Source organism: Chelmon rostratus, chromosome 17 (genome assembly GCF_017976325.1).
Source record: "Chelmon rostratus isolate fCheRos1 chromosome 17, fCheRos1.pri, whole genome shotgun sequence".
In the NCBI taxonomy this organism is placed as follows: Eukaryota; Metazoa; Chordata; class Actinopteri; order Chaetodontiformes; family Chaetodontidae; genus Chelmon; species Chelmon rostratus.
The window spans coordinates 13226937-13515294 of NC_055674.1; the positions used below are offsets into that span (position 1 = coordinate 13226937).

General features: G+C 42.0%; 15 protein-coding genes across 25 annotated transcripts in view; 8 read left to right on the plus strand and 7 right to left on the minus strand.

Moving 5' to 3' along the window:
* Positions 1 to 94, plus strand: part of fbxw9 (F-box and WD repeat domain containing 9) — a 4121-nt gene extending 4027 nt beyond the window's left edge. For both annotated transcript variants that reach the window (XM_041957231.1, XM_041957230.1), the window contains one exon: positions 1 to 94. This exon is cut by the window's left edge and continues 669 nt beyond it. The gene's annotated coding sequence lies outside the window, so the exon portion shown is untranslated.
* Positions 95 to 493: 399 nt separating this feature from the next.
* LOC121621232 (guanine nucleotide-binding protein G(I)/G(S)/G(O) subunit gamma-12-like) lies at positions 494 to 880 on the minus strand. The gene is made up of 2 exons (XM_041957623.1): positions 779 to 880; positions 494 to 619 (listed from the first exon to the last, which is right to left on the minus strand). Exons 1-2 carry the CDS (start codon positions 869 to 871, stop codon positions 494 to 496), a joined length of 219 nt encoding a protein of 72 aa, XP_041813557.1. The 5' UTR covers positions 872 to 880.
* A 1242-nt stretch (positions 881 to 2122) lies between these two features.
* dhps (deoxyhypusine synthase) lies at positions 2123 to 8481 on the plus strand. Its single transcript, XM_041956957.1, has 10 exons — positions 2123 to 2255; positions 3039 to 3238; positions 3370 to 3534; positions 3643 to 3764; positions 4309 to 4405; positions 4609 to 4695; positions 5112 to 5217; positions 5310 to 5413; positions 6510 to 6635; positions 7242 to 8481. The coding sequence occupies exons 2-10, from the start codon at positions 3044 to 3046 to the stop codon at positions 7335 to 7337; spliced, it is 1098 nt and encodes a 365-aa protein (XP_041812891.1). The 5' UTR covers positions 2123 to 2255; positions 3039 to 3043; the 3' UTR covers positions 7338 to 8481.
* A 21420-nt stretch (positions 8482 to 29901) lies between these two features.
* On the minus strand, positions 29902 to 61182 carry LOC121621314 (Na(+)/H(+) exchange regulatory cofactor NHE-RF2). The gene is made up of 6 exons (XM_041957734.1): positions 60455 to 61182; positions 58833 to 59126; positions 38717 to 38944; positions 33633 to 33786; positions 32300 to 32418; positions 29902 to 32179 (listed from the first exon to the last, which is right to left on the minus strand). The coding sequence occupies exons 1-6, from the start codon at positions 60659 to 60661 to the stop codon at positions 32021 to 32023; spliced, it is 1161 nt and encodes a 386-aa protein (XP_041813668.1). The 5' UTR covers positions 60662 to 61182; the 3' UTR covers positions 29902 to 32020.
* Positions 61183 to 75455: 14273 nt separating this feature from the next.
* On the minus strand, positions 75456 to 79696 carry LOC121620824 (somatostatin receptor type 5-like). Of its 2 annotated transcripts, none has more exons than XM_041957050.1 (4): positions 79404 to 79696; positions 76871 to 77580; positions 76372 to 76776; positions 75456 to 75846 (listed from the first exon to the last, which is right to left on the minus strand). In XM_041957050.1, the coding sequence occupies exons 2-4, from the start codon at positions 77543 to 77545 to the stop codon at positions 75763 to 75765; spliced, it is 1164 nt and encodes a 387-aa protein (XP_041812984.1). In that variant the 5' UTR covers positions 77546 to 77580; positions 79404 to 79696; the 3' UTR covers positions 75456 to 75762. The 2 variants fall into 2 exon arrangements, with proteins under 2 accessions (XP_041812984.1, XP_041812982.1); XM_041957048.1 differs by having other exon boundaries at positions 75456 to 75849.
* Positions 79697 to 89357: 9661 nt separating this feature from the next.
* On the minus strand, positions 89358 to 90197 carry LOC121621480 (myeloid-associated differentiation marker-like). Its single transcript, XM_041957958.1, has one exon. It carries the CDS (start codon positions 90195 to 90197, stop codon positions 89358 to 89360), a length of 840 nt encoding a protein of 279 aa, XP_041813892.1.
* Positions 90198 to 91431: 1234 nt separating this feature from the next.
* On the minus strand, positions 91432 to 93301 carry LOC121621332 (myeloid-associated differentiation marker homolog). Its single transcript, XM_041957759.1, has 2 exons — positions 92898 to 93301; positions 91432 to 92402 (listed from the first exon to the last, which is right to left on the minus strand). Exons 1-2 carry the CDS (start codon positions 93162 to 93164, stop codon positions 91818 to 91820), a joined length of 852 nt encoding a protein of 283 aa, XP_041813693.1. The 5' UTR covers positions 93165 to 93301; the 3' UTR covers positions 91432 to 91817.
* Positions 93302 to 101583: 8282 nt separating this feature from the next.
* LOC121620737 (cell death-inducing p53-target protein 1 homolog) lies at positions 101584 to 107367 on the plus strand. Of its 3 annotated transcripts, none has more exons than XM_041956914.1 (5): positions 101584 to 101819; positions 104158 to 104329; positions 104618 to 104659; positions 105898 to 106042; positions 106185 to 107367. In XM_041956914.1, exons 2-5 carry the CDS (start codon positions 104173 to 104175, stop codon positions 106288 to 106290), a joined length of 450 nt encoding a protein of 149 aa, XP_041812848.1. In that variant the 5' UTR covers positions 101584 to 101819; positions 104158 to 104172; the 3' UTR covers positions 106291 to 107367. The 3 variants fall into 3 exon arrangements, with proteins under 3 accessions (XP_041812848.1, XP_041812846.1, XP_041812849.1); XM_041956912.1 differs by having other exon boundaries at positions 101584 to 101815; XM_041956915.1 differs by having other exon boundaries at positions 101584 to 101775.
* A 6387-nt stretch (positions 107368 to 113754) lies between these two features.
* On the plus strand, positions 113755 to 118214 carry LOC121621167 (cell death-inducing p53-target protein 1 homolog). Of its 2 annotated transcripts, none has more exons than XM_041957513.1 (5): positions 113755 to 113867; positions 116468 to 116612; positions 116901 to 116942; positions 117654 to 117798; positions 117973 to 118214. In XM_041957513.1, exons 2-5 carry the CDS (start codon positions 116483 to 116485, stop codon positions 118067 to 118069), a joined length of 414 nt encoding a protein of 137 aa, XP_041813447.1. In that variant the 5' UTR covers positions 113755 to 113867; positions 116468 to 116482; the 3' UTR covers positions 118070 to 118214. The 2 variants fall into 2 exon arrangements, with proteins under 2 accessions (XP_041813447.1, XP_041813448.1); XM_041957514.1 differs by having other exon boundaries at positions 113759 to 113871.
* A 10543-nt stretch (positions 118215 to 128757) lies between these two features.
* Positions 128758 to 130003, plus strand: LOC121621168 (LITAF domain-containing protein-like). Its single transcript, XM_041957515.1, has 4 exons — positions 128758 to 128887; positions 129169 to 129210; positions 129618 to 129762; positions 129901 to 130003. Exons 1-4 carry the CDS (start codon positions 128758 to 128760, stop codon positions 130001 to 130003), a joined length of 420 nt encoding a protein of 139 aa, XP_041813449.1.
* Positions 130004 to 144935: 14932 nt separating this feature from the next.
* On the plus strand, positions 144936 to 149337 carry LOC121621251 (interferon-induced protein 44-like). Of its 2 annotated transcripts, XM_041957646.1 has the most exons (8): positions 144936 to 144979; positions 146099 to 146110; positions 146268 to 146301; positions 146493 to 146691; positions 147107 to 147256; positions 148151 to 148322; positions 148445 to 148545; positions 148631 to 149337. In XM_041957646.1, the coding sequence occupies exons 2-8, from the start codon at positions 146101 to 146103 to the stop codon at positions 148790 to 148792; spliced, it is 828 nt and encodes a 275-aa protein (XP_041813580.1). In that variant the 5' UTR covers positions 144936 to 144979; positions 146099 to 146100; the 3' UTR covers positions 148793 to 149337. The 2 variants fall into 2 exon arrangements, with proteins under 2 accessions (XP_041813580.1, XP_041813579.1); XM_041957645.1 differs by having other exon boundaries at positions 144947 to 144979; positions 146099 to 146301.
* A 2527-nt stretch (positions 149338 to 151864) lies between these two features.
* spag9a (sperm associated antigen 9a) lies at positions 151865 to 180280 on the plus strand. 5 transcript variants are annotated; one of them, XM_041956657.1, is made up of 31 exons: positions 151865 to 152320; positions 155787 to 155907; positions 158900 to 158970; positions 159082 to 159170; positions 159705 to 159855; positions 162309 to 162395; positions 163603 to 163738; positions 163945 to 164038; positions 164128 to 164249; positions 166861 to 166872; positions 167634 to 167691; positions 167810 to 167962; positions 168071 to 168122; positions 168269 to 168399; positions 168513 to 168569; positions 169804 to 169968; positions 170204 to 170333; positions 171310 to 171399; positions 171514 to 171630; positions 171766 to 171952; positions 172084 to 172299; positions 173177 to 173387; positions 173650 to 173766; positions 174056 to 174136; positions 174415 to 174482; positions 174619 to 174767; positions 174926 to 175097; positions 175271 to 175384; positions 176800 to 176976; positions 177591 to 177728; positions 177895 to 180280. In XM_041956657.1, the coding sequence occupies exons 1-31, from the start codon at positions 152021 to 152023 to the stop codon at positions 178011 to 178013; spliced, it is 3885 nt and encodes a 1294-aa protein (XP_041812591.1). In that variant the 5' UTR covers positions 151865 to 152020; the 3' UTR covers positions 178014 to 180280. The 5 variants fall into 5 exon arrangements, with proteins under 5 accessions (XP_041812591.1, XP_041812587.1, XP_041812589.1 ...); XM_041956653.1 differs by lacking the exon at positions 162309 to 162395 and having other exon boundaries at positions 174616 to 174767; positions 177895 to 180279; XM_041956655.1 differs by lacking the exon at positions 162309 to 162395 and having other exon boundaries at positions 177895 to 180279.
* A 50391-nt stretch (positions 180281 to 230671) lies between these two features.
* tob1a (transducer of ERBB2, 1a) lies at positions 230672 to 234604 on the plus strand. The gene is made up of 2 exons (XM_041956930.1): positions 230672 to 230960; positions 232446 to 234604. The coding sequence occupies exon 2, from the start codon at positions 232660 to 232662 to the stop codon at positions 233680 to 233682; it is 1023 nt and encodes a 340-aa protein (XP_041812864.1). The 5' UTR covers positions 230672 to 230960; positions 232446 to 232659; the 3' UTR covers positions 233683 to 234604.
* Positions 234605 to 274190: 39586 nt separating this feature from the next.
* On the minus strand, positions 274191 to 276579 carry wfikkn2a (info WAP, follistatin/kazal, immunoglobulin, kunitz and netrin domain containing 2a). The gene is made up of 3 exons (XM_041957748.1): positions 276367 to 276579; positions 275611 to 275927; positions 274191 to 275391 (listed from the first exon to the last, which is right to left on the minus strand). The coding sequence occupies exons 1-3, from the start codon at positions 276577 to 276579 to the stop codon at positions 274191 to 274193; spliced, it is 1731 nt and encodes a 576-aa protein (XP_041813682.1).
* A 6101-nt stretch (positions 276580 to 282680) lies between these two features.
* Positions 282681 to 288358, minus strand: part of ankrd40 (ankyrin repeat domain 40) — a 6700-nt gene continuing 1022 nt past the window's right edge. Inside the window, exons 2-5 of the mRNA XM_041956956.1 lie at positions 287939 to 288087; positions 287079 to 287717; positions 286185 to 286366; positions 282681 to 284917 (exon numbers count right to left, since the gene is read on the minus strand). Coding sequence (XP_041812890.1) covers positions 284774 to 284917; positions 286185 to 286366; positions 287079 to 287717; positions 287939 to 288087 — 1114 coding nt within the window. The 3' untranslated portion in view covers positions 282681 to 284773. The remainder of the gene's footprint in view (positions 284918 to 286184; positions 286367 to 287078; positions 287718 to 287938; positions 288088 to 288358) is intronic.

The window sequence follows — 288358 nt, forward strand, 5'->3', positions numbered from 1 at the left end:
TTAGTTGTTTGAATAAATCTAACTAAATCATTTGCACAATACTTGACAGATGCATCCATTAAAACACTCTGAAAGACTATTAAATGGCCTAAAAACCTGGTGTCTGAAGTATTGGCAGGGTTTGTTCGCTGCTCTGTGGGGAGTTATGATGGAACAGCTTCGTGCTGAGTTTCTTGATTGAACAAAGCAACTATCATAATTGCAAATGCAAAAAATAGTTTACTTAATTTGAGAAACTCTTAAAAAGTGATCTGAATCAAGTTATCCATGTTATTCTTTACCATTGTAAGGCAGAGATCAAACCTTTTAAGGGAATTGATTATACTGTTGCGTCAAGGAGCAAAATCAATTAAAGTCTAATACAATTGAAACACATTGACTGCCATGCTAAAAGGCTTATATTGTCCACATTTGACAGTAGAAATCTGTGGTTGAACTCTGAAATAGTTGTCCATATGGCAGTCTGCAGTGTGGTCATGTCTGCTCAGAACCTTCAAAGCAGCACACAGGTCTTCTTGTCTTTGAAAGGATTGGACGAGGCAGTGATGCCGGTGAGCAGAGGGTCACTGCGCCTGTGGTCCTGACAGTACCGGACCAAGTCTGCCGCTGTTAGGGAGATCTGGGATAAAGATGGACAGGATGGCATTTTACACCAATACATTTGGTATTCTGAACTATGGAAGTCTTCAAACAAATGATCTTAAGTAATGTAGTAAGCTATATGATGACATGAAACTAGTGTCCATGTAGTTCATGAATTTTTCAGGTTCTTACATACCTTGATTCTCTCCATGCTTGCCTCGACCCGTAGTTGATCCACCAGTTTTTGTGCCTGAACAACGGTGTTGCTGCTGCACATCTTTCCCGACATTGCCTTCAGCAAAAGACTCAGCAAAAACCCTACTCTCTGGACTCAATATCCCTCTCCCACACCAAAATGAGCAGCAGGAAAATGATGTATTTCACCTGATCCAAAGAGTCAGCTCAGGTTGTGGAGAAGAGTCTGATCAGAGAAGCTCCCGACTTCCCTTTCTCACCTGTATCCCCCTTTTATTCACTGTTGGGAGCAGTTCAAAGGCTCTGTGATATAAAAGGTCATATAATACAGTGTTGGAAATGTCACAAATATCACACCTCACTTCACAGCCACCACTGATAAAAAGATTATTGACTAAGGCATTATCCTATGCTTCAGGTATGCCTTCTGGCTTTCAGCTACGATATGTGTAGATTTTTACAAAACGTACATCTGACCAAAAACATTGTTTATGCAATAATAGATTGAGGGAGACCTTTGAAGTCTTTTTTCATTTGGTTAAATGTGTTTTAGTGGACACTAATACAAGTTGTCAAAAAATAAGTTAGGCTTTCATTTATATTAAATAAGTTAGGCTTTCATTTATATTAAATCTGCAGACAAAAGACTGCTAAAGGGGGTGTGACACTATGGTGAGGATACAAGAATGTTAATTATAACTGCACTTACCTACAGCATGAATGTTTACTCACATGCTGTAGTGAGGTAAGAGGTTAGGTAAAGTTTAAGGAACTAGTGCTTGAATATTTCCATTTTGATAGAAGTTTTATTCCTAATGTTTAGCTGAAAGCTGGAGTTTTTTCTGGTTACTTTGTAGTGAGATGTTTTTCCTACAAAACACAATGAGCTTGTAAAATGTCACACACTGGTAAAGTTTAAACATCCAACTGTATATGGAATATTGTAATCCACCTTTGTTGAGCTCAAATTGCTGACAAAGTGCAGGATTAAGCATCACGCTGTTCTTGCCAAACGTAATAATAAGCAGCACATTAACCCTAAATGGAGTAAGTTAATTGTAGTATTGATAAGATTTCAGTACTTCTTCCAGCCCTGCTTAACAACTGAATGTTTAATTATCAAAAACTACTGAAAAGGTGAATAAAATGTATGGAAATAAAACAAGCTGTTTTTGAGTGTAATCATAAAATAATGTATGTACTGTACAATATAGTTTTGACTACAAGATCTCTTAAGTGCTTTCAATATTCTGTCATGTATTTAAATGGAACGGGATCAAACATTTGAAGCACGGGATTTGCGAAGTAGTGTTTGGTCGTGTTTGTCTCTTCGCACTTTCCGTAGCAGGAGCTGTCCTGCCGCAGGCGATTCATGCGGTGTGTAAGGAAATGCTCCTGTTCAGTAAACGTGTTGTTGTGTCTGGGGACGTTCATTACTACTTAACCACGTTCATCAACTAAGGTCTCTCCAAGAGCAGGTGTGTTTTGATCTCTATCTTCAAATGTTTTATGTTTAAAGCCAATCGATTGCAACAGATAGCTTGTGTCCTAGCTAACATCAGCGAACATCAGACCACATTGATTCTGCGTGTTATGAATGACGTTATCCTGCACCTCATAAACGCAGTATGTGTCTCGTTTAAGTTCTCTGTCCAGTGAACCATACCTAGACCACATGGCTTAAACGTTTTGTTTTTTATGTTTAGGTTGTGTGGCAATAAAGTTGTTACTATTAACTTTGTGTATTAGCCCTCCAAGCTAGAGAAGCTATACATCCAAGCAAGATAACCAGCTGTCGGGATGGCGACTGTGATCCCAAAAGGCCACCGTAATTTATAACCAGTGACTTCAATTTTTACTTTTACTTAAAAACATTAAATGTAATCTATTTTAAATGAAATCTATAAAAGTGAAGGGGTCTGAACAGTTTCTTTAACTACAGAATATGCAAACTCTGTAGTGTAGAAGCAGCTGATTAGCTTCCTTCAGCCTGGCTGCCTTCAAGTTGCTTAAACTTAATGGGTGTGTCACAGTTGTGTTCAACCACTCGTGACATTTACCAAAACCCTCGGAGAAAACCAGTTCCTTTTATCACTGCCTCATCAGATTCATGCCTGGAAGCTCAGTCATGGTTTGTCTGGCATGTCTCTGAGAGCAGAGCTGCTACCTGTCACCACAGGCCGACAAGATTACATCCATTGTTACTTGATCCTGTCCATGATGATAACCACTCCACTCACATGTTCTCTTTGTCTTTGCAGAAAAGATGGCAGACCATGCCCCCTCTGTTGCCATGGAGGCTGTCCTTAAGCCCAGTTGCGACCTCCCAGAGGACATGCCAAAGATCAGAGGCTACGACTTCAACCAGGGGATTGACCTCCAGGCAGTGCTGAAGTCCTATCTTACCACAGGCTTCCAGGCCAGCAGGTTGAGCTTGGCCATCCAGGAGATCAACCAAATGGTGAGAGGAATGGCTGTGTAGCGAGAAAACGAATTTTGTCATTTACCTTTGATAGCCATGCAGTTGAGATATGTTTCAGGTGAGATATTTGTCTCTTGAGATTTCTGTTGACTGCTGTTGTCTAATGGCAGATAGAGAAGCGTCTCGAACCAGTGGAGGCAGATGAAGGAAATGAGTATAAAGAGTCTGGTGAAACCTCCAGCAAGTTGGGCTGCACCATCTTCCTGGGTTACACATCCAACCTCATTAGCTCTGGAGTCAGAGAGAGCATCCGCTACCTGGCAGAGCACAAAATGGTACACATTTATATGCTTTCATTATTATCCAGGTCATACTAACATCACACATAAAATCTAAAACAATTCAACATAGGAACCAGAATCTGTCTTGTTTCTCTGATTTAGGTGGATGTGATTGTTACCACAGCTGGAGGCATAGAGGAGGATTTCATCAAGTGTCTGGCTCACACCTACTTGGGAGACTTCGGCCTGCCTGGCAAGGACCTCCGCCAGAGGGGCATCAACAGGTCGGGAACTACAGATACTGTACACCCCTCACATTCACATCCTCAGAATGAGGCATTTCATCCACATTCTTGCTAACATTTAGCGAGGTGAGAAGATTGATACATCCCTTAAGCTTGTACAGTAAATATCTAGCTGGAGCCAGCAGCTAGTTAGATAAGCTTAGTTGGCCAATAATATGGGAATACGGTATCTCGCCATATTTGAAAAATGGCAACAGTGTCTGTTTTATTCATGTTATGAGAAAAAAAACGCCTTGAGAGTATTTGTCCAGCACCACTGTCTGTGTGGTTAAGATCATAATTGTACATCACCCGCTCTATTTGTACTCAAGTTTTATATTTGTTGATAATGTTGTTAACATTGCTGTTCTGTTTCTGATGTTGTTCAGAGTGAACATTGTGATTTCTAATCAGCTGGTTATACTGTAGACCGCAGGCACATTTTGGGAAGATTTAACAGTTTCGACATCTGTCCAAAGCTCTGAGTAATAAATGATAAAATGTAAATGGTCATTTTTACACTTCTCTGTCGTGCTGGATGTAGGATAGGGAATCTGTTGGTGCCCAATGATAACTACTGTAAGTTTGAAGACTGGCTGATGCCCATCCTGGATCAGATGCTGTTGGAGCAGAACACAGAGGTATGTCTGTCTGAGTGATTAAGATATGTTTGTAGGTTACACCCAGTGCAGATAAAACCGATTGCATGAACATCAGTACCCGTTAGTCTGATATCTTCACATAAAAAACTTGTTTTCCACAAAGTTGTGCAGTCAGGATGGCCTTTCTAATCTCATAATATTGGCCCCTTTTTATCAACCCTTTTGAACTTTCTTTTTTTTAGGGCATGCGTTGGACTCCCTCCAAAATGATCCATCGACTTGGCAAGGAGATCAATAATACTGACTCTGTCTACTACTGGGCGTACAAGGTGAGTCCTTTATATTGATAATGTATTCTATCATAAGAAAAGCAGAAAGACGAGAAAAGCTAAACCACTCGAGACACCCAGTCAAATAGATTGACATTCTGACAGTACAGACAAGTTGCTGCAAAAATGGTCCTGATCTTTGAAAGATTGTTTTTAAAGTCTTAATCAGGGAGTTTTGTCAAGTCGGAAGTTAAGATAAATTGGACGTGAAGTCTGAAGTCAGTTTATTTGCAGCCATAGCATTTGCTATTTCAAATATCCTGTGCAGGTTATGAATTACTCGTTGTGTCATTCTGTTTTGTATTCTAGAAAACTAGTATGAAATATAAAACTTAGTAACTCTGTTCAGATGGTATTTACAGTGTACTTTTGTCTATACTTTAGTCAGTAAATGTGCTGTTTGTATTGTGTGTCAGAATAACATTCCAGTGTTCAGTCCTGCTCTGACAGACGGCTCTCTGGGCGACATGATCTACTTCCACTCCTACAGGAACCCAGGCTTGGTTTTGGACATAGTGGAAGGTAAAAAACAACATTGCTGCTACAGAACAGGATCACCACTGCTGTCTCAGCATTACCTGTTGGTCATATCATTCATGTGGACTTTATTTTAGATATTCGCAAGTTGAACAGCCAGGCAGTTTTTGCCAAAAGGACGGGAATGATCATCCTGGGAGGAGGGCTGGTCAAACACCACATATCCAATGCTAATCTCATGGTAACGAACGTCACATGATCTTTATTTCTGACTTTCTAATACTCATGCATGACTTCACATCAGGGTTTGTATACGAGCCTGCTGATTTCTGAGAAATTAAGATGGCCATCAGCAGTAGAATGTAACTGCATCTACTAAGAAACAACGTAATTTTGAGGTACATTATTTGAGTATTTCCACCAAAATTCAGCGGGAATTTTTTTCTGTAGCTATTTTATAGTTTAAGTTATTTTACATATTAAGATTTTTCATGCAGATAGCAAGTTTTACAGATTAAACTACCCAGCAGTAGCTTTATAGTATAGTTAAAATTGGTCCCTTTTCAGCTCTATATTTGAAATGCTTTATTAATATAGTTAATATATATATAGTATAACACTCACATGGGGTGTTTATTAATTTTGATAATTAATTTTGCACTTACTGTATGTAAGATGGTTTTGGGGAGTTTTATTTTGTTTATGTTGAGTTTGAATTAAGTGTCTTTTACAAGGAGTTCAAGGCAGGGCAGTAAAGCTTGTCTGTAAAAGAGAAAAACTTGATTTTACAAGGTGTGCCATTGTATTTTTCTGTTTAATAAGGAAAATAAGTGAAGGAATATTTACTAGACATTTTATTAGTGTATTTTATTAATTTTTTAGACTAAAACAAGCGATCTTGACATACAAAGGGGTATTACAAGACAGGACGGGCTGGGGCTAGCTGGTTAGCATGCTAACTTCAGTAGCTATCTCTGCAACGCAGTACATAACATCAGAACTGTTACTTCACATTCTGTTGATAATTTTAGTGAAGTTTTGAATGTTTTACGTACATTGTTCATATTGCACCTTCAAGTAAAGCATGTGAATAATTCCTTCACCACTGTTGGCCACTTTTTGTGTGAAATTGTGCAAAACTGTGATAAAGTAAAAGAAGAAACTTGTTATCCACTCAAGAGTTGCACATGCCTCTACGGGTTATGTGTAATGTTTGATTATAGATAACCATCACCTAGTTGACTGTCATACAGCACAGCCACAGTTAGCAGAGCAAACATCTTCAAATCTAATACTACAACAACAACCTGTACTGTCTCTCCCCCGTCTCCTTGCAGAGGAATGGAGCTGACTATGCAGTGTTTGTGAATACGGGTCAGGAGTTTGATGGCTCTGACTCTGGGGCCAGTCCTGATGAGGCGGTATCCTGGGGCAAGATCAAGACGGATGCCAAACCTGTTAAGGTACCGAAATTTAAGCCAGCAACATTAGCCATGACCAGACCAAGACTAATGTCAACATTATGTTCCGTTTATTACGATTATATCCTCAGATAGTGTTTTATGAGATCTTATTTTGGGATATCTTCCCTTCTGCTGCTTCACTTAGTTATTTCACATATTTTCCTGATGCCTTTTACAGCCCTTAGATAATGCACCTCAAGTGTTTTCAGATGTGGATTTTTCCTTGCTCTTTATTGGCGATTGGCTGACATCAAACACTAACAGTGGTGTTTTAGCTGAAAAATTGTATTAATCTCTTCAAACAGGAAGTTACTTCGAGACAGCATTATGCTAAGGTGACAGATTTGAAAACTACTCCAGTGAACAACAAATTTGGTCCAGAAAAGCAGTAGGGGTTACGTGTCAAAAATCAGTGCCTACCAGGAGCTGTCGTCCCAATTTTGGTCTCAAGGTGGCAGTGTCTGCACACTGTTTGATCCAAAGGTGCAGAGTGGCATCAGAGCACCAAAACATAAATATGAAAACCAGGGACTGGATTCAGTTTAGTGTAGTGAGTGTGTAACATGGAGTAGAAAAGTGACACACTGCTCTGTTCTCTGTTTCCAGGTGTACGCAGACGCCTCTTTAGTCTTCCCTCTGATAGTGGCCGAGACCTTCGCTTTCCACGCTGGCAAGCTGACTGCGAGCAAGAAAACAGATTAAACACTTAACTCCCTAAATGCTCTGTTAGAAACAACAACCAACAACTCTGGTACTTCACTTGTTTGACTAACAGCAGATATAAGTTTGATCTTCTAAACAGTTCTGTTGAAACTATATGGTGATGGCCTCGCAACTTTAAGAAGCAGCATTACAAACAATGCTGTCATTGAAAACCTTATTCTATGGGAGTCCAAGGTGAGGGTTTCCTGTCTTTAATGCTCTCCATAACAACATTTACTTGTTAAAACAAGTAGTTTTTCTCCTGTCTATTCAGATAGCTGAAATAGCATGGGTAGCATGCTATTGCATGTACCAAAGAGACGGTCGAGAATGCATCAGGTTTAGGTGCGTGCGTGCGTGCGTGTGTGTAGTGAAGGCAAGTGTTGTGATTTCACTTGAATACGACCTTATTGCTCGTCAGTTTTTATAGTATCCCAGCCGCCTGTTCCGTACTGCCACTGTTACAGGATGAGAGATGTGCCTGGATATTTTAATAAATCATAAATGAATCATTTATCATTTCATCATTTGGTTGACTGTTACAATTAGACTTTGTGCAGTATAGTAGGTCTGTGTGAGAAGGCCACAAGAGGTCTACTTTGTGACAATTTCACATGACTATGTTTGCCATCTTTGGTATGAAAGGATATAAAATCTTTTTGCATCACAGGGCACACATGACATTACTGCTGACTTAAATAAAAGTGATGATTATAATAAATATCTAATATACAAATACTAAGTTTGAAGCTCCTCAGTTGCATCTGAAATATGTCTGTAAAAATAAAGTTAAGCACTAATAGCTGCAGGAAATGTTGCTGTTTCAGCATTTTGAGAGAAACACTCTTTCCACTTTATTAGGCACCTGATTGCAGTTCAATATAATTCTATCTTTACGAAGTTCAGTAAGTTCAGTTTTTGGTGACATTGTACAAAATGTGTAAATTAAACTATATGTTAATTATTGGGTGATAGCTAAGGGTGGTGTTGTACGGGACTGCAATATAATGAGAGGTGTTTCTAATTTTTTATCATTAACATTTACATACATGAGGCAAAAAAAAAAAAGACCTCTGAATGTAATGCAGATATGACGAAACAACGCTAACCATGACCTCAATGCTAAAACATATGATTCAGTTTCGTGTTGACAAACACTGAAAATTCTAGGCACAGAACAGATGTGTTGGATTGCATTACACTGTACAGGTGTACTTAATAAAGTGGACATTATTATTTTATACCTTATTTTTTTCAATTGAGGCTCAAACATCCTTCTGTAAACTGATCCAGTCTTTTGACATTTCTGTTCTTAATAAACAAAACACAGTTGCAAATGTCTCATTCACATGTGCGATCGGTGACAAACTTGCTCAGCTACAATACAGTGAATGGCGAAAGCTGCTCCTGATGTCTGGGGACCACCTCCAGTCACCTTGATGCGGTTTGTGAGATCGTCCACTAGAATCCTGCCGAAAGCCTCATAAGAGCATCCCAGTTTATGCTTGTGTGGTTAGCGCTTGCTCAGTAGGTGGGACTCTCAGCTCGTTGCCTTTCTGCTGTCAGCAGAATCAACCACTTAATCTAGTAACAATGATAAAGACATTTCCCATCACAACACATCAGTCTGCTATTGTGGGAATGGATATTTCCTCTGGCTAATCGCTGCCCCCATATCCTTTACACATGGTCACAGTTGCCCTCACAACCCAGTGATATTTGCAGACTGCGCCATGGAAATGTGGGTAGTTTTTGTATCAAATGTGTATATAGTATATTCACTGAAGCCTGTTTTTTTCTTTTTCTTTCCTAGAGTTGTTTGAAGTGTCAGTGTCTTTTTTTAGTGGGAATGGTGACCTTCTCTCTTTTGGAAACAGATGGAGAAGTGGAATTGGAACTGGGATAAGGTCAACTTTCCCAAAACCTCAGCCCCATGTGTCACACACACGAGTTGGGCGTTCCTGTCTTTGTACAAACTGCTTTTCCATTCACTCCTTCTATCATTTCCTATTGGCGGTGGCACTGTGTGAGTGTGTGTTTACCTAAGGCTTGACAGTTCAAAGATTTTTTTTTTAAAAGGCAGTGGTGTATGGATTTTCAGCCCTATAGAAACTTATGTTTGTTCTGTGCTTAATGGAAAGATTACAGGGTGACTGAGAGGGCTGAAAAGAGTGAGATAGAGACTGTGTGTGTGTGTATGTCTGTGGATGAGCTGTAGTCACGCTATGATAATATTGTGTGGCGTCTGCACAGAGCAGACAGTGTTTGCCCCCTCCTCCTCAGTGGAACAATCAGTACAGTGTGTGATGTGCAGGGCCGCAGCAGTCATAATGGCAATTATGTCTTCTCCCGGCCAGATTGGCAGCTTTTTTTATGGTGAGAACCAAAGAGCCAGCCAGACAGGGAGGGAGAAAGCAGAAGGAAAAGACAGAGGGAGAGCTGACCTGCTGCACAGCTGCAGGGTGGGGTGGAGGGAAAACAAAGGAAATACACAGTGGACAGATTTGTGCACATTTGCATAATAATATCAAACAAAATATAACTAAAGTCTCCCTGAACTGTGTCCTCATAATGTCCAGCCACCAAGAAGTGCTGATAAAACTGTTATCATATTTATTGGGTTCACCTTCAGTCATCACCTCCTGCTCACAGCAAAGAGCTTCACGAGAAACCTTTCTTACATATTACATCCTTGGTTTTTGTCTTTCAGGCTGCTTAACTTATTTGGTGTCCCAAATCCCTCCCCATTCACGATATAGTGCACTACATTTACTGCCCACTATTTTGATTTAATAACAGATTTTTTTCCAGTGTGTACATTTGTTCTCTACAAATTTCCGTCAAAATTCCACAGTGAATTGAAAAAAGAGGCGTACGTGACATGTACACTAGTTTCTGTTAACAGGCCCACAGTGCAATGCTCCTCATTTTGCAGATGCAAAACTAAGAATGTGTGTGCATACAGCTGTCAGAGATGACGCAGAATGATCATGATGAGTAAGTGTCTGACACCTGAACTTGCTGCTCACTTTGGAGTGAACACTTGAGTGTCCGTTTTATATGAAACAATGAATGAGCGAACAAGGAGTTGATTTCACACAAGGCTGTTGTGGCTGTGTCTTGCCTTCAAGAATAAAATATCTGCAGTTGCTACTCAGGGATAAATAAGGTAGTGTAAATATTTTTTTTTTCGGGGGGTAAATAATAGCTATATTTCTATTTACTATTAATGTTTTCCGAACGAGACACTTGAATTCAACATTGGGCAGTAAACACAGTCCTTTTTGAAGTACAAACAATACCAATTGTAGAGTATGAGGTACATAAAAGAATCCGGAGGTTTACATAGACTTTATATTTTCTAAATTTATATAACTGTATTAATACATAAAAAGCACATGTTTTACTGTATTTATTTTTTAAGCCTTCTTATTCTCACCCCGCCTTCTGAATCCAGGCCTACGCCCTGTGTGTACGGGTGTGAGTAGTACTCTGTCCTATTGCATCGTCCTGGCTCATTATCTCCACCTCTGTTTACCTGTTATGTTACCATGGGAACTCCCACCTCAGAAGCCTATTGGCCAACCTGAAGAGGTAGCGGCAGGTGAGGGAGTGCAAGTGCGTGGGTGTACCGCGAAGAAAGACGTTTGCAGAGCGAGGAGGGGCTGACGGAGACAGAAAGACAAACATTCAGATGTAGAAAACAATAGAGCAATAAATGTATGAAAGGCGGGTAAAGCCGGCAACTAATGGAGGAGAGAAGTAACAGACGGTGATAGCGACGAAAGGGCAGGTATCTTGTATTTGACGCTGCTCTCCCAGGAACAGGAAGTCGTCAGTTGAACCGCCGTCTCTTTTCTGACGCAGCTGGCTGAGCCTGATGACGGCCATGTGTCACCGTTGCTATAGTAACCACCCGGCTAGAACAAACATCCGGATTACTGATTACTGCCGTGTCACCATTTTTCATCCCATTTGTTAGAATCGCGGCTGAACCACTTTGCATTATCACTGGTTACCATGGTGACAGGGAAATAGAGAGGAAGTAAGGTGACAGGTTTCCCTCTTTTTGATGTGTTGATAAAAAGCAAACTCAGATTTACAGGCATACAAAGACTTTCAATGAAAAAGGCACAAAAACGAGTTTGGATGACATCAGTTTAAATTTAAATATATTGTATTATAATTTATTTCCTCTGTTTTCTGCTGTATTTGTGTGTAGCCTAACTAGTGAAAAAAATCAGTTATTTTTCATTCATTTCATTTTTTTAGCTTCCTGGCAATTTAATAGTTTATTAAAGTGACCACATGAGAAGCCGGATTTATAGCTGAGACTACAGATACCATGCATGTCGGGTAAAGACAGTTTAAAAGGTGGTAAACAAAGACAGAAATAAGCCAAAATCAGGGTTAATGTACTCCAATGTACACAAAGTGTGAAAAGTTGACAAATGTTAAGGTGCAGCTGAAAGATGAAGCAAATGTAACAGTAGGTAGGGGATGACAGCATCCTTTTAACATCTCTTCTTGTTTCTCTTTAAAGGAAATGTTTGTTCAGTGCCGTGTCAGCTCTTTCAGTACACGCTGTTATATGAATGTGTCTTAACCTGACATTACGAGATACAGATTTCAAGGAATGAGGTAAGCGTGGGCGCAATGTGGACGCTCATAGCTCAAGTGTGCTTATTTCAAGTTCAAGTCAATGTGAGAAATTTAACATTAAAAGTTCACCTTATTTAACCTTTGATATAGAAGTGTTAATTTATTTTTGCAGCTTCTGAACTCTTTCAGTGATCTTAATGTAATAATAATTTTCCTCAGTTCTTGATTGAACCTGGCACTGTGGAACTTAATGACTGTCTCTCTGCTTTCTTTCTTTCTTTTTTTCCTGTAGTCAACATCTTAGACTTTCAGCTATGTGTGAAAAAAGTGTCAGACTGTGCAGAGTTTATGAAGGTCAAAAGTTAATGTGGCATTAGCGTAAACATTTATTTTTACCAATAGGCAACCAGGTGCCATGAAATTATGAAGACTTTCATTAATGTAATTGTACTATGTGGCAGCCCTTTTACTCTGACGTCGCTCCAACTAATGCATGTCTATAGGTGCTGTGTGTGTGCATGTGTGTGTGTGTTTCAGGCCTATTTGTATAATGAATAATAACAACATAGTGAATAAAAAAATTTCCAGTGAGGGATTGATAAAGTACTTCAATTAATGAACCAAAAGCATATGATGGTAGATAAAGGAAAAGAATGAAAATGTTTTTTTCATTATTGTGTTTGTGATGTAAGATTTATTCTATTACTGGAGGCACGTTTATAAAAAACAAAACCACAAGACACATATAGTCCTTTTTTCAAAGAAATTACATTTTAATTTTAAAATCGATGACACAACACATAGTATCAACCAGGGATCTGTTTTTACAAACATAGTACCAACAACAGACGATGGACAGAAATGAGACAAAGTAATTTTGGCTTTGAGTCATCAAAAAATAAAAGCAACACAAACAAAATCCTGAAGTAAATGCTGCCTTATTAAAAAAAAGACTTTATTACAAACAAGGTATGCATTTCAAAATCAAATTATTTTTACATTTTTACATTGATTTTTGATAAAAATAGCTTATATGGGTTCTTGAAAATTGTAGCTTTTTAATGGTCTGTAAAAGCAATAAGAGAGCAGGCATAAATCCAAGTAAAGTGTTTCATTACAGAATGTGAGTGTGTACATGTCCTACAGAAAGGAATTCAGTGAGACAAAACACTGTTTAACATAAACATCAGCTAAAATAATATTGTCAGTCATTTCAAAATAAATGGATTTAAATGTACACACACGCATGCACGCATGACTTAAAGACAATATAACAGGCTGTAGTCATATGTGTGTGTGCGTGTGTGTGTGTGTGGAAATGAGACCAGTCCCCTGTTCCTGCTGAACTGAGCCAGCCGACGTCACACACTGATTATCAGCACAGCAGGCACAGGAGACCGACCCAGCAGGGGGTGAGGGGTGGGGAGCGGGGGCAGACAGACAGACAGACAGACACACACACGCAGAGGAAAGTCAGACAAATGCACATCGAAGACAAACAAATAGACACTGATGCTCATGCAAAAATCAACAAGTGGAAGCATAAAGTCAGACTCACTGACACACACATGCTGCCCCTTAGAGACCCTGCCAGCCAGCGATACAAATGACAACATACGATGACATATTGCTCGCCCGACAGGAACAGTACAGGAGCAGTCCTCGGCACTAATGAGACAGCTGACATTTAGCAGACGCGGACACACTAAAGCTGCACAATTTCAGCTAATTCAACAGATTACCAGTAATTACCAGAATCTTATAGACGGTGATATCTGCTCTTAGCCACAGTGCACCACCCTCACGCTTTCACAACACAAAAGTGAGTCATCCGTGAACCACACATGTAGTCGCCTTCAGCGCATGCTGTCACGATAGAAGTGATTAGGTGTGAGCCTTACGTTTGGTAGGCCTGGAAAAATAGTCAATCAATCAATCTAGCGAATGAGAAGCAGCACGTTTTTGCCTCTTTATTGACAACATTACAGTGTTTTAAAAGACAAGGTGCTTTGCGATGCACAGTTTTCCAATGTTAACTGACACTTTGCAACACTATGGTCAAGTTTCTACCCAAATGTAGAGCAAATCTACAAATGAAAATGCAGATTTCTGCATGTTTTGATCTGCTAGTGGATGGATTGAGATAAACAACTGTTGGTAGTAATTCTCCGGTCAGGTGCAACAAGATGAAATGAATAGAAAAATGCAAGTCAAACCTCAAGCTAACACAGATCATGTAAAAAGCGTAATGGAAATATGGCATTTGTTTGTTTCATGTGCTCAAATGCTCATTAAAACAGGTGGATGGAAACACACTTTATATCTCAAGAGTTTCATATTTTCTGATCTTTGGAATATATAAAATGGCTTGAGGTCAGCGGCCGTGAGCAGCTTTTTGTGGTAGATGCCGTCATGCTCGTCTGAAGTCTGGTGTTGATGTGAGGAGCAGTGGTTTGATGCAGTGCGGCCCCTCCCTGACCTTTACTGTCCCCCTGCAGGCTGCAGCCCTGTGGCGGCAGAACTTAACCACTGTGAACATGGCAGACACTCACTGTTCACATGTGGGTTAAGTCCTGCTGCCGCACAGCCAGGCTACGCAGGCATCTGTTCCTGACAGAGAGCGAGATGGGTGTGTTTGTGTGCCAGTATGCAAATCAGAAACATGGGTGTGACTGTGTATGTGTGAGTTAGCAAATTAGTGTGCGTCTGCGTTTGTGAGAAAGAGCTTGCTTTCTTCGTGTCAGCCATTGGAAATCCCTGGCAATGTGATTCAGTCCTGTAGTCTCAAAAATCACTCTGCCAGGAATTCCCCTGGCCAACAGAGACAACTAGACAGTTTGTGGTGAGAGGAAGACTTCAAATGATGCAAAAAAAAATAATATATACCATAATAGACCACCTCCATCATTGTACCCTCTAATACTTAATATTGCAATCTTGTCATTGCCAGAATACTTGTATCCCTCATCTCTACCTCTGTGTGAAAGAGTGAATTACCACCATCGTCTGATGTGCTGCATCATTGTCGTTCACGGGTCGTAGTCATTGCGCTTTCTCAGCCCTGTGTGTGCCGTATGTGCATGGTTCTTGTCAACTCCCAGACTTCCCGTGGCCTCTTATAAAAATAGCTTTTCAATGACAGAATGGAGAAATAGGTTAGGAGGAAGTGGCCAGTCAAGTGGCACTCCCTTTAAAGACGTTTGCCCCGCTATGTTCTGCTCCTGCCCCTCAATCTGTGCCCCTTGTGTGGAAAAAAAAAGAAAAGAAAAAAAGGCCGGAGAGCACTGGGCTGTGTTTCCTCTGCTGCTAAGATACTGCTAAATCTCAGAAATTGTCAGGAATTTTCATGTTGTGTAAAGAATCTGATACAGGGTTGTTGCGTCTTCTAACCGCCTATGAAATGATATCAGACGCATCCTACACGAGCAAAGAAGGACAAGCGCATACACTCACCACCCCCAGAGCAGAACCTATTGCTCTGAATTCCTTTTTGTTGAATTTCACTTGTCTGGACAGGACATATTTAAATAACTGAATGTCATTCCAAGCCCCAGATCCACACTGAAAGCTATTTGCCATCCTCCTCGAGCCTCTTTATTTTCAGCAGCATGAATATTCCACCATGTACAAGGTATGAGTCAGTGGGACACTTTTGGGGAACTCCAGACTCTAAATAAGTTTTAGCCGGCTGTCTGTTGTCACTGTGGGCCTGCTGGAGAGCTGTGCCAGGGACACAGTGAACTCACTGACGCTGTATCATTGTTGTCACAAATCGGTTGCAGCCAGGTCTGAGAGTTTGGAAACAGCTTCCCAAAATAGTACACAACCTACTTCCCATTCCGAGCCGTATCTTTAAGAAAGCTGAATATTTTGAATACCACTCAACGAAGCAGCTTATATTCCAATTAAGCAGCAAACCTAAAACCGAGCGCTCAAACCTCACACAGAATCAAAACCCTGTTTCATCTGCGGACGCTTACTAGTTTCCTTCAGTCCAATGTTCTTTCTCTCAGTCTGCAGCCCAATCAACCAATAACACCAGATTATGATCGCTCAAAACACACAGTGATTTTGCTGCTAGTGGGAAGATATTTGGAAATCTGTTGTTTCTGCCTCTGTTTGCCCTCTATTTGTACTTGAATGTTTCTCTTTTGCACTCAGATTATGGTACAAAAAGTGTTTTGAGGGCCCTGCTTGATTAGCATAATTTTAGGCCCAGGCTATCAGAGATTTTAGTTTCACATTGTGGCACAAAGAATTGTTTTTGGCACTCAGCTCGGTGAAACCTAAACTATCTACATAAAAGTGGATCTTTACACAATTTAATCGTAAAGCGGCTCCTTAAACTCAGTTTTGTTTGATGAGCCATGCATTATATGCCTCCGCCGGTCTGTCTCCACATGGTCACAATAAGACCGTCTCAAGAATGAAGGTCGTTTAAGGTCCCAGCACCCATCAAAGACAGCGTGCTAACTCCTCTTTAACTCCTCTCCTCCATCAGCCTAAAACCCTCTATCCCGCCATCCTTTCATCTGGCAGTGGTTCATCTCGTGTGTTATTTTCTCTGCCTTTTCATCTTTTCCATCGGTTTCTCTCTTCCCCTTTTGCGTTCCCCCCGTCGAACCCGCAGCCGTTAATGTCTATGAGCTCATTCCTTCCTTTCCCCTGTAATGACGGCACTCTGGTTGACGCACGCTGTCCAACACCTCACCTCAAATGCTCACTGTGAGGATCTCAACGTGTCTCACTTTTGCATTTGGCCTGTCTTGGTTTTTTTTTTTTTTTTTTGAGTCCTACGGTGGAGCCAGGCAATCCTGTTGTTACACTCTTCTCAAATTCGATGTTTATTATGGTTAACAGTAATCATACGGTTCTGCCATGTGGGCTGCAACTTATTGGCAGCTCATAATTGTGCCAACGTGTTGCATCCTGATGGAGGCGTAGAATAGGAAAATTAGTATCACTGTGTGACGATGGCCAGCAGATGTACTCTTGTAAAGTCAAAATGTTTTTAGAGTGTCTTCATGGCTTACGGCCTTGTGTGTGGGTGCTTTGATGGTTTTAGGGTGTACGGTTTATGCTATGTGTGTGTTCTACTTAGTTTATATTCATGCACACGACGTATGGAGGTCCAAGTGTAGACGTGGCCACTGGCTGTTTTCTCACACTGTCTCTCCCTTTCAGCCAGAGTTCAGAATTGACATTGCCGTTTACACAAGGGCACACAGTTAAGTGGAAAAGCCTCTGTTGAGACAGCTGGATCTCAACCCCTTGTTGTTTCAACACATATCTTCTCTCTCCCTATGCCCTTGTGTGTGCGCACACAGATGCACTATGAAATGCACACATGCTCACAGGCCAGACGCAATCTGCCTCTCTCTGCACATAATATGCCTCGCTATCAATAAACAAACAGAGTTATGTCAGTAGGCTGCCGGGCAAACATGGCATGTGCGTTAGCTGGGCTCTCACCCTGTCTCATAAACCAGGAATAGTACAAATACATACCAATCTGACATCATTCACACCTCCAGGCTATGAACTGCTTCACAGAGCAAACAGTGAGTGGGGTGACCCACACGCTGGCTGTGCACTCGCATTGTGCACTTCATTAATAATTATGTACCAAACTGAAGCTTATGCCATTTTTGTATCTTTCCATTGCATCAGAGAATTTTACAGAGGACCGTTTGTTTCCAACCACAGCCTCATGTGAAATCGATATATCTACGTTTAATGGTTCAAGACATTATGTCAACACTGGAGCACAAGGGTTACAATAACATCTGAATGCCCTTCGCTAAGTGTAAATATGCCACATTTGCTTTTCATAATTGCGGTCGTATCCATTACACCTTGTCCTGATAAGTGCAGAGTGTGGCTCACAGAGGAAGAAAACGGGAAAAAGTAGCTGTGTTAACTAGATCACCTGAATCCAAGAAGGTGAAGAGACGAGGCGAGGAAAGATGCCTGACACAGCAGAAACTGTGGCAGCGTTTTTCCTCTGCAACTTACTTTTCAGTCTTTAATTTGAGCAACTATACAGCCAATCAGGGAGTAGCAATATGAGCTAGTTTTCAAAGGCGTAGCCGTCTAAAATCTGGTGGATGGATGCTAATTCAGCACTGTTAGTTTCCTAACCCCAGCTATAAGATCTCCAAAGCTGCCTTAAAACTGTAGTGAAAACGCACAACACTTTAAACCCACACACCTTACACAGTACCACACCCTGACTCTCTTTTCACCAGAGAGTGTGTGTCTGGGTATGTGTGCGTATGTGAGATTCTATTTGTTTCATGTTTCGTGTGAGGGCGTAATTATTGCTGAGCCCGTGACATTCAGTGACATTCAAACAAGGACTTGCGCTCTACTATGGGCCTTCTCTGTTGCAGCTTTCCTGAATCAAAGGGGAACGTTCATTGGCTGGCCTGGAATCAATGGAACGCACCACCACATGTGGGACATTAGTCTGAGAATAAAAAAGTATTTCCAGCTCCAGATTCAGAAAAAAAGAGAGAAAAGCTCAAAGTGTCTTAGGTCTGTAAAGCTAGCCTCAGCAGTGAAGAGCCCAGCCCAAGCCCGTGGTCCGCTCCCTGTAGACCAATGCGTGTAACCCTATCCTCAGCCTGATTCTTTGCCAAACACCCTTACCACCACCAGCCCTGTACTTAGCGTACAGCCGCCCTGCTGCCACTGAACCACACACACATGCACAAATGGATGCAGAAACTCCACACACACACACACACACACACACACACGTTTATTCCACTACGCTACGGTTTCCTGAGCCTGGGCCCATTCCTACAGATTGCTGCTGGGCACACCCACCCACCCACCCCACCAAAGCCAAGCCTTGAGACCTGGATCCTGACCTTCTCTCCTCCTTTTATTCCCTCTTTCCTCCATTCATCCATCCACTTGGCCTTCCCTGGTAGGTTTTCAAATCTAATGATTCCCCACTGTAAAAGCTAGAGTAACAGTACCTCCTACCTCTCTCCTGTGCCTTTTAGCGCAGAGGTTATCTAAAGTCACAGTCAGTCGCATAGAAAGCAAAGCCATAGATTCCCTGTTGGGCTAAATCGACTAATTCCTATCTTGTCTTTTCTTTGTGCTTCAGCGTCATGCCAATCTCCTACAGCTCCATTTTCGCCTTCCACTGCCCAATTTGGTCTGTACCAACACTCCCAGAGGGGAACCAGACAGGACGGCGGGCAGGAAGACAGAGACAGCCGGCCCTGAACTGTAGCTGAAACTGGGTTAGCTACTGTAGCTGCTGGATTCCCTTCCTTTCATGGAGGTTTGGGAGCTCGCAGCCTTACAGGGCCTCTGAACAATGAGAGGAATGTTTGAGCGGCTCCGGCCTCGCTTCAGCACTACCATTACGTCTCTCGGCTGCTTTTCTAGAACTTTTTATGACCTCTGTTCCCACTCTGTGCTGCCAGCAACACCCGACGGAGAGGCACACAGACTGATGAACATGTAGACAGATAGATGACACACATGGGTAGTTGGATGACATATAGTACATACTGTAAGCAGACAGTTGGAGAGGAAGGCAGACAAACAGGTAGAGTCAAAGCAATTATAGAGTCAGTCATTCAGATGGGTGGAGATAAAAACCCTACATCAGAGAGACATACTGTACAGACAGACAGGCAGAAATTAAGTCATCCCATTCAAAGGAACTATTTACGTCTGACCTTTGTAATGGAGCCGGCCCACGGTGGCAGACCTTAGATCAGGGCAATATTCCAGTGCCGATATTACAGTACATTTGAACAGCAGACACACATTACAGTCGCTCCGTGTCAATGTCTGTGTTGATCAACAGGTTGCTGGAGTGTGCCTGTTTGTGGGAGACCAGCGGTTCAAGCCAAAAAAACCCAGACAAAAAGTAAAAGAAAAGTAGAGATTTGCCATGTCATGAAGTCATAAAACAGTAAAAAGGCAACAGTGAACAACAAGAGGCAGGCGCGATGCTGCACCTACCTGAGACAACATTTTTTACTCCATTCCTCTGTTTCAATTTCACCTTCCCCGTGGTCTCCGGCAGCGTCACACTCAAAGATGAACTTCACAGTTGTCGCCTGCCCCCCCCCCCCCCCCCCCCCCCCCCCCCTCCCCCCAGTGTTTCTCTGTGTCTCCCACTCTTCGTCTCTCTCGTCTGTTTCTCCTTCGACTGTGCAGACAGCAGTGTGTGTGGACAGGAGTGTGTCTGGGAGCCAGACAGGGTGAGAGTAAGAGAGTAAGAGAGTGGGCGGGACCAGGCCAGTGCAGGGGATTCCTTTATGACGATGTCAGAGGAGAGGAGCCCTCCCCTTCCTAGTCTCTTCTCTGCCTCCCTCCCCCTCCCCTTGCCTAACCCCCCGCTCCTGCTGCTAGAACACAGGAAAGGGGGCAGGGAGATAATTGGCCGCACAGCTGCTAATAAACGAGCAGAGGCTGTTTGAGTCAATAGCAGGCAGGAAGAGGACTGAGCTCAATGTGCAGTGTTTTGGTGGACACACTGAGATAGTTTGTTATATATTTTTTTAATGTTGGAGTTGTTCTGTAGAGAGTTGCAAAAAGTTGCATGTTTTTAATCATCCCTCCGAGCAGATAGCGACAGTTTCTCTCTTTGTCTGACATTTTAACCACACTTTTAATTCGAACCATTCTAATAGATGCTAGAACATGCTGTCAGTACATTCGCAAACACGTTTTGAGATATCTGTTTAGTTTTTATCCAAAAATGCATATTTGTGTGTGCACATGTGGTGCGTATTGGTAAGATAATGATTTTAATTTCTTAAAGCACTTTTAAAAACACTGTGCACTTCCCAACAAATTGAATAGAGAAAATTATCACCAAAGAAACATAGAAAATATGAAACCAAGGTAAAAGTCATATAAACAAGGCCAGAAACAATAATAGTTATTATTACATTGAAACACGTACCTAAATTGAGCATGAAGGGGTCAGATAAGAAGTCAGATAAAAATTGTGGATGTTGCTTTGGGTCTAAATCTGTGTGCAGTCTATATGCAGCGGATGGATTGACATACATGTGCAACCTTGCTGAAATAGCATTAAAGTTGTAACCTTCTCAGTTACAGTGTTAATGTTGGTGTTAAGCGGTCTTGTCTATTGTTTTGGTGAAACCTCAAGCTGTTTTTTTTATGCTGAGAGAGAGACTTTAACTGGGGCAGGAGTGCAGGGTTTCAGTAATCTAAGCAAAAAGAGACAAAGCACGGCTGATTTTTCCAGATAATTTAAAGCTAGACACTTTTTCAACGTGGAAATCATTTTCAGCGAGAGAGATCTAACGCCACGAGTTGAGTGCGCTACAGTTCATGTGACACTTACTGTGGTGACGTTCATAGCAAGAAAAAGTCCTCCTCCCTGTGTTTTACTGATAGAAAATATAAATCATCAATAATGCATCAAAAATGCCCAGCAGTAATGGTGCTTTCACAACTTTTTGTGTGTGTGTGTGTGTGTGGAGTGTTTGTGTCCAAGCTTGGTTTGATCTGCACCTGTCAAACATAGCCCTCCTCCCTCACTAACTCACAAACACACACACACACACACACCCCAACACACAAAGAGACAGTAACACGAGCTTGAGAGACGGGCTATTAGAGGCTTTATAACTTCCCCTTCTTCCCCTGAAGCCTTTGGGTGTGTGTGAGTGGCGAAGTCCCGCATAGACAACCTCGCCCCTGTGAGAGAGCGGACGTCACACATTCCACACACGCACACACACACACACACACACACACATACACACTTGTGCGTCTCTTAGCAACACATACACTCCAAGCTTAGTGAAATGACTATGCCAGGAAGACACATGACCGCGACACATCGTTTGTCTTCACATGGGATAATGTTTTGTTTATGGACCTCAGTTTCTATGTTGTCTTCGAAGGGGATTTACAGCTTTGCATAACAGCTGGTGTTGAATGAAGTGTAATGAATACTTTCACTTTTTGATTGTTAGTTAGCAAAGATTACTTGTGGTATGACTGACCTTGGTTATTACAGAGTGGAGAGGAGCCTCATAAATTCGTATTTTCCCACTCTGTCTCCATCTCTCTCTCTTTAGCTGTATGTGTGTGTATATCTGTATCTGTATCAACAGTCAGATGAGCTGAACAGTCGGTCGTCTTTGTGATAAACCTGTCTTTGGTAAAAAACAAAAAACAGATGTTTCCATTTCCATTCTGTGGTCTAACCCTCAATGCGTGCTCTGCACACTCCTCACAGAGATGACAATTAGCATAGCCACACACAACATCAGCACTGTAATATACAAAGATGCTCTCAAAAGCTACTCATCACATGAACACTCGAGGCAACTCTCAGTTCAAACCAGTTCCTACAGCTTGGGTGAAATCAGATCCAAATACAGACTTGGTACAAGACTGTAAAGAAGAGGTCATATCTTTCAACTTCTCTACTGATGTCAATTTATTGAGAGAATATTCAGGTGTGCATTGTTCTGCAATCATTCCTGCTGGCAGTGAGGGTAGCAGTGTTTGGAGAGTTCAGTGCTTCTTCTCTTCCCTCAGGTCATGCTCTGTTCTTTATGGTTCTGTAAAACACTATCAGCTCTATGTAAAGTGTAATGATACGTAAGCATGGCTGTAAATGTTCTCCCTGTGTGCAGGTGTATGCGTGTCTGTGTTTCAACTATTGAGTCCACTTTCAACAGATTACAGTGACAGGTGTAGCAGTGTGTGTATTTAAATTTGTACAGTAATTTTTATGTACAGTATGTGCAAGAAAGCCATTGATTACAGTATTGACCTCTAAGGTGACTGAAGACTTCAGATCATGAGCTCCAGTGAATCTGAATTTATTTTATTTGACAAACAGTTTATAGCTATTGCTAATTCTCAACCAGGTGAATTTGCGGTGTCATGGTGGAGTTGTGTCATCTTTAGTTAATAGTTCATGGAGAAATATGCTCAATAGTCTGTTCTTCAGGTTCAGAGTACAGGCCTGTGTGTGTGTGTGTATGTGTGTGTTTGTGTGTCTGTACAAACAGTATACATAAATATTCTGATCTTACCCTATACATGCTTATTTTTGCATGTATTTCAGTGCAAATGCGTCTTCATGTACTTGTAGCTACTGTATTCATGTGTGTGTGTGCAGTGTAGATTTGTGTGCGTCAACTGGTCACACGGGAGATTCGGCTGAGTGACCATCTTAGACAGTGAGTCAGACGACAGTAAGCGACTCTAATCGGGGCCACAGGGTCTGGGAGTAAAAAAAAAAAAAAAAAAATCAACTTCCATTTGGTTGTCATGGTGAGTCAGAACCAATTATGCAACAAGCAGTGGAAAATGGTTATGGAGAAATAAAGAAATGCCGGAGAGCGAGAGAAAGCGCTACGATCGGTGCCAGCTGATCTGTGAGGTATCAACGTTACTCTTATTTAACCAGACACGTTGGCTCAGAGCACACTCTTACTAACAGCAGCAGTTTCTGTAGGGAGGACTGCACTCACACACACATATTCACATGTAAAAGTTTGTCCCGCCAAGGACACAAAAAGTTCTCACAGGCAAGGAGAGCCCTACATGTTCATGTCCTCTGCCCCTGCACTTTCACTGCCAACCCAGGGATTTGAAACGCTGCACAACACAATCCAGTCCACCTCCACCACATGCAGATAAGTCCCCATACTACCATCTGAACCCAGCTATAATAAGAATACTGACAACTACAGGCTCTCTGCTCATAGGACAAACATTGTTGTTGTTGCTTTCTATTTCTGCTTAGCCGGCATTCTTTTGAATTTTAGATTTTTTAAAAATATTTTATTGAATGTTTATTCTTTTATGGTCTCTTTTAAAATTTCTTTGATTTTTCATGCTACTCAAAGTGGTAGACTGGCATCCAGAGATAAAAAGTCTCCATGAGTTTAGCATTTCTTTCCTTGGCCTTTGTAAAAAAAATGAAGCATGCTCCTGAGGATTACTTCCCACTTTCTGAGACAAACTGATCTGTCCTGCTGTTATTACTGACATGGCTGAACCAACTGCAACCCCTCGACTCGCCCGTGGAGCCTCTTTTGTTGAGTCTTGATGGCCTTAGGCTTATGTATAGGCAACAGTGTTCAGTGAGTAACCAATGACACTAGATAATTACCATCGTCACCCAGACCTATAGAGTACATGACACAACACACTTGAAAAAAAGGATCTGATCCAAGGCTGGATTATTGGGATTATAAAAATATCAATGGTATTTTGAATAAGGTTTACTTACTTTTGGATCAGAAACTGGAAGTTATGGTGCATAGCTTTCTGTGAAACACTTTTTTTTTTAATGCACCGCATTTTTTGGTGTGGTCACTTTTTTCTTTTTTGGTCACGTTTTTCTTTTGCTCTCAATAATGTACTCTAATATGTAAAAGTATCTTAAGTAGGGGTGTTGGCCCTGGTAAAAGTATTGCATAGGGTTGCTGGAGAGGACTGAACCAGCAACCTGTCAGCTAGTAGGTGGCCTCCTGAATTAACCTGTCAATTCCTCTCCTCCTCCTCCTCCTCCTCCTCAGCTCCACCCTGAATTAGTAGCCTTGGGCACCCCCCGATTCTCGGCCTCTTTTTCCCATCCACCACCGATCCAGTTCTAGGACATTTGAGGTCATAACTTTTCTACATCACCTCATCCATGCTGGACCATGTCAGTGGAAACCAGTCCAGAACAATGGTCATGAAGTCCGCCCAAAGACCAGCATGTCTTAACCAAACTCAAACCAGCCAGCAAGGAGGCTCCAAATGGATCCACTTGACTTTGACTGGCCTGTCCTTATTTTCATTTTCCTATGCTCTCTCTCTCCCTCCCTACTACCTCTCTGGTATTTATGTGTTAGCAGTTGCTGTGGAGACAAGACACACAAACACTGTGGCGGTAGACAGGAAGTGCTACGGAACCACAATGGCGTCACTGCGGCTCTGCGCTCGCTCTCCTCTCCTCTCCTCTCTCTCTCTCTCCGTCTACCTCAGCCAGCATGCATGCTATTATCCTTAGCAAGCTATATGGAGACCACACTGCTCTCTCCCTCTCTGTTCTCTCATTCCTCTCATTATTATTAGCATTGCTTTTTCAGCTGTGTCTCTCTCTTTCTCTCTCTCTTCAGCTTTATACCACATTAGCTGCTTTACTATTTGGAAAATCTCTGTCTGATTTGCGGTGTCTGGAATGCCTGGTGTTAGCTGATGTGCTGAAAAACCGCCGGGCATCGAGCTTTTCAAGTGTCCGACCTGTCTGCAGGGCGTTCACTGTCAAGAAGCTGCTCCGCTTCTTCAAAACTGGGTCAAGAATGTGTGTGTGCACTGTGTGTTTTTGGAGTTTGTGAGAGGCCTGTGAGCGTGAGGATGAAAATATGTCAGCGTGTGTTGGATTTGTAGTTGAACTGAAAAATATATGTGTGTGAGGGTGTCAGCTTACATGTGCAATGTGTGTGTACTTTGTATATGCCAAAGTGAGCCATTATAGAGGCACATATAGCGAGGGCAGAGCCACAGAGAGAATAGAAGGAATGTGTGTGGTCCTATTGCAGACTCTTACATCAGACTGGCATTAGTGTACAGTGCACATCCCTCCTGTTCTCCCTCTGTCTTTTTTACACTCCCCGGCTCTAAATATACTCTGCTGGAAAAACCCCTTGAGAAGATACCGCCCTCTCCCACTCCACAGGCTAAAAATATCCAGCCAAGACCACCTTTACAACCCCCCCGCTCGCTTTTCTCTATGTCCGCTTGACTGCTGCCCCTCTCACTTGTTTATGTCTTGCACTCATCGCCAGTTCATTATCTCACACAACAACTCAGTTTTGATGGGATGTGTCTTTCTTTTTATTCCCACTCCTGGAACTCCCTTTTCTCCTTTCCCACCTTCTCCCTCTCACGATCCCGTTTCTGATAACTCCCTTCCAAACCCCCACAGCCGCTTGGCATTTCTGCCACCCATCCATCCTTCCATCAAGACAGCCAATCAGACATCCAGCCAACCAGCCTGTCCAACAAGTCTGTTGACCAACCAGCTGACCACCCAGCTGGCCAGATGAAGAGCAGTCCAGCTATCAGAAACTCAGTGAACAGATGAGCTCTCAGGACACACAAACACAGAAGAAACAGAGGTGGATTTTCTGGACGTGAGCTCATAGTGAGAGAGCAAGTCAAGGAGAGAGAAGAAATTTGCCGAAGTACCACCACAATGTCTTCTGTCTCTCTGCTCTGTCAGGAGCATGACGATTGCAATTGCAGTGCTAATTTATTCTGAATCAAATCCTTGTAGCAATGTTGTTCATGGCACCGTGGCTGTGAAAAGAGGAAGAAGAAACAGAAATGAACCGTCGGGAAGGATTATTGAGAATGAAATACAGTCGCAACTTGCTTGTGAATATATTTGTCTTTTCAATTTGAGGAACTGATGAGAAGTAGTTTACTGTATGTGTAAGACAGTAATTTTTGTGTGTTTGTGGTGGTCAACGAGAGAGGAAGCCTATCTGTGGCCATATGGTGTTTCTGTTCCTCCGTTCAACCGCTGACATCATCTGGAGTGACACACGGCCGGGTGACTTCCTCCGTCTCATTAATCACTCGCGTGTTAACAGGCGCACACACTCTCCCCAATTCCTGTACCCTTTACAGCTCCACAACACATTCCACCCTCAGTCGTTAGCTTCCCGGCTTCGACATCAGCCTCCAACGCTCTTTCCCAGCTGGCCTGCCCACTTAACAGTGACCTTTGACCCTCCTCCTTCTCCCCAATAAACCTCCATACCATGTTTCCTCCACCTGCTGCTCATATGGGGTGAGGAGGGGTGGGGGGCAGAAATGGAGGGATGAAATCAGATGAGGAAGTATCTGTCTTGAAACATACCTGTCCATGAAGAAACTTACAGCCGTTGGAGGACAGGTGATATTTCGAGTGTGTTATCTCTGCGGAGATAAAACTGACACCAATGATCATCAACACTGGACTCTGATTGGTTGTTTTGAGATGAACTTCAGCATTGAAAGTAGGGGAAAGTTGTACACAAAGAGAGAGACAGAGAGACATATGCATTTGACTTCATATGGTTATAGATATTTGTGCTATTTACATACTACTGTATATTACATTCGAAATATTAAAGTCATTGTTTACTGTATGTGTGAAGCTTTCTCAATCTATCATGTCATTAAAGCTCACTGAATTGAACTGGATGGAAAAAAAGATGGAAAAGAGGGAGTCATAAAGCCACTGAGAGGAAGTTCCTTGTCAGCTCAGTAAAGTGGAGTGGTGGGAACTTGCAGTATATCACTTTTATGATACTGTAAAAGCACACTGATACATCTTTGCAGGATAAGGGGTCTACGTGGTGGTCCACCTTCTGCTGCTGTCCAAGACATGTGGTGAACTCTCACTCACACAAAGAGCCACTATATCAGGGTCAACGGTAGCCAAAGCACACATCCAGTGTGGGATGAGCAATGGTCTGTAACTGTATGTAAATCACTCCTCAGTGTAAATAAAGTTAGTCATCTCCACCACCAAAAGGACTCCTCCACTGAAGCAACAAGTCGTGGGAAAATAAACCCATCAGTCAGAAGGGACAGAGATGACGAACACAAGAATAATCAAACTACCCATTTTCGCAATGCAAAAACGTTACGTGACCAGACAAGCCTCTAAAAAATGCACGCTCAGCTCATCTTTGCTAAACTGGTGAATTTTGTTTTTTTTTCCCAAAAAATATTTGCGAAATCACATAAAGGAAAAGTTTGTTGTGCAAAACCAGGTGGCCTCCCTAAATGTGTAGGCGTCAGACAATAAATGGGTGGTTTAGCAAGTTAAGCCAAGGTGTGCACAAACTGGGTGTGTCTGTGTGTGTGTTTCCGCTACCCCCACCCATGTGAAGGGTGCTCTTGGGAGAGGGTATGTGCCCGCACTCGTGCCCTCTAGCTCGTCGGCTTCCCTCCATTTTGGCGCATGAACTCTCCTCTCCCAGCTCTCTGTCTTTGCTGCTTTCATCTTTTTCACTTGCAACTCTTTCCTTTTGTTTGTTCCTTTTTGATTTGTCTGGGTTCGCACAAATTGTCCAACTGGCTCCCCTCTCTTGTCTTTTTCCTGCCCTCTTGCTCTCCCTCTCTGTGCATGTTGGTGTAGCTGTCCTTATTTGGCTTCCCTTTGAGTAAGTGGGAGTGTGAGTATGAATGTGACTGTGTGTGTGTGTGTGTGTGTTTCCTCCTGACTGTGAGTCACTGCTTGTCTGACTCACGAGCGCTAACAAAAACACACCGTTGCCATGGGGACGCACTCACCCCCCCCACCCTCTGTCTCCCCCTTCATGTCAGTCTCTGGTTTCTCTCTCCTTGCGGGCACCGCTGCATCCCAGGCAGCCCTGGCACTGTGACATGGGTGGCACTCTAACTTGGTTGGGAAGGTGGTGGCGAGATGGGATACTGAAAGGGATTGGAGGACAGGGGGAAAATTCAGAGACACAAAAACAGAATAAATGTAAGGCTGAAAAAGCACAGGTGAAAAAATTGTTTGTATGGAAAATTTCAATTAAAGTCCAGAAGCCTGCTGGAGAACAGAAACATAGGGTGCGAGACAAGCAATCATCTATCATCAATAGTAAGTAGAAATGCCTGCATTGGCTGAGACAGGCTAAACAGAAAGTGCCCACCTGTGGCTCTATTCTCTGCTTCTGTTCTCTTGCTTTTACTGCTCTGAAATTGCAGACTGCTTTGAACTGGGCCCGTCCTTTGATGTGCTGGCGTCACTGCTCGGCCTTGCCATAACCTCCAGGGAGCTTGATAATGTGCACACGTGTGGCATTGCGTTTCGACAAAGATCAGGTGGGGCACTACATGTACCCACAGCCTCACGCTACTGTGGTTTGGCTTACTTCCTGGATGCTAAATGCTGGTGGTGCGCCACCTCATGGACACACAGTATCACTTTTTTGGTTTTTATTTTTTTCCATAATGGTGATTAGATGACTGGGCCACATGTGAGCTACTCTACATGATAACTCTGATGGATGGAACTGATCATCGGCATATTTCGGACCAAATTGGTGAAATTTTTGAAACATAATAGTTGAGATTAGACAAAAGTACAAAACCCAAATACAAATTAGTGAAGCAGAACTTTGTTTTTTCTTGTTTTTTTACCCTATTAATCATTTCAGGGCCCCTGACATTTATCAAGTCATACTTTGGTTTCTACCTCTAGTTTGCCAACCACTGGACTAAATTTTCAAACTATACACACAGTAGTTACAACCAGCTCCGACGGTAAAATTCTGCTTACACATTAATGAACAATGTCAAAGATGATATATCAGGATAGGGGCCATTTTTATTTTTACTTTTCAAACTCTAAGTACATTTTGCTGATAAGACTTATCTGAAAAAGTTTTTACAGAAGGGGGATTTTAAATTAAGGACTTTTACTTACAGGCCGAATAGAGTGTTTTTACAGTGTTGTATCACTATTTTTACTTAACTAAAGCATCTGAGTGCTTCTTCCACTGCTGTCTATCTATGAATAAATACACACCAACTGGATGAAGATACAGACACAGACTGTACATCTGACATACTGTACATCTCAACGCAGATAATGGTGACACACGTAAAAGTACAGACGCACTTTTAACCTCTGGCCTTTGTCTGGCCTGAGAGCACATAGCAGCAGCTGGCTGGTGGAGAACAGGCTGAAAGTGAAACTGTACGCCGGCATAATCCTCAGCAGACATGCACAGAGAGACAGAGCGGGGGGTTGAGAGGGAAAAAGAGAGAAAACAGCAGCAAATGAGAAATACTGCAGTAACAGAGTGAGAAAGTCAATAAGTACAGATGAGCTTGTGGAGCAAATGAGAGTGATGGAAAATGCTGAGACAAGAGACAAACAACAGAGCAGAGAAAGCAGAGACGTAACAGCAAGTTAATATATTCAAAAAACGCCATTGTCACACTTTATTGAAAAAAATGCAACCTGCCATATATACTGTATGTTCTTACTGTATATACATCAGCCATGGTAACAGAGAGTTTTTTTTTTGCTGTGACTGTTAGAGCACACGGAGTGAATGATGTCAACGATGAATCAAGACACGACTGTTGGTGTGAAGTACATGTAAGGGTGTGAATGAGTACAAAAAAAAGACAAGATGTCCACATAAGTGACCAACATTTCTCCGACTTGCAGTCCAACCTGTTGTAATGCATTACATCAACATTGTTTGGATTGCAGCATGGTATACCTTCTTCTGCACATACACAAACACACACACACACACACACATTGGGCTCCAAATGTGTGAGAATGTGTGTGACAACTGTCCCTGCATGTGTAATGATCCTCAGTAAGCCCCATGGCTCCCATAGTCTCATTCACTAGATCCTCCAGAGCATCTCTGACCTCACTGTATGCTTCTCCTGCACTCCCTCCGCCTCACAACCTGCTAACACCGCGCTCATGTTGGAGCTGATCACATCCCTTTACTCCAGGGTTAGCCTCAAATATGCTAGCTGCACTTTTGAGCCGTAACCTCCCTTTCTTTCCTGGTCCTGGCCCTTGAGGGATTGTGTATAATTTTGGTAAATACCCTTGTTTGCTTTCTAGCGGAAAGTTATATGAGAATTTCAACACCACTCTCATGTCTGTAAGGTAAATATGAAGCTACTGTGAGCAGCCAGTTAGCTTAGTTTAAAGCAGGAACAGGGGAACCAGCTTGTCTGGCTCGAGCTAAGAGGCAACAAAATCCACCTTCCAGCACCTTTAAAAATAACTGATTATCAGATTGTAGCCTGTTTAATCTGTACAAAAACTGTAAAAATTATAATTTGCAGCTTTACAGGGGTTTTTTTTCACCAGACTGTTTTTTGGCCCTGAGCTGTTGCCAGGTAAAAAAATGGACCACTGGAGACCACAGGAAGTCATTGCTCCTAACTAAGAAAGAGTACGACACAACCCCCATATAACGGCCTGGATAAGTGTAATGTACTCTATTTAGTTTTAGTACCAAAAGGCACCTCTATTTGTGGTGTAAGTTTGCCCTCTGCTGTACACATCAAGCCCTCTCCAATAATAAACTCATTCATCATGCCATTTGCCCTGAGAAATCCTCCTCTCGTGCACACTCCAGTTTCCGTTGTTTACTGTATCAATACATGTAAGTGGTGGTAAGTGGTATCAATACATTAGTGGTGCTTCCCTTTGTTACGCCCAAGTGCACCCAAACGCTAAGTGGTACACTTAGTATGACTGAGTGCTAAATAACAAATAACATGAATTATTTTTGAATAAAGCAGGGCTGATCCGATGATCAGTTAATTCACTCTATGCAAAAGTACAAATACATGTAGGATACATTACACACAAGCAGTGCACACAGCCATCCTTTACTCTGTCTGTGTATCTGTATGGGCTGGAGGTGGAGGGTCTCAAGTCTTTCACAGTGATCTTCTGCCAACTTCGGGCTCCTTCTGACTGATGGGCCAAAACTCCCACAATGTCCACAATCATTCATGTCACAGTGTCCATAAAACTCTTTAAAATGCAGTCCATGGTGATGGGATACGATTTTTTTAATAGTTGTTTATACTTTTTAAATATAAAAATAACTGTCTCCCGCATTTGTTTCAAATAAGTCTATATGAGTAGGGAGAATGGGATGATTAAAGTACAGAAAAACTGATGGGGACAAATTTGCGAGAACTTGTTTGCAATACTCCCATCTGAGAGACCCACATGTGTGGGAAGCGTTTTAAGAAGCTCTTCCTTCTGAATAGTGTGATTTTAGCAAAGTATACACAGTTTTTGCAGTCAGTCAGCACTTTGAAGCAGGAAAAGTGGCTTAAAAAGTGAAATCCATTGTACAGCTTTTATGTTTTGTCACATTTAATTCCAGGAACAATATATGTTCGGCTGTTTGGGGGATCTTGGTTCTTTCTCGAAGAAAAAAAAACATGATCTGTGTAGTAAGAGGGACATTCTCTCATGACGCAAACTCGTCCACACAGAGTGCTGCAAACAGCTCATATCTCTGTCCTTTGGTGTTTGAAGAGAGGGGAACGTCTCAGAAGTTGCTGAACAGCTCATATTTCTTCATCCAGTCCATCTGGGGCGCCTTCTTCTTTTCTTTGGCGTGTAGCTTCATCTTTTCTTCTGCTGCCGTAGCGCTCAGGCCCATCTCAGCGAAGGGGTCCAACAGCCGGCGGCCATCATCATCTGCCAGCTAGATGGAAGGTATTATTGAAGATGGAAAGACAGACAGAAGGGTTGAGGATACTGGCTTTCATGTGGAGGACCAAAGACCAAACACAGCAGCATACGGTACATGAATGCCCACACCCACCTGTGTGCTGTTGCCCTGGCTGCTGAGGTCGGAGTGTGTGGACCTGATGGACTGTGTGGTGGAGCTGCCATTGATCTGTGGGTTGGGGGAGCCGTTGGATATGGATGGACCATCGTAGTCTGTGAAAACAAATAGCATGCACATAGAAGCCAACAGATTGCTGTTTTACACTTTAGTGTAGTCTTTATGATAGTACACAGTCTACATTTGATATTCTAATTAATGAAATCTCAGTCAACAAATAGTCCTTCCATAGTGTGTTATAATCAGTACATTTATTCTGTTTTTGATTCTGATTTTGTTTTTTTGTTTTTTTCATTCAAATTTTTATTTAGAACAAAATCATAACAAATCTTACAACAAATCCTGTAAACAATTATTTCCTGTTTTTCCATTTCCTCAATCCCAGGTCTGATTTTGTTTTTATGTACGTTTTACACGTTGTCCCAGCTTTTTTGTAAGCTGGGGATGTAATCAATATAGAAACTAAGACGCATTATTAGAGATTATTATGAAACTTGTTGATCCCCAGGGGGAAATTTACAAGCTACCCAGCACATTAACTATATAAAGCAGCTCAACCACCTTCAACATTAAAGTGATGTAAACATTAATGCATCAGTGGTAAATGGACTGTATTTATACAGCGCTTTTCTAGTCTGCTGACCACTCAAGGAGCTTTTACAATACAAATCTGCATTCACCCTTTCACAGACATTCATATGTTGGCTAGGCCACCTGCGCATTACAAGCTTTTAACCGTTCTCACACACTCTCACACCGATGCACAGCATCGAGGCAATTTGGGGTTCAGTATCTTGCCCAAGAACACTTTGACATGCTGAGGCCAGGGATCGAATCACCAAGCTTCTGATAAGTAAGACGAACTCTTGAGCCACAGCCACTAATAATAAACCAATAATATAATATAGACATTATTCTGAAAAGTGCCATTCTGCATAAAGAGTGCTTTTACTCACTATCACTATCACTGTTCCTCATCAATTCAGAATCAAATCAGCTGAGAGTAATTCTTTGCTCTGACTTCACCCACTGAGGCTAAACAAGTTTGGTAAAATTTTATTGTGCAGATTTCCGAGCAAGATCTCTGCCAAAATTATAGGGAAAATTGAGACAGTGTTGAAATGGTTCAACCTCTAATATTTTAGTCAGTGCACATCTTTGAAAAAAAGTGTTACCCAGATTAGATTTGTTAACAACCTCTTTCTTTGCAGCAAAATACCTGCCATCACTGTGTAATATGACATGACCACAACCTATTTAAAGTTCAAACTTATATGTAACACATAACCTTCTGTTAGTGCAGTCCTACCTCTAAGATGGTTGATTGTGGGCACAACCCCCCTCCTCTTGAAGTGCTCGTCTGTGTCTGGGTCCACCACCAACAGCCAGGTCTCATTGCCCCCTTTCTTTATGAAGGCCACCACCTCTGCATGCCGCATGCCCTCGATGTTCACACCGTTTACCTGGAGAACACAGACACAAAAAGAGAGGAAGGAAGGAGGATGGCTTTGTAAGTTATCTGTTGTAGCTCTTAGCACTCCAACAGCACACAACACGCTCTGATAAATATGGTGTTCACATGCCATCTGGCAGCCATAGTGGATGCCCCCAGATCTTAGTAGTAACAACAAACACCTGAATTAACCTTCTTCCCATCACTCATTGTAAACATACTGCATACTTTGTTGAACGCCTGTGCTACCTCACTCATCCAGTAGGTGGAGCTGTGGAACAACCTACAGATTTCCGCACTGTTCAACATGACTCTCAGATGGCCTGCACCACTCTACACTCCATGCTACTCTTGTCATTAATCATGAATTCTTCATCCTTCACCGCTGTACATACAGCTGTAGGAGTTTAGATTCACCACATTAAAAGAAGACTCCTAAATACTTCCTAAAATGACTACAACAACCAGAAAACATCAGGGCCTGTAACAGCCGAACAGAGGGCCACAATGTGTGCATGTGACTGAGCATCTGTGTGACCATATTGCCCTTGCCTCTACACCTAGCTAGCAAAACACAATAGCCTGTTATTGCTCTTATCTAGATGCTGCATGCATTTGGAGACCTGCGTTTCAACTGCTTTGTCTAGACCTCGGCTTCTCTGAGGCAGGTAGCGTCGCATCACGCTAAGTTAGTGTTGGTACACAATCAATTATTGATGGCTCTCCTAGGCTCCAGCGATTGTGTTGGTTTCAGGTGTCTGAATCCTGAAGGGGAATTTAGTTAAAATTCACTGCTTATGACAAGATGGGATGTGGTAAAGCAGAGGGAGATAAAGCAAAGTGCAAAAATTAGTGTTTGCTCTTATTTGTTTGCAAATAAAACAGGGTGAAATAAATGTGGAGAATATTACTGTAAGCAAATAGGTGCAATGAGACAGACCTCAGGGATGAAAAGAAGAAAACAGGACGTACAGCAAGAAAGTACAAGGAAGACAACACTAGAAATGAGTTGGGAGAACTGACAGATGGAAAATGTGATCAGCTCCTCTCTCATCTGTCCTTTCTTCCTAGGGCCCATGACAGACAAGACAGGCAGGCAGGCAGACATAAAAACAGACATCAGTCAGCCAGGGACACAGACAGACAGTTTGATACAGACAGAACAAGCATCTTTGTATTCGGCCAAACAACAGGTGTTGTGTCATGTTTCACAGCCCTTCATTAACAGTCCAGCCCCACACAAGACAATACACTGTGCTCTCTGGGCTGGGCTAATTAATACATGCTGTAGGAACAGGACAGAAGCTTATTTCTCATGGGACGATTCCTCAGGGAACCTCTTGATACTTGTGTGTGTGTGTGTGTGAGTGTGTGTATGTTTCATGAAAGTCAAGGGAGGTCCAGCCACCTGATGGCACATTTGGCACAGCCAATGACACATTTTTGAAGTGGTGTAATGTGATGTTTCAGCAAAGGACAACATTTCTTGGTTGAAATGATGGAGACAGGCTCTTGCAAAATAATTTCGATCTTTGTTTATTGTCGATGTCCAAATATTCAGTGCATGTTGATCCCACAGTTAGAATAAGAGTCCCACACCCCATTTGCACCATATTACAATGGAATCTGTATCTGGATATGTTATCTGGATAGCATGATCTGATCTTGTCTTTGCGTTTACACCTGGTGTTTTTCATGCATTCTCCTTCCCCTCATTGAGATTGGATCTCTGTCCTCAGAGTAAAACCTGCACGGAGAAATTTGAGGTGGCAGCAAATCATCCCCAGACTCCCTTAAAAAAATCAGAGTTTTGTGAGTTGTTGAGTTAGGGGTAGCTTTAGAAACTTTGTGAAATGTTATGTATGACAAATTCTTAATAATTTGCCCCCTCAGGTGAATTAACAACAGATCAGCTGCACAGATGAGTACAACAGACACCATTGCACACACAGTTATTTCTTACAAAATCATTCATTTCCCACCTTATTGCTTTAATTTCTGTTGCATAACGCACCTTTTTGCACTTTCATTACACAGAATAGATGTAAAATCAGTAATTGGAGCCTTCTTGCTTGCTTACTCTCTAAATTTGAACAACCAATACACATCACATTTTAATTCCAGGTGTAAATTGGGTCTAATAGGTCTAAAGTCTGATGGTAACACCATTAGTTTTGCTAGAAGCAAATTACTGGACAAATTTCAATTTAGACTTAATGATGGTAAAAGAAAAGTAAAGTAAGGGATCACGAGTGACTACATTTAATCAAGATACAACTTTATTGTTCCAGATTTTATGGTAATTCATCCAATAGCTGTTGGGACATTTCACTTTGAACCACAAATGTGAACATCAGGATCCATCCTCTGGAGATCATCAATGTCTGTACAAAATTTCATGACCAATCAATCCAAACAATAGTTGTTGAGGTGTTTCAGTCTGGACCAAACAACTAGAAAAGTGTTTGTGGTGCACCTTTGTATACTCTTTGATGTCACTGGCATGAAAGTTTGAGGTCCAGACTGCGCACTGTTGAGCGCCGGCAGAGCAGAGAGACTGATGAGGCGTTCACTGGTGTCTGCCAAAACACTGGCAGAAAACCGAGCTCTCGCCATAGCCTTTACAACGCTCGCTGCTGATACACCTCCAGTGTAATGGGGCGTGGTGAGAGAAAAAGACAGCGAGAGACAACAAGGGGGAGAGAGAGCTCTGTCATGGCTGTTCACCTCTCTAACAAGCTGCTGACAGATAACACAAGCTCCGTCTTGACGCATGGTCGGAGACGGTTGCAATTATCAGCATGTACACACACACACACATGCGCAGCAGCCAACTAAATCAACAGGGGCTCAGATTTTTTGGTCCAAACAAAACTAAAACACTGAGATAAAGTTGTAAAAGCTGGCGTATATTGACCAGAACACTTGGAGTCTCATAAAGTTTACCTTACGGCCTCCCAGAGGAAATAAAAAGGCAAATACATGAATGGTTACAAAGAATGGATACATAGATAATAATGAAAAAACGTTTCAGCTCTAAACTTGGCAGATATTATTAGACATCTTATTTCATTTCTATATAATTTATATTAAGATGTTTGGCAATGTATGCACATGTACATCGTGCAAATAAAACTCCTTTCATTGAATTCAGTTTGGCCTGACACTGGCTTGAGTACCTTCCAACTCCATTTGTGCATGTGCATGTAAATGTGATCCTCAATTTACGTCTCCATGGAGCGATGCAGGGAGGTGGCGAACAGTTACTGTTATAGTGACCTGCTGCAGGATGTCCCCACGCACTCTCACCCACCATCTAATGTTCCAGTGGAGCATCAGTACATCAGCATGTAATGCCAAGACGAACAACTGCAGCTCTGCTTGCTGGTCACTGTCACAGTTACAGGACCATACAGACGCTTATCATGGTCTAAAAATAATAGTCTAAAACATGCTAAACCACAAATGCTAACATGCTAAATGTTCTTTACATTTTGGGCGGCCCTGAATGAACTCTGTTCAACCTTACTATCAGACCTGATTGGAATCCTGTTGGGCCTGCTCTGCACCCTGGTCTGGACCCTGATGTACAGCCAGTGAGGGCAAAGAGCGAATGTTGTGTGTGTACACTCAGATAAAAAAAGTGCTTATGATGAAAATGAGGTCACTGCCATGTGAATACTCAGGCTCTTTGAAACCCACTTACTCACCCCTTCTGGAGATTTCAATAAATTACTTTTAACTTTTAAGCAACTGCCACTTAAATGTTTGCATGGCTTGCATCTTCACTCTCTGCTGCCCATTCTCTCTCTTATCCAACACACACTCTCACTGCCTCTATTTCTCTCTATGTTTTATAAGAAGAGACATACATAAACACACAATCCTGCTTCTCTCCTCCCCCATGTCTCTCCCCCTGTCAGCCCTTGTGATCAGACTGATTTATAGCAGCCTCTCCCCTCCCCTATGACCGGCCTCCTCGCTCTCTCCAGTCTGACACACGGTGAAGATTGAGTCCAGGCTTCAGGTCCTGTTATTGTTAGAAACAGGGGTCGGACAGTATAGACGCAAGTGTGAGTCCTGCCATTTTAATCACAGCTGTGACAGCGTACATAGATGAGGTCACATCTGTATTCAATCAGGTGTGGGAGAATGCATGAAATGGGCCTGGAGACTTTTAGACTCTCCTAACATCTCCCTTTTAAAATAGCAACAAATTCTAATTAATGATAAGTCTAGCTACTTTTTTGGACCAGTGGAAAAATGTAGAAAATCTTACATACTTACAGCCAGTAGCTACTTTCCCCTGGAAAAGGGTAGGCAGTGCTGTGTGTTGGTGTTTCCTGGGGTAATTGCTCAAAAGAGGGACAGCTAAGCGTACATATAGATTTATCTGGAGGTCATAGATTGAATGGTTGTGTGGAAATGTGGGCACATGTGCAAAACCAGTGAGTGTAGGCACACAGCAACGAACACACCTACTAAGATACAGATAAAACATGCTTCTCCAAAGTGGCAAGATGAAGGCTTGCAGGAGGCCTCTGGAGCGATTTTCTCCCACCCAGTCAATCATGGTATTCTCTGACATGTACCAGACTAACTCAGAATCATTTATCATTTATCACGTCATTAGCCTGTGTACATTTTTCATGATCTCCTCATCCCTCTGCCCAGCTCTGCTGTGCCAACCCAGTATGCATCAGAACACTCACAGAATACTCACTCATTATTCTGTGCTTGACATTCTACCACCCCAAGTCCCTCCAGCTTATCGCTGCAGCTGTGGAGGGTCCACCTCACCCCATTAACTTCCTATGAAGCACAAACATAGAACACTCCTAACTGCTCCACCACCCACCACAGATGCACACTGCATCTGTTTATGTGACTTTCTGTTTATATAATTACTCGGACAGTCCATCCACACTCCTCTGTCCTACCTCAATCAGCCTGTCTTGTGGACGGAGCCCGGCGTGGTCTGCAGGTGATCCCGGGTCTAGGGAGCGGATGTACTGTCCGGGCCGGGATCGATCACTGTGGAGGTTGAAGCCATAGCCTATCTCAGACCGCACCAGGTGGCACAGACGTGGAACAAGCTCGGACGGGTCGACCGGGGGCCGTGAATGGGATTGGGCCTGGATGTGAGCTTCGGCCTGGGCAAGAGCCTCCTGGAACAGAAAGAGGAGAATGTGTGATTTAGCCACATTGAAATCGTAATCCTTGTACTTGTTCCTCTCAATTAATTTGAAAATGTACATTAAGATCTCAAGCACTTCCTTCACATGCAGCATTATCAACATGCAAATCACATATCTATTTCAATTTGAAAGGTTTATAGAAATACAAATTTGACTGGTACAACTCCAATGAAGCAGGCTGCTCACATAACATTACAGTTTACATTTAGAAAAGTGATAACATCTCTTGCTTTGGGACTCATCAGCTACAGCTAAAGACAGCTGTGGTTAAAAATTGGAGTGGAGAAAGTTGAGAGATGGGATCAGTCTGAGCTAGAGAGTAGTTAGAAAATACTCCAAAACATTCGTATTTACATTCTTAAAAGCCTATAAAAGAGGTTTAAATGGTGCAGCATATGTAGAGAGATTGTGCGAGTCAGAGAGGCATTCTGCTGTCTGCAGAGCACGAGAACACAGCAGGTGACTGAAACACATAGCTGAGTCACTTTGGTCATTTAGAAAAAAAAACAACATTTCAAGCCAGTAAAAATGTTGTAACTTCAAGACACTAATGATTACTGTATTGTAAGAGCAATTTGACCAATTCAATGTATCAAATTGTGAAAAAACTTCATTCTTTGTTGGTTACAGATTTATTCTACTTTTTATGTTTTCATTTTTTGCTGCCATTCACTCTTAGAATAGATGTCACATTTTATTATAGAGTTTATTTCACCTTGGACTAAAGCTGTCCATTTGCAGCACATCACTGACACTTCTACCAGCCTGGATGAAGACATTTATAGAACCTGTATAATTGTGCCTTGAGCTCCACAGTGTGATCACACTGATTTACCGCCTACACACTGGGAAAAAATGTGCAGCGAGAGGGATGATAGCATACTGGCCAGCTCTGTAACCTCAGCTGATATTAGCTGTTAGAGATAACAGACAGGTAGAGTGGGTGTCGGGTGAAATATGAGTCTACATACAGTAAACATGCTGGGTGCATAGGACGGATCTGCAATCATATTACGCAACGTGAGAACTCTATTGTTTCCACTGCATATGTGCAGCTACCATCATGATCCAGCTTGAGCCTGCTAAAAATACTCATGGAGTATGTGGGCAGGGTGAAAGAGAGAGAGAGAAAAAGACAAAGGTAATGTAGTGTTAAGAGAGGAGAAGATGGTTTGTGATTTATTCTGACAGAAAGGCAGCCTTTTATAATTTTTTTAAAAAACTTATTATTGCAAATGCTGCATAGGAATCATTGCTGAGCCTTATTTACCACAACAGTGCCTAAAAAAATAACACAGATGGCAATATATAATTTCATTTCAGGCGCTGAATTCTTCAGGGTAGCAGTGATCTGGGCAACTTGCCCTGACAAGGAGGGAGAGAGAGAGAGTAACAGCAACTCTCATGAATCCCTCCTGATTCTGCTTTTAGTGGCTGGAGAGGAAGTGCCTGGGTTGGGCAGCAGGCGTAGATCTTACAAGGGAGAGAAAAATATATCTCCAATCAGATGTATTAGTACCATGGGATCTGGGCGGAAGGAGAAAAAATGGCAGAAAGATAGAGAGAGAGAGGAGAAAGGGAACAAGCAAGGAGGGAGCGAGTGCGTAGGAGGGCTAGAAAATTAGATGCAGCGACAGGATTGAGAAGGAGAGTTCAAGAAAAGAAACAGTAAGAGAAACACGACGGGCAGATAAACAGATAGAGAGAGAGTCGGACAGAAAAGTGAAGATGACAGAAGTTTCCAGTTAGCGACAACAGGGAGGAAAAGAGTTTTCAGTGGAACTCCTCTAACATAAACAGTGAGAGTAGCACAGCTGGGAGTCATTATGTGGGGGAGACGCAAGTGTCTGCCAATCTAACCTCTGACTGCCTCTCGATGCCTGTCCGCACCCCACTAATCACCCCCTGGGGCCTGTGCCATCTCTTAAAGTCTCAACCTTTGACGCTAATGTGCATTTTGGACACTTTTGATTTGTTCTTTTTCTGCTGTGGGTTTGATCTGCATGGGTTTAATTGTGTAAGTTCGCTGCAGGCGTGAACGTCAGCGACGGAGGGTGACAACACGACGGCGTGTCTGCGTGGATGGGTGCAGATGTCTTGTATGTGAAAGTGTAGAGGACAGAGACTCCTGGTTTAAAAGATGTCAGCCAAAGAGGCTCAGAGTTACCACACAACCTCTCCAAACGGAGAGGCTATCAAGTGAAATGCGGTCACCATGTTTGTTTGATCTGCGGGTGATGAAAACTTCATGGTTTTTGTGAAAAATATTTTGATGAGAGCGAGAGAGAGAGAGAGAGAGAGAGAGAGAAATGAGATGTAACATTTTCCCCCTTCGTCAGCAAACTAGTTTGTAGTTAGGAACACAGTCAGTTATCAGCATTGGACATTTTTTCCAAAGGATCCAGTGGGCAAAGCAGCAGGAACTCCTGGGAAAACAAAGCCTTCATGTTTTGTTCCAGGTGCAGGAATGTAGCTGCTCAAAACATGGAAAATTATGGTGCATTTCTATAAGGAAAACAATATGGAATATTTCACGCCCACAGCAGAACATTATGGAGTCTGATGGACCAACACACGTCCTGACCTCAGCGTCCTGACTGTACACTGAGAGGATGTGCAGTCAAAGGCACAAGTGCCATCCCATGAATTCCTTTAGTTTCCTGTCACAATCAGCCTTTGTTTGTCAGTCTCTGTGAGTACATGTGGGGGAGAGAACCGTGTACACACAAGACTTGTGTTTGACTCTGTGGTTGGGTAATTTTGATTACATTAGGAATTCGACTTATTGCCACATAGATTGTATATGAGTGTGAGCTACATTCACACACATAATTTCAGACGGAGGTAGAAAGGAGCAGGCTTTTCTAGCTGGCGACTGTCAATTTGCCATCAGAAATGCCAACTGCCACATTTATTAGCTGGCTATACTTCGTATCATAATTAAGATCAGAGCGTTAATTCAATCTGACATAACCCTGCTTATAGGTTTTTGCATTTAGTAAAGTGTGACTTAAAACTGTTTTTTCTGATATGCAAAACCGTCATCAGGCAACCATTAATGCATAAAATAAAATCATTTGACTTTTTTCTGACTTTATTATAATTGAGAAGTAGTGGCGTGTCTACATGTGTTTGTGACTGTATGCGTGAGTTTTAATGGGACCAGTGTGATGTTTTTGTGGTGTATGACTGAGAATGAAGACATGCCAGTTTACATGTTTAATATGCGTGTCTATCTGCACACACACACATGTGTTTATTTCCCTCTGCATGCGAACGCTGGCAGTGGCGTTGGCAGTTGATGAAACTAGATCGCAGCTTGTTGAATAATTGAGCGGTGGCCTGCTGCGATGGATGGATCATGACCGCTGTTAACCCTTTCACAGCCAAGGATCACTGGCTCGCTGCTGGCTCGCAACGCAGTGAAGTGTGTTTGGGCATGGGTGCATGTGTGCGTGTTTTTGTGTGGTTTAGAAGTGTCATTGAGTTGCTCCAAAGAAACTTCATATCCAGTGCGTGTGTGTATGGCTTTTTGTCAACAATGCTTTCACTTGCATGCTCATATGGGATTATTGTTAACTTAATATCCCCATTCTGATCAGTCAGGAGCTCAAATTTCCTTTGAGCCCGAGTCAGAAGCATGCAGTTTTTCCTGCTGAATTTGGTGTGCTAAATGCAGATGTCGCAAAGTCTGAAGCAAAACTAAAATTTCCAGCAAATAAGATCTTAGGATCTATTTTCAGTTACATGTGTGTACTGCAAACACACTCAACATTGTGGATAAAATGGAACTAATTTATTCACCAAAAACTCTACAATTATATATGCATCTACTGACTCTAAGTACACATGTATTGAATAGCTTGGAAAAATGAGAGTCAATCAATGTACGGCAACAAGAAAGCATTGTGTCAAACCATTTTGAGGGAAAATCCATTCTGCAGTTAAACTATAAGTGCATTCATCAGTTTTTGTTCCATGGCCCTGATGTAATTTTTTCTAGGACTTTCCATAACTCGACCAAAGTTCTTCCATGACCTAAAAACTGTATCCCAGTGTCTTAATGTTATTTTTCAACATGGAAAAATTTTACTGGAGTTGACAGCCTGAATTCCAGCTGGGCTTGCTATGTAGAAATTACCATAACCCTACAGTCAAAACAGCTGAAAACATCGACTTCTGCTGCAATAAAGTGTCACTCAAGTTCAAGGAAATGTTCAAGTGTATTCCTGTAACAACTGACAATAGAAAAATGTGTATATGTGCATATTGTTCTATACAAAGCATCCAAATGATCCAAATGTTGAGTTAGATTCAGTAACATTTGAACTACATTTTTGCAGTTTTTTGTTAGTGACAGACATGTATATTGTAATTAGTGTCTGATGAGTCAAAACATGCTTGTTTTATTTCATTTTTTATTCATGTTAGATGCTTGTTGATTCCAGTGAAAAATTTCCAGTGAGAAATCTGCTGTCTTCACTTAGAGATTGTTTTTCCAGAGGAGTACAGAGGACTGATAGAGAGATTCATCAAATGGTATAACGGGAATCACCTGAAGCTCAATATCAGCAGACCAATTAGCTTGTGGTGGACTATAATGCTTCAAATATGGATGCCGCTGCAGAGAAGCAAGTTGTGAAATGTGGATGCTTCACACACATCTCAGTTCATCCTTGAGTTCTATGAACGTTCACGTGTCACATTTGAAGAAATTCCCTCAAGGCCTTCCTGAACGAAAATACGCCGGCGCAGTACAAACAACACTAGCACGTGGGACTTTTGCTTTTGTCAAGGGTGATGACGAATTGCCATGAGAACAGCAGTAGAACCAGTGGAACCAGTTCCATCTGTCGGAGGGAAGAGGTGTAGCCTAGTTTTCAAAATTAGCTGAGAGGAACACATGAACTGCATACACATCTTATCTCTAGCTTTCATGGAGATTTTAATCTGAAGAGATTTCTAAAGAGTTTTGTGTGCAGTGACAGCACTCTGTGTTTGCATGACAGCACGATGCATTACACGATGCTATACAAAAATATCACCAAAGCCCATATGATGATGATTTAAAAGGGTTTTTTACCTAATTAAGAAGATTTCTGTGTGTCAGCCATTCTGGCCACGACGGCTCTGCCCTCAAACTGTTAGTGTGTATGTATGTATGTGTTGTCCCCACAGCTGCTTCAAGTGTTGCTCAATCAGAGAGCAAAAATCGCAGATCTGGCCAGTTCAATGTGGGCGAGAAAGAGAGAGATCAGTGGGAAGGGAAATGACAGGCAGCTGGAGAAAAGCAGAGAGGGATTCTGGAGCTTGTACAAATGAAAATGAAGGAACGGGAATAGGGGGAAGAAAAGTGACAGAAGTGAGCAATGGAAGAAAGGCGAACTCAGCGAGATAAAGAGAAATAGGTTCCACAGAGGAGGAGATGATGCACAGCAGGAGGAGGACAGGAAGAAAGGCAGCGCTGGAAAGAGCGGAGAGAACATGAGAACACGAGGACTGGCCAGAAATCTCAATAACCAACAGTTTTTCCCACTGGTGTTGTGGTGTGTTGCGTAACAGCACCGTGATACGAAGGCTAGCTGTGTGTGTGTTTCTGTGTCCAGCTCTGCTCTACCAGGACCGGACCTGCTGAGATCTGTTTACAATGTCCCCTGCTCTGCTGCAGAGTGTGTGTGTCTGTGTGTATATGTGCGCTACCTGCTGTTTAAGTGTTTTCCTGAGATCATAACTCAGGAGCGAGTGAAAGACAGAGAGGGGTATAAAAACAACAGCGAATGAGCCTCCTGGAAAAAAAAGATGGCGGGACGTATGGAGCAGGAGCCAAGCAGCAACATGATCAGATTGGAAAACTGATATTAGTCATGGAGCATACTGTCACACTGCACTCCACTCGCCAGAATTCTGGGTTGATGGATACCACAGGTTCTATTTAGCACAAATTTAGTGGATTGAAAAAATAGTGTGACATTTTTCATGGGATATATCCTCATTCTAGTAAATCTCATTTGCCTTCTTGCTGAGAGTTCAACATGAAGATTGATACCGCTTACATGTCTGCATGGCTGAATAGGAAGCTGCAGCCAGCAGCCGGTGAGCTTAGCATAGCATGATGACTGAAAACATGGGGAAAGAGCTAGCTTGGCTCTGCAAATAAAATCCACCTACCAGCACCTATAAAGCTCACTGTCTGTTTTATCAAAGCTACAGTTTGCCATTATACAGGGGTTATGCACTAGACTAGCAGTAACTTCCTGGAGTCTCCGCTGGTTGCCTGGAAACCGGTCCTGACCAAGAAACTGTGCCTTGTGTAAAACAGTGAACGGATATTTTAATACTTCCGTCTTCCGTTGGGGTTAAACAAATGAGACAGAATGTGTTCATTAGAGAGCATCAGAGGTGCTGGTTAGCCGATCTAGTTTCCTTTGGACACCTCCAGGCTCGCTGCTTGCCCCTTTCTATCTTGTCCTCTTTTGCCTTCCTTATGCTAAGCTAAGCTAACCGGCTGCAGGCTCCAGCAACATATTTATGATACAGATATGAGTGGTATCAATTTTCTCATCTAAGTCTCGGCAAGAAAGAGAAAAAAAGTGGATTTCCCAAAATGTCAAGCTATTCCTGTTCCTCTAAACAAACAAAGCAAGGGGATGGCATGCTGTTAACGTCAATAGCTCAACTTATCACAAGTTGTTTTGACTCAACATTCTGTGCTGTCACAATGCCCCCGAGTCAAACCTTCATATCCCGTGTCAATCACCAGCACCACTGAACATGGTGTCTTCATGATGAATGCAAATACAGCACAAAGAACTCAAGTCAACTCGTACATCGCTTCTTTGTTCTTCTCCATCTTTGTGTTTTGTTGCAAACTGTCTGCTTTATGCTGTTGATTAAGCTTCTAAAGGCTTGATCAGTGTAATTCCTTTATTTCGCTGCAGAGATGTTTTTTCTAAGGAGAGCAGTAGTCGTAAACAGTTTTCAGTTTAGAAATGTCGGTTCCCTTTAAATTTTTCTTTTCCTACAAACTTTAAAGAGAGATAAGTTATGCTCCTGGGCTAGGTCCAGAAAAAATGCTATTCACTTCCTTGCATTCATAAGGCAAACTATGAATACAGCGATCAAGAAAGCAAAAGCCCTTTATTAGCCAGCAATTACAACTGTAATGCTGAGGGAAAACTTAGTAGACGTAGATGCTGTTGTCATTTCACATGGGATCACGATGCCTGCAGCTCAACTGTCAGGCTGACTAAAAAGCTGCAGGGCAGACGCTAAACTCGTGAGCGCAAACATCTCGAACAGGGTGTCATACCTCGAGGCTGAACTGTCACATGAGCACAGATGAGATCATAATAGATTCTGAAGGCACTCAGCTTGACTTACAGTATTACATAAATATAAGCACAGAACAATAGCTTTCACTCTGACATGATTTCACTCTACCTTCCCACAAACTTCCAAAGTGTCACGTCATGCTGCAAAGCAGTCTATATCTTAAAGCGAGCAGGTACTTTTCTCCCGGTCGACCCAACATGTGCGATGCAGAAACAATGAGCCTTGGTGATGCCAAAAGTAGTATTTCTCTTAACACGTGTTTGTTATTTGAGAAGATTTTATAGAAGTCAGAACAGACATTGCACTGCTCATACTACGCATCTTAAAATGTTTATCTGTCCCTTGGGGGTTTAAAGTTTGAACAGGAAAGCAACGTACAAAATAAAAAAAAAACTCATATATTTTGATTCAGTCACCCAGACACACTGGGTGTCATAGATCTTATGCTAAAGCAGTGAAATATGGTGTAAAACTTCTATCCTCTGAAGAACCCTTTGATACAAACACTGTTCCAATTATAAAATGTGTGAAAACGTGCTGTATGCTCACAGAGGTTGGTCCTCTAGCCCACTGGCTACATCAACTGAATGCTCTGCAAAACGTTAATGTTAAGAATGCATCCAGAAAACCACCTAATGGTATTACTGTACTGCAAACTACATGAAATCCAATCAGATATGTCTTGTTGTTTCTGGTATTTCTTGGCTGTGGCTGTTCTCAGGTCAGCTGTGACTCTGAACAGGCTGTGTGTGGAATCAGTGAGAGTGTTACTAGGGATCTACACAACATACTGCATCAACGTCTTTGTACAGATGACAAATTTAGAGAAAATTGTTGATTTTTTTCCTCATTGTGTTCATTGTACTCTCCTGTAAGTAGCCTCAGCTTAGTTAAAACCTCAAACAACCACATTTAAGACTAAATAGGACCATAATGAAGCTAGTTTTTCATTATATGGCTTTTGATGCCAACAGTGCTTTGGCAACATAAGTGTTTGTACATGTCACCCTGATACGCCTTTCTGAGAGGGAGCTCAGCTTTAGTTTCCATGAGAACCCGCTGTATGAAGTTGATTGAATTTCCTGGACCTGTTTCACAGTCCACAATGGCTGCTGGACTCTGCAAAAGGAAAATGATCAAAAGCACAAACAAACCATCCAAAACGAGACTTAATGTCAGAGTCACATCAACATACGTTGAAACTGGCTTTTCCCTTCATCGATCAGTAATGACTGTTCACCAGCTGTTTCAGCCCGTACATTCACAGTGTCTCAACTTATCCTCTCTGTTTCACTTTCATGATCAGAGCGTATCACGAGGAGGTTAGTGACGCAAAAACAGACATAAAGAGAGAGAGAGAGAGAGAGAGAGAGAGGAAAGACGGCAATCCAGCAGGTGGTTTTAACCCCTCTCATACACTTTATCCATCTGCCTCTCACTGTCTTTCTACACTCCATTCTTCCTTAATCTCCTTAAACACACTTCAACCCTCCACGTTGTGGTAATTCATGTCTTCTTTCTGCCCAAATTCTTGAACACTTCCCCCCTTTTCCACTTTTAGTCTTATCTTTGAGTGCTTCGTGTTACAGCACATGTAGTGAAGTGGCTACAGAGTACAACATTTCTGCCTATTTGCATTTAAATGTCAGTTTAAATTGTGTGGGCTGTTGGCGATGCTGATATATTCAGCAGTTATGTGCTGGTGTGTGTCACAGATGAGGGAAGGAGTTTTTAAAGGTGAATGCTCCTCCTATTTCAGTGTAGCATTAGATTAAATTATGTTTTTTTTTCAATTAAATTCTGGTTTTTCTCTCTATTTGTTTCATAGGGCAGCAGTTGATGTTGGTGATGCAATGTGTGTGCATGTGTGTCCACACCCCTGTTATCAGTGTGTGACAGATATCTCTCGTCCCTTCGTCAGAACATTGAGAGAGAGAGAGAGAGAGAGAGAGAGAGAGAGAGAGAGAGAGAGAGAGAGAGAGGGAGAGTGTGTGTGTGACAGAGGAGAGAATCTGAAGAGCATTAAAAAGTGGTGGCTGGCTTTTTGTGTTCTTTCTTTTCTTTAACCTTTATTTAACCAGGAGTAAGTCTCACTGAGATCAAAAAGCTCTTTTTCAAGAGTGTCCTGGCGAAGACCAGCAGCGGAACAATTACACAGTTGGTGTGTGTAGAGTTGAAACAGTTAATAAAAAGTCATTTAAGCAATTTTGTAAGATGGTTCCAGCATCTCTAATGGAAAGATTCACTGATTTTCTGCAGCTTCTGTGATGGTAAACTCAATATGTTTTGGTTTCAGATTAATCTAACTGTACTATGTACATATGTGACACCATAGAGACACGTGCTCTGTGGAGGAGGCCTCATCGATGACACCAGGCCAAAGATTTACATAAGTGTGTGTGTGTGTGTGTGTTTGTGCGTGTGTATGTGTGTGCAAGTGCCAGCAGAGGGATACAAATTTCTCTCTCCAACTTTCCAAAGCATAATGAATCAATTAGAGGGGATTCCTGTCTGCAGCGACGCCAAACATATCCTCTCTATACTTTAATGCACACAAACCTCACCACACGCACACGCTCACGCACACACACACACACACACAACCTAAACCTCCCCCTCTGGGTGAGTTAATTTGCTCAAGGATCTATAGAATTCCGATCACATCTTCTCGACTCCCACAAACAGAAAAGGACGGCTCCAATTAAACTTATCCGAGATGCTGACGTGTGAACAGAGCGAAACACAGCAGGGCCAGCGGGACATTCCAAACAAACGTCTGAGTGTGTTTTTAAGGTGTGTGCGAACAGCGCATGGAGAGATGTGTGGGAATGTACGTTGGCTCACAGCTGTGATTGCAGCAGTGAGCAGATGCAAACTGAACACGTGTGGATTGGTCAGGGGGAGTGAGGATGGCAGCCCATTGGATAAACCTGTGAAACAGCACAGTTGTGACAATGAGGCTATAACCATAACAATAACTACACGCTAGCTTTCAAGGACTTGTCGATCAGCAGTAATGAGGTCTAGTAGATAAGAATTTCTTGCTGCCTGCCTCTCGAGCTCTCTGTCTTTACAGTGTTTGTTTCTCTCTCTCTCTCGTATTTGTTGGCGATGCTGTTGTTGTGTGGGCAGCACAAAAATCGATCCTCGTCCCGGCTACAGCAGACCTACGCTCCACTGATATTCCCACATCCAACAACTCATGGTTAAAAGATGAGATTAAGAAAATGGAGAATGAGAAAAGTGAGTGTGTATTTCCCGAACAGGTAATATTTGATGGGATAGGAACCAAAATCCAAAGGTTGTACCAACTGAAAGATTACCAGTGTCAAAGGGATTTCAGATTTAAGTCCCAGATGATTCAAAGATGGCAGCCTGTTTTTCCATATTCTGACCCAGTAGGGCTATACAAAAGTAGTGCAATCTATAAATAATGCTGAAGATTTGGGTCAAGCTTCTCAATTGCTACAGCTACAATTTGTGGACAGGAGTTCAGTGAAGAAATGTGACATCTTCAGAGGCTAACCTGTATAATTACGGTTTGGGGGCCAATAATAATAAACTTTATTTGTATAGCACTTTTATGTGGCACAGAAATACAACTGAATGCTGGGATGCAAAGATTTATAGGGAAGTCAGTGAGGTAAAAGATGAGTTTCATTTTAAGAGTTTTGTTCTGACGTTAAGTGCAGGTACATGCTCACAAACATATGCTGGAGCCATGGAGTGTTACAAAAGAAAGGAATAGAGCCTTACAATCACCTCTAATTAACTGAAAGCCAGTGCAAAGAGGCTAACATTTGTGTCTTGTTATCATTAACAGTCCGGCTGCAGTTTTCTGAACAACCTGAAGCATGAGCAGGCAGGTAAACAGTGAGTAACAATTATCAGGTCTGGAAAAGATGAAAGCATTAATGACCATCTCCATGTTAGAGAGTTAAATTGTATATACTGCAGATAAAAAAACCTGATTTTCAAAACAATAGGACCTTGACTAACGTAGGACTGGAATACTTTAATGAACTGATAATCAAAAGTTGGATTAGTGACAAAATCTGACACTAAACTAAACAGAGGGAAAAGGGTTTTCAGATTTTTTTTCACTGAACTTGGAGAACATTATTAGACTATTAAGGTTGTTCCTGATTTTACAGATAGATAAAGGGGTGTGTCATCGGCATAAAAATCAAAAGTTAGGATTATGTATTATTCAGCCAAGCATGCAGATACAAAACAGAAGCGGACCTGGGACACAGCCTTGAGGTACTCCACAGGTCACAGGTTGATATAATAAATGCAGAGCTTAATTAAGGCAATGTCAGGGCAAAACCTTCCACAGCATCACTAGCACTAGTAGAGCACTCGCATGTCTACACTTTGCTTGAAAGCCAGATTTAAACTTGAGCTCATGGACTAAGAGGTGTTCCTTATTACTTTAAATCAAATTATGCAAACACTCTGACTTAAGCCGTGACACGGTGACAAAGACATTTCCTGTAGAAGTCAAAGAATTATTTTTGCTGGTCAAGTCAAACTATGTCTGCAGAGACAATCGGGTCAATGTCCTCTGGGCTAACAAGGGCAACATTTGAACATATTATCAGCTCTGCAAGGGGAGATAATATATGGGGACACACAGCTGTGCTCACTCACACACCCACACACATTTAATACAATACACTCAGTTGTGTCTGTCTCTCCTAAATCCTAAATGATCTAACTAATTCAACCCTTTCTGTTCCCTAATTCCCCAAATGCACACGCCCTCTTTCTCCACTTGTGACCCTTCCACATACTACAGGCCATGGTTTTACTCCAGGAGTTTGGTTTACTCTCTCTCCAACACACACACACACACACACACACACTCACACAGAATCCAGACCCCTGCATCGTGATGTAACACAGTTGGTATTCGGGGGGATGTCTTGAACACTAGCTCCAGATGTTGGTAGAAAGAATTACTGACTTACTCTCACCAATGTGCAATCACCTAAAAACCAATCGTATATATATTCATCTGCTATCTTACGCGGACACTTTTATTCTATGAAAAGGCCTAAATATTCACTTCATGTGAATTGGAAACAGTTTCGTTTGTTGACGACAGGTTAAATAAATGTTAAACAAATGAAATGCTTTCTCTGTTTCCATGCTGCCACGGTAACGTCAACTGCACCGCTACTGTTCGGCCCTCAAAGTATCACACACAACCTCGAATAACTCGTTTTGTCAAAGCAACAAGGAACAACCTTGGATTTGTGCGCCCCGTCCAGCATGTCTGGGAGGCAGGCACAAATGGAGCACAGATGATCACACAGACTGAAGTGCTGAGTGCCTCCAGACGACTCCCGTGCTGTGTGCTGATACATTAGAGCCGACAGGCAACATCTTTTCCCTATTATCCTGGGCAAAATGAGAACCTGAGTCTGGGAACTGGACAAGGACGAGATGTGAGGGAGCCATCAACTCATTTTGTATTAATGGCCAGAGATTATTGTTTTGGTAGCAGGGGGACCACAAACCAAAGGGACAATTGTGCCAAACCAGTGACAGTGACATGACAGTGAACATGTTAACAACATCTGTACAGAAATGGAGGAAAAACAGAGACAGGGATCAGAACAAAGGGTGTTTACTACAGTTGTGGGTCTATTTAGGGCTGAAAATCAATGCAGAGAGTGCACATGTGTATACATGTCTGATGCAGCATGTTCTCAGGGTTCATTACTGCTACAGTGTCTCTTATTTTTCTTCTGTTTATTGTCAGCAAAGACATCGCTTATGCTGCTCTCCCTCTCTCACAGATGCACGAGTGTTGCTATTTGTGTTTAGTCAAGCCTGACCCCATGACCTCAAGCCCTGACCCTTAAAAGCTGTGCTCGCTGTCCACGGTTTTCTCACGCAGATCTCTTTCACTCAAATGCTACGATCGTAAGGAGGATGCACACGTTTAAGTATTTACAGAAGTTGGCCGTAGGAGGATTTTGTGAAAACTGTTGGGACTCTCTGGTGCAGTTCGTCTCCATGTTGGACTTGTTTATTCTCTGCTGGTGTTTAGATGGAAATCAGAGTTTGTTAAGGTTTCACCACCTGTGACACACGTGTGTCCTCCCATAGCACAGCACAAATATGCACATAAACTTGTTCCCTCCTGTGAGCAGACACACACACACACACACTGAGAAAAACACACAATATGTTATCAATCTTCATACGTCACACATTGCTGTATTAGATTCTTGACTGTGCAAGGACACACATGCACAAACACGGACCACCTCCACAAACACACACCCCTCCTCTCTCTTAAAGTTTTAACAGATGTGTGTGTGTGATCTCCAGGGAGCAGATGATCCCTAACAGGCCTCTGCAAATCCTACACATGATGTAGTGAAGTTTATTACGACACAAAGTGCTGCTCACATGTTAGTCTGTGTGCTGGCAGCTGGGTCGATCATCTGGACTACCGCAACTGTTTCATACTGATTTGGCATCTGACTGAGTCAAAACATCATATGAGCTCCAAAGCTCTTTGAAACAACCTCATTAAAAGGTCAAACTCATAATGAACATATCAAAAACAAAACAAGGAGACTGTGTTCTGTGCCCCAGGATCTGTATTCATGACTCTGCAAAACTCATCTCTTCTCTTTCCTCTCTGTCTCTTTTTTCCTTTTTCACAAGCTTTACATTATCCCTTTATTTTGCTAAATTTTGCCACATGTACGTATCTTTCCAGCACACTAATCCTGATGCTGACAGTAACCATAGCAACCCTTTTCCGTGTACTTCCTAATAAGCCCGGTGTTATACCAACCAGGAGTGCGGTGGGACTGGAAAGAAGAACAACAAAACACCACAATATGTTCGTGTGTGTGGTGGAGCTCTCACCACCAACAGAGACGGAAAATTCAGGCCACAGAAAGGTGGGACAGGAGAGCACCAGGGACAATATCTCCCTCAAAATGCAACAAATCTGTAAAACGAGCCAGGAACATGTCTGTCTCTATGTGGCTGTATGTCTCTGTCTTTCTGCCTGCACAGCGTAACACTTGTGTTACGCGTTGACACATAATATCCTATTTTCTGATGTATTAGCCTTCTTGTTTGTTGAGATGTCCAATTTACATGCATTTAATGGGCAGCCAGGTGCTGCTGCTGCTGCTGCTGTCAGCACCAAAACCAGCTGCATGGACATGAAGTAACACAAGATCACATAAAACGAAGATGGAGAGATGCAAATTCTGCTGGACATCTATGTAAAAGTGTTCTCTTGGCTGAATTATCTAGTCATTTTGCAGCCATGTTTACATGTTGATATTCTTGAACCTGTAGGTATGTGTAGGCTTGCAGGGCTGCAACTGAAGGCTATTTCAATTTATGATTAATCTACTGATTTTCACGATTATTCATTCGGTCTTAACATTAGAAAATAGTGAAAAATGCACAGCACAGTATCTTAGAGCCAAAGGTGATGTGATGTGTGAATTTATTAAAATGAAAGACCAAGACAAATTCCCACATTTGAGAACTTTGAACCATAAAAAACACACACACAAAAACAATTGATTGCTTATCAAAACTGCTGCAGATTAATATCCTGTGCTCGTGTGTTCTGTGTGAGTTAAAAAAAGGTTCTGGTGAGAAAGTGACACCTGACACTTTATCTTGAGCTTTAGTGTTAATGACACACCCACATGACACACCTAAGCGCATGCGTGTGCAAAGGGAAGGAAGACAAGCATGGAGACGGAGCACTGACACCTCAGGTGTGTGTTGAGGTAAGACGATACATCCCAAACTGTAGTCATAATGCTCTTGTCCTTGAAGCGTCTCTCTGGAACAGGCACAGGCACACTCCAGCATCACTCACTGTGTTAAATATGTTTGATGCACTCTGCTGTCTGCCCGCGTGCCATGTGCAAACGATTGAGCAAGAAAGTGTTAGAGAGACTATAGCTAAGAAAAGGACTGAAGTGAGCTCATGTCTCAATCTCATACAATTTCCTCTGATCTTGTCGCAGAGAGATAAACTGCGAGCAAGATGGTAAGTCTTTAACAGGTTGTTTACACTCTGAGGTTTATTCCATGTCTCTGTCATACAGCTTGGCTTTCAGCTTTAATGCATCTCATATTCATATAACAATAATAAACTCAATGCATTGCATATGTTTTATACAAACAATAGTCAGGGTTAAACTGCAAAGATCTATGTGCTGTTTTTTCCAGCAATTCACTTATATCGGGGGTTAAAAAAAAGAAAGTTGATTGATGGAAATAACTTTGGTTTTATGAGGACGACAGCTGGGGCAATATTTGATGTAACTTTAAACTCAGGGGTTTACAGCAGGCTTAAAAAGGCTGACTTAGGGTCAAAAGAAGCTAAAAATTAGTGTTATGCTCAGTGACGATGGCCCTTGAAACAGCGTTTGCCTCTACCCTTACCTTATATGAGGTTGTGTGATTTAATGTTGGTCATGGTCAACATTAATGACTTTTTAAGGCCTGAGCACTGGACAGTCCAACATAACTCAGTTGGGATGTTGTGTTGGAAACCTTGGTGAAGAAATGAGCAAAACAAAGAAAAAAATACTTGTTGTTGATGGTTTCTAGTTTGTGACATTGCCTTAGAAATGTATTTAGAGGATGAACAGTGGAGGAGGTAAAGCACAAAGTATCTATGCACACTGCATATTGTATATACACCCAAGGATGTCCACGCAGAACAAGTGGCAAACAAAGGAAACAAGGAAAAATCCAAGCACTGTCATATAAACCCAGAGCAGAGAAAGTTGTTGGGCAAATGTGCAAGTGATGATAGTTGCAGAAAAGGTTCACGTCTACCCATGTTTTTACTGTGACCGTGTACGTGCCTGTAAATGTGTGTGTGGAGAGTCTATGCTGTGTGTCCTGTGCTCTGACAGAGAGAAGAGGATAAAGAAAACAAACCGTAAAACTTTCTCAAGTTTTGCAGACACAATTTGGCATTCGAGTCCACTGCCACATTTCTAATGCTGACACACTTTAACACAGCCTTCATACTGCCTGTACAGCAGTGGTTTTCAGAGTCTGACACTGTGGAGCGCCACCTCTGAGAAAACTGAGACAACTGACAAATGAATTTTGGCAAACTAGCACCTTCTAAAAGTTCTGTGAATATCACTATCTGCAGCACCTGTTTGCAATTGACCCAAGAATGCACAGACAAATATCACTGGAATATTTTGGAGGAGCATCTTTTTCTATGACTTCTAAGTGGATCAATGGAGGTCTTTCATGATTGACATCCGTGATGATCTCTTTGAGAAATGCAAGTCACACTGAATCAAAAACTATATTGTGTTTGTGTGTTCAGATTTGACTGAGTTACAATTCGGAGAAGGAGCACAGATTTTGCTGCAACCAGACTTCAGGACTTCTTAAGTACCGTAAGTGCCTCCACGAGATGTGTCACAGCCGCTGCTGCAGCTCTCACTGTTGACCGCGTTGACAAGCTGACCAAAGTTCAATGAAATGAATGTCTCTTCCACTACAGGCAGAATACTTGCCTCAGAATGTCTTTCTTTCTCCATCTCCTCTGCCCTGCCCCCTGGAGAGCCAAGCCTCACAGTTTAGAACCTGTGCTCTATAGCAACATTCACTCAGAGAGAAATGAAATGGCAGCAAAAGCATAACAAAATAAGGCAGCATGAACTGCTGTTGTGAGGCTCAGTTAATCCTGCTGTCAGAGTGGTGGTCGGATATTTGCAGGCTATTTTACAGTCCTCAGCTGATTGCAAGGTGCTGAAAACATGTAGTTCACAAAGACATGACCCAGCGTGCACACACCCGCCATCACTGACGTACTGGCACATGCACAGACATTACCATAAACCATCAAACCAGAAACTCTCCCCCTCACTGTATGACTCCACTACCCCGCAAACATTTTCTTCCCCCACCACCCCTGCCCCAATGAGGGGGGCCCATTTCCTGAAACTCCCTCCAACAAAATCTTCAAGGTTGTTATTGGCTGCTCTCATTCTTTGGTTTCCTTCAGTCCAAAATGCTGGCTGCTCTCTGTCTCCCCATCTCTCCCTCATTCCATTCTCTTCGGCCTTTTCTTGAAAATAAAAGAATGCGAGGAAATTTGCTGCTCTCAGCAGTCTCGCTCTCAGACGTATCAGAATGAGCAAAATGAAACAACCCACAGCAAGGTGAGTCGACTTTTCCAGCAACAACAAGACAAAGAGTTAGGAAGAGCCATGACTGCATGTTACTATCAGCAGCGATTGTTCATTTGGTGATGAATGCTTTCATCACTGATCAGTCTGTTTTCCCCTCTGCTTTTGTTGTGGTAATTACACAGCATTGATTGCCAGAGCTCCTTGTCAGCCACATGGACGAATGACTACTACACGCCAGACATAATATGCTGCATCAATGTGCAATGTCAACACTGAGTCTGCATATCTGTGGTGGAACAGCTTCCTTTGTGTTGGGACAGGAAGCAGAGACATCCCACTGTTTGTAGACTATCAAGGTACCAATCGAGCGATGGCTGTGAAGGTTTCAGTGCTCCAGCTTGGACAGGAGCTCGTTTATGGCCAGTTAAACTCCCCTGTGTAAATTAAATTGTTTAAAATCAACAGAAGCTCATACATTGTTCTCCAATTTTCCTGCTTTTGCACCACTTATGCCTTCTGGCACATCCTGCTAAACCTTCTTTCCATTCGTTCATTATAGAGTCTGAGGGAAAAAGAGAGAGAGAGACGAGAGCTGGGCCGATCCGACCCCACCGAGCACTGGGATTTCTCCCGACAGGTCGCGAAAGCCAGAGCTGAACAAAGACACACTCACACATTTAAGACTTTAGCTGATCAGCCCTGTCGCTGCTCTTTGTACAAATAGCTCTTGCATATTGGCAGGGCAAGCCTAAGTGAAAACACATGTTGTGTAAATGCAGAAAGCAGAAGTTGAGCGGCCTCCTCTCGCTGTTAGGGACCATGTGAAACCGAAGCTGATCGGATCTTTGCGTTCCAGGAGAGACAGAGTGAACGGAAACACATCCTGTTTTTCACGTCGACATGGACTAATCAAATAGTGAAATAAAATAACAAAAACAAAAATGTATCAAGTGACCGTTGAGGGTTATGCAACCAACTGTGACAAAGAGCATGTGTAAATAAACTCGGGAAAATGAGACGGGAATGACCTGCGAAAAAAAGAATTCCCTCTGGTGTATCACTTCACAATAAATGCAATATCTGTAACAGAGAGGCATTCAGAAAATCTCCCAGCCAGCCGTCTTTATTCATATACTTTTTACGATTTCTGTGGATTTTCTGTTCTGCAGAGTCACCGCGTTGTCCATCGCCAGATTCCTAACTTCTGACGGGTCCTACCATCTGACCTCTCTCGCCCCCTCTGACCTCTACCACAACATCTGTAAGGCTTTCAGCTACCCATGTTCTTCCCTCAGGACACACACACACACACACACACACATTCACAGACAGGCGGACATGCATGGAAGGCTGCAGTACAGGATGGAAACTTGCATGACAGCTCCTAATCCAATCTGAAACTGGCAACGCAGCCAGAAAACAATCTGGGGTGAAAGCACGTCTGAGCTGAGGAGAAGAGTTGACTCACTACCTGCAATCTGTTTGCGAATGCTTTTAGTATTTTTAACTCTTGGTTTGAGACCTGAGAAATCTCTAAGAATACTTCGAGTGTCTGAGAGAGCTTGTGTTTTCAGGCTGAAGCTGCTTATTGTGTTGATCATCTTGTTTGTGCTGATAACTAATTTCATATTAACTTAATTTTCTTAATGAGGCTTAGTTAGAGGATTGATTCCATGAATGCTAAATATGAGGCTATCGCCAGTGTCTTCTTTTTACAGCTTTGTTTTTGCACTGACTAAACACACAAGCTATAGTGTGTTCATTAGCTTTAAAGTGCTCGTAAGCTGATTTTGTTAACTTGTTGGACAGAGCCAGGCTAGTTGTTTCCCCTGTTTCCAGTCTTTATGCTATGCTAAGCTAACTGGCTGCAGGCGAAAGCTTCATATTCACTGTGCAGACATGAGAGTGGTGTTGATCTTGTCATCTAAGCCTCTAAACAAGAAAGCGAAAAGCATATTGTTCAAAATGTGTTTAAGTATTCCTTTAAGTCATTTTGCAAGAAAAGAAGAAAGAAGGGAATATTTGCTGATTTCCTTTTGTCTTGTTGGATGCTAAACAGAATGTCTTGAGGTTTTGGACTGTTGATTGGACAAAACAAGCTTGTTTTTGTTTTGCTTTTCAGACACTTAATAGACCAAATGTTTTATTAATTAGTCCAGAATAATAACAACAGACTTATCCAGAGTAAAATAATTGTTGGTTGCATAATTGTAGTTTAAGGTCTGCATCCATGTGCCAGCAGGCTGAGACCTAGTCGACTAAACAATGAGACACATTTTTGGCAAACAGGATGGTACCAACGTTGATGTCATTACTCTTAATCCCACATGGCCTGCCTTGGTGGAGGGACACCTTACCTTCTTTGCAGCCTTTGATGGTGACCTCCTGGTGGGCTTCTGCACCTGGCTGCTCAGCGTCACCGGCTGCTTGGACACCGAGCCGTTCTCCCGCTTCTTGCTGGGGGAGGACGGGGCCGAGGACGGTGGAGGGGAGGGGGAGGCCGGGGGAGTGGAGGAGGAAGGAGGCCCGGCCGCGAGGACGGCCATCTCCTCTGTGGCTGTGAGGTGCAGGCTGCGCAGACTTTCATGCGTCTCATGGTCCACCACCAGCAACCTGGTCTCATTGTCCATGGCTTTGATCCGCTGTACCACCTGAGGGACGGGACAGGACGGGTTCACACTTGATTGCAATTTACTGGTGAAAGAACATAAGTGTCAATGCACAATAAACCAACTCCACAATCCTCACAAAGAGAGGTGTCTGCTCCTCCTTATCTCATCTGTCACGTACTGTAGGATGGCAATTAATCATTTATATCAGTTTTCAAGCACAAATGCCAAACACCTGATGGTTCCAGTCTGTCAAATATGGAAGTTAGTTGCTTCTTCTTGGCTTAAAATGATAAGAAAACTGAATATTTTTGGTTCTGCTGTTGGACCAAACAAGACATTTGATGAAATGATGGGTGCTAGTAAACTGTGATGGCATTTCTCACAGTTTTAATTGATTAATTGAAAAAAAATTGCAATCAGTTATGAAAATAATTGTTAGTTGCAGCCCTGCAATATGATTCAGACAAGGAAGAGTCCAAAATATGTTCCGATGCCATAATTTACATAGGAATAATTTTGTAGGAACATCTCTCAACATACTGGGCACAGAAGATACTTTTTCCAGAGGGGCTTTCTAACAATTAGTCAAGCATCATTTTTGACAACAGGAGCCACTGAGCAGGAAAACGATGCTCTGTCAACCTTTGTGTTAACCCAAATTAACAGCACCAGGGCAGCAGGATTGTTCTTGTTGACTGAGGGCTTCAAGCACAAATAAGCAACAGGTTTGTTTTTTTGCCTCTGCTGCAACAAGGTTACAGAGAAACCTAATCCACACACACAGGTCGTTTGTGCTGATGTTCCTCTGTGTCTGTAAACCGGAGAAAATGATTATCTGAGCCTGCTGTCCCTCTCTGACCACCAGCCGACACACAAGACCACGTGCAAACAGAGGTGGAGACACATTGTCACTGCTGTAAGGTACAGTGACTGACTTATAGACAGTGAGGCATCCACAGGACTCAAACATTCACCAGTGACTGGCTGATTTTCACCAGGAGAGAAGAGAATGTCTGCCTGCAGTCAGTGCATACCTTCCCCCCAAACAAAGGGACAGTGCAGGTTGGTCACATGAAACGGACCGGAGAGTGCAACCGTGGCAACGACAGGTTTTTAATAAAAGTGACACTTGGTTCCATGTGGGGAAATATCAGGGCTAAAAAGTTTCCAGTGTTTCCCACTAATACTCGCACACTGTTTTCTTCATCACACCAGCAGGAGGGCGGTGTGGGCGCCTGGCTGGCCTGACGGTTACTGACACCGTCCCATGCCACTCAGGATGCGCGCACCAGCCAGTGTGACCTGTTGATACACGCTGCGGCTGTAACATAAGCTAAAAGAACAAATGTGAATGCACGTCCACTTGCCTGGTGGTGTGTCTCTTTCTCCACGTTAACACCATTCACTGCGACCACACGGTCCCCGGCGCGCAACCCCGACGCTTCTGCCGGGGAGCCGGGCTCCACTTTGCGGATATATTGTCCGCTCTTCCCCTTCTCGCCATGCAAGTGAAATCCATACCCGTTCTCCCCTTTTGCCATGAGACAAAGCCGCGGTTTCCGCTCGCTGGCCATGTCCCACTGTTGTTTGAAACCTCCTGCAGTGTTCGGTTGAAGTATGATAATTAAAATGAGAAAAAGAGAGTTTAGGAGAGCGGGCGCAGGGCTAAACCTCCACGGAGCGAAAACATATTTGCCCGATACGCACGCTTTGCCCCATACTTGAGAAAAGCACAAAAGCACAGTATAAACAGTGTAAACTCCAAATGCACTTCAATGGAGGAAATCCAACCGTAAAAAAATACATGCAAAAAAGAGGCAGCAAACAGAAACTTTTAAGAAAGCGATGCCACCAGTCCTCCAGATCGTGTGTCTTGTGTCAAGCGCACTGCTGGCGACTCCAAAACTGATCCGTCGCAGCGCGCACAGACCTCAGAGTCTCCGACAGAGCATCACTGAAGAAACTGCAGACGTGTTAAAGTCGGAAAGATCCCCGGAGCTCACCTCTCCCCGGACATTTATCCATAACAACTGGTCGGAGAATATACACGCAGTTATACTACCAGCTTGCGCAGTGATAGCGCTTTGTGCGCAATAGCACCACCTCCCTCCAGCGCGGCTACCTGTTTGTTTCTGCGAGGAAACTGAAATATGCAGGGCACAGATAGCGGATTCATAATAATACAATACTGCCCCTGGGTGGCAGAAAACTGTGAGCAAGCTAGTCAGTACAAGTCAGTACAAACCTACTCCACACTGTATGAGTTTTTGCCAGGATGGCCTATGAAAGCAATAATGATGATTGTTCACTGAGAGTCTCAACGAACAAGATTTAACAATAACATTAATTTAAACCTATTTTAACCTTTTAACCCTTGTACGGTCTTCGCGTTTGGGACCCTCTGGTATCCCTCGGGTCAAATTTAACTTCATAACCCATCAACATACATTACCTTTATCTCAATTTCAGATAGATAGATAGGTACTTTATTAATCGCCAAAGAGAAATTTACAAACAACAGAGACAACATATATGTTTAGTTATTGCAATGACCCCTACGAGAACACAATGAAAAATGGAAGTTTGATTTGTTTTTTGGAATTTCACTATCCACTGTTACTGTCAAATAATGTATACCTCTGAAGAAAAGAAAAGAGACAATATTTTCATCAACATTTTTTTTATGAAAACTGTCATGAACTTGAATTTCACTTTTCACTTTTATCTCATAAAATGCAAATGAACAAGTGAGGCATTATCCTTGCAACAAAGGGTGTTGGTGAGTAAAACAATACCATACCTCTTTACAAAACACATGCATCACAAAACTTAGCAGTATGCGTGCCACAAGTGGCCATTGCAGTGTTCTTCTTTGACAGCTGTAGCAGGCCAGCAGCTTGTCGAGGTTGTCTACTCCTTCCTATTTTTGTGGATTGTTCCAACCATTGTCAGCTTTCTTTTGAGAAGCTCCTGTCTCAGGTTGTGCGATGTGAAAAAGTTGTCACAGGTAATGTTGTGACCACTTAGGCCTTGTGACATATCTAGCACCACTCGTGTTCCCTGGTTTCTTTCAGCAGCTCCGCCTTCTGGCTTCCCTGTATAAATCTGCATGTGCATAAGATGCAACAGCATCACAGGCATCCCAGATTTTGATGCCATACCTTGCTGTTTTTGAGGGCATATATTGCCTGAAAGGGCAGCGGCCTCTAAATCCCACAAGTCGTTCATCCACTGTTACATTGGGCCCAGGGTTGTAAAGGCGGGGAAGCCGGTCCACCAACAAGTCCCACACAGTGCGGATTGCTGCCAACTTGTTCCCACGCTGTCTTACAGATCTTGATTCCTGGTTGTCAAACCTGATGACTCTTGAAAATACATGGAAGCTCTTCAGAGACATTGTGGCTCTAAAAATCGCTCTTCCTGTCTCAGCGTCCCACAGACTTTCAGTTGACTCTCCTCTTGACCTGTAGACACCAGCAAGGATGAGGATGCCAAAGTAGGCATGCAGATGCATCATATCCACCTTTTTCCACTGCTCACCAAAAACACATCTCCCCTCAAGATTGGTCAAATCCAGAACAATTTTCTGAATTGAGTGAGGAATCAGCAGCTCAAAGGATGACTTTATATCCTTAACATGCGTCACTGCAAATCGTGTGGGCCCTGGTACCATCCGTATAATGTTAGTAGCTGAGCGAGGGGGTTCTCCCACTGGGGATGAAGACCATTCAATCTTTCCATTTTTTGACAAAGATGTCTGTGGGCCTATTCCAGTGGCTGGCTTTTGGGCTGCTACAGCAGCTCCCTGTAGTGCTTCGTCTGGAGCTCTTTGTGGTGCATGTTCCTGGTCATCTTCAAATTCACTCTCAGAATCAGAATTTATGTCTAAATTGTCTTCATATTCTGAGACATTTTCCTCTTCCACATTGCTGTATGCCTGGCTCTCTTCAAGTATGAGCTCCAAAGCCCTATGACTTCTGAAGCTTTGGTCATATTGAGAGTGGAAGATTGTACTGTGAAGTAAAGGTATTTATACCTTTTGTCCCCTCCACCTGATGAACAGTGTCTTTGATGACATTCTGTCAATCGAATGTTACAAAATAATGCTCTAAACAAGTGGACACCTGACACAGTGTCAGAAGAGCAGGAAAATGAGATCAGACAGCCTCTCTGTGCTGAGTGTGTGCACATCTATATATGCGGGTCAAAATGACCCGAATATCATATAAAGGATGAAAATGTGTGGGGTATAGTAGCAAGTGTTCTCAATTATTATTTTTTATTTGCACATGTTTATCACAGAAAATAAGCTAAGGCCATGGAGTTTCAGGTATAAAAAATGTATACTTGTAACATTTTTATTCTTGTAAAAATTTGAAACAGGTCAGTTTGACCCGAATACCACACGAGACATCTGCCTGTGGATTTCCGGACAGGATTTATAAGCCCTGGACTAAATAAAAATTCATTGGAAATTAATTGAATTTTTACTTATGGTTGCTTAGTCCTGGTTCCGAGACCAGCCATAATTATATCTGTCTTGATATGTACATCTTCAACAGACCAGAAAACCGTTGAAATCCAGATATACTACTACGACTACTACTACTACTACTACTATTACTACTACTACTACTTCTACTACTAATGATAACAATAACAATAACAACAACAATAATAATAACCTTTATCTGTGTAGCACATTTCATGCAAGAATTGTGGCTCCACTTGTTTCACCATAAAAAGCTATAGAAGGAACATAAAAACAGGAATAAAAAATGTATTTAAAATAAGATGGAAAAAAAAAACCCTTGACAATAATAGTAAAACAAATCAAAAATAAGGATGAAAATAGAAAATGAAACAACTGAGTTCTTGTTTGCAATAAACTCAATAATTACGTATATTTTGATAATCACCGATGATATCAAAACTATTAGCCATTAAATTAATGCAGTGTTGCAGTTCTCCAATGTTACCACTGGAGGGCAGTGAATACTCATGATTATATGTACACTCGGGTCGTCCGTCCACTCGCTAACGTCAAAGAAGTTTTATTTTGGAAAGGGTTGACTTCCGCTCAAACCGTTCAAAATAAAACGATCTAATATTACGTACGCAAGTTTTGAGGGTGTGCACATATTGATGATGAATGATAATAATCCGTAACAACATTCATTTAACTCCAGTTGCTATTCTCAGTGACGAATTTATGAGTTATAGTCTGTGCGATGATTGAAGAATGTGGTCAATGTTTGCATCTGACTGCTTTAGTTTGTCACTTTTATTTATTTTGAATGTATTGAGAGGAACTGTTTGTTTGATATTATTTCCACCTTGATGCTGGGATGATGTGGGAATGTTTAACCTACGTTTAAACTATGGGTGATCATTAAACACCGATTAATCACGTTTATCGTCACTATAGTAACATATTGTAAACATATTGTATTTTATTTTTTGTAACCCTAAGTGAAATGCGAAGCCTCACGCTGACAGAAAGAGAGATACTGTGTGTCCGCCTTCAAACAGGATGGTGTCTGGGACTGAGTGGTACAGGAATGTGTTTGATGTCCACTCCCATGAAGAAATCAGTCACTGAGTAAGGTAAACACCATCAGATTTCAGAGAGCAGAGGGAAGCATCAAAAGAGAAAGAATAATATCTCAGAAACCCAGAGACAAATAGTGATGGGAGTGAACTCAGATTAAAGCGCCACATAAGGAGGATTTAGAGTCAGTATAAATGAGTATGATTTCTGCTTCTGATTTTGTTGCCTGAATAGCTCGACTTATCTTGTACTGTCTGAATATGCTATAAACCTACCACATCAGACTGCTGGTTGTCATTAATGTGCTTTTAAATTACGTGACCCAGACAAGGGTCTAATCAAACAGGTTGGCCTGCATGATATGCTGAAGAGTGAACATGCAGGTTCGTAATATGTAAACCTCCCTCCTTCATCCTTGATACACATCAATAGTTAGATCCAGTCCGAGCTCACAGCTTTACTGCAATGAAAAACAAACATCTTCCAGTTTATCACCAGTGTGCTATCTTCCTGTCCACAGCGATGGCTCCATTGGTTCAGAGCATCATTTCCTCTATCAGCTCCTTTGGGGAGCACATCAGCGTCTGTCTCCTCTGGACTACTGGCTCTCTCACTATTTTTTCCCCCTCCTGTTTGCGCACTTGCTGAAAGACAGTCTAATCTTGATGAGTGTTCCATTTAATGCATCAGTTTCCAGTCAATCGGGCCAGGAAGGATCACCAGTTTCACAGGGGGACTTTAATGAATTCAATTTCAGCGGGGGCAACACAACGACGGTAACAGTGTTATACTGCTGTTATTGTTCCTGCTGGGAGGTTTACTTTATTTCTAAATGGGTGTGAGCATGTCCTGAGGAACAAACAGATCTGTCTTGATTTGTGTTGCCGAAAGTGTGACAAAGTTGGTATTTCTTAGTCCCTAAATGAACCACCAGCAGTGGCCCTGCAAAGATGAATCGATTAGACAATTATTTTTTGTTAATTTTTGCCATTTAAAAAAACAAAAACAAAAAACAATATTCTCTGGTTCCAGCCTCTCAAAAGTGAGCATTTGCTGGTTTTCTTAGACTTGTTTGATAGTAAATGAAATGTTCTTGAGCTGTGGACTTTTGGGCGGACAGAACATGACATGTGAAGGTGTCACTTCGGGCTCTGGTAAACTGGAAACTGGTCACTTTTCACTGTTTTCTGGCACTTTATAGACTAATCGATTATTGGAGAAAATAAGTGGCAGATAAGCCGATGGTGAAGATAACCGATATATTAAATTTGCATGGGGATGCAGTGGAAAACTATATTGCAGCACAGAAGAGACTCAGAACCTGAAAAACTGAAAAGAAAAACAAACAAACAAAAAAAAAAACCCTCCATCAGAAAGGTTCAGAAGAAGTTACAGAGAGAGACAATAACACAGATGTTGTTGTTTTTCTCCACAGATGTGTTTGTCCACCCTCTTCCCTCTATGTTGCACATTCTTTTCTTGAATCTCATGTAAACATTTTTCCCACCCAACAAGCAAAGTTTTGGATCTACCACAACTGTGACAGATGTTTTCTACTGCTGCGAGTATTTCTTCTGTCATTTTCATAGTTGACAACCACTCATTAAAACCACGTAAAAGTACAAGGCTTCCATGAATAATATGACACTAATCCACACACACACACGTCTGCAAATTGATGCAAAGATGAAATGTCAGTTACAGCAATCATCACATTAATCGTGTTTGTCGAGCCCTGATTTTGTTCAGCTCCCAATTTCCTGCTGCACTCTATATCAGCCTGTATCTGTTTCTGCATCTGCAGAGAGACAGACAGGAAGAGGAAGAGCAGAGAGCTACAGAATCATCATCCTCTCCTGCACATTCTACATACACATTCAGCTGCAGTCTTGTCCCTTCCCTTCTCCTGTTTCATCACTGCTTCTTCTCTAATTGGTCTGCGGTGGGGTTGGGGGAGATGACGGGGAAGCTTGGTGGGGAGCTGGGGTTCGTTGATTGACAGCTCCTACATGTGAAAGGGGAAATTAGTGAAGCGGATGCCTGCAAATGTAAAGAAACAGATGAGGAGCTGTGGTGATACCGTGACTGTTTTCTCTGATAGGTAATGGATGGGTTTGTCAGTCGTCTGTCAGCATCTTACTCTGACACACACACATTGTAAGGCTTGTTTAACAGCACCGGCTCGGTATTTGGCTCAGTTGCCTCGTGTTTATATTAAAGAAGACAGTGGCTGCCATCAGGAGAGAATCCCTGGGGGAAAGTACAAGTTTAGTCTTCGTCACAGCTTCACCCAAATGGCTCCATGAGTCAACAAACACACAGGACACACACAGCGCCCTCAACAGACATATGACACAACAAGTGTCTGTTTGATTTAGATGTTCCCCAATATAGACTTAAGTCACAGTTTATTTTTTTAGCCAGAAAAATGTGGGTGTTTGCATGGATATAAACAGCTTACGAAACATTACCTGTGACTAAGACTCAGGCAGTAGTGGGTCCCAGTTCATCCAACTATCCCTGACATCTGCAGAGGCTGTGATCACTCCATGCATCACATCCTGACAGCTCTCACACCATCTGTGTTTAGACTGAACGACGCTGTTTTTGTCAGTTTGTCAAATTGCCTGGTGTATTATCGACAGAAAAAATGGCTTCTAAGCTTTTGATCTGTCTGTTTCATTTGGTAAAAGTGTGGAAGAAGCACAAAAACGCACTCTGTCACATGCTTTTGGCCAGGTTTAATTGCTACCGACACACTGATGCACTCCCTACTGTGCCTCTCCTCCCACTGCGGTGTATAGAGTTTTCCAGAGAGTCACCAAAATATCAAATGGGCGTAGCCGAGAAAGGAGCCTGTGTGGGGAAAAGGCCACTTTGTCTCCTCAGAGCTCCATTATGCGTCATGCTATGGCCTGGTCTGATGCAAACAAATACAGATAATAAAATTTTTTAGTGCTAAGACATCGGCATCGCCATTGTCACTGGGTTACTCTGGTATGACATACTGAGAGGCAGTATGCGTTTATCTTGGGATGTTTTTTGGAGCAACTACCTGCTATACATTATTGAAATAGACAGAGGCAGAGGGAGGAGAACACACTGTGGGGTGGAGAAGGGCACAGCTCTCAGCTTTAATTAGCCACACAGGGCTTCCCACTCCTCTGTCTCTGCCTTGTGATCCCCTCAATGCTCCTCGCTCCCCTACGTGCAGACATTTGCAGCTAAAACACGCTGCAAACTGCACGAGAAAGTGTTCTTGACTTTCATTTGAACTTTGAAAACTAGCTTCAGGGTGGGCTGTGATTGGCTTGTTGTATTGCTGAAATGCAACACAGACTGAAAACAAGAGCACATCATGCTAGTCTTGAACTGCAATGCTGCTCAAATGGACTGAACTTCACAAAGCACTACGTGATATTTCAAAAGTAGTGATTGTTGACTTTTTTGTGGTTTGAAATGTGTTTGTGTCTGCAGGTAACGGTCAGTCTTCATTCAGGTGCAGCAACTAAATCATATAACATTAACGTCTACAATGTTCACCAGCATTTGTGCATTAGTAAGCTAACATTTGATAATTAGCACTAACCTCAAAGTACAGTTAAGCCCGACAGTAACGCAGGAGTGTGGTCATAAACCAAAAATATTGGACAAATTTATCATATTTCCTCCTGAGGAGGACATGAATGTTTGCATCAAATTTCCTGGCAATCCTCTGACAGTTGCTATTTTAATTCCTGTTTTTATGTTCCTTGCTGACATTCCACCACAAATTAAAGATATTAACCTCATGGTGGCACCAGAGGAAAAGTCAGCAGATCACCAAAGTCATAGGATTCATTCTTTGCCGACCCTGAACAAGGCTTAAAAGGTGTTTTGCTGCAGAATTGGTCACATTACACAATCATTTAAGTCAATGCCATATCCACAATACTGGTTAGTGCAGTTTTTAGCAGCCAGTAATTTAGGCACTACTTCTCTACCCTCCCCATATTCTCTTCAGTTTGCAATTGCTGTAGTACTGCACACACACACACACGCATGCACACACACACACACAGACACACACACACACACACACACACACACATTCCTCTGCAATCACATCTCACCTACACCTGCTCCCAGTGCCAATCAGCCACACCAACTACAGCCAATCTGTAATCACCAGCCACAGCCTGGTATCACGTCTCAGCCACGCAGTGCTCAGTGTGCTCGTTCATGCTCGAGTTTGTTTGCCTTATCTGTCTTCTGTGTTCTGCTTGTGTCTCAGGATCATTTCCTCGTGTATCCACCTGCCAAGCCTGCCCAGCACCAGTCCACCACCTGAAAACCTGGTGACTCACCTCACCTGCCTGCCCGCTCCTTCCTGGATCAACAAAGATTGTCTCCCAGTGATCAATATACTTTTTTTTTGTGACAATGACTTCTTTTATTATTCAAACTATCAGTATCTGTGGCCTGCATTGGGAGTCTGGCCATTTACTCAGCCCTTAACAAACCTACTTTAGCCTATTTAGCCTAACAGGCTTGGACAGAGTAGAAAATCTGGTATACCTCTGACAAAAACTAATGAACCCACATATTTGATATAGAGACGAATGCTGACCAGCATTATGTCAGGTCACAATATAACTACAAGTTTTACTTAAACCTAGCCAAACCTGAACCATAGTGATCAGAAAATTGCTTATTTTTCAAACAATGATTTGAACGTCATGTGTCAGAATTTGTATATCAGTTGTTAAGATTGTTTTCCCTGAACTTCAGTCTTGTTTCCCAGTGCGGCGTCCAGTATTTATAGAAACACACATTTTCTTCTTCTGCAAAATGTGCCTCAGATGTGTACAGCACACTCATACAAATGGAGAAATTCAGCTTTTATTTCACTTGGTGCTGTTTGGACGTCAACCACTTACTGTGTCTCTTTCACCTCCACCAAAATAACTGCTCAAATTCCTTTCTTCACTGTCACAACACACACTGACATATAGTTTATTTAGAGAGGCACAATACTCACCCTCCTCCTCCTCCTCCGCTCACTGCGTCAACAGACACATCTTGTGTGTCCATAAAGCCAGGTGATGTCAGTTTCCTGTTGGTTGCACTAAAACATTAATGATACGTGTCCCACACTCCCTCTTAAAATTAATCAGACTGATTTGGAAGTGTTACTGAGCCCGGAGCACGAGCGTGGCACTGCATGAACATGAACGCCTTATAATAGCCTCCCAAAATAATTAAATTAGCTTTCATGAATGTCTATATCTAAAATGAAGCAACTTAATGAGGGACTGACTAGAGAATAATTTTCACTGCTAGGTTTGTTTGTTTACTGCATGCATCTGAAGATAAGTCAGAGTGCAAGCTGTGCTAGTTTCACAGTGAAGACAGATTAAAAGGGCATAATAAAAGTGCCTTACTTCATACAAAAGCAAAACACCTTAGCTGCATCATCTACCAGAACTTCCAGTTTTCATGAGAATAAACCTCATCAGCACTGCATCATAAATCACTTTTTACTGTTTTGTTTAACAGTTTCTTTTTAATCTTACAGTGTTTAATCAAAATGATGACAGGAAATGATAGAATAAGTGTGTGTGTTTGTGTGTGTATGCTTTTGTGTGCACTAGTCGGACTTTCAACAAGGCAAAAAGAAAAAAAAGAGGCAAAATAGCTGCTAGAGAAGACTGTGATGGAAACCAGATGTGGTTTGAGCAGAAATTAAGTCACAAGATTCAATTTGCTTCGTGATGGCTAGGCTTTCAGCCTGTAATGCCACCATCCCAGTTTTCCCTCTCCACTTCAAAAAGCCAATCATGGATGTATTATGAGTTCAAATGAACTGCAGTGCATACAATATGAAGAAATCTTAGAAGTGAGTTTTACACAAGAAAGGGATGACACTTGCATAATCTTCGGTGCTGACCCTGCTGCAGTGGCAATGCAGTATCAGTGCTTTTGCAGGCTGCACTGAAAAACAAGCAACATTTTAGTGTACCCGGAGGCTTCTGGTGTTCTTGGTAAGGATCGGGGCTTATTTGATGATATGAAAAGGGTTTTTTATAAGATCTGTTTTAATCCTCATTAAATACCTTCAAGATTAGTAAACTGTAGTGCATGTTCTTCAGCCGTTAGTCCATTTAAAATGATCATGCTGAAAACTGCATTGTCTTAGCAGACAGTTTGGGAGCTCTGTACAGGTCTGTCTCATTCACCACCTGGGAAGCAGCCCTGGAAGGTCCCTTAGAAAAGCTCAGGGAAGAGGCTTTAACTGAGGTGGGGCAGTCAATCAGATGCACATTAGCCAAACAACCAATTAGCCTTTATCTTTAAAGTCTTTTTTTCATGTAAAATTGAAAATTGTTAGAACACATCCCTAATAAAGCATAAATCTGACCTTTGCCTAAGTATTCGGGTGTGGGGTCTTTGCCTCATTTATGGCATTGGCACATTTGGCCAGTTCAGTTTTGCAAGACAAAAAACTTAAATGATGAAGACCAAGTGGTTGGTTTGACCTCCATTAAAGAGCAACGCTCAGCAGCTTCCCTGAGCTTTTTCTATGGGATCACCAGGGACAGGGGCAATTGTTTATGTGTCTCTAAATGGATGAAGTTGCAACCTGTGTACGGACTTAAATGCTAATTTGCTAACTGTTGTTTTTTAAACCTGAGCGGCAGATATCTCACCCATTGTAATTAATTAGTAAGAGTTTGGCCAAGTCCTCCTCTGCTCGGACTGTCCTGTGAGTCCTCATATGGCTGTATGCAGTCAGAGGCTCTATAAACCACTGTTGAAACAAGTCAGTGGTTGGGGAAGAGCACTGGGGATTTACTTTTGCCGACAGCTCCGGATAAACCAGGACCACCACAACTCCCACAAGCTGGACAACTAGTGTGGCTTTGAATAGATCCCTACATTTTCTCTCATCATCATTGTTACATTGTTTAAATCACATATTGGTAAAAAAAACAAAACAAAACAAAACTTGGGTGCATGTTCTCTTTGCTTTAGAGAGTTTTACTAATTTAATTGCCTTCTACAACACAATTAGACACACTAGCAAGGTTACCAAGAACTAGCCAAGTGGCGGCTTCCACTGTCTCTGCTGGTCACCTTGCTCTGGAGGTTGTAGTGGTCCACTGAGAGTCTCCCTCAGAGCCACACTGCTAATGTGGTCAGAAAACAAGTGGTGTTACTCACTCTTTTGGGATCATATGAGATATGCCCACTGTGTTGTTTCTAAAGTGCAGAGCTTCAGACCTTGTAAAACCAAAGTCAAAAACTGCCCTGAGCATTAGCAGGCATTCAGTATACATTTAATGGGATTTATTGCAGAGGGATTATTTATTATATTTCAAACTAATGGAAAAGACAAATCAATGCCATTACTGCCCAGATATAAAAACACCTTTGAGGTTTGTTGGTTAATTAGATCAATTTCTTACTAATACACAATGGGAGTCAATGAGGAAAATGTAGAGCAAGTATGAGTGTGCGTGTACTACGCAATTTCATTCAGTAACAAAACATTAAAGTGTATTTTCCTTTCCTTAGAAAAATGTTAGCCTTTCTTAGCCAATGTTTTCTCAGAATGATTTTCTCTTTTATCTGTTTGATAATCACACTGGCTATGTTGCTTGACATTGAGGTCGATGGAACAAAAGCAGCACGACTGTAAACACCAAGGTAACCAGAAGCTGCAGAAGGCAGCGTGTGTCTATCTGCCCCCACAGCCAGCCACAAAGACAGGCTGTCAGTCAACAGACATGCAATAAGGGCCAACCAGGAAGGACAGAATATAGAGTAATGAGAAAAGACATAAAGAAGATTGGAAAGGAGAGAAAAGAGCACTAAAAGAGGAAAATGTTCAGGGGGAGAAGATGATGGATGCTACTGAAGTGATACAGATGTGAGGATTAGTTTCATTTCATAGGTTGTATTAGTGTCTGGCACTGAATGAAAGATAACAATAGTGGAGTCTGTTGACTTACCAACTTGTACCAATAATACCCCAGTGAAAAAAAAAAAACAGCTGCTTACAGGGCTGACAGCATACACCTTTCTGCCAGCTGTTCCTGCATATGACACCCTAGAAGAAGCAGGTATTACAGAGAGTATGTGTACCCATCTGGATCCTGAGTGATATATCAACTGTTTTTCCTCTTTGTCCAATTGATGGATGATTTTCACACCTTGTGTGCTGTGTGTTTACTGAAGTCTGAATGCCCAGCCTGTTTAAGGTTTGGCTGAACATTCTTATGTGTGTTGTATTCAGCTCATTTGTTTTATTTAATTCAGTTATTCTCAGATTAAAGAATTATTATTTTTTCATTCTATCTTATTACCTTTCCTTCATACACTGAAAAAGTTATTGGTTGTTTTCATCCTCCCTCCTCTCTGTACTAAGAGTAAACCCTTCCTAGTGCGCACTCACAGCCAGTACAGACATTGAATGCAAAGATTATATTTATTACACTCGTTCAATGTTCACATGGCATTGAATCAAGATGGGCCTGAAAAAATCTAAATTGGAACAATTTGCATTGACATGACATGGCTGCATTTATTTAAGTCACAGTGAAAGCGTGCCCAGATCAATAACCTGGGAAACATACCAACAAAACCCCACCACCATGAACGACAAACAGGAAGTCAGTTTGCAGGGAAACTTTGAACTGCCTCCCTTCATTTTGCCGGCAGCTTTTCAGATTTTTATGTAAATGTGTTATTTTTGTGGCAAGCCATTGTTCTGAAGTCCTGTCACATAATACATCCAAATCTGTTCCAATGACAGGCCCTGAGGAAAACAAAATACTTCTTTTTGTTCCCTCTGTGCTGGCAATAAAACTACTTTAACTTCAAATAAAAAAATAAGCTGGGATATGTGGAGAGACATTAACACTCAAGTGTAAAGCTGCTACTCTTCTCTTTTGACTGGAAATAATGATGAAGTGCTTCAGTCTGACACATAAACCTGCTGTAATATTGATAAATCACAGCGACAAAACATCAAGTGTCTGTTAATGGGATATGTGTACACATAACAGCTTTGTTTCATGCAGGCATGTCAGCAGCCCTAAATTGTACTGTGTAGGGTTAAGGTGGGTGAACATGCAAAGCAGACTTGATCGTTTATTAATATTCATGATGGCTTCATTAATAGAACAAATACATTTTTGTTGTGTGGGCACGTCATAGAACTAAACAATTCACATTTAAAATGACCTATTACTTAAAAATTCACAGTGCTTCTAACACAAATAAATCCAACGCCTCGTAAGGTAGGTCCTTCTTACTGGGCATCTTTTCAAAGAAGCACAAACTCACCATTAACATTGTTAACAACTCAGGTTACAACCATGGGGACTATGCAACGGTGTTGTCCAGCAACTTCCAAATAATGTCAGCATCAAATGTCAAAGCTCAGAGTCCAGCAGCTAATTGGTGAGTCATGATATGATAAGGTTATGCTGCAGAGATTCAGAAAAAAGATATGCTCACCATGTCCACTCCAGCATGTGAGAAGAGTTAAATCCACTAGAGGACAACACCTGGCTATGCTATTTCAAGGCATTTTTCACAGCTTTGTAACATTGAAGTCAAAATGTCACAAAAAATACGAAGAAGCTAAAAGAAAAAAAATTGTCGTCGCCATCAAAAATATTTCAACCAGCTTTATAGTCAGCAACAGAACGGTGCTCACTAGTACAAAATACTGTAAATTTTCAAATTAAGAAAAGAACAATGGTTGAGTTTCTAATAACGGCTGAGGTCATAGATGATGTGAATATTAGCCCGGTGCCTAATAAAAGCCTGGTGAAAAAGTCACTCAACAGGGTGAAATTACCTGCACTATAATGGCTCACAAGGTAAATTCAGCAAAATGTGCTTTTCCACAGCACTAATTCCATCGCTCTATTGCTCCTGAGTTTGTCTTTTTAAAGGAACAGTATCAGTGGTATCGAACAGAAGATCGATGCCACTCTCATGTCTGAAAATTTGAGAAGTTGAAGCTTCTAACTTCAGAAACGTGATGTATGTGATTGGATAAATTTATGTCATCACCGAGTTCAAGATGACTCATCAGAAATATTTTTATGTTTTACAGGTAAATAAAACAAAGATTTTGATATAAAATGCTGATATTTAATATTAAAATCATTTTTGACACCTATTTAGCCAACACAGGGATACTGGGTTCGAACTTGGAGAATCTGTTTTTATTGGCATTATCTTTGAATATAAGATTACTACCAGCAGCCAATTAGCTTAGCATTACGAATGAAATCAGGGGGCTATAGCTAGCCTGGCCTTTTACAGATGACAAATTAGCCTACTCACATCTCTCAGTCTACTAATTAGCACATTCTGTCTTTTTGGCTAATCCCTACAATAAATAACAAAGATTTAAAACAACATTTTGCCTTTTTATGGGAAGTAGTCAGCCGGACTATTTGTTAGCTCAGAATACTCTGTTCTTTGTTAAAACCTTTAGAGCAACTATTACTGCTACTATTACTGTACCAAATAATACTATTAACACTCATTGATTAATTCCAGTAATTTGGTTTGAAACTAGCTTGTACTGTCAACCCAACACTTCCTTCACACTGTCTTGTGCTGTGAAATGTGCATTACACTGAATTTATCAAGATGACAGGTAAACACAGAGTGTCAGCAGCAAACGAAACGAAACCAGACCAGAAAACAAGCCGTCTCACTAAAGCATGATCAAGTAAAAAACAGAAACGTCTGTCTCCTGTATAAGCCTGGTTAAAAATAACGGTGTAAGTAAAGTTATTTGAAAATTTACAGCATTTTTTAAATATAATGACTTTATTATTTAGTATTATACTGAGGTCTTACATAATTACATTAACTAATGCTTTGTACAGTGCAGCCAAACTAGTTACAGTACAAAGAAATACACAACAAACACAAATGCAGAGCTGTGTGATGAATGCTGTATCTAGTCCTCTCTCACTACTTTGCTCCTATGGTGCTCGTCACAAATGTCTCAGTCAGAGAAGGAAGATCAGCAATACAGATGGGAAATACCAATCAATACAAGGTCCAGGAGTAACTGTCCCATGTTCCAACAAGGTGGGTCAGCTTGAAAACTCAAAGTGACAGCTGGCCATTCACCACAGGTTTTGAAGTTAAAGTCTCACTACCGGGTTCCCCAATAACATCCACCTGGACAGGCTGCTGAAACGATACCACAGACACAGAGATTAAGGATGCAATAAGACAGAATGGCAAACAGTATCACCGATGAGCTTAACAGAAAACTGTGTTGCTCTAACTGAGGGTTATAACCCTGGGGCTCGGTTCTTTCCTGTCTGTTACATAAAGTGAGATTCTTCTCTGGAGGTCACATTTTCACACAGAATAAAGGAAGACATTAAGGAGACAACACACTGAGCACAGGGGGGTGGTGCTGATGGCACTTGTACACGTTTGGTCTGGCTATGGTCCTAAAGTATACATATAATTATGAAACGTGTTCCTAAGTATGACTTTCAATGATAAAACAATTGTACGTTTTAACATGGATATATTGCCTTCTGGCTTTGGGACCAGCTTGGTCCCGATACTGAGCCTAAATGGCTCAAATAACTGTGATGGGCTCAAATCAATCTCTGAAAATTACACCTGCTAGAAAATGTAATAAAGAAGAATGTATGTCTTTATTTAGGAGTTACCACATGAATATTGTTTGCACCATACCTGACTGGTCTGCATCTGTCCATTTTGTGTGGGATTTCTGGGTGTGAAAATAGGATTGTTGTCTTCCTTGGGTGCCTTCTGTCTACCTCCCATCTGGTCTGTCGCACCAACACCGTTTGGTTTGTGGAAGCAGAGGACCTTCTGGAAGCTCTGCTTGAAGTTGTCAGAGAGGAAGCCATAGAGGACTGGGTTGGCGCAGGAGTTGACGTAGGTGAGGATCACCAGGAAGAAGTAGACTGTTGTTTTGTTTTCAGGGATGATATGAATCAGGTTGACGATGTTGGTGGTGAAGAAGGGCAGCCAGCACAGTACAAACACCAACACGATGATCACCACCATGCGCGTCACCTTACGTTCCGACTTACGCCGCTTAGTCAGGCCCACACGTGCACCTGCTGACCTCACCTGAAAGTGAGATGGTTGGATTTGTGAGATTTGAGAAGAGAAAAATAAATTAAAATAATAAAATCCAGAGGCCATTTTTTATCTGTTCTATTACCTTGATGACAATGAGCAGGTAGCAGAGGCAAATGACAACCAGAGGACCAAAGAAGCCCAGGATGGATGTGTAGAGGATGAAGACAATGGACCACAATTCATGAGGCTCAGGCCAGGTTATGTTGCAGGTGTTAAACTCCTCCTGTACGTGTGAGTAGATTGTAACCGGCAGCACAATCAGAAAGGACACAACCCACACCATGGTATTAAAAACCTTGGCCACCTGTGGCTTCCGCCATTTGGCGCTGCGGATGGGATGAACCACAGCCAGGTAGCGATCAATGCTCATCACCGTCAGGCAAAAGGTGGAGGCGAACTGGCTCATGGCATCAGCCGTCATGCACACCTTGCAGAAGAAATCCCCATACGGCCAGTACGAAAGCACACTATTCGTGCCAAGGAAGGGAATTCCCAGGATGTAGAGTTCATCCGCCAAGGCTAAATTGAGGATGTACATGTTGGTTACTGTCTTCATCTTGGCGTAGCGAACCACCACATAGATGGCCAGCGTATTACCCAGAATACCCACAATGAAGACAATGGTGTAGACGACTGCAGTGACCACGTCGAAGGGCATTGGCGCAGCCACATCCGACATATTGGGGTAGCCGGGGTAGGGCTGGGGGGGAGACATGCTGATGTTCTCAGATAGCGACGTCCAGTTGTAACCGTCCATGTTGAAGGAGGCAGTTGGATTACAGTGGGAAAAAACTCATGAGAGAAAAGACAGACACAAATTTCCGATTATTTTATGGGATATTTAACAACAATTCATACTAATAAAACAGTTACGTTATGTCTGCCTCTTGAAACGTACACATTCACAACACATTGCTCTCAGGGCAAGAGGCCCATATTACCAGGAGTGAAGAGAAACTTTCCACTGAATTGTCTGTGCATGTGGACGTTGCACTGAATGGAAAGTTGCACTTTAGAAGATGACAACGTTTATTAAGCAGGTAATACTGTCACTTTCACTGTCACTGTCATTGGATTAGATTAGATTAGATGACAGAGAGAAAAACCTGCAGGCAAGTGGCAAGTAGCCCTCACCCTTAAGAGCAGTGATGTTAATCTTAGCACTGCTGATGTGCGTTTTTTGGGCAAAATATATGCAGCAAAATGTATTGAGTTGGCATAATAGTTCTCTAGTTTTGTGAAATCTACAAATGTGTATTAATCTTGGGGTTTAACAATATTCCATTGTACTATATTTCACAATATAAAAATGTGATGATATGCAACTGAAAATTCAATCACAATAGGTTAATTGAGGTAGGTGGCATACACATAAGGATGACTTTACTGCTGCTTGCTTTATTGCTCTCCTGCGTGCAGTTATATTCAGCTGCTAATAACAGCAAGAATGTTCAACTCCAGTCGTCTTTGCCTAAAATGCCTCATGATCCTTTCGCATCCTGTTCCTTCACAACTTTGCATTGTTTTTGCTGCATTCAAATATTTACTTTGACTTTAATATACTTAAGCAGAACAGGCAGAGAAGCACTTGCTTTGTTATTGATGGACAGCTGGAGTGTTTCAAGAATGTTGATTTTTATCTTAATGAGGACATTTTCATATTAAAAAATGTTGAATCACTTCAGTCTCTGAGAGAACTAAACTAAGAATAAAGATATCATGTGGTCTGGAGGTTGCGAATTTATCTGTAATAGACATATATCTATGGTCTGCAATGAGAGCGATGGCGTCCTAATAATAAATTTATGCTGTCATGGTGAAAGTGGCCAGCGGCTACCAACTGTATATGTCCTTACCTGGTGCTGTGGGTGACCTGAATACAAAAATAATCTGATAACTGTCAGCTGTCAGACGTTGTGACCCGAGGCTGTGGAAATGTGTTGCACAAATAAATGGTCTGACGTGCAGAAGCACTGAACCGCGCTTCAAAACACGGGAGTGACGCGCAGCCCGCAGCATGTTGTTGAGAACACAAACACCTGAAGCCCGCGTCCACCTTCAGGCTGCATGGCGCTTGACATTTCTTTGTCCAGCAAACTATAACAGCTGTGGTCCGCAGTCACGAGAGCCACTGGAAGCGTTCACGCGCATGACTCATCTCAGTTTGATAAATACAACTTTAAGGCTCGTGACACTTTTTCCAAAACCGCGGAAACTGTGCTTCACTTCCTCTGATGGAGAACGAATGACAGCAAACCTGCGATGATAGTTTTATGAAATAGCTCCAAACTCATCTATGATCTTGCTTTTAATTAATTAATTGATTGACTCATTATTTAAGGATTTTATTGATTTTTATCTGTATATTTGTTTTTTTAATATTTTTGTTTTTTTGTAAAGCACTCTGAGTTAAATTTTATGATGTGAAAGTAGCTATATACATACTTTTAATAATAATAATAATAATAATAATAATAATAATAATAATAATACGTGATAAAAAAAACATGTACATCCCTATCTTTCTCAAAATTTAGTAAGAATTAAAATTTCCTGTCATAAACACTCTGTTTTCTAGTGTATGCGGTTTCATTAGTTGATGGGATTCAGCCTACCTGTGCGCTCCTGTGCGCTTTATCCCCTCCACTATCCGGTGGCGTGATGCGCGTCTCCCGCGGCACTCATGCGCTTTTGGAAATGTGCACTGTCTCTGAGGTCAACTCTGCCGCTCTTTCCCCCCGTTGCTTGAAAGAGAAACCACCTCACACTAGACTCTTCATCTTGAGGCATTTTTTTGATGTCAGCACGCTCAGATTTCCATGGTCAGAGGCGCTGTGTCGATCTGCCAGGATTTGCCGTTCCGGAGGAAATCCTGCGCTCTGAGAGGTGCGCTGGAGAGGAGTCACACACAGGGTCACGTCGTACCTCCACGCACTGCCAGTATTTATGTGGAAAACGCCACCCCGCCTTTTGGATGCGAAAGTCCCACCCATGGGTGGTTGTAATCACTTCACGGCTAAGACCAGTTTTTCGTGGAAGAGCTCAGGTTGTAGCCCTCTTTTCCTGTGCAGCACAGGCTTTTATAGCTATTTCAGTCAACCATAAAGTGATTCTAACTTCAGAGACATGAATGGAGTAATGCCCAGAAAGAGCCTGGGGAATAGATCACCTTGATGGTGGCCTGGGGCACCTGAGACAGAGGGAGAGAAATTAGGCTGAAATGGAAAAACGGTGCAGGGAGGATGAGGTTTCGCACTGGGGGAGACATTTGATGGTAATTGTCTGGGAAAGCTGCCTACTTTTAAACCATTAACTTCATGTTGTTGTCATCGAGGTCAGTGCAGCGTTAACAACAGGCTGACACATAAACAAAAGAAATGCCTCACTCATGTCTGTTTCTGGCCCGTCTATAGGGAACAGGTACAGGTGTGTTCGTGCAATCCATGCACCGCCATGCGAGTGTGTGTGCATGTTTACAGTCTTTTACTCCATTCCTGTATTTTCCATCAGTCTGCAGCATCAAAGGAGGTTAGGAAAGGCCAGTGGGAAGTTGATGATGTCTTATTCTTCATGGGCCCCGTTTGACCGGTTCTAAGCAAACCAGACAGGAAGAAGAAAACACTGTCACCCAGCTGTGTGTAAAGGCTTGCCCTGAGGGGACAGCGGTGTGTGGTGGCGCTCAGGATGCCAGGATAATGATATGGCTCATTTACAGTGTGCTTTCTCCAGTGTGGGCAATACTAGCTCTCATTTTCAAGGTTATAGTGGCACAAAAAACACAAATTAGGTACACCTAGCCACAACTGATGCAGTCTGACACAACAGCACTGTAATAAATCCTGTTTTCAGTCTCCTTTCATTGATATAAAAGGGGTGGACACACATACATGGTATGAGAAACTTTAGAGCCACAGGCTGACTGGGATGTTTGATAATCCATTGACCTGCATCAGTGTATTCAAGATGGTACCATTTTCTTCAAGCTCCCTTTTTAAAATGCCACTTACAGCAGTGCATGTCCAGTAGTATCTTCAAATCAGAGCACCTAGCTCATACTTTTTTAGAAAAATTTGAAATAACAAATGTTTATTTGACACTGAATTTTGTGTCACTTCAGGCCTGTGTCTGCCAGTGTATAGAAGCAAAGCTGTCAGACTCGACAGGATTACACTGAAAATAAGCGATGAACCGTTTTTTCTCCAACTGGTTGGGTTTGCCTCCTTGCTCTCATCTTGCTCAAACGAGTCACTCTGGCTTTAACCAGTTTGCATGTGCTTCCTGCCTTTCTATATCAAGCTTCCTCTGTGGGGACATGTGCACTGAGATGATATCAGACTGGCATCAGTCACGACTTCGTCTGGCTGATGACAAAAAGCCGGCAAGGATCAATGGGAGACCTCTCTCAATGGTAACAGGAGTGCGACTTGTGTGTGTGTGGTGTTTGTGGCCAACAGGAGCTCTCAACCAAACTGAATCAATACTCCACCTTTGATCATCAAGAGGAGACAGAAAGGTGCGTGTGTGTGTGTGGGGGGAGTGTTGATTGGAGGAGAAAGAAAGGAAAAAGAAGAAGTAGGGCAACTCTGTGGCTGACACTGAGGTCAGACGATGAAATAATCGTCTCTGTGCCTGTATGGTCAGCTGATATTTTCCCTCGGCAGTCACCTGTGCACATCACTTCTGCCTACCTGACTCTTCTCTGCTTCTCAGCCACAGTCTACAGTATCTGCTACGGTATCTGAGATGAGCTGGCTGTTTGGAAAACATTGTTGACTCCTTAGTTATATTTTCAGCTTTAGAGAGCTGTCTTCATGGAGCCAACCAACATTGCTACTTATTTGCTTTCAGTTTACTTTCTGCTGTTGGCTATAAAGATGTGGTTGATTTTAGCAGGTTTGATGAAATTTAAAGAGACGCTATCACTGCTTTTTAAGTTAGTATCTAAATGGAGGAACATTAAGGGTTAATACCTTGCAGTAGCTTTTTAATTTAAGATCTAAATTTGAATAACTTTCTTTGTGACACACTGCTTCATGGCTCAGGCTGCCTTGGTTTCTGAAGGCTATAGTATACAGTATAATATGCACAGTTCTTCCCACCACCCTGCAGACCGTTGCTACTGGCTAACAGTTGCGGTCTTTGATACAAGGTGGCGTTTGTGGCTACCCTTTGGCTGCATATGTCTGCTTCGCCAGCATGAGCTGTGACTGAGCCCCGTCACCGAAGTCTGAGTTGCTGGTGTGTGATTTGGTTCTTGATGATTTGACAGAATATATCCGGGGCTGCTGAAAGAGATAGAAGTTGTCACAAAAACATCAACAATTTTGGTGATTATACACTAATTAAAACATAATTCTTATTATTACATTTCGTTTCTGCCCCTAAATCCTACACACTGGACCTTCAAGTTCAAATATACAAAAAAGACAATAAAGCAATGTTTTGTTACCCATGAACTTTTCTTAATTTTTGCTAAATCTGCATGATGCAAAATACAACTAAACAGAAACACACATTTACTCCAAGCCACTATAAACTTACGCAACAGATGAATTAAAGTCTCTGCTGTTGCACCCATGAAACAAATCGTTTCATGCAGATAGATAACACAACTCAACTCATTTGAGGTGGGTCGTACCATTTCTCATCGCATCTGGGATTTACTGCATTAGAAGGTTTGGGAGGATTTAAATTCATAGCTGGGCTCTCTTTGTAAGCTTATGATCTATATACATTTATTTAGTTTGTTTTGCATAAAAAGGTTGTTTTCTTACATTTAATGGTAGTTTATTATGCTAATTAGACCCTAATTTACAGGCCAATAACTGTGAATACAAAGCAATACGACTGTGTTTCCATTCTGATTTCACTTGTTAAATCCAACAGAAAAACAAATTGATTTGATAGAGCAGACTGGAGAACTATTTTAAGACTTCAGAACAATACGGATTAATTATTCTCCTGGAAATGCGCACACTAATTTGGAGACTATTTAAGAAATGCAAACTGAACATCATTCAAGCATCAAAACCGTTCATTAAGAGTCTCCACAGTTCCACAGCAGAAGGCATTTGAGTTCACATTCATGTCCACCCCCCCCCCCAATATGTTAATAAATATAATATTCCTGCTAACAAAGACCCTTTGTAGTTTCTCCTGAGGGGCAAATCTGAGGAATTAATTAGGAAACACTGAAAGGCTGTATGTTGTTACCTAAGTACGACCAAAATTATAACGTGTCAGGATGCCCCTTTTTAAAGCAGTTCCTGGGCAGATGAGGGGAGGATTTTCTAAAAACAGACATGTTATTAAGCATTTAGGCAAAATTTTGCTTTTATGGAAGTGACAGTGTCAGCCAGTATTTATCGCCCCCGGCTGCAGAAAAGGAAGGTCAGGGGAGCTCAAAATAACCCTCCACAAGTCAGGTGAGCATACATGAGAGAAGAGTGTTAAAGAAATTGATTATGACGGCACTTGTGTCTTAATAGACACAAAGCCTTGTGCCTATAGGTGAGTAAACATAATACATCCGTGGAGCTTCTACAAACCAGCTTGTTATTCTGGTTTAAAAAAAAGTATGTCTGTGTTGATTAAAGGAAACGCTTTTTTTCCAAGCATGGACACTTTCGAAGGCAATGAAGACTGAGTTGCAATTTTAGATTTTTTAATTGTAAGTAAGAGTGCAAATATGCAAGTGTGCCAGATGTGAACAGAGTAGTACAGATGACAGAGAATGTAGTGTTAAATGCAGTTAAGCATATTTGCAGCTCTCAACAAGATTAGTCCAGAAACATCACATTATCCAATCTAATCTGTATTCCATGTCAGACTCAGTCTGTTTTAAAACATGGGGATGTTTGATTTTATTTTAGCACATTTAACTTAGCTCTTTTAAATGTTAGGTCTTTGGCAGGCAAATCATTCTTAATCAATGATTTTATCATCCAGCATAAGCTTGATTTTATGTTTTTAACTGAAACTTGGTTAGGACAAGATAACAGTGCAGCACTTCTCCATGAGTCAGCCCCTCGAAATTTCAGTTTTATAAGTGAGGTAAGAACACAAGAGAAGAGGCGGAGTTGCCCTTTTGTTTAACGATAGCATTCAATGCAAGAAAGTCTCTTTTTTCAGTTTTAATCTTTTGAATATGTTGCATTCAATCAAAATCTGCCTGTCGGGTAGTCTTCATAACCTACAAACCCCCAAAATACAATGCAAAGTTTTCCGATGAGTTTGTGACACGACTGTCTGTTGTTTGCATTGATTTTGACTTTGTTGTGTTGATGGGTGACTTCAACATTCATGTCGATATTCCCAAAGATGGATGTGCTAAAGAACTTTTAAACATTCGGGATCATTTTGGGCTGTCTTGCACGTGACACACTCAACACATAACACAGGGCATATATTAGATTTGGTTATTTCCAAAGGGCTTAATATCTCTGAGGTTGTGGTGAGGGATGTTGCCCTTTCTGATCATTACATGTACTGAACGAAAAAAGATTATGTGTGGGGTGCCACAAGGGTCCATTCTCTGACCACTTCTTTTCAATAGCTACATGTTGCCCCTAGCTCAGATTATGGAGCATCATAGTATTTCTTATCATACTTACGCAGATGATACACAACTTTATATTTTACAGATGACTACAGTCCCTTACTTTCACTGAGTGTATTCATCAAATCAATGAGTGGATGTGCCAGAATTTTCTTCAGCTTAATGCAGAAGACAGAAGTGATTGTATTTAGCTCCAAAAATGAAAGGTTAAAGATCAGCACTCACCTTAACTCCATGTCACTGACAACAACAGATAAAGCCAGAAATCTTGGTGTGATTATTGATTCTGATCTGAATTTTAACAACCATCTAAAGTTCATTACCAAATCAGCCTACTACCACCTGAAAAATACAACCAGAATTAAGGGATATCTGTCCAAAGAAGACATGGAAAACATGTTCATGCATTTATTTTCAGTAGGATGGATTATTGTAATGGAGTCTTTACTGGCCTAAACAAGTCAATTCGACAACCACAGCTGATCCAAAATGCTGCTGCAAGAGTCCTTACAAACTGAAAAATGGACCATATCACACCAGTCCTCTGATCACTACACTGGCTTCCTGTGAGTAAAATGATAGACTTTACAATTTCACTGTTGGTCTACAAAGCATTAAATTATAGGACCAAAATATATTCTAGATTTATTAATTCCATATGAAGCATCCAGACCCCTCAGGTCATCAGGGACAGGCCTGTTGTGTTTCCCCAGAATCAGAACCAAACAAAGTGAAGCAGCTTTCAGTTATTATGCTCCTCACCTGTGGAACAATCTCCCTGCACACCTGAGGTCTGCACCAACTGTCAGTTCATTTATATCAAAGTTGAAAACTTTATTATTTGCTACAGCTTTTACTTAAAGTAAATATATCTGCTAAATTATTTTAATCGCTCTAAATGCTAAATTGCTGCATTTTACTGGCTTGTTTTTCATTTTCTTTAAAATTTTTTTTTTGTAATTCTATAGTATTTTATCTGTATTTTTCTTTTTTATTCTCTTCTAATTTCTCTCTTTCTTTCTTTCAATTATTTCTATTTATGATTTTAATGTATTTTTATGTTTCTGTAAAGCACTTTGAATTGCCTGATGTGTGAATTGTGCTATACAAATACATTTGCCTTGCCTTGCCTGATATCATTAACAATATCTTTAATCGCAGTTGGCAGTGGGCATGGTGGTGACTTCCTGAAGTCAATAATCATGTTTTTCTTTTTCAACACAAAGGCTCATTACAGCAAGCCAGCAACACAGCAAGACAGCAAACCAGAAAGTCGTCCACCACTTCCTGAGCTAATTGTGCTTTCATTTATCTTGTTATCTTTTTTATGAACCTTTACCATTTGTTGTAACAATGTTTTCCCTAATCTCCCTAATAAGGGCTAATTATTGTAAGGGATTGGCTTTCATACAGGCGGTTGCAACCTCACTGCTAGCTTTCAGTAAATTCTACACACTATACCTCTAAGGCAGCAGTTTAGGAATACAGGGCTTCAGCTCACCAATTGGACAGTAAACTATATTATAATTAGCCTTTACATGGACAGTGTCCAGTCAAGTGAAATCAATTTTATTTTAAAGAGCCCAAACACAAATCACACATTTACTGCAAGGGGCTTTACAATGTAGCATACAACACATTTTGTCCTTAGACCCTCGGTTTGGATAAGGAAACCCCACTCCCATAAAAAAAAAATGTAGTCCAAACATACAGGTGTATTCACACACACACACACACACACACACGCACACACACATTTTTCAAATATAAGGTGCAGTGAAGTCGTGCCAAATAATTTGTTGTGATTCCTTTTCACAGTGTATTCCTCTGATTGCTGCACAGTGGAATCAAAGGCCACTAATCAGAGGAGAAATTTACTGGGAGAAAATTACCACAAAAGAGGGACCAGAGTAGGTATGAGTCCGGGTGACTCATGTGCAGTTACACTTACGACTGTGGTTATCTGTTGCGCTCGCCTCAGCGGATCACAGCATGTGGCTAGACAAGGATGTTTAATGACTGTTCGGATTTCAGGGTAGTGTATGTCATTAGACTGTGCTGTTTCTGTGTCATTGTGTGACATTACGCACAGAATGATTGCTCGCCCACATGTTCATGCTAATTATATGCAGTATACATGAAGTATAGAGTATACAGACATGTAAGTAAGTAAGCTGAAACTTTTACTTAAATATTGAAGAAAAGGATCAATGGATGATGACAGAAGGTGAGGAAAGACGTTAGACTTCACATCCAGTGCATATGAAAACTAATGCTCACTTCCAGCTACTTTTACATCTCAGACATAAACAAATTGAACAAAATTAAGAAGAGCATTTATGATGCATTTTGCCAGCACTTCTCTGATGTTTGAAAACCTACACTGATTAGCCTGATAGGGTTCTACAAGCAAAGGTCAGGTTTTTTGCCTTTAAAAGAGCATACCCTCTACACCACAAGCCCAGTTTTGCCAGAACTTGAGGGGTGAAGCATCTTGTCAGTGATCGTCCCAAAGGGCTTCCACATTATTTTTTGAGGATAAGGATAAAAGGCTCCTTTTTTGATAAAAGAAACCTGAAGTGACTTTAAAAAAGAGTCTAAGGCTGTTTGGTAATAAGGAGCATTAAGTTAAAAATCGACCTGTTGTAAAGCAACATGTTATGTTTGTTGCTGATAATTTAAGTCGAGTAATTTATTTATGTTTTTGTTGTATAAGATCAGTCATGTAAATTAAGTGTAATTAGAAAATTGCCGTAAATAAACTGAGAAAGTTTGTGATTGTTGTTTATTTCATTGGTAATGTGCTGGACATAGTGTAGATCGTTGCTGTTAATGGTTTTAGCGAAGAGGCATTTTTTTGACAGTGTATTTATCAGGCAGTAACATGCAAAACAATTTTTGACAATCAAGGTAACACATAGAGATAATTTAAAGACAGTTAACTTGATTTGGCTTAAAACATGAATAATTAAAGGGCAACACTTTGCTTTAGCATTAATAAGCAGTATATCAATGTTAATAGTGTATAACACACTATAATGAACTAGTAAGCGGATATAGGTGTTTATTAATGCATTTGTCAAACTCCTCCAATGGGCACCAATAAGTGGAGGCTGCTGTAAAATTGGAAATGAATGCAATATAGTAAAACACACTTATAATAATATATCTTTTCATAGGAGAAGTTTTAATTATTGACAAATACTGTATATCCATAAACGCTTTAAATGCTTTCATAGCTGTGTGCAGCTACATTACTGTGTGTTTTAGAAAATCAGGCGATGGAATTGTGAATATCATAGTAAAGTAAAGGGACGATGCAGAAATACAATGGTAGATGTATGCGTAAAGTCGGTATGTACGTCACTGTCATCCCCTGTTGGTACTGCACCTTCGTACATTTATATATACATCTCACGCCTAGGTTAGGCTAAATGACACTGACATGCTGTCTGCTTGGTAATCCTAACCCTAACAAAAAACACTCTTCCAAATATTCTGTAGCTGCAACATAGTTTGACACAGAAATATATGCATGGATTACATGGTTTAGTTTTACATAGAATTTTTCACCTGAAATGGACAAGATAAAGTGATCAACAGCTACTGTTCTGGCAGTTCTGTCCTCTGTTTGGACCCTGCTGTCTGCAGTTTGCTGCAGTGTCTGACATACACGTACTGCTGATCGTGGTCTTTCTTTCTGACACACTGACATGAGAAGAAAAGCAAAATTTCCTTGCTTCAGTGGCCCTATTTGACCGGAGTTCACTCACACAGATTGGTGTGCCAGGTAGCACAATAGCTGTAGGATTACAAGTGAGCTTTAAGTGACGTTTCCAATCGGTTAAAAAAAGAAAAGAATTAATTGACGTCATACTTTCTAACTTTCCACCACATCGAAGAGGAAGAATAGAAGCTAAATTAGAAAAAAGAAAGATAACACCTTGCGAGAAATCCAGCTCTGCGTGCTGCCTGCAGCTGCCTGCTGATAAAAGGTTTTTCTTTTACACTTTTCCCACACATCCTTCCAAAGTCTGGAAATATCTCGCTGTTTCTCTCCTCCTGCTCTGTCTCTACGTCCATCTCATCAATCTCTCTGACCTTGTTCTTTTCTCTCTCTTGTTCCTTTTCTTTCCATCGCATCTCACCTTTCACTGGCTGCTCTGTTTACCTGTCGGTCTTCATGTCCTGCATTCATTTTACATATATGTGTCATCAGTGCCCGACACCAGGTAATTAATCATCACAAAACGCATTACACAGTGTGGAGGGATTAAAGGAGTAGTTATTTAACGTATTTGCTTTCTTGTCTAGGGTTAGATGAGAAGATTGAAATCACTCTTCGGTAAAGACGGTAGGGGGGGGGGGGGGGGGGGGGGGGGGGGTATTAAGGTAACAAGATCTAAAGCTCATTAATTAATGTGCTACATTTCATACTGTTTAATCTGTAAAATGAAGTGTACGAACATGTGGTTTTAGGAGGCTATATATTTACCATACAGATACAGCAGGAGAGGAGTCGATCTTCTCGTCTAACTGACTGCAAGAAATTGAATAAGCAAATTACCCAAAATGTCAAACTATTCCTTTAATCTGCAAGCTACAGCACCCACAAATGAACAGATGATAACACACATAGATCACCCAGTGTAATAAAGTGAAGTAAGAGCTCAATATTATTGCTTGCACTGTTTGATCAGTCTTTGTGTATCAGGATCCAAAGTTCTACCATGCTATTTTTCATTTTTATGACAGTGTTATTACAGTTTTAATCATTAACTAACTTCACTTCTTTCCACGCTATAGACACATTTCATTGCTGTAATCACTCTTTGAGAGCACTTGAAGAACAGCAGTATCAGAATGTATACATTACATTGTGTTCAAAACAAAAACAATTAATCTTTGAAAAGTTTCAGTTTACAGAAAGGCTCTGGCTCAGTAGAAAATGCAATCCTTTCCTTTCTGTTCATATTCATTCAAACCCAGTTAGTTTTGACAAGCAGCAGCTTCACTCGTTGCTGACACAGAACACAAGGTATATAGAGTAGACAGAGTCCACGGTGTAAACAATGCAGTTGAAGATGGTCATCAAGGTGACCACCAAAAGTTTACTCCAGGCCTCGCCAGTGGCTGTGTTACTGTTGCCGAAACTGTACAGTGGCCAGATCACCACAGCCGTTGCATACGTAGCTGCTGCCAAAATGTTATAGACTATGACTAGCTTGTCAAAGGAGAATGGAAAGTAAGAGGTCAGCTGTCCAGTGGTGAGCACGATTATCAAGATGACAAAGATGAAGCACAAGATGTACACGGCCACGCACCACTGCAGTCCTGGGGAACTGAACTGGTTTGCCTCCAGGGACGTGAAGATGAGACAGGCGAGGAACGTCTCCAGCATCTTCAATATGCCGGGCAACGTGGAGAGGAACCCGCTGGTCTCCCCACTCGGACGAAGGCGAGTTAAGGCCACTTCGCCTGCATACACCCCGGAACACACCCAGGACACCACAGAGGCACCGATCTGGAGGTCGCAGGTCTTGCAGGTGAAAAAGGTGGGGTACATGATGGAGACGGCAAGGCACATGAGGCTCGCCAGCATAGCGAAGGCAGCGGTGAAATCATCCCAGGCGAGAGGTAATTTGGTGTTGACTGTGGTGAACTCCAGGATGACAATGAGAAAAGTAAAGAAGAAGCAGAAGCACCAGCTGAACATGCACCACGCCCAGTAGGTAGACGGGACATGTCCCACCGCCGCCACCAAGCTAAAACACAAGCAAGTGAGGATGGACGCCAGTATTCGCATGATGCCCACAGGCTGGGTGACTGCCCGCAACTCCACACGGACCATGGCTGGACAGGATGAGTCCGTTAGTCATAAAAAAACTGTGTGTTGCTCTTTTTTCAAAGTCAGTCAGTTTTACTCAGCACATTTCTCAGTGGAGTGAAGATCCAGTTGAAGAAATCCATGTAGGCAAGAGCCCGAGCAGGCGTGCGCTCCGAAAACGAAACTCAAAGTGTGGAGGCGTATAGTCAAACAGAGCATCATGGTCTTATCTGTACAGTTTATGGCCCCTGTGTCACTCCACCGATTGGATACTGGTGGGGTGTTATCGTGTTCATCTCACGCCACACACTCTGGACTCTGGTCTTCAGCTCAAGTCTGGTTCAGAAGCTGATCTCTGACACAGTGATGGGGTGTAGGTCACATCCTGAGGAAATCCTGTTCTTGAATTTGCATGATTTATTGCTCATGGGTAGCACAAAGGGACAAGAGGGGGGTCTTTTTGTGGATTTTATGATATAAAGATTATATCTGAGATGCTAAAATAAAAATTGAATGTTAAGCATCTTTAGTGCAATCAGTCCTCACACAAACTACAGTGAGATGTTTTTAACTGAAGCTTTGTGATCATATTTTGTGACTGTCCACATTGCCCACAACCGAAAGGAAAACAACTATGAAAACAGCCTTTTTGTACATTGCACCAAAAAGCAAAAAAATCCTCCTCTCCATAGCTTTCAGTTTCTTACCTCCTTCCTCTGGTTCTTTGCGTCACGTCCTCTCTCTTCATTTTTCTTTACAAGATCATTATAATATTCACACCTGGCTTCTTGGTTCTTTCCATTTTGACTGCAGAGAGCAGTAATGCCTGCACTGGTCAAAGGTTACATAACTCTCGAGATCTGTCATGGCTGTGACTGATATCATTAACGTATGCACATGCAAGCTTCATTCCTGACCAATTGCTCACATGCTTTTGCTTTATTAGAAGAGGGATAAACATACAAATATGTGAACCACGTCTACTTTCTAGTTTTCCTTTCATCATTAAAGGAAAGTGCGTTATAGAAACATGGGAGTGGCTTTGTGCCCATACTCTTAGTGTGCTCACTTTGACATGTCTTTGCAAACATCCTTTGAGAAGGACAGGGCGGGTCCCAGCCTACCTATTTAAACATTAAACAGATTCTTTAACCATTAAACATTATAACACATTTACGATTTATTCATTCAGTCATGACTGTAATTTATTGCAGAGGCGCTGAAACAACCAAATGATAGAGTCATCCATGGTGTTGTAAGCATGTGCATTAACCTCACATTTATTTATCACATTTTATTTATATTTCACACGCTGAGATCGACAAGAATATGCACTAAATAAGTTTGCAACTGAGACTGACATGTTCATGTCATTGCTGTATCAAAATAAGAGACTTAAGGATCATATGAAAATCATGGAGGGAGAAAAAGGGAAAGAGATTGGGATTTACGTTTTCCTTCTTCAGATCAAATCCACAACAAACCAGTGTGTGTTGGGGTCATCAAGAAAACAACATCGAAATAAAACGTTTAACAGAAGTTGTACAAGGGATGCTTTACAGTACATACAATTCTCCTACAGTCTTTAAGTTCAAGAGAGCTTCAAACATTCCCACCAAGTGAAATATGAGGCATATTTTCAACCTACGTACTGCTGACGAAGAAGACCAGCCTAAAGGAATAAACCGTATCCACAATGTAGGCAACAAGGTTGAAACAGGTCAAGAAAGCGATAACCACTAAATTATTCCATGAACACAAACGCCCACAGATGCTGGGCCTGGGGTTGTTCTGGAAGCTGTACAACGGCCAGATAACCACAGCTGTCATGTACATCAGCACTGCCAACACGTTGCAGCCGGTCAGCACTTTATCAAAAGATGCGGGGAAGAGAGCCAGAAGGCGGCAGATGGTAAAAATTATGACAATGAAGGCAAAAATGAAGCAAATGGAGTAGACAGCGACACACCACTGGAGCCCTGGAAACTGAGAGTAGAAGTTCCAGTCCAAGCAGATGAAGATGATGCAGGCCACATAGGCTTCCAGGACCTTGAGGAGGCCTGGAACTGTGGACAGGAATCCACTAATTTCACCAGGTTTAGCCCGGGTCAGCCCAACCTCAACGGCGTACAGGATGAAGGCCAGAATGGAAGTAACAGTGGCACCAATCTGTCTGCTGCAGACAGAGCACGTGAAGAAGACAGGATAGATGATGGACGTTGCCAGCACCTGTGTGAGAGAAAGATGAAGTAAGTGCCTTCTTTATGATGCCCTCTGCAGGTAATTTCACTTTTTTTTTTCTTGTGCACACTTCATTTGTGGGTTAAAAGAACATTTGAGAACCATACTGTATTAATATTTTACTATTATTAATAAAGGCCTGATGTCAAAGTTATTCAAACATGTGATTGTCATCTCCCACATTCATAATTAAAGCTCTAGTATGGAGCTGTCCATGCATTATGGAATGGGACCAAAGTTATATTGTATAATGTGATCACTCAGAAATACTGTTTGTTAAAGCTCACATACTGTATTAGTTTATAATGTGTGCTCATTCATTTTGTTGCCTCGTAAATTTATTTTCTTGTGTAAAATATCCCCAAAGAGAGTAATGCTCAGCAACAGCAGCGAGTCACTAATGTACTTCACCGACAACCAGAGACAAGTTTATCCTGAAAATATCTGCGAAGAAAGACAAATAGAGAAAAAAATGGCACCCACCATTAGGGTAGCCAGCATGGCAAAAGCGGTAGTGAAGTCATCCCAGGAGATGGGCAACTTAGCGCTGAGGCTGGTGAATTCCAGGAGGAGGATGAGGAAGGTGACGCAGAAGCAGAAGCACCATGTGAACATACACCACGTCCAGAAGGAGAAAGTAGTGTGGCCCACTGATGCCACCAGGCTGAAGGTGATTAAGGTGAAGATCACCTCCAGTATCCTCACGATGCCCACGGGGGCCGTCAGTGTCTTCATGTCCAGTGTGACCATGATGATTGTAATCCTGTTGTCAGTTCACTCTGGTTCTGGATAAATGTTTATTTAGACAATCTCTCACCAGCTTGTCTCCTCTATCCGTGTTGATTTAATATATTTTCTTGAATAGCTCTTTGGTTTTCATCCGTCTTTGTCCCTCATGCTGTTGGTGCTGCCTGAAAATCTATGACGGACACAGAAAGCAGGTGAATGAGGAACTTCTGGCCACGCCTGTGTTGCCACCCTTTCAGACCTCCTTCCTCAAATGGCCAATAGCCAAACGTTTAACTCAGACAGTGACAGAGTTATATGTAGTGATAGTGTTGAAGGACAACTGTCTGTTGTTCATATTCATTTGCTTAGCAGTTGTGCGCTTGAGGCTTGGTCAATAAAATAATTCTGATCATTAGAGCAGTTACGTCTGACAGGAACTGCACCTTATGACACAGGAGACTGGGTTATCTCTTCACCCATTTGCTCATTTGTTATGTTTGCTATCTTTGTGGCGCACCCACCCATCAACCCTGTAAATGTATTACAAGAGGATTAAGAGGAATTTGGTCTTATATAACTATATTAGAAAATGTTAGCAGGAGATATTTGTATTTGTTGTTATTATGTAGATTAAACAAGTCCTATAAGACATATGTAACTGCATGAATATTTCTGTGCTGGTCTTGACTAGATTACTAGTTTAATGCCTTCTCCATTTTGGAAAAACTTTTGGAACATGAAATTCCTGAGGCAAAACTCAGAAAACATATAAATGATTTTGTCCTCAACACCTGATAATAATACACGTCTGCAGTGCTGAGATGGAAATTTTTGGACAGTGATCATTTCAGTTTGGACTGAATTTCTTTAGATGAGGGAGGTATTCGATGCTTGACCAGTGGTGTAGCCCTCCCTGTTCCCCCACCCATCCAAAAGCACAACTAATTTCAAAACTACTTCCTACTTATGTACCTACAGTAGAAAAAACTGTTTGCTTTTGCAACTAAATCACTGTGAATCAGAGTTTATACAGCTAGCCTATAGTTGTTAATGTGTGTTATAATTAGATGATGCTATAATAGAACACACTATATTACAGTACACTACACTACACTAATATAAACACTACAATACATTCAAGATAAAGGCTTATCATGGTAATAACAGAGGCTTTGTCGGCACGGCACTGGAAAAATAAGTTGCTTCCATTGTCATTATTAAGTGATTGCTGCATACTTTGAACTTTACATACACAATAGCACTGAATAGCACACACAGGCATGAAGATAAGATCTGAATCTGGCACATATACGTTTCGGTCTCAGTAGAGGCAGTGATGTCAGAGCCCCCACTCCCAGCGGGAGGTTGTCACCTGGGTAGAGATGTATGTCTGTGGGTAGAGATTGTCTTAGATTAGATAGGGCGTGTGTGGTTAATGTGTATGTCTGTATGAGAGGTATTGACCTGTGTGTGTAATGATCCTGGCCAGGTAGGTGTGTGGAGAAAGGAGTGCGACGTGTGGTGGAGAGAAAAAAACCCCCAACACATCGTGTTAGTGTTGTAGTGATAAACAACATGATGTAACCACTAAGAGCATATTGCTAATAATAATATAGTAATTTTAATGATACAACGACAACAAAGTAATTATGATATAAGATACAATCTAATTGAATAATATCCATTATGATATATGATATTTATATAGCAATGAGGAATGAGGCCAGACCAGGCCACCCCCCTGCACCCCCTTATCCTGAGGCTGATTTCATCTCAATGGTTTTGTAGGTTTTTAGTCAGAAGTTCATGACTTGACCTGATGATGGCACCAGATGAAAAGATGAAAAACCATGAATTGTGCATGATTTCATCTTAATTCATCCAGTAGTTTTTAAGATACATATTTCAGTGTTTTTTTTAATTTAATTTTATTTGTTTATTTGAATGGGACAGTGCATATTGATGAACATGTTAAAACATGTAAAGTAGCTTGACGCTAATTTCCATCCGCAGTCCCATATACATAAAAAACAAATTAAGACAGTACAACATTTCACAGTAAGAAAAAAGGAGCAGTAGCAATATAAAACAAGTTCTAACAGTGAAAAGAAAAAAAAAACACAAACCATAATGTACAAATAATTTGCAATGCAGGTTGACTGTGGGTGGAGAGCTAGCCCACAGGTAGGGAGACCATAAGAGTTTCGTTTTGAGGAGTAAAGTGTATACGTGCTCAATAAAGTGTCAAGTGGTGAAGTGCATGAGTGCCAGATGAATTGCACAAAGCCCTAAGGTGCCAGATGAATTGCACAAAGCCCTAAGTGCACATCAGTTTAAAGTGCCAGTTTGTATTGCACAAGGCCCAGTACACTCAGTTGCACATGCAGAAGCGTGTAATTATTGCACTAGAATATGATACATAAATGTATTATGTAAACACTACTGATGAGAAAAAAATCATACACAAAAGTATTGTATAAAGTGTGGACCAGACACCCAGGCACTGGTGCTGCGAGCATGGATAAAATAACTGGGAACTGGCAGAATATACATTTGGCCCACACAGAATAAGGCATGGCTACCCACTAATACAAGAAACCACCAAAAAGCCATTATTCTCACATGGTAAGTGGCACCATACACAAATTGCAGTGCAACATTATAGCATGTAGCATAGCATGACAATAAATTATCTGCCTTTCTTGTTAAACTCAACTTTTCCTTTTCGACTGTGGCCAGACTTCTGTCTCAAAACGTCTCTCCCAGCTAACATTTAGAATCATAATCAAGGACAGATCTATATGTGTGTATGCACAGAGACACTGAATCACTGGCCATCAAAGGTCACAATATTCCCACAATCAAGGCTGTTGCAGGATCATTGGGGAGCGCTAAAAGGAGAACGTCCCAGCTATAATTTATAGTCCAATCACAATTCAAAACACAGCTAGAGGCACAATCATACTGATCAAACAACAAAGTCAAAACATTCTTATGATGAAGACAAGCCTCCCTGAATTTTTGTTAAGATCCACTAGAGTTTTTTATTTTTATTTTTATTTTTTTTACAGGGCATGTATTCTTTGCTTAAACCAGCTGGTGGTGTTGGTGTACAGCTCCTGAATGCAGCAGTGTAAACACACTTCCTAAAAAGACAGCAGCTGTGAAACTAGAAAAACAGCACTGCACATCAAATTCAATTCAGTTTCACTGAATTTCATTTAGACCAACAGGTATTGCCAAAATGAATCAGCACAGTACAACGGAAGCCGGATTCAGAGCAGTATATATTGGCTGTCACATTTGTAACATGCATGCCACGAAGAAACAAGGTGTCATCGGTGCTTCTTCCTGCTCCCTTTCGGACATTTTAACGACTATTCTTTTGTTGGTTGCATGTTAAAAATAAAGACTTCATTTATTCATTCATTGAGGATCAACGTTAAGTTCCCACAGGAAGTAAAACAGTAATTCATCTTGTAAACATGCACATTGTTCAACTAAAACCAGGAAGTGGACAGGGTCTTCCTCCCTTGCATGACTCTCACTGCTATTTCACATTTCACATTTATATGACCTCCACATGTCTGGTAACAAACAGAAAGTGGCATCATAGTTGCCACTAAAGGCACAAGTTCGTTTGACATTTCGGCAGAAATGCACGCAGCTCCCATACTTATATATTGAGTCACGCTGCTGCAGCCAGCTGAACAGGATAACTGCATGAAAAGCTACGCAGCAACTGACTTTTGTTCAGGACAAGCCTTTAAATTTCACACAAATACACACCCACCCACCCACACAAATTGGGCTCTTGTTGGATCCTGTACCATTGTGTTAAGAGTGTTTACACAAGGTTTGGCTTCCCACATAATTAACTCTTTATGCTTAAATTGAGAGTGGTGTAATACAGCAACACAGTTAAACATGCAGAGGACTTCCTCCCAGAAGTCTTGATGTTTCTCTTGCTCCCCCTGTGGATCACAGTGTTAAACCTCAGTAGTGTGGATGCTGCTGTTAAAACCTCAGGTTGTTGCAATGCAGGCAGGTGTGACTTTTAAAGGCTGAGCAAACCTGACCTCAGAAGCATAAGCAACATCATTTAAACTGTCTGCTGCTGAAATCATTTTGTACGCATTTACCTAGAATGGATTTTTCAATACACTGTGGATTGCGTTAATCTACACCATCCATTTTACATGCAGATCTGATGCAAACATGAAGACTTTCAAGAGCACTCCCATTTTTGTCACCTGTATTAAATGGTGACAAAAATGATAAATGGTCCTGTTTTTCATGCCTCCTCCTGACCTCTGTGCCTCTCCTTTGTCCCTCCTTCGTGTTTGCTCCCAACGGATCTTTGACTCTCAGAGCACCATTTATTTAAGCACCACTCATATGGAACGTACACTGTGAAAAGAAACTGGAATGAGAGACATGAAGACACAAAGGTTCAAATAACAAAGGAGAGAGAAGCAGAGTTGCCATCAGGATATGTGGCGATGACACTGTCAAAATTATTTTTCTACTTTTGCAAAAGAAAGCTCTTTAGAAAGACAGAGAAGGCAGCAAAGAAAACCTCTGTTTGCAGGTGTGATTGACCTTAAAGACATATCCCACAGTTACAGATAGTCAGAGGAGCAATGAGACAAGGGCCCGATAAATGAGTGTGTCAGTAGAGTCTGTGTTTGCCAGGTGTACACTCACATTTTGTTGCTCTCTGTCCAGGTAGAGGAGTGTTGAACCGATGTTGTGTTTTCCTTCATTCTTATGTAAAATTGAATGTATTATTTTTATTATTTTGGTTTAGTTCAGTTAAATGTGCAATTCACGTTTAGTAAGAGATCCTTAATCTAAATTGGCATGAATTTAATAATAATTAAAAAAAAATGTTTCCTTATTGATACCAAGTCTGCTTTTTGTCCTTTCAAGAAGATGGTGTAGTCATCATGCCATGCAATCAAATCTGCTCTCTGCCATGCAGGAGGGGCTGTGACACACAGCAAGATGGCGGTAAGATGCAGTCAGAGAGGAGCTCCTGATACACATGTCCTGCAACATCTGGGAAACTGACCATTGTATCATAACTCATGAGGGCCACACCCCTTGTGTGTAACATCACTAGAAAGCCCAGGAGGTGCTCTTCACAGTGCATTAGGGCTCAAAATGACTGCATGCATGGTGTTTGAAATATTTTTTATTTCATGCTCTGGAATAAAGCAAATTGAATTCAGCTGATGCTGCTCTCTGCATTGTCTTTAGGGCAAAGATAAGCTGTCTCTTCTGACTTCCTGTGGACATCCTGTTTACTGTTTCACCACATCCAGTTATAAAACATGAGACATAGCTTTGTGTTTCTGGACCACTGCATTAGTATGAAATGGCAGAGTAACTGAGTGATTCCCGCGCAGCTGCATGACCATGAATCCAATTGCTCTTTTATACTTGCAGCAGGAACAGAGGGATGTAGTAATGAACAACTGAAGCAGTCAACACGAGTCGAAGCAGAAAACCATCTGCATCTAAAAACAAAAAAGTGCCAGCCAATGCTCCAGAAGAAAATATGATGTCTGCATGTCTGAATTCTTGGCTGCAGATGTCATGGTGAGATGAGCTCTGTGTGTTCTGTTATTCTTCCTGCTGATGTGTCCTTTAACTGACCCGACATCCTTCATTCGCTGCACAGAGGAAGAAGACCAGAGTCAGAGATTTTCGTGTTGCAAGCATGCTGACCTCTGGTGGCAAAAAATAGACAATCATTCTCTGTGCATTTAAAGGCAGAGCAGCACCTTCCCACATCCGCCTGTGATTATCAGCGTGGCTGTTGCACGGTGCATTCCAGATTGATTGTCATGTTCTTGTGATAGTCCTGTGACTCTCAGTATCCTCAGCGCCATCCTAACAGTCAGCAGGGCTTCATGTGTCAAAGTCATGTGTTGAGAGGTGGATCATTCACTTAGTGTGTGGGAGAGTCTGGATAAGCACGATTGTACACACATGCTGACAAATATTTAGAATTGCGAAAGAGTGTGGTATTTTTCCTTAAAACACAGAGAGGAAGGAGAGACAGGATCATATCCAGGAATTCACAACTGAAAGAAATAATGAGCTCCAGAGAAGTCCTGCTTGGGCAGAACAGAACCAGTCTCATATTTCTCTCTTTTGCATTTAGTTATTATTATTAATCAGTTGGTATTTGTCGAAATGTTTAATTCACTTTTCCCCATTTCAGTACAATACACTGTTTTGAAATACCAGGAATGTGCAAAGTGAAGTGATTCAGTGAGCTCACAGAAGGGTGTGTACATTTCCGTAATTTTGGAATTTGCGTAACAACAATTCTCATACAATACAGTAAAACACGACAACTTCCTGAAAAGTCTTAAGGTCACATTTAAAGGCTCTGCAGGACTTTTGTACTTATTTCAGTTGATCAGAAGTGTACAGGATGTTTATTGACGTTGACCCACCACAGCTCTGTTGCACCTGTTTTCACAGCTCTTGACGTGGATTTTCTGTCTTAACTCTATCACTTTATCTGTAGATTCTAAGTTCAAGAAGTGGTCTGGTTTCCTTGAGGAAAAAGCACAGTGTCTGAAATGAATGTCGGAGTCCAGAAGAGTTGGGTCCAGAGAGCTTTATTCTCTTTACAGATCACAAACCCTGACTATGCTCTGCAGAACAGACTGATCTTCTCTGTGGAAACACCCCCTTTTATACAGTAATAGGTGACCTGGATGCATGATTATGCGATGTCCCCATAATCCTTCTTCTACCTTCTTTGGTCTTGTTTACACTGGTGTATTGTCAGCTGTGTTTTCCCCCCTGATGTTCCTTTACCTCTTTGGCCTTGTTAGTACTGGAATCTGATGACTCTCAAAACACCCCCAGTGTATAAGCTACCTTACTTTTAGTGGTTCTATTGGTGTAACAAAACATGGGCTTGAGATATGGCCTCTAAACCAGGCATGTTAAACTGGTTCCATAAAGGGCCATGTGGCTGCAGGTTTTCGTTTCAACCAAGGAGGAACACACCAGGCTGGAATGAATTAGCTGATCTCAGTCTTCAGCTGATTACTAAGTGATCCCTTGATGTTGATTGGTTTGTCTGATTTGCTCCTCCTTGGTTGGAACGAAAACCTGCAGCCACACTGCCCTTTATGGAATCGGTTTGACATGCCTACGAGTCCAAACAGAGATATCTTATTAACACATTCTTTTCAATGGTGTCTATTTACATACACACCCTCTTCAATGGTGTCCATTCACACACACTCTCATCATGCACCTAAGCACACAATGTACCCAAGGACATCCCAAGTGCATGAGGCACCAAAGGACACGATGGACCCAAGTACACCTCCCCAGATTGACACTCCACTCTATCATCCTTTTTCAGTAATGGAATTTATTTTTTTTCTAAATGTGCATCCCAGCATAGCTCTGGCCACCTTAAACCTTAAGATGCACTATTCTGGAAACATTGTGGCCAAATGGGTTATGAAGTGGAAACACCCTGCAGAGGATGGCATGTTCCAGGCAGGTGTAGACAGACAACTGATTTATAAAGACATGATATTTCCCAGTCCCTCACAGCAGCCTGTTGTGCCACCTGAGAGAATCAGTTGGTGTTTGTCTAACTGAAGGAACAGAGACATGTATGCACACGCAAGTGACAGTCTGAGACACTGACAATGCCACTTGCTTGGTTATGCTTTCATTTTTGGCTGTTACCTGTTGATTCATTATTAAAATGTAATGAATCTCCCACATTATTTAAAAATACTGTGACAGCCAGGTTGTATGAGCATACAATCTCTTCAATGATCGTAGTTATGGATTTGGAAAGCATGGGCGACAGTTTGATGTGTGTGTGGTGTGTATGTGTGTGTGCTTTTTTTTTTTAACACTACGTTTTCACATGCTTCTCATTAAGTGAGTCAGACTGAGAGAATGTTTGACCGCAGGAGACCGGGGGGGTGGGCTAACAGGAAAAACACTGACAGATGACATGATAGATATTGTGGCAGTGGTCGGCTGGTTAATGTTCTGTGTCTTAAAAACAAACAAAAAATGAAGGCAAAAACTTCTCTTTCATCGGAAAAAAAAGTCCTCTTTTGACGTTAGGTTGTCAGCATGTTTAGTACTAATTACTTCATGCACGTGTGTGTTCTGAAATAGTTTTTTTTCCAGGATCGCTGACTGAAACAGTGACTGATAAAAGGCATTATGCTAGTTTGACACACGACACTTTGTTTGCAGATACACATCACTCTCCTTTTCTTTTTGTTGAACTCTGTATTCATGACGTTCATTACAATACAGCTCATTATATAAGAATTTAAACAAACACTAATAGGATCCTGTTTATTCTCTCCAGGCCACACAGCCTCAAAATGGGAGGAGAAAGGGGGAGGGGGCATCAGAAGCTTGCAAAACTACAGTTTCTCCACTACGTCGCTCTGAAGGGAGTGCAGAATAATTCTTCCTCTATAACTTTACAATCTTTTATTGTCAGTGTTTCTTAATTGTGCCCTGAACCGTCCTCACTGTCTGTTTTCTATCCGTACTTTAAACCGATTTATTGTGTTTCTTCGGGCCTCGCTCAGGACTGGCAGCTCCAGAAAAAAGGGTGCTTAACTCTCTTTAATTTTGTTGATGGAAATTCACAAGTAGGTAAATCTTATTTTACACATTTGTAGTTATATCATAATCAGCTTCAAGTTATCAGTTTTGTGCTTGTGTAAGGTGTGAATGTTGATTTACTGAATTCAGTTGATTTTATTCCACCACTGTATAGATCAGATGTAAAAAAAATATATATCAATGTGTTGTTTTTTTCTGTCAGAAATGTGTATTCTAACATTCATGGTGTTGTAAACCTTATCCAGCCGCACTGGAAAACAGGGCGAGGCACTAATGTAATACTGTGGTGAATTAAAGTGCCTCATCAGTGTATGTGGCTCATGTTTCTCTAATTGATTTAGGATGGATTTATGATGAGACACAGACAGGCTTACAGGGACGAACTGGGCTTATTCACTGTGAGCACCGGACAGGCCCACACACACTGTGGCACTACCTTCTTATCAAAGCACAGCACTAATCCAATGATGCTGATTTAATGCATTATAGAACTACATATGACACAGCTTCACTAACACATATCGGTTGCATAATTGAAAGAAGCTTTTAAAAATCTGGATGGGTGTAGCGCAACATTGTAAAAGCAAAGCACCTTTAAACCTCAGCTCTATGGCCCACTGCCTCTCCCACCAAGCAAATGACTATAAGCAAACTGCTGCTATTCACTGCTTCCGGCTGCCTTGGACTGAGAGCTGTTGTAGTAACACCACCGTTTGACATCAACGCTCCTCCAGCAGTGGAAAGTAACTAAATACATCTGCTGAAGTACTGTACCTGAGTACAATTATAAGATAACTGCAATTTTCTTGAGCATTTCCATTTAATGCCATTATTTAATTCTACTTCACTAGATTTCAGTGGCAAATATTCTATGCTACATTATATACTATACTGCATTTATTTTCTTTTATTTGTAATAGTTACTTTACAGGTTAAGATTTTACAGACAAAACATCTGATTATTTTATGCAATGCACTGTTAAAGAGTTAAAATTGGCTGCATCTTGGTCAACTACAACAGTGAAATGCTGTTTACTCATTAATGCATCAGCAATAATATCATAGTCTATATAATAAGATAATGTGACAAGAAATTATACTTTTACAGTCTATTAACAGTATTTTTACAGTGTGGTATTGTTACATTCACTTAAAGTGGTAATAATAACAATATATCAATTGACTGCAGCTCCCTCAGCCTTACAGAGCCTTCTGTTCGCTGTCAAGCCCTTAACTTTACTGTTCTGGTTCACTCTCGCTTGCTTGATACCAAACAGCAAACAGACACCGTTAACGGCAAGCTGGTGAACATAGCGTGGCACTGATTAGTCAAAGAGCCAGATTTTTCCCACAGGAGTTGGTAGAGACCAAAAACAGAGCTAAAAAGAGTGGGACAATTCAGCCAGAAACTCCAAATGAGTAATAATGTCTCTCTGCAACTGCTGGATGTGTAAATAAGCATTTTTTTTTGTAAGACGTTTGCCATGTCAGTTTAAAAGGTGGTGATATGTCAGTGTGATCTAAACAAGTCTTCTACCATTGCTTTTCTCAGAGGATTATGTCTCTAAGAAAAGTTTGTTTTGGTTTGATTACACTCACAGAAATCTTGCCATTCCACACACACTGCTTCATCTAAAGTCAATGGTGAAATGTTTAATGGTTAAAAGTGAGCCACTGTCGCTGTCGGCACTGTGTCTATGTCAAAGTCATTTGGCGATAATTAACGAATGCTCACAGATGTGTGGGCTAGAAAGAGGAAGTGAAATGTGCTGAGAGAGCGTAGATTAAATTTGAAGTTATAGTCGAGCTATACAAGTCGCCACTTCCGCCTTGGAGCTTTCTTAAAACATTTTGTAGACATTATTCACGGAAAAAGTTTGTTAGGTTACTATCTTTTGCCTGCATATACAATTGATAACATCTGTTTTTCTCTGACTGCATTTCTTATGTAACCAAACCTATGAAACTACTTTATCAGCATGTTCATGTCGAGGACAGTCTCAAAAATCTCTGGTGCTCTGGGTTCTTTTAATGAAGCAATAGGAGAAGCTGTTGAGTCCCAAAAATCAGTTTTATTTTAACATCAGTAAAAAGTGCAAGGTTACAGAGCTCTGGGTCTCGACTTAACCTTTCCCTGATCCACAACAGAGTTGGGTCAGTTCACAAAGTCTGACATCAGCATGGTCACAAATTTATATGCATCACACGCTGTAAAGCTAATTAAAATGGATTAAGCAGCCTACTTTCAAGCGGATGTTGGGGAACTGTGTCAAACATATATTGTTATTGAGATTAAACAATGCTGTTTCTCAGAGTCGGGAAAGGTCAAATCAATGTATTTACTAAGTTTATACTTTCTCACATTCAGCAAAGTTTTCTGAAGATGGAAAAAGGATACCAACCACAGGATTCAGCTCCACCATACCCTGGGCCACCTTTGAACTATGGGGGTGCCATGCCCCCTCAGCCTGGGATGTACCCTCAGCCTGCTCAGCCTGGGATGTACCCTCAGCCTGCTCAGCCTGCTGGATACCAGACAGGTCTGTGTCTGCCTGTGTTGAGAGATGATACTGTCATTTTCAGACGTCATCATATTCATTGTAACCTTGATTGGGGTAATTCTTCTGAGGCCTTACAACACTGTGTTGCACACCACTAATAAATAAAGCTTTTGTTCTGTCATGCTTTATATAGCCTGTAAGAAACCAAACTATATTTAATACAAATCAACCCATTAGGCAAAAGGTGTTGAAATACAATATCTGATCAGAATCCACAAAAAAATTGATTACCACCTGCTTTAGTAAACTGTGTGTTTCATCTATCAGGTGCCCCTTTGGCTCCAGCCATGGCTTCACCTTCCACAACAGGTGAGTCGATGCATCTCACCCAAAACAATGCTGTCCCATGTAAAACACAACAGAGATACATGCATCGTTTCACCATTTAGAACATGTGCATGCACACAAATTTACACCCTGCACATACAGTACACAGCATCTGTAAACACACATCTAAGAAACGGATAGTAAATATGTTTCCATTCCGGTTTGTGAAATGAGAGGACTGCCTCTGCAGCGTCACACAGAGAGTGGGTGAAGTCCTCCGTCTCCTACCAAAGTGATCTAAAGAATAGCCCATTTGTAGCCTCTGTGCATAACAAAAACCCATTGTTCACTGTTTGTTCTTGTGGTATACAGACACATTTCGAGTATTGCTTGTGACAGGATGCCTATCACAGGTATTTCACTTCTTCATATGAACTTCACATGTAAAAAATATACATTACAATAATGCAGTTCACATGAACTATGGGCTTCTCGCTTGAAAGACATGTTGTAATTCTTCCATCTATACTGAAATCTATTTTCAGCTGATTGTTGTGTTAGTGTCGGTCTGTCAATGACAGTTTCACATAACACAATGAGAACCATCTAAGCTGTCTTTTCCTATTCAACTCTTCATGTTTGGATGTTTCTCTAGCTTAAATGACATTACTGGGACAAGGAGAGACAGGACACAGGACTACCTCCTCATCAAATTACTGTTATTGTACCACTGGCGGCCTCTGCTGGTCCTTTTGAGTCAGTACAGTTGGTGAATTGAATCCTCAAATCTGATCATGACTGCCCAAAATAGAGCACCTACAGTGAAAACAGATATGCCTGACCAACTGACCACAAGAGTGACACAAATTATTAAACTCTGTGTTAGAGAGTGCTTTTATACTGTCCAAATCAAATATAAACGAAAAAAAAAAATTTAATTCTGAACATGTTTCATGTCTGAATGTGACTGCATGCATCCCCCAGAGGTTAGCATGTATCCTTCTCATGAATCTGATGTTTTTGGCCACAGTAGTGTGACCATCACTACCAGCCTGTTACCAGCTTCTATGTGACTAACCTTCAATGTTTTTAATTACATTGGTTACAACTGAATACTACCAAAGATTAAAAAAGTGTACAACTTCCAGTCACCCGTGATAAAATACTGCAGTGAGAGATGGGGGCACTGCACTCACTTTAAGCTTGTACAAGTAAAAATGAAGAAAAAGACTCGGGAGAAAAATCCTGTATTTAATGTGTTGTGCATTTCTCATCCTCAGTGACTCACGTGGTAGTAACACCTACACTCTATGGTGTCCCAGGACAAACTGTGTGTCCTCACTGCCAGCAGACAGTGATCACCAAAACAGAACACACACCAGGCCTGATGACCTGGGCCATTTGTGGTGGACTCGCCATCTTTGGGTAAAAACAACCTTTTGGGTAGAAACTTGCTGCGCATCTAGTTTCTATTTTATGGAAAAAGTAAAGAGAGAAATTGTACAAAAATCCTGTTTAGCAAACTACATGACTGGAAAGTTAGAATTAATTTTTTTTCCTCCTACAGGTGTTTTCTTTGCTGCTGCATCCCGTTCTGCGTTGATTCCTGTCAAGATGTAGAGCATCGCTGTCCTTCCTGCCACAATGTCATCTATGTCTACAAGCGAATGTGAAACTATCCTGACTTTGACTGCGGGCAAATAACTCATTGTTTATCTGTAGCCTAGCCGATTAATAGCCTTACTTGCTTTACAACAATACGATGTTTTGATACTAATCAAAATAACAATCATTGCACTTATTTCAATGAGGCATTACACTGTGGGGTATTACAGTATATTCAGCAATCAGTGAGACTTTATTAAACAAGATATAAACCAACAAACACACCAATAAATAAAAAAACACTGACAGCCTTTTTAGACATTTTCCTCTTGTCTTTTCATTGTCATTTTTTATTGCTTGACTGACCGACTTTAAACTATTCTTCTGTCAACTTGCTGCCTGCCTTCTCATGCAGATGCACAAGGTACCCTTGAGTGTTTGTATGACCAAACTGTGACAGTTTTACAACATTAACCACATGTCAGACAGGTTTTCTGGCAGGAAGCCTTGCAGGTTGTACACAGATGCAAAAGGGAGCCTTGTGTACACGTCGGACATGCTGAAGAGCGTGACTCAGAGGAATCAGTATTTCATGACCTGGGATGAGAAGGTGTTGGTATTATCCTCTCTTGGAAAAGGATACACATGGAAATGTCACTAGTTTTGTTGGTGTTTGGTCACAAACAGTATTAAGCAAAATGAAAGGTAAGCTGAACAAAGTTATTGGGACCCTGGACATTTGTCCCAAATTTCATGGCAACCCATCCAATAGTTGCCCAGAAAGTTCCCAAAACATTTGTCATGGCATCAATCTTGTGGTAGCACAAGAGGAAAAGACAAGCTCATTCCTTAAGTTTCTGTCAAGTTTTCCGCACTTCCTAATCAACCTGATGTGTTTCACCTGTGCCCTATTGTCCACCTGCTCCTCCCTATTGATTCCAGTTGCCATTCCCCTTTCTCTTGCCAGATAATCTTCATCCCATGTGTGTTGTTATCCAGCGTTTTCTTGTGATTCCTGTATTCCTTGTGTATGGCCACTTTTGGATTTTGACCATTCTCTCTGCCTTTGCCTTTGGATACCTTGTGATTGATTTGTTGCATGTACTATTGTTGTCTGAAGAGACATTAAATCCTCTCAAACTCCTCATTTGTGTCAAGACTGCTTGGTAAGTCCACTTCCTTTGTGAGCCCTGACAGTATCTGGCCAAATCATCTGGCCACAAAATGAACTCCGCAGACTCAAATCTCTCTCCAGGCACAGGGACAAAAGATCCATCGTCAGGAGGAGCAGCCGAATGTTCTCCACCAGGAGTTGAGCGAAATTGCAGACTGTCAGAAGAGCCTGCTGGCTGTGTTTGGTTCACAGATTTTTTTTTGTTAACCTTTATTTAACCAGGTAAAAGACCCATTGAGATCATGATGAGTTTCCATCTGGATTCATTGCCCTTGTTCCATTATACTTTCGTCCAGGTTTTCCAGACTGTTACCCCAGGTCGAGAGGTCTCTCGATCCCTAGTCACCCTGTGTCAGAGGAGAAAAGTCTTGGACTACGCTATTGAGTTTCGCTGTCTTGTTGTGGAGAGCGGAAGGAACCGGGCCGCCCTCTCTGATGCCTTCTTTAATGGACTTTCTGAGACTCTCAAAGACCATTTGGCACCCCTGGACCTGCCAGTTGGACTGGTTACCTTTGTTGCCCCAGCTTCCAAGATTGACAAGAGTCTGTATGAGCGAGAGAGAGAACGGGGAAGATCCAGCCAACAGCTCTTCGATCCTGCTCAGAGGTTGTCAGAGGGTGCTCCAGCTTCAGGAAAGCGCCCCATCTCCTGTGTTCCCTTGGAGTCCCTTCCTTGTGCTTCAGAAGAGCCGATGCAGATCGGTCGAACCAGACTTTCTCCAGAGGACCGCATGGATGAGGGAAGCTGTATTTATTGTGGCCAGTCAGGACACTTCCTGGCCAACTGCTCTGTGAAGAGGGGCAAGCAGCAGGGAGACAGAGACTGTTGCACTCGAGCCCTGTTTGCCAGTTAACCTCTGTGCTACTCACTTCCTCCTCTTTCTCCCTCAGCCATCCAGCCCTCGTTTTTCTGGGGCTGATGCTAATGTAATGGACTACGGACTAGCAAAAAGCCTCAATCTGCATTCCCGACCTCTTGCTCAGCCCCTCAACGCTCGTGCCCTGGATGGTCGGCTACTGTGCCGGGTGAGTCATTGCACCGCTTTCCTCACCCATCTTTGCTGACTCCCATTCCAAGACTTCAGCTCTGTTGCCTCTCCCTTGCATGCCCTCACCCCTTCCAAGATCCTGTTTTCCTGGGATCCAGCAGTGGAGACAGCCTTTCAACGGCTAAAGAGAAGCTTCACCACTTTTCCTCTCTTCATGCTGCCTGCTCCCAATCTGCAGTTCATTGTGGAGGTGGATGCCTCAGATCCTGAAACTGTTCTGTCTCAAAGGTCAGTAGTTGACAACAAGATTCACCCATGTGCCTTTCTTTCCAAGAAATTATGTCCTGCAGAGAGAAACTATGATGTCGATGACCGGGAACTGCTGACCATTAAAGTTGCCCTGGAGGAATGGAGACATTGGCTGGAGGGAGCTGAACAACAGTTCTTGGTTTGAACAGACCACAAGAATCTGGAATATCTCCAAACCACCAAAAGACTGAACCCCAGACAGGCAAGGTGGGCTCTTTTCTTTACCCAAATTTGCTTTGTCATATCATCCTGGATCTAAGAATGTTAAGCTTGATGCCTTGTCAAGACTGTTTTCTCCAGACTCTGAGCCCAAGACGAACACCCTCGTTCCGGCAGCTTCCTGCTTTGTGGGTGCCAACGAGTGAGGAGTGCCAACCAGGGAGGTCTGATTTTGGCTGGGTTGCCAGACAATCAACTTTATGTTCCCCCGAGCTTCTATCCCTGGTGATTCGCTGGGGCCACTCCTCCTCCTTCCCCTGTCATTTGGGAATCAGCAGAACCATGTTTGACATCCTACAGCAGTTCTGGTGACCAGAGTTAAAGAAGGAGGTCTCAGAGTACATTGTGGCCTGCCCAGTCTGTCCTCCCGGAGGGCCAACCCCAGACTGCCTCCTCCCGGCCTCTGTGTCTCTCCTTTGTCTCTCCTTCATGTTTGCTCCCAACATATCTTTCACATTCAGAGCACCATTTATTTAAGCACCACTCATATGGAAGGTAAACTGTGAAAAGAAACTGGAATGAGAGACACAAGGACCATCAATTCTGCTTTTTGTCCTTGGACAATTCTGCTTTTTCTCCATAGATGGTGTAGTCATCATGCCATGCAATCAAATCTGCTCTCTGCCATGCAGGAGGGGCTGTAACACAAGATGGCGGTAAGATGCAGTCAGAGAGGAGCTCCTGATACACATGTCCTGCAAGATCTGGAAAAACTGACCATTGTATCATAACTCATCAGAAAAGTCTGGATACTTAATTCTCTGTGCAACTTTTTACAGACAGAATATAAGAATATTTGGGCAGTAATATTTGGGATAAGCTGGAACTCACTGAGTTAACCCTCGTATTGTCTTCCCATCTACTATATGATATGCAAACACTTGAAAACAGGTCAAAATTGACCCGAAGACAATTGGAGGGTTAAAATGGTATTTTGAAATTAACAAAATCTTTATATAGTCAAGACTCTAATAAAGAAAAAGCAGCATCCTTATGAAGAACAGAAACAATATATCATTATAAATCTGATCACTTATCTCCCTTACTGCCATAAAAGGTGTTTGTTACAATTCCTGCCAGTTGTGATCTTACAGGTTTTTGTCATGTGGTTCACTTCCTGTTTTATTTTGGTAGGTTTCTGTACATTCCTCGAGTTCCTGTCAAGTTTACGCCTTTCCTAATTAGGCTGATGCGTTGCACCTGTGCCTTACTGTTCACCTGCTCCTACCAATATATACCCTTCGTCTTTCCGTTTTTCCCTTATGTGTGTTGTTTTCCAGCGTTCTTTGTGATTCTGGTGTTCTTGCAAGACCCTTTTTTGGACTTTTGTCTCCTCACCCTGCCTTTGCCCTTTGTTAGCTTTGTTTAATGGATTTGCTGTTTTGTTTTGAGAGACATTAAAACCTCTGAACTTTTCACCAGGTTCAGACTGCTTTGTGAGTCCACTTCCCCTGTGACCTTGACACTGCCATTTTTAAAAGGCAGATGTGCTCTGAGGGCCACACCCTATGTTTGTAACATCACTAGAAAGCCCAGGATGTGCTCTTCACAGTGCATTAGGGCTCAAAACGACTGCATGCATGGTGTTTGAATTTTTTTTAATTTCCATGCTCTAGAATGACGCAAATTTAATTTAACTGATGATGCTCTTTGCGTTGTCTTTAGGGCAAAGATCAGCTGTCTTTTCTAACTTCCTGTGGATAGCCTGTTTACTGTTTCACCACATCCAGTTATAAAGCACAAGACTTGTTAATGACATAGCTTTGTGTTTCTGGACCACTGCATTAGTATGACATGGCAGAGTAACTAAGTGATTCTCGCGCAGCTGTATGACCATGAATCCAATCGCTCTTTTATACTTGCAGCAGGAACAGAGGAATGTAGTAATGAACAACTGAAGCAGTCAACACGAGTCGAAGCAGAAAACCATCTGCATCTAAAACCTCAAAAAAATATGCATTCACCTCAGGCATTCACAAAAAAGTGCCAGTATGCTCCAGAAGAAAATATGATGTGTGCATGTCTGAATTCTTGGCTGCAGATGTCATGGTGAGATGAGCTCTGTGTGTTCTGTTATTCTTCCTGCTAATGTGTCCTTTAACTGACCTGACATCCTTCATTCACTGCACAGAGGAAGAAGACCAGAGTCAGAGATTTTCATGTTGCAAGCATGCTGACCTCTGCTGGCAAAAAATAGACAATCATTCTCTGTGCATTTGAAGGCAGAGCAGCACCTTCCCATGTCATTGGATCATGTCATGGATTGGATTGGATTATTCACTTAGTGTGTGGGAGAGAAAGTCTGGATAAGTACGATTGTACACACACACTGACAAATATTTAGAATTTGGAAAGAGTGTGGTATTTTTCCTTAAAACACTTCAGAGAGGAAGGAGAGACAGGATCATATCCAGGAATTCACAACTGAAACAAAAAATGAGCTCCAGAGAAGTCCTGCTTGGGCAGAACAGAACCAGTCTCATATTGCTCTCTTCCACATTCAGTAATTATTATTAATCAGTTGTATTTTTCTAAATGTTTAATTCACTTTTCCCCATTTCAATACTATACACTGTTTTGAAATACTGGGAATGTGCAAAGTGAAGTGACCCAGTGGACTAATGGAAGGGTGTGTATGTTTGCGTACTTTGTAATTTGCGTAACAAACAATACTCGTGCAGTAAAACAGAACAACTTCCTGAAAAGTCTTAAGGTCACATTGTACACCCACGCTGTGGATTGCATTTATTTGAGTTGATCAGAAGTGTACATAATGTTTATTGACGTTGACCCACCACAGCTCACTTCAGCTGTACACTGTAAATGACTGCTGTAAATGTACAGCAGGAGTCCAACAGTATTAACCTGTTATTGTAAAATACAGCACTTTACTGTTAATTCAGACAAAATCCTTTTTTTTTTTCAGAACTATAATGTATTTGTAAAGTACAGCACTTTATCTCAACTACAGCATCATGCAGTATTTTTCGAATTCTGGGAAGGGCAATTCACTTTAACAGCACATGTGAAGCTGGGCCTGTTATTTTCTTCATCCATCCCCATTTTGCTAATTATTTGGTGAGCAGCAGGTTTATTTAACCTATAAATTGGTGCAAAGTATATCAGTGATGTTTCCAGTTTGTTTGCATTATTTGTATTTAAACTGTTTTTGACAGACAGCATTATCTTTCAAAACCTTTTTTGTCAAATGAACTTTTTCTTTATTATTTGTGCCACTGATTTAATGCTGGATAATATATTCAGTATCTTGAGATGTTACATGATACAGAGTAAAGGGCATTTGTGTACTGTTTTTGAACGTAAAGTGTTTGAATGCTGCAGGCTGAGATGTTTGAATGAATTTTAAGACTGGATATTTGTCTTTGGATTTTTATGTTCATAGTCCACATGTGTATGATGTAGCTGAACTGTCTGTAACTCTGGGTGCTCCACTTGACTGTCATGTTCTAGTCACCTCCTTTTATTTTTCAAAGGTACGTGAAAAACATCAAAAAAGATCATATAGCATGTGAGTATTTCTGAGCCTAAGTGGCATTTGTTGCACCATTTTCAGCAAAAAGCCAAAGGTTTTGAGAGAGAAGGCTCTGTGTTTTTTGGTTTTGTTTGCACTAGTTTCAACATGCAGTTGTCCTGCATGTGCAGTTTATGAAAATAAAGAGTAAAGTGCAATAAAAAGCTGTGGATGTTTTTTCTCTCATATTGTAATTACATGATGAAAAATCAGTGATAACAGTATAAAACTGTAAATGTTAGCGACAGTAAAAAATGTATTTAATTTATTTTTATTAATTTTACAGTAACATAATGGCAACCCTGCTGCCAGTTGTTTACTGTTTTTTACAGGAACATTTCTAACAGTGTAGATTCTAAGTCCAGAAGAGTTGGGTCCAGAGAGGTTTATTCTCTTGACAGATCACAAAGTGTGCTCTGCAGAACAGACTGATTCTGTTTGTGGAAGCATCACTTTTTACAAGCTACCTTAGTTTTACTGGTTCTATTGGTGTAACAAAACATGGGCTCGAGATAAGGGCTCTAAACAGAGACATCTTATTTACACATTCTCTTCAGTGGTGTCTATTTACGCATCCTCTTCATGCACAGTGTACACAATGTACCTAATGTACCTAAGGACACAGGTGCATGAGGCACCTAAGGACACGCTGGACCCAAGTGCACCTCCCCTGATTGACACTATGATCCTTTTTAAGAAATGATATTTGTTTATTTTTTTTACTTCATGTACATCCCAGCATAGCTCTGTCCACCTTGAACCGAAAAACATGTGTCATCACCCAAAATAAGTGAGAACAAATATGTAATGATCAGTATTTTTTTTTCTGTTAATAGTGGCACGAATGGCCATGAGGGTCCTCATGAAAATAAACCCACCGTGAATAATCATCCATCTTTGCTCCTCTACAAGGCTTATTAGCCTCATTTCACATTGTTTCCGTTCCTGGGTGGCCTAAAAATCAAACAAACAAAAAAAATCTGACAATTAATATTGGCCTTACATTTATCAGGTGGACAGAAACACATTTTGCTCCCTGTCTCTCACTGCCTTAGAAACTTTCCACAATGTCAGGGCTGTGTGTTTGCTTTCATAATAGCCCAAACAAACCATCACACCAATTGATACAGCTTCAACAAATCATGAGTGAATGATTCTTTCGTGAATTGCTATGAGAAAGGGGGAGGGGGCATCAGAAGCTTGCCAAACTACAGTCTCTCCACTACGTCACTCTGAAGGGAGTGCACAATAGTCCCTCCTCTATAACTTTACAATCTTTTATTGGCAATGTTTATTCATTCTGCCCTGAACCGTCCTCACTGTCTGTTTTCTATCCGTACTTTGTACCATCTTATTGTGTTTCTTCGGTCAGCTCCAGGAAAAAGTGTTTAACTCTCTATTTTTTTTGATCCAACGTCACAAGTAGGTAAATCTTGTTTTACACTTTTGTAGTTATGTTATAATCAGCTGCTATTGCCATTGTGTTCAAGTTATCAGTTTTGTGCTTGTGTAAGGTGTGAATGTTGATTTACTGAATTCAGTTGATTTTATTCCACCACTGTATTCAATGTATAATTCAATATATCAATGTGTTGTTTTTTTTTCTGTCAGAAATGTGTATTCTAACATTCATGGTGTTGTAAACCTTATCCAGCCACACTGGAAAACAGGGCGAGGCACTAATGCAATACTGTGATGAATTAAAGTGCCTCATCAGTGTATGTGGCTCATGTTTCTCTAATTGATTTAGGGTGGATTTATGACAGGCTTGCAGGGATGGACTGGGCTTATTCACTGTGAGCACATAAGCAAATTGCTGCTATTCAGTGCTTCTGGCTGCCTTGGACCAAGAGCTGTTGTAGTAACACCACCGTTTGACGCTCCTCCAGCAGTGGAAAGTAACTTAATACATCTGCTGAAGTTAACTGCAATTTTCTTGAACATTTCCATTTAATGCCATTATTTAATTCTACTTCACTACATTTCAGTGGCAAATATTCTATGCTACATTATATACTATACTGCATTTATTTTCTTTTATTTGTAATAGTTACTTTACAGGTGAAGATTTTACATACAAAATATCTGATTATTTTATGCAATGCACTGTTAAAGAGTTAAAATTGGCTGCATCTTGGCCAACTACAACAGTAAAATATAATATCATAGCATATATAATAAAATAATATGACGAGAAATGTAACTTTTACAGTGTATTAACAGTGTGACTCTGGGAAAGGGGACATTAGTATAATGAACCTACAGAGTATTATAATCTGAACCTGCAGCTCCCTCAGCCTTACAGAGCCTTCTGTTCACTGTCAAGCCCTTAACTTTACTGTTCTGGTTCACTCTCGCTTGCTTGATACCAAACAGCAAACAGACACCGTTAACGAAAAGCTGGTGAACATAGCGTGGCACTGATTAGCCAAAGAGCCAGATTTTTCCCTCAGGAGTTGGTCAAGACCAAAAACAGAACTAAAAAAAGAGTGACAATTCAGCCAGAAACTCCAAATGAGTAATAATGTCTCTCTGCAACTGCTGGATGTGTAAAAAAGCATTTTTTTGGTCAGATATTTGCCATGTCAGTTTAAAAGGTGGCGATATGTCAGTGTGATCTAAACAAGTCTTCTACCATTGCTTTTCTCAGAGCACTATGTCTCTAAGAAAAGTTTGTTTTGGTTTGATTACACTCACAGAAGTCTTGCCATTCCACACACACTGCTTCATCTAAAGTCAATGGTAAAATGTTTAATGGTTAAAAGTGAGCCACTGTCGCTGTCGGCACTGTGTCTATGTCAAAGTCATTTGGCGATAATTAAAGAATGCTCACAAATGTGTGGGCTGCTTTGAAATGTGTGCTGAGAGAGCGTAGATTAACTGAAGTTATAGTCGAGCTATACAATTCGCCACTTCCGCCTTGGAGCTGAGCTCAATAAACAAGTCTAATCTGATACCCGTAGTGTCTTAAAACATTTTGTAGACATTATTCACGGAAAAAGTTTGTTAGGTTACTATCTTTTGCCTGCATCTACAATTGAAAACATCTGTTTTTCTCTGACTGTATTTCTTATGTAACCAAACCTATGAAACTACTTTATCAGCATGTTCATGTCGAGGACAGTCTCAAAAATCTCTGGTGCTCTGGGTTCTTTTAATGAAGCAATAGGAGAAGCTGTTGAGTCCCAAAAATCAGTTTTATTTTAACATCAGTAGAAAGTGCAAGGTTACAGAGCTCTGGGTCTCGACTTAACCTTTCCCTGAGCCACAACAGAGGTGGGTCAGTTCACGAAGTCTGACACACTACCTCTCCGTGACCCAGTATTTCATAGACAGAACATGAGGAAATGCTGAAACAGTCATTGGCTCCTTCTCATTGGCTCCGGGTGCTCTGTCTCCTCTGCTTGGTCATCTTTGAGAATCCAACGTCACCGGCCCAGCAACCTGTTTGCAAGGACAAATCTAGAGACATACCTTATCCCTGATGCCAACCTGTTCTATCTTAAGTCGGGGCCCCAAGATGTCTCCCATGCCAGGCCTCTATCTCAAAACCTCCTGTTCTAGGTCACACTGGCCTTAGATATATTTTGCACACAAAGAATCCCTCCTCGTCTAAATCACTTCTATGAATAATAAAGGAAAAACTTAACCAGGAGAAGTAGAATTTCTGTTGATTATTCAGTCACACAATCCATTAGCAGAAAATATGAATAAGATCAACATATCAGGATCCAACTACCATTAATGTAAGCATATGCATGTAATCTAACTATTAGCAGAATATATGTGTGTAATCAAACTTACCAAAGTATAGGAATTTGACCCAAATATCCGTCAGTCACAAATGTATATACATCACATGCTGTAAAGCTAACTAAATTGGATGAAGCAGCCTACTTTCAAGCGGATGTTGGGGAACTGTGTCAAACATACATTGTTATTGAGATTAAACAATGCTGTTTCTCAGAGTCGGGAAATATCAAATCAATGTATTTACTAAGTTTATACTTTCTCACATTCAGCAAAGTTTTCTGAAGATGGAAAAAGGATACCAACCACAGGATTCAGCTCCACCATACCCTGGGCCACCTTTGAACTATGGGGGTGCCATGCCCCCTCAGCCTGGGATGTACCCTCAGCCTGCTCAGCCTGCTGGATACCAGACAGGTCTGTGTCTGCCTGTGTTGAGAGATGATACTGTCATTTCAGACGTCATCATAGTCATTGTAACCTTGATTGGGGTAATTCTTCTGAGGCCTTACAGCACTGTGTGTTGCACACCACTAATAAATAAAGCTTTTTTTCAGTCATGCTTTATATAGCCTGTAAGAAACCAAACTATATTTAATACAAATCAACCCATTAGGCAAAAGGTGTTGAAATACAATATCTGATCAGAATCCACAAAAAATTGATTACCACCTGCTTTAGTAAACTGTGTGTTTCATCTACCAGGTGCCCCTTTGGCTCCAGCCATGGCTGTACCTTCCACAATAGGTGAGTCGATGCATCTGACCCAAAACAATGCTGTCCCATGTAAAACACAACAGAGATACATGCATCGTTTCACCATTTAGAACATGTATGTGTGTGTCTGTATGGGTGTAAATTTGTGTGCATGCAGCACACAAATTTACACCCTGCACATACAGTACACAGCATCTGCAAACACACATCTGAGAAGCGGATAGTGTTTCCATTATAGGTTATGAAATTAGCTTAAATGACATGACTGGGACAATGGAGAGACAGGACACAGAACTACCTCCTCATCAAATTACTGTTATTGTACCACCGGCGGCCTCTGCTGGTCCTTTTGAGTCAGTACAGTTGGTACATTTAATCCTCAAATCTGGTCATGACTGCCCAAAATAGAGCACCTACAGTGAAAACAGATATGCCTGACCAGCTGACCACAACAGTTATACATATTATTAAATGATGTGTTTGAGAGTGCTTTTATACTGTCTAAATCAAATACACACGAAAAAAAACTGAACCCTGAACATGTTTCATGTCTGAATGTGACTGCATGTATCCCTCAGAGGTTAGCATGTATCCTTCTCATGAATCTGATGTTTTTGGCCACAGTAGTGTGACCATCACTACCAGCCTTTTACCAGCTTCTATGTGACTAACCTTCAATGTTTTTAATTATATTGGTTACAAGTGAATAATACCAAGGTGTTGTGCATTTCTCATCCTCAGTGACTCCCGTGGTAGTAACACCTGCACTGTATGGTGTCCCAGGACAAACTGCGTGTCCTCACTGCCAGCAGACAGTGATCACCAAAACAGAACACACAACAGGCCTATTGACCTGGGTCGCCTGTTTCGGATTCTCCATGTTTGGGTAAAAACGACCATCTGGGTAGAAACTTGCTGCACATCTAGTTTCTATTTTATGGAAAAAGTAAAGAGAGAAATTTGAAACTCTAAATCTGAAACTACAGAGGAAAAAGTACAAAAATCCTGTTTAGCAAACTACAAAACTGGAAAGTAAAAGTTCATTTTTTTCCTCCTACAGGTGTTGCTGCATCCCGTTCTGCATTGATGCCTGTAAAGATGTAGAGCATCACTGTCCTTCCTGCCACAATGTCATCTACGTCTACAAGCGAATATGAAACTATCCTGAATGTGACTGGTGGCAAATAACTCATTGCTTATCTGTAGCCTAGCCGATTAATAGCCTCACTTGCTTTACAACAATACGATGTTTTGATACTAATCAAAGTAACACTAATTTTGCACTTATTCCAATGAGGCATTACACTGTGGGATGTTAGAGTATATTCAGCAATCAGTGAGATTTTATTAAACAAGATATAATCCAAACAAACACACCAATAAATAAAAATAACAGCCCTTTTAGACATTTTCTTCTTGTCTTTTCATTGTCATTTTTTATTGCTTGACTGTCCGACTTTAAACTATTCTTCTGTCAAATGTCAACAACAGTTTCTGAACAAAGAAGTTTGGGAACCTACATATAACCAAACTGTGACAGTTTCACAACATTAATCAAATGTCAGACAGGTTTTCTGCCGGGAAGCTTTGCACGTCGCACAATGATGCTAAAGGGCGCCTTGTGCGCACGTCGGACATGCCGACATACTCAGCGGCATCAGTATTTTATAGCCTGGGATGAGAGAGTGTTGGTTTTATCCTCTCTTGGAAAAGGATACAAAAGAATAAGAGACTACAGCCATACTGGCATTTCTGTGAGGCTGTATTTTGGCACAGGGCTGCTTGGAGCTGAATGCTCACATTAGCATGCTAACCGGGTCACAATGAAGATACTAGCATGCTAATGTTCGGCAGTTATAAAGTTTACCATTTTCATCATCTTTGTTTAGTGTGCTGGCATGCTAGCATTTGGTAATAGCACGAAACAATGAGGCTGATAGAAATGTCACTAGTTTTGCAGGTGTTTGGTCATAAACATTATTAAGCAAATAAAAAGCAAAATATTTTTGCCTGAAGATGGTGCCAAATGAAAGGTAAGCTGATCAAAGTTATTGAGTTCCATCTTCTATGGACCCTGGATGTTTGTCCCAAATTTCATGGCAATTCATCCAATAGTTGACCAGAAGGTTGACATTTGTCATGGCATCAATCTCGTGATAGGACAAGAGGAAAAGACCAGATCACCAGAGTCCAGGATTCATCATGTGGAAACCACGTCTGTCTGTACACAATGTGCTTACTCACCAAGATATTTCACTGAATAAGTGAAAACTTGACCTGCTGGTGGCACAATAGGAAAAGTGAGAGGATAATGAAAATCATTAGAATTTATTCTCTCAACACCTTGAAAATCTTCAACAAATTTCATGCAATCCATTAAAGAGTCAAGATATTTAACTTCCTGTTTTATTTTGGTAGTTTTCTGTTCATTCCGCCCTTCCTAATCAACATGATGTGTTTCACCTGTGCCCTATTGTCCACCTGCTCCTCCCTATTGATTCCCTTTGTCGTTCCCCTTTCTTTTGCCACATAATCTTCATCCCATGTGTGTTATCCAACGTTTTCTTGTGATTCCTGTAGTCCTTGTGTACTGACCATTCTCTCTGCCTTTGCCTTTGGATACCTTGACTTGTTGGATCTACTATTGTTGTCTGAAGGACATTAAATCCCCTCAGCCTCCTCATTTGTGTCAAGACTGCTTGGATAGTCCACTTTCTCTGTGAGCCCTGACAGTATTATCTGGCCACAAAATGGCCTCTGCAGACTCAAATGTGCTCCGGGTCACTCTCCAGGCTCAGGGGCAAGAGATCCATCGTCAGGAGGAGCAGCTGAATGTTCTCCGCCAGGAGTTGAGCGAAATGCAGACTGTCAGGAGAGCCTGCTGGCTGCATTTGGTTCATAGATGAGTTTCCTGGTAGACCAGATACAGAAACCACAGGTCCTTTCTGTGACCAGCGTGTTCTGTTCCGGTCCGTCTGCAGCCAGTCCAACAAATTCCCTACCCCCAGCGGCCTCCACTCTAAACCCACACATGTGGCTCTTCAGTCCAGAGCGATTCTCTGGGGACTCTGGAGATGGCCGCCCATTCCTCACCAAGTGTGAGCTTCACTTCAAGTTTTAAGCAGCTTCCTTCCCCTTCGACTGAGCCAAGGTCGTGTACCTTATTCTCACATGTCTATTCGAGCTGAGAACTGGGCAACAGCTGAATGGAACCGGAGGTCTGTGATTCACTGCCCTTTTTCCATGAGACTCTCCTCCTGGTTTTTGTCAGGGGAGAAGAGTGCTATTGAGTTTTGCTCTCTTGCTGTGGTGAGTGCATGGAACCAGGCTGCCCTCTCTGATGCCTTCTTTAATGGACTTTCTGAGACTCTTAAAGGCCATTTGGCACCCCTGGACCTGCCAGTCGGACTGGAGACCTTAATTGCTGAAGCCTCCAAGATTGACAAGAGTCTGTATGAGTGATAGAGAGAACAGGAAAGAGCCAACCTACAGCTCTTCAATCCTGCTCTCCCTTGCATGCCCTTACCTCTTCCAAGATTCTGTTTTCCTGGGGTCTGGCAGCGGAGACAGCCTTTCAACAGCTTAAGAGAAGCTTCACCACTGCTCCTGTCCTGCTGCCTGATCCCAATCTGCAGTTCATTGTGGAGGTGGATGCCTCAAATCTGGGCATTGAAACTGTTCTGTCTCAAAGGTCAGTAGTTGACACTAAGATTCAGCCATGTGCCTTTCTCTCCAAGAAATTATGTCCTGGAGATTTTCATGTTGCAAGCATGCTGACCTCTGGTGGCAAAAAATAGACAATCATTCTCTGTGCATTTGAAGGCATGGCATTGGTCATTGGATCATGTCATGTCATGGATTGGATCGGATTATTCACTTCGTGTGTGGGAGAGAAAGTCTGGATAAGTACGATTGTACACACACACAGACAAATATTGTGAATTGGGAAAGAGTGTGGTATGTTTCCTTAAAACACTTCAGAGAGGAAGGAGAGACAGGATCATATCCAGGAATTCACAATTGAAAGAAATAATGAGCTCCAGAGAAGTCCTGCTTGGGCAGAACAGAACCAGTCTCATATTGCTCTCTTCCACATTCAGTATTTTTTATTTATCAGTTGTATTTGTCGAAATGTTCTATTCACTTTTCCCCATTTCAATACTATACTGTTTTGAAATACCAGGAATGTGTAAAGTGAAGTGACCCAGTGGACTAATGGAAGGGTGTGTACGTACTTTGTATTTTGCGTAACAAACAATACTCGTGCAGTAAAACACAACAACTTCCTGAAAAGTCTTAAGGTCGCATTGAAAGGCCCTGCAGGGCTATTGTACACCTGTGGATTGCATTTATTTGAGTTGATCAGAAGTGTACAGAATGTTTATTGACCTTGACCCACCACAGCTCTGTTGCACCTGTTTTCACTGTATCACTTCAGCTGTACACTGTAAATGACTGCTGTAAATGTACAGCAGGAGTCCAACAGTATTAATGTGTTAGTATTAACCTGTATTACCTGTTAATACATTTTTTTTTTTTTTTAATAGAAGTATAATGTATTTGTAAAGTACAGCACTATACCACTAATAAATCATCCAAAGTATCTTGACTATAGCATCATGTAGTATTTTTCAAATTCTGGGAAGGGCAATTCACCTGAACAGCACATGTGAAGCTGGGTCTGTTATTTTCTTCATCCATCCCCAGCTTCCTAATTATTTGGTGAGTAGCAGGTTTATTTAAACTATAAATTGGTGCAAAGTTTATCAGCGATGTTTCCAGTTTGTATGCATTATTTTTATTTAAACAGCATTATGTTGACAGAACCTTTTTAGTTAAATAAACTTTTTCTTTTTTATTTGTGCCACTGCTTTTAATGCTGGATAATATATTCAATATATTGAGATGTTACATACAGACCTGATCAAAATCTTAAGACCAGTTGAAAAATAGCTAGAATTTACCTTTTGCACATTTGTATCTTAATGAGGTTTTAAGTAGAGCTACAATATGCAAAAGCAAGAAGGGGGAGTGTGACAAAAAGCACTTTGAAAAAATAATTTATTGAAAACAACAAGTAAACTGAAATAGGCTGTTTATCAGCTGATCAAAAGTTTAAGACCATTGCTCAAAAAATTACAAAAAACTCTCCAAACCAGAACAAAACATTTTCTCAGTAGGACTCAGTAATGAGTAGCTCCACCGTTCTTGTTAATCACTTCAAAAATTGTTTGGGCATGCTTGATGCGAGTGTTTCCAGGAAGCTATTGGGAACATTGCTCCAAGTGGTGAAGATGGCTTCAGCTGTATCAACTGTCTAGAACTGATGGCCATTTTTATAAACTTCCCTTGCCATCCATCCCCAGATGTTCTCTATGGGATTTAAATCAGGGGAACATGTGGGATGGTCCAAAAGAGTGATGTTATTCTCCCTGAAGAAGTCCTTCGTCGAGCGAGCATTGTGAACTGCAGCGTTGTCCTGTCAAAAAAAACCCACACAGACGAGGGCCCTCAGTCATCTGCACAACATCTGCACGTAACCAGCCGCCGTTTGACGACCCTGCACCACCTGAAGCTCCAGTGTTCCACTGAATGAAAAAGCACATCAGATCATGATGGACCCCCCTCCACTGTGCCAGGTAGAAAACATCTAAGGTGGGATCTCCTTGTCATGCCAGTAACGTTGGAAGCCATCTGGACCGTCAAGGTTACATTTTTTTTCATCAGAGAATAAAACTTTTTCCACCTTTCAGTGTCCCATGTTTGATGCTCCCTGGCAAAGTCTAAACGGACAGTTTTGTGGTGTTGAAGGAGAAGAGATCTTTGAATTTGTTTTTGTTTTTGAAACCCTTTTCCCACAGATGCCGTCTGATGGTTATTGCACTGCAGTTGCCTTAATTTGGGTCGAGGACCGCCCTGTGTCTTGAAGGACAGCCAATCGGATCCTCTGTCTCAGCGCAGGTGTAATTTTTTTGGGTCTACCACTTGACTTTTTTGTTCCATAATGCTCAGGATCTTTCAAAACATTTAGGATGACTGTCTTACTGCGTCCAACCTCAGCAGCAATGGCACGCTGCGAGAGGCCTTCCTGATGCAGCTCGACGATCCGACCACGTTCAAGAAGAGAAAGCTTCTTATCTTTAGCCATCAGGAGGGCATGACCGTGTGAATGCCTGACAGAAAATGAGAATTTTGAGCAGATTTTGGCTTTTATAGCCTGTGGCTTTTACAGCCTATTTCAGTTTACTTGTTGTTTTCAATAAATTACTTTTTCAAAGTGCTTTTTGTCACACTCCCCCTTCTTGTTTTTGCATATTGTAGCTCTACTTAAAACCTCATTAAGATCCAAATTTGCAAAAGGTAAATTCTAGCTATTTTTCAACTGGTCTTAAGATTTTGATCAGGTCTGTGTATATATATATATATATATATATATGTGATATAGGGTAAAGGGCATTTGTGTTCTGTTTCTGAATGCAAAGTGTTTGAACGCTGCAGGCTGAGATGTTTTAACCCCTTGACACCTGAATTTATTTAGAATTATATTTAAAAAATAATTCTTTGTGTGTTTGCTTTCAAATTGATCCTAAATTAAGAGGAGTTTGTTAATTTTTCTGTAGCACATACAATAGATATAAATTTAGGTAGGATGCAAATTGGTGACAACAGGCGTTAATGCTTAAATGCAATAAAAATACTTTTTTTTTCAAAATTCATAATTTCTCTTTCCACCCCCTACCCGAACAAGGGTCTGTATCCAATCCCTACTTTCATCTCTTGACTCTACCTCTTTATTTTCTATCCCCTACCCGAACCAGGGTTTGTATTCCCACCCCGCTTTTTCTTGGTGCAGTTGGTGAGAGGCAGGGGTAGATGATGGTAGTGTGGCAATCGGCAGTTACATGTGGCATCTAGGCCTGTGGTAGCATTGTAGCAGCTAACAATAGCTAAAGCGGTGAGAGTATGATAGTATCTTAGCAGTTAGTATTGGTAGCTAGCAATTAACATTAACAGTATAGGTGAATCTAGCTTTATTGTCTTCTTCTGTTCCTCTTAGCAGGTAGCGGTTAGCACGTAACATTAGCTCAATGGTAGCATCGGAACTGTATTGTCTTCTTCTGTTCTTCCTAGCGGTTAGCATTAGCATTAGCAATAGTTAAATGGTAGCATCGGTACTGGCCACTACCTGGAGCATCTCTGGGTCAGTTGAACGTGGCGGTGCTGTTTGGATTGTGTAGGAGCAGTGTGAACTGGCACTAGGGGGGGTGACTCTGGGACGCCGGAGTTCACTGCCTAACCTCCTGGAGGTGTAGTGGGACTAAGTAGGCGAAACACTGTTGAAGGGAGGTTTCCACCTGATGACCCCCAGAGACGTGTCAGGAATCACTGCTCTTTGGCAGGTATAGAGGCAGATTAGAGCTCCAAGGTTCTTCACTGAGAATGAATCCTCTTTTTGAGCACAAGTATCTTGTGTTTAAATTAACTGGAGATTAATAAAGTCTATCTATTTAAAAGCCACAAAATTGTTTACAACTATTTACATTATAGCACCAACTAGAATAGGGTTTAAACAAACAGTGGACATATACCACTTTTTTCAATGCTTAAATGCAGTAAACTGTACTGAACTGTGTGTAACTTTGGGTTCTCCATTAAACTGTCATGTTTACATTTTCGTTTGTCTCGTTTATATTTTTCAATATGTTACGTGAAAAACATAAAAAAGATGATATAGCATGTCAGTATTTCTGAGCCTAAGTGGCAGGTATTGCACCATTTTCAGCAAAAAGCCAAAGATTTTGAGAGAGAAGGCTCTGTATTCACGAAGCAGATTTTGTTGTGAGGACTGACAATGTATTTTTAAACACATAGGTTAACTGTATTCTATTGGTGTAACAAAACATGGGCTCGTGATAAGGGCTCTAAACAGAGACATCTTATTTGCACATTCTCTTCAGTGGTGCCTACTTACACACACATCCTCTTCATGCACAGTGTACACAATGTACCTTATGTACCGAAGAACACAGGTGCATGAGGCACCTAAGGACACGCTGGACCCAAGCACACCTCCCCAGATTGACACTATGATCCTTTTTAAAAAAGTTTTTTTTTTTTTTTTACTTCATGTACATCCCAACATAGCTCTGTCCACCTTGAAACGAAACACGTGTCATCACCCAAAATAATTGAGAACAAATATGTAATGATCAGCATTTCTTTTTTCTGTTAATAGTGGCACGAATGGCCATGAGGTTCCTCATGAAAATAAACCCACCGTGAATAATCATCCATCTTTGCTCCTTTGTTCCTGGGTGGCCTAAAAATCAAACAAACAAACAAAAAATCTGAGAATTAATATTTACCTTACATTTATCAGGTGGACAGAAACACATTTTGCTCCCTGTCTCTCACTGCCTTAAAAACTTTACACGATGTCAGGGCTGTGTGTTTGCTTCCATAATAGCCCAAACAAACCATCACACCAATATAGCTTCAACAAATCATGAGTGAATGATTCTTTCATGAATTGCTAGGAGACAGTGGGAGGGGGCATCAGAAGCTTGCAAGACTACAGTCTCTCCACTACGTCACTCTGAAGGGAGTGCAGAATAGTCCCTCCTCTATAACTTTACAATCTTTTATTGGCAATGTTTATTCATTCTGCCCTGAACCGTCCTCACTGTCTGTTTTCTATCCGTACTTTGTACCATCTTATTGTGTTTCTTCGGTCAGCCCCAGGAAAAGGTGTTTAACTCTCTATTTTTTTTGATCAAACGTCACAAGTAGGTAAATCTTATTTTACACTTTTGTAGTTATGTTATAATCAGCTGCTATTGCCATTGTGTCGAAGTTATCAGTTTTGTGCTTGTGTAAGGTGTGAATGTTGATGTACTGAATTCAGTTGATTTTATTCCACCACTGTATAGATCAGATGTAAAATATATCTATCACTGTGTTGTTTTTTTCTGTCAGAAATGTGTATTCAAACATTCATGGTGTTGTAAACCTTATCCAGCCGCACTGGAAAACAGGGCGAGGCACTAATGCAATACTGTGGTGAATTAAAGTGCCTCATCAGTGTATGTGGCTCATGTTTCTCTAATTGATTTAGGATGGATTTATGATGAGACACAGACAGGCTTACAGGGACGGACTGGGCTTATACACTGTGAGCACCGGACAGGCCCACACACACTGTGGCACTACCTTCTTATCAAAGCACAACACTAATCCAATGATGCTGATTTAATGCATTATAGAACTACATATGACACAGCTTCACTAACACATATCGGTTGCATAATTGAAAGGAGCTTTTAAAAATCTGGTTGGGTGTAGCACAACATTATAAAAGCAAAGCACCTTTAAACCTCAGCTCTATTGCCCACTGCCCCTCCCACCAAGCAAATGACTATAAGCAAATTGCTGCTATTCAGTGCTTCCAGCTGCCTTGGACTGAGAGCTGTTGTAGTAACACCACCGTTTGACATCTACGCTCCTCCAGCAGTGGAAAATAACTAAATACATCTGCTGAAGTACTGTACCTGAGTACAATTATAAGATAACTGCAATTTTCTTGAGCATTTCCATTTAATGCCATTATTTAATTCTACTTCACTAGATTTCAGTGGCAAATATTCTATGCTACATTATATACTATACTGCATTTATTTTCTTTTATTTGTAATAGTTACTTTACAGGTTAAGATTTTACATACAAAACATCTGATTATTTTATGCAATGCACTGTTAAAGAGTTAAAATTGGCTGCATCTTGGCCAACTACAACAGTGAAATGCTTTTTACTCAATGCATCAGCAATAATATAGCATATATAATAAAATGATATGACTAGAAATTTTACTTTTATAGTCTATGAACAGTATTTTAAAGCTGTGTGATATTTTTATTATGACAATATATCAAATGACTATGTGAAACCAGTGTGACTCTGGGAAAGGGGAAATTAGTATAATGAACCTACAGAGTATTATAATGTGAACCTGCAGCTCCCTCAGCCTTACAGAGCCTTCTGTTCGCTGTCAAGCCCTTAACTTTACTGTTCTGGTTCACTCTCGCTTGCTTGGCACCAAACGGCAAACAGATACCGTTAACGAAAAGCTGGTGAACATAGCGTGGCACTGATTAGCCAAAGAGCCAGATTTTTCCCTCAGGAGTTGGTAGAGACCAAAAACAGAGCTAAAAAGAGTGGGACAATTCAGACAGAAACTCCAAATGAGTAATAATGTCTCTCTGCAACTGCTGGATGTGTAAATAAGCATTTTTGCCATGTCAGTTTAAAAGGTGGTGATATGTCAGTGTGATCTAAACAAGTCTTCTCCAATTGCTTTTCTCAGAGGATTATGTCTCTAAGAAAAGTTTATTTTGGTTTGATTACACTCACAGAAATCTTGCCATTTCACACACACTGCTTCATCTAAAGTCAATGGTAAAATGTTTAATGGTTAAAAGAGAGCCACTGTGTCTATTTCAGTCATTTGGCGATAATAAACGAATGCTCACAGATGTGTGGTCTAGAAAGAGGAAAGGAAATGTGCTGAGAGAGCGTAGATTAACTGAAGTTATAGTTGAGCTATACAATTCGCCACTTCCGCCTTGGAGCTGAGCTCAATAAACAAGTCTAATCTGATTCCTGTAGTTTCTTAAAACATTATTCACGGAAAAGATTTGTTAGGTTACTATCTTTTGACTGCATTTCTTATGTAACCAAATCTATGAAACTGTCAGGAAAGGTGGGGATTTAGGGAAACTAAGGGGTTGAACCCAAATGCAGACACCGGGGGGGGGGGGGGGCAGATTCAAATCAACAAATTTGACAAAGAGAAAACCAAAGAAAACCAAAATTCAGGGAACAAAGAAACACACACTAGGAAAAAGGGCTTACACATATAACGAGGGCAACACAGGGAAACACTGAGCAATCACAACACAAAACACTACGGGGCATGGGTGAGACAAGGACAGCACTAGAAACTTTCTAACATAGAAGGTGACAGGGCTTGAGAGAAAGACAAGACTAGCAACTTGCTTTCCATAAAACATGGCACGACTAAGACAATACTAGAAACACACATACATGAAACATGGCATGACTAAGACAAAGACAAGACTAGAAACAAACTTAGGCTGTGGCGTGGGTAAAAACAAAACAAGATTCGAACAAACTTACAGGGACTGTGGCTAGGCTAGGGATCTTAGACAACAGGATGACGCAGACAGACAAAGACAAGACTAAGAAACACTTACACAAAGACAACATCAAGAAAGGTGCTCACATAGAATCTGGTCTCTGACAGGAGGGTAACACCGACGCAGAGAGCAAGGAAGTCCAGACAACGACCCAACAAAGACAGGGGGGAAGACACAGACTTATGGGTTCACTAATGACACACAGGTGGAACACATCAGACAATCACAAGGGCAGGAAAACACAGGAAGTAAAGCAAACTAAGAAACTTAACTTGAGCCTTCAAAATAGCACAGGAAGTGACAAAAACCAGACAAAGACAACACACAAGGGGAATCTTCAACAAAAACCAGCGTAAACAGCATGGGTCATGACAGAAACTACTTTATCAGCATGGTCACAAATTTATATACATCACACACTCTAAAGCTAACCAAAATAGATGAAGCAGTCTATTTTCAAGTGGATGTTGGGGAAAGTTTTACGGCTACAACATTATTCACAACCTATTAGACTGTGTCAAACATACATTGTTATTGAGATTGAACAATCCTGTTTCTCAGAGTCGGGAAAGGTCAAATCAATGTATTTACTAAGTTTATACTCTTTCACGTTCAGCAAAGTTTTTTGAAGATGGAAAAAGGATACCAACCACAGGATTCAGCTCCACCATACCCTGGGCCACCTTTGGACTACGGGGATGCCATGCCCCCTCAGCCTGGGATGTACCCTCAGCCTGCTCAGCCTGCTGGATACCAGACAGGTCTGTGTCTGCCTGTGTTGAGAGATGATGCTGTCATTTTCAGACATCATCATAGTCATTGTAACCTCGATTGGGGTAATCCTTCTGAGGCCTTACAACACTGTGTACGAATAAATAAAGTTTTTTCTTAAGTCATGCTTTATATAGCCTGTAAGAAACCAAACTATATTTAATATAAATCAACCCATTAGGCAAAAGGTGTTGAAATACAATATCTGATCAGAATCCACAAAAAAATTGATTACCACCTGCTTTAGTAAACTGTGTGTTTCATCTACCAGGTGCCCCTTTGGCTCCAGCCATGGCTGCACCTTCCACAACAGGTGAGTCGATGCATCTGACCCAAAACAATGCTATCCCATGTAAAACACAACAGAGATACATGCATCGTTTCACCATTTAGAACATGTGCATGCACACAAATTTACACCCTGCACATACAGTACACAGCATCTGTAAACACACATCTAAGAAACGGATAGTGTTTCCATTACGGTTTGTGAAATTAGCTTAAATGGCATGACTGGACATGTTTCATGTCTGAATGTGACTGCATGTATCCCCCAGAGGTTAGCATTTATCCTTCTCATGAATCTGATGTTTTGGGCCACAATACTGTGACCATCACTGCCAGCCTGTTACCAGCTTCTATGTGACTAATTTACGATGTTTTTAATTACATTGCTAACAAGTAAATACTAATAAAGTGTTGTGCATTTCTCATCCTCAGTGACTCCCGTGGTAGTAACACCTACACTATTTGGTGTCCCAGGACAAACTGTTTGTCCTCACTGCCAGCAGACTGTGACGACCAAAACAGAACACATTACAGGCCTTTTGACCTGGGTCACCTGTTTTGGACTTGCATTCTTTGGGTAAAAACAACCTTTGGGTTAGAAACTTGCTGCACATCTAGTTTCTATTTTATGGAAAAAGTAAAGAGAGAAATTTGAAACTCTTAATCTGAAACTACAAAACTGTTAATTTAAAATTCATTTTTTTCTCTCCTACAGGTGTTGTCTGTGCTGGATCCCGTTCTGCATTGATGCCTGTAAAGATGTAGCACATCACTGTCCTTCCTGCCACCATGTCATCTACGTCTACAAGCGAATATGAAACTATCCTGACTGTGACTGCTGGCAAATAATTCATTAACCGATTAATAGTCTTACTTGCTTTAAAATAATACCATGTTTTGATACTAATCAAAGTAACACAAATTGCACTTATTCCAATGAGGCATTACACTGTGGGGTGTTACAGTATATTCAGCAATCAGTGGGACTTCATTAAACAACATATAAACAAACACACCAATAAATAAAAAAACTAACATCCTTTTTCGACATTTTCTTCTTTTCTTTTCATTGTCATTTTTCATTGCTTGACTGACCGACTATATACTATTCTTATGTCAACTTGCTGCCTTCCGTCTCATATTGTGGGAACCTACGTATAACCAAACTGTGAAAGTTTAACAACATTAATCACATGTCAGACAGGATTTCTGCCGGGAAGCTTTGCATGTCACACACAGATGCTAAAGGGCGCCTTGTGCGCACGTCGGACATGCTGAAGAGCGTGACTCAGCGGAATCAGTATTTTATGACCTGGGATGAGAAGTTGTTGGTTTTATCCTCTCTTGGAAAAGGATACACATGAAAATGTCACTAGTTTTGTAGGTGTTTGGTCACAAACAGTATTAAGCAAAAGATACATTTTTTCCTGATGATGGTGCAAAATGAAAGGTAAGCTGATCAAAGTTATCGAGACCCTGGACATTTGTCCCAAATTTCATGGCAATCCATCCAATAGTTGCCCAGAAAGTACCCAAAACATTTGTCATGGCATCAATCTTGTGGTAGCACAAGAGGAAAAGACAAGCTCATTCCTTAAGTTCCTGTCAAGTTTTCCGCCCTTCCTTATCAACCTGATGTGTTTCACCTGTGCCCTATTGTCCACCTGCTCCTCTCTATTGATTCCCATTGTCATTCCCCTTTCTCTTGCCAGATAATCTTCATCCCATGTGTGTTGTTATCCAGCGTTTTCTTGTGATTCCTGCATTTCTTGTGTATTTGGATTTTGACCATTCTCTCTGCCTTTGCCTTTGGATACCTTGATTTGTTGCATGTACTATTGTTGGCTGAAGAGACATTAAATCCTCTCAAACTCCTCATTTGTGTCAAGACTGCTTGGTAAGTTCACTACCCCTGTGAGCCCTGACAGTATCTGGCCAAATCATCTGGCCACAAAATGGACTCCAAAGACTCAAATCTACTCCGGGTCACTCTCCAGGCCTAGGGGCAAAAGATCCATCGTCAGGAGGAGCAGCTGAATGTTCTCCGCCAGGAGTTGAGCGAAATTGCAGACCGTCAGGAGAGCCTGCTGGCTTCGTTTGGTTCACAGATGAGCTTCGAACCGGAGGTCGGCCATCTGGATTCATTGCCCTTGTTCCGTTATACTTTTGTCCAGGTTTTCCAGACTGTTACCCCAGGTCAAGAGGTCTCTTGATCTCTAGTCACCCTGTGTCAGAGGAGAAGAGTCTTGTTGTGGAGAGCGGAAGGAACCGGGCCGCCCTTTCTGATGCCTTCTTTAATGGACTTTCTGAGACTCTCAAAGACCACTTGGCACCCCTGGACCTGCCAGTTGGACTGGTTACCTTTGTTGCCCTAGCTTCCAAGATTGACAAGAGTCTGTATGAGCAAGAGAGAGAATGGGGAAGATCCAGCCAACAGCTCTTCGATCCTGCTCAGAGGTTGTCAGAGGGTGCTCCAGCTTCAGGAAAGCGCCCAATCTCCTGTGTTCCCTTGGAGTCCCTTCTTTGTGCTTCAGAAGAGCCGATGCAGATCGGTCGAACCAGATTTTCTCCAGAGGAGTGTTGCATGGACGAGGGAAGCTGTATTTATTGTGGCCAGTCAGGACACTTCCTGGCCAACTGCTCTGTGAAGAGTGGGCGAGCAGCAGGGAGACAGAGAATGCTGCACTCGAGCCCTGTTTCACCAGTTAACCTCTGTGCTACTCACTTCCTCCTCTTTCTTCCTCAGCCATCCAGCCCTTGTTGATTCTGCATTCTGCTGATGCTGACTTAATGGACTATGGACTATCAAAAAGCCTCAATCTGCCCTCCCGAACCTCTTGCTCAGCCCCTCAACGCTAACTGTGCTCTGGATGGTCGGCTACTGTGCCGGGTGAGTCATTGCACTGCTTCCCTTACCCTTACCTTTGCTGAGTCCCATTCTGAGACTATTAGCTTTCACCTTTACCACAGCCCTCTGCATTTTTGGACACCCGTGGTGCTGCAAACACAATCCCCACCTGAACTGGAAAACCAGGTAGGTCATCGCTTGGGGTCTGGACTGTCACCCCCACTGTTTTCCCACTCCCACATCTGTGAGTGCATGATGTGCAGCTGTGAGTCAGAGGTGGTAGTCTGCAGCACAGGTGCACCCCAGGGCACTGTCCTCTCACCTTTCCTCTTCACCATCTACACCTTGGACTTCACCTACAACACAGACAGCTGCCATCTTCAGAAGTTCTCTGATGACTCTTGCATCGTGGGCTGTGTGTCAGAGGGGAACACAGCTGGAGTACCGGTCAGTCATTATGGACTTTGTGGACTGGTGTGAGCGCAACCACCTGTGCTTGAACACCAGTAAAACAAAGGAAATGGTGGTTGACTTCAGAAGGAGGACACTACCACACTCACCAGTGAACATCCAGGGGGAGGACATTGAGACAGTGGATAGTTCCAAGTACCTGGGTGTTCACCCACAACACCGCCGCCCTGTACAAGAGGGGCCAGAGTCGCTTCCACCTACTGAGGTCCTTCGGAGTGTGCAGACCCCTGCTCCAGACTTTTTATGACTCTGTGGTAGCCTCTGCTATCCTCTACGCTGTAATCTGCTGGGCCCCGGCAGCACAGAGCGGGACAGGAAGAGACTGAACAAGCTGGTCAGGAGGGCCAGCTCTGTCAGGGGCTGCCCACTGGACTCTGTGGAAGAGGTGGGTGAGAGGAGGCTGTTGGCCAAGCTCACAGCCATCATGGACAACAACTCTCACCCACTGCACCGGACTGTAGAGGAGCTGAGCAGCTCCTTCAGTGGACGACTGAGACACCCTCAGTGCAGGAAGGAGCGCTACCGCAGGTCATTCATTCCCACCGCTGTCAGACTGTACAACTCCAATGTATAGTTATTATGTGCTATAACCTCTGTTATTCTCTGATTACAAAACATTCAAATCCACTACTGCTGGACAAAAGACGCTTTAAACTTTCACAGTTGTAATTTATTGCTTCGTTTGTTCCTATTTGCACCTTTATTTGCACCTCTATTGTTCTTGTTCTTCCTATTGTAGCGCTACTGCAGGTCATTCATTTATTCCTCCGCTGTCAAACTGTACAATAGCTATTATGTGCGATAACCTCTATTCTTCTCTGATTATAAACATCCAAATCCACTACTGCAGGGCAAAAGTCACTTTAAACTTTTAAAATTGTACATTTTTTGCTCAGTTTGTTCTTATTTGTTCTTATCTGATAATAAACATCCAGATCCACTACTGAAGGGAAAAGGTCACTTCAACTCTTACAGGTGTTTATTTATTTATTTATTTGCTGTTATTTTTTTTGCTCCGTTGTTGCTTATTTGCACCTTGTTCTTGTTTTTCCTATTGTTCTTATCTACCCCCCGAAGAGCATCTGTATGAGTGTATTTCTCCATTGTGAGATCAATAAAGTCTGATCTAATCTAATAGCCTCCCTCTCGGCTCCTGAGACTCTAGCAGGCATTTTTTGACGCTTTTCATCCCCATCAGGAGCCGGGTTCTTCTTTGTGGGGAAGGACAAGACGCTTTGTCCATGCATTGACTACCAAGGCCTGAATGACAACACCATCAAAAACAGGTACCCCCCTCCCTTTGATAATTGGCCAACCCCCAGCTGCCATAAGGGTGCAGCATTTCCTGAGCTTTGCCAACTTTTATAGACGATTCCTTCGGTACTTCAGCTCCATTGTCCCTCTCTTGCATGCCCTTACCTCTTCCAAGATTCTGTTTTCCTGGGATCCAGCAGTGGAGACAGCCTTTCAACAACTAAAGAGAAGCTTTACCACTGCTCCTGTCCTTGTGCTGCCTGATCCCAATCTGCAGTTCATTGTGGAGGTGGATGCCTCAGATCTGGGCATTGAAACTATTCTGTCTCAAAGGTTAGTAGTTGACTGCATGATTCACCCATATGCCTTTCTCTCCAAGAAATTATGTCCTGCAGAGAGAAACTATGATGTTGATGACCGGGAACTGCTGGCCATTAAAGTTGCCCTGAAGGAATGGAGACATTGGCTGGAGGGAGCTGAACAACAGTTCTTGGTTTGAACAGACCACAAGAATCTGGAATATCTCCGAACCTCAAAAGACTGAACCCCAGACAGGCAAGGTGGACTCTTTTCTTTACCCGTTTCAGATTTACTTTGTCATATCATCCTGGATCTAAGAATGTTAAGCTTGATGCCTTGTCGAGACTATTTTCTCCAGACTCCAAGCCCAAGATGAACACCCCTGTTCTGCCAGCTTAGTGCTTTGTGGATACTATCACCTGGGAGGTGGTGGAACCAAAAGTGAGCAGGTGGGTGAGGAGGGTCAAAGAGACATTAAAACCTCTGAACTTTTCACCAGGTTCAGACTGCTTTGAATCCACTTCCTCTGTGACCTTGACAATGCCTGTCATGTTTCCTTTTTTTCCTTGCCCTCTGTTTCTCCCCCTTCCCCTGTCTGGGTCTGTGTGTCTGTGCTGTGGGCGTGGCAACTCCCTCACTCTCCTGGGTCCCTGATCAGGTCAACTCACCTGCTTCCTGCTGCTCACCTGACATCCATCCAGTAATCAACCCTGCAGTCTAAAACACTCTCCTCTCCAGTCCTCGCCAGATTGTTGTGTCTACCAGTGTGATAACATCACGTTAGAGGCCGCCTTGGAATTGTGTATTCCACTCAAGCTTGTGTTTGTGAGAACTGAATTTGTCTTTTTCCCTGTCTCAGGATCACCACCTGCCTGCCTGCCTGCCATCGCTTCCAGCCAACTCAAACTCCTCCAACCTGGCTTCCTGCCTTCAACCCACTCCCTCAGTCTCCATTCCCCGGATTTCCCCCCCTCTGCCACATTCATTGTCTTTGTAATAAACCCCTTTTTGCACTCTCTTTTGAGCCTGTGTCCTGCATTTGGGTCCTCCTCCGTGTTTGTAACACTGCCATTTTTAAAAGGCAGATGTGCTCTGAGGGCCACACCCCATGTGTGTAACATCACTAGAATGCCCAGGATGTGCTCTTCACAGCGCATTAGGGCTCAAAATGACTGCATGCACGGTGTTTGAAATATTTTTTATTCCATGCTCTGGAATAAAGCAAATTGAATTCAACTGATGATGCTCTCTGCATTGTCTTTAGGGCAAAGATCAGCTGTCTCTTCTGACTTCCTGTGGACATCCTGTTTACTGTTTCACCACATCCAGTTATAAAGCACGAGACTTGTTAATGACATAGCTTTGTGTTTCTGGACCACTGCATTAGTATGAAATGGCAGAGTAACTGAGTGATTCAACAGCTGAAGCAGTCAACAAGAGTTAAAGCAGAAAACCATCTGCATCTAAAAAACTTGAAAAACTATGCATTCACCTCAGCCATTCACAAAAAAGTGCCAGCCAATGCTCCAGAAGAAAATATAATGTCTGCATGTCTGAATTCTTGGCTGCAGATGTCATGGTGAGATGAGCACTGTGTGTTCTGTTATTCTTCCTGCTGATGTGTCCTTTAAGTGACCCGACATCCTTCATTCCCTGCAAAGAGGAAGAAGACCAGTGTCAGAGATTTTCATGTTGCAAGCATGCTGACCTCTGGTGGCAAAAAAATCATTCTCTGTGCCTTTGAAGGCAGAGCAGCACCTTCCCATGTCATTGGATCATGTCATGGATTGGATTGGATTATTCACTTAGTGTGTGGGAGAGAAAGTCTGGATAAGTACGATTGTACACACACATTGACAAATATTTAGAATTGCGAAAGAGTGTGGTATGTTTCCTTAAAACACTTCAGATAGGAAGGAGAGACAGGATCATATCCAGGAATTCACAACTGAAAGAAATAATGAGCTCCAGAGAAGTCCTGCTTGGGCAGAACAGAACCAGTCTCATATTGCTCTCTTCCACATTCAGTAATTATTATTAATCAGTTGTATTTGACTAAATGTTTAGTTCACTTTTCCCCATTTCAATACTATATACTGTTTTGAAATACCAGGAATGTGTAAAGTGAAGTGATCCAGTGGACTAATGGAAGGGTGTGTACGTACTTTGTATTTTGCGTAACAAACAATACTCGTGCAGTAAAACACTACAACTTCCTGAAAAGTCTTAAGGTCACATTGAAAAGCCCTGCAGGGCAATGGTACACCCACGCTGTGGATTGCATTTATTTGAGTTTACTGCCAATAAATCATCTCAACTACGGCATCATGCAGTACTTTTCGAATTCTGGGAAGGGCAATTCACCTGAACAGCACATGTGAAGCTGGGTCTGTTATTTTCTTCATCCATCCCCATCTTCCTAATTATTTGGTGAGCTGCAGTTTTATGTAACCTATAAATTGGTGCAAAGTATATCAGTGATGTTTCCAGTTTGTTTGCGTTAGCCTACTGAATATGTGCAGGTCATGATAGAATAAGATATTCAGCAGACAACACAAGGAACTCTTAATCTAAATTAACCTGTGGACACAAGTATTTTGCTAGTGAATTCATTAATAATCAAAGTCAGAAAGTGTGTGTGTGTGTGAGAGTAAGGCGGGGGGGGGGCAGCAGGGAGTTATAGTCCAGGTTGTGTGTTTGTGTGTGTGTGTGTGGGGGGGGGGGGGGCAGGGAGAGAGTTCAGCATCCTGACAGCCTGGTGGACGAAGCTGGCCCGCAGTCTGCTGGTCCTGGCCTGCAGGCTCTGTCTCCTGCGTGATGGCAGCAGGCTGAAGAGGCTGTGTGACAGGTAGGTGGGGTCTCGCAAAGGGCTTTGTGGGTGAGGCGACAGGTGTAGAGGTCGTGGAGGGAGGGGAGAGAAGCACCGACGATCTTCTCAGCTGCTCTTACGATGCGCTGGAGGTTCTTCCTGCAGGACGTGGAGCGGGCGCCATGCCACACGGTGATGCTGCTGGTGCCTCTGTAGAAGGTGTGCACACCCAGGAATTTCGTGCCCCTTACCCTCTCCACCATAGCACCATTGATGGTAAGAGGGGCATGCAGGGGGCGTCTTCTCCTGAAGTCCACAACAATCTCCTTCGTCTTCTTCACATTCAGAGAGAGATTGTTGTGTTCACACCACAAGGCCAGGCGGCTCACCTCGCTCCTGTAGTCCGTCTCGTCGTCGTTGCTGATGAGACCCACCACAGTTGTGTCATCGGCAAACTTGACGAGGAGGTTGGAACTGTGCAACGGTGTGCAGTCGTGGGTCAGCAGAGTGAAGAGGAGGGGGCTCAGCACACATCCTTGGGGGGCCCCCGTGTTCAGTGTGGTGGTGCAGGATGTGTTTCTGCCGACCCGAACTGGCTGAGGTCCCCCAGTCAGGAATTCCAGCAGCCAGTTGCACAGTGAGGTGTTTAATCCCAGCTGGTCCAGTTTTGTAATGAGCAGTTGCGGGATGAGTCTATGAGCAGCATTCTGACGTAAGAGTCTTTTTTGTCCAAATGTGTGAGGGCTGAGTGGAGGGCAGTGGAGATGGCGTCATCGGTCGAGTGGTTGGGTAAATACGCAAACTGGAAGGGGTCCAGGAAGGGTGGGAGGACAGTCTTGATGTGTTTCAACACGAGCCGTTCGAAGCACTTCATGAGGATGGGGGTGAGTGCTACCGGACGCTAGTCGTTGAAACAGGAGGGCGACGACTTCTTCGGGACAGGGATGATGGTGGTGGTTTTGAAGCATGTGGGGACAACAGCTTGGCTCAGCGAGATGTTGAAGATGTCTCTGAAGACATCCGTGAGCACTCCAGCACAGTCCCTGAGCACACGACCAGGAATGTTGTCAGGACCAGAAGCTTTGCGAGCGTTGATCCTGCTGAGTGTCCTCCTCACACTGTCCGGGGACAGCGTCAACACCTGTTCGCTGGGAGGGGATGGGGATTTCTGTGCAGGTGTGCTGTTGTGTGCTTCAAACGAGCAAAGAAGTCATTTAGCTTATTTAGTAGGGGAGTCGAGCTGTCACAGGTCTGCGGTTGGGGCTTGTAGTCCGTGATGGTCTGTATCCCTCACCACAGGCTCTGCGCATCCCTGCTGTCAATGAAGTGATGAGCTATCCTCCTGGAGTACAGCTTCTTGGCCTCTCTGATGCAGTATAAAACTGTAAATGTTAGCGACAGAAAAAAATGTTAATTTTACATACATACATACATTTTACAGTAACTTAATGGCAACCCTGCTGCCAGTTGTTTACTGTTTTTTTTACAGAGACAGTAGATTCTAAGTCCAGAAGAGTTGGGTCCAGAGAGGTTTATTCTCTTTACAGATCACAAAGCCTGAGTATGCTCTGCAGAACAGGCTGATTCTGTTTGTGGAAGCATCACCTTTTACAAGCTACCTTAGTTTAACTGGTTCTATTGGTGTAACAAAACATGGGCTCGTGATAAGGGCTCTAAACAGAGACATCTTATTTAAACATTCTCTTCAGTGGTGCCTACTTACACACACATCCTCTTCATGCACACAAGTACAAAATGTACCCAAGGACACCCCAAGTGCATGAGGCACCTAAGGACACGATGGACCCAAGAACACCTCCCCAGACTGACACTGCACTCTATCATCCTTTTTAAGTAATTGTTTTTTTTTTTTTACTTCATGTACATCCCAGCATAGCTCTGTTCACCTTGAACCGAAACACATGTGTCATCACCCAAAATAACAGAGAACAAATATGTAATGATCAATTTTTTTTTCTGTTAATAGTGGCACGAATGGCCATGAGGTTCCTCATGAAAATAAACCCACCGTGAATAATCATCCATCTTTGCTCCTTTGTTCCTGGGTGGCCTAAAAATCAAACAAACAAAAAAAATCTGACAATTAATATTGGCCTTACATTTATCAGGTGGACAGAAACACATTTTGCTCCCTTTCTCTCACTGCCTTAAAAACGTTACACAATGTCAGGGCTGTGTGTTTGCTTCCATAATAATAATAATAATAATAATTAGAGATGGCCCAATAATAGCCCAAACAAACCATCACACCAATACAGCTTTAACAAATCATGAGTGAATGATTCTTTCGTGAATTGCTATGAGAAAGGGGGAGGGGACATCAGAAGCTTGCAAGACTACAGTCTCTCCACTACGTCGCTCTGAAGGGAGTGCAGAATAATTCTTCCTCTATAACTTTACAATCTTTTATTGTCGGTGTTTCTTAATTGTGCCCTGAACCGTCCTCACTGTCTGTTTTCTATCCGTACTTTGTACCATTTTATTGTGTTTCTTCGGGCCTCGCTCAGGACTGGCAGCTCCAGAAAAAAGTGCTTAACTCTCTCTGTTTTTCTTGATTGAAAGTTACAAGTAGGTAAATCTTATTTTACACATTTGTAGTTTTGTTATAATCAGCTGCTATTGCCATCGTGTTTTGTGTTTGTGTAAGGTGTGAATGTTGATATTGTTGAAGTTGATATTATTCCACCACTGTATAGATCAGATGTAAAATATATCTGTCAATGTGTTGGGTTTTTTCTGTCAGAAATGTGTATTCTAACATTCATGGTGTTGTAAACCTTATCCAGCCGCACTGGAAAACAGGGCGAGGCACTAATGCAATACTGTGGTGAATTAAAGTGCCTCATCAGTGTATGTGGCTCATGTTTCTCTAATTGATTTAGGATGGATTTATGATGAGACACAGACAGGCTTACAGGGACGGACTGGGCTTATTCACTGTGAGCACCAGACAGGCCCACATACACTGTGGCACTACCTTCTTATCAAAGCACAGCACTAATCCAATGATGCTGATTTAATGCATTGTAGAATTACAGATCATGAATCATGAATTTCTCTCATAAAAGCAAAGCACCTTTAAACCTCAGCCCTATTGCCCACTGCCTCTCCCACCAAGCAAACAACTATAAGCAAACTGCTGCTATTCAGTGCTTCCGGCTGCCTTGGACCGAGAGCTGTCGTAGTAACACCACTGTTTGACATCTACGCTCCTCCAGCAGTGGAAAGAATACATCTGCTGAAGTACTGTACCTGAGTACAATTATGAGATAACTGCAATTTTCTTGAGCATTTCCATTTAATGCCATTATATAATTTCGTGTTTTTCAACCAATTTTGAGCCAAGTTTTTTTTTCATTGAAAGAATTACAAGGCAAACCACCAACCGAAAATGTTAAAAAATGAAACTCTGTAGCCTATATTAACAATATAAAGTCATTCTTGTCAAAGTGTCTTGAATAGGAATAATAAAAAAAAAAAACTCTTTTGTGATCTTTCATATTTCTACTCACTCAGTGTAAAACCTGGGCCTGTTTGGATGAACACGAGTGATATCCTGGCGGGAATTGAAGAAAGACACTCAGGAAGCTCTTCCTCAACAGCTCTCAGTCTCTCTCTGTTTTCAGTTTTTATAGCAGTCAGGCTTGAGAAGCTTAGCTCACGCAGATATGTCGTGGAAAATGGGAGCAATGTCAAAAAAGCTTTTTTTTTTTCCCAGAACGGGGAACTCCTTGGCAGCAGCCAACCAAAAGCTGTCCAAAGGTAGATCAGCAAAGCTTAGCTTTAAACCACGATTTTGTCTCATTTCATTGAGTTCCTCCTACTCCTGTTGAGTTTTGTCCTTTCCAACAAATGATGCTGAGCTATATGGATCCCTAACCCAGTCATGGCATTCAGTGAGGGCTGAAGAGAAATAAAATGAGTTTCTCATTTGTTAGAAACATTGTGCAGCTCATGCACACGGGCCAGCACCTTCCCGCGTGAGAACCATCAGGCCTTTCTTTTTTTTCTGTTTTTCTGTTTTTTTTTTTTTTTTTTTTTTTACCTCCACTCATGCTGGAGCCCTCACCTGGGTCCAATTTTTGTCCAGGGCCCAGTAAGCATTTTTCCTTTTCAAAAACTTCTCCATCACTGTCACCACAATGTCACTGCCACCTGTCGCATCCATGCAGCACGAATTCTCTTGTCTCAAAGTACAATGCAATTGGCTACCTGCTGCCCTCTAATGATATGGAAGAGTATTACATGATTACTCTGCCAGTCACTCGACAGCACAGACACTCAACAATGGCATATTAATGTTTTTTAGACCAATCAGGTGAAATCGGATAATTCCCCACAGCACACCTGACGAACAGTGGTTGAAAAACACTGAATTAAACAATGCTGTTTTGCAGGTTGTAGCGCCGGGAAAGGTCAAATCAATGTATTTACTAAGTTTATACTTTCTCATATTCAGCAAAGTTTTCTGAAGATGGAACAAGGATCCCAACCACAGGAACCTTTGAACTATGGGGGTGCCGTGCCCCCTCAGCCAGGGTTTTACCCCCAGCCTGCTCAGCCTGCTAACACCGAGGAAGGTCTGTGTCTGCCTGTGTTAAGAGATGATACTGTTATTTTCAGATGTCATTGTAACCTTGAATGGGGTAATTCTTCTGAGGCCTTACAACACTGTGTTACACACCACTAATAAATGGAGCTTTTTTATGCTTTAGTCATGCTTAATATAGCCTGTAAGAAACCAAACTATATTTAATACAAATCAACCCATTAGGCAAAAGGTGTTGAAATACAATATCTGATCAGAATCCACAAAAAAATTGATTACCACCTGCTTTAGTAAACTGTGTGTTTCATCTACCAGGTGCCCCTTTGGCTCCAGCCATGGCTGCACCTTCCACAACAGGTGAGTCGATGCATCTGACCCAAAACAATGGTGTCCCTTGTAAAACACAATAAGATGCATACATGTATTGCTTTACCATTTAGAACATGTGCATGCACACAAATTTACACCCTGCACATACAGTACACAGCATCTGTAAACACACATCTAAGAAACGGATAGTAAATGTGTTTCCATTCCGGTTTGTGAAATGAGCCTCTGTGCATAACAGAAAACCCATTGTTCACTGTTTGTTCTTGTGGTATAAAGACACATTTCGAGTATTGCTTGCAATGAGAATTTCATTGAGATGCTATGCTCAATGACAATCGAGGCAATCTTGAATCTTGAATTTTGTGACAGGATGCCTATCACAGGTATTTCACTTCATATGAACTTCACGTGTGAAAAATGTTACTTTAATGCAGTTCACATGAACTGTGGGCTTCTCGCTTGAAAGACATGTTGTAATTCTTCCATCTACACTGAAATCCATTTTCAGATGATTGTTGTGTTAGTGTCAGTCTGTCAATGACAGTTTCACATAACACAATGAGAACCATCTAAGCTGTCTTTTCCTATTCAACTCTTCATGTTAGGATGTCTCTCTAGCTTAAATGACTTGACTGGGACAATAGAGAGACAGGACACAGGACTACCTCCTCATCAAATTACTGTTATTGTACCACTGGCGACCTCTGCTGGTTCTGAGGAGTCACTACAGTTGGTACATTTAATCCTCAAATCCGATCATGACTGCCCAAAATAGAGCACCTACAGTGAAAACAGATATGCCTGACCAGCTGACCACAACAGTGACACAAATTATTAAACTTTGTGTTAGAGAGTGCTTTTATACTGTCCAAATCATATATACACACACAAAAAAAGAAAATTGAATTCTGAACATGTTTCATGTCTGAATGTGACTGCATGTATCCCCCAGAGGTTAGCATGTATCCTTCTCATGAATCTGATGTTTTTGGCCACAGTAGTGTGACCATCACTACCAGCCTGTGACCAGCTTCTATGTGACTAACCTTCGATGTTTTTAATGACATTGCTTACAAGTGAATACTACCAAAGATTAGAAAAGTGTACAACTTCCAGTCATCCGTGATAAAATACTGCAGTGAGAGATGGGGGCACTGCACTCACTTTAAGCTTGTACAAGTGAAAATGAAGAAAAAGACTCGGGAGAAAAATCCTGTATTTAATGCGTTGTGCATTTCTCATCCTCAGTGACTCACGTGGTAGTAACACCTACACTATATGGTGTCCCAGGACAAACTACGTGTCCTCACTGCCAGCAGACTGTGATCACCAAAACAGAACACACAACAGGCCTGATGACCTGGCTCGCCTGTTTCGGATTCGCCATCTTTGGGTAAAAACAACCTTTTGGGTAGAAACTTGCTGCACATAGAGTTTCTATTTTATGGAAAAAGTAAAGAGAGAAATTTGAAACTCTTAATCTGAAACTACAGAGGAAAAGTACAAAAATCCTGTTTAACAAACTACAAAACTGGAAAGTTAAAATTGATTTTTTTCCTCCTACAGGTGTTGTCTGTGCTGCATCCCATTCTGCATTGATGCCTGTAAAGATGTAGCGCATCACTGTCCTTCCTGCCACAATGTCATCTACGTCTACAAACGAATATGAAATTATCCTGACTGTGACTGCGGGCAAATAACTCTTCGATTAATAGCCTTACTTGCTTTAAAACAATATAAAGTTTTGATACTAATCAAAGTAACACAAATTGCACTTATTCCAATGAGGCTTTACACTGTGGGGTGTTACAGTATATTCAGCAATCAGTGAGACTTAATTAAACAAGATATAAACCAAACAAACACATGAATAATAAAAAAAACCCCAGCCCTTTTAGACATTTTCTTCTCTTTCTTTTCATTGTCATTTTTTATTGCTTGACTGACCGACTTTATACTATTCTTCTGTCAACTTGCTGCCTGCCATCTCTTGCAGATGCACAAGGTACCCTTGAGTGTTTGTATGACCTTCAACTTCAACAGGACCTTCACCCGACTCCAATATAAACCCATTTGCAGCAATATTAGATGCTCATAGTAATTGCTCCACCCAATGTAGGATGTCAGGGTAGAGTGGTGGGTCACACACAGGGCTTTCATCTAGGAGACACAGGGGCTTGTGTCCCATGTGAGACCCAAAGTGAAAGCACAAATCAGCTATCCTAAAAGTGAAAGTCAACAACAGTTTCCAAACAAAGTAGTTTGGGAACCTAACCAAACTGTGACAGTTTTACAACATTAACCACATGTCTGACAGGATTTCTGGCAGGAAGCTTTGCACATTGCACACAGATGCAATCAAAGTCAAATGATCAATGATCTAATGATCAAAGTCATTAGAATTTATTCTCTTGAGATCTTGCATGTCTTCAACAAATGTTATGCAATCCATTAAACAGTCAAGATATTTAACTCTGAATCAAAAGTGGTACCCTCATGGCAGTGCTTGAGTCAGCTTGGGAATCTATAGCTACTCTGCACTATTTCACAGGTTTAAACTTTGTAAACTGCAATGAAACCAATATGTTGTGGTTAATTATTATTATTAAAATTATATGATGAACAGGAAACAGAATGAATGTTCACGTCATGCAAGTAGTGGGAGAAAAGCACAAACACATGGCCATCAGCCACACCCTGCTCCTGGTACAAAACAAGTAAAAATAAAAAAGCTAAAAGATGAGATGCATTACATTTAAAGATTTCTGCAACAGAAGGTGAAACTACTTCATGTCTGAAGAACGCATGCTAGAGTCCCTCTCAACACTGGCTGAATAATTCACTGAATGATGAGCTACTTCATTAATTTTGTCCACAGAAAATGCTTCATCTGCTGGGTCCGTTTGGCAAGACTGTGCTGTCACAGGGGCGAGTATGAGGGGTGAAGGACCCAAAAGGATCAGGTGAGCAGGTGGGTGAGGAAGGTCAGGTGACAGGAATGGTGGGGGGGTTTTGATGCCTGGCAGGGGTTGCTGCCAGGCACCAAAATAGACCATTAGTCAAGATATGTACTGATTTCTTTTAAGTCCCATGGTTGGCTATAAAAAATGAAAATGAAAACAGAAAGTGAAAGCAGGAGGAGCGTGTATAAAAACACTTTCTCGCTGTCAACACTGCAGTGTCATTCTGTCCAGACCACCACACCAGTAAAGGTAAGGGCTCTCTATAGTGTCTCTCATCAGATATGGCAGTATGCACAATTGTGATTGTGAAGCCAAAATGCCATTTGTTTATTTTGGGTAATGTTTCACTAATTTATTTGGTTTAACATCTCTCTTTATGGCATTTACACTCGCCTTTTGCCAATTTTTTGAACTTGCAAGACTGACTTGCCCTATTGAAATGTTGTATGCTTTGACATGACTGACATATTTGAACAATATATATATATATATATATATATATATATATACACACACATATATACACATATACATATTTGCACATATATGTGTATATATATACATTTATGTATATGTATATATACATATACACATATATATGTATAATAACAACTATTATTTTATTTTTGTTTCATGCATTGGAGCATTCCAGTCATCAGCTGGATTTAGTTCTTTGTTTGCAGAATATAAATAGAGCAAATACGACAAATGGTACAACACAGCAGTGAAATAAAGCACAAAGAAACAAATGCAAGCATTTCTGAACAGCAGTGTTGCTACTGGGCAAGCTAACCAGGTTAGTCAGATAGTTTGACACTTTAAGAGGCTAATTTCTAAGCAGGCTAATTACTGAAACGAGTCTTCGAAATAAACACACTAAACATCGGCTGCACAGTGCACCATTATGAAATACAGAGACAGAATCGCGTTATCGTGTTAACTATTTGAACCTTATAGCAGCAATGGTAGAGTTTACATCATCATTGACTTCTGTGCCTCCATGCATAAAAAACAACACAGCGAGGACGTTTAACCGGAAAAGAAAGAAGCGGAAAGAACGCCGTATTTTCAAAATACATTTTCAAAATAAAAGTCTCTGAACATATTGAACTCCTGTTTGGGGGGACACTGCATGGTAAGCTTAAAATGTAACAGTATACGTCATCTTAGTCATCTTATCAGATGTCACAATGCTTGTTTTACATAAATTTTTGAGGACAGTTTAACTAGAGTGACAATAAGATAATAGTCTCCAAGTTATCTTAACATTTGATTTTAGGGTGGAAAGTAACTATGAGGATTTAGTTAGTTAATTCTTTAGTTTCTAAAGAATTTTTTGTTGTCTTGTTTGTTTGTCTTACTTTACAGCTATGGGAGGAGGTAAGTCCTGACCTTTCTGTCACACTTGCACCTTCATTTAAAATGTTCAAAATATTACAAACTCTATTCATTTTTTTCACAGAAAATAATGCATGATGCTTGAAGTTGTTAAAAAATGCATCTTTACCTTAATGTATGTCAACATGTGTAACTTCAGCCCTTTTTAGTCAGCCATGGAGGCCTATGCTGAAGTGAGTAAAATCAGTGTGGTGCCATTGTGACCTCAGTGTGTGGTTTTGCTCCTTAAGACATCACTCAAATGGTTTGTTGCTGTTTTGTGTAATTGGTGTGTGTGACAACAGAGATACAGTGTGCCTGCTGTTCATTCAAATAATAAAAGTAAAACAGTATTTTAACTGAATGTTTTTTCTTCAATAAACAGGAACAACAAGGAAAATCTTGATTTTGCAAAATCTTACCAACCTCGAAACAATGAAGCCACACATCTCAGAATTCTGCTTCATGGACCAGCTGGTGCTGGCAAGTCCAGCTTCATCAACTCTGTTGAGAGTGTTTTACAAGGCAGAATTGCTAGTCGAGCTTTGTCAGATGCAACCTCTGGGAGCAGCTTTACCAGAAAGGTATGAATATCTGTTGATTCTGGTGATTCTAAGCAAAAATCCTCCACAGTTCTTTCAGAATTTCATGCCACTTAAAATGTATCAAAACCTTTGTGGAAGTAGGTAAAAGAATGGATCGTGGACTCAAAGATGGCGCCATGCACTTTGGTGAAAGATGCTCACCAAGCACAATAACCAAAAATGGTTCAAATGCTTTGACGGAAGAAGGCTCATTCAGATATAGTCCTGTTTGTCTTATCAGATGTTGATCTCACTCACATCCTGTGGGAAACTCTGAGCATCAACAAACTGAGAGATCTCATTAGGAGGAGCAGGGCAAGGCAGGCCTCATGCATTCCACTCATCTCCTTCATGCAAATAAGTGTATTTCTCAAAACAAGTTCATTCAGAAGCTACTGCTACTTCTGCTTTACAGTACACAACTTACAAACTCCGCAAAGATCCAGAGGGATTTTATTCTTTTATTTTCAATGACATCATGGGCTTCGAGAAGAAGACCAACAATGGAGTTCACGTGGAAGACGTCAAACTGGCCCTGAGGGGACATGTGAAAGAACATTATGAGGTACAATCCTTTGAACTCTGACATTATGTAAAGGGGCCCTGTGGAGCGTTTTGTAAATAAAAAAAGTAATGTTTACATTCAGTGTTACTCACCAAAATGGGCTGTGTGTATTTCTAACATTTAGTAGACATGATCAGTGCCTTTTCTTCCTCTTAAAACCCAAATTTTTCAGAAAAGTTTTTGCATTGTTTGCATCTGTATTCAGTACTGCCGTGTGTTTACCGTGTTTATGGTGGATTGCCACCACCTGTACACCACTGGAATAGCATGAAATCATTGGCAGGAAATCATGTGACCCACTCAGTGCTCCATAGCCCTACCAGGGGTCAAAAACTCCACAGGGTACCTTTGTGTTGATGTTGTTTGACAATTACTATTTGTGCAATATTACATTTTCTGTTTACATTTTGTGCAATATTACATATCATTTACTGTTTTTTGTAAATTTTTATTTTCTGTGCAATCGTAGTAACACTATTTATTATTATTTTTAATCTGAAGGCAGCTTACATTGTTGGTCTTCCACAGCTACTGGGTCAATAAATACTTTTTACATGTTTTTTTAATATATTTTTTTCTACATACCTTATTTTTATTTTATATAGTCAAATTTCTTTTTGTTTGTATAATATGTACATATATAAAGTCTACTTTTTATTTTGTTTTTTGTTTTTTTCAAATGTTCTCTATCTCTGCTATTTTTCTTCCCGCTGCAACACATGCTGCTGTAATGACCACATTTCCAAGGCTGGGGATAACTAAAGTTCTATAAAGTTCTATGTTATCTTAAGTTATTTATTTGTTTACTGTTTTGAATTGAACACATTTGATGTAAAAACGCACTCCATTGTCAATGAAAAATCCTTTATTTGACTGTATTGTGCTTTTTTCTAGTTCATTCCGGCTCGCCAAATGACGGAGGATGATATGGGTTACCACTCATGTCCCACTCTGGATGACAAAGTTCATGTTCTGGTTTCTGTCATTCCTGCTGATTCATTTTCTATATTAAGTGATGAAGTTGTGAAGAAAATGAAGGACCTCAGACGAGCAGCCAGTGACATGGGTAAGAGCAGAAATCACAGTGGTTAGACTCAGTGTGCCTAATAATGCCATATATGGTATTTTTAATCAGAATACCAGCAAAGAAAAAAAGCTTAAATACTGATAAGGATTCTGTATCGGCAGGGATTCCTCAACTGGCTATTCTCACCAAAGTTGACAAAGCCTGTCCTAAGGTCCAACAAGACATTAAAAATGTCTATAAGAGCAAGTACCTGAAGCAACAGGTAAGTTTGTATGATGGCGATTTTTTAAAAGCATTGTTGAATTTGTATTTTTGATCTACTGAAATGCTGTTATTTAAAAACTTAGGTTGATGAATTCAGCATGCTGCTCGGCATGCCACCAAACTGCATCTTTCTTGTGAAGAACTACGAATCAGAAATCAACACGAATGATGACATCGATGCGCTGATACTGTGCGCACTGCGACAAATGATCAGCTTTGGAGAAGACTTCCTTTACAACCAGTAGACCTACATACTCCTGAGGCAAATCTAGCATGATTAAGGCACGAAAATAGTCATTTCAAACAGTAATCTGCATCGTACTTCTTAGTTATTTTTGTGTAATTCATAGAGTTCATCGTATCATGTGATCCTTCACTACTTTATACACGAAGTTAGAAATTTAGTGAAAATGTTTCTTATTATTTGTTATTTTACTATGCTGAGTAAAGCACTACATATGCAAGATGTACAAAACCTGCATGTGAAATAAAGATACTTGTATATAGAAAATCAAATGGTGTAATATTAAATAAATCAGACATGATAGTAATTATATAATAATAACAAGAGTTTATTACATGTAATTTGTATGTCATCAGATTTTATTTCAAAATGCTTTTTTCCTCCAAAATTGCATTCATTTCAGAAGGTTATTTAGTTTCCTAAACCACTTCTCAGCTCTCATCACAAATCATTTGATTTGTGTCCAGACGGCAGGACACAGCTAGTTCTGTAATAAAATCATTTGACTGCATTTCTGAGGCAGACAAACCTGTTATGCTTCAACATGGTTACAAATACATAATTTAGTCCGGCTCCAGTTTGTGTTTAATGAAGCATACACTTTCACTGTTTTCCCACAAACTGCAGCTTTCAATATAACCGCACTGAATGCAGCTATTCACTCATTCGCTCGTGGCTTTTCATTTTGTTGTCATTTGAGGGCTCAGATCACAGTAATGATGTGATATGAATTTTAATGTGGAAGTGAAAATGCTAAATTTTGTCTAAAAACAGAAAACAACAAAACGACAAACAACAAAAAGTATGCTTCCAGAAAATTCACAGGTTAAACATTTTAAAACAGTTGAGGTGGCAGGTAAAATACAATTACTGAAAGAGTTTAGTGTTTAACGTGTTAAAGAGCAACAGACTCTGCCTGAACTTACACACCCAGCTCATCTTCACCTCCAATGATAATTATGAGATGAGAACCGCCTCTTAAATTGCAGCAACATGCATGTCTCTCTTGATGCCACAGATGGCTTTATGCTGCAGACATTAGAAAGGACACTGTGATAGATGCAATGCACCATCACACACCTACAGTCACAACAAGAGAAAGGCCACAACCTGGTGATATCACAGTGCTTGGTGGTGAGCAGAGGAGCAGCTGGGACCCTCAGTCTGCCGTGGCGAGGTTTTTTTTTCCCAAACTCAGCCACTGGGTGGCATTATTTTCAGGGGATGGAGTATGCAAGATTTCAGGGAGGAAATGTGCTACTGTGGCACCGCATAGACAGTTGCCTCACTATCTCCAGAACTTTCAGCTAGACTCCTCAGTGTTACTAGAATGATGACATGCTGTGATTCCATGTGTGACACACCTGAACGCACCCTTGGCTCCCACATACCTGGACTGGACTGCTGTCAGAGAGGAAAATTTTCTCAAACCACATGATGAAAAAGAAATGTAAAGGATGTTAAAACATTTAAATATATGTGGCCTCAGATGATACACATCAGTGAAGATAACACAACAGACATCAACACAGACATCAGTAACTTCCATCAGCTATTTAATTTGTGCACAGGAAACTGTGGTTAAGATGTAATTTGATATGTGATAAAAAGAAACTTCAGGTACAGTAAAAACTTTTGCATCTTAATAACTATATATTCCTACCACTTACAATGGCATCATTTATTGTTTGTACTGTATCTGTAAATTCATGGAGTAGTTCAATTTAATTTTTGTTTCTGTCCTTAAATGTCTTTTGATCCAATGAAAGTAAAAAATGCCTTACCTTTATACTACAAAAACACAACTGGGTTGTGCACTGGCTGTTGCACACTTGAAACTGACGTACGAGAAGCAGCAGCAAGTCTGAACTTATGAATAGTTATTGTGAAATTCTAAGCCTCAAATATTGTGTTGGCATTTGGTTTGACATAACTGCACACTCTTGTTTGACCTGCTACATATTAAACTGAATTGAGGTAAAACCACAATAAAAAACAAATGTAATGAAATTGTATATCTAAATATATAGTTTTTCAAGAAAACACCAAATGAAAACTGAGGCTAAAGCCCCTTAAGAAGCCCTTATAACAAGCATGTAACATTATTGTAGGAGTCATTTATTATCTGTCCAGCAGGGGGCGTGGTACAGCGGAATTAGAGGTATTTGTCAATGAAAGTGACATGTATAATAAAGCTATATTAGGTTTCAGGGAAAAGATGCCCCTTATGAGTCTGGAATGTTAAAATTGGCTATTTATTAAATCAAAGTATTTTCACAAACCAAATGTGAAGGCGTTTCAATCCTCCCTGGAGTTTTCTGCTTCTAGACCTAATTCCTGTCGGGGAATGATTAAGTTATTTGTTCTCTTATTACGCTTTGAAATACCTCAGTAAATACAATGCACTGTGCAAATAATCTGACGTTGTTTGCATGATGCGACGTCATCACGTGATCTGGTCAACGACTCAGCTGTTGTGATGGTGCCTTCAGGTACTGTCGGAAATGTTACCACACGACCACCTGGATGACAAAAACAAAGTAACCAATAACACAGGAAAGCTCGTGATTCTTTATCACCTCCCAGGTGAGGGGATGTACATGTCATTCTGTTTAAACGCATTAATGCACTCCTACATATGACACATTAGATAGATACCTTGAGTATTTTTGGTGTAGTTTCTTCTTCATTATGCTGGCGTACCACCCAAAATCTATTTGGCACTGAGCAGCTAACAAGCAGCCACCAGGCAAGTGCTTTTGTTCCAGAGACTACACGCATTTAAAAGCCTGTTCAATAATACAGATGGCTGTGAAATGCTCCCCAATAGATGTTTGCGTGTATGTGTGAATGACAAAAATGTGTTACACCGACATTATTATCTTTTTTTTTTTTAATTGTATCAGTGATTCTCACAAGATAAGACGTATATTTCGGACTTCGGGGTCTTCCTACAAAACCGTGTGATTTCGGTCCTCCAGTGACACTGGGATGTAGGAGCTTTGGGAGAGCACGTGAAGGCAGCATGGGACAAGTGAGGGAAAAAGAGGAAGAAATCCACGTAGCCGCCTATCTTGCATCGTAATGGTCCCAGCCGTGTAATGTCCTTAATGTGTACGTTTATTTAACGGCACGCTGCTTTCAATTAAGCGGATAGCAGTGTTCATAGTGGCGGGGTAACGCGCAATAAACCACATTGGTCCTGTTTGCTGAAAGGGAGAGGACTAAAATGGAGCTGGAAGACGGAGTTGTGTACCAGGACGACCCGGGGACATCAGCGATGATGTCTGAGCGGGTATCGGGCCTGGCCAACTCCATCTACCGCGAGTTCGAGAGGCTCATCGGCAAATACGACGAGGACGTGGTGAAGGAGCTGATGCCGCTGGTCGTGGCCGTGCTGGAGAACCTGGACTCGGTGTTCGCGGAGAACCAGGAGCACGAAGTGGAGCTGGAGCTGCTGAAGGAGGACAACGAGCAGCTCATCACCCAGTACGAGCGGGAGAAAGCGCTGAGGAAACATGCGGAGGAGGTGAGTTGAAGGGAGCTGATGGCGGGGGGGACCACCACGGCACTGGGTCGGTCGCCAGCATCATTTGGTGGAGGAATGAAGGCTGCCTCAGGTGTTTTGTCCTCCCAGCGTCCCTGTGCGGTGAATTAACCTGTGCACGTGGCCGAGGCAGCATCCCGCCCGTCCTGCCATGGTACTCAGTGGGGATGTAAACAAGGCAGTGTCATGGCTAACGTCAGGCTGAAATGGCCCTCTCTTTGTACGAGCTGTGTGTCTGGTCAGTGACATAACGCTGTATCTCTAATCCCAGGATGGGACTTCTAACTCGCTGCCTCAACAAAGGCATATTTCTGAGTGGCAAACATAACCAAATCTTTAAACAAACAATCAAAAAATAATTATAATAAAATCAATCAGCTGGCCTATTGCATCAGATTGAGCCCCGTGGACCCTGACTGAAGAAACAGCAGGTGAAGTGACTCAGCATTTTGAGACATCACTGTAACATAATTTAAAAAAGAAACACATGGAAGTGCAGCTGGAGACAGGAAAACAGTGACAAGGATGACAGATTTACTTGTAATAGGACATATAGAAGGCCTGGAAAGTAAGACATGTCTCAAAACGTCCCACCATGTCCAAGCTATACCTCGTGATCATATTACTTATTACTGCCATCATTTCCACCCATGTGCAAAGTACACCATATCACCCACACAATCAGATATGTTGAGTGCATTCAGGATACCCAAAAAACAGTCACATTTCTATGCATGTGAAGCCTGTCACTGTGCATTTAGGGCCTTGATTGTCTGTTGCCCTGGAGACAGAACTTATCAAAAGTCATATTAGTTGCAGAAAGGCTGTTTGGAACATTTTAGAGATCAAAATATCTGCCTTTTCCACCTCCTGTTTCACTTAACGGCATGTCACACATCTAGTGACCACAGATTGGTTTTTACGCCAGTGTCTCTCAGTTGTGTACAACTAAAGTTGGAAAATTTGCAAAAGACAGAAATAAAATCAACTAGCTGCAGCAGGGGCTGAGATATCTTGGCTTTTTGTCTTTGGTATGGTTCAAGCTTCAAAAATAGTGGACCCTGCATTTCCTCGTAATGCTGCTTGATAGCGCCTTTCATTAGACCCTCCGTGCCCTGTGAATGCACACATTTTTCAAACTCTATGCCTTCAGTTTATAACACAGTTTTTCTGTTATAAATGTGTAGCTTGTAAACCCAAGCTGAGATAATTATAGATTCAGACTTCAGAAAGCGCCTCCAGAGCCACTGAAGACATTGTGCAACTGTTTCACCAGGCTGAGTAGTGCTCCTCATGAAGAGTACTTGAAAGTAACAGATAAGAAATCAAGTCTGCTGCTACTCAAAGTTGACAAAGTAGCAAACAAATGGGCGAATTTTGCAGAAGATGCTCTCACTCATGACTTAATCGGACTTTGCGAACAAAAGTGAAAGCCTGATGTGTGTGTGTGTGTGTGTGTGTGTGTGTGTGTGTGTGTGTGTGTGTGTGTGTGTGTGTTTATATAGGTGTGTGCCAGGGATCTCGTGTTTTGGTTGGGGTAATGGTTTAGATGTGTGAATCTGCTGCGTCCAGGCCTTGAGCTTTTTGTATGAAGGGTAATCTGATGTGACTCAGACCTTCTGTCCCAGCTTGCCTCTTTGACTCGGCATCGGGACAGCAGGGACACTGGCCCAGTATGCTGTGGACACGTAGACCCCCTCCATACACGCAGTGACACTGAAGCAGTGTGACAGCCAGGCTTACCAACACTCACTCTCTCACTCACTCACAGTGACGTTACTAGTGTATCCTTCATTGTTACAGTAACATATTAAGACAAATATAAATGCACATGTTCACATTAAACCTGTGTTAGGAGTCCACACCCCCGCGGTGGAGTGAGCTGGGGTACGCAGAGCCTGCTGGGAAGGCAAGGTTTTACTTCCAGGTCATGTGATCCTTTGTCAGAAACTAGCAGAGAGGAAACGTCCCCCAGCTTGAATTTTTTGGCATTTTTTTTCCACCTTTCCTTTCTTTTAGCTTTAAGTGTCAATTTCTGTAATTTGAAGACAAAATTAAACAGTGCAAATTACCGATGATATTGATGAAAGTCATTGATTTTGAGGCATCTCACCAGCTGTTCAGATCATTACAACCTATCTGCAGCCCTTCTCCAGTTTCTCATTGGTTACAAACCTGCATTGTCATTATTTTCATTATCAATTAGGTAGGTCAATTTTCTCAACTGATTGATTGTTAGTCCATGAATTGTCAGAAGTTAATGAAAAATGCCCATCAGAACTTCCCAGAGCCACATGTGACGTCTTGAGATGCATTTGAGTAGTTTATGTAAAACCCAGTGATATTCAGCTCACTATCATAAAAGTTGAAGACCAGCAAATATTCACATTTGCAAGCTGGCAGCAGTAAATTTTGAGCATTTTTGATAAAAAAAAATATGTGAATGATTAATTGGTTGTCAAAACGGTCACAGATTAGTTTTCTGTTGATTGACTAATGTATGTTTTGCTTCAGCTCCATATTATTTAATGTTTAGATTTTTATAATATTTGTTGAACTTTGTTGAATTGGGCCAATATGAATGAAAACCCTGTAGTAGTGTAGTCACTTCAAGTCTGCAAAAGATGCATTTAATTTTGAGATTATTTGTCACTGAGTCTGAACAAAATATACTTATATTCATATCAGTCATATAGTGCAAAATAACAGACTGCCAAGCGAGCTGTAACATGTCTTTATACCTCAAAGTACAGTAAAGAGAGAGGAAGGCAGCCACATTATGGCCTTGGCTTGCTCAGCTGGACAGGATGTGGATGCTGACACACACGCACACACACACACTCACATTCTCCTGCTTAGTGGTCCACCCAGAAGCAGACAGGGAGGAACTGGAATTCCCGGATGAACCAATTAGTCATGATCCTGTTCCTCTAATCCCCATTCAGACATGTTTTTACATCCGTCGTCATAGTCCATGTTGTGGAAAGTTATGCTGTCACTGTGGCACATGTGGTCTGGTTGTTATGTAATACATATGTAGTAGAATCCAAGGTAGCGTCTTCAGATATCTTGTTCTCTCCGACCAACAGTCCACCCTCTCATTTGAGAGGCTGCCAGAGGATGTTTGGCATTTAATTTTTGTGTTTGTTTTGATCCACAAATGAAATGTCAAACATATAATTCTTCTTATGTGCTCATGTGTTGCATGCAAGTACAGAAAAAAAAGATCCACTAATGGTTTCATGAACTTCAGTAACATCAGTGGCACATTCATGTTTAGACTATGGTGAGACATAAGTTACCGCTAGTTTTTATTTTTATCACTATTATCTATGAAAAACTCTGGTTATTACTTCAAACAGTATCAGACTATTTGACTAAGCTGTTTGTGTGTGTGTGTGTGTGTGTGTGTGTGCATGCGCGTGTTTGTGTGTGTTCTCCCGAGTAGAAGTTTATTGAGTTTGAGGACACTCATGAACAGGATAAGAAGGACCTGCAGAACCACGTGGACAGAATGGAGTCCCACTCCCGACAACTGGAACTGAAGATCAAGAACTACGCAGACCAGAGTAAGCACAAGCACAAACACAGGCACACACTCACACACACACACACACACACACACACACACACACTCACACTCACACTCACACTCACACTCACACTCACACACACACGCACACTTACACACACCACTTACACAGGATCACAAAATATGATTATTTATCGCACCCTATCATTCTTCTCACAGTCGCTGTTCTCCATTGTGTTTTGGAGAAACATATATTAATTGAAAATTGAAAATGATGTCCCAGTATGAGTATTGATTACTGATGATTATAATAATGTTTTTACTTGGCAGTCTGTTCCCATGTAAAGTACGAGGCTATTCTGTTCTCCCTTCTGCTTTTGCCATTTTTTTTATTTACTCTCTTCTGATAGTTTTCCTCACTTACTACCATACACACTCACACTCTTTCTCCGTCTCTGCGGGGGTAGCAGTAATGGGATTATAGGATTTCTTTTATTCCCATCCTCCTAATGCGGCAGTACATTCCCGCCCTTCTTATTGGTGGATTAAGGAATGGAAAGCGATTGGCTCTTACATCCTGTCTAGTTGGAAATAGTGGATTCACACATTCTTACACATCTTACCTGTTTGGAAAGATGGAGCTCCTTGAGTGTAGACACAGCCAGTCGGTGGGTTCAGTCAACCCTCTGCTACTCCCAGTGAATAGTAAATCATTCATTCATTACTTCAGAGCCTGAGCTGATTGTGTCCTGAGGCATCTAGGACAGAGTCCACAGCTACTGTAGAGTTAAAAAGGCCACAGTACAGGGTTCCCACATGTCCTGGAAAACCTGGAAAACAGCTGACCAATTTTCCAGTCATGGAAAATGCATTGAAAATGAGAGAAAATGTAAAATGTCCTGTAAAATCTTGTGTTGTCCTGGAAAATTATTTCTCATGTTTTCCTTTAGCAAAGAATAAACTGCTTGGCTGTCCATCATTTGAATCATCATCACCATTTGACAGAAGATGTCAGTGAGGCTCTTTCCTGTTTAGATGAAGTTATCTATTGTAGGACAATATTCTTGTAGGGCCTCAGCATGTTAGACTGCATTGGTAAAGCAAAAGGAATGGTATCCAACAATCTGATGATGAAGATTTATACTCAGGCAGACATCTCACCCTCGAGGCTTCCCAGCAGATTTGAGACATTATATTAAATGGACCTTAATGGGTTATTGCGCCGCTCCCACACAGATCAGGGAAAGACACTGTTTGCATTTTGGTGTTTTGTGTTAAATATCCTGTTAGAGGGGGATATTACAGAGAGAAAGCTGTTGCTTTTTCAGTGTTTAAGCATCTTTTTAGTTAAATTGAATTATTAATTCGATCAATATCATGGCCTTAATGTTCAGCTGCACATTCAGCTTCTCCACACAACGATCTGTCAAACGCGCACATCACTAATACGAACACACAGGAGGCATTGCTTCAGACCGAGCTGTCTCCCCTGTGTAAAGCCTTTTTCACGTCCCTTAATTGTATGTCTCCATGAATTTGATGACTCATGATAGCAGAATGAATAAAATCCCCCAGTAATGTCAAAACACACGCATAGGCCAGACATGATCACACAACATGCAGAAGCTTTAGCTGCTGTAATTGATAGTATCCAGGCTTTATGCTGTATATCTGTTTGTCATGCAGTTTGTCTCTGTGTGGCTTAGACTAGAGCTGACATACTAATAGGGGATTAGGTGTTTTTGTCACTTCATAAATCAGCCCATCATTGAAACCCATTTGAGTGAGATTACCCCCTCTCCCTGGTCCCAGTGCCCGCCTGGTAGGGCAAAATTATGCAGGGGGGATATGCATACTCTTCCATGTATGATCTACCTACACCCTGCCACAGATATTATGCTTACATGCACAAAAATTCAGATTTTTTCCCTTATTCTGAAAAAGACAATACTCCTACAAGCTGTTTACAAGGCTAATGAAAATGAGTGCTCTATTAGTATTCCCTTTCACATGTAGCCGTGCATACTGTGATAAACAAATGCAGTCTCCTTCTTTAATTCATCCAACTGTTTTGTTGAAAAGGTCTCTGTTGCAACATGTGCGCATATCCAAAAACTTGATGATATCCAAGTGTTTCATAATGTTAAAAGCGAGTGTGTTCCTCTGTCTGACCAGAAATGTGCTGCATGTCCAAAGAATGCTCTTAAAACCCCAAATAATATCAGCGCAGCCCACATGTCTTAATCGAAAGATGCTCCAGAGTAAGGCCTGATTCAGAAAATCCAGCCAGATTATTCCGTTTACATGACCTGTATCAAATACTTGATTAAAATACAAATAGAATTTTTTTTTCTGGTGGAGAGTTAAAATCGATACACACTCCTGTCCATGTGGTAAATATGAAGCTGCTGTCAGCAGCTGATTATCTTATCTTAGCATAAATGGGGGAATCAGCTACGCTAAAATTCACAGTTTGACATAGAACTGTTAAATCTTATTTGTTTAATCTCCACAGTGAAGAGTCCAGGAAGTTACTGCTCCCAGGAAAGAAATAGTCTGGAGCACAACCCCGATAAAATGGCACAGTTTTCTTCTTACACTTTGCTTTTCTGTAAAACAAAATATGATGAGTTAATTGCTGAGCATTAGATGTGTCGGTACATAGATTTTATCACCTTTGGACAGAGTCAGGCTAACTGTTTCCCCCTGTTTCTGCTTAGTGTTTCTGATAAGCTAAGCTAACGAGCTGCTGGCAGTAGCTTCATATTTACCGTACAGACATGAGAGTGGTATTGATCATCTCATTGAACTCTATGCAAGAAAGTGAACAAGCCTATTTTGCAAAATATAAACTATTTGTTTAATTATCATGTACAGTTATAGCCTTGCTATAGAGGCATTATTTTATAGATAAGGATTTCGTGGTCCTTTTTTCTGTTTGTTTTTTTTTTAATATAATTTTATAGAGAGTCCATATCGCGAAATTGACCTCCTTAAACTGAGCAGTGCTGTACTCTTTTTTTTTTTAGTCAGCAGATTAGAAGAACGTGAACTGGAGCTCAAGAAGGAATACAACTCCCTCCATCAACGACACACGGAGGTAAAGGGGAGAGGAAGGACGAAGGAAGAAAGGCAGGAAATGTTGTTGAGTTGTAATCATTAATGACATTCATGACTAGTTTCCTCTGGTTCTTTCGTTTGACCTCTGCAGATGATCCATAATTATATGGAGCATGTGGAGAGGATCAAAATGCAGCAGATTAGCGAGACTTCAGAGTCAAGTGCAGTCGGCCGAGTCAGGTAAGACCACAACGTATACGGTGGTATAAATGCTGTTTATGTGAGACAGAGTTGGTTGTGTGAGGATTAACATGCTGTGCATTGGCAGTACAACACCATATTCATTCAATTTGGGTTTAATTACATGTGATGCATCAATTTTCGTTTTTTTGTTTTTAGGCACATTATAGTCAGTGCCAAGATGGACATACCAGAGCATTCAAAAAATCAACATTTTACAGATGTACAAACTGAATGTTGATGTGATGCTATTTTTGAGTCAGAAACTCAACTTTATAAAAACTTCCAGCAGGATGAACCTTTGTGGGCTCGTAAAGTGAGTTTTCACGATTATTCATCACGATATGTATCAGCCTCAACCAAAATGACATTTGTAAAGAACACAGACGTAAAGATGGCAAAGTTTCCAATGCTTATATGAAGTTAATTAGTTCAACACTGAAAGAAGAAAGCTGAAAATCAAAATACTACCACATTAAACACTTAGTGGTTAACATCGGTGAACTGTGCCTTTTTTTGTTTTTTTCCCTCCAGGAGAGAGCGGCCTCTTTCTTTGGGGGTCTTCCCATCATCTGGTGGGGTGTCTATGCTAACACCAGACCCCCAGGCCAGGGTAGAGACACTAGGGACAGAAGGGTGGAGGTTCACCGACCCAACACAGCCAAGGTCCAACACTAGCCTCAAGGTACGTGTGTTTGCATTGCACCTCCATATGAACTTTTATCACAGCTGGAGGAAAATAAGGACTTATTCCAATGTGATTTTTCTTTAGAGAATAAACTCATATCTGGTTCAGACTATATGATACCAGCCTGTAAACTGACTTGCAGTGTGGACTGAAAATGGGTTCCAGAAATGTAGTGTTACACATTCTTTGAAGTCCTGACACAAAAACCCAACAAGACAGAATCTGTGTCTTCCTCCTCATTATTTTTGGTCCAGAGTGTTGGCTGTGCATCTTGTGACATGTTCAATTCTGATCATCCAATCTGAATTCTGAACATTTTAAATGATTGTAGAACAATGAGTAGACTGATCCCCCCCATTATTCAGTCCACTGTTTTCTTCACTTGCTTCAAATTATTTGATACTTGAATATGAATGACTACCTGAACAGTCTTGCCGCTTCAGCTGTTTGATCATAAATGAGTGTCAACAGTATGCAAATGTAACATCATCATGTAGTATGGAGATTACTTTAATTCCATTTCCTGGCTGAGTGTTTCCAGCCCTCCTGCCAGTGCTAAAAGATAGAGGAGTTTTGGTCTTGGATCCATTTAAAAATAGAGAGCCTTTGATGAGGCTCAGGCGTGTAGGCAAATTTTAGTAGGCATCTGACAAGGCCATCTCTGTTTTCAGACATCCTCCTCTTTAGCCATTGATGAATATGCAAACTTGTCAGTTCCCCTGGAGCAGCAGTCAGAGGAGATCATTAAATCTATCACATGAATATTTATAAAAGCAACAATGTTCTGTTTGATGCAACTGCAAATTATAATGTTGAGCTTTATCATATGATGTGTATTTTCACTGATTTCAATTTGTGTTAAAGTGCTTTAAATAATACTGGGCAGGCCCACACAGTTCTAACACAGACTTTATAATGGTTGTGTTCTCTCAGCTAAAATGAATCTCTTCTCTATGCAAAACAGTGACTGGTACTCTCCAGAATGCTTTTGGTGTGTGGGTTACGTTTGTATCTGTGGCAGTTGGGACCTGGAGGGTGACAATGTTAATTCATCCCACCGCTGCGTTTTTGTTAAAACTGGGACATCAGCTCCGGCGCAATGCATGATTGGAGTGATGCCGCTGTATGGCTCGCAGCCAGTCACTGAGGGAGAAAAAGGCTAGCTGGAATGTGATTGGTTCTTATGTAATGAGTGCCACAGGACAGTTATTGTTGAGCCGTGGCCTTTTGAACATGAGCGGCTTTGATATGCAGACAGGCTCTCGCAGTTCAGCAGAGACGTCATATTTATCTAAGGGAGTTGGTGGCGTTTCAAGTGAAAAGGAACGGCAGGTTAATTAAGGCATATGATCGCATGCCAGCCATGATCTAATCTCCATCCACAATATGAATCATATAAGCAAGACCATCCCATCGCCTTTAAAGCTGGCATAATTATATTTCTTAAATCATTGCTTTTTGTTTCATTCAAAGGGAGCTTACCGAGGCAATGTCACCTAAAGGGTAACTCCACCAATTTTACTACAGCCATTTTACTCCACTCTACTCCCTGAGTCGAGTACACGCAGTCGTACTCGACTCAGGGAGTAGAGTTGTGAGCTTACCGGACCTCTGTAGCCTCAGCTGCCACTAGCATAACACACCCGATCTGAACTGTGACTGTTGAGTTGCATTGTGGGTAACGTAGGTTTGGGATGATGGTGTTGAATAAAAGACGGCATCTCTGGTTCTTCTCCATCAATGATGTTTTGATGTTTTTTTTAAACTGTCCATTAGTCTGACAAATTTATAGCAGTCTAGTTCTAAATCGGTGGAGAACTCTTTTAACCAATCAAAGCAAATGCACATGAACATGGAAATAATATTTCAAAGAAAGCATATGATTTTATAAGCATTTTAGGTAATTATGAAAAATATATAAATAAAATAAATAAATATTTCTAATTTTCATAACTGATTAATACTTTCACTTCTTTATTAAGTGAAAAGTTACAAATGTTAGGTTAGCTTGGATGTCTTCAGTTCATATCAGTCCAAGTACCATTTGAAAGGCTTTTTGTCTGCAGAAACTCGTCATTACTGTCAGAAAATGAGTGTCATCAGATGTCTTATTTTGTCTCACCAACAGTTTAAAATCCAAACATGAGCAGTTTACTGTCACTTAAGCCAAAGAAAAGCAGCAAATCTCCACAACTGAGTAGATGGAACTTGGATTTTTGCTTAAAACGGGACAATGGAACAAATTTCAAAATAGCAAAAATTATTTTTCTTTTCTATTTTTCACACACCGCACACAGGCACACAGGCTTGCCTTTATCGACCCACTTTGTCACATACAATAGTACTTTTTCCACTCACTTCACAGACATGCACACTTTGGGGTGTATGCATTTCTGTTGAACTGCTTCTGCACATGTGAGCTTCATTCTTACTCTCCCCCCTCCAAGCAGTTGGACTTTGTCGACCCCCCAAAGGAAAGGGAGGGTAAGAGTGCGCAGGACTCTACTTGGGGGAATTCACTGGCAGACGACTGCAAGGTAGTTGGATGAGTGGCGGCTGGCGGAAGCGCCAGCAGCAGCAGCAGCAGCACGCCTGCATTGTCTGTGGACAGCACAGTGTTTGTGTTTGCGTGTGTGTGGGCTTCTGTAGTCTCCTCCACTATGCTGTTTCATCTTTTTAAAAAGCGTCGCTTCTCACTTTGTGCATTTATAGACCCTCGCTTCACCGGACAACCTGTGCTAGATCGTGCTACATGCAACCACGTCCTGTGTTAAGGCTACATAGGGGTCTTTCAAAATCAGCGCGCACAGCAGCCAGCTGTGTCTGAAAGGAAATTGATTAATTATTTATCTTTTAAAATCAATAACAGCGTGGTTGCATCTGGCCTCTGATTTGTTTTCCTTTTGTTTTATATTTCATGTGCTTCTTTGTATTTTTGCCTCATTCATGCAGATCTTCAACACAACACTGACATTTCTGATCACTCATTGTACAATAACATCCAGTAGATGTGAACAGTGTTCCATCTTTTAGCGCTGTAGTTGTGTAACATAGTAGTAGTATTCGGTATATTTAGACTTCCTGTCTGCGTTCAGTTTGTTCTAAACTATTTATAGTTTTTGAATCATGTGTGGGTTTGTGTTGTGTTGTGCACTCGAGGTAGAATGGCAGCTCCCATTCTGACCATGTTTATTTTCAGTTGATGTTGTGTGAAACCCCCCTCCCTGCAGTCTGTGTAGCTGTGTCTGTGATGTGGACTTCCTTGTCTGTGTTTGTGTGCTAGCTCTGTGTGGCTCGTGTTCTTTGTTTTTGGTGTTAATTCATGAGACTGTTACTTTTAGATTCCCTGATGTTTTCACGTGTTACCATTTGACACCAAACATTAGCGTAATATTTCCAATTGTTGTGTTTAAGGGATTTAGAGGTAGATTTTCACTTTGAGGTAATTTGATGCTCTTGTTCTACACAGCGTAAGAGCTGAGAGAAATTGGACTCTCGTGTCTTCTGTTACAGTGCAGTTAATGTAGTGAACTCTCTAGTTTGTGACCAACACTTGGAGCCTGTCCGATTGTGTTAACCTTTTAGATCGTAGCCTGTGTTGTTATCCTGTTGTTTTCTTTGTAGTCCCCATGTGTTCTGTGTGTTTTGCTGTTTTGGCTCATTTCAGTTCTACCTGTCATTTTGACCCTTGACTTTAAATAGACATCTTTAGTATTGCTGTAATTAAGCTGCTTTTCATTACAGGATGAGCTGTCGGACTTCACCGGCTCCAAGTCAGCCACACCAATGTCCACCACAGCCTCGGATGTGGAGAGGGAAGATGGGAACAGTAAGAGCACGGAGGTGCAGGCTGCACCGGGGACTAGGTCCATATCAGTGGGTAGGGTCAACCGTCGTGAAAATGGCACTAGTCACAGGATCGCACACAGTTTGTCATCCAGTTAGTTCATGCATTTAGTGTTTATTCTGTAGAGGAGTCCTTGAAGAAAGTGTTTTTTGTCACTTCAGTCTAAAAAGTCTGATGCAAGATTTTGTAGATTTACGCACATGCAGATCAGAAGCCTTCATGTGCTGTGTCTTACGCAGGTTTGCCTGACAATGAAGACAGCTCAGATGTGCAGGACATCATTGAGTCCACCCCAGAGCTGGACATGGATCTCATTGGATACAAGCCCTGCAGGTAATACGAAGAACATGCTGTCAGGCCTGTTTTAAGCAAAGCGTTTCCAGGTAGCACTGCATCAATTCCTGTTTTTATTACTCTTCTAGTACCCCTACGAAAGGCATTGAGAACATGGCATTTGACCGAAATACAGACTCTCTATTTGAGGAGCTGTCGTCTGCAGGCACTGGGCTCATAGGGGACGTGGATGAAGGGGCCGACCTGCTGGGTGAGTAAAAGCTTTATCTTTATTGAAGCAATGGAGCACTGAAATGGTACAATGTGGCAACAAAACTGTCAGATCCTCTGAATACATTTTATCTGTATTGTGTTGGAATAGTCTGTATGAAATATCTTGATTCAGTTATGAATTGACTTAATGATTGTTGTCAAATGTCTTTTCCTGGTGCTTCAAATACATAATGAGTTCTGTAAAAGGTCATGTTGTATTGTGTGAAGCATAAAAATGTTATTTGTGACAATTATACCATTTTGCCATGGTCATGGAAAATATTTGTTTGTAATTGGCTGTTAGGAGTCTTTTAAAATCATACAGGTCTATTGAGGCATCTTTATTGTGATACTGATCAACTCTAACAAGCAAAAAAATCATAAGGTTCAAAATGCAGAAAAGAACTTATGGCCAACAATAACACCCACTTTCTCGAGTTGTTGAAGGCTCTGTTTTGTCAGCTTCCCTCTGGAGGAACCGACAATCACAGAGCTTCAAAACATTTAGATTTTCTGGTAAATAATTATAAAATGAGAAGTAGTTAGAGATGCACCGATTGCAATTTTCTTGGCCGATTCTAATGTCTTTCTCTCTGAACAATAATTAACAGCACGCACAAACATTATATATAGCTCAAATTAAAAATTCATCCATCCATCCATCCATCCATTTTCTTCCGCTTATCCGGGGCCGAGTCGCAGGGGCAGCAGTCTGAGCAGGGATGCCCAGACTTCCCTCTCCCCAGACACTTCCTCCAGCTCTTCGGGGGGGACCCCGAGGCGTTCCCAGGCCAGCAGAGCGACATAGTCCGTCCGGCCCTTGACTGCGCCTAGAAATTCTGTCCATTAAAATAATGAACAAGGGCAGCCCTGCCGGAGTCCAACATGCACCGGGAACAGGCCTGACTTACTGCCGGCAATGCGAACCAAGCTCCTGCTCCGGTCATACAGAGATCGGACAGCCCGTTGTAGAGGGCCCCGGACTCCATACTCCCACAGAATGCCACGAGGGACACGGTCGAATGCCTTTTCCAAGTCCACAAAACACATGTGGACTGGTTGGGCAAACTATCACAAACCCAAGAGCACCCTGCGGAGGGTGTAGAGCTGGTCCAGTATTCCACGACCAGGACGAAAACCGCATTGTTCCTCCTGAATCCGAAGTTCGACTACTGGCCAAATTCTCCTCTCCAGTACCCTGGAATATACCAGGGAGGCTGAGGAGTGTAATCCCCCTGTAGTTGGAGCACACCCTCCGGTCCCCCTTCTTAAATAGAGGGACCACCACCCCGGTCTGCCAGTCCAGGGGTACTGTCCCCAGCTACCACTCGCTGTTGCAGAGGCGTGTCAGCCAAGACAGCCCTACAACATCTAGGGACTTGAGGTACTCGGGGCGAATTTCATCCACCCCTGGTGCCTTGCCACCGAGGAGCTTCCGAACTACCTCAGTGACCTCAGCCTGGGTGATGGATGAGCCAGCCTCTGGGTCCCCAGCTCCTGCTTCCTCTCCGGAATGTGTGGCAATGGGATTGAGGAGAACCTCAAAGGATTATTTCCACCGCCCGACAATATCCCCAGTCGAAATCAACAGTTCCCCACCTCCACTGTAAACAGTATTGGCAGGGTACTGCTTCCCCCTTCTGAGGCGCCTTACGGTTTGCTAGAATCTCTTTGTGGCTGACCAATAATCCTCCTCCATGGCCTTCCCGAACTTTTCCCATACCCAAGTTTTTGCTTCCACCACTGCCCGGGCAGCAGCACGCTTGGCCTGCCAGTACCCGTCAGCTGTTTCAGGAGTCCCACGAACCAACCACGCTTGATAGGACTCCTTCTTCAGCTTGACGGCTGACGGCATCCCTTACTTCCGGTGTCCACCACCGGGTTCAGGGATTGCCACCAAGACAGGCTCGGGTTCAGATCGGGAAGGCCGTTCCTCCCAATCACGCCCCTCCAGGCCTGGCTCCAGAGTGGGGCCCTGGTAACGCCAATCCAGGCGACGTAGTGGTCCTTGCTGGCTCCAGGGTGGGGCCCCGGTAGCGCCAGTCCGGGCGACGTAGTGGTCCTTGCTTTTATGTCTTTCATTGGGGGCTGTGGAACCGCTCTTAGTCTGACCCATCACCTAGGACCTGTTTGCCTTGGGAGACCCTACTAGGGGCAATAAGCTAACCCAACATAGCTCCTAGGATCATTTGAGTACTCAAACTCCTCCACCACAATAAGGTGACGGTTCAAGGAGGGTTTGGAAATTCTTTGGTCAATAAAACACTGACTATTAAAAATTTAACATTTCCAATTCCAGTCATCGGCCAGTCGATCAGTGCATCTCTACAGTGAACTGTATAATGATACTGAATATTTCTTATATGTGTAATTGCTGCTTTTCTGGATTTTTCAAAAAGCCCATGACACTGTTTTACTGAAGCACCACTCTTCTGTTCAGCTGTTCTACTGATAGCACTAGTTTTAAATCCATTGTAACCCTGCTGTTTGCTGCAGTGCTTCACCACTTGCTTTGGTCCAGCTGTTACGCAGTGTTAGCCATTTACCCATGTTAACATCACCTCTCTCTCTCCCGTGTCCCATCCTCTGGCTTTTGTCCATAATCCCAGTGGAGTACTCTGGTGTGTATGACCTCAAACCTTTCCTTAGTTAAACAGTCGTCTGTAATGTCCCCTTGAACTCCACTCATTAGTCACTTTCTGCCATATCCTCCATTGTTGCGGCTCACAGCTTCTTCTTCTTTGTGTTTGATAACTGTTGACTTTTGACAGAGTTTGGTGCATGAATGAAGCAGTTCAACGCTTCCTTTGTTGGCCTAACTGTTCTTTTTACAGCTTAAATTATAATTTTGCCCTTGTATTTTCCTGTTTTCCTTCTCTGTACTGCTGCGATTGTTGTATCTAACTAGCTTTAGAGACCCAGCAACATCTTTTGCTTGTGGAGCCAACAGCTACACGTTTAGCTCTGGCTCCGACATCATTTTGGTCATTCCACTGTCTCAAACTATATCCGCATTTCTTTCTCTCTCTCTCTCTTCCTTGTTCCTTCCGCCTGACTTGGATTGCATGGTTTTCTCAGACCTTAGTTTGATTGGTAAGACCCCACCCACTCTATCCATCCTTCTCCTGTCAGTCATGTGACGTGTGCTGTGGGTTTGTGTGTTGTGGTAGTGTCTTGTGCTTTGAAAGCTGCAATAACAAATATCTCACTTAGAGATATTTCACATCCTACGTAGTTGTTCCTTGTTGGATTTTACTTTTGTAACAATCTACAGTGATGCAGTTTAATTTGTAGCTCTTAGAGGAGGTAGTTACTACTGCTGCTTGTTGCCAAGTTGTTTTCATGGTATAAAATTCTAATTTCAGTCATCAATTCTGTTCAGGTATGGGACGGGAAGTTGAAAATCTCATTCAGGAGAATTCACAGCTCCTTGAGACAAAGTAAGTACATGACTTAATGTCATGACTTTGATATGATGTATGTGCACCCCATCTTAATCCCAGCTGAAATGTGCAAACAGTAATTTATACTAAAACGTCCTTGTTCCCGTGTGTGCAGGAATGCTCTGAACGTGGTGAACAAAGACTTGATATTGAAGGTGGACGAGTTGACGTGCGAGAAGGAGATGGTGCAGGGAGAGCTGGAGGCTGTGATGCAAGCCAAGACCAAGCTGGAGGACAAGAACAGAGAGCTGGAGGAGGAACTCAAAAAGTAAGTGAACAGGCAACAGGTAGCACATATCAGTTTATTCCTACAGTGCTTGTAAATTGTGAAATAAGAACAGAACACAGCAACATGATAGTAAATGGTCTTTTCCAGAGTGCGGCTTGAGGTGGAGGAAATGAAGCAGAAAACTAAAGATGAAGAAGATGTGAGTCGTTTGCACACAACGTCCGAAATAGACATATATATGGAAATACATATACAGTATATAACATCCTGTTTCTGTCTAGATGTAGCGCATTCCCATAATTAGTAATGTATGGTCATGTGTGGGTTGATTGCGTGTTACCACAGAGTGATGTACCGACAGCCCAGAGGAAGCGCTTCACCAGAGTGGAAATGGCCAGAGTGCTGATGGAGAGGAACCAGTACAAAGAGAGACTGATGGAGCTACAGGAAGCTGTGCGGTGGACAGAGATGATCCGGTACGGAACGAAGGGCTGCAGATTTACTTATGAGTATATAATCGCGCTTTTGTTTACATTAAGGTCTCAAACTGACAGCAGGTAACACGATGTCGTCTTGTCCTCTTCTTTAGGGCCTCGAGGGAAAATCCAACACTTACGGAAAAAAAGAAATCCAGCATCTGGCAGTTGTAAGTCCCCCCGGAATGTACTGTTTACCTCTTTTAAGCTTTGACAGCCTGTTGAGGTCAATGCTCATTTTCCGAGTTAACTCCTGTGACACTGTCTCGCAAATATTCAAATACCTTTTTATTTTCTCATCTTTTCCGGGATGTGCTATTGAATTGACAGCATTAGGTAAAGATGGTTTGATAAAACCTTCTCCCAGCCAAACCTCTCTCTTTCCCTCCATTGACACAGAACTGCTCCCCCATTACAAATGGATCCAACTTTGATGTGTCTTTATCCATGATATTTTCTCTCCTTGCAGTCCATCAGTTGTTGTTATCACATACTGCTCAGACATGACTCTCCTTGTGCCCCCGGGTTTTCCTGTCTCCTGCCTGCTGTGTGCCTTTTTGATGTTTTCCTGCTCTGTCTGCTCATAGGGAGCTTAACATGGATCCCCAGGCAGCCTAAATACACGTACACGTCTGCTTTTATTATAACGACTCTTAAACAGATTTAGCAGATGTGAGCAGATGTCAAGGAAATATTGAACAACAACAACAACAAAATAAAAGCAGTACGCTAATACTGTCATTACATTACATTATGTTATTTTTTAGTTTTACTACAAAAAGTCATTGGTGGGAAATAACAGCACATATGATTTGAGTGAAATATGTTAATGTAACACAATGTTTTTCCCATCTTCTGCCTGAAAGCTTCTATTGTATAGTTCATCTTTTAAAGTATAAATTGTAAAGTATTTTCACTACACTTTTTATTAGCTTTTTTAGCTTTCTGTGATGTTTTGTGTATTTCTTCAAACTTTGGTTTATTTATTTTTTCCCCATGCTAAATGGTTTAATTGTGCATAATATATGCAGGGATATACGCTGCTTTTCAAATAGACTTTGCCGGGTATTGTTGTGGGTTTCTTTACACTACAATGATGCCTTTGTCTCAGTACCCATGTGCACGACTATGTTGTAATAGTGTAAAACTAACTTGACACTGAAGATACTGGTGACATGTGTTGCTAAAGACACAAATTGGTTAGAACTAATAAATAATTAAGTTCCATTTAAATGTGGGTGGAAGTGCTCAGCTACTCCCAGCATGCTTTACGTCACTGTACAGTAAATGTTGGTGGTGGCTCCTTGGTTGTCCGGTTGGTTGGTGACCCCATTCCTTGCTTTTTCCCTGCACTCCTGTCTGCTCTGTTTCCCTCTTGGCTTTCTGTAACTTCGCCACCTGCAGCTTCAGCAGACTGTTTAGCTCCTCCTCCAGTGCCCCTGCTATAAAGAAGGTGGAGTCCCAGTCCAACGTCAAATACAACACCCCAGGCAGCTTGGTGAAGAGGAGTAGCACCTTCTCCCAGTTCCCCACAGAGAAGTCCAAGACTTTTGACTTCCTCAATGAAGAGTGAGTAATGGAGTCATGTTTGACATATTTTAACAAGGGGAACATGTTGAAGGAAATTCTGAAAAGGGCTGATGGGAAAGAAAACTGATGTAAATCCCAAAACCTAAACATTGAGTCTGATGTCCATCATGACTCATGTAGGAATATTATTTTCACCTAATGGCCGGCAATAATGTACATGTATATAATTTATCTGTAAGCTGATCACATTTCTCTCTCTTTGCTCTCCTTGTAGAAAGGACCAGTGCAGTTCACCATCGCGTAAAGAGCAAAAGAGAGCCCAGTACAGGCAGGTTAAGGCCCACATGCAGAAGGAGGATGGACGAGTCACCGCACACGGCTGGAGCCTGCCCAGCAAGTACAAGGTAGGAAGTGAAGGTTTGAGTAAGAGTCAAGTTGCAGGAAATATGACTGCTTCTTTCATTAGATCAGTGATAACGATCAAGACCGTCACTTTTGATTAGGTCTGCTTTGTCGCACTCTTGTGGAGAAAACATCAATTTAAACGATCCACCAGACGGAGCTGAGGCTCACAAGATTAGATGTGATATCACGTGCAAACAAACATTGTGAATGTTTTGGTGCAGTTATGAGTGACTCAGGAATATTTTGCTTTCCTTTCATTTGTGAATTAACGTAACCTGTATTTCTTTCTTCTCTGCCTGTATGCGCTCTATGTTCATGTGAGAAAATATAATTTTCACATAGATCATCGCGTAACAGAGTCTGCCACTTTGAGCCCACCCTCAGACAACTGCACCCCACTTATATAATGATCTGCCCCCCCAACTCTAAGTTTTGGAACAAGTGTACAGTTCCCGTGATGCTTCCGGGGATGTAATAGGAAGTAAAATATTTCCATGGATTCAGTGAGTTATGCTGAGCTACAAATGCAATGCACCCATGATTGCACAGGTAACTGCTCTGATACAATAGAAAACATTAAAACGTGTCTCAGCCAAGTTCCAGAGTCATAAGAAGCTTTTTTTTCTATTATCTTTAAGCATATTTATCAACGTTTATTTACATGTGTCATGTCTGTGCGTTTAGATTTGACTGAGCCTCTGAGAACGAGTACGAATTTTGACTCAAGTTATGGCTCATGCCCATGTTATGCAGTGGCTGATTCAAATTGATGTCAGCTTTCCAAAAAACCTTTCACAACAAGTCCACAATATTCTCTGTCGACCTTATCTGTGCTGCAGATGGCAGCTGTGTGCACAATATTACAGAGAGATGCTGACTTCAGGCAGTGTTGATTATGTTGCCTTTTTGTCTACATTTGGGTGCAAATCTGTTTTAAAAGCCTGTGCTCTTTGCATGTGCTGGTTATACCCCAAGGTGGCAAATGGTGGACAGGCGGAGAACAAAATGAACTTACCTGTACCAGTATACTTGAGACCTCTGGATCAGAAAGATGCTTCCATGAAGGTACGTAAGTCAACAACAGGATAACATGCAAACGGCATGCTGTGTGCCTTTTTGTACATTAGCTTAAATTCTGAAGAAAAGATATTTATAACATGTTGCGTCTCTGTTCCCCAGCTGTGGTGTGCTGCAGGGGTCAACTTGTCTGGGGGAAGAACAGTACCCACATCAGAGCTCACTGGGCAGACGAAGGGTTCTCAGAGTAGCCTGGACCAATTAGAGCAAGAGAGTAAGGTAAGAGTAATTAATTTTGTATGATTATAATATTAAAACAGGTCCATTACTCTAAGTCCAGTGAGTTCAGAATGCTCTTCATACCTTGGCTTGAATTCTATCGAGACTGTTGGCTGATTTTGTGTTGTCTGTAAGGATCAGGATAAAGGGGAGCAGGAGAAGGAGCTGGTCCTTCAGGACGAGATGTCCAGTATGGTGTGGGTGTGCACCAGCGCCAACTCCTCCACCAAGGTTATGGTGCTGGACGCCAGTCAGCCGTCTGACCTACTTGACAGCTTCTATGCCTGCAACACCCACGTGGTCTGCATTGCCAGTGTGCCGGGTAGGCTGAGTGGTCAGATGGTTTGTTTGTTTGGGTTGGGTTTTGTTGCCTTTATCATCCCTGACTGTATCATTAATTTTCCCATCTGTCAGTCCTGAGTTTTGACTGAAAGGTCTGTGATTTGTTGTCAGGTGTGTTGGAGAGTGATTATCCAGCAGGTGAAGAGGTACCCCAAGACCTGGAGGCTAGCCAAGGTGACAGGGTGTCACTGGCCGGCAGTGTGGCCAGTGTGGGCTCCACAGGCAGCGATGGTGCCCTGGCAGCAGAGGGGACCACCGCCATCCCCCAGACGGCCAGCTCAGGTTTCACTGACCAGCCGGCGGAGCACAGTGGCATCCCTGGCTCAGGTAGCTCTCTGCTGAGAAATGCTTTGATAGAGTGTCCTTATTTGTTTTACGGCCATACCAACCTTGCTTTATTCTCGATAGCATTCCTGACAGTGTAACATGATGTCACTTTGATTGTAGAACCTTTTTCAACTGAATGAGATGATAATTGGACATAAAAAGTATGCCAACTGTCTCTTTTTATTAGAAAATATAATGAGCTCAGTAAACTATTGATGAACGCTCCTGTCAGGTAAACTTTCAGGCATTCATTTCTGATCCTCAGGCCTTTGCTGAACTATTTCTGTTTATAGTTGTCCTTTGTGCTTTGGCAGCAGAAGCATCCTTTCATCACTCATAATTATTTTTATTCCCAGTTTGTCTATCACGCAGCAAAAGAGCACCAAAATGTCATTCTGGAAAGTAAATAAATAATGAACTTGCTCCAAACTTAGTGAAAGTGCTGAAAATGCCAACTGTATTTGAAAAAGCCTATGGAATAAATCCACCACTTATTTATATCCTCAGCCTTTTTTTTAAACATTCTAAACATCCTAATTTAGCTGTGTAAATACAGCACATCACGTATTGTACCCGGCTGTAAATCACTTTTGCAGCTGCAATAATCTAATTTCCCTGCAGATATCACCGTTTCATTTCATATCATATTCATTGCACCACTCGTGGTTCTAAAGATGTTGAATGTGATTTGCTGTAAATTAGGAACTCCATCTTTTTTCTGTGGACACGCTTATAGCTGGATTGGAAAACCAAGAGTTTCAGTAGTTGATAACCAGCTTGGTGGCACCATTGATCCAGAGCTGCCAATGTTACGATCAGTGTAGCCGGATAGGTTCATTTACCCTCTGCTCAACCCTTTGATCCACGATGCCTACAGTTGAGCTGTCCAGAGAGACCAGTCCAGCAGAAGACGGAGTTCCTACAGCGGAAGAAGCAACAGAAGCGACGGAGGCTAACGCTGGTGTGGGCGAAGAAGGAGAGGAGGACCAGGGAGCAGATCAAAACCAGCCAGGAATCTACACGGAGCATGTGTTCACTGACCCACTGGGGGTGGGACCCACTGACTCCTCTCCCGGTGACATACAGAGGTGAGCGGTAATGTTCTCAATTATCACTTGACAAATTGTCAGGTGTTTTAGTGACACTAAGGTATGCAGAGGTAATTGTGAAAGAAAAGAAAAATAAATTTCACAATATTTAGCTTACAAAGGAAATGTTAATAAGAACAATCCGGGTAACGCTGATATATAAATAAATGATACTCACATATGTCTGAAATTGTCATATGTGTTACAATTTTCTATGATGGGTGCATTTGAAAAACTGATGAAACTACCTCTCTTGATCCAGGGGCTCTGGGCAGGATGGCGTGACTTCATTGCCAGAAGAGTCAGACCAGTCAGAAGGGGACGTCCTGAGGATGAGCAGCGCCCTCCCCACCATGTGGCTGGGGGCTCAGAATGGATGGTGAGAAACACAACAGCCACCAGAGGGCGCTATTAGTGTGGCAGCTAAATATCAGGGGTGACAGACAAGAAATAAAATCCTAAAAAGAGAGGTGATTTACTGTACTGTGACTGTATATGTGACTGAAGATGTTTCAGTAGAATAATTAGTGATTATTTTCACACATCTTTCATTATGAGTGAATTTATCCATGCAGTTTTAATTTTCTCATTTAGTTTGAAGTGCGCACTTCATAAGCCAGTGTTGCACTCTGATTGGCCGTTCTCCATCTCTGTCTCTCCCTCTCAAGTCTGTATGTCCACTCGTCTGTGGCTCGATGGAGGAAGTGTCTCCATGCCATCAAGCTCAAAGACTCCATCCTCAGCATAGTGTGAGTACTAAGAACCATAATCAGACTAAGGTTTGTTGCCAAGAAAGTTTTCACATTTTGGTGCATAACATTAAACGCAGTAATAGAAAATAAGAAGCTAGTACTGGAAGTACAAAATATAAAAAAATGTCAGTAAATAATGTGAAAAAACATTGCAAAAAAATATGTACAATTTTTAAAATGAAGGAGCTATACAGTTGTATAGTTAGTATAACGAATATTAAAGAACACACACACACCAAACATACATTTATATGGCTGCTTATCTCTTGTTCCAGGCACGTTAAAGGGAGAGTCCTTGTAGCTCTGGCTGATGGGACGTTAGCCATATTCCACAGAGGCGTTGGTAAGTCTGTGGGTTAGCAGTTATTTGGCCTTTTTATTGTAATTACACTGTGGGATGTATTTGTGTCAAAACCTCTGAAGACCACTGCATACCACAAAATCATGAGTTCTCAAGTTTCTTTGTTTCTCCCAAGCAGACGGTCAGTGGGATTTAACCAACTACCACCTGCTGGATCTGGGCCGGCCTCACCACTCTATCCGCTGTATGACAGTAGTCCACGACAAGGTGTGGTGCGGCTACAGGAACAAGATCTACGTCATCCAGCCTAAGGCCATGAGGATAGAGGTACAGCTGTCACTATATTTCCTGTCAGACACAAACCTTTTAACCCTTATTGTTTATCATATAAGCTTACCTTTTATCTATAACATTTGGAAATCGTACATTGAACATTTCCACAGTATTCTAACATCACGTCGTCTCAATCTGTCATGTCTGAGCAGAAGTCATTTGACGCCCATCCTCGCAAGGAGAGTCAGGTGCGGCAGCTGGCCTGGGTCGGAGACGGCATCTGGGTGTCCATCCGACTGGATTCAACTCTACGCTTGTTTCACGCTCACACCTACCAGCACCTCCAGGATGTGGACATTGAGCCATATGTCAGCAAGATGTTGGGTATGCATGCTTTTCTTGAATCCTTATCCCATCTGTGACTTTCATGCTGCCCAACTTTGTTTGTTACTTACTGCGTGAAAGCAGATTAATAGTCTGACGTGACATGCAGTATTTCGAGTGTGTAGCTATTGTACACAGCTTCATAAAAGTTTGAGTGTGTGTGTGTGTTGCAGGTACGGGTAAACTGGGCTTCTCGTTTGTGAGAATCACAGCTCTGATGGTGTCCTGCAGCCGACTGTGGGTGGGAACAGGAAACGGCGTCATTATCTCCATCCCGCTGTCTGAAGGTATCACACAACCGCAATTTGTCATTTTCTGACGGTGTGGTCTCGTGTGTGGTCTGTGACTGCATGTGGCTTACAGAAATATAACGTATCATGATTGGGTGTGAAGGGAGCATCCTGGAAAGGCTCAGTCGTTCACAAGCAAGGATGGAGCAAGGTTCAGCACTTAGTGAACACATGATGTTACGGCTCAGGAACACTTTGTAAAACTGTTGTCAGTAAATGCAGTTGTTTGCAAATGATTGATCCCAATTTCTTCAGAATTGGAATTGTAATATGTAAATTATTGAGGTTTAGAGGTGTCAATGGACACATTTTGTTATCTACTGGCAAGATGAGCTGTTTCCCACCTGTTTCTAGTCTTGGTGCAAAGCTAAGCTAACTGGCTCCTGGTGGTGTTTTCATATTTACTGTACAGACAGGAGAAATGTCTCAGTCATCTTATTCTTGGCAACAACGCGAACAAGCATATTTCACGCTCTTATTAAACTCATGTCCCCCTCTGCCCCCTCCTCCACTGGCTCTGTCTGATTCCAGCATCACCCTATATTTTAGCAGACCACAGACCCTCCACATGGACCCTGTGAGATGCCTCAGGGATGAGCAGCATCACACTGTGCATACTCTCCTTTTCTCTCTCTCTGTTTTAACCTCTTTTAAGTCCTGGCTGCCAAACAGCTTGTCTGCATCTAGCTTCTCCCTGTATGTGCGTCCTAGATTTCTCTCCAGGCAGGTCAGACAATGCACCTATTGTTACCACCCAGGCGCTACTTGTTGAATAAATGACCAGCAGGCTGCCATGGATACAGGTCTCACAGTCACTGTGTAGCATGACGCTGTTCTGCAGGGTCACACTGCACAGCTTCTTAGTAGAAACTGAGTGTCGCTCTCTTTTGAGTATTCAAACTTATGTAAGCATGTAAGCTAGTTTCTCATCTGCTGACTGAGATCTTCTTCCTTTTGTCTCCATATTCTTCCTTTTTCTTTTTTCCTCTTCCATGCAGGCCACTATGCCTCTCACTTTCTCTCTTGAAGTGTTCTTGTGGGCTGCACTCGGTGGTCAGGAGCATAGAGCTCTCCTTTGGAACGAGTGTTTCACTTTGTTTATGCTTCCAAAAACAATGAGCCCACAGGCCGCTCTGCTGTTGGCCTGAGAGACTGCGTGCAGTCGTAACCCTGCTTCGTCCAGTTTTCTGGATGGGAAATCAGTTTCGCCCTCTGTTGCACAGTTCCTGCTCTCACCCCTCAGAGTCTGAGATTTGATCGTCTGACCCATGACCTCACCTTTTGTGTTGTACACAGTCCTCTGCCCCCACAGACCGCCCTCTGCTTTAATACAGCACAGCAAATTTAAGAAATTGAAAAATGCATATTGAGACTTAAATTGCTTTTACTTATTTCTTTCTCTTATTCTGCAGCCAACAAGACATTGGGAATAGTGCCAAATCGCCCCGGCGGTGCCGTCCGGGTTTACGGTGATGACAGCTCAGACTGTGCCATGTCAGGCAGCTTCGTGCCGTACTGCTCCATGGCCCACGCCCAGCTGTGTTTCCATGGACATCGAGATGCTGTCAAGTTTTTTGCCACCGTGCCAGGTAAGTGACAGGCGCAAACTGTGGCAGCAAGTGGCAGAAATGGTGATGAGTGCTGCAAAGTTAATAGCTATCAACAAATGGAAATTGCCAGCCACAAATATGAATCAATTGAATTACATGTATGCTTGTAATTAACCTTCTTTTAATTGCGTTATTATCAAATTGATATCACCATGATTTATTTTTGTGACATTTATGTCGACCAGCAGCAATCAAGGATTCATTGTTTCAGTCATTTTTCAAGTGAAATGCCAAAACTTGTCTGTTGCAACCTCTCAAATGTGACGATTTGCTGCTTTTCTGTTTTATATCTTTGGAAAATCTGAAACGTTTGACTGTGGGAAGCTGTGATGGGCACTTTTTTTTTTACTACCTTTTGACTTGACTTTGACTTTGTTCCATAGATTGAAGGATTCATCAAGGGAATAAGCAGCAGGTTAACAGAGGATGAGCATTTATGCATCTTTCTTATGTTCCATTTTGTCAGTGTCAGTAATGTGAATAATAGTTGACAGAAACTAAATTGATTAAACCGTGCGTTTAAATCAGTGGTGGGTTTAAAGTGGCAGCTGGTATTTTTCCTCTCAGTGTTTTTTCACTCTCGTTTGTCACAGGACAGGCGATGCCCCCTCCAGGCACTGCAGATTCAGGCTCTGATGACCCTGCATCTGAATCCTCTGACACAGCGACCTCTGAGCCCAAAACCTACCTGGTCATGAGTGGAGGCGAAGGCTACATTGACTTCAGAATGGGTGAGTATAACGCAGCGCTGGCACCAGTGAGGAAGCACAGAGGTAGTGCGTCAAGTTGTGTTTGTATTTCCCCTCAGTGAAAGGCAGAATTGCAGCTTTACTGTACTGCCTCACTACAAAAGCTGGTTAAACATCTGTTTGTTTGACTGATCTTCCTCCTTCTCAGGTGATGAAGGCGGTGAGTTGGACGGTTTATCAGAGCCAACAGCCGGCCGGCAGTCTGCACCTACCAGAGCTGAACAGAGCCACCTCATCGTCTGGCAGGTCACAACCTCTCACGACTGAAAAAAAAATGAAATCAATAAAATTACAGACTGTTGTGTCGACGCCAGGGCCGCCCACCAAACCCCGCATGCCCTTCTGGAAGTTTTTAATTTGATATTACTGTTTGTTCTTAATGCCTGAGTAGTTCACTACTTTGTAAAAGAAAACAATTATTTTTAGTCCATGTTTTGTACAGTTTATTCTTTCCGAATTTGAAATAGGTAAGGTGAATTTTGTGTTAACTTAAAGCATACGTCCAAGTTTTCCCTTCAGCTGGGTTGCATGTTGGAAAAGCTGGTGCGCACAGGAAAAAGGCGACTGAAAGTGTTTGATTGTGCGATGAGCGGATGTTGCTCGTCTCCCGACGGTTCTTACGAAAGGGTTTCGATGCGATCGACAAAAGGGAAAATGTGCTTGTAGCATTAAAAAGGGAGCAGGGAGTTTTGAGTTAAACTGAAGTACATTTTATATTCTAAACGTAAGACTTTTACATTTGTAAACCACATGTCTGTGTGTGTGTGAGCATCACGTGTGTGTAGGCCTTCACTCAAGTCTTTTCTGCACTTTTTATTATTATCTTTACCGTTAGGGCCAGGTGTCAAAATATGAACGCTGCAGTTCAAAATGCATACAAAATCTCAAAAGGTTCAGTTCTTTAAATGTGCTTTTCTGAGGCGGATTTCTCCGCTGTATTATCTGATTATTAGAAAAGCAGCTTGCACGTACATGGAAATTAAATGTGCTGTTGTTCGGCAAGAAGCTGTAGGATCAGACGTTGCTTGAGAAGGCTGCATTAAATGAAATGACACCGAGCCCCATTTGCCATAGGTTTATGTTTTGTGATATGAATAATGTCTAAGCAGTTTGGGTACTTAAAGGTTTCCTGTGACTAGAAGAACCAGCTTACTGTACTGTAGGTTAGCATTAGCCTGCATGGGGAAATCCTGTATCCACGTCCATGTGTGTGTATGTATGTGTGTGTGTGTGTGTGTGTGCCTGCTCAGACGTTTTAAAAAGCTAAACCCTCATCTGTCGTGGGAGGGAAAGCGCTTCCTGTTTGCTTCAGCTCATTGGCACTTTAAAAATGTTACATGTTAGTCGCTTGAAGTTTGGAAAAACACCCGCGGTTATGTACACTTACACTACTATGTGCTAACTGTGGGACGGGAACAAAAAGTACCGATCTCTCTAGCGAGGTGTCACCCCAGTAACCTAAGGATTAGAGAAGAAGCACCGTGAAACTATTCTGTTACTTTCCAACTTCAAACGTCCTGTGAGTCTCATAATTTGAGGGTGTACGTGTGTATTTTCAGGGTGTCATCTTGCTGAGAAATAAGCTTGAATAAGGGAATCTGACTAAAAATAACATTTTTGTGCGACACCTTCTAATGGACATGCACACGGCACTAAAGAGAGTCTCTGCTGATTGCTTCATCATTCCTTGTTTTGTTGTTACAAATACATTTGGAAGGCAATTATTAATTGTAATTTTTTTTTTGCTGTTATTTTGGGCTTCATGTGTGTTTTATATTCAAGTGTGAGACACTTATTGAGTAATGAGTGTTTTGATGATAACACAATAGCAGGATACCAATATTAAGCAGGTGTTTTAATTTGTTTTTATATCAGAAAAGTTAGGCCAAGATTGGTCTTCAGTCCATTTCAAAATAGTATCTTTACTGTATATTGTGTTTTTGCCATTCCAGTATTTATTTCCTTTGTTATCGAGCCTATCTTGGTTCAGAATGTAACTTTCTACATGAGCAAAATGTAACAGAAGGCTATTCTAGTCCAATGAGTTTACGTGATTGTTAATAATGGTTAAATAAAAAAAAATTAATGTAATCATGTTGGAAATTTTTGACAAACCATGAGATCAAAGTGTGCAAACAATAACGTTTTGGAACAACACATTCATGTACTAAGCTATGCATGTTTTTTTCAAAAGAACACGGCTATGTTTTCAGCAAAATCTGTTTATTGCCACCGTTTTGGGTGGGGTGGATGTCTTTGTGTGTGTTTGTGTGTACAGTGTAGGAGTTTGAGCGCAAGACTTGTTTGTCAGTGTGTGTTTGATTTTGCAAATGTACGGTGTATGTGTGTTCACTGTATGTCCATCTGTAATACCCCAGAGACTGGCCACATTTACCCGTTGTACTGGGTGCATCTGGATGCCAGAACGGTGGTTCCTCCTGGTCAGTGTTTGCTAAAACAGCATCATAGCCTTATTTTTAACAATCTATTAAACGCAGTTTCATGGAGAAGTTTCTTCCATCATGTGTCTCATTTTTTTAATTAAACATTTATGCAACTTTGTTTCCTCAGTTAAAGGTGTGATGTCAAAGGCCCTGAAAACAATGTTTTCTCTATCAGCTTCTTACTTCAAGTTCAAACCGTTGGTTGATTTCTTTTTTTCTTCTTTTTTTTTCTGTGATTCCTCACTCCTTAAAGTGGGCCAGGGTCTACTAGGAAAATGTGATGTCATGATGTGATGTCGTGACCTTCCTTGCACCAATCAGGATTCAGCATCATTTGCATAAGATCGTGATTACGGTTTGTTTTGTCACTGTCAATCAAATCTGATCAAACCACACACACACTGTCCAGATGATGCAGATTAACAGAGTTTTTGAGTGTTAAACTCTTAATAAGTAACATTTAAAGATGTTTTTGTAACTTCAGTTGTTACTTATTTAGCTTTCAACATTAGATATTATTACAAAAGTGGAAACTAAAAAAACTTAAACTCCTGCAGTAAACTGATGACATGTAATCAAGCTTTACAAAGTTAAATATCGACATACAAACCACAGACGTTTGTATAAGAAGCAAACTGTATCTGCATGCATGTTATCTTACTGTATGTCGCTTGTGATTGTCTGCAATAATGCTTCAGTTATTCAGTAACTTATGTCCAACCCAATACTTGCTGCATACATTAAAAAAAATAAGGTGGCAAATGCTCTGTTTGTAATTGAAGATATTCATGTTTATTAAGCGATTAGTGACATTTAATGCCTAAAACACACAAAACAACTCACTTGTTCAAAGTAATTGACCCATATCTACACCGGATGGCGCTCTAAGTTTATTTTTGAAAATAGGCTGACGCTTCCTCTCAGGTCTGCAGCAGTCATATTCAAGAGTGATTTTCACCTCTGGTAACAAAAGGCATGATGCCGTTTGTAAAATATTAGAGGCTTTATCGAAGACCAAGCTTTTAATCTTTATTCCATCATCCTGCTCGAAGATCGTGTTAAGTTTGCATGTGATTTTATAAGTTGCAGAACAAAAGAACTAATATAATGTCAAAACTGTTAATCCGCTCCATATATTCAAATGATATTGTCAGGCTCCAGTATGGCATGTATCAGTGGCATGTATCTGTGGCCTGTTGATGCTCAACACGAGGAAACACGGCTGCTAAATGTTAAGTGGCGGCATCATATTTTCCCACTCATCTGTGCTGTGTTCATGTGGTCTTTTCCTCTGCCAGTAGGAGGCTGTGCTGTGCAATGCTTCTGTAGGATGCAGCATCACCACACATAACAGCTTCCATGAAATTACATCACAACGTAAAGCCCACCTCCGTCTCCCTCTTTGTCCCTCCGTCCCACCTCATCCTCCTCCTCTTAAGCCATGCGGGGGCTAACAGCGAGGCCTGCGCACACTTACAAAGAGCCTCCTGACGTCACAGAGAGTGTTGTAGTGCAGACAGGGGATTCTTGAGACTGTAACATGCCAGGCTTGTGCTGCATTACAGCTGAGATGCTGCAGGAGAAGAACTCGTCTTCCTGCGTCAGAGCTGTATCCAGCGGATGGGGATGGGGGATAAAAGTACCGTCAGCATCGGTTGCAGATTCTGAATAAACAAATGTTTGGTCATGCTGATGAGGGAGATGTGTATGTGAAACTGAAGCCAACCACAGAAAATAAACCGGATGGGGTAAAACAAGGTTTTGTGCAAATCAAACCATGTGGCTAACCTTTCAGCCCCCACAGGAGTCAAGGGTCAACCACCAGGATGTGAATTATTTACAAAAGCATCACAGCTGATGTTGCTGTCCTCACAATGATAAGCAGAGAATTCCTAAAGACAAGTTTTCAACTCTGATCGATGATTTACCTTCATCTGTTAGGATTAGGATTTAGGTTGCTGTGCTGGGGTCACTTGGCGTGTTGTTAAGCGTGGAGCTTGACTGGGATGCAGATGACAGGGTTCAGCTGTGACATGAAATGTTAATTATTGATGATGGAAGAATATCTTCACTAAAAGCTTGAGGGTCCCTTCTAGTTTTAACAGCTTCACATTCTTCGCTTTCATGAGGTGCAGTTCATAGATGTGATAGTTGCAATGCTTTCAAGGATGCTTGTGGTATGTCAACACAGCGGCGGAACAGTGTGTTGATTTAATTGGGAGACATTTCAAAATTAGAGTCATTCTTGGCTAGTGGTGAAGGGGGGCCGGACGAAAGCAAAGCGAGGAAGGTGAGAAACCCAAGAAGTCTAGAAAAACAGGAGAGTGGTGGGAGAGAGGGAGAGAGGATGGAAGGAGGAAGTCAACAGATAGATAGATAGAGAGAGAGAGTGGAAAGAGGAGAGGCTCACCAGATGACACTGGGGTGAAAAATATGGCAAGAGGGGAAGAGATTCATCTGCTGCCTACCACCAGGACTCCCCTCCGCATGTAGCGCAGCTGAGTGCAGGCTTAGTAAACATGAAGTATGTATTTGTCTGCAGCACACTTGTGTGTGTGTGTGTGTGTGAGTGGGAGGGTTTTTTTTCCCTTTAATTTCCTGATTGTGAAGCACAATAGTCACTGCAGGCCTGTGGAGACAGACAGTGAAAGCAGTCAAGTATTTGATCATTAGCAGTTAGTGCTTTGGGGTTCCTCCGCTACTGTCAGGGCTGCGACATCTGCCTGGATGTCACGTTCGAGTGCACGTTGCTACTATTGCTCTTCTTTGTCTGTTGAGCCAGCGGTGTCAGACACATCGACACTATGTTTGCCCTCAAGGCGCCAGATGTACGTAGATCTAAGACTCAGGCTGCTTTCACTGCTGTATTTTTTACTGTAACTTTTGTGAACACGTTCTGTTGAGAACGCAGGCTGCTTTTTAATTCTTGGACTTTTTGATGCTAAGGTTGGCATACCTGGCTCCGTGTCTGGTGCCAAAATGCCGCCATAATTTGTATTCCTTTGACACTGCCTCGTTACAAATAAGATACCGCCTTGTCTCCATTTTGCACAGACATGTATTTGCTTTCCTGTCTCTCATTAAATTGCCTTCCTTCTGCATCAGCTCTTCTGTTCTCTGGCATTTTCCTAGGCTACTTCCATTAACATTACGTGGTACACTCACTCAGCGGGAGTGCCACTGCTGGAAACGGCTACATGATTTTGCGATGCTATTTACTGTATACTGATGTCTAGCAGCTCCATGCCTTCAGTGCGCAGACAACAACATCAGGATGCATTGTGGTACATGTAGTTTATGGACACTGTTCTTAAATTGTATTCTTTGCAAGCTCTCCCAGGCCACATAAAATGAGGTGCTGGCGGTCTGTGGGCCTTGAGCTTGACAAATGTGAGTTCAGCCAACATGACTCATTCCTCGTTTTTAACTACAGGATCCTCCTCTGTTCATTCCAAACGACGCCTGATGCTTCTGCCAGAAATGCAAAATCAATCATTTGTTCTCTGCCAGAAAAATTCAGTAAATTCCTAGTAAAAAGCGACCTGGTGGACCTGTTCCTCCAGAGTTTAATGGGATGAGTAAAGACCTAAAGGGAGAAAAATGCATCCAGCCCTCTAAAATGACAGAACTGCTAAATGCTACTGCTAAAGACCCATGCTGTACAGCTGCTCTTTGCATATGAGAATAGACACATAATATACATGCATTCAACTCCTTACAGATGCAGGCAGCCCTCTGCTCTGTGTTGTGGATACAGCAGCTTCAGCACCACTAAGCTTTTTAATCCAGACATTATATCAAACAATAAAAAGATGTAAAGAGAGAAAGTGAGCAGTATATACATATATATGTACCCATCTTGAAATGGCTGCTAACTCTACTGAGCCACAATGTCCTTGAACTGTTGAACAAGGTAGGATGTCTTTTATTTCAGACATGGAGTTTGTTCGCTTACTCACACAATATTATAACGTACAGTGTGTGCTTCTGCTTGTCTCCGCATGTATGTGTGCACCTATGATCGCATGTGATTTAAAAGCCTTCCTCGGTCCTGGTGAGAGTGCCTTTGGCCTCCCGTGGAGGTGCGCAGTATTTCACCGTGATGGGCTGGGCTAAGCATTTTCCGAGCCAATACAGCAACGCAACACAGCATTCTTAGAGCGCCCTGCGCACGCGATAAACACAACACGAGCCTGCAGGTGAGGCCTCACCGCAGCTTAAATCTCTTTAGCTGGAAAATAAAAGTAGACACAGTAAATGGGCTAGTGACTGTGGTGTGTGTGTGTGTGTTTGTGTGCATGCCTATTTATAGCAAATGAAAAAGTGCTGAGGGGACAGAACGAAGGTTGAAAGTGGGGACACAGTTTAGTGTGACACCTAGTGCTGGCTAGCAGTGAGGCAGAGGTTATATATGGGTGCAAACCAGTCAGATCCTCGCCCTCTCTTTCCCTCTCCTTTACTGTACTTAGGGAGAGCTTTTGAAGCACACAAGTGTGAGATTTAACCTTGTTTGTGGACCAGGAGGAAAGCTCAATCTTAAATCCACCCTGCCGCCTCCTTTCTCTTTCTGTATGTGCTGAAGTTAGACACTGAATAATAGAAAAAGGGCACAGAAGAAGGAGAAAAACATATAAGGGGGACAGTGAAAGGCAGTTATTGGCAGCCATCGCACTGACAACTTGCTATGAATTATTGACCGAATAGTATCGATTAGGAGTCATGTGCATGTGGTTTTGTGTGTGTATAAATATATGTGTGGTGTGTTTAATAATTAAGCATCTGCAGTATGCGTGTGTCGAGTTCTTTACATGACTCTTTGTGTATTTGTGTATTTCGGGGCAGGGCTAGTGAGCCTCTCTGCCGTCTGAGTGACATCACTGACCAGCAGAGCATGACAGGCGGCAAGGCTACAAGCAGCGGGGTGATGCGGGTAATATTACCCACACTCCTCGCTCCTTTATATATCCCCTCCGCCCCAAGGGTCCGGTTACTCCTACATCGATGACGTAGACGTACTGCTGTTATCGCTCTCCGTCTCCCTCTTTCGCCCTTGTCACTTTTGTGTTTTTGCATGCAGGCAGATGATTTTAGTCTTATGAGTCACTCTCTTTCTCCCTTTTGAATTTTATGATGCACGAAGCTGGCAGTGGTTTTCTCTCTGAAGAGGCACTTTAAGCTTTCAGGCACTCTGCGCTCTCTCCGCGATTCAGCTTTATAGCTTATGCACACACGTAAACAAGAGAGCTACAGCTGACAAAATCTTAGCTGTCTCTGTCTGCTTCATGAATCACAAAATTCAGGTGATTTTAAATGCTATAGAAACTATTTTACATGTGTAACAAATTTTTATCATCATTATTTTCTAGTAACAAGTAAATGTGAGTGAAAATCCGCTTTCAGGCTCTTTTACCATGCCAGCCGTTTTTCTCCTATCCCTGTCGTCCCTCCTCATCCTCCATCTCCTCCACCTCTCCGCGATCAGTCCTCCCTCGATGCCCCACTGCGAGGCCTCACTGGTGGGCTACATCCTTGCTTTTGATCCGCCAGTGTTGCATCTGATGTGGCCCCGCCGGGGCTCTGAGCTGTGCTGACCTTTCCCGGGGGCCCTCCCCTGTCACGCTCATCTGAAGACCCCTGGAGAGAGGCCCAGGAAAATATTGACATCTTCTATCATCAAAAAGCAGCTGACATCTTTCTGTGTACAGTATGTGTGTATGTGTGTGTGCGAGTGTGCTGTAGTGGAGATTTCCTGTCCATGTCGACCATGCTTCTAACAATCGGCATGCTAAGGAAGGCCTGTAAAGCCCTGACGTTACATAATATTTTCTGTATAAGTGATGGTGTTTTCAGTTTGTCTTATGAAGCCAATTTAATACAATTATGTTTGTCATTCAATATATATATATATATATATATATATATATATATATATATATAGAAGGCTCCAGTCAATAGGTCAGCAGCAAACATAAGCAGTTTACAAATGCCATGCTGTTTACTGAATATAATTCAGTGTTCATTTAACCATCTTTTACATATTCACCTCTCACAAGTGCTTAATACGGTCCACGTGTGTCTCTGCGGGCCACTTGAGAAATGAAATGTGATAGATGGTCTGTGTTCTTCCACACGATCTATTTGATCTATTTCATGAGCCACAGTTATGAGGTGGCCCATTAAAATGCAAATTTGTTCATTTATGAGAAAAACTAATACGATGTCTGTCCTTGACTGTGACCTCTGTCGTGAATCCTTTCATGGCCGCAACTTTTGTGGCCGCTGGTTTACTTTTAAAATGCAAATGTATGTGTGAGGAAGCTGTTGTTGGAATGATAATAATAATGGTAATAATAATAATAATAATAGAAAGACATGATGTCAGGGAACATGTCGACTCTTGATCACAAACGCGCCCTCTGCTTTTTGCAGCACAGTGGGGATTTTTATTCGATCAAAAGGGCTCATGTTGATGTGTAAGTGCAGAGAAGACAGAACAGGCAATCATCTTGGTTCAGACCTTGACGTCTGCCCCTCAGCCAACCTGAGGACTGATGTTGCAAGGTGAGCTGTTACTGTGATGTCAAGGTAACTTCAAGGCATAAAAAAGACAACTGAGTGCTTGTAAATTGTGAAGAGAGCAGTGCCTAATATACTCCTACTATCTGTGTCATCATAAAAGTTTTGTTGTCATTGTATTGGGATAGTGAAAATGGTTTCTGGGGGTCATCTTGTGCTGCTTAGCTGTTTTATTTTTGTATGCACAAAATTAAATTTTTTCTTTATCTAGTGATGGAACACGGGGAAACAGCTGACAAAAATCTGCCTACAGGCACACGTTGCATCTTGTTTGTTTAATCCACAAAAACCAAAGTGGAAAAGAGACAAATTTGCCGTGTGATGGAGGTTTATGTACCATGACATTTTCTGGACTACTCCTTGGCCAGGCCCAGCAACTTCCTGGAATATCTGCTGGTTGCCTGGCAACTGGTCCTGTTTTGTGTAATGGACCTAAAGTAGGGCCATGGTGTTCATGGTCACTAGAAGATGTAATTCATATGAATGTTTGTTCAGAAGTTGGAAAGCGCCCTGATCGGTACAGGCCATTAAACATCTGCTAATACACAGCCGTCAGAAGTTATTTTTTGGTTAAGCACATTGTGTCACACCCAATCCTTCAGCCACTCACAGCTGCTATCACAGTGATATACTGCACTGTCCCACTATCTCCCTTTTTACTTGTTTATATATCTGCCACCCTTTTGTATGTTGTGGTTTGTCTTTGCCTGACAGCTATAGGCACAAAGCTTCATCCTTATCAAACTTGATTATACACTTTATATTTCAGATGCATCGTGACCAAATAGAAAAGAGAGAAAAAACATAATGACAAGAAACCCACACTTAAGTGTATCCTCTATAGTGTTATTGTATTGTATAGCGACAGAACCATTATATTATATTTCGATAAAACTGTGTGAAACCCAGAACAATGCTGACTACATGTTTTGCAGAAAAAATATTAAGGCAGGATCATATTTCATAGAAAAACCAATTCCACATACTGTATGCACTGTAAAAAGATGATGAAGTGAGACTGGAGAAATAACTTGTCAAAGGTAGCTCCATTATACCGACTCCTGGTTTCCATAAATAACACGTGGAATTGGAAATGAAGCTGTGCTTATCCTCTTGTGTACTTGCATGTGGGTGGAAATGCATAGCCTACATCGCTCACACACACACGCACACACACACATACAATAATACCGCACACATACATAAGCAAATGTTTTGCAGTTGTGCACCATGATGTGATTACTGAGCATCTTTGGGTGCAGAGGCAGGCTTGTGGTGAGACAGAGTCATAAATCTCTGACAGGGAGACAGACAGAGAGATAGACAGCCCGACAGATGGGAGCAGAGAGACTGAGTCTGCAATTCGTTTACTGTAAGAGCACCACATGTCGCTGGTGCTCGGGCGATTTGTCATGTTAACTTAGCAGTACAACTTTGTAAAGTTTAACTTGAATGGAAACATGAACGTAGAATACACTATAATCACATACTGTTAGACAGGAACTCGGTAAATTAAAACATCCGACATACAGTTTTTCTGCAATCAAATAAAACTACGCAAATAGACCTACAATGGAAAAACTTCTGACGTGATAGACTTTTCTTCAAGGTGCCGCGGGGCCTCCCAGATGCTGCGTGACTGGTCGTTTAGCATGTCACGCTACACGGGTACAGACGCCAGACTGTCGTTCACAATCGGCCACGATGCTGGCAATTTGTCGGCCACGACAAATTCATCTCAGAATCAGCCCAGATTCATGTAATCTGATTCAGGCATAAGTTACATTGCAAGCTGGACTACATTCAGTATGTTTTACAACCAGGCTTAAATAAATGTGTTCATGATGTGTGTTGATATTTCAGAATCTAGTTGCGAGCTGTTGTGAGGTATTCCCTAACAGTACGTTCAGTAGAAAAACTATGATATAAAGACCATGAGTTAACAGTTTGAGTGAAGCTCAGAGGCTGTATTATGTGTAGCTTGAAAAATAGCGGTATGGGGCACTGAATTTGATGAATTCACTGATAATCAGACCACAAATGAGACAAGATTGTGCTAGCATTCAGCAACTGAAAGGGTTGTGGTGGGGACACTTTGTCTCACGGACGTGACCGTGGGTTTATCTAGAGTGGGTTGGATAAATGACAGATACAGCCGGGGCAGCTGTTCCCACAGGTTTCCAGTCTTTGTGCTCAGCTGAGTTGGCCACCTGCAGACTCCAGCTATATATTTACTGTTCCAGCACAAGAGTGACATTTGAAAAGTGCATAGAAAATGAAAATGAAAATTCGATTGTTTTATAAACACTGACTATGAACGTTTGTCAGCAGTCCCGATGAACCACCCAGCCACATCACCTCGATGCATTCAACTGCTCGTCGCTGACGGCTACTGATGATTCCTGTTGCCTTTTCCTCCATTTAATGTCCGCACTTCCTCTGCCTCCTGAGTGACTTTCTGTGTTTTTGCTGCGAGTGAGCCGAGAAAACTGTCAAAGACGTGTTCCCATGACAACCTCCAACCGGCGTTAGCAACATGAAGTGTCAGGGAATATCCAAGTGTGTGTGTGTGTGTGAAAGGGAGGGAGAGAAATAGACAGTTGATGTGGGTGGAAGCAATTTCAAATGAAGCATAGAGAAACTTGGACATACTGTAAATGTGAAGTATACGTGTGGGTAAGAGGTGACAGAGGATACAGCCAATGTAGAGTTTTCTTGGCCCGTTAGCAAACAGAAACAAATATGTGTAAACAGGTGTACCTTCATGTTTAACTTTCTAATCTTTCCTAATATCCCAAGAGGGCACCTTTATTTCATTTACTCACATCACATCAGAGGCGCATTCACATTGAGGGGAACATGCTTGCAGACACACGCGCTTGCACACAACCCACAATCCATTCGGATAATCCACGAGCAACATGAAGTGGTGGCAGGCTGAGATCCCAGCAAACACACTGCGCTGGATGTGTTTGTGTCCTTATTTGCGTCACGTCCAGTTCAGCGGTGAAGGACTTCTACACGTGTTGTTAAGCCAAGAGACGATCCTCTCTGAAAACGCTACGAGACACGTTGCACAGGGGATGGGAAAAATGGAACTGATGATGTAAACTTTTTTTTTATGCCTTTGCATAGCCGTTCCTTCAGATTATTACCCTGGGCTCAAAAGTAGGTCATGGTTAGCGATATTGGCTCTTCTTGTGAAATAAATCATCTCGTGACATGTTTCTGGCACCTGTCAGCTCAAGGTCTGAAGCATTCACTCACGGTGTACTCCTGCACCCTCCTGTCTGTCTTCCTATCTTTTTCTGTCATCTTCTCCTTCACTGTGGGTGTTGTTTTCAATCTCACTCTCCACTGTTCCCATCCCTTCTACCTCTCATTCCACCTTCTCTCCCTGTTCCCTCTCGTCTTCCTATCTCAGTTGCACGGAAATCTTTTTCCATATCGGTCTGGTTGATGTTCTTTGACATTCAGTTTCCTCAAACAGCTCGCAAAAACACCTCAAAAGTAAGTTTTTTTTCCCGTCTTTACACACAACTCATGCCAAACCAAGCACATCTTCGAAGTAGCAATTTTGAGATACAATCTTGCTGAAACTCCAATTTATAAACCTTCCCTTCATGCATGTGAGCCTGTATTTCATACATGTCAAACTAAATTAATCTCCTCCTCGCTCTTTCCTCTTCCTCGCTCTGAACCCTATGAAATACAGCAGGAGGAACAACAGCTTGGTCGCTTTTACTGGACGCCACACACAGCCGCACAACTAAAAGACATACAGCAGGGCAGAGGGGAATTAAATCGACTAATGTATCTGCCAAGGTTGGGCTGCGGTGGTGGAACATGGCTGGCTGACCTCTGGGACGCCTCGCAGGAACATCAGTCTCTTTAATGACAGGTTGAGGTGAAGAACTGGTACATCTTAGCCGAAGGGGAGCGTAGCACTTCTGAGTGCACCAGCGTCCTTTTCTTTTCTTTTCTTTCCTTTTTTTTTTTTTTTACGTGACACAGTACCTTGGTCTTTACGAGGGTTGAGAGTGCACATAATAGGTTTCCGAGGAACAGATTGATGATAGATTGGAAATCAATCAAATATGGTACAGTGTCAGATCTGGTGTTAGGGCGTAGTGGGATTCAATTTCACGTGATGTCATTTTGAAAAACAGTGTGAAACCTAATAATTGGCGAAGATGTGAGTAGACTGGAATGGGATTTAGTTAGAAAAGCGATAGACTGGTGTATGCATTATATTTCTGTGGAGAGTGTTTCATGCAAAATGCCCTGAGCTCACAGCCAGGAAGCTGAAGGTTATCATAGATTATGGTATTTGTGACATCTAGTTTGATCAAACCTCATTTTTATTACCATATTACAGACTTAACATATTTCCAGTAAATATGGCGGCCTTCACAGGCTCCTTTTGCGTGACTGTTTTATTTTGCAGCGTGGACATCAGTGTTTTGTCCCTCCTGTTTCTCTGTAGGAGTCTGAGTGTTTGCCCATTCCTCCTGTGTCTGCTGGCATGTTGCACAATGCCCTTTTAGTGAAGCAGAGCTGGTTGGGTGTGAAAATGCCAGTGTTCGTGAAACCTCTTGTGCGCTGAGGTGTAGGGAACATTTCCAACCCTGAGGGGCATTTTACTTTTATAGGAGCGTCGGCACCATTCGCTTACACGTTTCCAACTTTTTTTGGGGGGAGGCGCTGAGCTTCGAATGTGACTGCTCCTCACAATGCTGAACCGGTGCTTTTGGTTTTCTAGCACCTTCTTTTCTCCTGCATTTTGTTCAGTACAGTGCTTCTGTATCCTTCTATGTCTGAGTACCACCTTTATCGTACGCCAGCTAATATCACGTTATCAATCAAGAGCCGAGGCGTGACCTTTACATAGGCCAGTGATGTGTTGAGAGCTGTGCCTGTGTTTGTGTGTTCTTCTATCTGTTTCTAGGCAATCATCGGAGACTCGTTATGTTACTATGCTTGTCCTCCCACGGCTGGAAGCCTTATCACTATCTGGTTGTGTAAACTTGTTTTGTTATGGAGCAAAGCTTTCCCGTGAACCCTGATGAAAAACAAACTGTGTGGCTACAAAGCATTTTAGGCCCAAATCCAAATGGCTGACAACTCTTTCTCAAGCTCAGTGTCCCTGCCAGTGGTGGAAGAAGTGCTTGGATCCTTTGCTTAAACTTAAACACATACAGCAATATAAAATACTGAATTACAAGTCCTCCATTCAAAAAAGCACAGAAGTATTAACAGCAAAATATACTTGAATTACGAAAAGTACTTGTTCTGTCCCCAGTATTATATATTTTTATTGCATTATTCCATTATTTATACCGTTGCAACAGGTTGCAACAGTGTGTGAGTGAGTGGCATTTTACCGTTGCAAGTACGGTGGTGCAGCTAATTTAAATTACAAATATACAGCGAGGTTGTTTAGTTCAGTGATTCCCAACCAAGGGGTTGAGAATCTCCCGAGGGTCACAAGACAGATCTGAAGAAAAACCTGAAAAACAGGTTTTTGCCATACAAATTTGTATTGAGAATTTGAGTTTGAGAAGCAGAAATCTCTCTTTAACATCTTGTCACCCCCCTCCGTTTACATCTCTCCCTGTCTTTTTCTGTCTTACCCTAAGTCTTTGTATTTTCGTCCAAACTCACATACCGGTACTACATTCCAGCCGCCATCCCTGCCTCTTTACCAGTCTCTGCCACTCTGCGCTGTATGTTTTAAAGTACTCTTGTCTTGTTTTAATTAATCCCATGGCGAAAAGGTTGTTTTCACTGCTCAGAAACAGACGAGGCTGCTGTAGCGTATCAGAGAGGAAGGTTCAGCTATCTGAATTTTAAATGCCACGTCTGTGGGTGACAGAAGCTGGAGTGGCTGTTGAAGAGATGGGGAGGAACACCTCACTCATCACGAAGGTGCAGGACTCACACTGATGTTGCTGAAAGTCAAAGTGTGATGTGGCAGTTGATTCTGCAAATGATTTGCACACACACATAGGGACACACACTCAGACACACAGGCAAACACCTGTCTGACAGAACCGTGCTAATCAGCCGCTTAGCTCAGGTGGATTTGCTGTCCAAAGCGTTTGACCAGTCACGCCCCGTGAGGAGAGCGACTGAGGAGACGGAGAGCTTGAGAGAGTAGCTTTGGTCGGGTATGAATAGCAAGTCTAATCACCCCGGGCCATGGGAACCAGCTAGCTGCAGGGCTGAGAACATGCCGGATTGGTGCAGAGAGCTGCTCTGCTGGGCAAGACAGTGACCCACAGTGGGAGGGGATTGAGGTCAGCTCGACACTTTCTGCCACCAAAGCTAGCTCAAGCTTATACAAGGGGGATAAGGAGCACTGGAAGTTATTTTAGTGCATGTACAAGGCAGATATGGGTGATAGAGGGAGTTGTTCAAATAGGCTATTGTGAGCTTATGGAATATGTAACAGAGAACTTTAAATAATGGTCTACAGCTCAGAGATACACGGTGGGCTTGAAACAACTCTGAGCCATGGCTTTAGCATTGGCTGGATTAGCTTTGCCCTCCTGTAATTGTTCTCTGCAGGATACCTTTGCATACAGAAACACACAGCCGTTCTGTATATTAATAATGCATATGCAGTGTTGAGGTCATATCGTCTTTCCCAGCTTGTTTGTCAGAATTTGCAGAAAAGCATTTCTCCTCATAAACTGAGCCACGTCAGTGTTTTTGCATGTTTTAGCTCTCTTACTACAAATCGCTTTACATGCCGCGGTAATTTAGATTTCTGACTGCTTTTGCCCAGCGGTTTAATGTCTGTCATGTGAGAATCACCGTCGCAGTGAACGTCACGTCCTGTTTTATTTCGAGCAAAGTTTAAAAAGGGTCTGAATTTGTTTTCCTCTTTCATGAATAAAGGCTGCAGTTCAGACTAAAATCTGCACCAAGTATGATCCTTGAACCCACAAACTGAATAGTCTCTTTCTTGATGAACTCGTAGTGAATATCAATAACTGCAGTAAGAAAATCATTACCCTGCAGAGCTCAGTTCCTTCAGGATCGAAGAAATCCTAACAGCATCTGACCTTCAATAATCACCTTCCAACTTGAGAAACATGTTGGTTCTAATTGAATCCTGTCACCCTGCACCTGATATGAGGGCATTACATATAAACCCTGCTACCCAGTCATTGTCCATAAATTTTTCAGTCTGTATTGACTCTCCCTGTCAATATTTCTGATACATAAAGGGGGTGTTAAAATTCATGAAGGGCGCGGGTGTGCAGGTCATAGCGCAACAGAAATGATCACCATTCTCATTAACCCTGCGATATTTCTTTGAAGTCAGAAGTGCACACAGTTTTTTGCAGCATAGCCACCCAATCCCGAAACATACGGTGCCGAGAGCTTTATCAATTTATGTCGAACAAATTTTGTGAAACATGAAAATGCTGTCAAAAAACTGAGAAGAGGCAGCTTTTGGCAAAACTCTCGTGAGCCCGACCTGACAAGAAATGACAGCGGGTGGAGGAGGATGAGGGGGAGAAAAGGAAACAAAACGTATTGTGGACACATGCAGATCTCCTGCTAGCTTTGCTTTGCTCTGCTCTGCCTCTATCTCACTCACTGTCTGTGATTTAAATCCATCCAGTGCATCCTGAGCAACAACAAAAACACAAAGAAAGAACAAAATCTGCAGCAGAAGATTGCAGGTCGGGCTTGTTTGCAGAATACTGAAATATTATTGCTCGTATAATAAGGCCTCTGTGGTTCATTTGTAAGGATAGCGATGCTGTTTTGGACTGGTCGTAGGCCGATCATTTAACCTCTGAAAGTGCCGGGTCACTACACACTGGGAGGCGTCAGCAGAGCTATTAACGACTAACTAAGCTACATCCGTCCTCAGATTAGCAGCGTGCCAAGGTGCTTGAGAAATACTCAACAGCAGAGAGAGCGGTGGCTTTCTCTCTGACAGCTGCATCATCTTTACTTCTCTCTTTCTCCAGCTTCTCTATCTTTCCTTACCCCTTCCCCTAATCTTTTCTGTCTCGCCATCTCCTCTGTCCTACATCCTTACCTTTTCTGATATCCATTGCTATTTCCCTCAGCTCTTTCATATGTCTTCCATCTTTTTAAACTGTTTGTCAGAATCTCCTTTTCCTGTTATCCCCTCCCTCTCTTACTGTCTCCTTTTTTCTCCGTGTCTTCTCATTTCCTCTCTGAACACTATAAACCTTTTACGGGAGGGCTGCCGGCTGCCTTGGCTGAGGCAAATAGTCACACCACAGAAGTGAACTTGAGGAATCCAGAGGAGAATAGGACACAGTAACGCTCTCTCTTTTTTCCCCTTTATCGCTGTTAGGCTCACTGTAAGGACGCCTTTTACTCTTCACAGGCAGCAGTTCGGAAAATGAGTGGGAATGTTAGGATAATTTTATCAGCGATGAACAAATTCATAAAATGCCACGCAAGTGTGAAAGACAAATGCTGCAGATACAGTGCTGGAAACTCATGAGCATCCATCCGAAAAATACTGTACACATTTGACATTTTCAGTGAAATGACTGTTGATTAATGACCATAAAGAACATTTGCTTCAGCAGCCGTGCTTATTTATTTTCTTTCCTGCAGACAGTCTGCAGTTGTGTGCTGTGTTGACAAGGTAAGCATGAGGGGAAGGCTGGCCACCGCATCAGTAAATGCCATGGCCAGGTTGAACTCTTAATTCTGTCCATATTAGCTATAATTATACCCACAGCACTGATCCAAAAAAAGCTTAAACCTTTCTGCTCGTGAGCATAACTTCATGCCCTAAATAGCCAAGAGGAAATATCATAGAGCAAAGGAACACCGAGGGAGTTTTTTTTTTTTTTTTTAATTCATGATCGTCTTTGGGAAATTAAATGGTTGTATCATGCCTGGGAAAATACTGTGCCCAGTTACATTTGCGCATTAGTGAGTTTCAGCATAAGTTGACATGTGCTTTTTTTTAACACACAGTGTAGATATGGATTTCCAAATAAGCAAAATTTGGTTCAGGGTGTTGATGCTGTTACTGCACCAGAAAACTTACCATGTCAACAAGCTAATGACGTTCAATGTGGTGCTGTAGCTATATGCTAGCATATTTGATAACAGATTTTCCCCACTAAACTAATGCCGTCCCTCCCTCCAATCTAAACACAGATTGCTTCATGCTGTCTGACACTGACACTGAGCACAGTGCAGACACCAGCAAGGCTGAGTCAAATTCGACTGACTTTACTTGTTAAACATTTGTGAGGTATCTTGACAGAGAAACTGTGTTGTATTTCTACTCTCCCTCAAACAACATGTTTGACTTCAGAAATCGCTTGTCTTATGCTAACTGCCAGCCAAACTTGTGGAGAAGGTTTAAGCACATTCAACAGAGTGTATCCTGTTACGCCATAATTCAGTCCATTCTGTTCGATGTTTGGAAACAATTGAGTGTCTTAAAGGATAACTTTCGTTTTTTACAACCTGGACCTTATTTGTAGCATTAAATACGCCCATTTACTCACCCAGACAACTTTGGTGGCATTTGGAGTTGTCTTGAAGAAATTAGCCCCAGAGGAGCGGCGTGTAATGCGAGTACTTGTGGGATCCATGCGTAGCCTCTATAAACGCATAATCTGCAGCGAAACTCGTTCATATTCCAATATTTTGTTATGATATGCTGGTGCTATTCCCCGCTGAGCCTGTGGTGGCATGTTATCAACTTCCGACGTCTCTAGACAACTACCTTTGACGTGGATGATGTCATTACCGAACGCCGGGCACTGCGAGCAGCCAGCCACAACACGGCTGACTCTGCGGCGGTCGGCTACGAACCATAGCTGTGCCAAACTACCGCTAAACTAACCGATCGCCGGCTCAGAGGGGAATAGCACCAGCATATCATAACAAAATATTGGAATATGAACAAGTTTTGCCGCAGATTATGCGTTATATAGAGGTTGTGCATGGATGCCCCCGAGTACTCGCATTATCTAAACGACTCCAAATGCCACCAAAGTTATCTGGGTGAGTAAATGGTCGTATTTAATGCTACAAATAAGGTCCAGGTTGTAAAAAAATGAAAGTTATCCTTTAATAGACATTTGCCAGCCAATCATAAATGAGTGTCTAAGCAGTCCTTTTGTACATATATGTGCATTCACCACAGGATCTGTTGCGTGTGTCCATTTGATTGTAAATTTCAGCCCACACAGATGTGAATACGCCAGTGGCCGAAGACAAGAAGCAGAGGGTGAAGCCTGTGTGAAATAAAACATAAACATAACCACTCTGCTCAGTGTGCGGTCAGTCATGTTTAGATCCTTTTTTTTTTTTTTTTTACAGCACATCATAACTCTCGCCCCTACACCTCACACCCTGAGGTGTCAGAGCAGTGTGTGCTTTATGACGGTCTCAGTGGAGACTGAAAGATTGGATGGACACGCCTTAGTGCCACGAAGGTCACCATGTTGGCTTTGTGTCATTGTGGACAGGCCATCGGACTCCACCCTACTCTACATCCACTGTTAGAACAACATGGAATAGTGCCTGAAGCTCTGGCTGCTGTTGTAGCTCAAAGAGAAACAACAAAAATGTGTTCACACAGTGTTTAGAAATTGATTTTGTTCGTGAGAGCAGAGTTTTTTTCCTTTTCTTCATCAACTCTGTGCTGCAGGATTTATGCCACCCCTGTCTAAAAGTGGCCTCACCCTGTGCTTTATGGCATTAATATGAATCAGAGTTGGAGTGCAGCGAGCATAGGGAGTGTAATATATGTCCACTGGTTCACCTCGAGCAAGCCCATCACTCTGCCTTTACTGCAGGTTCCTACTGGGCTTGAGTGTGTTATTACATACAGTAAAAATGTGGGAACCAAACATATAGATGCTACTGATTTTATACTGCATAGATTCATAATTTAATCTGGACATGTATAAACTCATAATTGAGAAATTTTATTAGCTACATGCTGCATTTTCACTTTACGAGCCCCTTGTTCCAATGATATAACACAAAATAAGACGTACGTGCGTCTGCATTTAAGCAGCTGATGATAATGCATCATGTCACAGTGACAGTCACTCTAATGCCACAAGAAGGTAGCAGTGACTTCATATAAATCACCGCAGTCACCACCTGGATCAGTCAGTTGAGGAAAGGGAGGAAACAGTCCAACGCCACTTGTCCAGCATCCAACAGGCTGGCTGTGCGACTCTTATTCAGGCTCCTGTGTGTGTTTGATTTGATTGGTGATGAAAGCTTTAATTGATCTAGCAACAGCTTCCTGGTTTTTGGATGCTTCTTGTGGTCCTTTCTGCTTCCCCTCTGATGCAGCTGGACGAGCATTTTCTGGTGAAACGTTTTACTCAAATTGAAAGAAACAGTCACTCTGCTATCGTTCTCTTTTCTTCTTCTAGTCTGCAATAGAGCAGTCAACAGTGTGCAATCGTTTTTGTCTGACATACTCTCAGCCCAGTCAGACAATGTATCTCTTCATCTGCAGCAGTATGTTCTTATGAACGGATTAAAAACTGGATGTTATGTCACACTAATGATGATATAACAGCGGATGTTGTCACAGTATTTTGTCATTGAAATGACTATGTTTGGTTTATTTGCAAGTATTCGCATTACAGTTGGAGTGACTTTTAACTATTTCAGCTGTTTATTTATGACTTAGCTTTTCATCTACCTAACCATTACTTAAAGTATTTAATCATTGCATTTAGATAACTATTTCAACCGCTACACGCCAGTGTTGCCAGATGGGAAATGTAAAACTATCGTACCAGAGGCTTAAAATTATCACATTTTAAGGAAATGTGGAGATCTGCAGTCTCTCCTCCTTCTCTCCCTTTTGTGCTCCTGTGTTTTCCCTTCCTTTTGTCTCTTGTCTGTCTCTCCCCTGTCTGTCTACAGAGTGACATCACTCTAGGGCGTGGCCGACAGGTTGGGCCAGCCTCTCCTCTGATTGAGCACAGGTGCACAGCACAGGTGTGCTTAATCATACAATCAAGGCCACATGGCCACAGTATAAAAACTATCTAGTATATAAACTATCTACCAGTATTCATTGAATTGTCTGCCTACGAGTGTGGTAACGACAAAGACCTTCATATGTCATCTGTCAGTCGGTCTTGTATCATTTTGTGCTCAGGTGATTCCAGTCATCTGCTCTCATTGGTGCCCTGCCTGTCTGATCTCCCCGTGAGACTCACATGGAAAACCTACCACTCAAACCCTTGTCTGATCCTGTCTGTCTGTATGTCTTGTGGAGACCTTGGATTATCCTACTCTGCCCTTGGACCTCATCTGGACCTGTTGTGGATCAGAAGCTTTTGGAATTGTGCACCATTGAACTCTCTCTTGGTTTGCTTGCTGAACATTTAGTTAGGCCACAAGCTGAACTAATTAAATAAATATTGGTCTTACTGGTGCATTCAAAGCGACTCAACTTGGGCACAGCACGCCTGAAAGTTCAAACTCCACCTATGAGTTACTGCCTGTGGCTGCTGACACGATGCATAATGGCTCATGTGACAAGGGATGCAAAAACACAGACGTGGGCTCCTTATTTTGCTGTCCTGATCATATTGGGGAATGGAATATGGAAAGACAAGAGAACATAGACTCAAACCAACCACTAATTGTGAGCATCACGAAAAGGTCTCATACATAATGACACTTTTGGCATAATTGATCTTACGGAGGGCAAATTTAGCTTTAAATAAATTATAGTACATTTGGCAATGCTGTCACACACTCTCAATTGCAGTATGTGGTGAAAACTGACTTAGGTTGACAGGCAACTATTGATTTGTGTAAATATACTACATATTATAGTTTATCTTATGTGGCTGTTTTTTCCTCCTTAAAACAAATTAGTTTGGTGTATTTTTTGTAATCAGATCACAACTTCTTCTTTAAGTTGAGTTAACTGAGTTTAGTTGAGTTAGTTTCCACATATGCCCTGGCAGCTGCAGAAGTACGCCGGCATATAAGTAACCCAGGCTGCCATATGCCAATATAATGCTATTATCGGCTGAAGTGAGATTTGGTTATTAGGCACTGCATCTGCAGCTAGCAGGTCAGTAGTAATGATGTTATTAAGCAGAAATGCTTTTGATTAATTTGTACTGTGCCTATATTACTTTATTTTGCAGTGCTTTGTGTCCCGTTTATTTATTGTGTTATCAGGCTCAGTAAAACAATGCATGCTGCTGGTTTGGGGTTTGGGGAGCTGCTGTCAGCTCAGTGAATCAAACTGGTAACACTGTTGCCAAATGACCGCTGGGAAAGGCTGCCCAGAACACCACAGCGATGACCACAGATCACCGAAGATGTCACAAAGCCAAAGCAAACAAACCAATAAAACAAAACAAACATACCACTCTCACACACATGACATTTTGCAGACTATGTGTTAAGCAAAATCCACAAATGTTTCTGTTTTCATAGAGACAGTCTAATCACTATGTGTGGATGAGGTTTGCAGGGCCAGCCATAGAGCATATATGTCAAGGGACAACTTGGTTGTGCTTTAGCCTCAATGTAGGCGAGAATGAGAACATAAATCAAGTTTGAATCAGTGGTACTTAAAATAGGGGCAGCGGTTCAAACATCACAAAACCTCTGCATGTGTCTCTGTTAGCTTTGGATTTCTTCACCAGCTATGACAATAACATGTCTCCCTCTAACTACAGACTGTTACAAAAAGCAGTCACATTGGCTTTGCGAAGGTAAAAATAAAAAAAATTCTCCAGTGGTTTTAAAGACCAAAGAGGCAGAAGGTAAAAGGAGACACTTCAGCCCTTATAAATTGATGGGGCATCACACGGTCATCCAGTGAGAGACTGAAGATGCTGCAGTGAGTCCTGCACAGGTGACCTGTGGATTGCAAACCTATTTGCATCAGTAATGTTGAAGAGATGGTAGCATGCATATTTGAGGGACGTTCAAGGAAAACTATGAGCCGCATCTGAAGTGTAGCCAGTTCTGTCCTCAGCAGTAAGCTCATGTTTTTCCTTTAAAGTGGCTCGACCTGGCCTCTCCCCTCTGCACTCAATTAGAGTGCTATGCTACCGCTGGGGCTTGTATGGATGAAGGTGCACTCCCTCCACTAAATGAATTCATTATGCAAAAACAAAGTTTGAAAGCCTCTTTTCATCACGGCTCTTGTTATCTTTTGATCAACATACAATCGAGGCAAATGGAACAACATGGGAACATGGGAATTTTAAATCCCTTGATGTGCTGCCTGTGTATGTATTTACACCTAAACTGATTTATATTTCTACAGCTGCTGCAAATATTAAAAAAAAACAAACAAAAACAAAACACCACAGCGCAGTGTTCCTGCTCAGATCACTTATTAATTGAGACATTAACCTGCCAGGTTGTGTCTCTGACGTCAGAGACAGGATGCAACCATCTAATTCTCATTCTGCCTGGTGGTGATTCACACACACACACACACACGGTCTGTGTTGACATGCACCGAATGGTTATGGTAAACGATTGTCAGTACAAATTGTGCCTTTCACAATGTCGCTGCTTCACCGTCCATTACCCATTCGCCAAGCAAACATCAGTTATGCACCATATGTCTGAGAGCATTGAACACGCATTGATCACATGTCTTATCTTTAGTTTGTATATGTGATTTTCATTTGCAGCAGTGCAGTCACATGAAATGCTCTATCAAGGCCACTTTTTTAAGCCTTGCGGCACAAGCATGCGGGTCATGACCTCGACATATTAAAATGAAAAGCCACTTTCATAGATTGAATCATAAAACAATGACAGACGGCCGTCAGATAGGACAGGTGCTTTAATCTGAATCAATATGAAAAGCCACAGCCAGTCAATATGGCGCACTGTGACTGTACCCTTCAGTGTGTGTGTTATTTTGACATTTCTCATGTATGCTGGAGATAGGCCTTCTCTAATAATATTGATTAAATGGTATTCAGGTCAGTCTCATTTGAACAAAACGAGCGATGCTGTCGCAATGCAAGTGACAAACTTTTCTTTTAAACTGGCCCTCACATGATCATTTTTCCCCTCCGTCAGCGCAAAACAGAAGTTAATAATTGCTGATTTTTATCACGTGTTCTATCGTGTAGTGCTCAGGCTCTCAGTTAATCTAAAGCTGATAAAAGATACTCAGCTGCGTTCGTTGCTGACCTGACTGTTTACTTTTCCTTCTCCTGTTTTTTCCAACCCCTTCATCCGTCCATCTGTCCCTCAGTGTTCCCTCAGCTTGAGAATACGAGCAGATGGAAGGGGAACGTGCTGCCTGACACCAGGTGGTCAAGCGATAGAGGCAGTAAGGGAAAGAGAGATGGAGGGAGAGAGGAGAAGCCAAAGTGTGCTCCTGCGGTCATGGCACAGCGGTGCAGTCTGCTCCGACCTGCGATAAGACAGCGGTGACCCTTCCCTGAGCTGCTCCTCGTGTGGATTTTTCCAGATCTTTGACCTTGATGATGAGAAATCACCTGATGTTTTCCTACGCTCTCCCTCCTTTCCTCATTAAATTTTACTCTTAAATTTGATTCTTTCCTAATCTTAAACGGCTACCATTAAAAGAACGGGCAGCTGTTTCTCATTGCGCTCAACTGATTTAAGAGTTACTTTTACAACACTCTCCTCTGTCTCATCTAATAAAGCAACAGCATGCGCCATGATGAATAAAACATTAGAGGGATGCCCTGGCTTATTCTGGCTGCTGGCTTTATCTCCCTGTCAGCCAAAGATCAAAAGCTTTACTCTGCATGTTTAATGTAAACCCAATGCATTACATTGCTCAGTGTAATGCACTGGGTTTACATTAAACATGGCTGTGTTTTGTCTAGACTCCTACCTCTGCCTTTGCTGACAATGTTAGAGGAAAAATTTCCACCGCCCCCCTCCTCCCTCCCTCTCTTGTTTGGGATCAACCACAATCTCTGGAAGGACATCAAATGACCACGCTGACAGCTTGGCTGCACAAAACCGCGCACACGCAATATCTGTCGAAACCGTTGATTGCACCATTAAACCTTTCTTTGCCCAAGATCTCTTCTGGGTTACAGTGCTTTGGCAAACTTCATGTGAAGGATATAAGTGCACGCTCTGTGCAGGCTGTCTTCCTGAGGAGTTTATTGACCATGTTCTCGTGCAGGGGGGCGAGGGAGGCCGGTGGATAACTGAGTACTCGATGCTGCCAATTGTGAACAACCTGGCAAGGCAGCTCCTCCCTCTTCATACCCTCGCTCCAGGACTTTGGCAGCCTCTTTCTGTGTGTGTCTGTGTGTGCAAGCCTAAGTATGTCTGTGTGTGTATGTTAGTTTAGGGGGAAGACCATGCCAGCGCCAGGCCAAGTGATGCAGTGTTCCTTGGAAGTGGGCCCATCAGGGAGGGAAACAGAACATGTACCAACAGGGAACAACTTCCACTTACAGGGGCTTGTTTAACCAACTGGGACACTTGCTGCCCCAGTTTACCTGATGGTAAAATGAGGAGTTGTCTGTATGAAAATGGATAAAGCAGAAAAAAATATGAGAGTAGGTTTGGCTTTGTTTACCATTAGAGCATTACAGCCAAGTCATTTAAAAAGCTCTACAATTAGATTTCTCTTATACAATCAACTCTTCAGAAGAAACATATGCATATGCCACTGTGCAAAATATGAGTGAGGTGTAATTTTTTTCTTTTTTTTATAATTATTATTTATCCAGTGTGACACTATTTGTTCCAAACAGCTTCTCTGTGTGTTTAGCAGATCAGGCTGCCCTCCCAGCATGTTTTATTCCAAATGTTTGATTTTCAGATTCCCTATTTGCAGAGCTGTTTCACTGTCACAGCTGATGTATGCGCCATATTGCTGTTGTGTTTAGGGAATTTGTCAATGCATGAGACCAGTGCATGTAACAACTAGATCACAATTGAAACCGTACCTGTTGAAGATGAAGATGAAAGGTGCCCTTTAATATTGGATGGTACGTATGGGGCCTGTTTTTCTGTCTCTACAAATCTCCTTTAGGACAAGCAAATATAGCCCTGTCACTTTTCATTCAGTGTTTCCTTTTCGATGTGTAGTTAAAAGTCATGTTCTGTGCCAACCTGAACCAGCATGTTTTAAACATAGTCAGTAAACAACAATGTAACCAAACTGCCTGCTTCCTGGAGGGAAACTAAATGCAAAACAAAAAAGCATCCGAAGGTTATCCAACTAATATGTTCCAGAAATGATTTGATTACATTTCTATTTGAGGGAAGAGGTTTACGTGGAGGGGAAAATATGAAGCATCCATTTACTGCGTGATGTAACATGATTATCAGTCGTTTGAATCAACACTGCCCTGATTTTAAGAGATTAGAAATCAGGACATCAACATGCGGCCTCCATTTATGTCTCTGATACAACACAGACTGCTGGGATACTCATGCCAACTAATTAGAGGCAGAGAACGAGGGATTAGGATGAAAGGAGTATTTGAGGTGAGATGGGTGGTTGCATATCGTGATGGCGGGGCAGATGGCATAAACTGAGAAGAGGACGCTGCCAGCGTGTATAAGATTTACAACAGGAACATCTTTTCCAGTTAAATTAGTCTCTCTGGAAGCCCAGCAGGAATAGGTGCAGTTTGAGGGAGGAGTACATCATGCAATCTCACAGCTGGGTGCACGCAGGTTCAAACAGTCTTCTTGATGGAGAACATTAGAGCAGTACAGTAGGCAGGGAGCAAAAATAGCGAAATAGAGGCACAGTACGTGTTTGCCAATGAGTGTACTTGCCCACAGCTATCGAGCAACAGGTACTTTTGGGGTATGGCAACACCACTTAGACAAACCACATATAGAACTGCAGTACACCATCATACTAGAAGTGGTAGCAATAACAACAACAATAGCAATTTGTTTAGTTATGAACATGATAACTTTTACTAATGGTTATTTTGGATTATAACAATAATATTTTTATAATATAAATTATTATAATGGTGGTGCATTTTCAGCATATCTGAATACTGGGGGGATGTGTAACCCCAAATGTATATTACAATTACAGCCCTGTAAGTTCCAGTTGTGCTTTTCCTACTATCACAAAACTTAGTTTTAAAGGTGACTGTTTCCTCTCAGTTAGTTACAACACCAAAGCAGCATGAACACTTGACCATGGCATCAAGCATACATAGTGCCTGACACATTTCTCTCCAGAGATCAAACATGCAGTCGTAGTACGGTTGTTTCATAAGAACATACAATATGCTTCACTGTTTTTAATAGCAATATTTTGAAACCTGCAGCGACTGATATTTTGCCACACAGGGCCTGCAGATACGGAACAACATCAGTATTCATTTATAGCTGTGACACCTGATGAATGTAGGTCCAATTTTCACCCTCTTTTAGCTCAGTTTTTGGTCTCCACCAACTCCTGAGGCAAACTTCTTGGTCTATAGCTGCTGAATGCTCCACTGTGTTCACCAGCTAAGATGCTATAAGATTAAATAGAGCTGAGAGAAGAAGTCAGGTTATAATTCTCTGTGGGTTCATCATACGACTCTTTTTCATTTTGAAGGAAAAACTGGTTATAGCTGCTTTCATAAAATGCGTATGTGGTGAAGTATATCAGCCGTGAATACTCAAAATGAAGATAATTGTCAGTTAAAGTCTCTTTGGGAAATTTGTTGAAACAGTCATATCTGGTTTTGATCATTTTGAAGTAGTAAAAAGTAACCAAGTACATTTACTAAAGTACTGTACTTATTTACTTACTTAACTCGAGATTTTATTTCCATGCTACTTTCATGCTACTGCTCCACTATACTTCAAAGAGGAACATTGTGCTTTCTACACCACCACACTTATCTGGCAGCTTTAGTTTAAATAAAGGAGCTGAAAACTTTGTCACCACTGTATTCAGGGATATGACGTTTACATGGAACAATAAGTAACCCTGTTTAAATTTGAGTATCACTATCTGCATTGGCACATCATTTCTGTACCAATTAAATCATCTCATCGGCTCAACCCAATTTAGCTCGTGGCAGCTGGTACATTTCTCGTGCCGGATTTGTCGTCTTCATCTAATCACCAGTAATGGAAGGCAAGAGTGGCGAGTGATCAAATTTGTCCTCCACACAATACCCAGTGTTCACTTTCATTTAAGCGTGTGCCACTACATCATCGGCATCACTGTTTTGATTCTGTCACTCTTATTCATTGGATCCGGATCAGGCTGTGGAGAAGATGGTCGAAGATGCAGAAAGTCAAAATTAACCACCCAACCACACTAACATCAACCTCTCTGAGGGAGCAACAGAAAAACAAAAATGTTGAAAGGTATTTAAGAGGCCATGGACGATTAACTCCACCAGCAGCAGCGTGTTCTGTCCCTCGCTGTCAAGTGCCTTTCATCACGAGGGTCACATTTTCTGTTGGTACATATATAAGTGTCTGTCCTCAGAGGTGAAAGTAGTTAAAGCTTTGGCCAACTTTCACACATACAGACCAAGAGGGGGAAAAGTGTGTTTAGTCACTGTTATAAAGCAAATTTAGCTTAAAAACCTTTGGTTCGGTTTGAAATTCAGGCCTATGCCGAAAGATGCTGGATCAGATTACTTAACTGTATGTTGTCTAACTTTAGCAGCCAGCAGATCACAAATACCTGTCAGCAAAGCAGTTGTCAGGATTTGTGACAGGCAGCTGTGCTTCGAGAAGACACCAGCGTTCCAAGAGGTGGGGCAGTCAAGACGGCATCAGCCAATCGCAGTGAGGGGTGGAGATGGTGCTTCTACCCGGCAACAAACCCAGAGGGTCTCCCATTGCTCTGCAGGACTCAGGTGGGCTGACAGAAGAGCTTTAGGTCATTGTTGAATGCTGTTAGATCCAAGGAGGAAAAACACACTCTCACCGAATCTAAAAAAAATGACTTTGATAGGAGCATTAGAGTATGAAAGGAGTCGCTGAATTGGACTTTAATAGTTTCAATAAAGCTGACGTGTGTTTTGTGTTAGCTGTGTTGACACAGCAATGAGGGGAAGGAGAAAATGAGGCAGCAAAAGTACATATTGCAGTGCATGAGGGACACTTATTGAAAATGTCAGGAAGGAGAGAGAGAGAGAGAGAGAGAGAGAGAGAGAGAGAGAGAGAGAGAGAGAGGTTGTGATAGCACAAGCAGTTTTTCTCTTCAGGATGCCATACAGTGCATTTTTAGGAACTTGGCAGATAGACTGGCAGAGGGAGTGAAACATTAACACTCCTCAACCTTTATTACTGCCAAAGGAACTACAGCTGGAATCAAGACAAGGAGAGCTCTCAATAGTCAGTCTCCAGTCACAATCCCGCTGAAATTACACTTCATTTTGGCTGAACTGTCAATAATATAAAATGGAACTTGTAAAAGAAAATGGCATATAAGCTGCAGGACGCTGTATAAAACAACAAACAACTCCACTATCAGTCAGTGTAGCTGAAGTGGTTTGCACCAGCCAAGTGACCAAAAAGCTAACAGTCTATCACTAGCAGGGCTTTCAAAAACTAAACATGACTATGAGTAACTGTCTTTTGAACTTCTGCGTCCATTCTCGTAATCAGAGTCCCGTCTGTGTCTGTGTCTGTCTTTGTGACGGCTGCTGTAGTCGTCGCTGTGCTGCCTCTCTTTCCTCTTCTCACCGTAGTGTGTGTGTGCGTGTGTTTGACAGCAAATAAAACGTGGGTGTGTTTGTGTGTCTCCGCTTGCCCAATATGCACAAACGAAGGTGTTGAAACCAAGAGTGCTTTCCCCACCAGTCCACACCAGTTCACATCCCTTATCAAGAGTCACTGCAACCAAAGCGCCCTTTGGTATAATCTTATCACTGCTTCAGGGTTTCAATTATAAGTCTCAACTTTTCCAGCGTGTTCACTTTTGGAGAGGAAATTCTCACATTAAAAATGGTTTTAATGCACACAGAACACTTCGTCCTTGAAAATATGGCTCGTATGTTGTGCACGCCAGCAAATTAACTCCTGGATCATTTGTTTTTGGTGTTGACACCTCTCTTAATGCTGAAAGTGTAAATCACTGAGCAAGGGTGACAGCGGTGACATTACCAATTCATGCAATAACGGAGATTGCTGAGCACACACGAAGAATATACAATCTACACGTTACACATTTTGCAAATTATGTCTTTTTCCTACCTTTCACGTGATTGCGTAATTCTAAGCAATGCAATCACCTTCATCAACACCATGTTTTTTAAGGGAGTGTCATTAGTCTGAATGGAAACTGCACATTTGCAGCAAGGCAGTACTCAGATTTGTTTTAATGCTGCCACAAAGTTAACGCTTTCCACTTTGTTGTCTAAGCAAAAGTGTCAGTACCCTAACAGAGTAAATACTACATCAATCAATGATACTTAGATACACTCTGCTGGAGCAGATACAAAGCAGGGATGCAAGGATGGGAGGGAGCAGGAGAGGAGCTCCTTTGCTCTTAATAAATAGCTCAAAGGGCTTAAGTGTGGAACAGAAACTTTGGAGGATGATGGACCTGTGGTCTGAGGAGAAACATTGCTTGACATTGCATGCTTACATTGAATTTCACCATCTGATCCCAGGCTGTCTAAGTGGCTCAGTGCGCTAAATTGTTCTATCTAATCATCTGAACCAGATGTGGATGGCCTCTTGGTGTAACATTGACACAGCCATGGTCTCTTACACCTATAATTTAAATATAATTTAAGACATATACACATTTAAGAGATCTAAAATATTTTTTGATAGTTTTGATTTGAGATGCGCTGGTGCAAAACGATGTCTCCGAACCTCTTTTTTTTTCTTAGTCTTTGTTCAGTGAATGTGTTCGAATGCAGCATTTTCTATTGTTGCTACAGTGTTTGCTGGCCTCCGCTACATCTCTGAAACCACTTAGCTTGCATGTTGTTTGAATCATTGTGTTTTTAACTATTTCTCCTTCGATTCTGAGAAGTACAATTTTTTTGTCAGCTTTGGAAAGAGGAGGCCTAAATTACCCATAATCCTCAGCTACGGTTCTCAGGGAGAAAAAGCCAGTCCACTTTGCCTAACCTGTTGCAAAACTGTCATTTATCGGTATAACGGTAAGACTTAAGGGATGTTAAGGGGCTACAGATTTTTTTCACAGACAGAAACTTGTCAGTCAATGTATCTATTCTACATTTTGATGTGAGACTGGGTCACATGTCCCATCATTGTCTTACCACTCCCTGTGCGACTCTGAGAGGGCACATGGCTGACTTCACTCTCCTCAGGCCAACAGTGATACGGTTCAGGGTAATTCGACATTCCAAATTGAGGGGGAAAAGTAGAAGAAAATGCAGCCAGAGGAGTCACATTATCGCCAACATTTTTAGACAAAGTGAAAATTGTTACTGTAGCCTTTGATTCTTCAGTCAAGTGTCAGGATACAAGCATTACAAGAGCTCATCAACTGAAGAGCCAAGCAGCTGCAGGCTCTAGTCTGGCTGGTCAACATGAAGCACGGACAGACACACTGTGCATGAGAAATAAGAGGAGATATCGCACAGATTGCCACCTCAGGGCTCAAAGTTTCCAGCGGCAGAACTGTGTGTAGCCCAACATTAATTGGACTACGACTTCAAAATGCTCAGGCGCTGAGTCTTGTCAAACTCCATGCTTTAATTTATGGAAATGAGACCATTTGTGCCAGTCAGTCATTTATTTTGGGCGAAAAAGTAAGTTTGACCCTCTTGAATACAGGATGAACATAATCAGTGCAGCTCCGGAGTTCATAGTTCTCCCAATCAGGTTGTGCGGATGGAAACTGAAGCTACATAACTTAGTAATAAAAACAGCTCCCTGCCTGTCTCAGGTGTTGCTCGAATTCAAAGACTCTATTGTGTGAATGTGGAGCCCGGCGGCTTTTTTCTTCTTATCCAAACACAGCGCAGGCCTGAGCTTCAGCTCTATCGTCCACACAGAGAATATTTCAGCAGACAGGATGTGTGGCGCAGGGTCACTTCCTAAAATGCCTCCCGGTACAGACACAGAGGTGTCCTTGATTTGTGCCTGCATCAGTTCAAAGATATAAATGTGCACTTAGAAGGAGACCACAGCGATAAGTGGCATTAAGAATACGTTTAATTTGGTGCTTCCTTAACATGTGTCATCTTCTATGTTATCTCTCATGTCAGACCATTAAAAGATAACGAGGATAAAATATTAGACTCCAGCTCAGAAGGGTGCTGCATTGAAAGCAGCTCTCTGCTGGCTAATGCCCAGAGGAGCCGAGGGAAAGTCTGGGCATGCTCACTGACTTGTTATTAGCATAGTGTATAGTCAGACCAGCACTTTCTGATGCCCTCCAGCAGGAGTGTGTACAACTGACATTTTAGGTCAGAAATGACTGAGGGCAGCGTGTCTGGAGGAGGCGAGTAAAACAAACTCATCCGTGTGATATAAATGAATTCAGTGACGACACCTCAGGGTTTTAACTCAGCAAAAACTGTATTTGTATGTTGTATATTTATTTGATTTGACACATCTGTTACTGCTGCGTTCAGCGTGACAAGAGCATCTTCCTGTGACATTGAATAACACAGTGTGCACAGTCCAAGCTGATTTGAGCAGCTCTTTTTACAATGCATTTGTCTCTGAGTACTGTAGGAGCATGGCGACATGACCAGAATTTTACTGAAAGAACAAGTGTCATTGAAGATGGTGAATGTCTGTCTTCATTATGGGAAAAGAAGAAAGGATTTTTTTTTTTTTTTTTTGGCAACTTATGAAAGCAGAACTTCATTTACTATTCAGTGTTTTTGCACTACATCTCTGGGGTTTATGCAACCAGACGTGTTGATTAAATCTTCCTTTGAATGTGTAACAAATGGCAGCTTGTTATGAGGGCATGGCAGTCATAGAAAATGGGTGAGTTTTTCAGAATAGCTTCCAAAAAAACCCCCCCAAAACAGCCATTTTGCCACATTAGACAGAATGTGCTAATGAAAAATGAATCATTGCCTAAGTTTGCATCTCAGCTACATGTAAAAATAGGAGTAAATGGACAGATTACTGCTGCAACACCAAATTGTCAGAACAGTTTTATCTCCCTCTTTCCTCTTTCACATCGACCCAAGCAAGAAGTGCCTTGCAGTGGCTGCTTGAGAAACCCAGGCATGGCAGGGTCAGAATTGAGGCCACTCCTCAGGTGCCTTGTTGGCATTTTAACAAAGCAAAATAAATAAATAAATAAATAAATAAGAAAAAGAAAAAGGCCTCCAATTGCAGTGTGCTGTCTGATGCCTCAAGTGCCCTGAGGTATTGATTATATGTTCGGAATTCCTGGAGGACAACAATGACTCAGCGCTTTCACATCCAGTGACCATGTCGGACCATCTCCCCCTCTGCTTCTGTGCCCGTGACCGCGCTGTCCTGTCACCCAGCCTTTATGGGGAAAACAGCAATGAATAGCAAATAAGTCCTGTGTCGAGATTTACAGCCACGTCGTTTGGGGGATCGCCATTTCTCCAAGGGTCGTGAGTCGAATTTGACATGGGAGACCGCTTTCATCACCAGACGCTCCGTCGCACACGCTCTGTCATACACTTCCTGTAGGTTTTTTTAATTTGCCATAGTGATGACGCAGGCCTTGGCACAGCACGCTGTGCCACAGCAGGGCATCATCATCGCTCAGTGCAAAGACTGTTGACACTGCTGCTGTTCGCTGCCGGAACAAAGTAAATAGAAGATATGTTTTCCAGTAAGGTGATGATAGAAAAGTGTAATAATGTCTGTAAAGGCTTATGGAGGGCTTCAGTGCCACGCTGTATTTCTTCTGGCGCATGCAAACACTCGTGGAGGCGAACACGTACACATGAAGTAATGGAGCACACATGGGAGCAAGCAGCATCACACCGAAGGATTTCTCATCCTCAGTTAATGGGGTCGTTAGCGTGTCCTTGGAGACAAGGTGGACTGTGATGTAATAAGTGATCTGGCCGGGCCCAGGCGGTAAATGAAATAATCTTCAGGATGAATGACATTGTGAACCCATGATGCTGCACCACAGGGCAGATTGTTTGGACTCCAAGTATCCTCCCTCTCAGGACACAGCGGTGTTGGTATTGAACATCAGCAAACATTGCTTTCATCATCATTTGGCATGTGGCTTTGTGGGGTGTGTGTGTATTTGTGTGTCTATGTGTGTGCGAGTATTCGGAGATGAATTGAATTGGCTTAAAGCAGCTGTTGGAAAGGTGTGTAGGTGGGGACTTCATGCCTCTTTTAACAAAAGAAGATGTTGTCCTTCAGCGACAACACTGTCAAATCTGTAGCTTTTTCTTACATCCCTAAAATCACCATGAAATATATTCACATGCAGATTTGCTCTCATGAAGACACATTGAAAAAGCGAAAAGAATGAATACATCAGACGGAGAACGAGCATCGTTTTTTTTCTCCTCTTTCTGCATGAATTATTTCCCCTCAGGCCCGTTGCTGAGAAAGTGAAGGATATGTTTTCACAGACTGTTTTACATCTGTGTCGCTCGACCATTCAGCTGTGCAATATGAAAACGCTGTGGAAACATTTGTTTGACGTGACCCTCCACAAGGTAAAATGTCGCTGTAACCAAGGCTACCTGAAGAGTTTTTGACAGTCTCTTCCTTTCACCAGCATGAAAAGGAATATCCTTCATTAGACAGTGATGTGTCTCGCACAATCTTTGCCCTTGTCTGTTTTTAAAGTATTTCTTTCATATTTCTCAGTATATTTACTGAGCTAAAAGAACATTCTTTGCGCAAAATTACTTGGTAAATCACCTTTTTTTATGTCAAATTCAGCTTTACTCAAATCTGACATTGAAGCTACACAGCTTGTTCATACTGCTGCTATTTGGTGATGTTATGTGCACGAAACAGAAAACCCTGTTCGGAGGTGCATTAAGTCAACAGTTGCGTTTCCACCCACCTGTTTTTCAACTTTTGCTAAGATGTTTTCACGCTTGGCTGAGTTGGAAAAGTTGGTGAATCGCTAAAAGCAAAATGAAGCAAAGTGCAGTGGAAACAGACTTGGCGAATAAATCGTGACATACATGAAGCATGAGATTTAAACTGAAGCTTCTGCTCCACTGAAGAGACAAAAATAGCCACAGAAGAAAACATCAGATCTGTGTGGAACAATGAGGAGACTGTAACCTTCCTCCAATGAATGCATGACACAAACATTTCTGCCATATTTCCATCATGTTTTCTACATTGTTTTTTTCACCATTTGATGTTCGACTGACTCTTTTAATTAGCGTCATCTCGTTGCACCCTCTCCTTCTGCAAAGGTTTTAGTGGCCCCTGATCGGAGCATTAGCGCCACCTCTCTGCTTATCTTGTTGAACCAATTCCTATTATTTGCACAAAATTATGGATGAAAATGTAATAAATTAGCATTTTAGATTTTCTGAAATTTTGTTTCAGATTTATGCTACATTTGGATGCAAACCTGGCTAATGTGTTCATGGTGGTCCGGTGGGCCGAATCGCTGATGGAAAACAGGATGACTGAGTACAGCTGAGTTCAAACTTGCAGAATTGGATTGTGTCTGGAAAAGGGAATTCTGACACGGTAAGTTGTCAGCTTAATTTTAAGGGAACATTTTAAACAGCACGACATCAGCTTAAGTAAAGATGATTCTCTTTTTTCTCCTCTGCCATTTCCCCAAAATACTCAAATCTCTGTTCATGCCATTGGAGCAGATCTTAATTTACTCTAGATGCCATTATTTTAAATAATTTGATGGCAACTAAAGTCACTGACTGTGTTTTGATCTATTTATGTATAATCTATCATACATGGAAATTACAGGCGCAAAACAGCCATCAGCTGAACAGTGTCAACAATCCAATATATTGATAAGAAGACAAAGAAAGCTATATAATATAAAGACTCACATCAAGGTCAAGACATCAAGTATTATAAACATGTTTGAACCTTTGGTCCAATGCACATCAATTGACGTTATTATTCCATGTATTGGCTGGGTGTAAATAAAAGATCGAAATTCAATCTGCTTTCTCTAATATGATACTGGTCAACAGTGTGTGTGTGTGTGTGTGTGTGTGTGTGTGTGTGTTTGTGTGTGTGTGTGTGTGTGTGTGTGTGTGACTGAGCCAATTTCAGCAATAACTGTGTGACAGCATGCAGCACATGAGATATAACATAAGAGATGGTTCCACATAAACGAGGGAAGCTTTTTTATTATTATTAAATCCTGCCATGGAAAAGCAGAGATAGATTTACTATCTCAGCACTATGCTAAACTAGCAGGAGTTTAATGTGCTCTGATCCTCTAATACGCATGTGCACATTTCAGACACATTTCACAGTCTTGAAACCCGTGTATTCATTAGGATCAGATTCATAATAACACAGCAGTTCATGTGGCTCATGGTGTCAGTGAGGAAAGCTGAGTTTCTTATTTCAGTGGTGCATCAAGTGCTCTCATGTGGATGTCAAGATGTAAATCGAGCCCCGCTCCATCAGTAATGTGAGATTGCGCTGTCAGATCACTAAATGCTACCTTTGTTGTTGTCCCTTTTCTAATTTCCAGCGCTCATATTTCACCCCGCGGCTGCTTGGCCACACGTATTTTTAGCTCCAAGCTCCATTTGTATTGATTGTATCTGCTCTTGTGTTTTTGTGTGGGTAACTTGGAGCGAAGCCACATTCCTCTGGCCCTTCATCGTCCTTGAGGGTGCCATGTCATTATCGGCTCTTCATATTGCCTGAAGCCTTAAATATGACCTTTCGTGGGCTGGACGTCATGTCAGTACTGTCTTGTAATTGGAAAAAACTTACAAAAGAGTGATATTTTATCTACTTGAGATGTTGAGATGCGGTGGGCGGTGTGCACAGCATGTTTTTTTTTTTTTTTTTTTTTTTTTACATGGCATTAGGATTCAGTGTGTATGTTTTTACCTGTACATGCAAACTTTGTGTAAATTCTTCTAGAGCATCTCTGCAGAATAGCATCATTCACCAGACCTTCTGGGTGAAAGGTAAGCCTGTTGTTCAGGATACACACATGCATACACACACACGCACACACACACACACACACACACACACACACACACACACACACACACACACACAGGATAATGATAGGATCCAGCAGCTTCTACACAGGATGCAGATATGCAAAAACAGAAAGAGCATAATGTTCACTCCTGATTCCCAAAGGCACAGTGATATCTGGCATCATCAGCATCACGGATACACGCCCCCCCTCCCCTCCTCATGATCATACCATTCGCATCCCAAGCTCCCAAGCAAGGTAAAAGAGGTCTAATACTTCCCTATCCTTACTTTTTAGCTCTTGCGCCCTTGTTCACAGTAGTGATTGATAAAATGCAAACCTCTAAATGGAAGTTGGCCACAAAACAAACCTCGCTACTGTCTCTTTTTTTTCTTTCTTACACATCTCCACTTTCCTTCTCTCCATCCTGTCTTTTCAGTTTTCATTGGCAGCAATAATGTGACCCTGAAACAGCCCTCATCGCTCACATAATGATTATTCCACTTGCTCCCTCTTCTCGAGTTCCTGCTCCTATTTCCAGTGGCTGTTGCCTGTGCTCTGCAGAGTTTGTATGCGTGCTGATTATTCACAAGGACCCATCCACTAGTGACCTCTCCTCCACTGGCTTGCTTGCTTGTTACTTTTCATCACTCTGTCATCTCTCCACAGCCATCCATCCATGTTTATGCACAAAGGAACGAGTTTAAATGCTGCTTCCACAAAGCCTCACTTCTCGGGCACTAGCTGTGAACAAGGGGACCATTGAGCGGTGTGGTAAGAGGAGGGGCAGTCCTGGCATTCAGTCTGGCATTTGACAGGGGGCTGATCAAAGGCTGTGAGACTCTGTAACACAGGCTGTAGAGTGGGGGCTAATGGGAGATATGCATGCCTGAACTCAACTGGGCATGTGTAATGTCAGGATTGTTTTGGGCACTGAGCAAAACTGTTTCCATCATTACTTCTGTAACGTGGATGTATTTGTCTAAAATGAATATATGGATGCAGTCTGTTAATCTAAAGGGATCATACTGTGGAAAACAGAATTAAAGCAATTAGAAGCAAACTTGTGAGGACTGTATTCCTATTTTTTTTGTGTAAATGCAAACGCAACACAGGTTTCATAACTGGATTTTGAATTCTGTTCGCATGACCCTTGGCTGACCGCTGCCTCAATTTTCTGCCTCCGTGTGTGCTCATATTCCCTCCGTCTCACTCTGCTTGTGTCATTCTTTATTTCGTCTGTGTGCCTTCCTCCTCCTCTGCGTCCTCTTTTTGTATTTCTGTTTGTTCTCCTGGCGTTCTGTCTCCTGTCTGCCATGTTTTTCTATATCTAATTTGGCTTTGGTCAAATGTTGCTTTTCTATGTTTCCTTTCAACCATATTAATCTACATAAACAGTAAATATTGCGCGTATAAATACATCAGGGATAATGTGGGTTGTGTGTCTGTTGTTCTTCTTGGGACTAGTCCCACAATAGTGGTAACCAGGTCAGTGTATGTCAACATTACATAACACATGCAGGATTTCACTGAGACCTGACCTCTGAATGACCGTTCTGCAGCCACCAGGGCCTTGAAATAAAGAAGAAAAATCACAAAGAGTATGAATGGTGAACACTTCTTTGGTTGCCAGAGTTACAATACTTTTTGTTTTAGTTTAGTTATTAATTAATTATCATAATTATTTCATCCACCTGACTCAGAGAATTCAACCACTCCACAATACACCATAGAATACATCATAGTAACATATTTCCCCTCAGTCTCACACCTTGCACTGCTCAAGCCGACACAGCATGCAATCCATATGTTCCCCTTCTGCCACGTGATGGAACCAGCACAACCGGGCCAAAGCCTGGGGTGGGGACTAGTGGGTGTTTCCTCTGATAGCGCTCTCTAAAAATAAACCTGTGCCCTTACATAATAACCAAGTCTGTGTCAGAGCGAGAGTGATCAATGCCAGGTCCTTGCTACTATCAGCTGCAGTGGGACGTGACACGCACAAGCGGCTACAGAGCCCTGGCTGACATTTATTTCAGGAAGATAAAAAAAATAAAACAGGAGTTTGTGCTGTTGGTCAGGCTTATCCATCTGATCAAGCCCCTCTTTGGATGCTGATTTATGTTCATCTATTCATTTTAAAGTGGAAATATAAAAGCAATTTAGTATACATTTTTTAACATGCATTATCTGAATTTTCAAAAAAGTTTGCTTCAAGCTTTTCAAAACTGGAATAAAGAAAAGAAGTGCAATTTTGAGGTACTTACTTCCATGTTATGTGATGCTTCATGCTGATTATAGTTACTTTTCTGATTAAGATTTTCCATCAAAACATATATCTGCTTATAAATTATGTCTCATTGTTCCAGACTGAACAGAAAATGTGCCATAGCAGGACACATATTTGCCTTCGTATCAAACAACGCTGATATTACACAATATCTGGGCCCATGGTTATCCTTTTATACAGCGGCCCTCCTCCTCTCCGTTATATAAGAAAACTGATTAAGATACACTGTAAGAGGTACCCTTGGAATAATGTTGTTAGTGTCAATAAACCTTGTGTTTTTCCTCGTGAGTGAGAAACACAGGCTCAGTTTACATTTTGGGAAATACACTCATTCACTTTCTGGAGGAAAGTTTAATGGAATATCTGTCAAATCCAATCATATCGTGTGAAGCTACAGTCAGCAGTTTAGCTTAGCTTATCAAGAAAGACAGAAACGGGTGAACAGCTAGGCTGGCTTTTGAAAATAACTGGCGTACCAACACCTATAAAACTCACTAATTAACACTAAGTGTAAAAATGCAGGGTTTTTGTGAAAGGTTATGTTTTTTTTTTTTACTGGGACCAGTCGCCAGGCAACTGGTGGAAACACCAGGAAGTTAATGGTCCCAGAAATAATATGGCACTAACTCCTTGAAGAAATTGTCATTTTAACACCTTGGTTTTTGGATTCAACAAAGAAAATCTAATCTATCAGTTCCAGAGCTTTGGAGGTGCTGGTTGATGAGTGTTGGAGGACGGATGGAGCCAGGCTGGCTGTTTGCTCCTGTTACCAGTCTGGGCTCACTGGCTGCTGACATGTTTAATGTACAGACATGAGAATGGCATTGATCTTCTCTGCCAACTCTTTGCCAAAACGCTAATAAGCATATTTTTCAAAATATCACACTGTTCCTTTAATTGGAATAAATTGGGCACCCGAGTGTGCCGAGGTTTAATCATGAATAATTCAGTGTACTGATATGCAGACACTCAAAATGAATGCAAAGGGTAGAAAACAGTTCTTGACATTTCTACCGTATCCTGCTCTGCTCTGTCCCTCTCAGACTGTCCTGTCCCTGTCTCCCAGACAGAGCCAGAGGTGGTGATGTAGATCAGGATCAGGTTCCTGATGCTGAACATGAGAAAATAGTTTTAAAGTATCATATCTCTGCATGTGTCCCCTCCTCTCTCTCTCTCTCTCACTGCCTCTGTGCAGTGTTCACTACTGCTGAGACTCTCATCAATCACCGCTACCAATCTCTCTCATCCATCTCAGAGGCCGATGTCCCCTACCTCATCCCTTCCTCATAAATCAGCAGACAAATGCATACTAAACAGCAGCTGTCTTTCTGGTTTTGGCCCTCCTCAACCTACCCTGCATCTGTTTCTTCGTATTTTTTACCCTTAAATGAATGTCAGATGAAGAGGTGTCAGTATGCAGTGACCACCTGTCTGAGCTGTTTGTGCATGATGTGAGAATGGAAAGGATGAGAGTAAAAAGTAGAGACACTCGTCTGCCTCTCAGCCGAATGGCGCTGACCCAGGCCTCTTTTTTTTTTTTCAACTTCATCCTGCCCCGAAAATTACATCACTCTGTCCCTGGTATTATTGGCAGCATTCACGTCACACAATGCAGCCTGTATGTTTGCAGGAGGACGCATTAGAGCGACAGACAGATGGACTGTCACTCTCGCTCTGAAGAGATTTAAAGGATCAAAGAGGGTGAAAGGGAAGGAAGGGGGGGGGGGGCGTGAGAATAGTTACCATGGTGACTATGACATCACCAGAGGCTTGTGCGCTCTGCCTCAATGGGAGTTTTGTTAGTGTGGAGGTGAAGGCAAACAACAGTCTCGAGACGACAGGCGGGGGCACTTTGTGAAATTTAAGTGACAGAAATGTGGCTCTCAGAGCTCTTGGATATTGAGGACAATCAGGAAAATGAAGCTTTTTTTTCCCTGCTGCTCTTTCTCTCTCTCTCTCTCTCTCTCTCCTGCCCCTCTGCATCTCTCTGTTGTGGGCGGCTGCTGTAACAGATCTGCGTTACGTCAGCACGCTAATAACACAGCGTGGTTGTGTGGAGGTGAATTGCATGTTCCAGTCAGCTCAGTCATTTTTAATTGAGTTATTATTTTGAAGGACAGAAACAGACAAAAGGAGACAGACATCATTGTGAATGAATGACTTTTTTATTATTATTGTGACATGCATATAACTATACATTTATAAAAGCCAGGACCAGAGTGCTTCTAAAATCAAATCTTCAGACCATCACAATATACACGAATTGATTGAATAATCCATCAAAATGAAACAGCCATTCCAATTGTTGATCATCTGTGCACCAGAATATTTCACCATTTTGTTTGAGCCATTTCACAGACAGTTCACTCTCTTAAATCGTCATGATCTCTACAGTACAAAAGAAAACTGGACTCACTTTCCACACAACCCGAATCACACAGATCACACACGCCTGAATATTCTTGAACCAACCAACCTCAATGGCCGGAGGAAGAATCCCAACTCTCAACTGTGCAACTTAAAACTCTTCGAAAAACATATTACAGCTCTCTTCTGTTAAGTGTCTGCAGTTTTAGTTTGTTTTAAAGGACTAGCGTGTAGGAGTTTGTGGCATCTAGCAGTCAGGTTTCAGATTGCATCCAACTGAATACTCCTCACTCACTCTCCCCAATGGTGGCTGAGGGGTGCTCTCTAGAGCCAGTATTTGGTTTGTCCATTCCCGGCTACTATAGAAACATGGCGGTGAAACATGGTAGAAAGAGGACCTGCTCTCTCAATAATTCTGCCCTAAATCCTGCACTCTGGACCTTTAAGCCCCATATCATTGCAGCATAGTTCAGTGTAGGGGAGGTATGCATTTTAGTGTTGGGTAAATGCAGAATAGCGAAGCTCATTACATAATTTCAGTTTTCTAATGACTGATAGAGCTCTCCCAGCAGAGTCAACAAGGGACCCAATTCCAGCTTCATAAATTAATTAAGAGAAAAGGTATTCACCTTTCTTTCAGAAATGCATTATTTATGTTTTGATTTTATTGATTGCTAATCTATATTTATAACAATACACAAAATAACTAAAATATTCTGTAGGCCAGAGTCAGACTCAACTACAAAAATATGATCATCTGCGTACAATAATATACCCAATTTAATCTTCCTTAATCTGTAGGTTTTGTAAGGTGTTCACAAATATTTCAAAAAGAGCTGGAGAGGGGATATCCCCTTGTATCAGACCAGTCAGTAAATATATCATTGCTTAACACAAGCAAAACAAGCCAATTCTAGTCCAAATAATAGCTGATATGAGCTAGAAAAATGGCCAGTGGCGTCTTGGGCAGAAACAGCAACAAACTTGTAGTCAGACACATGAAGACAAAGAAAAAACACAAAAACAAATTCACAATAGGAGACTTTCACAAACAATAACTGCAATTATGTACTTCCTTGATTCTATTCATTTTGCTCCCTTTCCCACACACTGTAATTGCAGCCATTTTCCCTTCACTGCTGGGTGCCTCTTTACCTGGTAGAGGTAGTTTAGAGCTGCTTTTATGTGTCTGGCATAAGCGGTGTGACAGGCCCTCCAGGGGGCTGCTATGGGGCTATTTTGGACATTTATGCATAGCGTTATTCATTCAGATGGTAGACTTTAAATGACCTTAAGCTAAAAGGTAAAAGAAATAATATACAAGAATCCATACAAACTTGATAAACCCACTACTAAATTTTACATACTTAAACTCTCTGAATGTACTCGCAGTGTTTTGGGTGGTCTTCCTACTTGGTGTTCCAGTATGTAGGTGAATAGGGGACATCAATGATAGGGTTCATATGATGTGTTGTCCAATCTAGTCAGAAATCAAAAGTATTCACAAGGTGGAGTAAAAAAGCTGGCCATCATAGAGGAAGGGCAGATCACGTTGTACATGTTCAGCCTGTCTCTTCTGGAAGGAATTCATAGAGTTGTTCCCATGTAAAGAGGCGGAAACAGCTGTATACTAAATAAAAAAAGAGAGCTAAAGCAAGAAGCTGAAAGAAAAACTATTAGACCATCTGACAAGCGCTTCTGATGAAGCATGCTGGCATCTTAAACTGCCTGTAGATGATGAGTGTTTCTGTCTATACCGTACAATGAACAGGTAATCTGTTCCGGGTGCTTCCCTACCACTCTGCCTGGTGTGCGTTGGGATATGGTGGGCTACTCAACCTCTCTTTAAGCGGTCAGCAAAAGTGCATACACAGAGTCCCTCCCACTTTCTCCACAGCACTCACCAGTTGTTGTCCAAATATATCATCTCCGGCACCATTATGTCAGAATAAGATTTGCGTACATATGTGTGTGTGCGTATATGTGTGTCACGGGGCAAAGGTCAGGACAAGAGACACGACGCGGGTGTCATACTGATGTGGTTGACAGTTGGGGGGAAGGCAGTGACACCGTAAGTGTTTCACGTGGGATCAAAGGGCATTTGTAACTGATTCGGTGGGTCGTGCACCACCTCTGGTCTCTGAAGTGAATTTCAGATGACTGATGCGAACCTCTGGGTGTGAAGCGCAGCAGCTGGCCGCTTCCTTTAAGTAGCTGGCGTGAAGATTTAGGAGGGGCAGAGTGTTGCGGAAGGGTGTTGTTTGTGGGGAGCTCTTTATTTTGGGGGCTACTTTGAAACATTAGAGAAAAGAGTTTGATGGATGGAGGTATTTTGCGAGATGAGTGTGAGGGGAAGTTGAGGGGAAATGGCTTGGTCTGTTTTTGAAGCTTTTCTTGTGCTTCAGTCTTGGTTCGTCATTGTTGGCTTTTTTAAGTCTGAATTAGCAGCAATATAGAAAATGCCAGGTTCATAGTATATGTACACGTGCATGTTTTAATTTTGCTAGTGCAGCAGCATTAAAAGACAGGTAGCACAAAGGGGACGTATTGTGGGTGACAGAAAAATGCTTAAAGGGGAACTCAACTGGTTTTACACATCAAAGGTTAGCCTAACACACCAGAATCTCTGGAAAGACTGTCAGTAGTCGAGTTGCATTGTGGATGATGTATGCAGAGAATAAAAAATAAAAAAATACAATATCTCGTTATCTGATTTAAAAAAAAAAGAACTGTCCTCCACAAGCCTGACGATGTCATAGGAATGCAATGACGAATTTGTGGAGTACTGTTTTAAACTATGTGTATGACGTGATAAGTGAATTCCCTGCAATTTCTTGATTAACCGTATCTCCTTTATAGGAAATGAAAACATCCACACAAACATCCATCTGCTGCAGAAGGTCTGCATCCTGACGACTACCATTCATGGCCAGTCAGTTTGCTATCTGATATCGGTTCACCTCGTTGACTCCACAGGACAGAAGCTAAATAAAGGAAAGGTTAATGTGCTGTGTTCATTTTAAGTATGCATCAGCCACTCCATGATACCATATCTGTTTTCCAAAACAGGTAAACCATGAGCTGTCATGCGCTGTTACCAATCTCTGTGTGTGGGTGCATGTTACTATGACTGTGTGACTCACTGACGAAGCCACAGGAGATCTAACGCAGACCTGTCACCTCACACACAAACACATGCATACACACCCGCTGTGCTCAGCCGAGAAAGGAGGGCGTCTGGAAACACTGCAGCGGACCAGCAGAGTTTATGGACTGTGAATGTGGTACATTGTGTCTGCTCCAACCAGATGCACCACAGGGCAAAGTATGTGTAGGTCCCCAGCCTGAGATAAAGACTTGTGTTAAGAGTCATATACCCCGAGCTACGGTTTTCCACTACATGAAGAGTCTCCTTCCATGTACAACCGTTCCTGGAAGGAAACATTGTAAATAGTTTATTTGTTTTAGGCACAAACAGAATTTGATAGAATATAATTTAAAGATGACACAGTCCAGTGTTTTACAGTAGAATTTACAGCAGTCTATGAACAAACTTATAAATTATAGTGAAGGGCACTTTAATACCTGTATGTGAATTTCAGTGACACATTTTAGGGCCTTCTCTGAACACATTGTGACTAGTCTTGTCTCAGGTTGTGGTGCCATCTGTTTCATATGTCATCACGGGAAAGCGAAGGCCCTCTGCTCTCATTCTCATATCTTTCTGAGGCTGTGTAATTCAGGTTCAGGCCCGGAGCCAAAAGAACAGGGCAATCAGGGGTTGGCCACCAGTCAGCGTGTTGATGATGTGGACGTAGATGTGGAATATGATCCAACAGAACAACTCTTATCTTTGTGGATAAGGATTTTATTAGCAAAATCCTACTTGAGAGCTGATGCTCATGGGATATATGAATAAATGAATTCCTAATCAGATAAATGCTACTGCCTCTGAAAAAGAAATGTGTTTTGTCTGCAAACTTTCTAGTTATTGCTCACTGCTATTTTCCTCCAAAAGCCAGATTACAAAAAGGCAGTTATTTCCTCCCTTTTCTGGACACACACAATACAATAAACAGCCATATGAACATGAGGTCTGTATATACTGGAAAGTTATTCTTGGATCAGCACCTGATTGAGCTGGTAAATAATTCAGTGTTGTGCATCATCAAAGACAGTATATAAGCACATACAAGTAATGCATGTTTTCTCTGTAGGGGGACTTGCCAGCCATAACATGTGTCTCTGAGGTGGGATAACGTTTGCATATTCAACACAGCCTGGCGATGTCATGCGAGACGCTAAAGTGGCCTTCCGTGTGACGGAAGGCCACTTTGGCCTTGTACATCTTTTTTATTAGATGGATGCTTGCTCGTTGTGATTGTAATAGACAAGCTACAAGATCTAATTTGCTGCTATAGACAGCGTGGATGATAACAAGTTGAATCATCTCATAGATAACGCACAACTAGAATATTTCAAGATAATGGGTGCTTTATAAAGCCGTCCCAAAAGCAGAATCTCATTTGAAGGTAGATGAGATTTCTGCTGGTGCGTGACCACTTCATCTCCATCGATTAAAGAAACGCATATGCATGCACATGTCTGAAATAGACGTGCACACATATGGTAAGCACGGAGGGACGCGGCTGCATATTCAGAGAATGTGAGACCTCTCCTGCTGGGAGATGTATGAATGTGTGTGTGTTCTTTCTTTCTTTCTTTCTTTCTTTCTTTCTTTCTTTCTCTATTTCTTTCTTACTCTGTCCTCCTCCTCTGTTGCCTCTCTCTGTCTCTCCTCTCATCTATCAGGCACACTTCTCGGCAGACAGCCCCTGCTGTTTACCCTTAATTTCTCTCTGTGAATCCTAATTGCACACTGCGTCTTTCCAGGGTCAGCTCTAATCAGAATAGTGATAAGTACATCAGACTCTGTGTTTTCTGCGTGTTTCTCTCCTGTTGGCAGTGGTCTCCATTTTGCTGACTTTGCTTTTTGAAAATGAAATACATTTTGCTTTCCAGCGATGGCCAGAATTAATTTGAAGTTATTTGCATAGTATTATTTAGCCTGGGGTGTCTTTTGTCCCATAATGTCATATTTGTCCTCTTTCCATCCAAACCAGCTCTTCGTTTCTTTTCTGTCTCATCTTTCTCTCACTGTAATTCCTTAGAGGTCACTCCTGGCCCTCAGGGCACAACTGTCTTCTCTCGCTTCCTTCTTCCTTCATATCCTCCCAGCTGTCCTTTATACCTCTGTATTTCCCCTCTTTTCCACACTCCTTCTATTCTTGCACCTCTTCACTCTTTCATCCTGAAGACTATTGCTTCCCCAACACCTCAGAGAGTCTTGAGAGTCACACTATGCACTAAAATGCATTTTGATGGAACGCATCACAAGTAAAACGCTCGAAATACAGGTGTGAATGTTACCAGCATGCACTGGGACTGAATTCCTCAAGCCACATTACTGAGGTAGCTCAGGACACATGTGGCCACAAATGTAGTATAATATGAATGTGTCCTGGCTAGGAGTTAGTTCATGCCAGAAACTATTGGAGGAGCCAAAAGCAACAGGAGCCAAGAGCAGAGGGAGGTCTGTCTGGGTTTGATTTTGAGCACAGGTCTTGGTTTATAGAAATGTGATGTATGTGCTTATCTGCATACTGAACAGGGAAATGAAATCCAGTCAAGTGGACACTCAAGAGACATTTGAGACATTGTGATGGCAGACTGCAATCCGTCTCAACTGAATCCAAAAAACAAACAAACTGGATATATCAACTGCAACCACAATGGAAGAAAACCTAAGTTGCTACTTTACATCTAGGATGCATGCATGTTAAAATAAGAATCAGTGACCAAATTGACAGATTTTTTGAAGACAACGCAGAAAATAACTGAAGACAAGGCATGTAAAGAAAATAAAATTTAACTCACTAAACTTGTGAAAGATGCTGAATTCCCAACTTGTGAATTTATGTGACCATTTGTTTAAAAATATTAAGAATTTAACACCAGGTCTTATGTTGTGGAGCTGTTTATATGACAACTGTAGTAAGGAGCTACTGTCAACAATTTATAACACAATGTGCTCTTTTAAACAGCAGCTGCAGAAAGACTACTGGGCTCGCCTTGTCTGCCATTTTTTTTTTTACAATGTTTACAACCACTCCTGCCATCTCAGGCTCATCCAGTGCATATGGAACATGGAAAAGACAGCAGAGGGGATCTTACACCCCTCCAGTCAGATCCTATGCACACAGTGGGCTACTGTTTTGTGGATGGATGAATGGAGCGCCCTGCATTAAAAACTCATAAATGATTGGAGAGAGAGAAGAGTGCAGAGGAATAAGAAATTTAAGGTAATCAACATGATGTCAGGCACTAAACCACACAAAGTGATGTATCTGCAGATGAATGAGAAATACCTCGGCACCCCTCTCCTATCTTTCCATCGACTATCCACGTGTCATTGCTAAATTGATTCTCTGTGTCCTTGGGGCAATGGAGGCGACACTCTATCATTTGAAACAGTTGATGTGCACAGAGGCCTGAGGTGTGTGTTTGTGTGTATGCGCTTACACTCAGTTTAGTGTATACAGAGAACATACAAAGCCATCTTTTTTTGGCTGCCTCCCTCCTTCGTCCTGCTTTTTAAAGCATGGAGTCACGGGTGGCGAATGGGATGAGGAGTAATGATGAAAGAGACAAAATCGGGAGAAATGTAGGATGAAGAGAATTAGCTCTAAAAAGAACTCATGTGACAACCCATTAATGAGAACATACAGTACTGACGGATATTAGCACCGCACAGCTGAGTTGTACTGACCGGTTCCTCGTGTGTGTGTGTGTGTGTGTGAGTGTCTAAACCTAACCACTGAGTTGCGTTTTCTCTGCCTGGAGGTTAAAGCTGAGATACACTGCTGTTGCTTTGCTGATCAACGCCACAAGGTCACAGTTAAATGAAATGATGAAAGACAGGGAAGAATGTAAGAAGGCAGCTGAACACAACAACACAACATACAGTAGAGACCCAGTGATTCAACACCACAGTTAAAGGTTTCCTCTCTGGAGATAACACCACCCATTTGCGTGTTTCAGTGAAAAAATAGATAAAAACATGTTGCCATTATTTCTCATTTCTGAAACTGACCAATGATGAGCCATCTCACACAGCTTAGAGTTGGTGATATTAGGACACTCTTGCTCATTTTAGCCTTGTTTTTCCCTCTCTGCAGATGGCGAATGGATCTATTGATGTTGCCCTGTGGGCTGCCATTGGATGAATTATGTAACAGCCTCAGTGGGTTATGAAGGCGACTGTGCAGGAGAAAAAGTACTTACGCTGCTGTCGTGACAACCGATAACATAACCTCTGTATTTACATATACCGTGGCATGTAAATCCTCCTTGTGTATGCGTGCTGTGTGACTCACTGTAGGCCACTGATGCATGATGTTTAAAAGTGCAGCCACAGCTGAGAGACTGCTCTGGCATAAAGACAAAGCACAATTTGTCATTCCCTGATAACGCCATGAAGTGTTTGTGCAAAAACTTAGTCGCTCATGAAATTTAGTAGATGAGATTTTAGACCAGGGTGGTCGTTTCATGTATCAGTGACAGGAAAAGTGAGGTCCTGACTCATGTGAAGGTTACAGAAAAGATCATCTGTCTTTTAGATTTCATGTACTGTATGAAAACTACAGGACAAAGAGACATACTGACTATCTTGTGCTGTGTAAGCTTCAGTGTAGTCTTAGCAGCTAATGCTAACGCTAAGGGATTCTAGGCAGTGTGTTGTGTTGACATGCTACCATGCTAACAGAGATGCTATTGCAAGTGCAAACTGCAGTCAAGCAGCTTCCCTATCTAATTGATAATTAGCCTTTTCATCCTGCTGCCAGTCCACAGAGAAGACTGGGTCACTTTGTCAACCAAGAGAAGGCCTTTAAGACCACTACAGTATCTTGAAATGTAGGATGTTTATAATAATTCTGATACAACAATTTGTGACTTTAATGCATAATTCTGTAATTACATATCAGCTATTCCAGGCACATCTGTTTTTAAGTTTTAGGGAAATAAGTCCATGTCGCAATTTAATGGAAACTGTGTAAAGGGAACAAAACTACGATTCAATTCCCTCAAATATTGCCATTTTCTATTAAAGGTTTTATAGAGAAAATACATCCGTTTTTTCTCAGTGGCAGTACAAAGACAAAATTCAAAGTCCCTATCTCAGTGATAGTGTTGCACCCAAAGTATTCCTCTCCCTTTCTCTCTGTCTCCGCCGATGCATGTCTCACCCGCTGCCTCATTTGCTCTTCAAAGGGAGAGCAAAGCATCTGTCTATCACGGCGAGCCCAGGGCGCTCTGCAGAGTTGTGTTAAGTAATAACAACCAGTGACGTCAAAGGCTCTCCGTCTGAGCTGGAGAGAGGGAGGGCCAGCGGGCGAAAAAGGGATAAAAGGAGGAGGGGAGACAGACATGAAAGTGGTAGTGTGTGAAAAATCTCCTCTACTTGTGTGTCAGCTGCCCTTTTTCTATTTATGTGCCCTGCTGTGTATGCCAAACATAAACACTGTGCAGTAAATTATGCTTTAATTATAAGCCTTAAACACTGATGTGACTTCTGTTCCCCCTCTCTCTCAAAGGCTGATAAATATTATTGCAATATTTTTTTCCCCCTGGCAACCTATTGCTTTTTTCCCACTGGTTCAGAGAAAAGTGGAAGTGGCCTATTATTATGCTCCGTCACACACTCGCTGCTGAGCATATTTCTGTATATGGTCCTATCACAGGAACCTGAATGTTTGTGTCATATAGGGCAGCAGCAAAGGAAGACGGCCTCTGTCCATGCTCTGTGTCAGGGTGAGATCAAGTTTGTCTTTGTTATGCTAGGTTGAGTTCTTGTGACATTTCCTGTGCAATACAATGTTTTTTGTTTTTGTTTTTTTTTGAAGGTGACTTTCAGTTCACTGAGATAACAAATGTAAAGGGGTTAGTAAATCTCAGGGAAGCCCACAACTTCTTTTCTGCTCCCTAAACTCTCCCTTATGGTTGGTGTTGTATTACTTCAGTGTTAACCGCTGATCAAAGCCCCCCATAAGTCTGATTTTCATAAAACACTGAAAATGAAAACAGCATTTGGCAAATTACTCATTTAACTTTATTTCTCTCTTTACCCACATTCTCATTCCTGGAGTCAAAGCAAAGACTGAAAACCGATTGGGGGATTAGGGATCTAAGGGTGTTACGCTCCTTTATAAGCACAAGTGACACTAGTGGCAGTGAGGGGAGGATACACTCGAGGATTACACCCTAAGACAATATAGTAGTCTTAACATGACTCATTATGGCTGCTGACCTTCCTCTGTCAGGTGACGGCTGTTTGTTACAACTGCAAACACCACAAGAAAGCGCCTGCACATAATTCACACACTACTGCAAAAGAACAAGAATCAAACACTGTGTATAAGCTACCATTAAGAACATGATCCTAGAGGACACGAGACATTAGATTGTGCTGAGCTGTTGACAGTAAACAAACCGGAAGGCCTTTCCACTGTGGAAGTCACAGTGCTTTTGGCAGCCAATACACTTTCCCACCCACTTCACCTCTAGGCTACATTTGTGAATCCCAATCCACGGGGCCATGTCAATAATCTCTCCTCTATTCTGCCCCTGCCTGATCCATCGCCTGTCTCGTGCATTTGATCCCCACAGCACTTTCTATGGGAGCCCTTTCGCACAGATTTACGGCTCACAAGGAGCACATGACTCTGCTTGGCAAACCTAAGTGCTTGAAGAATGTCTAAAAGTCCACTCTGTCAGCAGGCCTATACAGACCAGCAGACTTCCTTTTCCATTACAAGCACAGCTGCTGTGATGACAAAAGTTAAGACTCTCAGACCGAATGTCATCAAGAGGTATAAATAGAAAAGAATAGGAAAACTTCCAAGACAATAATAATGTTCCACATTAATGTGACAAGTCACTGTGGCATCATTCATTTCCTATTTTCATCATTAGTTTTTTTCATTTTGTTTTGTTTTTAATACTCAGTCTAGTTCTATCTATCTATCTATCTATCTATCTATCTATCTATCTATCTATCTATCTATCTATCTATCTATCTATCCTCATTGACATTAATGTTACATTGGCATGAATTATTATGAGACAGAAAGTTTCATTATTGTGCTTCATGGTTTAATAATTACTGCTATATTCCTTTTCTCCCTTTCCGGAACAGCAATGTAAAGCATGACATTGTAGAACAATGACTTCATATCATGCACACACCCTATGTGTGTTAGTGCACTTTAAATTTGGCAACAGTACGCGTTCAGCCGAGCAATGACGTGCGCAGCCTACATCAGCACCTTGGATACGGGCACACCATTCACCGTAGGGCTCCTGCCCCGTTTTAGACCAATCAGCGCGTGTGTTTTCTCGATAGCATTCAGCACCACCCACACTGCTGTCAGCTGTATTGTTCCGCTATAGGGAATCACCTCTCAGGCAATACACATTCATCATAACTCCTGCAGTTTTTCGTTGCAGGTCACGAAAAGCAAAGGTCCTATATGTGGAATCTATGACGAAAGGGAAGTAAATGGTATAAATGCGATTATAATGGCGCAAATGGCTCTCTTTGCGGCTCGATATGTGTGGTATAAACATGGCAGAGGCATTAAAAGAACAACGAGTCGTGCTGTCATGTGTACAATCCTTAAATATATCATTTAACAGCAAAGGGTCCGTAATATTGTTAAATAATGATGTTTAGACCTATGTATTCTATGTATCGGGATAATAACAGAAAGAGGTTTAGTCTGTAAAAACTCTACAATGCGACATTTTCATATTGACAAAAGTATTTGTTTCTAGACAACTCAGACATGGGCAGGATATGTCTTTATATAATACCGTTTCTGCCTTTACATTAATTACTTCAGCCTTTCGCTGTCAGCAGCAGAGACCTAGGTTATCTCTGACGCAAGCGCTCATCATAGGCGTCTCTCCCGTTTCACAGAATCATATGTCTCGGATTGACAGCGCACATCAGCCAATGAGCACACGACTGAGGCAAAGCTCCGAGGGCGGGTCTCGCAGCTTGGACCAATCGCAGCCGCTCATATTGTTTTGACCTCTGAAACCGCATCACCGCCTACCTCGTGCCCATGGCGGAGGAAAGCTATAAATACAGGCAACACTGTAGCAGGAGGCGGACGAAGTTGCAAAACTCCCGGAGAGGCGGGAGCTACTCTGCTAGCCTACTGAGAGAAGAAAAAAAAACGCAAAATAACCTTAAAAACAGAAACCGAAGCAAACCGTAAACGCCAATCCTCCGAAATGTACATGTACTGGAATACTTTTTTGTAATGTTGATAATATATTCTATGTGAAGAAAGTATTTATACTTTTTTTTTCTATTTGCACTAACTAACGGTACTCCAGAACTACTGAGAACCTTTATTTTTTACAAAAAAGTAAGTATTTTCTGCTTGTTTCTGTTGCTTGTGATGCAGGCTGTTTAATATTATTGTCTTTATTTGCTTGCTGTCGTACTGTAGCTCTATTCATACTAACTAAGCTGATTTGCTGCGTCAGTCCACGAAGTTAGGGAGGGGTGTGTGCGTGTGAGAGAGAAAGTGTGTGTGCTTGTGTGCAAGCGCGTGCGTGCGTGCGTTAAAAGTGTTTGTCTTTGTATGGCTTTTTAAAATGTTCATCTCAGTTGTCAAAGAAAAGCCAAATATTCCTCCAGAGACTTGAAAAGCGTCTGATGTGCTCGTGACCGTAGCTCACCATATCGTACTTCATTGTATATTTTCATTTGCGTCCGCCCAGGCTGTTAAACTCGGTACAGAGGTCTTGCACATGCTGTGAAATAGCAACTACATGCATTTTAACCAGCTAAACTGATAAGATGTGTCAAAACCTGTAGCCATTTCGCTGCTGTGAGGAATGTGAGCTCGGGTACTGTTTCATGAGGGAGGATATGTGTTGCACTAACATCCCTGTGCAGGTTTTGTTTCGACACGGATGAATAAATTAATCACTTTTATGTATTTAAAGAGCCTCGTCAAGCTCACAGTCTGTTTCCCTCAGCCCGGCTCTTCTCATCGGAGATGTTTATCGTAGCGCTGCGTATTTCTTCGTGACATTTCCATCTTACCCAGCGTTGTGTTTTAAATAATCAATTTGTTCGCTCTTCCCTTTGTAAAATTGCCGGACATATGGGTGTCGCCATAGCGCGTTAAGTCTTATGTCGACACTGTTTTCAATGTAGGAAGCTCGCTGACTAATCGGCGGTGCTATTCGCACATCAGACCAGCCCCAGTGACAGAACTGTAAGCTCTGAAGTCCACCTGGATCATTTCCTCATTTAACTTCTCCCCCATTAGGCATCGCTGACCAGGCATTTCCTCAGTGAAGTTTACCGTTTTCGTCCCTTAAATGCAACAACCTCGCGTTAGTTTTCCTGTCTCGTGCTGTATGGAGGCGATCCTGTAGCCTATTATGTAACAGGATTCCCGAGTTTTATTGCAAGCTGAATGTGCTCAATGCCCACTTTCTGACATTTAGACGAACAGTATATGCGCATTTGGTGCCAGATGAACAAGAAGTGTAGCTTGATCCAAGATCAATGTATTCACATTTCTGCAATAGCTGCACATTTCCTCTTATCTGATTGTTGCTGTGAAATCCTGCTTTGGCTGTTTGTCTTGTGACATTCAACTTAGGAGCCTCACAGTAGACTAAATTGCAACATGCACTGGTACTTCAGACCAGCTGTTAATAATTAAAGGACATTTACTTGCACTTGCCTTAAAAGAGCAAACAGACCTGAACAGATCTGTCTCTTGTGAATGTTAAACATGATACTGTTTAAAATATTTACCCTCTCTTATGAATTCATGTAAACATTTGGAATGAATGATTAAAATGTGTTTTTCTCTTTTCAATTGTTGCAGGAAAACATTATCACACCCAGTGGAAGGACATCACTTCTACAAAACCAGCACTTTTGCTTTTGAACCTGTTTTGTCTGAGTTGTGGTTGCTTTCGCCATCCTGCCTGGAGAGCATCTGTGTTGCCAACCACGGATAAACAAAGCAGACCCAGTGGACACATTCAAGGTCAGACACACCTAATCTTCACGCACCTGGTAAACTTCAGCAGTTAGCTATGCAGCTTGAAATCCAAGTAGCTCTCAACTTCATCATCTCGTACCTGTATAACAAGCTGCCAAGGCGGCGGGTCAATATTTTCGGCGAGGAGCTGGAGAGGCAGCTGAAGCAGAAGTATGAGGGACACTGGTACCCAGACAAGCCATACAAGGGCTCAGGATTCAGATGTATCCACGTGGGGGAGAAGGTGGACCCTGTGGTGGAGAAGGCAGCCAAAGAGAGCGGGCTGGACATTGAGGATGTCCGCAACAACCTGCCCCAGGACCTCAGCGTGTGGATTGACCCCTTTGAGGTGTCCTATCAGATTGGGGAGAAGGGGCCTGTCAAAGTATTGTATGTCGATGACAGCAACGAAAGTGGAGCTAATACCGGAGGGCTTGATCTGGACAAGGAGATCAAGAACAGTTTCAATCCCGACGCACAGGTCTTCATGCCCATCAACGAGTCTGTGAATGGAGCCTCTCCAGGCTCCAGCTCACCCTCTCCTCCTTTCGGCCACTCTGCAGCCGTCAGCCCCACCTTTATGCCCCGCTCCACACAGCCTTTAACCTTCACAACAGCCACATTCGCCGCCACCAAGTTTGGCTCCACTAAGATGAAGAGCAGCGGACGCAACAACAATGGCGGCGGTAGTGCTGGGAACAAGGTGGCGCGTACCTCTCCCACCAACCTGGGCCTGAATGTGAACAGTCTCCTGAAACAGAAAGCCATCTCCACCTCCATGCACTCTCTGTACGGGCTGGGCCTCGGAGTGCAGCAGCAGCAGCACCAGAAGCCCTCAGCCCTGTCCCCCAACGCCAAGGAGTTTGTGTTCCCCAGCCTTCAGGGCCAGGGCAGCCAGAGTGCTCTCTTCCCTGGGGACAGCTCACTCAGCCTCAGCCCGCTGCAGTACAGCAATGCCTTCGATGTGTTTGCGGCCTATGGTGGCCTTAACGACAAGTCCCTTATGGATGGCTTGAATTTCAGCTTGAACAACATGCAGTATTCTAACCAGCAATTCCAGCCAGTTATGGCCAACTAGTACACGTAAAGGTACTACTTAAGCTACTACTTCACACAGAAACGACCAGAGATAATGTGATTGGGGGGGGGGACAAACACAAAGACACATTTTGAAAAATAAAAAAAAAGTGTACACAAGAACAGAATGTCAAGGATAAAAGGAAAAAGTGACTTGTCAGCTGTAAGATCCATGTTACGAGTCCTAAAGCATGAGCCCGAGGGTGAATTACTTTGCCCCCTTGAGTTATACCTTTAGTACAAGATGTCTAAGCTTGGTTTCCTAAACTTCAACTTGCATCATTGTCATTTCTTTTGCCAACCAAGCACAAAATATTTTTTTTATGTGACCGTTTTAAGATATAAAAAAAAGACAAAAAAGAAAAAAACACCACCACAAGTCATGGCCTCTTTCAGTATTTAAACATAACTGGACACCGCCAATTTTTCAAGAAATTGGTACAAATAAGTGGGATTTCCTGGTCTTTTTTCTAATTGTATAATTTAATTTAGTACAGAGTTTGTAAAATATCAGAGTATCTATTGTTTCTACGACATGGTATTGCATTTATATCTTTTTACTACTCCAGTGATCTGTGATGGCTGCAGCAACTTTATGTTTTCTTTTTTTTTATTGAAATTATAAAATGAATCCATCTTATAAAAAAACATTGACTATTCTAAAGATTGTGTACAGAATATTCCGTAGTGGTGGGATTTAAGAATATTTGCTTTTTTTGAAAAACATAAGAGTTGTATTTTCTGTTAAGAGTTTAAAGATTTTTGCTATATTATGGACAAAATGTAATCGTATATTAATTTTGTACCTACATTGTGCAATACTTGATAAAACAAACGGTATAACAAAGTATTTGGAGTCAGTGTCTTACATGTTAAGAGGGACTGATAGTTTATTAAGTTTGTATTAAAAAGCTTAAAAATAATTACACCTGTTCAGTTTGTCATTGGTTTTTGTGGTTGAGCTGGTTTATACAGGTCTTAAATGAGAGTATTTTAGAGTTTTAAACATGTTAGGACAAATCCAGTTTTCTGTCCTGAAGTCAGAAGAATCAGGTTTTTCTTAGGTACGCCCACACAGATTTTAATTAGCCTGTTTGGTACATTGGTATGTCCTTAGCAACCAGTTTTGACATTACACTCACAATGGTTTAGGTAAAAAAATCATTAAGCTTCAAGGTGAGACATTGCAGGTTTAGTTTGTTACACTGGTGAATTATATCTGAAACAAATGCTACATCAGAGAATAAATTACATTCCTTGACACATCTGCTTTTAACACTGATATATCAGCACACAAGCGTCACCACAAGCCCTCAGCAGCATGTGTTCAGACATGCAGGCTGTGCTGGCTAACAGTTGCCCTTGGGCCAAGTGCCATTACACATATGGATGCCGGGAGTGTGATCGTGTCAAGCCTGATAACCTCCTGAACTAAAGCCTGCCTCATTATGCATGCCAAGGCTGTTAGCTAACACGCTGCATAACTATGTAGGGATAAACTACACAGCAGAAAGGTGGAGACAGTGTACTGAAGGTAGAAGAATTTAGAGAGGACCCCTCTCTGGTGATAATACAGGTCTGATACTGTACCTATGAGATGCCACCATGTTTAGTGGGGAATGGGAGCAAATAAAATTGGTTTTGGTAAATCTCTGCATCATCAGTCCATCAGTGGGTGACAGGCAGGCGTCCTGTAAGGTTAATATCAAAGCAAACCGTTTGCTGTAGTGCCTTTGTGCAAGACACTGGTGCAGCTTCAGGGTATTATTCCTTTGCACTCTGACACACTGGATGGCAGACCAGAAATCAGCAGAGTCATTTATTAACTCAAATAATAATATACATCATGCAATAGTGCGAAAGCCGATTCAGGAGAGTGTAGCTGAGTGCTGAGCTGGTCAGTTACATTTCACCCACTGTCCTCAAGGATGTGGCCTGTTAATGGTTAACTGGCAGTGCTTTTTATGTGAGGTAGAATGAGATCCAAGCATGTACATCCTAAGAGAGTATTGCACTATACTGGGGCTGGAAAAAAATACAGCAGCTGGACTAAAATCAGGCCTGAACTGTTTCAAACTCAAGAGGCTGTCTACTGAATCATTTATTGGGACTTTGAAGTCTTTGAAGTTTCCAGCATCTTATCATATACAGCTTACATTGAGGGTCACTTACTGTAAGCTTTGTATTTTTGCTGCTTACATTCTTGATAATTCAGTTGAAGCATTTATAAGGTGATGATTTGGACAATTAGAGGCATTATTGACAACATGGTAAATTCAAGTTGCGGAGATGGCTTTTGGTGAATGCACCCACATAGTCTGTATATGTGTTGAGGTTGAGGATCTAAGACAAATTGTAACTTTTGCAATAAGCAACATATGATTGCAGCAAAAACCTCACTTTGCTGCATTTTCATGATGGCCAGGGCCTGGTTTTGCAGTGCTGAAGTCGAGCCCTCTGTGGTGTTACCGCTGTTGCTTGTGATGAGAGGTTCTTGGACTCTATCATGCCAGCGCTGGCTGACTAAAATCACCCTGACCCTGCTGGCATATCATGGCCCCTCTGGGGCTGGCTCATCATCGCTTGTCTGTCTGCGTGTCCCCTGATACACTTGGGGCTTGATAGGCTGTGTAAAGTTCAGCCTGTGTGTGTGGGTTTATCTCAGTTGCTGATACTGTGAGTGTTGCAGAGTTTGGTGGGGGTGTTTGTTTATCTCTGTCTGTGACACTGTGTTTGTGTGCATGCGAAATCATTTGGGTAGGGAAGAGGTCATTCTGAAAAAAAGCCTTGATGGATTATTATTACGTTTTGCAAAATCCTGATCTGTCTGGTTTTCTTTGCATCACGACTCAGGACAGTGCCCCTCCAAGCTAGCGTGAGAGAGGAGTCATGAACATTAGCTCGCTTTTTATCTGGCTTGTGTTACTCTGCACAGGCCGAGAATCAATAGGACATAGAAGTAGTAGTTGTAAATGCAAAGGAGCTAAGTATTTAAGTATTTATCAAGTATTTTTGCCCTCTGCTAATTAAAATTAGATTCTTATTATAATACTTGTTATGATATGAGGATTTGTGTTAAGCTGGAGTATAGTCAAACTTAATTCCTGCAAATACTGCAAAGCCTTCATGATTAGGCAGGTTATGTCTGGACTAGATGTAGTCTAAGGACATATATATAAACCTCTTTTAAAAGTGAGACCTTATAGTCAAGACAGGGTCAACTAGCAGAACACATAACAACAGTAAGTGAACCAAAGATACATTGCATAATACGGTGAAGTAAACAAGGCAGCATTAACTCAGGCATGTGTTTGTTAGTTAGATGAAATAGGTCTCAGGTTTGAGCTGGGCCTGCAGATCTCTCCAGGACTGAGGAATATAAAATATGAAAATAAAAGACTTGCTTTTTGCTCGTCTCTGATCTGATGGAAGGCACTCATGCAGTGTAAAAAATATTTTGTCACATTTTTCAAGCTGCATACATTTGATACATGGTATATATATATATATATATATATATATATACATGTTCATTATTACATATAATAATTTGAATGCAATTATTGTGAAATCATTCATCAGTCATATTAAAAACTGCAGTTGAATTTGTATTTGCAAGAAATCATATATTCTGTAACTTCTAAACCCCGTCTTCACCCCAGATGTGACTGAAAGACAGTGGAGGAAAGAAGTGGGGGTACTGACACAAGAGAGAGTGTGCAGGTGAGATACAGAGGATGTGAATGCCATAAAAATATGGTACAAAGAATACCAGCGAGAAGAAAATCCAAGTGCAGCAAGGGTGAGAGTGGGATCAGAATAGCACAGAAAACAACGAGAGACAGAAGCTTGATGAGAGGGATGGAGCAATGTGACTGGGAGAGAGAAGGAGGGAGAGTGAACCATTGCCAGCGCCACTATTGATGCTAATCCGGTGCCAAGCACACTCCTCAGCCCCCCCACCCAACCAACAGTCCCCCCTTCACCTGTCATAAAAACAGGTGGAGCTCAGCTCAGCTTGTGGTCGCTGCCAGCCGACAAGGCTTTATGGTAATGTCACCCTCCTCAGCAAAAAAAAAAAAAGGCTAATGGCTTTTCAGTCCCTTGCCTTAGTCCTACCCCTCACCCAATCTATTTCTGGAAGCGCACTGGAGCTGATTGAGCAATGATAAGCTAAAGTGAATTGTGCTTTCCTCTGAACAGTGCTTCACCACGCCTTATCTGGATCTCACAGGGGAAAGTAAAGGATCTCAGCGCAGCAGAGAAGAAACCATCTGTTTGTGTTTTGTTTTCTGTCGGCACCCAATGTTACGTCCATTTGAAACGCAAAAAGCGCTCTGCAGCAAGCATGAGAGATTCGACATCTCTTACGTCTTGCCTCTACTACACATTAATGAGGAAGATAACATTTGTTGACTGGTCTCACAGCTGAAGCTTAAGTGAGTATCAAGGGCACTGACACACAGTTGCTTGAAACAGTTGCTCACACACCCATTTGGAACACATAGCTGTGACTGGTAGGCAGAGAAGAAGCGGTTTACATTTATTCAAATATATTGCACTCTACTAATACACCCTGCAGCTGCCAACTGCCTTCTGCTAATTCAAACAGAACTGGAACAAAGGTTAAATGTGTGTTGTATGGCAAGAATACATGTGTTTTTAGGCATCTAGATACACGGAGCATTTTGTATCTTGATGTCTGGTCTATCTTCTCATACATACTTCCCTGTGTTCTTGAAGTGTACACACACACACACGCAGTAATCTGTATTTAGAATATCTGATGCATAGTGGGAGTTGTCCAGTTTGTTTTCTACACTGTAGATATCCCCTGCAGACACTCACACGCCCGGCCCTTTAAACTGCAGCTGCTCTTATCGGCAGAAGGGAACCAAAAACAAACAGTCCTCTCGGCCTCCCCTCCCTTCCCACACCTCTCAGGCTGACGTACTTTGGTTTCCAGTGCAGTCTATCAAGCCATTCCCATACCTGCTGCTGGGTCCCCATGATACTTTGCAGCTAAGGGGTGGGGAGGGAGAACTAACCATCAGTGTTGCAAAGTAGCCCAGTATAATCCCAGTTAATGCGCAAATGACTGTGACTCTGCTGCTTATGGTACAGGTCCACATGCCCTGCCTTATCAGTTGAATAAAGACTTGCATCTCGTTTGTTTTTCTTTTTTCTGAACTTAGTTCTGGTCACATCTCTTTACTGCATCATGATTGCATAAGATAGTCAAGCCAGAGTTCTGTTACAGAAGACCACAACATGTGTTACACACAGAAATATGAGTAAAATCTGCAGTCCTGGCCTTTTTAAAATCTCCACTACACTATCTGATTATGGCTCTGGTTTGGGGATAGCATCATTATTTCTGAATAAAATGAAGCATATTTTTAACATTAAAACCATGAGTCTACCACACTGTACCCCCCAACTTGCCTCTTTGATTGCGAGGAATTTGGCTACTTGCAGCAGTGTCCAAGCGACATGAATCAGACTCAGCTTGTCAAGCGGAGATTAATCAGTGCTGTGCAATCTGCCGATCTGTGGCTCCGGTGGTGATGGTGGGGGAGTCGAGAGTGGAGGAAGGTATGAGGGGTGGACACCTGCTAGTCATCGCTTCCTAGTGTGTACACGTGCACGTGTTCGAGTGAGAGAGAAAGAGGGACACTACAGCATCTCATCTTTTGGTGTCTCTGGGAGGCTTCATGCTCAGAAGAGGCTGATTTGAGAGATGCCAGGGCATGCTGGGAAAGGCTGGAGAGGAAAATCATGCATTCAAACGCAGCACAAACAGAAAGCAGAGAGCAGAAACTGCGCTGAGCACAGAGGAGTACAACAAGAATAAAAGCAAGAAGAGAGACTGAAGTCCTTCCTAAGAACATATTCATATGAAACTTTGTCTCCACAACCACTTAATCCATATTATCTTTATCTTGCGTGTCACCACAACGTCTTCCCTGTTGCCGAGAAAAAAATAGCTATTGCTTTCTAAACACCTTTTCTGTCTACTTAGAGTCAGTCTGGATTTACCTGACTTTTAACTCAGAATGCTTTGAACAATTTCATGAATAACATTTGCATGCATGCAGCTTCTGACTTGTAACTTCGAGTCATGAGACGTACACTTTGTTCCTTTACCTTCCTTTACTGTCTGTGCTGGACTAAAATATTTTGTCAACACAGTTAGTGTATTTTCAAGCTCTCAGAGGAAGCTTTTTTTCCCCCCTGTCAGTGCTAAATGTGTGAGGATGGGATTGTTGGCAAGCACAGCTCGCACTCATATGGATCAGTGGGACAGGAAGTCAGAATGTGCGGAGATAAAGCCATCTCTGTAGCTTTTACTGGCAGCGGTGCAGGGCAGTAATCGTGAATGAACACTACTATGTCAGTTTTGTGCCCTTGAGAAGTGCTAGGATGAGTTTAACTCCCGAGAAAAGAGAGAGTGTGTGTTTCAAACTGCAAAGAAGGGGAAAGTCAGCCACACACTGGCTGCAATTTCATGATAAATAGAGTGGTGTGTGGCACGTGTGACCAAGAGTACCTCGCTGCAAACAAAACAGCGGACGTCCACTAGAAGCATCTCCACAGTTGACAGGACATCACGTGATGTCAGCAGCAGAAGTTCATCTTCTTCATGTAATTTTTACATGACCATCTGCATTATGTATGTGTGTAGAACTGGAGTCGGGTGAACAGGCAATGAACCAGGCTCAGCAGCCTCCCAGTGAACATGACCAGACCAGGACCAAACGCTGTGGTGCCCTGGAAAACCAGAAAATATTTTCTCCAAAAATATGATCCAGTTTAAGCAAAATCACTGAATAAAGTTAGTAATAAGTTGACTTGTGTTTTTACACAGTAATCAATACAGCCTTGCCGCCTTCTCGCCTTTTTTGCCACAAGTTGACTACGCACATGCGTAAAGCACAAAAATGTCATGAAGACCAACTTCCGCCGCTGAGATTACGTGACTTCCTGTCAACTTCAGAGAAAGTTTGCCTTGTCTTGTGAAAGTTTGCCATTTTGTCTCAATCCAGGTCCATGTCCACGTGACTGCAAGTAATAACTCAAGAATGTAATAGCTTGTAAGGAAAAGTTTTGTCAGCTGTTTACAATGCAGTTGAGAGATTTTCGGACCTCTCGTCTCTGAGCGAAACTGTTTGGACATCACCAGGAAAGCTGCCCCGACTGACACTGAACTCTGGAATTTCAACCATCCAAATAATGAGGCTGCCCGGGACACTCACGTGAAGGCCTGAACGCACTCTTCCCCGTTTCACTTTCTCTGACACGCACCAACATCACTGCTTCGAACACCTAATTAAGCAAAAGCCGGAGCCAATTTCCCCAGCCATTATATTCCAATTATTTTATCAATGACGTTTTTAAAGAAGTGAACATTTGCTGAAGAGCAGCTGAGTGAAAATTCTGGGATAATTGTGAATATCAAGATATAGTGTAGCACAAGTAGAGAGTAGGACTGAGTAAAGTCAGCAAACAGTAACAGTTATGTTTGTTAACATTAGCTAATATTAGCCTCCACCATGGATACAATGAATGAAGCAAACATGCATTTTACTGCTCGTCAATTCAACGCTTCATTTCTAAGAAATGTATATAAGCTATATCAAGAAAACCAAATTAATTCCTTCAAAAGTTACACAGTCTCACTTTATTGCATGTGACAAAAAGCAGCATGAGTCTTAGAACAAGTATTATCAGTGCTGTTGACTGTGCTAACTTGGCGGGTGGGGTGGGTGCACCTCTATGCAAATGAAACCGTTCTTATTTACATGCATTTACAAGACAATTATGCAAGCTATTTGCATTGCCAAGTGTAAAAACACACGCCATAAACTGTTTAACCTGTGTCAATTTGATTTACATTTCTGTTTTCCCTGAGAGCATTACTTCCCACGGCTCACATGTTTGCCCTGCTAAACACATTAACCTTAAGGTGAGCGGCATCTTACCATGGATAGATGTGCCCTGGTGAACTGATTAGGTTTTCAGTTTTGTTGGCTGAAAAGAGTGGATAAACAATAAAGAAAAGCATGACAAAGATCAGTGGTCGTCACAGTTCCCCTGTAGCAGCGGATATGCAACGACGTAAAATTGCTATATAGAACGATTGAGTTAAATTTTCCAATATAACCAAATAACCCTGACCTCAATTCCATTTGACTGAGTCTTATCTACAGATTTGGAGCCAATTTCACCAGTTGTTTAAACACTTGCTTTTCACTGCTTGCAGCTGGTATTAAAGTTCCCCACCACTCCCAAGCAGATGTTTTGGCTGCTCTTCACTGCAAAAAAAAAAAAAAAAAAAAAAAAAAAAAAAAAATCTACTTTCCTTTCTACTTCTTTGACTACTAATACATCAGAGCTCTTTGTGATGATGGAATGAACAGACCTTGATCTGTATGCAAGGTTAAAAAAGCTGCTTTATAGCTCGAGTAAGAACAAAATGCTTGATTGTATCCACTCAGCGTCCATGCAGAAGTATGTCCCAGTTTGTGCAGTGACCTGGGGAATGTACCACACGCCTGTCAGCCAACAGCCCTGCACGGAGAGACTCTAATGAAGCAGACTTGATGGTTATGATAGAGATTCCTTCATCCAACCCGCTCTATTTTGGTGTGCTGACCATTACCTGGAAATTTGATTTATTTATCTGTTATTGGTGTATCAGGATTCAGAAAATATTTTTCAGAGTGACTTTCAAGAGGTAAACTCAACTTTTTAGTCACTTTGTAATCCTGTTACATTGTTTTTACATTAAATATAGTGGATCTGCCTCAGTAATGTTATTTCTAAAGTCCTGGGATTACTTATCAAAATGAAATGTTATCTATGTGTTTGTTGAGTGGACACCCATCAGGACAAGTTCAACTGGGTGCTGAAAGATAAAGTTGTTTTTGGTGAAAGAAGACGGTTTCTTTAATTGATTCAAACATATAGTTGTTTTCTGTCCTTTCATGTGTTCAACAGCATCAGTTTAATTGCATTGTACGTTGTTTTGTGAGACATGGAAGCTTATGAAGCTAATACAATCTGTCAGGTATCATCCAGGGCTATTTACAAGGGCTTCATCATTTGTCACATGCTAAAATATTGTATGACACAAATAAATAGAGCACAGGAGTTGGAGGCTGTTAACTTGCTGTAGAATCCAGTTTGGGCAGAGGATGCAGCCGAAATAATGGCTGAATTAATCACTCTGCGTGGGTGACTGGTGATGCAAATCCCTATGCTCTTGGCAATAAACACTGACACATATGAGCGCTGGAGCTCCTCGCTTCATCATCAACTTAAAACACCATTAGCACTTTATCCAACACATGTAACATAAACACACACACGTTGTGTATATCGTCATGTTAATGAGTGTATGTCTCTGATGATCATCGCGGTGTCATACCGTTGCTGTCAGATATTACTGCGCTGAGCTCGGTCATGGCATTGTGCTGCAGGGTCTGTCTCCCACTCACGCACACATCACCACTTTCACCAATCATTATGATCCGATTAACATAATACTCTCAGAGCAATGGCAGTACTGTGACAAAGAAGGCTCGGTAACACATTACATTACAGAGCAGTTGTTGATCCTGATGCAACTACAGCCATGTCTTAATACTGTGCACTTTGGTAGGTGAAATGTGAATGAGTGGTTTGTTTGTGGTCATGTGGTTCAGTATTATAGATTGTCCATATGTGCCTGAGGTGCTTTGGTCATTTTATTATAGGGTGCTAATTCCTTATGGATTATTGCCTCTATTTCCAATTTGAAGCATATTAAACTAAAGGCTTTACAAATGCATTTTCTGTGGCTGACATTCCTTTTTCAGTACCTGAACGGTTTTATATCAATTCAGCGGAGGATTTTTCCTTTTCCCTCTGGCATGTCATGAACTGTGAATCAGAGGGCATTCATCTGACTTTCTATATGGCTGCCTCAGTATATTTGCACTGTGTATGTCCAGAATTCATTGGGCAGCAAACAGTGAAAATCCTGCCAATGTAATATCCATCTGGATACTACACAGACAAAAGCAATATACATAAGGTAATCAGTATTTCTGTTCTACTCTATCTATGTTCTATTGTTCCCTTAGCTTAAAGGAATAGTCCAACATTTTGGGAAATATGCTTCTTGCTTCTAAATGTGAAGCTACAGCCAGCTTAGTTTAGCACCTGGCCAAGGAATGGTTTGGTACATAACCCCATGTAAGCAGTTGTTTTTACATTCCTTTGTTGTTTTGAATTAAGTAGCTGTTCCCCCTGTTTCCAGTCTTTATGCAACGCTAAGCTAACTTGCTGCTGGCTGTACTTGCATATTTACTGTCTCTGCAAGAAACTTTTTTTTTTCCAAAATGTGAAACTATTGCTTTAGAATTGCACAAAAATATAAATAGTAATAAGTATCGGTTCAAATGTAGGCCCTATTCAATCGCACACTACATCAGATGATTGCACTACACTTCTCCTCCCTCTCTGGTCAAGGTGTGTTAATTAGTGAAGTCAGTTTGGTCAGAATGGAAATCTGGTCCAAATTAACACATACACTATATTATCACCCCTGAGTCAGACGACACAGTATTTATGCTGTAGTGTTTGTTTTGTACATGCAGGTGGACTAAGTGATGTCATTCCTCTCCCACACAGAACAAAGATGCTTAACGCTACTCCTTATGTGTAGGCTGATCGTGTGTGTGTATGCACTGTATGTGTGTGTGTGTGGGAGGCACTGATGGGTCCTCAGTGGGTGGCGTTGCATAAGAACGTCAGTGCTGAAGTAAGGTTAGATCGAGAATAGGGGGGATTTCTATCACTTAATGGCTCTCTCTCTCTCTTTCTCGCCTACACTCTCATTCTCTCTCTCCCTCTGTCTCATACCATATAGCACACGCACATGGACTGAGCCCAGCACACGGTGGTGTCTGAGTCAACTGCGTGGACCATAATATGTAGAAAAAAGCCCACTGAGCAGCGGCGGCGTGTAAACAGAAGACTACACCAGACATTACAAAGAAGATAGAGAGAATGAGACAGACAGAGAGGGAGAGAGCAACAAAAACAATGAGAAAGATTCCTACTCCTACTGGGGAACTGAAAAGTGAAAACAGAAAGTGAAAAAATGTAAGCAATTACTTATTTTCTGTGATCAAGGAAAATAACAAAATAGTAGACACACTAATACATCCTTCCCGGTGGTTTCTTCGGGCTGTATGCCTGTCCGAGTCAGGGTCGGGGTAAACGCATCACGCACCCAGCGGTTACATGTCATTGATGACATGCATCATGGCAACTGTCAAGAAAAGAAATGCAGATGTGGAATGTTGCGCTTTTAAGAGAATTTAACAAACGATTGTTTTGTTGTTGAAGTACAAGGCGAGCCAGTGTGCCTAGTTTGTGGGGACACACCCACAGTGATGCTAATATCAAGTGTTATTACAGCTCAAAACATGCTGAAGTGGATGAGTTGCAAGGAAAAATGCATTTTGATAAAGTTAACGCACTTTGGTGGAGTTTGGGGGACCAGCAAGCAGCTTTCATTAGACTGCATTCTGACAGAGAGTGTTACGCAGGCAAGTTTTAATATAAAGTTAGTGATGTCGTGACAAGCCCTGTCTTCATCCTTCAACAGTGTCTAATTAACATCTCTGATTGTAAAGTCAACAACCAGACTAGTTCATTTTAGGTTTTATCATCTAGTCCAATACTGCAAAAAGTTTACATAAAGACACCTCATTGGTAACAGGTGATAGCATCATGATTGGGTATGAAATGGGCGTCCTCGAAAGGTGGTATGAGACTGAAATCCTGTATCTGAGTGTTGAGTGAATTATTTCAAGTGAAATATATCAAATGAGCAGAAGTGTAGTAAACATTATATTGTCACTGATATCATATAATTATGGTCTATACAACTTTTGTGCCAAAAATTTGCCTTCAGCTCAAATGGCAGTGTCTTCGACCGTTTAGACAGGTTACCACTTGCATACAGGTGCAGTAAGTAATCTATCACGTTTGACATCAACTTACTTCATTCATCACAACCAAAGTGAACCTCTCTGTGTCTGCCCCCCGGCCATGTTCAGAGTATCGTCCCGCTGTCGTGCTCCTTGCAAGCAGTGAGAACTCGTCATGCAGTTTCTGTGCAGACGCATAACGGCGCTAAAGAGGGGTAGAAGCCGAGCTCCTGGGGAATAATTGTATGGTCGCACAGTGTCTCTGCCTCTCCTCCTCTCCCACATACCCTGGCCAAGTGGTGAACTGAGCTACACCAGCAGCTTAAGGAAGGTGGAAAGAAAGACTGTTTTATCTTAAGGAGGATTAAATGATTAGGGAGGGAACCGAGGTAAAGGAAAACAAGTGCACTTATCTGGTGATTTACACTAAATCTTAGGTTTGGTTCAAATTAGTTTCACTCAAGAGCACTGTTGCATGGCAGGGTGAAGTGGTACAATGTTAACAGCCTTACGAGAACACTTTTGCAATGAGAAGACCCAAAAACACTCCTCTACAAGACTGGGGAATGTTTGTTTGGTGAAGCACGAACCCCCTCTCTGCCTGGTGCCTTCATATGGAGTTCTGAAGAAGCCACATTTCAGTCCTGATTTATACTTCGTCCCTCGCTCATGCTTCTCCCTCCCTTAGGCTGATAGCAGTCCGCAGTAGGCCTATAAAACGTCAATCCCACTGTGTGATATAGTGCCTGCTGTGCTGTCAGCCATCGCAAAGGATTACTGGCAGTGTTGTGAGTTTTCTGGCGTCCGGCTGCAGCCAAATGAAGAGGAGGAGGAAATGGAAGTGGAGAAGCTGCAGAGGAGCTCTGCCAGGTCATGTCACTCCGTGTCGCTGAAACGCGATCCTCAGGTCTCGCTTGAAGGAGCACAGCCCTGATTAAACACACTTTTTAGTTCATCACACTCTCACCCAGTGACTACGTCCTGTCTGACAATCGAATTTTAGCGTTTCAAAAGAGAACGAAATCAGGTGAGAAGGTGTCGGAGGACGAAAACACACAAATGTAGTGAGTTACTGCACACTTGTAGCTGCCGTTTTTGCATAAATAAATCAGTGCTGAGCTAAAAATGTGAATTGTTTTTTTTCTTTTTGGTTATATTTGAAAATATGGGTCAGGTGACACAGATTTTTGGGCTCAGGAGAGGAGAGGGGATGTCTGAGTGAAAAATGTAATATGGAACAGATGGGCCATCTTCTGTGCACAGCATTGAAGTCAGAGCCAACCAACAGTAGGTGAGTTGAACCCCCCCACTATGAGGCTCTTTTAGTAAACAATGTTGTCATGTTGTGCTGTCTATATTTGGAGACAGAAATCTACTGAGTGTTAGATTCTGCACACATTTGGATGCATTCAGTTTGGGAATAAAGATATTTTGTGTTATCTGACGTGCAGCAAAGAACTTTCTCAAGGGGGATAACGACCGGGGGAAAAAAAACTCAAAAAAACCCTCAAAGCATCAAAAGAGATAAGTTTACCTGAGAGAGCAAACTTAGATAGCTTTATTGGAGTTGTCTTGACATTGCTACAGAAGGCAAGTTTAAATAGGGCACATTTCACTGTGTGAGCTCAGCAAAGAAAACTTCCCAGTCTCTCACCAGGAGCCTTCATCAAATATAAAGCACTGAAATGTCAGCCATGCAATGTGACTCCTGTCTTTTTCATATTTTTGTCTGTTTACTCATTTTTATCAGCAATTACAATTACAGCAAGTTAGCTGATAAAGTGTTTGTGTGTGGATGTGCATGGGGATGTGTGCTTATATCAGTGTGCTGGTGAAGAATACTGCTATATGTTTGTGTGTCTGTGTGTACTATTTATGTGCACACGTGTGAGGGTGTATGCCTGGCACACATCTCAGCTCACACATGCGCGTGTGTGTGTGCGTTTCATTAGAGATCGGTTTGATTTAAGGCAGCTCTTGGCCGCGCTCCACCGCTACTGCAGACGTCAGCAGCTCGGCCAGCTCACTGAGAAGGATGAGATGAAGGGGGGGTGGGGGGGGGTGAAGAGAGCAGATGGAGAGAAAGAAAGATGGAAAGTTAGCGGTAGGAAGGAAAGAATAGACTGGTGACATGATGGAGAGGTTAGCAGGGACATGGATGGATGGAGAAATGAGGGAACAGAGGGAGAGATATAGGAAGAGGGACTGAAATAGTGAAGAGTGATGGGCAGAGCTGCAGGAAGCCAAAGAGAGAGAGAGCTGGATGACAGAGAGGGAGAGAAAGAGCTTGAATGGAGGGAGAAAAACAAGTACAGCTATTCCAGAAAAAATATTTTGACCATATATCAAATGCAGACAGACAGAAGACGACATAAAAACAAAATATGCATCACACGTGTACTGAATTAATTAATCATGCATGCTGCAAGAGACCGACATTTTCCAAGAAAACAAACTTTTGGTTATATTTCACAACTGTGAACTGCAGGCTTTTTGCACAGAAACCCTGTCTTTAAAGTATGGTGTTATGCGCTTGAACTGTAACTGTCATCCTTTTGTCATTTAATAAAAATGCCCTTTCAAACACACTATTAAAGACTGATTTTAATAGCCTATTAATAGTCATTACTCAGTCATGTGCATGCTTTATATGCATCACCTGAACTAAAGGTTGTAATGAATTTTAATTGCCAGCCTCATACAGGGGGTGATTTTAGGTGATGATGATGGGAACTACTGTGATGTAAACTAGCCTTCTCTATTTCCTGTTCAGGACAGGGAAATAGTTGACTGTGACACACCACATTGAATAAGGTAATTAAAATATGAAATCATTATTAGTTATTCATTATTTAACTCAACTTTTGGTGAAATACTCTCATTCACTTTCTTGCTGAGAGCTACCTGACAGGATCTGTACAACACTTACATCCGTGCAGTGAATATGTAGCTCAAGCCAGTTAGCGTAGCTTAGCACAAAGACTGAAAACAGGGGGACCAGCTCGCGTGGCTGTGTCCCGATTAACATGTCACATTTTGTTTGTTCAACCTGTGCAAAAGACTGAGTGTAAAAACAAGATGAGGTTTCATGGCGAGATATGTGCTTGACTTTTGTCTTGGCTGGGACCAGTTCAGGCAAACTACAGAGGCTGCAGGAAATCCTGTTTCCCCTGTTTTTATGAAACTAAGCCAGTGGCTGCTGGGAGCAGCTTCATGTTTATAATAAAGTGACGTGACAGCGATATTGATCTTCTCATCTACCTTTCCCAAAATGTCAAAATATTCCTTTCATCCATATTGGAGATGAGGCAAAGTAACAAAACTTTTTCTTTTTTTTGCCACAAAGTAAATAAGAGAAATCAACTTGGTTAGTTTTTTATTTTTGTTATTTTTCAGAAAAAACTTTTACTAATTCTTAATTGCTGAATATAAATACTCAAGCAGTCAGATTAGCTGCTGCTATCGGCTTTTGCACAAAACACAAACTTCACCTCAGTTCTGAATGCACACTTCACAGCACAAACAACACCCATTACCTTGATAACAGCACTGTGGAGTCCCAAGTGACCTCTGCCACACATATACACACACACACACACGCGCACACTGACACAATCTTCTAAAATGAATCAGTGATATAAGTGTCCTCCACAGCCAAACAGGTATGTGTGGGCTGACAGTTTAAAGTGCAGCACTGTAACACCATGTGACAGGTTGCAGAGTCAGAGACAGCAGTGAGCCAGCTAAGTCCCCAGCAGGAAGGCAGTTTGTATTGAAGCCAATAGTTGGGCTGTCTAAGGAGAAAAGCTGTTATTAGCATAACCCTGCGGGGGTCTCTGCTACAGGTAGCTCGAGGGAAGAGAGGAGGAAGGGAACGCTGAGGTGTGAATCTGAAGAGCAGTACGATTGCTTGTGGTTGCACAATGCAGACGTCAATGATAGTGACGGAGATAATGGCGATGTTGCAGATGACAATGATCACAGTGGTTATCTAGATGACTATGATGATATTACAGAGCAGTGATAATTATGAAGTAATGCTGATGATAGTATTTTAGATCAGAATTAGCAACAGTGATGACAACAGTGACGACTGTTGAATAAAGCCTAGGGTGAAATCTTCAGTCAGACATTGAAGGGGATTTAAAAAAAAACACAAAAACAAACTTTTATTAAGGTTGAGGTAATGAACAGCCATTGGCTGATGTGTTGCTATAATGGCCACACACCTGACACAAAGTCATTTTACAAGCTTGTTTTGTAAAAGCCGTCAAACACTAAGTATTCCTCTGTATTTTCAGCAGCTACATGTTGGATGCTCAGTGAAAGAACACCTGGAACGATAGACGATAGACCATTTGCCAGACAAAGTGCATGACCCAGTGCACACACACACGTTTCAAAAGTACCACCCACAAGCGCGTGTGTGCACGTCCTGACCAAACAGTGGCACACCTTAGTGACAAATCAACTACAGGCTCGATTTTCAAAAGGCAGTTGCCTGAGACTCAGATAATCCTCCAGCCTGTTACGCTGAAAAACTCCAGCAGCAGCATGCTGGTTTATATTTAACACACGGTTACAATCTAAACAGACCGTGTTTTACTTGTGCAAACACGTGACTGATCGGTTTGCATCAGAGATCTGCGCATGGCGAGTGGAGGACAGAGATTGACCAGTGTGGCTCTGTGGTGTTCACTGTCGCTGGGGGGCTTGAACACAAACATGGAGGAGGAGGGGTTCAGTGAGCATCCACTCTGTGTTATGTTTCAACACTGAATCATTTTAGCTTTTGGAGGCTTCTGATGACTAATATTGTGTGCACGTGTGTTGGGGGAGGGAGGGATTTCCATATTTCATATGCCTGATCTGTAAAACTGAATCAGTTCAGACGCTGAAACACAGCATCTCCTCTCTGTCGGCTCACTTTCGGACTGGACTTGAGAATGTAAATGCCGTTGTCAAGCCAGAGATGAAAATATAATGTTGTCGCTAAGCCATAAGCTGTTGGGTTCTTCCTCCCACCCTGCAATCGAAGCTCCAGTCGTATTCATGGTGGCTTGACGGCCACACAATAGACATGGTAATAGTTGGGTACATACTGACGCGCACACACACACACACTCACAAAATAGAAACGTATACAGACTTACACTGAGACCGCAGCCTTTCAGTGAACCACAACATAAAGATCATCATTTAGATGCTGCCTTCCCCTCCACAGGAAACTGCAGACACTGATTATATGCTATTTGTTTGTCTACGTGCTTTGTGTGTGTGCGTGGGACCAGAGAGGAATTTATACATTAAATTTCTGAGGCTGACAAATCAAAACATGTTCACTTTGACTACCTGTTCTCCATAAGTTCCCATAACACACAAAGGGGCAACGCAGCAGTTTAGCACTGCACGCCCACTACGTTAAGGGACTTGCAAGGGACAAATTTAAAAAGAACAGTAAATATCAAAGCAGCAGAGGCTGACTTGGTCAAGCTCCCACAATGCAACTGGAAAGCATCCCTTATTAGACCCTCCCTGCCTGGTAAATGTCTTTCAATTTCCATGCTGGACGAGACAAAGCTCCCCCCCAGAGCCACATATGTAGTACACCATGTGACTCGTGAGCTGATTCATGTGTAAATTCAGATGAGTTCCCATTTTGAATATAGTAGGATATGCTCACATAGGGTAAGTGGTAAATGTCCCTTCACAGGAAGTCTGCAGAGGGTCGAATCTTGACCCTGCAATTCGATCAGTGTCTCCTAAGAAAGTTTTTTTATGAGCGCAAAATAAATGGGTTTCATAAGCAGTCTTGTCTACATCACTGCTTGTATGCACACTGCACCACAAGCCAAAGATCAGCCTGTGTTAATGTTCATTATTGGTCCTCTTGTTGTACTCAGTTTTATGAGCATATGCTTCTGGAGTTATTAAGCAGAAGATGAATCTTCACACACGTAGATCTCAGAAAAAGGTAGAGAGTGCTCGTCAGTTACAGGAGAGGTTAGTCTTTCCACAAGAGTATCGGTACTGTTAGTTTCAGAGCATGTGCAGAAAGAGGTGTGCTTAAAATCCAGTCACTGTAAAGACGCAGTATCAAAACGATTGTTGACCTGACAAACTTTAATTTGCTGAATGGATTGTTACAGGTTAAATCCGCTTTTTGAAAGTTATTTACATGAGGCAGTTTGACTCTGATTAGTTATTTATGTCTATTCTGATCATTCGCGAAACAAAAGGCTCCATGTGAACACAGCTAATGAGGCCGACTGTGCTACAAATTCCTGGCCTCTCTGGTACAATTAGAGAACGGTTGTAGGGGTTCTCCCGCTCATATGACTCTTTAATGCGCTCTGTCTCAACCAAGAATGAGTGAGTAGCTATTAAAACAACTGCCACCAAAATTATGTGATTCCATTCTGAGAAAGCCCTGAAATATATTTTTAAACACCCAACCAATGAAAATCAAGTTTTTAACCTTGTTAATGCTCAGCAAAGGCAGTCAAATGCCTTTTTAACCAATTCACACTTCTTCTTCTTCTTCTTCTTTGGAATGAGTTTCCAGTTCGAACATGTACGGCTGAGTTGAAGGTGAGTAGGTGCGCTCGAGCTGCAGGCGTGGAGGAGTCGGTGAAGACAGAGGTGGGGACTATCTGCATATTCATAGATCTGCACATACTAAATGAAGGCAAAGGTGTAGGGTTGCAGCTGAGCCATATTAAGGCATGAGGGGATTCGTTTTCATGGACAAAACTTTGATGAAGAGAGATTTTAGAGGAACTTTAAAAGCAAATAGTTAAACAAATGTTATTTCCTATTTCAGGGTTGAGGCTCCTGGGCCTTTAATCTAGCTACTCTCCACTGTGTTAACCTTCTACAGCAAATAATTGAGTTCGAGAAGCTGCGTGTTTTGAAATGAAGGAGTGAAATCTCATTTGTAACGAAAGCCCTCATGTTAGGTGGAGACAGAGCTATATGAGTACCTGGTAAGAGACACGTTTTACATCAACCACTGATATCCGGCTCCTGCTCTACTAATAGAAGCTGTTCAGAGTGCTTTCACATGCTTGAAACTCAGTTGGAACCATTTATTTCCATCAGTATGTGATATCGCAGTGACTGGCCGATATTTAAAGTTGACATCTGAGGAAGCTGTTGACACATTCAGCTATTACACAGCGGGGGGATCAACCTTTTCTGGTATAACCATTACAGTTATGTTTCTGGGAATCCAATCATGGGCTCAGTGATTACAGGCAAAACGTTTATAGCACTGTGAAGTTTATCATTTTGATTATTTCTGCGTGGTATTGATAATAGGGTTGTAGGATGGAGACACGGAAAAGAGTAGAATTAAGGCTGGAATACCTGCAGGGGCCTTTGGGAAAACGACAAGGATTTTTACCATGATGTCAGCTGCTTGTTAGCATCAAACAGCGAGGGCCACCAGATGGGAATCCCCAGCCAAATGTTATCAATGTGAGGCTTCCTGATAAAATGCAGATCTATTTGGTGTAATGAGGTTGGAGAGCCTCAGGCCCACACTCACAAAGGGATATTGATTTAAGCCAATATTGAGTTAGAGAGTTTGACTCTGAGAATATAAATCTTGATTATAGATGCTGTTGTGGCCAAGTGGCTAAGGGACCAGACAAGCAGTCCTTCAGGGTTACACTCTTGGGTTGGGGCTAGGGTTCAGATTCTGCCGAAAGACAGGTTGTTTTTTCTTAGACGTTGGAGATCTCTGTTCTGTTCAGCGCACCTTTAACAATAAAGGAATGTGACTGGCTGCTTCACCCTTTTGAAAATATGTGCTACATGCTCTGTTGCGTCTTTTGAGAAAGACAGTAGAACTGGAAATAGTGTCTTGTAAATTCTTGGTGTGTAGATGCAGATCTATGGTTGTTCTGTCATTTTTCTTTAAATACCAGATTAATTAAAGGAATAGTTGCCAAACCTCATGGTAATGATTTGGACTGCAGGAAGTCTCATCCCAAAAATAGTCCACCATAAAACTGACACCAGATATGACATGTTAATGAGTGAGCTTTAGAGGTGCTGGTAGGTGGATTTTGTTGTCTTTGGACTGAGCCAGGTTAGCTGTTTTCATATTACAACCCTGTTTCCAAAAAGTGGAGAAATCTGTGTAAAATGTAAATAGAAACAGAATGTGATTATCTGCAAAACATTGAAACCCCATATATAATTGAAAATAGCACAAAGACAACATGTCAGATGTCGACAATGAGAAATTTAATTGTTTCTTGAAAATTACATCCTCATTTAGAATTTGATGCCAGCAAAACATTTCAAAAAAGTTGACAGCTGCAACAAGACACTGGAAAAGTTGGGAAATGCTGAGAGGAAACAGCTGGTGGAACATCTCACAATTAGTTAGGTTAACTGGCAGCAGGTGAGTAACATGACTGGGTATAAAAAGAGCCCCTAAGAGCGGCTGAGGCAAGTAAAGATGTGGCCTTAATGCTGAACAGTGAGCTGCCAAGCAGACAACATCTTTTGCACAGAAGGTCTTGCTTATTTCACCAGGACAATGTCAAACCACATTCTGAACATATTCCAACAGCACTGCTCTGTCGTAAAAGAGTCCGGCTGCTAAACTGGCCTACCTGCAGTTTAGCACATTATGAAACGTAAAATGTGACGAGGTGATGCAGCAGAGTGATAAACATGAATTCTAAATTAGGATATAATTTTCAAAAACAATTAAATTTCTACATTTCAACATTTGTCTTTGTGCTATTTTCAATTAAATATGGTGTTTCAGTGTTTTACAAACCATCACGTTTACATTTCACACAGTGCCCCAGCTGTTTTGGAGCAGGGTTATAAGCATACAGCTCTGAGAGTGGCATCGATCTTCTCGTCTAACTGTTAACAAGAAAGCCAATAAGCCGGTTTCCCCAAAAGTCAAACTGCACCTTTTGATATGTGTAGCAGTGAGCTGTAATTAGCTGAGCACCACTGAGCCTCTTAAATCCATTTCTCTCTATTTATTCCCACTCCAGGTCAACTGCACGTCTCTCTTGTCTTTTACAGTGGAAGTAAACACAATCCAACAGAGGTGTTGGTTTCAAAGTGTGAAAGCATTTGAAAGCCACAACTTGTGGCTCGACTTTGCTGTTCAACCCCGGCTCTCTTTTTTCCCTCTGCTTCCCACTAACAGTATGTTTGGCCATATAGGACTGAAATAGATGCACCAGGCAAACTGTACTGAGAGGACATCTGATGCGGCGCGCTAAGAATAAGGACATGAGTCAACAGCGCTGTTGTGATGTGAGGGGACAGGCACCTAACTGGGCCACATTTCACTGGGGACCAGAGAAAAGTTGGTCACGAGGGAAGCTTTACATGTCAGTACCTGCGTGTTGCTCAACGTCTTGCCTTGTCACTGTATTAGTGTATATTTTATTTTATTTATTTATTTTTCATACACACAGTATATTATACTGTGCTTATAATGTGTATAATATGATGTATAAATAAATTCTGATGACAAGGATTATCTGTTCGGGAATCTGAAAATAAGGTAAGTTAAACTTTATTATTCCCACGCCGGGGAAATTAAACTGTTCCAGACGGCAAAATAAGAAAGCATCTTGTTTGCGTCACCTTATTTCTCAAAACCTGCAATATGAGACGTCACCTGCTCTCCTCTTTCCGAAGCCATCATGAAAGCCTGAGCTGGGTTTGCTGCTGATCTTTGAGAAAGCAACCTTCGCGTCTGGAGCAGGTTTCACGAGGCATTTGCACAACATTCTCCTAAAAAGCAGGTCAAGCTCATCTGAGACCCTCCACACCCACCTTCCTCACAGCTCCTCTCCCCAGTTCAGCTCTCCTTTCCCAGCTACTGATATTCAGCAGAGCGTATGTTCCACTAAAGTTAGCAACACACAAATCATCGGCTAGCTTATTGTCAGAGAGGGTGAAACGCAGGCCTGGGGTATAAAAAGATATAGGACAGGGTTTGCCCCTGATTCTTCTAATACACAGCGAACAGGCGGACAAAGGTACATACACACACACGCCCAGGAATGCTCTTAAACACACAACCACCCACAAACACACAGACACACAAACACTAATAAACAGCTTTTTCTCTAGTGCACACACACTTTCTCTCTCTTTTGTCTTTTTACTTCCTTTTAGCTACTCTGCTTCTTTCTATCTCTTACCTCTCTCTCACACACACACAAACACACACACACACACACACACACACTTTTTTCTGTTCTTCTGTGGTCAGGATTGTGAGTTGAGGTCTGAGAGAAATTCAAGGGTATAGATGCAAGCAGACAGTGTCTCCTCAGAGGTTGGATGTGGGCTGTTAACCTTTTGCAAACACACACACACACACACACACAGTTGGAAGGGAAAAAAACGTATGTCCCTGTGCGTGCACGTGAAGGTCTGTATGTGTGTGTGTTTGCAGGTTTTTTGTGCCTCTGTTGTTGTGTGAGTCAGCTCTCATGCATCTCACTGTCAACCTGTCTTTCTTTGTTTGTGGGGAGCAACTGTATTTGATGTTATAATGGAATAAAACATGAAGAGCCATTGCTTGGCCAACTTGGTCCACCAGTCCATCCATCCATCCGTCTATTTTCTGCACTGGTTTCTCTGCTCAGGGTCAAAGGGCCTGAAGCAGAGTTCAAACTGCATTCATTTGAATGCATGCAGGGTTGTCTGGCAATGCAACATAATGTAACCTGACAAGGTGCTGTATTGGCCAAACAAATACTTGCAAATGGTCATTCCTGGCGATTACTTTGTCATGTGAATGCTGTATTTCTGCTTTTTACCCCACAAACTGGTTGCATAAATGGCTGCAGCCGTGATAACTTTAAGGATTTGTAAAATCCTGTCTTTTCATACTGTTAAGTGTTTGGGCATCTGACAAACCTTTAAACACATTTTTCTGTCACTCCAACTGGATTTCCTGGATCGTATGCCATTGTCTGACAGGTGCATTAAACAAAACTCCCCCACCAACCCAGCCCCCTGCGTTGTTTCACCACAGGGCTAATTTCAGTCTGAATCCCCACTGACATGGCACACACGGAGTACGGCACCGGATGCATCAGTCGAGGTGATTTTTTGGCCATGTTGCTTTCTAACAAGGTTTTAGTAGTGCAGAGGTCACCTTTACTTGTGGTGACTCATCCATGTATCCAGAATAAATAAATCCAAAGTCTGACTAAAACTGAAGCTCCAATTAGGCAAAAGAAGTTGGTTTGCACTGCTCGACAGCAGCCTTTTTGTAATATTTGAGCTATGCTGAAGGTGAAGTAATTCTGTGATCTCTCCGTGTGTTGCCACTCCAAACGTCCTCCAAATTTTGTTATAATTAATGAATAAACTGTGCAAAACATCAACCTTGCTATGGGGAAATATAAGATTACTGACCAGCTGCATCTAAACCTCTTCAGCTTGTTGCCGTAGAATTAATTTCTTCCAATAACCTTGTTTCCCTTGTAAATGTAGATGGTGACTCAATAACATTGCACCTGCTGCCACAGAAATCTTTTCACACAAGCTACACCCATCAGATTTTGGGAGAGCATATTTCAGTACCTCCCCCGCTTGGTCACTATTCACTCTGTGCCCTCTGTCATGAGCCTTTCTTGCTGTCTGCGTCTCTCTCTCTCTATCTCTCTCTCTCTCTCTCTCTCTCTCTCTCTTTCAAATGACATGCTGTGCCAAGTGTAAGTGATTCAGCTGACTCACAAGCAGCGTGGGTTGCCAACCACCACCCTTCTCACTCCAACACACATACTCGAATACAGAGGTAGAATACAGAACAAGGCGTAGAAAAAGAGAGCTGAAAGGATGGGGGGATATTGCTGTTACAACTACATATAGATTCCTCTTTTAGACTGGCAACCACTCAGGATAAAACAAGTCAAAGGATTTATAAAAATATACAATACACTCAAGAACTTGCCCAAAGTCTTTCCCTTCCGTCTCTCTATTCATCTGTTTTTCTAGTGAAACTGCAGTCTGGCAGAAGTGGCTACAAATTAATAATTTGCTCCCCAGAGAGCACCACACTGAGTCACTCCTCCAATTACAAGTGGTAGAAAGTAAACACAGGAGCACACAAAGGTAGGCAGAGAGCTCCCCTGGGCTATACCACCGCCCACTTTTTACACAAAGACACACTTACGCATAGCATATCACACAAGAATACACACTCACAATAACACACAGCCTGCTCCTGTACTCATTCCATATTAGAGACCCACTTCTGCCAGTGAGAAACAGGGTCACCTTAGAGTTTGTTACCGCCTGCATTCCAGCAATTAAAGCTGTTTAGTTGAGCAAAACTTCTTTTTAGACATTTGCATGAAAGGTGATGTGCTTTGTAATGGCTCAGATAGTTATTTTTTCAGTTTGTAAATAGTGGTTATAAGATGAATAATGTGTAATCCTATGATGAATTCGTGCCGGGAGAAATGAATGGTGTGCACGCTGCGCTTAGCAAATGCCCTAGCATCAAGTACAGATCGAGCCATGGGACACTAGTCGCTAGGCCTCATTAGCTCCAAGGGACAAGGTTGTCACCCTAACAACACACACGCACGCAAGCACGGTCCACGTGACTCGGCGCGTGCACGTGTGTGTGAGATACTGAAGGTGGACATTAATCATCTCTATTGTGCAGAAGCGGTCATTTAATCTGAGGTGACCCAAGGTTATCTGTGCTGTGGTAGGCCGGCTTCAGCATCACTCCAAAACACGCACACTCACGCCCACACACGCAGGCACACACACACTTACTCACATGCAGGCACACACACACATACGAACACACACAGTCACACACATAGTTTCCATCACTTCAGAGGACATTTCAATGACTTATATTCAATTCCTGGAGATTTATCCTAATCTTAACCTAAACCTAACCTTACTCTAACCTTAACCCAAGTCTTTCCCCTTGATTTTAATGTCTCACTTAAGTTTTAAGTCCCCATAATGTGACTGTGTAAACAGATTTATGTCCTTACAACATGAGTAATGCATACACACACATCATCATCATCATCTTATCCCATTGTTTCAGCATCTGGAAATTGCCTTTAATTGGCTTTGAAATTTTTAGAGGATACCTGTGAAGGTCATATTAAGCCATACTGTAGCCATAATAACCCCCATGCAACTTACAATGTCACGTGCAGGTATGTTCATACAGTTTACATTTGTGGTCTGTTCTAAAGTTCTAAAATACCTACATTGAGTAAAATGATGAAACTGGAGGAACATTATTTTTACGGATTAAATTCAACAGTAAAAAATTAAAAAATTAGGGATGTCTTTTTTATCATTTTACTCACACCTCTTGTACTTTTTACATTTCTTCTTAAATAGCAGGAAAAGACAAAAGGAAACAGCTAGAAGGAAAGTGGAACCTCATTTTAATCTCAAATCCTTTGGATGTTTTCATACTGGATATGCAGATAAGACCACAAATTGCTAACTCCATGCACTTAACTATCCAGCTCAGCAAGACAGACGCAGACAGCCCACAAACTGGAAGCTTACCATCACACCCATACCAGCCCTAAATTTCACCACCCCTGATCCAACCAAACCTCCACCACTCCCCGGCCCCAAACGCCCACCCCACCCTCTCGGTTTATAATCAGAGTTGCCGAGCTAAGCAGAGTGAAAGCACAGGAAAGACAGCGGGGGCCGGTGCTCGACCCCCATTCAGTGCAGTCGGAGGGCCGGCCCGGGCCCCGAAAGCTCAGATTACATCCCACATAATGAGAGGCCTGGCTCAGCAGGCTCTGCCTCTCTTTCTCTCTCTCCCTCTAACACACACACTCATACAGACAGACCCACTGCAGCATTATTGCTGAAGTCCTGTTCTGCTCTGTTCTTCTCTCTGGTTACTACACTGACAACTGCCAGCACAGCTGCTTTGCATGTCATGTCATGTATGGCCAAAGGAAATAGACACAAACCTGGTGTGTCCACTGTGTGTGTGTGTGTGTGTGTGTGTGTGTGTGTGTTTGATAGTATGAGGGTGTGGTACTTAATACTAAGGCCATGGCCACACCAGTGTGGACAAATTGCAAACTGCATCTTTTGTTAAAATGTTTGCCATCAATCCACATGAAGCCAGCATTTTCCACTTGTGAAGAACAAAGCCATTTCTCCCCACTACTTCTTTCTTTCCTTAATATGGCCAACAAGAATGCATGCTGAGTTTTTGACATAGTCAGCATCTGCAAGAGTATCAAATGGTGATTTGATCAAGGGTGCAGCAGCCCTGGAGTGTTCTTCTTGGTTAACAGGTTGCTATCAGGTGAATAATTTGATATTTGTAGACAGAGATATATCAAGAGGAATGCGGTGATCCTGTCAAAAACAGTCAACTACACTCCCTACCTGTAGATGGCAGTAATAATATGCCATTTTGCTATTTTCCACCCCAATGAAAACAAAAGATGAAGAGGAAGGAAAGGGCATTTGATTGTTTTGGCACTTCAGTACAGACAGCAAACATTTGTTTGGAACAGCGTGAATAGAGCCCTGTTTGATGTGTAAGCTGCAATTAAGGAAGTAAGATAAAACAAGCCTTTATTGATCAGGGGGGTGCAGCATCACAAACTACAGATAAAAGAATAAAAAGTAAGAAATGAATGAAATAGGATAATAATGCATATAGACAGTAGGTACAGCCAGTGTTGCACCCTGAACTGCAGCTCTTGAAATGACAAAACAATAAAATGCGAAGGCAGAACTGAACGTGATGTGAATTCAGCAGCAGTGAACAGTTTGTCCTCTCTGAGCCCTGGTGGCGAAGTCCTTACAAAACCATATTGAAACATGGTCTTTTCTGGAAGCGCCATGTGTGTAGTGCTGTGACAAAGGCCAGCTCCTTGCAAACACGCACACACACACACACAGATCCATTCAGCACACAACTCACAGCCTGCTCTCTCACATGCAGTGTGGGCCGGCATTGTGTTTATTGCTCTGTGCTCTCAGAGCACCAAGGCCATTAGCATTGTGAAAAGCTGGATCGGGCCACAGCGAACTTGTGTGTGTCTTGGTGTGTCGGTGCATCATCGTGTATGTGCCTATATGTGCCAAGGGGCATGAGCTTATGTTTGTAAATAGAACAATATTGCATCTCTCTTTTTTTTCAAAGCGTCCACCTCTATGTGCTTTCCCTCAGGAGTATGTGTGTGTTTGTGTCCGTCTAATAAAAGGAGTGAGTGAGGTCACAGACTTTCGCTACAAAGGCTCCCAGCCCAAGGTCTACTAGAGTACAAGCAGCCTTTGTAAAGGCCATGTGTGGAGTGCACTGTGCTGCATTACAATGGATCCGAGAGAGAGAGAGAGAAAGAGAGAGCGAGACATAGAAAGCGAGGAAGAGAGACAGGCTCTAACAAATTTTATTGATTAGCAGGAAAGAGTTCCACCTAATGCCCCAGTCGCTCAGTCGCTGCCAACAGGAAAACAACAGCACCGAAACGAAATCTGCCATCTCTGTCTTTTGGGAAATTGTTTTTCTCCACATAATGTGACATGATTATGTGTCTCCCACGGTTTTGTTGCCCCGAGGCTGCATATTTGTACCATTGTTTACACTGTGTGTATCCTTGTTTGTATAATGCTGAGGTTACATGTGATTCAATGTTTGTAAAATCTTATCATTTTGTTACATGCGTGTGTCTGTGTGCACATGGATATATCTCAGCAATGAGCCTTTGTTTTCCCTCCTATATATGTATATATGTATGTATGTATGTATATATATATACATATATATATGTGTGTGTGTGTGTGTGTGTGTGTGTGTGTGTATATATATATACATATATATATATACACACACACACACACACACACCATAACCCACAATATATAGTATATGAGTATGTGTATGTGCCTGCCTCTGTTTCAACCATGTTGCAAGACAGGAAACATCAAGCTAATGCAATCAAGGAGATCAGTACAAACCATGATCAGGGTGTTCCTCACTGCTGTTCCATACACACACGTATGTTATGATATAACCTGGCCTGGATGGTTCTCTCCAGGGGCCTGGTCATCATTTATTGATAGGGCGAAGCTATAAGCAGCTAATACTTCAGACTCACGGAACGTGCATGCAAATATTGCAGCAGGGCTGTTTTGATACCAGGGATTCACAGGGGTGCGTATCACAAAAAAGCCTGTTTGGTGGAAGCGTGCTGGGGAGGCGGGGTGAAGGTGGCAGAAGCACAAGCATATTGACCCTGGGTTGAAGGACGTAGTGTGCATGAGTTTGCATGCATATGTGCACACGTGTATGTGTTTTAGAGATTAATGTGTAGCATGGGGGGCAGAGGAGGGTGGGGTGGTGGGTCTATGTCTTCAGCTTTCTATGTTTATGTATATGTGTTTTCCTTATTACATAGCAAGTATCCTATGACTGCAGTGTAGTGTTAAGGGTTCGCCACCCCTCTCTCTTTAGATTTTACGAACAGTCTGATAAATGGACTGACTCACCAACCCAATAATATACTCTGCACCTGTCACTTTGGGCCTCACACACTAATGGCTGGAAAAAGTACGAGAATATCCCTACTATAATTCAGTGAAAACAGAATCACTGACTCATACTCAAGAAAGAAGAATATCTTACATAGTTGAAATATGCGGATTAACCCATAAACATGCATATGAGAGCTTGCAGGGTTGTTCATTCATTTGGATGTGATGTGGCTGTTCCAAAAAAAAAAAAAAAAATCCGTTCATCCTGGATGGAAGACACTCTGAGGTCAAGTAAAAGTGGATAAACGCATAATCAATCTATACAGACAACTATCTTCTTCTCCTCTCTGTCCCAAGGCAATATCCTGAGCAGATGAGCCTTCAAGGGGGATGTACCTAGACTCTGCGTGTGTGTGCATATGCATGTGTTTGTGCGTGTGTGTGTGTTTGTTTGACACAGTGAGAAGTGGAAGCTCTGGCAGACGACAGCACATGCCATCTGCTGCTGCCCACCTTATAAGTGTTATACACAAACACAATCACAAACACACCAAAAAACATTGTTCAATCTAAACACATGTAACAACATGTTGTTTCTTTGTCTTTGTTTCTCATTCCTCTCTTCTTACTTCTTACTAACTCCCTCCACTACCCCTCCAAATGGACACCCAGGCGATTGAATGCCATCCTTTCTGCACATCAAAGTTGATTGTAGCTGAGGGTTGTGACTAATGGTTGTACTGGAGGACGATTTAGGCTCTGAACACACATTAGAAAATATATTAGAACCAATGAACGCCATATGGGAGAGTGGCTCGGGAAGCAAGGACAGGATCACATTACCTTGCAACTGTACACATCAGAGGATACAAGTGCACACATCTCATTTTGAAAGCGTGGAAGTCAAACGTGTTATGTGATTTTATATGAGGTAATGAGTCACAGTGTCTGACTATAAAATGAGTTCATGTTAGGCGATATTGTACAACACACCTGGTGATGGGATTACAAGGGATGTTTCACAGTTTCGTGGTCATTAGTAGGTGGACTCATGTGGTGGGAAGCTGTTCTATTAGCTGTTCATTCTATCAAATGAAGTAAATGGTCAGCACACAAGCGATGTAAGTGTGACTGTTCCTTTAAATGTATTGGTAAGAGCAGAGAGTGAGAGCAACATATAAACACTCACTGAAAGGCATTACATGACTGCAAATACACAGCATTCCTGCAGCCATGTTCCAGTGTGCAGACCGGGCAGCTTGACAGGCTAAAAGAAAGAAACGAAAGGATGCCTGATGATGTCATTTCTGTCTTTATAGCTGAATACACAAACTTTATCAATCAAACTGGAGCCCCAGCTATCACAGCAGGGGTCTATTTTGTTATTATCTAATTCCAATTTGGCTTTTTTCCCCTTCTCTCATTCCCTCTATGTGTTTTTTTAATGTGGCCTCTTTGTGCTATTTTTCTCAGTGTCTTGGTGTCTCTCTCTGACCACACACACACACACACACTTGCTCACTCTGAGCTCATGTCTTTTCTCACTGCTGCAGGACGCAACAAGAGGTTAGAGGTCAAGTGTCATGATTTGGATGTTTAATACACAGTGACATGCTGCCTAAGCTGCTCAGGACGAAAGTGTGACGTCACGGGATCTGCCACACATAAATGCACGCACACACACACACACACACACACACAAACACACAAACACACACAAACAAGCTTTGATTAGACGTGAGCTGCACGTGAGGATTTCGGCTGTAGCCGGCTTAGAGGCATTTGCCTTGCAGCCGGCACACACAATGTATGTTAAGCAAACACATACGCATATGCACACACCCACAGGCACTCGTGCCTCACAAAGGCCCGTGTGTGGAAAACGTCATTTATCTTGCTTTTTACCTGTTGATTACTAATCATCACCTCTCTGAACAAATCTGAAAGGACAGATTATTTACCCGTGCAGCCCTGCTTCCCTTCCACACAGCAGCTTTTATGTTCAAACAGGTCCTCTGCTCTCTCTCTCGACTCATATGGTAATACCACAGAGGCAAAAACAGGTTTATGGCTTTCCTGCCATTCAAACACAGGGAGGGGAGCCTTTCCATAACAAATGATAAAAGCATTGATTAATATTCATACTCTCATGGCGGAGAGGCACAAACTGTGGAGAAAGGAACCTGACTGCCATCCAAAAATAGACTGCGACTTCTCTCTCGTTCTCTGACAGGCCCAGGCAATTCCTTCCATTTCAAGTAGTGAACACTTATGTAATGCTTCCCTTCTCTTGAAATAAGGTCAGACACCTAAGCCTCATAATATGCATTAATGTGTGCGAAAGAGTGCGATGAAAAGGAGCAACCTCGTCCTCCACGCAGCTCGGCATTCCCTGTAAACTGTTGCTCAGGAGGACTCTGGAGGACTCTTGTTTCGGAGATGCTGGAAACAGAGGTCACGCCATGTTCAACGACACTACAGCCACAGTTTAAAGATTATGTCAGTTGAAAATCACTTGCTGATTGTATGTTTTATTGTAAACTGCATGCAACTCCATAGATTGCATCTATTCATGGAATAGCCTTTAGGAGACGATGACTTACCAAGGAAACTATCTGACGTATATATTTCTCAACTACCCCAAAGCTGCCCAAGGGCTAAATTAGGGTCTCAGTGAAGGACTTGTTATGTAAGAGCCAACATTACTCAGATGCTACAATGCTAAGGTTGTAATAAACATAGGTATGTGCATGATAACTACCCTCCGCCCTCCCACTTCACATTTGCTAAAGCATTTTGTTATTATTTAGAGAATGGAGTAAATAGTTTTTTGTTTCTTTAATTCCTAATTAAGTGAAGTGAAAATATCTCAGTGTCACACTGATGAGAGTTGATTGAATTTGGCATTTGCCACATAAGAGGAAAGATGATTAAATGTTGTTTTCCCATCTCACTTTAGCCTGGGAAACACAGGATCATCCTTTATTCATAGGAAATATGCTACCATCCTACTAATCTTTGCTCCAGCAGCAGACGGCTTTTAATCAGGACCGGCTCATTTCATTCCATCTAACAAATCTAAATAAAAGATTGCGGGTTGAGAGTATTTTATGTAAAACCTTTTGTGAAAATATTGTACACCTCCTTCTTTTGGGATGATTGAATATTATTATTATTATAACAAGCATTTTCCAATCTTATTTTTTTCATTGGAATACATTTCATATGCACATCATCATCATCATCAAACATTGCAGAAAGCAGCTTTAAAAATCCAGCATGATGAAAATGGTCGATATGATTGCATATGATAACTTTAATGCAGCCTCAATAAAAATTCCTATAATAGCCTTTTATTAAATGACAATGTGGAATCGATGTCACAAAGTGAAATGCTCTTGGGACTGATGAATCGATAGAGATTCATCACCTGAATCTGCAGGTCCCCTCGACATTATGGAGCATTATGGTGAGTTTCAGCTCATCGTTGAGCTGTCTGATCCGTAACTACACTGCTTTGGTTCAATCTCTCAGCTTTCATGATGTTTTCAGCCACAGGCAGCAGCTGTATTCAGTGAAAAAGCTCTAAAATCCTACTGTACCCTACCTGCTCAGCACAGAACAGTCTTTTTGTCACTATATGGTGAAATTAATAAAGGAAATCAACAGGGGATTCTTTACCTGCATTTTTCTTACCCTATTAGAAGCAATGAAACTTTTTGAATTACATTCTTTTTTTAGTTGTGTTGTCTGTGTTTGTCACTTAAGAGACTTAAATGAACTCTCTAAACTAACTTTCTCTGTCTTCAAGTAGTCTAGCACTCCCTCCAGTGTCTGCACAGCTTTACAGCATTCCAGCATACACTTGCATCCGTTGGCCCCTCAGGTGCCACAGTGACGGGGAGCTGTGAAGTCATTGTGGCCGTAAGCAGAAAGAGTGCTATTTACAGTGGCTGTGACTGAGTGCCATGTGGTCTGTGTCAATGAGGAAAGCCCTGGTATATTTTCTGCATGAACAAAAACAGGCTGGCCTCCGGTTTAAATTTCTCTCGCAAGCTGGATATTTTTAGTTCCATGTATATTTGGGCGACTGTAGAGTGATACTGTGTGTATCACACAGAACTGTGAGGTGCACATTGGAACTATACACTTTATAATCCTATTTAGATATATAATGTTAATAAAGTCCAATAACAAACTTGATGCTTTCATAATGTAACTGCACAGCATACAACAGCCTATATGTCATACGCCATCTAGTGTTGGGACTTTGTAACATGACTGTGGCTTTTGCATTGTTTAATTTCTAACTAGAGACTGACAGTAAATTCATTATATTTAGCTATACATTAGAAGAATAAAGCAAGCTTTGCATCTAAAAATGCAGTCAGCACATATGTATCTATTCTATATATAATCTATATATCTATTTTTATTTTTTGGTTGTTTTTAGTCTGTACTGAAATGAATAATAAGCCTAAAATTCAGTAACATATATAACAACAAAAAGAAAAAATATATTGCCAGGAAATTATTACATTGCATTAATAAATAAATACATATAGTATTAGAATAATGCATGGGAGCTGTTTTCAATGAGTACAAATAAAGAAATATACAAAAAGAGGGAAAAATGTACTTTCATGTAATATGAGTCAAAACTTCATCAGGGCTTATTTAAATTAGAGGAAGCATCTATATCTACTTTATAATTGTGGTGAGACATTACCGAAACATGCACACAACCATTGTTATCAGCGTACTAAAAATTATATCAATATCAATAAGCATATCAATAATTACGTAGTAACTATGGTTCCATTATTGATCCAGAGTTAAGAAAACAGGGAAATGAAATAATAAACAAATGGATATTGGATGCACACTGGGATGGTTGGAAGAGCATCCAAACACTGGAGCCTGCAGACAATAAGCTTGTTCATCTACCCGATGAAGGCTGAAAAAGAAAATATTATGACAAAAATTCTTGGACACATTTCCTGCAAACAAGTACACTCGGCCGCAGCTGTGAGATTAGATGTGATCAGTCCTGGCGTGGTTTGCTGGGTAAACCATTCAGCCTAAATCTGCAGAACCAACACTGATAATGCAGCGCAGCTGTAAGGTCATGAGCATTTGCCACCCCCGGGTCAGTGAAGAACACGCCGACTGGGCCTAATTATAGCTAGATTTTGGGCTTCCCACCCTGCACAAGTACAGTATGAATGCTGTGTGTGTGTGCAATTTTCTATTTTTTTCACTGTCAACAAAAAACGGGACAAGATGAGGCATCATGCTTGGTGTGCACACACATACATATTTGTGTATTTGTGTGCAAGTCCCCAGGAGCACTGCAGGGCTGTGCTGCCATGTTGTCGCAGTGGCCGCAGTCAGAACTGCAGGTCATATGATGCCCTGGCAGCCACACTTTTTGAATTAAATTACAAGAAAAGTGTAATCATTTACACATTACACATTAAATATTTTACAAGTAATCACATTGCTTTACTAGTTACTCAACAGCAAATGTACTGATAACGTTACTCATAACTTCTACTCTCCCTTTGAAACCACCTCAGAACCTCAATATCCACACGACATCGCTCTCTGTTTAACATGAAGCAAACAGCCGGCCTGCAGCTTGCAGGTGAGCGGCTAGCTTAACGTTAGCCCCAGTTACGGCATGAAGTACCGTCCTCACAGTGAAGATGAACACCATCCAACAGCCTGCATTTAGCATTGCCACTGGTAATGTGTGTGTGTGTGTGTGTGTGTGTGTGTGTGTGTGTGTTGTGTGTTTGTCGTGCCTGTTAATGAATGACAGGGTCATAATGAGCTCATCTGCAAGCAACTTCAGCAGTGAAACATTTGATGTGAGAAGGTCATCTCTCTTTCTCTTTCATGCTGTCCTTTGTCTGATAATACCATCTCTTTCATTTTAGCACACTCACAGAAGAGCCAGTATCACTAATAGCTTCTGTGTCCTTCCCTTCATCTCCCAGGGGATTCTCAGTTTTCTTTTTCACATGTTTTTGCAGATATTTCAGAACAGTGACACCTACACTACCCTGATATTTCTTTTCGCACTCCTGGTAGCGGCTGATCTCTGCAGCCGCTCTGCCGGGTCACACTAGGACAACGTTCCTCGTCCCAAAATGGAAACAATGTGAAATCCCTGAGTAACTCTCTGTGATGTTGGTCTGGGATTAGAACATTTTGTCCCAAGCATCGCTTTATCCCTACCTCCTCCCTTTCTCTGTCTCTTTATGGCCACTCCCCGCCCTCTCTCTCTCTCTCTCTCTCTCTGTCTCTCTCTTGCTGTGTCACTCCAGTTTGGATTTTTATTTTCTGTGTCTCTCTATCACTCTCATTTATGAAGAAGCCCCAAGTTTAATTGAATCTCAGACTGAGTCTTGCTCTTTTTGTGGTTTCACCTTTGCAGGCTAAACACACACAAGCAGACAATTTTATACCTGCATTTTCACTGAATTTCTGTTCAAAGTCAAAGTGATTTGTACATACACAGAGGAAATGGACAAGAAATGTGTGTGTGTGTGTGTGTGTGTGTGTGTGTGTGTGTGTGTGTGTGTGTGTGTGTGTGTGTGTGTGTGCAGAATACATTTCATCAATCAGCAAGTGTATGCATGACAGTCAAAACCAGGCTGGTGGTTTGACATCTCATTAAAGAGACAGCCTGCCTGCATATGTTGACAGCACATCTAAATTTCACAGTCTGAAAGCCTCGGGCATAGATTGGGGGAGGTCAAGTACTTTCAATGCATTGTTTTATTCAAGGCATAGCCTACAAGTCCCTGTGTTTTTATGTGTAAGTGTGTGTGCATGTGTGTCTCCATGTGCAAGTACATGTGTCATGGTGGATGATGGCTAGCAGCCTCTTACTGTGTTTTTTAACCATATCCTACACGATGCACACACACACACACACACACACACACACACACACACACCTAAATGGTAATGTAGTGGATGCTAAAGTTGTTTATTTTGCTGGTGATGCCCGTAGACTGGTGGTGAGTGGTGGATTCCTTTTCTTTTTAATGACGATGGCTTAATTTTCTAGCTGCTTGGTAGTGGTTTGGTTGCCTTCTTCTTTAATTCTGTGCTGGTTTTCAGAGGTTTGAATCCATTCATTTCAACATGTCAGCATGTGGTATCTGTGTTTAGTTGCATGTCCTGGCATGTACAATTACATGTTTAAACCTCAAGTGGTATTTAGCGTACATGCCCGTCTATATTCGATAATTGGAGGGCTCATGTTTATCCAGTGCATCGTGCGAGGCTGTAATCTATTGGAGAAAATTGCTATTCCCCTTCAATAACATGGTTATTATTCACGCTAAAGAGGGTGCACAGAGTGAATCTGCTGCTTGGTTGTATTGCAGCTGCCACCTGATGACTTGTGTTTTCTTATCATCACAGAAAAAAATAGAAACATGTTTGAAATGGTTGGTGTAGCTTTCGTCTTATTCTGATTTTCTGTGCTTTGGTCTCAAACAATTAGACAATGCCATGATATATTTTTCAGGTTTACATAGGAGGCTGCTGTGGTTGCAGCTGAGGTGCACTTGTGCGTCTTTGAAGCATGAACATATGACACATCTTTCATTTTCATCTATCTATCTATATGTAATAAAGTAGGTATGGATACAACTGAGATGTGGGAGGTAACAGTGTCCTAGTTTCCCCCTACATTGAGCAGGTGCTATTTTTAGAAAGGAGAAAGATGAAGGGGGGAAAAGAATCCCCTCGAGTCGACAGCAGCAGTTTTATGTTCTGGACAATTTACACCCTCCTTATGCTACGATGACCTTTCTGCCTTCATCGTTCACTCATCCCAGCCCCCCTTCATCCCCTCTGCTCCTCTACGTCCTCCCTCTGTCCTTTTCTCCTTCATCCTGTCTCCTTACCTTTCTTGACTCCCCTCTCTTCCCTCCCCCCGTCCTGCACTTTTATCTGCTCTCACCATCCCCATATTCAGTTTTCTTTTCTTCTTTTTGTTAGCACGTGTTTTGTGTGTGCTTCTTTAACCATGTAGTACCAAAAAATGCCATGTGTCGTTTGCCTGCTCCAACATGGAATGTCCTTTGTGTGTCTGTAAAAAAAATCCTACTCCTTCTCATAGTGCTCACCTAGTGCCAGCAGCAGTAATCCACTGCTCTCATTCACTCTGCTTCTGTGTGCACATGCATGCATGGATTTATGGGGTATGTGAATGCAGTGCGCTGGTATTCCACAATTTGTCTTGGTAGTTTATGACGTTCTGTCTATCTGTCTGTCTTCTCTATCTCTTCCCATCTGGCAAATTTTTTAGTCTCACCCAACACACAGACCAGCTGTGCCCTGGAGAGCTGCTACTGACACCGTGTGTGTGCGTACATGTGTGTGTGGCTGCAAATACCCGCACACATCCAGTGCATTGGGCACAATCTACCAGACCATCTGGCAGACTGTGGAGGCATTCATTGGGCAAGTGATGCTGTGTGTGTGTGTGTGTGTGTGTGTGTGTGCGTGCGTGTGTGTCTGTGTGTTCAAGTGACAGGAAATTGCAATAAAATCTGCTTTTAAGCTGACATTTACTGTAAAATGACAACTGTTCACAGAAAACAATTTTCACCATAACTACTTATTTTGTGTATTTTTAGGTCCTAAATATTATAATAAGAGGAAGTATAAAAAAAGTCTGCTTCACTTCAACCTGTTTCCAATACAAACTTTGCTTTTCTTAATTTTAGTGCTTCGATATGTCATACCTGTCCATATTTCAAGACAGCAATTAAAATATGGACAAAAGACAAAATATGAGTTAAAGTGACTTGGTAACATGAGTTAAAGTGACTTGGTAACATGAGGACTTTATACATATTTTGTATGTTTTGATGTAATCTAAATATCTACCAGCTGCTACTCATGAATGAAAATTTTGCTAACACATACATGACCCGTGAGATAAGAGATAAGCAACAGTTTAGGCCAGTTTACAGTAATGTCACTCTGTACTGTGCTGCCACCCAGTGGGCAACTTTATTAATTGCACCAAAAGCAGTAATGTAGTTTTCCTAATGTCAATAATTATTGAAAAACTGGAAATGGGGGGGTGTAACGAGTAATTATAGTTAGAGCATATTTGTCTGAGGACAGGCTAGGTGCATATGTCTCATGTGCATGCATGTGTTCGTGTGAGTGAATGTGTGTTTATAGTTTACCCCACAGTGTGCACACATCAGCTCACCAAGATGAACCACCTGCATGTAAAGTGGGTCAGACTTTCTCTGTTTCATTCTCACTCCCCCTTTCTCTCTTCATCCATCAGATTTTTAAATGTTCTTCTTTCTGTCTAAAAATGCATGTGAACCAGTGCCTTCAGACCCAGAGCTGTCAAGAAAAAGAATATTTCATCGTGGACTTGCATCTCACACAATGCAAATGTTTCTTAGTGCACACCCTGGATTGCACTGTATATGGAGAGACTCACAGCAGGGGTCTGATACAAAAAGGATTCCTTGATCTTGAGTTACAATTCAAGTTATTCCTTCTGAAATCCTGAATTCTAACCAAGAAATCATGGAAAATTAAAGGTGAACACAGATTTTACACATGAGTCTGTGTGCAGGTACTGCATATGTGAAAAAAGTCAGACCTCTGTAGCCAACTACTCAACTCTGCTTGAGCCTACATTAGCCACTACTAGCATAACACACCCAAATCTCCAGGTTTTGGAAGGAAGAAAAATGGGTGAAATAAAGAAAACATGATGTCTCTGTCTCCGCTGCATTGATTTTGATCCTTTTTTCTAAACTGTGCATTGTGAGTCTGACTCACTAGTCTTAGAGGAGTGCAATGTTAATGCTAAATTGGTGGAGTAATGTTTAAATAAATTGTCTTTTCACCTAACTTGTTCATCCATATTTGTGTAATGACGTACATTATGCGAAAACCATGTCCTTCTCCTGAGCATGACAGTCAATGTGAAATAAATGCCTTTGTTTTTGCATTAGTTATCTTGAAAGAAAGTCAAGCACCCTTTTGATCAGCAACAAGATCCTCACTGATACAGTGTCACTGAGGGCATTGTGGCCCCCCCGACTCCCTTTTGTGCCTTCGGCTGTCTGGCTTATTATTATGGTCTGTCTGGCAGGCTGCCTGGCTGGTGGTCTCTAAGTGAACTTGATACTGAAATCAGCAGCCGGCTCTGATGTGTAAGGCATCAAGGGGGCTGTGCGGAGCTAGTCTGGAGCTCAGCCAGTCACTTAACACTTGTCAACAGTTCTAATGAAAGTGGCCTTTTCCTTGGTGGCCTCCTTTTCATTAGCGGGGTCAGAGGTTGCCGCCCAAGGCTGGCTGGCTGTCGGGTTTGAGAGGGTAGACAGTTGAGGAAGAAGGCTGAGGAAGGGGGTAAGAGAAGGGGATATAAGGGTAGAGGGGGAAGGGGGAAACATTCAGAGGCAAGTTGGCTTCTTATGTTTAGTTTCCTGTATGCCCCGCTGGTCCTGGCGACTCATTTTGTTCTCAAGGTATCCCGCAGCTCCTGGTTGCACCTGCATACTCTGTCATGCATTCAGCTTTCCAACGTCTTAATCTGTCTTCACACGAGGGTTTAGCCACAATCTCCTGCGTGAAAAGCAAGAAATTCTGCACAGTGGTTTGGTGTTAATGGAGATAATTAAAGCATCATGCTTCACGCTACCTTCAGTTCTATTCGAGGGTTACATTCCTCTATTTCTACATGACCTTTTACTCTCCTTCAGTTCTTCCCTCTGTTCTCTATTATGGCCCTTTAACACAGATGTGGCCAAACTGACTGAGTGAAAGAGAGAGAATCAGCCAATATCCCTCTCCTCCTCCTCATCCCCTTCACCCCGGCCTCTTGCACATGAAAGGGGCCGCCCAAGGCCAATGGATGGCCGGTGGGGTGTGTGCTATGCGAGGGCCCCAGACCCAGACACAACACAACACACAGCTCTGCAGGCCACCACAGCTGGGCTGGAATGTGACCTGCTTCAGACTAGGCCCTGTGTGTGTGAAATACAAGTGGAAGGAGGAGGACATGGATGGAGGGATGTCAGCCAGAGAACATGCACTGCCCGCATGAGCCTTTTGATAAGCTGCGAGCGAGTCGGGTATTTGGTCTTGAACAAAGGGAACAGCACAAGGACATCTGTAGTGTCTTCTAAATCATCTTTATTCATTTTGCCATCAGGTTCCATAAAAATTTTAATGAAAACTAATATATCATAGATGACATAAAAATAAATCTGTTGTGTATGTAATTAAGAAAAATAAATACGAAGTACAGAAGTCCATACATATTCTGTATTGTAAATTAAAACTTATCAAAACAGATTCCACAAAATGTGGAAAAAAAGAGCTTATTTGATTCTGGTACATGAACTGAGGCTTGCAAATTGCATTATTGTGAGCTCAAGTGCTCAGGACTGATGTTACACACACATGTTGTGATAACCCACAAAAACATAAACCAAGCGTACCAATCATATTAAAACAAACTGCTAAATGAGTGATATTAGTGTATTTAAGATAACATTTGGAGAGGAAATCTATAATGCCATTTTAGTGAAGACAAAGATTAAATACTTTGCACAGGGTAAATGCTTGTTACTAATACTATTATACCTGCCTTTTCCAGACAGCGCAATGTCTAGGTGTGGCCAACAAAACTGTCTAAACTTGACTCGAATTATAAAAAAGAGCTGTTTGGACAGTTTTGATACAGCATCCGCGAAGAAAACAACTGACATAAATGATCAGTGACATCAATTCAAACTATGAGGAGTGATTTTCTGAGATCTACGAAGCAATAAGGAACAAAGTAAGGAAAGAAAAACATCCGAAACAGGCAACAAAACCTCCAGCGTTGCAGACAAGTTATTAGTTTCACGTTTACAGGCAGTCAGTCAGACTGGTGAGGTCACCGGAGCTTGGAATAATCAGAAAACGGCATAACTGATTTTCAGCGAGTGTGAGACGTTCAAAGACTCTACTGGACGGCAGAGAAATCTTTGAGGAAATCGCAGGTTTTCTTGTGGACGATCTCGCGAAGCTTCCTGATTTTACGAGTGCTGGAGGAACCTACAAAGCTGTCGGGCTGCAGGACGGCCATTCCGTTGTGAACATCCCCCATGATGATGAGCTGCCCGTTGGCTGTGGTGATATTGGGGCAGGGGCAGTTCCAGTCCATGTTCAGAAGAGTCACCTCCAAGGGCTCTTTGCCAAAGAACCTCAGGCCCATCTTCTCGTCCTTCAGGATCTCCTCCACCGTCACCAGAGCGTGGCCTGACTCCTGCTCCTCCGTCAGCTCAGTCACACGCCCGAGGATTACAAAGTCACTCTTGCAGAAGCTGGCGACCATCTTGCCTCGAGGTTTGCACATCTTGCAGTTGTGGTTCTTCGGAAAGGGACACATCTCTTCGCAGGCCTCTTTAGACTCAAAGTTGTTCTCGTTGCCGCCGCAGCCTCCATACACGAAGGACTGGCACTTTTTGAGGCCACTGCTGTAAGCCCAGCGAGGCTCGTAGGCCTTGCAAGGCCCTTGGAGGCTCGGTAGGCTGCAGGGAGCCGCCAGCTCTCCTCCGCATGACAGCATGCAGGCCTCATAGGTGTCGAAATGGTTGCGGTTTTTATTGCACTGACTGTAGGTGAAGGTGAAGCAATTGTTTCTCTTTGGTTCATAGTACCAGCTCATGCTCTCTTCTCCGCAGTCATCTGTGTCTGGACTCTTGAGGCACTCTTCAGCTGGAAATGGCAGGTTGGAACTATTCCCCTCTGCGCTCTTACCTTTCGCCTCTCTTTTGATCACGACCAAGGGGAAGTGCGACGATACACTTCCCCCAACATTTTTGGCTGTGCAGGTATAGATGCCGGCATCCTGAAGTTGCGCGTTGTATATGACCAGCTGGCCAATGTTAGTGACCACAACGTTCCCTCGGACATGATTAGGCCTCATTATGGTGTTCTCTTTGCCCTTCAGTTGTTTCTCCCAGGTGATTTCCGGACGAGGCTTCCCGGACACCTCACACAGGAAGCTAGCTGTCTCACCCACAAAAACTGCCTGTTGGGTGGGGCCGCTGTGTATGGCGGGGAGCTGGATGTCAGCTGGGAGGGTGGTCTGGAGGGCAGTGGTGGGATGTAAGGTGGTCTCTGCAGGGATGGGGCTGGTGTTTGGCCAGGTCAGGTGGTACCTGTAGGTAGGTTGAATGAGAAATGAATTAATCAGAGCCAGGATATGTCAAAGGCTCCTCTTTAATTACTATATTAACTTATCACAAAGAGACTATGTTATTCTGTTATGTTATTCAAAGAGAATATTCTATTCCATAAAGAAAGCCATAAAACAAGACAACTTTACCTCATAACACCAAAAAGCAAATAGTAGAGATCTAAAATACTTAACATGTTACCTGCAGGTGACCTCAGAGATAGAGATACCCTTGGAACAGGCCTCTGCATCCATGTAGCACTTGTTATAATAGGTCATGCCGTCAGACGCACATGTGAAGTGGGGTTCTCTTTCGCAGCGGTCGCGGCACTTACAAACAGGCTGGCCGTCCCAGATGTCGCACTCGGACCCTTGCTGAGAGCACATGAACTTGTCGCAGGTGGCGCCCTTTGGCATTCCAACCGGGCCCTTGTTGCCCTTGATGTCTATGTAGCGTGCTGCCACGCAGCTCTTGTTACCACAGACATTAGGGCAGCACTTTTCAAACGACTCACAGTCCTACAGTTGGAAAAGAAAGAAAAAACTTTTGTACACACACTAGCATCTTTCTTTCTTTCTTTCTTTCTTTCTTTCTTTCTTTCTTTCTTTCTTTTTATAGTTGAGATGCAGTTTGAATTAAAAATACTGCATGAAACAGAGAAAATGGTTTGGTTCCTGGTGAGATCCTTCTCAATAAAACTAATAATTTCAGTGTGTTTTCAATGCGGATGAGATTTGACCAGTATTTGTTCAACATGGCAGCAGCATGAATAAAAACTTAAAGGAAGTAAATTCAGTTAAATATGTAAGTTTGCATAACCACTGACATTATTTTAGATATATAAGATATTTTGACCTAATAAACTCTGTGAAATGTTAGACTAATGACAAAGATAAGTAGTGCCTTCACATTTCACATGCAGCTGCCTACACCACCGTCAGCTGCAGGTCAACTCACCTGGTCAGATTCACACTCGCGCATGCAGGTGCTCATAGCATCCACCCACAGGTTGGGGTTCAGGTCGTTCGGGCACAGACCTGCGTGAGAGTACACCACTTTTGCCACAGACATGGGCATTGCTCTCACACGGCAGCTGTCCATATAAAGGAGCATAGTGTAACAATGTCCCAGAAGAAACCAAATCCATCGGGGAAACAGCATCCACCACATATCCGGCGCGTAACTGAGCGGACGCTAAAAATCTTGAAAACCCAGAAAGTTTAACGCGACTTTAAATAGCCGAAAAATTGTATAAACTATCTCCAAACTGGTTCGTAATTGATTTTCTAACAGCCGGGAGCGAGAAGAGGAGCGTGCGGTACCGGTCTCGATGTGGAGAGCTCTCCAGGTTAGTCGCTCCACGTTTAATAGCAGCGAGAGATTAGTGCTGCGGTGCGCAAACCCACTTAAGATCCAACTACATGAATTACAGTGGCCTGTCTAGTCGGACAGCAAATCCCAGCTGAGTTACAGTTATGATCAACTTAATTAAAGAAAAAAAAAAAAAAGTTCGCCAGCAGTTTGCAGGCGCTGTTTCAGAGGACTGGCGAGACACCTGTGCGTAAGGCGCTGGCTGCCTTAACCCTTAACTCGCAAAGTCGGTGCAAAGGAGGAGATATTTATCATTCTAAAAAGTATAGTAGATAACATTTATTATTCAATTTAGGCTGGATCTAAGCGTGTTGGTTGTTCACAATTTTTTAAAAATACATGTAAAGATACAAGTTAGTGGATAGAGCCAACATAAAGGATGTGTGCACTGTGTACGAGCTGTGACGTACTCTTCATGTTAAATTTGAGCAGATAGTTATTATTGTGTAGTATTTCATATTAGAAGACGCTTTGGACAGGTATGTTCTTCTGATTTGTCATATCCAATAAAAACACAGTACTGTGCGTCAGTCCTGTGCAGATAAACATCCAGCACTGTTCCCTGCAGTCACCTCTCCTCCCGTCCCTCTGAACTGAAGGTCAGTCTCCAGCAGATGGCACCAAACTCAGCGCAGTTCCTCTCATATTTGCTGTTAGTGCTTCCTGTCCTGCCTCGCTGTCTGCACTGAAAGCGAACCAGGTTCATTTAAACTGCTTGATTATCTTCAAATGCAGAGGTGGTTACTATATGTGTTATTAAACGATGGTGCTTATTTATGCCATGGCATTACATTCTGGTAAGTAATTCAGGTGAAAGCATCCATCCTCCTTCATCCTCTCTCCTCTCCTCCTCTTCTTTTACTCCAAAAGGTTTCTGTACCTTAAAAACTCCAGCAGAGCCAAACGCTCGACATGAGAAGCATGCTGATGTACCAGTTGGTGGTGCCAAACCAGCCACTTATGAGCTGCATTGTGTGAATTCAACCATTCAAAATTATAATATTTTAGATATGAGTTCAAGTTTTGCCATACTGGATGCACCATTTTGCACAGTCTTTGGACCTAACATATTATTGGTTTATTATTTAATATAATATAATAACACAAAGAGAAAAAAAAAACAGAATTATATTCTAGTTTATATGACCATGAGTGTGTTAGACTGGCATATTCACTGAACTGTGGTTGAGTCTATGTTCAAGTGAATATTAAATAAACAAACATTACTTTGCTCACTACTTACTCGAACTACAGTATGAACACATTTGGATTATGTTAATCAGAAAATCCTGTTTACATTGATTTTCATATTTTAGGTATTGTCAGTGTTGGAATAGTGGGGTTAGTGATAACACATAGGAACAATGGAAATACTAGGAGGTTCAGGGCTCATCTGGCTCATGCTATCACAATATTGACATGTAAGAAGTCACAAGTAGTTCAGACAGTTTGATAGCATGCTGTGAAAAACTGGTTTGCTCCCCATAAGCCAATTCCAGGAAGTGTTGCAGAAAAGGGGGCATCAAAACAAAACAGAGAGGCTGGTGGTCTGTTTGGCCATGGACACTAAAAAGCCGGTCAAGCTGCATGTTTAGAGGAACAAAAATTCAATTCAATGCATGTGTGTGCACGTGTGTGTGTGTGTGCGTGTGTGAGTGAGTAAAGAGTCTGTGCTTCCCAAGCTGAGTCCCTGCTGAGCCCAGAGAGGCCCTGCGCTCAAACCCTGCAGTCTTAGTCTGGTCTGTGAGTCCTTACTGAAAACACACCGACACACATGCACACAGGTAAGACGGATGCACATGCATGCACCAGAAAGTACTGAAATATAAACATATAGTGAATATAGTGCACAAATGTTGATTATTTAACTGCAGATATTGATGATTTAGAAGGATTTGCTTGAATCAAATGTAAGCACGGATTATATACATCATCTCACTCATTTTGCACACAAACACACACACATACACGCACACATGTGCACTCTCTCAATTGCCTGCAAATGCACAAACACGGTCAAGCTGTGTTTTCAGTGTCTGCTCACCCACTCGCCCCCCTCAGGCCCTCCACCCCTAACCTTCACCCCTCAGGACCCTGCATTCCCAGCATAGCCGACACCAGGGCTACGGGGCATGTCGCATATTGAATAAAGCCACACGGTGGACCCCACGCAGGGCGCTCCGGCAGCCTATCTGCCTTCGGCACATGTATTGTCTGCAAACAGACCTTGACTTTGACCTCCTCTGTGCACCCTCGCCGTCTTCCTGAGCCCGGTTCAAAACAGCTCATTAATGTTTCCTTGCTTGCTTTGAAGATTTGTGGTTAATACCGGAGTAAAGTACTTTCATATACGACATCATAATCATGTTATCTTCAGCATTCACTGACAGAAGCAGCAAAAACCAATAAATCAAAAACTATGAGTGGAATAATGTTCACAGCTTGCAAACATGAAGCTAAATTGAGTCTTAATAAACTTGTTTTTGAACAACGCTCAATTTAAAGGCCTGGTAAAATGGGCCTAGTGGGAACATTGGGCCTAGTTGTGCCTTCCTCTGGCCAATACCATTATACAGAAATGTTGGGCTTAAAGAGAGGGCTTGACAACAATGGCATGAGGAGGCTACCTTGACTGTTTCACAGGTCATAATCAAAGTCATATGACAAGTGTCACCAGTATCTTCTGAAATTCGGTCAGCATTCCTTTGCCTGCCTGCAGGATTGTTCTTAACACTGATTGGAAATGTGCGTCAGGCAGCCAGAAGCTAATCCCAGAACTCAGATAAAGTTTAAATAGTTTTTTTTTTTGTTTGTTTGTTTTTTGCACTGTGGGTTTTGTATGAGTGAAACAAACAAGTTTTATAATGTGTTCATCAGTGCGGGTCGCCAGATTTGGTTCTCTACAGACAGAACCAGGCTAGCTCTTTCCAGTCTTTATGCTACAGGAAGCTAAGCTAACTGGCTGCTGGCTCGAGCCTAATGTTGAGCAAACAGAAACGAGAGTGTTATTTATCTTCTCACCTTAACTCTCTGCCAGAAGGCGAATAAGAATATTTCCCCAGTTGTCTGGCGATTGCTTTAATCATTGGACGTGCTGCATGTGGGCCTGCCCAGGTAAGAGTGAGATGGTCAGTCCAGTTCCAGATTCCTTGTTTCAGGACAAATCACTCATTGTGGATTTAATACAAACTGGATTCATGAAGTACAATGTTCATGTTCTAGCGAACAGCACCGCAGATAAAAGAGGTGGAAATCTCTCACGAGGTCCCACAGTTTGTACCCACTGTGTGGCTTTACAGCGTCATGCATGCATTTGTGTTGGAAATAAGTAGCTCTGTATATTGGATTTGTGCATTATGCCTGTTAGAGAGGGGCACAAATTGTACCAAGGGCCATAGTCCAAGCACATCGACCAAGGCACGTACCTTTGAGTAACGTCGCCTTTTGCCTCCATCTCTAAAATGCTCTTACGGGGTTCTTGACCATGCAGGTCCACGGCTTCTCTTGCCCACGGCCGAGGCCTGGGAAGCTGGTGGAGCTGGCTCAAAACAATGAAGGTGTTATGACTGTTCATACTAAGCTTATTATGAGTGTCTCACTCTGGAACAAAGGAGAGAGACACGTCCAGCCACAGCAGGGCCCTAAGCTGATTCCTCAGCCTCAGTCTAGACACACAGCGCAACATGCCGATGGACAGACATGCAAGCGTACATGTGCAGCTTCACGAGTGTCCAGGGAAATGTATATATCCTGACTGCTTTGCATTCCATTGTAGGGCTGCAAATAATGATTACTTTCATCGTGGATTATTTTCTCCATAAATCAGTTAGATATTTGGTCTATAAAATGTCAGAAAATGGTGACAAATGTCGATCACTGTTTCTCAAAGTCCAAGATGACGTCCTCAAATGTCTTGTTTTGTCCACAACCCACAGATGTTCAGTTTACTGTCAAAGAGGAGTAAAGAAACAGAAAATATTCACACTGAAGAAGCTGGAATCACAGAATTTTGATATTTTCTTTAAAAAAATTACTCAAACCTATTCATGGATTATCAGGGAAGTTGCTGAGTAATTTAAATCCATATACATGTTTACATTGCACACACACACACACACACTTCACTTTCTCAACACCATTCTGCTCACATTATGCAACGTTTGTGCTCCCCGGACTGCAGTGTGTGAACATCTGCTCACCACATGAGCACTATTATATTCATCTCACTGAAGAGGTTAAGGATTTCACACGAGTGTGTCAGTATGACCATAACTTAGGTGTTGTTTATGTTCTTTAAATCAGTACGGGAACATAACAAAATGTCTCGTTAGTTAAGTTCATAACAGAATGTACAACGCTGGCTTGCTGTGCAAATGCAGGTCAAAAGTGAACGGACGGGCCAAAGACAAAACCACAGCTGGACGGTGCAACAATACTGAGCTCTGGAATATGGAACACTTCCAGGAATGCTTTTTATTAGTGTTAATAATGCACGCAGGTGGTAATAAATGCACATTAAATTAACAGTTTAAGGTCTAAACCAGTCACTGATAATGTGCATCTGAGCAACTAACAGCCTAACCTGACTAACTAACTTGGATTTTCATCAGCTATTTATGCAAATGAATGATTAGCTTTATTCACTGAAGCAGAAAATATGTTCTGCAGTTAAACCTCAGCACACTGTCAGTGTTTCCAATTCTACGGTTTCTTTACCGCAATTAGATATTCACAACTTTTTTGCAGCGATTTGCTGAGGTACTTCTAATTTTCAGGTATTTAATTTAACAGTAAGCCAAAAACAGGCATTTCCCAGCTGATTTTGCTCTAGATCGCAATATATGTTCTACCTATAATGAGATCTAAATTCATGCATACCACGATTGATGAAGGTTTTATTCACGTAGTCCACTTCTTGGCCGAGGTCTTAGAAAACTTAGTCAAACCAAAAAAGATTAATCGGGTTTATTAGAATCATGTGTGCAGGGACCGTATTAAAAGTGTGTAATTTGCCTTTGAATGCTGCTACACTTTTAAATTCCATTTGATTTTATTCTGGTATTCAATAATGAAGGCATTAATGCAACAACACCTGGATAAAATAACTTTCAAGCAGACCATATCTTACAAATGATCATTCATCCAAAACATAATCATCTTCTGTGACTCAACAGTTATCATTTGCTACTTGCACACCTGCATGAGAATTGTTGATCATTATCAATTAGTCAGTATTCAATTATCACTGAATGCTGACGTCAAAACTGAGGCGGTGACAGGACTTTTTCATGGCTCTGGACTCTAATGCCAATTCTTGCTCTTCTGCTCCCTCTAGTGGCTCTCAGCTGAAACACACACATGCAGGTACACACAAGCCTGCAACAAAAGCCACACAAAACATGTAACTGGCTTCATTTAAAGCCACGATTGACATAGACTCAAACAAACAGTATACTCATTAGTCATATGTATGGACACAATGTGCTTTTAGAATTACATGTGGTCAGTTTGAAAGAAAAAGAGGGAAGAGATCAAGTAATTCACCATGCTTTATCAAAGAACAGATACGGGTCTCAAGAACAAAAAAACACAACTTGAACAGTGCCTAAGATTATTTCTACAAGTACACATGATGTACTGTATATAAAAATATCAGACTCTGAATGCATAGGTTAAGTCAAACTGTATTCTGCTTTTTCTAGAACAATAAGCAACCCCACAAATACAATGTTAGTCATCTCCTTTCCATCCTATAAAAACCCTTTTCAAACAACATGCTGCATCTCACTCGCCCAGAGCACAGACTGGCCGGGGGGGCTGTTTCCTCCATCACATGTGGCACACCTCCACCTCATAAAACATTTAACATAGTTGGGAACACAAGATAAGCACTCTCGGTATTCTTTTTTTTCCTTTTCCTTTTTCTCACAGCAAACTTTCTGGAAACACAATCTTTTCCCCACATTGCACTTGGCTTCAACAACACTTTCCATCCCATTGTGGAACTCTCTCTTGCACGACGGCAGACTTTTTGACACAAACACAACAGGCCTAACTGGTTAAAAAAATAAAAAAAAAATACAAATTAAGAAAAAATATATCATAAAACATACAAATACAGTAAGAGCTTCAGGTATATGTCTGAACAGTAAACAGTTACCACTGGGTAAGAACCGTTTTGATTGTAGAACATGTGTCGGGGCCTACTTCACTGCCTAAAACAAACGAGCCCCAGTACTGAGAACTAAAAGGAATATAAAGTGTTGATGAAGCAGCATTAATGTTACCATGTGACACAACACAGCTGTGCCTCTTGACCCACTTCAATCCTTAATATACAGTATAAGGATGTTTTTTTTCTTGTCAGTCACCGTTCAAGTTAGACATCAACACCTCTGATTAAGCTACCAAGTAGAAAACATCTCTGTTTTATACATATATAAAAAATTAAATATTAGCACTAGACTGGCCTCGACAACCAAACTGAAGCCATATATATTCTGTGTCGCTTTCAGTGTGTTTTAAAGAAATCTATAAAGTTTAAAAGTGAGATGACGCAAAGATAATCATGTCAGAAATAATCATTTGGATGAGTGTTGGAGGAAGGAGGAGGAAAGCCAAGTGTCACAAACACACGTGGCTCCTCTTCAGTTTAGGGGGAGCAAATCTAACGAGGCCGTATTCTTTGCTAAAGCAGCTTACTCTGCAGTTAGTATCTTTGCTGGCTAGATTAGTTTTTGGTTTTGACTCTAATCACAGTTACACAGAAGGACAGCGACCGAAAACATCCCGCAGAGGGCTCCACTGGCTCGGTCAACCAAGCGGGAGCCTCGCGCACGACCTTTGCTAGGACTCGAGCCTCGTCGCTCTGACCTACTCGCATTGTTAGTGAGAATCAACAAAACTAAAACATGTCAAATAAATACTTCACAGTTGACAGTTTTTTGAACGTTATGCTGACTGAACCGGAGAGCGCACAGTAGTGGCGATGCACTGCAGAAAAGAAACAAAGAAACCGAGTCCTTCTTCAAGTTGCTGCACATTTATCTCTACGGTATAAATTAAGTTTTAGTCTGACGTGAAACGACACTAAAGAGAACAATTCAGACAAATTATTTCTTTTCCACAGTGTATGACTGCATGATTTAAACACGTAGGGAAACCAGGACTCCTTACTTCAACTCACCCATCCTACTGCCGTTATAGATTAAAGCATACTGTGTGTGTGGTTAGCAAATAAAAGTGCTATTAGTCCAATGATACCCAAGTCTCACCTGGTGTGACATTACTTCCACCTTTACTATTGGGCCATTAATGGATGCCCTCTGCCAGAAAGACACTAAGGTTTATGTCTACAGCATTGATGAAAGTGTGTGTGCCAGCTAGAATAACACTCCATAGATCAGTTTGCTCGAAATTCACGTTGCTCTGTGCAAGTCCACTGTGTTTCAACTTGTCCTTTTCTGTGGACTGATGATGAACGTATCAGTTAGAGTTATGTAAATCCTTCCTGCCGTCCTCTGCTCTCGGTCTTATCAGACCATTTTCCTCTGTGACCACAGTCCACAGCCAGTACGGGGAAGTGTCCATATAAGGCTACTGCAGAAACCCAAGTCCAGTCTGTGAGGAAGACAAGCCGATGCCTCCCTCTGTTGTCCCACTGGAGTCTTGGCACAAAGCGCAGTGGGGGGAGAGAAAGAGATAAAGAGGGGCGAGAGGGGCCCGAATGCTTTCGCACATAACCGAGGACACCATGCATCAGTAATCGCTTAGAACTGGTTGGGTGCACTAAAGCTGCAGGAGGGCCAGAGGAGGACTGGGGGAGGACAATAGCTACAGAACTTGAGAAAACAAATCCCAGTCAGGAAATTGGCGAAACACCAAAGCCGGACAAAGCTGGAACAAGTTACTGGGCGGGCAACTAGTTGTGGTTGCTTGAGGCTAGCTACAGAAGCCCATCGTAAGCGGGGAGAGCTCGGCCTCTGTGGTACCTCTAGTAGGTGAGGCGGGAGGCCTTCATGTTGTAGCAGGGTCTGTCTGTTAGGCCCCCGGTCCCGGAGAAAAGGGACAGGCCCTCCGCTTTCTCCAACACAACCTCCAGCTCCTGGAAGTCCTGCAGCCGAGCCACATCTTTGTCCTGGAGAGGAAAGGGGAAAAATTACATTTAAAAGAATGACAGATACACCAACATTCAGAAACATTTGGTCTAGAAAAATGAAATCAGAACTTCCCACAGCCCGATATGAAATCTGATCGATCCATAAATAAAGGTAAAAACCATCAATCAATAATGAATTAGACAAACAGCTTCTGTTTCACTAATATTTTCAACAGGGCCAGGGCCTGTGTGTCATTATTTGTCAGAAGGGGGTGGGTAATGACACAAATAGAGCGTACACAGGGGCTACAGGGAGCTTTCAGTGGGAAGGTAAAGTGATTCACAAACAACCTAATTAGAGAGTTTGGGACGGTGTCAGACGTGAGTCAGACACAGAGCGACTGAAGAGCAACGCTTTTCGAATATATTCCTAACAGAACAGGACAGGCGGCATTGTGACGACAGGCACGTCAGCTTACTTTGATCGCAGATTCTCTCCCACTGAAAACAAAAGGTGGAATATGTGTGACGTGCGAGTCGAGGAGTGGTTCTCAAACTTCAGTCAGTGTCACAGCATCGCTAGAGCGGCCAAGCAGTGCTTGAAGCTGGGGAGCTGGCATCCCTCAAGTCAATCATACTTTACAAAAATATATTATTTTAAGAGTTTTTAAAGTTCCCCATCTATTTTAATGTGTGTTAAAGGAAATACTGATTGAATGAAAACTTATTACTAATGGGGTTTGTTACTCCCATAATGCTTTAGCAGATGCAAAGAGTGTAATGTTTTCATGTTAGTTGGAGTCCTGTTTTTTTAGACTGTATTTGTTTACATTTCTGTAAATTGTCAGCATTATAAGTGTGTCTAATTAGCTATTATTAGTTTCTGTTTGTAGTGCACGCATGGATGTGCAGACAACTATTGCTGCATCCCTTTGGTGACAAAGAAAACGTCAGTAATGATGTCCTCAGAAAGTCTAAAAATATGTGCATCATGTCTGTGTGCTCGGATTTCTTGTGTTTGTAGTTATGAGTCAGAGAAGAAGTAAAATTAGGGTTTCATTGCCTTTCACCACCTCTTTCTCTCCGTGTGCCGTTAAGTTTTAAAACATCGGGTCTAAATGAGTACTCATACAGAAAATATCTCAAATAAAGAGCGCAGTAACTTACTATAAGCCGCAAGATGAACATGTTTCGCCATTATGAGCCAAGCAATGTGTGTGAATCCATGTTTGCGTTCATATGTGTGAGTCCATACAGTGTACTGATCCCTGCTTTGTGTGCAGTATGCACGCCTTCTTTCTCCTACCTTCCTCAGCATGGTGTTGGGCAGCTTGCGGATCTTCTCCACGTGCTCGGTGCTGATGTCTAACTCGCGGCAGCAGACCCTCAGGAGGGAACGGTAGGTGAGCTCCTGGCGGTCAAGCTCCACCTCAATGAAGTCGTTCTCCCGTGCGTTGGGGTTCTGGATACGCACCTTCAGCACCAACTCTACAGAGATGGAGCAGAGTGACGGCTCAGTTGTTAATAAGGTGATGGACACAGCCCAAGGGGAGATTTAATTATAACTGTTTCATGCATATGAAAGACGTCTCCTCTATAAAAAGCATATTAATAATTCTGTCAAAACACTGGGCAACTCTATGGTCCAAAATATAATGAAGTCTGTTTCACCACCCTCATGCACATGAAAAATAATAATTTCTATTAAACTTTGATCATCTTGTGTTTAAAAAATGTTCCACTGTGTGATGTGGAGAACTGTACGAGATGGTTGTGTTGCTGCTGGTGAGCGGCATAACCATAACAAATGAAAGCCAGCAGCAGGATCGAACCTTGTGGCGACTGAACAGACACCAGGAAGTCACTGCTCCCAGCCAGGAAAGAGTTACAGCACTTAAGTCCCTGTCTACTAGTGCTGACCGATAAATCGTACTCTCATAGCTGTTGAAATATGAACATGCTCGCTAACTTCATTTAAACACACCAGTCACACTCAGCATGCAAATGTTTGGCCTATCAGACGGAGCCCTGGATACATGGGCCATGCATTCGAACCATTTAGCCAGTCAGATGGAGCTCAGGTAGTTGTCACCCTCACATTAATTGCCCAAATTGTTCAAAAAGCCCAATGCAAATTGTATATGTTTGTGTGTGTGGATGAGTGTTTTAGACCGAATAAAACACCTGATCACTCTCTCACCTTGCACATTGACAGGGAAGGTGCTGGTGAAGAAGAAAGGCTGAAAGGCTGGCATGGGCCCTCCAGCCTGGCTGTAGCTCAGCTGCTGTGGGATAGACTGCTGCCTGCTCATAGTCGGGTTGGCCACCGGGGCCTGGACCTGGCTCCCGCTGCCGCTGGCCAAGCCGGGGCTGGGCGAGGGCAACGGAGGCGAGCACATGGTGCCATTGTGTGCCACCGCATGCGGGTAGTCAGCGTGGTTGACGAGGTGCGGCTCAACTGACAGGTCCATGGGCACTTTGCAGTTAACAACGGCGTGGCTGTGGGATGAGGCCGGGCTGGGTGACACGCCATTTTGCTCAGCCACAGGAATTAATTCCCCAGCCTGGGCTTGGCTGTGGGTGGTGGAGTTTGGGGGAGGAGTGGGGCTGTCGGACACCAGGCTCTGTGATTTCTGAGGCTCGTGTGTCGGGGAAAGGGAGGCCGAATCGCTGTGTGTGTCCTCGTCATGTCCTCCAGAACCATTCTGTGTAAGGTGCTGGGCCAGGATGGCCTCTGACTTGTTGTCCATCTTGGAATACATGAAGGGCGGGTTGGACAGGTAGTTGGGGATGATTGGCAGCTCAGGCTCTTTGACTTCAGGCACTTCCTCCACTTCAACTGCAGTAATGATGTGCATAGAAAAAGAATTATTTCCTTAAAAGCGTTTCAAAATGACGACCCACACAGTTCATGGAACTCATGAAGGTTAAAACCTGTATTTTACATGCTGAAGTATCACATGGACTGTGTATGCAACTGATGTTTCACATGCCAGTAACAACAAAAAAACTTATAATGACAGGAACGGGGAACGAGAGAGTAAGAAATGTGTAGTTTACCTCCCAAAAGTCGTTTGATCTCTGGCTTGGACGTGAGCTGTGAGGCTAACTCATCCTTAGCCGTGAGGATTTCTTTGTCCGCTCCACAACTGAGTAAGTAGGACACTATGTGCTTGTGGTTCCTCTTGCATGCCCAGTGTAGGCATGTCCTGGTGGGATTATTGGAGAGAGAGAGAGCACAGTTTAATGAACCACAACATATATTCATTCAAAATAACTTTACATTTCTATGACAGTCCACATTGATGATCATTTGAGAACGATATTTTGTTGCTCCACGCATCATCACACCGGCTGCCTGATAAACTTCCTAGTGGAGCCGAACACCACCTGCGCTCGTGTGGCTCTGGAATGAAAGTCATGTACTATTATTACCTGAGACTGGTAAAATCAGAGTAAAATTAGAGCATGACTCAAACA

Coding starts and splice junctions, on each gene's coding strand:
- LOC121621314 (XM_041957734.1), bottom strand. CDS start 60,661: ATGGCCAGCGAGCGGAAACCGCGGCTTTGTCTCATGGCAAAAGGGGAG. Junction 33,787..38,716: donor CACAAGACAGGCTGATTGAG/GTAGGACAGAGG, acceptor TGTGTTCTCCAG/GTAAACGGTGTGAACATCGA. Junction 32,419..33,632: donor CACAATCAACCATCTTAGAG/GTAGGACTGCAC, acceptor TTGTTTTCACAG/ACTACGATGGTCCATCCATA.
- LOC121620737 (XM_041956914.1), top strand. CDS start 104,173: ATGGAAAAAGGATACCAACCACAGGATTCAGCTCCACCATACCCTGGG. Junction 104,330..104,617: donor GCCTGCTGGATACCAGACAG/GTCTGTGTCTGC, acceptor TTCATCTATCAG/GTGCCCCTTTGGCTCCAGCC. Junction 104,660..105,897: donor GGCTTCACCTTCCACAACAG/GTGAGTCGATGC, acceptor TCTCATCCTCAG/TGACTCACGTGGTAGTAACA.
- LOC121621167 (XM_041957513.1), top strand. CDS start 116,483: ATGGAAAAAGGATACCAACCACAGGATTCAGCTCCACCATACCCTGGG. Junction 116,613..116,900: donor GCCTGCTGGATACCAGACAG/GTCTGTGTCTGC, acceptor TTCATCTACCAG/GTGCCCCTTTGGCTCCAGCC. Junction 116,943..117,653: donor GGCTGTACCTTCCACAATAG/GTGAGTCGATGC, acceptor TCTCATCCTCAG/TGACTCCCGTGGTAGTAACA.
- spag9a (XM_041956657.1), top strand. CDS start 152,021: ATGGAGCTGGAAGACGGAGTTGTGTACCAGGACGACCCGGGGACATCA. Junction 167,692..167,809: donor TCACAGCTCCTTGAGACAAA/GTAAGTACATGA, acceptor CCGTGTGTGCAG/GAATGCTCTGAACGTGGTGA. Junction 171,953..172,083: donor CTGCATTGCCAGTGTGCCGG/GTAGGCTGAGTG, acceptor ATTTGTTGTCAG/GTGTGTTGGAGAGTGATTAT.
- dhps (XM_041956957.1), top strand. CDS start 3,044: ATGGCAGACCATGCCCCCTCTGTTGCCATGGAGGCTGTCCTTAAGCCC. Junction 4,696..5,111: donor TCTACTACTGGGCGTACAAG/GTGAGTCCTTTA, acceptor ATTGTGTGTCAG/AATAACATTCCAGTGTTCAG. Junction 6,636..7,241: donor CGGATGCCAAACCTGTTAAG/GTACCGAAATTT, acceptor CTCTGTTTCCAG/GTGTACGCAGACGCCTCTTT.
- tob1a (XM_041956930.1), top strand. CDS start 232,660: ATGCAGCTTGAAATCCAAGTAGCTCTCAACTTCATCATCTCGTACCTG.
- LOC121621251 (XM_041957645.1), top strand. CDS start 146,246: ATGTCAACATGTGTAACTTCAGCCCTTTTTAGTCAGCCATGGAGGCCT. Junction 146,302..146,492: donor CCATGGAGGCCTATGCTGAA/GTGAGTAAAATC, acceptor TTCAATAAACAG/GAACAACAAGGAAAATCTTG. Junction 148,546..148,630: donor GCAAGTACCTGAAGCAACAG/GTAAGTTTGTAT, acceptor TTAAAAACTTAG/GTTGATGAATTCAGCATGCT.
- LOC121620824 (XM_041957048.1), bottom strand. CDS start 77,545: ATGGACGGTTACAACTGGACGTCGCTATCTGAGAACATCAGCATGTCT. Junction 76,777..76,870: donor ACCTGCTCATTGTCATCAAG/GTAATAGAACAG, acceptor TCTCACTTTCAG/GTGAGGTCAGCAGGTGCACG. Junction 75,850..76,371: donor GACAGATGCAGACCAGTCAG/GTATGGTGCAAA, acceptor GTATCGTTTCAG/CAGCCTGTCCAGGTGGATGT.
- LOC121621332 (XM_041957759.1), bottom strand. CDS start 93,164: ATGGTCACACTGGACATGAAGACACTGACGGCCCCCGTGGGCATCGTG. Junction 92,403..92,897: donor CCATGCTGGCTACCCTAATG/GTGGGTGCCATT, acceptor TCTCTCACACAG/GTGCTGGCAACGTCCATCAT.
- wfikkn2a (XM_041957748.1), bottom strand. CDS start 276,579: ATGTGGTGGATGCTGTTTCCCCGATGGATTTGGTTTCTTCTGGGACAT. Junction 275,928..276,366: donor GCGAGTGTGAATCTGACCAG/GTGAGTTGACCT, acceptor TTCCAACTGTAG/GACTGTGAGTCGTTTGAAAA. Junction 275,392..275,610: donor ATCTCTGAGGTCACCTGCAG/GTAACATGTTAA, acceptor ACCTACCTACAG/GTACCACCTGACCTGGCCAA.
- LOC121621232 (XM_041957623.1), bottom strand. CDS start 871: ATGTCGGGAAAGATGTGCAGCAGCAACACCGTTGTTCAGGCACAAAAA. Junction 620..778: donor CAAGCATGGAGAGAATCAAG/GTATGTAAGAAC, acceptor TCTTTATCCCAG/ATCTCCCTAACAGCGGCAGA.
- LOC121621480 (XM_041957958.1), bottom strand. CDS start 90,197: ATGGTCCGTGTGGAGTTGCGGGCAGTCACCCAGCCTGTGGGCATCATG.
- LOC121621168 (XM_041957515.1), top strand. CDS start 128,758: ATGGAAAAAGGATACCAACCACAGGATTCAGCTCCACCATACCCTGGG. Junction 128,888..129,168: donor GCCTGCTGGATACCAGACAG/GTCTGTGTCTGC, acceptor TTCATCTACCAG/GTGCCCCTTTGGCTCCAGCC. Junction 129,763..129,900: donor TTTGGACTTGCATTCTTTGG/GTAAAAACAACC, acceptor TCTCTCCTACAG/GTGTTGTCTGTGCTGGATCC.